This window comes from Dama dama, chromosome 11, assembly GCF_033118175.1.
Source record: "Dama dama isolate Ldn47 chromosome 11, ASM3311817v1, whole genome shotgun sequence".
Lineage (NCBI taxonomy): Eukaryota > Metazoa > Chordata > Mammalia > Artiodactyla > Cervidae > Dama > Dama dama.
The window spans coordinates 3,496,727-3,775,631 of record NC_083691.1 but is presented as its reverse complement, the minus strand read 5'-3'; the positions used below and the strand labels follow the sequence as shown (position 1 = coordinate 3,775,631).

At 57.5% G+C, this 278,905-nt stretch overlaps 8 protein-coding genes across 14 annotated transcripts; 4 read left to right on the top strand and 4 right to left on the bottom strand.

The window, feature by feature from the left end:
* The first annotated feature begins 38,454 nt into the window (after nucleotides 1-38,454).
* LOC133065245 (beta-lactoglobulin-2-like) lies at nucleotides 38,455-51,835 on the top strand. Its single transcript, XM_061156070.1, is given in 6 exon segments — nucleotides 38,455-38,550; nucleotides 39,049-39,188; nucleotides 39,740-39,813; nucleotides 41,415-41,474; nucleotides 41,477-41,658; nucleotides 51,590-51,835. Coding segments are annotated over 6 exon segments (798 nt in total).
* Nucleotides 51,836-51,937: 102 nt separating this feature from the next.
* LOC133065386 (beta-lactoglobulin) lies at nucleotides 51,938-56,642 on the top strand. Its single transcript, XM_061156153.1, has 7 exons — nucleotides 51,938-52,087; nucleotides 52,778-52,917; nucleotides 53,773-53,846; nucleotides 54,950-55,060; nucleotides 55,734-55,838; nucleotides 56,055-56,096; nucleotides 56,481-56,642. The coding sequence occupies exons 1-6, from the start codon at nucleotides 51,992-51,994 to the stop codon at nucleotides 56,069-56,071; spliced, it is 543 nt and encodes a 180-aa protein (XP_061012136.1). The 5' UTR covers nucleotides 51,938-51,991; the 3' UTR covers nucleotides 56,072-56,096; nucleotides 56,481-56,642.
* A 10,215-nt stretch (nucleotides 56,643-66,857) lies between these two features.
* GLT6D1 (glycosyltransferase 6 domain containing 1) lies at nucleotides 66,858-75,801 on the bottom strand. Its single transcript, XM_061156151.1, has 4 exons — nucleotides 75,728-75,801; nucleotides 69,039-69,086; nucleotides 68,200-68,337; nucleotides 66,858-67,527 (listed from the first exon to the last, which is right to left on the bottom strand). Exons 1-4 carry the CDS (start codon nucleotides 75,799-75,801, stop codon nucleotides 66,858-66,860), a joined length of 930 nt encoding a protein of 309 aa, XP_061012134.1.
* LCN9 (lipocalin 9) lies at nucleotides 68,217-82,545 on the top strand. The gene is made up of 8 exons (XM_061156152.1): nucleotides 68,217-68,394; nucleotides 79,310-79,603; nucleotides 79,832-79,968; nucleotides 80,258-80,331; nucleotides 80,581-80,691; nucleotides 80,883-80,984; nucleotides 81,126-81,167; nucleotides 81,401-82,545. Exons 2-7 carry the CDS (start codon nucleotides 79,508-79,510, stop codon nucleotides 81,143-81,145), a joined length of 540 nt encoding a protein of 179 aa, XP_061012135.1. The 5' UTR covers nucleotides 68,217-68,394; nucleotides 79,310-79,507; the 3' UTR covers nucleotides 81,146-81,167; nucleotides 81,401-82,545.
* Nucleotides 82,546-93,346: 10,801 nt separating this feature from the next.
* On the bottom strand, nucleotides 93,347-97,490 carry SOHLH1 (spermatogenesis and oogenesis specific basic helix-loop-helix 1). The gene is made up of 8 exons (XM_061156069.1): nucleotides 97,432-97,490; nucleotides 96,943-97,080; nucleotides 96,358-96,505; nucleotides 95,767-95,885; nucleotides 95,583-95,680; nucleotides 94,707-94,893; nucleotides 94,163-94,233; nucleotides 93,347-93,567 (listed from the first exon to the last, which is right to left on the bottom strand). Exons 1-8 carry the CDS (start codon nucleotides 97,488-97,490, stop codon nucleotides 93,347-93,349), a joined length of 1,041 nt encoding a protein of 346 aa, XP_061012052.1.
* Nucleotides 97,491-112,200: 14,710 nt separating this feature from the next.
* On the top strand, nucleotides 112,201-170,634 carry KCNT1 (potassium sodium-activated channel subfamily T member 1). 5 transcript variants are annotated; one of them, XM_061154308.1, is made up of 32 exons: nucleotides 112,201-112,295; nucleotides 139,292-139,371; nucleotides 139,928-140,027; nucleotides 144,573-144,629; nucleotides 145,963-146,011; nucleotides 146,104-146,163; nucleotides 146,378-146,452; nucleotides 146,520-146,603; nucleotides 147,218-147,312; nucleotides 148,311-148,491; nucleotides 151,017-151,181; nucleotides 151,578-151,714; nucleotides 152,629-152,692; nucleotides 152,800-152,908; nucleotides 153,281-153,389; nucleotides 154,157-154,306; nucleotides 154,581-154,819; nucleotides 155,063-155,297; nucleotides 156,535-156,640; nucleotides 158,420-158,592; nucleotides 158,979-159,050; nucleotides 159,158-159,292; nucleotides 159,399-159,510; nucleotides 162,887-162,988; nucleotides 163,358-163,441; nucleotides 163,678-163,803; nucleotides 164,038-164,058; nucleotides 164,738-165,062; nucleotides 166,408-166,470; nucleotides 169,482-169,566; nucleotides 169,700-170,089; nucleotides 170,184-170,634. In XM_061154308.1, exons 1-31 carry the CDS (start codon nucleotides 112,201-112,203, stop codon nucleotides 169,818-169,820), a joined length of 3,609 nt encoding a protein of 1,202 aa, XP_061010291.1. In that variant the 3' UTR covers nucleotides 169,821-170,089; nucleotides 170,184-170,634. The 5 variants fall into 5 exon arrangements, with proteins under 5 accessions (XP_061010291.1, XP_061010292.1, XP_061010295.1 ...); XM_061154309.1 differs by lacking the exon at nucleotides 112,201-112,295 and adding an exon at nucleotides 128,026-128,159; XM_061154312.1 differs by lacking the exon at nucleotides 112,201-112,295 and adding an exon at nucleotides 128,029-128,147.
* A 12,290-nt stretch (nucleotides 170,635-182,924) lies between these two features.
* Nucleotides 182,925-224,963, bottom strand: CAMSAP1 (calmodulin regulated spectrin associated protein 1). Of its 3 annotated transcripts, none has more exons than XM_061154305.1 (18): nucleotides 224,903-224,963; nucleotides 224,576-224,735; nucleotides 209,682-209,944; nucleotides 208,774-208,935; nucleotides 205,123-205,203; nucleotides 201,922-202,063; nucleotides 196,463-196,602; nucleotides 196,276-196,372; nucleotides 195,477-195,633; nucleotides 194,971-195,062; nucleotides 194,026-194,110; nucleotides 191,111-193,457; nucleotides 190,112-190,248; nucleotides 189,794-190,002; nucleotides 189,475-189,577; nucleotides 187,990-188,108; nucleotides 187,388-187,506; nucleotides 182,925-184,813 (listed from the first exon to the last, which is right to left on the bottom strand). In XM_061154305.1, the coding sequence occupies exons 2-18, from the start codon at nucleotides 224,733-224,735 to the stop codon at nucleotides 184,511-184,513; spliced, it is 4,716 nt and encodes a 1,571-aa protein (XP_061010288.1). In that variant the 5' UTR covers nucleotides 224,903-224,963; the 3' UTR covers nucleotides 182,925-184,510. The 3 variants fall into 3 exon arrangements, with proteins under 3 accessions (XP_061010288.1, XP_061010289.1, XP_061010290.1); XM_061154306.1 differs by having other exon boundaries at nucleotides 187,990-188,105; XM_061154307.1 differs by lacking the exons at nucleotides 205,123-205,203; nucleotides 208,774-208,935; nucleotides 209,682-209,944; nucleotides 224,576-224,735; nucleotides 224,903-224,963 and adding an exon at nucleotides 204,205-204,222.
* A 22,251-nt stretch (nucleotides 224,964-247,214) lies between these two features.
* UBAC1 (UBA domain containing 1) lies at nucleotides 247,215-266,729 on the bottom strand. Its single transcript, XM_061154304.1, has 10 exons — nucleotides 266,500-266,729; nucleotides 262,202-262,322; nucleotides 261,362-261,435; nucleotides 257,966-258,073; nucleotides 256,909-257,011; nucleotides 256,521-256,629; nucleotides 255,573-255,783; nucleotides 252,466-252,552; nucleotides 251,759-251,897; nucleotides 247,215-247,778 (listed from the first exon to the last, which is right to left on the bottom strand). The coding sequence occupies exons 1-10, from the start codon at nucleotides 266,635-266,637 to the stop codon at nucleotides 247,663-247,665; spliced, it is 1,206 nt and encodes a 401-aa protein (XP_061010287.1). The 5' UTR covers nucleotides 266,638-266,729; the 3' UTR covers nucleotides 247,215-247,662.
* Nucleotides 266,730-278,905: the final 12,176 nt, after the last annotated feature.

The window sequence follows — 278,905 nt, the reverse complement described above, 5'->3', positions numbered from 1 at the left end:
AGTCTCACCTGGTATTTGTGGTCAGACCCCTGAAAGCCCAAATGCTACAGAACAGGTTAACTACTGTGACTCCTGCACGAAGCCTGGGCAGAACTGGTTGCTCAGTGTCGCTGGACCACGTCCATCAGACAGAAGGACAAAGAGACATAAACCTGTGAAGGGGAAGAGAAAACCTGTGGAAGGCGCATTGACAGCCTGTGAAACTCATCTGATCCTGCAAATGTCTTAATTCAGAGAGGGATTTGAGAGTTTCTGTGTGGTGTTATTAACACAGGGAGTGGGGGGGGGGAGGGGACACATGTATGCCTATGACCGATTCATGTTGATGTATGGCAAAAACCATCACAATATTGTAAAGTAATCATCATCCAATCCAAATAGATTAAAAAAAAACACAGGGAGTGAAAGGGCAAAATCTCCGCTGCACGGCTCTCACGGAACCTGGGCTTTAATAAGATAATCAAGACTTGCATTTACTATTTACAACAGGTAGACATTGCTCCTCCCTCGGAGGTGGACAGTCTCTGGGGAGGAGCTGCCCGAGAGACAGGCGGGGAGCTCCCTCCCCTCCCCTCCCCTCTTACATGGCCCCTTTGCAACCCCATGGACTATACAATCCATGGAATTTTCCAGGCGAGAATACTGGAGAGGGTAGCCTTTCCCTTCTCCAGTGGATCTTCCCAACCCAGGAATCAAACAGGGGTCTCCGGCACTTCAGGCGGATTCTTTACCAGCTGAGCTATCAGGGAAACCCCTATGTGGCCTCAGAGACCCCCGAAAAAGCTCCTTAGGCTCTCCTTCCATCAGAGTGGGAGGAGCCAGCCCAGGGCACCCCGAGGGCCCAGCTGTGCCCTCACTGCTGAGAAAGGACAGGACACAGATCCGGGCGTGTCGGGGGTGCGGGCTGGGGCAGGGGATTGATCCTGGGCCTTTGCTCACCTGGGACCCTCTTCCTTCCAACTCCATCCAGACCTCCCCTTTTCCTACAGCTGGCTTCAAATACCACCCCCTCCAGGACGCTTTCCCGCTGGCCGCTCTTCCCCCCACAGCCGATGGGACAGGTCAAACGCCCAATAAATCTAAGATGCAGAGGACGGAGCTGGGGTGGGGGAGTCCTCCCGGGTGGGTCTCTGATTTCACACCCCACCCTCCTCATCTCCCCCTGAAAGGTCCAGCCCACCACCACCGGCGCCCCTTCTGAGGCTGCATTGCCGACAGTGACCAGCAGGGGCAGCGCATACCCGGAAACGGGACAGGCTCTGCCCCAGGCCGGGGTCTCAGGGGAGGGGCTCCCAGCCCCACCGTCTCTGATGACAGAGGAGGAGGCTGAGGCCGGGGCAGGTCGCAGCTGCTGGGGCAGTTCTGTGCTCCCCGCCTTTGCTGGGGCCCCAGTTCCCTCCCCAGCGGCGCCACCAGAGCCAAGGCTGGGGTCCAGCGTAGACCAGCCTCCTGAGGCTCTGCAGGCAGCTCTGAGCCCACCAGCCCGAGGCCTGGTGGGGCGCTGTGTGGAGCCTCCGCTCACTCCAGGCTGAGGCGGGCGCAAAGTCCAGCCTCCAGGGGGGTGGGAGGCTCTCAGAGCGGGGTTTGAGAGCTCAGGGCTCAGAGCAGGGCCTCTCCCCCTACACCTGAGGATCCTGGTCCCCCTCGGCCCGGCCCTCAGACCCCCACCCCAGAGAGCCCTCCGCCGCAGGGCCCAGCAGCTCCAGGTCCATGAAGGGGACAGTACCCAGTGTCGTCCGGGTGGGGGCGGTGAGGAGCCTGTCTCCGGACCTGCCAAAGCCATGCCCGAACACCCCAGTCCCAGCCAAGCCCCCCACCCCAAGGGTCCCTGTGGAGCAGCCGGGGACACCCCACACACACTCTGCTGCTGCCCCCGGGGCCGCCTCCCTCAGCCTCCAAGGACCCCAAACGTCCCAGTCACCCCCCAGGGCCAGCTTTTGACAAATCCCAGGCTTGGGGGCCCAGCCCCTCCACACCCACATCCATCCTTTGCTAGATGACCTTGAGCATGGTGATGACTTGTGGATACAACAAGAGGCACAGTCCATGAGGGAAATATTTGGTGAGCTGGATTTCTCTCTGTGAGAGACGAGGATGAGAGAATGAGGAGAGAAGCCAGACCAGGAGGAAAGATTTCAGGGACACATCTGACAAAGGACTGACATAAAAAAGTTTTTAAAAAAGAAAAGTCTCTTAAAACTCAACAATAAGGAAACAAACATTTCTACTAAAAAACGGACCAAAGATCTTAACAGACACCTCACGGAAGAAGATATCCAGATTGCAAAGAAACATAAGAAAAGATACTCCACCTGGTCATATACCCAGAGAAAACCATAAACCCAAGTGATATGTGCACCCCACTGTCTTGCAGCACTATTTATAATAGCCAGGACATGGCAGCAACCTGAATGTCCATCAACAGATGAGTGGATAAAGAAGATGTGGTGTGTATATATACACAATGAAATACTACTCAGACATTCAAAATAATGAAATAACACCATTTGCAGCAACATGAATGGACCTAGAAATTGTCATATTGAGTGAAATAAGTCAGACAGAGACAAATATCATATGATATTGCTATATGTGGAATCTCAACTCTTTGCAACCCCATGGAACAGCCCCCCAGACTCTGCTGTCCATGGAATTCTCCAGGCAAGAATATTGGAGTGGATTGCCATTTCCTTCTCAAGAAAAAAACAAAAAACAGTGCAAATGAACTTATTTACACAACAGAAATAGGGACCCAGATGGAGAAGACAAACTTATGGTTACCAGGAGGGAAAGCAGAGAGCTGGGGAGGGATAAATTGGGAAACTGGGATTGACATGCACTATATATAAGATAGGTAACTAATAAAGATATACTGCATAGCACAGGGCACTCTTCTCAGTCCTCTGTGATGGCCTGTATGGGAAAAGAATTGAAAAAAAGAGGGGCTGTATGCATATGTGGGACTTCCCTGATAGCTCAGCAGGTAAAGAACCCGCCTGCAATGCAGAAAACCCTGGTTCAATTTCTGGGTCAGGAAGATCCCCTAGAGAAGGGCTAGGCTACTCTGCCTGAAATTCGGGAGACCTGGGTTCGATCCCTGGGTTGGGAAGATCCCCTGGAGGAGGGCATGGCAACCCACTCCAGTATTCTTAACTGGAGAATCCCATGGACAGAGGAGTTTGGCGGGCTACAGTCCATGGGGTCGCAAAGAGTGGGACAAGACTAAGCATCTTAGCACAGCACAACACATATGTGTATGTGTAACTGATACACCTTGCTGAGCAGTAGAAACTGACACAATATTATAAATCAACTATACTCTAAAAAATTAAAAAAACACTAAGCACTTTCTATAACAACAACATGTTCCATATCCTATGTCAGCAGGAAAATGCAAATTAAAGCAACAGTAAGATACCACTACACCCCTACTGGGGAAGCACAGGTGGCTTAGTGGTAAAGAATCAGCCTACCAATGCAGGAACCACAGGAGACTTGGGTTCAATCCCTGGGTTGGGAAGATCCCTTGGAGAAGGAAATGGCAACCCACTGCAGCATTCTTGTCTGGGAAATCCCAAGGACAGAGGAGCCTGACAGGCTACCGTCCATGGGGTTGCAAAGACTTGGACGCAACTTAACACCTGAACAACAGCAACACCCCTATTGGAATATGGACAAAATCTGGAACACAGACATCACAGACTCTGGCGAGGATGTGGACCAACAGGAACTCTCACCACTGCTGGTGGGAACGCAATGTGGTGCAGCCACTTTGGAAGACGGTTCGGTGGTTTCTTGCAAAAGCTGACAAACTCATACCACGGCGTGATCCAGCAGTTGTACTCCTTGGTATTTATCCAAAGGAACTGAAAACTTATGTCCCCGGAAAAACCAGCACACGGATGTTTATAGAAGCTTTATTCAAAATTGCCAAGATGTCCTTCAGTAGGTAGATGGATTGTTTAATTGTGGTCCATCCAGACAATGGGATATTATTCAACATTAAGCTGCGGTACAAACAGACAAGGAGGATTGTTCAACACTGGAAAGAAATGAGCCATGAAGCTATGAAGAATCTTAAATGCATATGACTAAGTGACACAAACCTCTCTGAAAGGGTACACACTGTTTGATTCCATCAATATGACATTCTGGAAAAGGTAAAATCAAGGAGATGGTAAAACGATTAGTGATTGCCAAAGACTGGTAGGGGCAGGAGCTGGGAGGATGTTGAGGGCGTTGAAAATAGGCTGCATGATACCTTAGTGATGGATATACACCGTACGTTTGTCCAAACACCAAGAGTGAACCCAAAGGCAAGCTATAGACTTTGGGTGATTATGACATGTTAATGTAGGCTTCAGTTCAGTTCAGTTCAGTTGCTCAGTCGTGCCTGACTCTTTGTGACCCCGTGGACCGCAGCACACCAGGCCTCCCTGTCCATCACCAACTCCTGGAGTTTACTCACATCCAGCCATCTCCTCCTCTGTCGTCCCCTTCTCCTCCTGCCCCCAGCCCCACCCAGCATCAGGGTCTTTTCCAATGAGTCAACTCTTCGCATCAGGTGGCCAAAGTATTGGAGTTTCAGCTTCAACATTAGTCCTTCCAGTGAACACCCAGGACTGACCTCCTTTAGGATGGACTGGTTGGATCTCCTTGCAGTCCAAGGGACTCTCAAGAGTCTTCTCCAACACCACACTTCAATGTAGGCTTATCAGTCATGAAATATTACCACTCTGAGTAAATACTGAGGACGGGGGATACTGAGGACAGGGGGCTATATCTATGTGGGGTTGAGTGTCTATGAGAAAGCTCTGTACCTTCCCTGCGATTTTGCTGTAAATCTAAAACTGCATTATTAAAAAAACTCTTCCAGTTTTAAAAGTGTACAATTTGGTGGATTTTAATACCTTCCCAAGGTTGTGTAACCATCAACATGATCTCACTTCAGAAATCTTTTCTAATTATTGTGCTTAGTCACTCAGTCATGTCTAACTCTCTGCGACCCTTTGGATGGTAGCCCTCCAGACTCCTCCGTCCGTGGGATTTTTCAGGCAAGAATACTGGAGAGGATTGCCATTTCCTTCTCCAGGGGATCTTTCCGATTCAGGGATCAAACCCCTATCTCCTGCATCTCTTGCATTGCAAGCGGGTTCTTTACCCGCTGAGCCATCAGAGAAGCTGAGAAATGCAAGTCAAAACGACAGTAAGATTTCAGCTCATACCGATCAGAGTATAGACTGGCCTTCAGTGAGATCCTCTGCAGGCTTCTGGACTCTTCCTCTGCACGGCTTTCTCTGCTCCAGCGCTTTGTCATCTCCCTCTAGACGTCTCAGATGCCCCAGACCCTGGTCTGTGCTGTGCTCCGCCTCCATCCCCTCCCCCGGCTGCAGTATTGGATCTCCCTTCTGACTCAGAGCTGCAGGGACAATGGCACACCTCACTTGTTTCCCTCCCAGGGATCGCAGCCTTGCATTGCCTGTGGGCCAACATCTAAAAACAGACTCTCACACATTTGACCGGTCTTCTATTCATTCACGGTGGGTGTGTAAGCGCACACCCTGTGAGTCCCTGATGGCTGGGTGGGTAGACCTCAGTGCGTTTCCCTTCTGGCCTGGATTACAAGCAGCATCTTTCTGACTGATTTTTCTGCCTTTATGCCTGTGTTCTCTGCCAGCCCCCTTCACAAATTCTACCCTCAAGGTGGCAATTGGAGTGACCCTTTGAATCCAAAAGTCACTCTCTGACTTTGTAAAATGTCTCCGTAGGATCTCCGCTCCTCAGAGTAAATGATAAGGTCCGAGTGGTGGCCGGCACACCCGACGCCATCAGGCCAAGCCCTTCCCCGCTCCAACTCACACGTCATCCAGGTGTCGTTTGCTCCAGCCCTCTGCCCTCCTGTGTGTCCCTGACACATGCCCAATCCTCTCCCACTGAACACGGGCCCTGGGTGATCTTTCCACCCGGAAGCTTCTCCACCTGGTGATTTCATGGCTCGCTTCCTCCAATATCTTTATTCTGTGTGCAAAGATCACTCTGCTGTCTCGGACCTGCCACTTAAAGTATAAACTACCCTCTTGTCCCCACACTTCCAGCTCCACTTGTTCCCCTTAGCGCTTATCACCTCTTAAAATAATATATAATTATATGAATCAGCCTTCAATCAGGATACAGAAGCCATACAATAGACTGAGAAGAGATGGTCTGTAGAATGAACAATTAACTATAAAGAACCATGAAGCGTAGCCTGGATGGGAGCAGAGTTTGGGGGAGATTGGATGCTCGTATACGTACGGCTGAGTCCCTCCACAGTTCACCTGAAAATCTCACAACATTGTTAATTTGCTGTACCCTGATACAAAACGCTTTTGGTGTTAAATAAAGTAAATAAATAAAAAAGAACCATGAAGCATAGCCCGGCATTGAAGTAGACTAGCTAAAGGAGAACCAAATCTTGGGGAGCCCCCTCCACAGGGCTGGGGTCCGACCTTGTGGGAGAAGGGAGCATGCAACCCAAAGGATGGAGAAGTTGCTGGGTTGCCCTGGACCAGAGCTGGCTCACGGTCTGGGCAGAGGCCAGCAGGCAGGGAAATGCAGGCTGAGACCAGCAAGCAGGAGGGCCCTCTCCCCTCCCAGGGGATAGGCTGGAGCGCCTACAGGACTCACTGGGAGCCCACTGGTGGGGGTGCCACTGAATACAGGGGGGCATCCCCCGTATGCAGTGTGGTGAGTGGCTGTGGGCATCCCCTCCAGGTGCCACCGTTAGCCTAGAGCAGGAGAAAGAAAAAGGATCAGATGGAAGCACCCTGGAACCAGGAAGGAAGCCCCTTCATCCTCAGCCTCCTACCAACAGAGCTTATTAACTCAGGGCAGAAGCAAAGGAGGAATGCCCACTGGCCCAGCTCCGTCACTGCAGAGCCCACAGTGGGGGACAGTAGGCTGATGCTGGGTGACAGAAGCAGTCCACTCCCAGCTGGCACTGGAATCAGTTAGCTATCCTAATCATTTTACTCTTTTCTGCATTTTCACTTCCAACTGCTTTACATTTGAAGTAGGTTTTGGAAAACAGCATGTAGCTGTATCATGACTTTTACTCCACCCTGGCAATCTCTGTCTTTTACTTTGCATGTTTAGTCCACATATATTTTGACAGAACATTTAATGGTAGAGCTTGTGTCAGTTTCCTAGAGTTTCTGTAACAAAGTGCCACAAACCTTGCAGCATAAACAGAGAAATTCCATTCTCTCACAGTTCTAGAAGCCAGAAATCTGAGGTCAGGTGAAACGGGGAGGTGAAAGTGAAAGTGAAACTCGCTCGGTGGTATCCGACTCTTTGCAACTCCATAGACTCTCTGTCCATGGAATTCTCCAGGCCGGAATACTGGAGTGGATAGCCTTTCCCTTCTCCAGAAGATCTTCCCAACCCAGGGATCGAACCCAGGTCTCCCGAATTGCAGATGGATTCTTTACCGGCTGAGCCACCAGGGAAGCCCGGGAATACTGGAGTGGGTAGCCCATCCTTTTTCCAGCGGATCTTCCCGACCTAGAAATTGAACCGGGGTCTCCTGTATTGCAGGCGGATTCCTTATCAGCTGAGCTATGAGGGCAGCCCAGATGGGGAGGTAGAAAACGCAAGAAAGGGAGTTTTGATGAGAGGGTCCTCACTGTGGGCAACTGGGACTCAGCCTTCCTGAGGACCTCTGAGAAATGGGTGGGATTGCGCCAGATTGTCCCACTGGGGAGCGAGGAGCCCAGGGTATGCAGCCTGAGTTCCACTCCATGCGGACTGGACGTGTTCATTCACCTGCACGTCGGCTATGACCCATGTGTATCGGGGAGGCCCAGAGGGAGGGGTGCAGGCAGTGGAGGCGGGAAGCCAGGGTCCGGTCTGCGTGCAGGAGCCACGCACTCCGGCTGCAGGGTGGTCATCAGCTCCGTCCCACAGTCCACTGCGCGCCCTGCTCCGACGTGCTCAGGTTTCCCATTACATCCACTCTGGTCAGTTCTGGAACCGAAGCTTTGGGGCGGCACTGACCACAGTCCCCGAGACGCTGTCAAGAGGTGGTGAGCGGAGCCGGCCGCGGCCCCTCGGCCAGCCTCCGCTCCCACCCCCGCGCAAGCCCCTCCAGGATCCAGGAAGAACACAGCTGGACGCCTGGGCAGGGTTCTGCCGCCGGGGCACAGGGCCGTGGTGGAGGGCCGGAGGGCCTGGAGGGCTTGGATCGCACCCCGCAGAGGGCGGGGGCGGGCACCCCGTTCTCCCCGGGAGACCTGCCTGTGTCCAATTTCCTCAAGGCCTGAATGAAGTCTCACCGTCAGAGACGCTCAGCTCAGGGACTCCCAGGTAATAGCCCAGATCCAGGTTCTCTGGGGAACGTCCAGGAGAACAGGGAACAGGCCCTTAGTAAGGACCCCGCCCTTTCCCGCTCCCAGGGAAGGTGGGCTTCCTGCTCAGCAGTTCCTTCCCAGATACGGTAATTATTGGTCCCGCCAGCACCTTCAGTGCGGCCCCCGGGGTTTATGGAGAGGCCGATTATTATTATTGAGCTGGTACTTGGGGCGGACCATCTATAGCTGTGTCCAACCTCGGGCCAACAAGGCACAAAGACACCATTGTGTGTCCCCAGCACCTGCGTGCGGGGCCCTGCGTCAGCGTGGGTCTCAGAGAGGGTGACTCAGACCCAGGACCCACACGCAGGGAGCAGGAAGGCCAGGATCTTGTTAAGGGGCAGCCGGCGCTGAGGCTGTAACGGATCCAGGTGCAGGGAGGCTCAGCCTGGGCCTCTGAGCACCAGCCCGAGTGTGGTCAGTCTGTGCCTCACTCAGCCAGTTTATCCAAATGGAATCGGCTACGAGGCCTGTCCTGGGGGGACACAGGGGTCAAAGCTGATGGGAGAGGGGAAGTTCCGGGGTGGTTGGGGTTCTGGAAGAATGAAAGAAGTCAGGGAATGTGGGTCCCACGCCAGGCAGGAGGAGGCAAGGCAGAGCCCAGGTTCGCTGAGCCTCCTACGTGCCCAGGGGCCGGCACTCATGGGTCCTCCCAAGGCTCACGGGACCCAGAGCCACAGAAGTGTGGGTTCCCCTCGGAGAGGGATCCTCTGAGGCCCCAGAGACCCAGTCACTAGTTTATTCTTTTAGCCACAAACACCCAGTGACGGCCTACCATGTGGCCGGAGACCCTGCTTTGGGGAGCTGCAGCTGCAGCAGGGCAGACGGGCGGTGAACCCACACGCGCAGAAACGGGCGGCCCCACTGGGAGGACACCACGCGTCTGCCTGGAAACCCAGCCCCGCCTCGGGGTCCAGAGTGAGGGGCTGGGAGGCCGGGTTCCTCCTCCGGGGCCCCTGGGGGACACTCTCTGAAGAGGAGACATCCAGACTGACCCCAGGTCATAAGCCAGTGCCCCCAGCCCCACGAGGACCCGGGGTTTGCTTCCCAGGCCTGGGATCAGCCACGGCAGGGGTGCCAGGTGGGTGAGAATTCGGCTCTGGGGGCCCTGGGACTCCGCCAATCACACTCCGCTCATCCCTTCTGAAACTCAGTCCCTTCGGCGGGCTCCCAGAGAACTCGCCTAAGATCCCAGCCCAGGGCTCCGGGAGGGGCGCGGTGGAGGAGGGGAGGAAGCCTTGACCTTCAGTCTGGGCTCAGGGCAGAGACATGCACGGCCCCCTCACCCCCACCCCCAGCTGCCTCTGTCCTCCGGGCGGCTGTCTGTGAGCCAGCACTCTCGGGAGGCGGACCCGGGACAGCACTGCGTGTCCTTTGCTCTGAGGCATCTGATAGCCGCTCCTCAGACTCCAGCGCTGAGCACACACCCCCCGCCCCCCATGAGGACTGGGCCGCAGTGCTGGGTGGGTGGGGTGGGGTCCGTGCCAGGAGCTCCGGGTATAAACAGCCGCCACGTATGGAGCCGGCACAACCTCCCTCGGACCCCTGGACCCGCCGGCAGCTGGGAGCCCGAAGCCCCGGAGATGAAGGCCCTGCTCCTGCCCATCGCCCTCAGCCTGCTCACCGCCCTGCGGGCCCAGGACCCCCCATCCTGCCCTCTGGAGCCCCAGCAGGTGAGCCTGGTGGAGGGGAAGGCAGTGACCCGTGGGGGCCGCGTGATCAGGCCCATCTCAGGAGGTGGGCTCTGGCCCTGGGCTCCCCGCAGGAAGGGGTCGGGGAGCAGGGGCCTATCTGTTCGACTCTCAGTTAGGCCCCTGCTCAGCCCAGGGCTGCGGGGGGAGCAGCTCCAGCTCAGGGCCCAGGGAAGCGACTCCTGGGACCCCCGACGGCCTGGCTGTGCCCTCCACAGAGAAGACGTGTTGGGTGTGGAACGTGCTCCCCAAAGACGATGGGCATCCTGCCTCTGTCTAGCACCGGGAGCCCTGTACGCCGGGCTCTTCTGACCGGCCCCCCGGGGTGCAGATGTGCTGGAGCCCAGCCTGCCCTGGGGGAGGCGGGTGGTGGGTGCCCCCTGCTGGGGGCTCAGGGCCCCGCCTTGCTCAGATCGCAGGGACTTGGTATGTGAAGGCCGTGGTGACCGACAAGAACATGCCTAACGAGATGAGGCTCAGGAAGGCATCCCCTGTGACCTTGACTGTCCTGGGCGGCGGGGACCTGGAAGTCAGGTTCACCTTCATGTGCGTGTTGCCACCCCCCACATCCCCCCACCATCGTCCTGCTGTCCCCTCCCCTCCCCCTAAATGGGCCGAGGGTGGCCTGGGGCCAGCCCCTCAGGACACCTCTTCCCACCCCAGGTCAGGGTGCTTGCTAAGATGCACACCCCCTGGACCTCGAGGGGAAAGAGTCCTGGGTGGTGGGGGTTGATGGTGCCATCTGGGGGACGCTGGACGAGAGGCCCACGTGCCAGGCGAGCTCGGGTGGGCCCAGGCGTGACTGTGGAGCGTGGCTCCCTTGCTCCTCGTGTGTCCCAGGAAGGAGGACCAGTGCCATGAGAAGATAAAAAGGATGCAGCCGACCGGGGAGCCCGGCAAATACAGCTCCAGTAAGTCCCTGCCCAGCCAAGCCACACAAGCAGGGCCCCGGCCCCGGCCTCACCCTCCCCGGGGGCGGCCTCACTGCCCGGGGTCCCCGCCCTGTTCCCACTCAGAGAGTCTCACCCCTCCCTTCCCAGGGGTCTTGTCCTGACACCAGACACCAGACGGGACAGGTCTGTCCACAACAGGATGAAGGAACCGCCCCTGCTTCCTCCGGGTGGTCCTGGCTGTCCACCCCATGGGGAAGCAAGGTTCGGGACGGGGAAGCAGGCGGGGCAGCTGCTGGAGCCCGCAGGGTCCGGCCCAGCCTCCAAGCCCTCCATCCTCTCTGACTCCACACCTCCGGCTGAGACTTTCCTAGGAGGCGGCTCCTCCCCAGGGTTAGGGCCTTGGTTGGGACAGCAGCATGTCCTGGACACAGGCCCATGGGGTCCCTGGATGAGGGGGAGCAGAGTACGGCTAGGGTGTCGAGAAGTCCGAATGTTCCAGAATGTTCCTTATTGTGGTCTCCAGTATGTTCTCTAGGAACTGAGACAGTCAAGATGCGTTTTCTCTGTCCATCCACAGATGGCGGCAAGAAGTACATGTCCATCCTGGAACTGCCCGTCGAGGGCCACTACATCCTTTTCTGCCAAGGCCAGATCCAGGGGAAATCAGTCAGCGTGGGGAAGCTCATAGGTGAGGCTCCGCCCTCCTGCCCTCGGATCCCCGTGCCCTGAGCCGCCCCACGGCCTCTGCCTCCAGAAGCCAGAGGACCCGAGTCAGCCACTCCTGGTTCCAGAATACAGACCATGTGGCCCGTGTGCGCCCAGCACAGTTTACAGCCCAGGAAGCCAGTCCAGGCTTCTTCTGTGACTTGACCACCCCCAGGGGTCACTGCACATGCAGAGTCCTGCTTCCTGGGGTCTTGGACCAGGGCTTGGTCAGTGTGGGGGAGGCAGGAGGCGCTGATGGAGGAATTCTAGGCGCAGGGACACTCACGGGGGGTGAAGTGCAGGAGTCTCTGGTCAGAGGGTTCCTCTGGGAGGGGAGCCCTTCCAGGTCAGGGGCCTGACCCTGCAGGGAGCTCTGGGATCCGGCCCAAGTCCCCCCAGAGACTCCAGGGACTCGGGTGTCCCCTGGGGCCTCCCCCGCTCCTTCCCCGGGACCTGTTGGCTGGGAGGGGCCCGTCTCCTCCGCATCTGCTCGGCGCCCACCCCAGACGGACCCCTCCTGCCCTGCGCCCTCCCCGGGTGCTGGGAAGTACCCTGCTCCCAGGTGTTTCCCAAGGCATGACTCACCGGGCGCCTGGCCTGCAGGTAGAAATCCCGACGTGAGCCCAGAGGCCCTGGAGGCCTTTAAGATATTCGCACAGTGCAAGGGCTTTTCCCCGGAGGACATCTTCACACCTGAGCAGACGGGTGAGGGGCCGGCCCGCGTCAGCCCTGGGTCCTCTCTGCGTCCTCTTCCCGCCCCGGGTCCCTCCCTCCATCCTCTCCTGCCCCTCCCCAGCCCCTCCGTGGGGAGACGTCAGCGCTGTGACGGGTCACAGGGAGCCCCGGGAGTCCCGCTCTGGGTCTCCGTGACCCACGTCCCGGCTTGGGCGGTGAGGGGTCTGGGCCGCTGTGCGGGGCGTCTTCTTACTCGTGGGCTTGTCTTGGTCTCTACAGAAAGCTGCGAGCCTGCAAGTGACTAGGGTGAGTGGTCCTTAAGCAGTCAAGGGTCCTGGTTCAGTGGGGCATCAGGGTCCACCGGGCTCCCCAGGGCAGGCAGGGGGGACCCCGCATGGCCGGGAGGAGGCATCTCTGCTCTGGGGGCCCCCCCGGCCGGCCCCACCCTGCAGGGTCTGTTCCTGGGCTTCACTCCGCACATCAGGCGCCCTCTGCACTCAGGGCTCACTGTTGTGTAACTCGGGACGTCTGTGCCCACCCAGCTGTGCCCCCGGGAAGGTGCATTCCGCCCCCCACGCTGCAGCCCTGGGGGCAGGGAGAGCCCCGTCTGCCCCCTTCCTTCATGACCTCTCCCCTCCTCTCCAGGGCAGGGGGCACTGAGGCTCCACGGCAGGACCCGCCATCCTACAGGATGTGGGGGGAGCCCCTGGGACCTGGGCCTTCCCACGCCCATGCTCCCCACCCCCTTCTCCCCCAGTCCTCCTTCCCCACCCCCCTGCTCCCTGCCCCACTTTCTCCCCCAGCCCTCTCTCCCCTCTTCTGGCTTCAAATAAAAAGCTTCAGCGTCCCCAGTGGCTCGGCCTGTCTGTGGGGCCCCTCGGGGGTGAGGGGGGAGGACGGGGAGGTGGAAGCCTTGCAGGAAGGATCAGAGGACCAGCTCGTGTCCTGGGTCCCCGTGGTGTGTGTCTCTGTCTGATGGGCCTGGGGGTCCGGGGAGAGGTGGGTGCTGGCAGTTCTGCCCGAGGTCCTGGGGGGGGGGGGGTGTCTCTGCAGGTCTGATGCCCACGAGCACAGGTTTGGGTGTTCGTGTGGCTAGGGGAGGAGGCTGATGCCCACGAGTGGAGAATTGGGTGGTCCTGTGGTTGGGGGAGGGTGTGAGGGTGGCGGGGTCAACCCCAGGTCCAGGTGGGGACACATGTGCAGGTGGGGATTGCCTGGCCCCCTGGACCCCCACAGGCTGGAGGCTGAGGTGGGAGTGAGGAGGGCCACTAGGACAGGGACGGCCTGACCCTGGGCCCTGGACCCGGACGACTCTGCTGGTTCTCCCCCCCACCCCCGCCCCGCCCAGGCTTGGCTGCACACAGGTGCTGCCCCTGGGGAGGGGACCGCGTCAGCAGTGACCTACTGGCTTCTTCTGACGCCCACCTGCCATCTCCCCAGATCCCCCTGGGGCCTGGCATCATGCCGCCTGACAGCCCACTGATGGTGACCATGGTTTCCTTTCTCGTGGTGGGAGGAGGATCCCAGCCCAGCCTCTCTGGAGACTGGGGACAAGGGGTCCCTCCACACAGGGTCGGTGCGACTCCCCAGTAGGGGCGGCCAGCTCTCCCGGGCCCTCCTGGACACAGCACGTCCTGCACGGAGATACCAGGTTCTGGGCACTCATTGTGTTCCTTCCTCACAAGGAGACACTGGGCAGGGATCCCCCCGCTGTGTGAGCCTCTCACCAGTGTGGGGGCTCCCGGGGCCCAGATCATCGCAGGCCCTGGTGGCATATGTCCACTTCCTGTCATGACAACTCTCCTGGTCCCACTGTCCCTGCAACGGTGCAAGACCATCACGCCAGGAGCCTGACTGGGGGTCACGGTGAAGGCTGCCTGGTCCTTCGGCTCCTGTCTTGGGATCTGGGCCCGGCACCATCTGTCAACTTGGTGCTGACCTGTCCCTAAGCGATGGGTCCCCTCTGATCTGGCTGTCCCCTGGGAGGCAGAGAAGCGGCTGTGGGCTGGCAGGGCCAGGGCTGAGTCCTGATACTCACGGGTAAGACTCGCGGTGGGGGTGTGAGGACCTGCCCGGTGACGGCCCTCCTCAGACCTGCCCAGGAGGCCTCCCTCCACCTCACCGGGAGAAACCTGGGCCGAGCTGGGGAGCCCTGCGTCCAGCTCCGGCTTCTATGGAGACTGTTTTCAGGGTCCGTGTTCCTGGGGAGAGGCCACAGGGCCCACACGGAGACGCTCTCCTCTGTCTGGGAACCAAGCCCAGCTCTGCCCCAGCGCCGTCCACTCCTCAACCACCCTGGGCCTGCCTGGAGGGCTCCAGCTTTGCCCTGTCCCGGGGGCTGCAGGGAGGAAGGTCAGGGCAAAATGAGCTGGGGGCAGCAGGATCTGAACAGAACCCTGTAAGCGCGCGTCCCGCGGGAGGGACCAGGAGGGCCTCAGGCGGCTGTCTCCCCGGGCTGTGTCCCGCATCAGCCACTGGGCTTGTCCCCAGCTGGACCTGGCACTGGTGTGGAGGCTGAGGAGTGGCACCAAAATAAAACCAGCCCCATGGGCTGGACTGACCCTCACAGTCCCCCAGCCACTGCCCTTCCCCGCTGAGGCCCCCCCGGGGGTGGGGAGACCCAGCCCTTCCTTCCCACCCACACGCCGCGTGCGGCGGCCAGCCTGCGTCCACTCCCGGCCACCTACACAGCCGCACTTCATCTGTGCGAGGAGCAACCCGACCTGCACGTCTGGTTCAAAGGTGTCGGGGAGAATCCTCTGGATCTCGCTGCTCTCCTCCCTGGAAACCGGGGTCAGCGTCCATGGCACGTCCAAGGCCCCGCCGTCCACTCAGCAGGCGGAGAAGGCCCACACCCAGGGGGCTGGCCCCGCGGGGTTTGCCCACCTCCACCCCCTCTTCTTCTTGGGTCAGCCCATAGGTAGGGGGCTGCCCAGGCCACTGTGGCTGGCGAAGAGCACGGGTCATGGCACCTCTGCTCCCCGTCAAGCTGAGACACTCCAGGTGGCCCCTCCCCTGCTTCTGGGAGGCACAGCCTCCCCGCCTCGCCCCCTCCACCACCTCATTCCAGAACACTTTCATCACCCTGGAAATGCTCCTCACCCTGTGAGCAATCACCCCTTCCTCCTCCCACCCCCCGAATCCTGGAAACCAGCCCTGGAGATACCTGGATGTCCCCCATGGAGATACTCTCTGTCTCCATGCGCTTACCTCCTCTGTATGTTTCTTATCAGAGAAGTCATATCATACGTGGCTGCCGGGGTCCAGCCCCAGCAGGATCCAGGGGAACCCTCAGGATGAATGGCGTCGGCGAGAGAGAGACACGTAGGACCGGCCTTGACAGGGCCAAGTCTGCTAGGGAGAGAGAGAGAGAGAGAAAGAAAGAGACCAGACCAGGAATGTGCGGCAGAGTCTGGCAGTTGCTTTATTTTTCACCGTAGCCTTTATACCCTAAGTTGGTACATTTCTAAGGGGCAGATAAGCACACAGACTTAGTTTAACATTATATCAGCTTGTCCTTCACGAAACCAGGTGTGCTCTGTATATTTTTGTTTATGAGAGTCTTTTCCCATAGATTTTTTGTACATTATCTTCTGGCCTTGAGCTTAGCAGAAAACAGAAAAGTGGCAGTCTCATGGTACAGCAAGTTGTAACATAATAGAAATACAATCCTGTTAACATAAAAATCAGTCTTTTTGCAGAAATTCTCAGCTAAATTTATCTAAAAAGTTTAACACACAAAGACTCCGATGCTCTGGTGAGGCAGCCCCTGTTTAGCACTCTTGGTTAAAATTAACAATTATCTTATTGTTTTTACACTAGGGCTAAACTCTTATTTTACTATATCTTTAACTATATTAACAATAGTTTCCACTGCACAACCTCAGCACATTAACATCAATCAAGCGTTGATCTAATAACCACTTTTAAAACAATACTTTTTGTATTTTCTAATAGGGCTTCCTCACCCCCCAAAGGGCTCTGTGCCTATTAGGGCCTTTTTAATGGTTAATCTCTATGTATAATATCTTTTGGCTTTTAGGCCTGTTGACAATTTATGGTTTGCACCTGGTGCAACTTTAAGCAACTTCAGTAGCCGACCCTGTCTTTTTTGTGGTTAATCTATTTTCTTTCTATTAGGTGTCATCTCCAAGGGAACTAGATAGGATTACATTTTTTACAGAACAGAAATGCAAAGGATTGCAAAAACAGCAGATATGGCACAAAACAGGCTCTTAGTCTAAAAAGTTAATTACCTGCAAGAAGTCACCAGTTTATCTCTATCTAAACTATTTTCTATTAGGCACATTTGTGGCTATATTATTTGTGGAGCTTTTCTCACCCCACGAAGGGGCCTATGTTTAATAGTTTCTTTTGTTAGCGTACTGTACTTAGGATGTTTAGAACAATCATGAGCATTTTGTGCAGTGAGAGCACACATTTATCAAACAAGCCAGAATGCCAGCAAAAGGGTTTGAACTGAAGCATTTCCTTCATCCCTGGTCCCTTCATAGGGTACCAGCGTCCAGGAGATTTATTAATTAGGGTTTTCAGTTGGTCTTCATTCAGTGAAAGAGGAACAGGAGAGCTCTCGGCAGGCAACACAAGAATCTGCAACAGGGCAAATAAGAACAACAGCAGAAAAGGGGGGAGGTTACAGGGTGGGGTAGAGGCCGAGGCCAACCTGGAGGGTCCCTCATCCTAGACGGCCTTGCCTGTCAGGTTCTTTCCTCGTGACCTCGTCATGGATGGGGTCCCGGACGGCCTGCCCGGTATTTTCTTCATGACCTCGTCACGGGCGGGACCTCCCATATGGCTCCCGACACGTGGCCTTTCGTGCGCCTCTTTCACCCAGCGTGACGTTTCAGGCTCATCCGTGTGGCAGGTGTGGCAAGACCACACTCCTTTTATGGACGATGGTACACCACTGTGGCTGGACCACGTATGGCTATCCATTCTTCAGGGTGGGTTGCTCCCATCTTTTGGCTGCAGGGAATAAAGCTGGAGAACAGGCTTGGTCATGGACCCGAGTCCCAGTCTGCACTTCTTTTGGGTCAGGTAAGCCAGGTAAGCGCTGTAGGCTCTCAGCACACCCTCCTGGGGTTTCCTATTCCCCTTCACAAGCGTGATGTCTCTCGGTCCTTCTGTCTGATGACTCAGCCCGAGGACACGGGGGGCACTGGTTCTGCCACAGACTTCTGGGTACAGAAGCCACAGTGGTTATTTATTTATATATATATTTTTAACAACTAAACAACACCTTCCCAGGTGGCGCTGGTGGTAAAGAACCCACCTGCCAATGCAGGAGATGCAGGAGACACGGGTTCAACCCCTGGGTTGGGAAGACCCCCTGGAGGAGGGCATGGCAACCCACTCCAGTATTCTTGCTCGGAGAATCCCCATGGATGGAGGAGCCTGGCGAGGTACAGTCAGTGGGGTCACAAAGAGTCAGACACGACTGAGGCGACTTAGCACAAACGACAGCAACGCTCATCATTTATTTGGCTTTGATGGGTCTTAGTTGCAGCATGTGGGATCTAGTTCTGTGACCAGGGATTGAACCCAGCCTCCCTGCATTGGGAGGGCAGAGTCTCAGCCACTGGACCACAGTCAGGATTTGTAACTACAAACACTGGATAGACTCTAGCTGATTTAAACAGAAAAATAGTTCAGTGAGATTCACGGGAATCTGGACATCCTGACTGCGTCCATGCACACCAACCAGGGGGCAGTGGTCAGCCAGGGACACCCCCATCCCCGTTTTAGGAAGAGTCTGGTCCGCTGGCCACGCTGGGCCTTCAGACCCTGGGCTGTGCCCACAGGCATCACTGGTTCTGGACCTGTACTCTGTTATCTTGACGATAGCTTCATTTCAGACGCCTGGCCTCCAAACTGTGCCAGGACACGTTTCTGTTACTTTAAACCATCAACACTGTGTGATAGACACACACTCAGGGACACACAGACACACTCACACAGGCCACTGTCATGCCCACAGGCGAGCTTCTCATCTCAGGCTGAATTACCCCCTCTGAAAGCCTGCCTGGAGCTCCCGCCTTCAGTCCTGCGAGGCCTGGACCAGCTCCTCCCAGAGACCACCCCCCATAGCCTTTCCTGAGTCCTGCCCCTCGTGAGTGGCCAGCCGACGCCCTCCTGAAGGAGCTGACGTGCTCCCACTCACACCATCTGCCCGCAGACCGGCGCGGCTCTCTCTGTCCGCACCGGGTCCTCCTGGGGCTCCAGGCAGAGCCCGTCTGCTCTCCTTCCGCCTCTAGAGCCGCTGGCCCCACGGCCCGCGGCCCCTCCATCCTCCTTCAGACCCCGCAGCGTCCCGTGGAGCTGGGTCCTCTGACAGACCCACCCCCACGTCCTCCCTGCCCGGCCCCTCCCGCCCCCTCCCCATATCAGGGGTGATGACTCTGCCCCCAGGATCACCAGGATCGTCTCCGTTTCACGTCCTCCCTGCCCAGCCCCTCCTGCCCCTTCCCCATATAAGGGGTGATGACACGGGCCCCAGGATCACCAGGATCGTCTCCATCTCACACTGAGCTGACCGGCCCCCTGGTCCAGCCACACCTTCAGGTCTTCGCCCCAAGCCTCACATGGTCCTCGACTGGCCAGGAAGGGCACGCAGGCGGTGCTGCCAGGACCAGCGAGAGGGACGGTTCCGGGGCTTCTCGGGGGCAGGGCCCATGCCAGGCTGACTACATGGAGGAGACGTTCCTTCCTGCCACTGGAGAGTGAGGAGGGGCCACTGTGTGTTAGGAGCCACGGGGGTGGGGGGGACTCACAGAAGGGCTGAGCCCCTCAGGAGCAGCAGGGGGACCTCCCAGGAGGGGAGCCCCGGCCTCGTGACCTCAGGGTGACGTGCCCCAGCAGAGGGCTGCATGGTCAGAGGGAGGGGTCACAGAAGGTTCTGGGGTCTGGGGGGGATGGGACCCCCAACACTGGAGTCAGAGCTGTGCAGTGTGGGATCGGTCTGGAGCCTTCCCCTACCTGCGCACAGGCAGACACACGCACTCACAGACACACTCACACACACTCACTCACACACACTCACTCACACACACTCACTCACAGACACACACACACACTCACAGACACACTCACACACTCACTCACACACACTCACTCACAGACACACACAGACACACTCGCACACACTCACACTCACAGACACGCACTCACACACACACGCACATGGACAGATGTATGCACACATGTGCACATGCACAAGAGACACACGGACACACTCACACAGACACACATGCACACAAACTCACACACACTCAGACACGCACATCACACAGATGCACATGCAGTACACATATACACACACTCTTATGCAGACAAGACACCATACACACACGTGTACATCCGTACACACAGACAGGCACGCATGCACGGACACATGTGTGCACAGGCAAACCCAGATGCACACACGTCACACACACATATGCACAATCACCTGCACAGGGGCCATTTGCACGTGGGTGGAAAGTTCTGGGCGCAGAAAGGCAGAGGAATGGGGGCTGGGGAAGCGAGACCTCTGAGTTTCTGTCAGTGGAGTCGCCCCAGCACCTCGGAGCTGGAACCAGGGAGGAGCTGCCGCGATGGGGGAGGAGGTGGATTTGGGAGGAGGGCAGATGGCTTGGGCTGCGTGGGGAGCAGAGAAGGTTCCAGAGGGTCAGCAAGGCCTCTTGGGTCCTCACTGGGGTACTGACCAGAGCCCAGGAAGATCGATTCAGGCTGCGGGGGGTAAGGGGACTGTAGTAGGCCTGGTGGGCTGCCTGGAGGAGGTGCTCAGAGCTGACCTGAGGCTGCACCTGGGGCTCAGAAGGTCTGGGGATATTGGGGCATCAGCTCCAAGGCGGGAGCTGGAGCCTGGACAGGGACTGGCTCTCCAGGGTCCTCAAGGGACCAGGGTGGGTCCAGGCTTCCCAGGGCTGGTGCAGTGAAGGCCACGGGGCAGGAGAGGGGTAGCACAAGGAAGCTGCTGCCTTATCTCCTGTCTCTGAACCCAGAGGCACCACTTCCCGTTCTGATAACATTCTCCCCCCAGACAAGGCTTCTCCGGACTTGTCTGACCCGAGAGTCGTGGGAGCCAATGACACACGATTGAGAACCTCCATTCACAGGATCCAAAGAAAACGATGCCTCCCCACCCACCCCGCTGGACTGAGGGGTCTCTGTGAAGGCGAGGGGGCGGGGCCTGCCAGTCTGGGGGTAAATGGGTGACCCTGAGGCCAGGCGCCTCCAGAACGGACATGGGGACCCCGGCCGGGCAGCTGCTCCTCCTGACGGCCGGACTGGGTCTGCTCTCCATGCTGGGGGCACAGGGGTCCCCGCTGATCCCCACCAGCGTTCAGGACGTGAAGGGCTCTGAGAGGGTGGGTTGGGGGGACGACTGTGGCCCAGGTCAGGAGCCTGCGCTGGGCTAGGGTCCCAGTCCTGCGGCTCCCATCCCGGGAGGACTTGGCCACAGTCCCCTGTCTGTGTCTTTGGGAACGTCTCCAGGCAAAGGAGAGGGCTTCCTCCAGGGTCTGGGGCAGCGGGGCTCAGTGAGGCCTCAGACAGATGGTTCCTGATGAGGGGTCTTGCCCAGCCCCCGGACCTGTTTCCTTCTCAGGCTGTGGTTCCCAGAAACTTCTCTCTGTTCATCCAAGAGGACTCTAGTCTGACCGTCCACTTTGCAATGAGAGGATAGTGTGTGAAGGTCTTCGTGGAAACCATGCATTTGTGCCAATAACTTGTGATTCTTAAAAGCTCAGTTATGATTCACAGTGAGACTCAGGGCCCTGTGAATACCCTCCACGCCAGGGCCCTGTCACCGGGGTTGGGGAATCCTTTGCAGCCTCCTCATCTTTGCTGCCCTCACCCCATCCCTGGTGCCTCTGGGCATCCAGGCAGCTGGTCCAGTGCCCCCACGCCCCCTAGTGACCAATCAGGCACTCGCATCCCCTCCTGACCAGGGGCATCCATCCCCCCACTGCCCACTGCGCCCCCCCCTGTGCCTCCGCTCTCCGGGAGCCAGTCAAGCCTGTACTGAGAAAGCCAAGGCAGGCCAGGTCATGCCCTGGTTAACCCCACCCTTGCTCACGGACTCCCCCCTCGCCCCCACCAACCCCGATCCAGCTTTTAGGAAACTGGTACATCAGGTGATGGGCAGGAAACATGGCGATCCCCAAGGAGAAGAGGGGACACCCCCTGCCCCCCTTCCAGTTTGGGATGAACAGTCTGGGCAAGCTGGAGTTCAGGACGAACGTCAGGTGAGCACCCCGCTCCCACACCTTCCCTCACCCACTGGTGGGGCCCCTGGCCCCGACCCTCTGCATGGGAAACAGGCCCTCCTCCAGCTGGAACCCTCAGCCCAATTCCTTCCTGCTGGACAGCGGCCTCCTGAGGCCCTGGTCCTGTGGCCTCGCTCCCCCAGACCTGCGAACCCATGGGGGTCTCACCCAGTCCGATGTGAGCGCCACGGCGGCCGTCCGCCGCTCCCCGCGGGCCTCACGCACTCCCTCCTGTGGAAGCCGCAGCCTGGCGCTGGTCTGGCTCCCACGTGGCCCCAGAGGCCTCTGCTCAGGGCTCTGTGGTCGGTGAGCGGACCACAGGGTTGGGGCTGAAGGCGATGTGAAGGACTGGGAGGTCTGAGACGCACCCCTACTGGGGCCACCCCAGCACCGGGAGAGAGTGGTCTGAGCCTCATTCGTTTTGGGCAAAAATAGCCCCAAATTGTCCTGGAATTCAGTGCAGGGGTCCTTCTGACGCTGCCCTGCCTGGCTTCCCTCCTGGCTGGGACCACCCGAGAACACGGAGGGGGCGAGCCGTCAACAGGAAGCTGGACGGGCCGGGCGGCCGAGGGCCTTCGGGAACTGGCCGAGGTTTGCGGCTGGGCTGTGTGCAGCGCGGCCAGCACACCAGACCTCGACCTGCCCCCCTACCCCCACCTGCTTCCCCTGCCTGAACGAGGCGACCTCGTGGTGCGGACCTCATGGCAGGGCTTCAGGGAGGGGCTCTGGGAGCCCGGCAGGCAGGGTCCAAGATCCTGGGCGGGAACGGGGGCCGGCAGGGCTGGCCAGGTGGGAGGGCAAGGCGGCCAGGCTGCACTGTGTCCAGGCTCCTGTCTGTAACTCCTGCCTTCCAGGGAGCCCATCGGATGCGTGCAGAACAAGCTGCCCCTGAGCGGAGGGTCGAACCCCGGCTACTTCGGCACCTCTGAGTGGCCAGTGCCCGTTCCCCTGTGAAGCAGACGGGGGTGGGGGTGCCTGAGATCCTGAGGGTCCTCATGTCGCCCGCAGGGTGGAGGCACGCATCTCTATAGACTTCCTGCCGGGGAAGGGGTACGCGGTCGTGCACTCCCAGGGCAGGATGGACAGGACCTACTTCCACATGGCCATGCTCATTGGTGCGCCAGCACTTTCTGAGGTCCAGGGGTCTGGCTCGGGGGGCCCTGGTCCCTGACTGCGTGGAGCCTACCTGTGGGAGGGCGATTTGCAAGCTCTCTCGACGGCTCTTGTCCACCATCTCATGTAACCATTCCCGTTGTCCGGAGCCCACCTCTTCCGTGACCCTCCGCCCAGTCCTTCCTCAGTCAGCCTCTGGTCTGGTCATGCCCTGGATCAGGGGGTTCCAAACGGGGGTCCCCGGGGGCCCTGGGCGATGCCAGGAGACATCTGTGGTTGCCGTGACTGGGGAGGGAGGGGTGGTGAATGCTGCCCCGCACTGCGCGCAGGATGAACGGGGTTGGGAAGCCCCGCCCTCGACCTTGGCACAGCAATGACCCCGGCCATGCCGTGTCCCCTTTTCGCAGCTGCAATGATCTGACGGCCAGCTTGCCCGTTTCTCCCAAGGTACTCTGAGTGTCCAGACTGCCCCTCTGTGCACTGCCCCCGTCACACCTGTCCTTGCAGCACCCCTGATGTGCCCAGCAGGGACAGTCCTTGCCACGCCTCCAGCCTCTGCGCCCACCAGGTCCCAGCGCAGCCAGGCCAGGCTGGGCAGCAAGACCCAGGGAGTGGACGCTGTCTGGGTGCCCCCTGTGACTCAGACCACAGGGCCTCAGCGGCCCCCAGCCCCTGACATCCCCTCAGTGTCCCCACTTCAGACCGCACGCCCCACCGTCCAGCCTCCTTCTCGGGACATCTGGGTAGGGAAGGCCCCATCTGTGGGCACCCTGGGGAGAGCAGCTGGCGTCCTGATGAGACGTGGCTGGCCTGCTCAGCTGCCCAGACCCACATCCACCCGTCCCCTGCAGGCTGCTCCTTGGAGGAGAGCCCAGAGGCCCTGAGAAACTTCGAGGAGTTTGTGGAGAGCAAAGGGCTAAACAAGACAGAAATGGTCAGCCCCTGCACGTGGGTAAGGGTCAGATCTCCCCCTCTTTTCCCTCCTGGCTGGGACCAGAGGCTCCGCCCCAGGGATGCCCGAGCATCCCGTGTGGGTGCCCCACCAGGCCTGCAGGCAAACGTCCACGGGGCCGCATCTGCTTGTGCAGCTGCCTGTGTTGGAGGAGCGCTTAGTACCGGGGCCCACAGGACGTCATCGAGCGCCGCCCGCTCCTGCCCAGGGAGCCACCCTGTCCTTCTGCCGCCAACGCCGCCCTCAGCAGCGGTGGACACACCCGTTTCTAACCGACGGGCAGGGGATCAGTGACACCGTGATCTTTCCCCTGGAAACCCCAGGGCCCCTCACCCCCCGACCCCAGTACCCACAGGACAGCTCTTGTGTCATTCCACTCACATGGGGCCCCGTGGAGACTGGACTAGACGGCGGGGCCAGGGACTGGCACGGGGGTGAGTGTCTCATGGGGACTGAGGGTCAGTTTGGGAAGATGAGAAAGTTCTGGAGACACAGTGGTAGCCACTGCCCAGCAATGGGAACCTGTTGATACCCCTGAGCTGTGTACTGAAGCATGGTTAAGATGGCAACATTTATGTTACTTATGTTTTCTCATAAAAAATTTTTTTAGTATTCCATTGATAATTGCTCTCGAGAAAACTGACATTCTTACATCGGGTTTCCTTACGTAAAGTCTTAGGCTCTATCTTCCTTTCAAGTTGCCGCACACATGCTCAGTCGCGTCTGACTCTTTATGACCGCATGGACTGTAGCCCAGCAGGCTCCTCTGTCCATGGAATTTTCCATGACTGGAGTGAGATGCCATTTCCTACTCCAGGGAATCTCCCCAACCCAGGGATCAAACCCATGTCTCTTGTGTCTCCTGCCTTGGCAAGCAGGTTCTTTACTCCTAGCGCCACCTGGGAAGCCAAGGGTGGCTCTCTGTGACCCTGGGAAGTCAAGTTGCTTGGGGTTCCCTGAAAGTTTTGAAAGCTTTCCTAGAAAAGTCCCTGCACTTGTCTGTTAGGCATGACAAGTGTTCTATTATTTTGTTCATATTTCAAATGACTCTTTACCTGCTTTAGAACTTATAACTGCTTGTTGTTTATGTATGAAGAGACTGTTTCCTAAGCTACTTCTGTTTGTGTTCTTTCTTTACTCTAGAAATATATTTATTTTTTCTCAACAACTCAGTGTTTGTCTTCTTATGAGTCACTGAGTGTCTATCATGCATAGTTGACCCCTAGCTGATTTTCTTGGGCTTTCTAGATACACAAGCACATCACGTGTCTGTGGCGGTCGGTTTACTTTCCTCTTCCCAGTTTTTATACTTCTGCTTTTCCCGCTTATCTAATTGCATTAACAAATAGGCTGGTATGATGTTAGGTAGTAATGGTTTCCATGATATACTCTTGATGTTCCTGAAATTCAGAAAATATGTCTGTATAGGTCAGCACATGCACATGAAAGAAAACTCTATGACTATTTCATTAGATGCTGAAAAGCATTTGATAAAAAACGCCACACAACCAGAGTACCAAACCCTCCCGGCAAACTGCAAACAGAACGTCTCCTCAACCTCATGAAGTCTGTTTCTCAGAAACCTGAGTTCACACCACACTCAACTCTGAAACAGTAGATGTGTTCCCACAATTTGGCCATGAGTCTAGAATACCCATTTCATCCCTGTGGGTGCCATCTTGCTAGTGATTACTGCCAATGCAATAAGACAAGAAAAAAAGATTTATAGAGACTAGATCAGGTGAACACAAAGGGGTAACTACCACTTCTGTGATTTTCTACACAGAGACAAAAAGTCAGCTGGGAATCACTGGACCTAGTGCAAAGTATTACCCAGATGGTGGTTGTCAATGGAAAGATATTGCTGCCTTGTCACTAAACAAGAATGTTGCAGCCATTGAGCCATCACATTGCAGCTGCTGAAGGGTGAGCGCTGAGGGAACTCAGGACGGAGGCAGGATGCCCCCCATCTAGCAGTCAGCCACCCTTCCATGGGGCACCCCGAGGAGACTCAGGATGAAAAGCCCAGGACAGGGGCCCCAGATAGCTAAGGTACACATCAAAGAAATGATTTCAGTGAGCCCAGACTTTGCATCTTCCCATACATAAAAATGCACTAAATTCCTTAACTTGATATATCTGGTTTCACTTAATTTACAGTAATTGTTTGATGTTCCCACTATCTGGTATTCATTGCAAAAACTCCTAAATATCCCTTCTTGCTTCTTTGGAATATTTTCTCAGGGTTATCTGAGATGTTGTGTCCTGGGACTAAGTCCTCAGTTTTGCCTGTGAAATAAAATGTAACTCAGCCTCTTAGTTGTGCTTTTGTTTTTGTTTTTTTTTTTTTTAGTTGACATAGTATAGGGGGTTTCTTTTCCAAAATGCCAAAATCCAGCTGGATATTTGACAGAAGAACGATGTGAAGTCTACATTAGCAGAAGTAGCAAAGCACCAAGGAGTAAGCCTTAGGGCAAATGTGCAAAACTATGCACATTCTTCACCGCTCTGAAGAAATCTGTACAACATGAGCTGCAGGACCCTGGCTGTCACCACAGCAACACCAGTCCCCAAATAAATATATAAGTATACCCCAAACACAGTAAAAGTCCATGGTTTCTTAATGAAAAGTAACAAGGCATTTTAATATTTGTATGGAAGGATAAATGCATAAGAATGACCAATCTCTTCTGATAAAGGGAACAGTGAGGGAAACTTGACCAACCAGGTACCAACTCGATGCAGATCTGGTGATGGCAGGTGACGCTACTGGGCATGCTGGGCACAGAGGAGTCCAGGGACAGACTGGTGTGCAGGTGGGGATTTGCTCTGTGATTATGTTGATAAATTAAGTCAGAGAGGGAAATGTTTTTCAGTGAATACACACACACACACACACACACACACACATACACTGGCACATGCAACAAAACATCAGTATTTAGAAGGCATGCATCTGAAACACACATAAATCACTCTGCCTGGACAGGCTAGCTTGCTGTGGGGAACTGTCCTCGGATCTCAGAGGCTCATGACAACACGGGTTACACTTCTCAATTATAAGATGGAGAAAAAGCAGGAAAACATGGTCTCCTGGTTAGGACACAGTGGGTCATGATGGGCTAGTGCTCACAGGACAAATGGGGTACAAGACCCAGGAATATCTGGGGAGACAGGAGAGTTCACAGAGGCTTTGGGTGATGGGAAGGGGCACTGCACAAGAGGATCATGGATGGATGGGACCCAGGCCCTGGTGAGGACACAAACACGTTAAAAATAAGAATAAATTTGCATTTCTGGTTGAAAATAAGGGAGGAGATTTCCCTCCCCTCCCTGATCTTTGGGCGTTTACCCCCTTGTGTCTCTGGGGGCAGTGGGTCTCTCGTTCCAACCTGAAAACCATTTCCCATCCTTGATGCGAGAAGCTTGATCGTCCTCCATGAAGCCAGTTCGTTAACACGGTCATTCCCAGGTGAACTGTGATGGGAGCTGTCCGGCCCTCTTGCAGGGGACCTGTACCAGGGTGGTTCCCACGGGGGTGAGAGGACGTGGCTGCAGGGATGCGCTCTGCAGCCGTGGTTTGGTCAGAAGCGGGAACAGTGTGGGAGCTTGGAAAACACAAGGTAAGAAGTTTCTGGGCCCTGTGACTGCAGCCTCTTGGCCAATAATTCCCAGAGGTCACACATGGATGATTCAAGGGTTTTTCACTTTTCAAAAACCATGGAAACTCTCAAGCATGCAGGGAGAGGATGGTGGGATGAGCCCTTTGGACCCAGCACTCAACTTCAACAGTGACCAGCACCCCACAACCCTTCCCAAGGTGTCAGACCCAGCCAACCCTCCCTATCCAATAGTTACAGGAAAACACATCTCTCTATGTGGCATCTTAAATAATGATGCAAATGAACTTATCGAAAAAACAGAAACAGACTGACAGACTTTGAATACAAACTACGGTTACCAAAGGGGAAAAGGGGGAGATAAATTAGGAGTTTGGGATTAACATATACACACTAATATAGATAACATAGGTAGACAACAAGGACCTACTGTATAGCACAGGGAAATATATACACTCTATATTCTGTAACAACCTATATAGGAGAAGAATTTGAAAAAGAATGACTATACGTGTAACTGGATCACTTTGCTATACACCTGAAACTAACACATGTTGTAAATCAAATAAAAGTGAAAGGGTTAGTCACTCAGTCGTGTCCGACTCTTTGCAATCCCACGGACTGTAGCCCACCAGGCTCCTCTGTCCATGGGATTCTCCAGGTAAGAATACTGGGGTGGGTAGCCATCCCTTTTTCCAGGGGATCTTCCCCACCCAGGGAACCAACCCAGGTCTCCTGCATTGGCAGGTGGATTCTTTACCACCAGGGAAGTCCCCACAAAACTATACTTCAACTATACTTCAATAAAATAAAAAATTAAATTAGGAAAAGTATAAGACGCTTCTTTCCTGGATGTCACCCTAAGCAGAGCTGTGTGCCATGATCACACTTAGCTGACAGTCACAACAATTTCTTTCCATTCTTACGATTTTTTTATTCTTACCTTAAACCCATGAGATAAATTGTTTTATTAGCCCCAACTGTTATATACATGAGAAAATCAAGATGCAGAAATATATATATATATAATCTTGAGGACTTTCCTGCTGGCCCAGTGGTTAAGACTTTACCTTCCAATGCAGGAGACAGGGGTTCAATCCCTTGTCAGGGAACTAGATTCCATATGTCATATATGTTAAATTGTAATAACAATTTTTAAAAATTTTTAAGTAAAAAGGAAATATGTATATGTATAGTCTCAAGATCACAGAGATGCTAAGTGATGTAGCTATGAAGTTGACATGAGGCTGCGTGACGGTTCTTCATAACCTCTCTCCAGTCCACATTCTTGCCTTGCACTCAAATGTGTCAGGCCAGTCCCTACCCCATGGATCTTGGTGGACCCCAGGGGAACACCATCCTTGAGGGATTCTCCAGGTGATTCTGCGGAGCCCTAAGGGGTGAGAACCACTCCCTAAATAATGGGGACGGCCAAGACGGACTCACGTTTGTTTCAAAGAAAAGAAGAATTGGGTCGCATTTGCACTGGAGACTTCCCTCTGGCAGCTGAACTTGCGACGGGGAAGGGCAGGGTGTTTCAGTCATCTTGCCCATAAACACTTATTTGTGGGTCTAGAATGAGGGAAATGCTATGGGGAGCATAACAGAAAAGGTGGGTTTAAGAGATTATTTTGGGGGTGAATATGTCTAGACCGTGTGGACACAACACACTGACGCCAGGTTTTCCTGCTGCCAAACAGACAGAGCTCTGGGACACAGAGGTGACGGGGTTGGGGGAGAGGACCCAGTCCAGGCTGCCGTGTCCAGCAGGCTGACCCCGGAATTGCTCCTGGCGCTGGTGACCAGCCTGGACCCACAGCCCAGACAACCCCCGCCCCCCATCTGGGGCCTAACAGGAACCGTCCAGCCCCAGGATACAAGGGGCCTTCCTGCTTGGCCTCGGAGGGAAGAAGGCCTCCTATTGTTTTGGTCGAGGAAGCTGCCTGAGGGCCCGAGGATGGGCCGGGGGGATTCGGGGAACCGCGTGGCGGGGGCCCGGCCCGGGCTGACTGGCCGGCCCTGCTCCTGCATAAGGCCCCGAGCCCGCTGTCTCAGGCCTCCACTCCCTGCAGCGCTCAGAAGCGCCACCCCGGCTGCAGCCATGAAGCGCCCCTGCTCGCCCTGCGCCTGGCCTGGCGTGTGGCACCCAGACCCTCGTCATCATCCAGACCATGAAGGGCCTGAGGCTGAGGGTGGCCGGGGGCACGGCGAGGTGCAGGGGAGCTGGGCCGCAGAGGCCTGAAGGCACAGCCATGGAAGACGTGGTGTTAGGAAACCCTTTTCAGGGAGCACACGGCTTGTTCCCCAAGACCCAGACGGTCCTAAGCGAGGCTCATGACGTGGACTTTAAATCCACCTGGGTTAACAGAGAAGCGTTACTGCAGGTGCAGGGAATTCTACAGCCCAGTGTCCACTAGAGGGCAGAGGGTCATCCTATGTCACCGCCCCCTTTTCAGTTAGACCCGGCCTGGCCTGGTGGGGTGGGACAGAGAGCCCACTGTGGGGTCGGGACCTCCTTTCTGCCCCCTCCAGCCCAGGTGGCAGGGACGTGGCACTCCGAGGCCGTGGCAGCCAGCGACATCTCGCTCCTGGACGCTGAGGGCACGCCCGCCCGCCCCCCCCCCCCCGCCCCCGAGAGTGTACATGGACAAGCTGAGGCCCATCCCGAGGGACTGGAGACCCTGGAGATCCCTGGAGATCTTGGAGATCCTGGAGACCCCTGGAGATCCTCCTGCAGAAATGATGGGTGCCCCCCCTGCAGTAGATCACCCCCTCCCCGGGCTGCGGGCCTGCAAGGGCAGGGCTCCTGGCTGGACCCAGCTCCACTGTGGGCAGGACCATGGCTCCAGGGAGCGGGGATGGAGCTCACAGGTTCCCGTGCCCTTGGAGCCCTGCGCAGGGCTTCAGGCCTCACAGGACGGCCCTGGGGTCAGTGTGGGGAGATACTCGTGTGAAGGCCACCGCTGGGCAGCTGCCGGCCTGGGTCCTCAGGGCCTGGGCAGTTCCCAGCAGGAGCCCCAAATGGGCTGAGGGATTACAGTGAGTGAGGGCAGCTCAAGTTCAAGCGTCACCACGTGAGGCTGGGAGGGCCACCACCATCGCAGGGCAGGGAGGACGGCAGGCGTCAGCAGGAAGTGCTCTGCGGGGAAGACGAGAGCCGCAACGCTCAACATCAACTGACCACGCCTAGCCCATGAGCTGCTCAGAGCTCAGACCAGGGAGAGGCCGGGCCACCTGACTCTGACCCGCCAGCAGCGCTTTGTCTGGGTGGGGGGCACTGCCTGGATGTGGGGGCGCCCGGGCCCGGACACGAGCCTTTCATGTGCGGTTCCCTCCAGCCCCACGCTGGAGCCAGGGCAGCATGAACTCCTCCAAGACCATTCTCGTGGGTCGGTTCTGGCTCACAAAGACCGGGCCTGCCCCTGTTCACACATCTCTCTGAGCCCCCGGGCCCTTGACTGGCGATACAGGGACCAGGGCATCGCCTGAGAGAGCACACACAGCATCTTCTCGTTCTATTGAATTTTCCATGACCGCTTGCAACATGTGGGGCTTTCTGGTGAAATATTAAAAAAAAAAAAAAGAAAAGGTGGAGACTAAGTGTCCAGGGTCAGAGCCTCTTGTCTGCTTGTGGACAACTGTCTTAAAACAGAAACAAAAGGATGCAAGAGAAATTGCTGGTGGCTCTTCCCCTGCAAACGGTCTTGTTTCTCACACTTAGACTCACTGTGGGCCATCCTGACCCTCTTCCGAGTCCAGTCACTCCCCGTGGCCTGCGTCCTCGGTCTCTACCCTCTCAGCTCCTCCTTCCCACATGCAAACCCCTCTCCCGCCTTCTTTCAGCTCTTTCCGCCCTGACTCCGAGTGCTCAGCGTGTTGCTTTGCTCTTCAGAGCCCAGGGTCCAGCCCCAGCTCCTCGCGTGCCATCTGCAGCATCTGCCTCTGCCCTGCCCACCTGGCCTCTCCCCTTCAGCAGGGGCTTCGGCGTTGCAGGACTTCATCTCTCCTTTCCTGCTGCCTCTGGTGCTGACCCCTGGTGGCTGCGGGATGAAGGATCCAGTCTCCTGCAGGGTACAGCCGGCAGCATGGCTGTCACCTTCAACAAGGATGAAAACAAAACAAAAAACACAGAAGAGAAACTCAACAAGTCCAGGCACCTGTGTCCCAGGTGTGGGGGTGGGATGAGGCGTGGAGGGTTTAGCTCACCTGCCAGAAACACCTGGGAGACACACACATCAAACATTACCAGGAACCATCAGTGGCCACAGATGGAGGGGAAGTTATTTAAAAGAATCGTAAGGGGCTGATTATGTTGTTCAACGGTAACCTAATGTGCTTAAAGCACAGATGGGTGATTTTCAAGGCAAATATAACCTGATGCAAAGAGATGACTCTTTTGAAAAGACCCTGATGCTGGGAAAGATTGAGGGCAGGATGAGAAAAGGGTGACAGAGGATGAGATGGTTGGATGCACTCATTGACTCAATGGACATGAGTTTGAGCAAACTCTGGGAGATGGTGGAGGACAGGGAAGCCTGGAGTGCTGTGGCCATGGGGTCATCAACAACAACAACAATAAGTGCTCCAGACGAGAGCAACTAGAGGAAAAGGAGACAAGTCCCTCATCAAGACAGACGGAGCTCCCACCCCAGCACCCCACCCCAGCACCCCCACCCCAGCACCCCACCCCAGCACCCCCACCCCAGCACCCCATCCCAGCACCCCCACCCCAGCAACCAGAAGGCAGCTTTCTGGGAATCCCTGCTCCTTTAGGGAGTAAGCAGCTCCTGGGTTGGGGGGGCAGAGGCAGAGCTTCACATTCTCCTACAGCCCTGGGAAAAGGTCTCCATCCAAGCCTGATGAGAAGGCATGGTGAAGGAAGCTGTAACTCTAATAGTTAGTGCTTGCATAGCGTGGAGGAGAGTTCTATGTGCCCTACTCACAACTGGTCATGTCACCTACCTCATTTGCTCGCTGAGATCCAACAGTGGGCTCTGCCTGGGTCGGCAGCTGACCCAACATCTGTGTACCGCCCACCCCGCCTCCTGCTTTTACGGTCAAGACATTCTGTGCATCTGCACAAAACCCTAAATGCCTAGCTGTTAACAGAAGTGGGATCTGACTGCTCACCACTTCAAAGCCAGTAAAGAGGCCAAGGTGGTGGAAAGGAAGACTTGCTTTACTTTGGAGGCTGGCAACCAGGGGAGTGGGGATCAGGGCAGGGGAGGGCAGACTCGTGCCCTAAAGCTGACTCCACCCCCAGCCCCGCCACTGACGACCAGAGGGCTAGAGCTTTTATAGCTGGAAGGAGGGGGCTACATGCAGAAACAGCAGTCAGCTCTGACAGTCACCTTGAAATTGCTCATGCGTTGATCTCACCAGCGTCATCTTGCTTGTTTTAACTATAATTAACCTTCAATTCCAGGGTCAGTTGGTTCCCATTTCCTTGAGGCCAGTTCTTGGAAATGGGGCAGTTTATGCTGCAATTCATGGGGTCGCAAAGAGTCGGACAGCGACTGAACTGAACTGGACTGATGTCAAGTCTGGTTATCATGTAGTTAACTGCTTCCACCTGGTGGAGTTTTTGGTATCTACAAGACAGCTCCCAGGATATGGCTCAGAATATCATCTACAGCCCTTGAAGAGGAACCAAAGGTCCTTGACTTTGCTTAATGACTGAACTATTATTATTTTATCCTGATGAAACGTTCTTGGCTGAAGTTTTCTACAGACAAAAGGCAGGTGGAGGAGATGGCGGGGAGGACCATAGGTTCTGCTCCGTTTCATAGTTGTCCCTAGAATCCAACAGCCCAGCGAGCCTCTGGGCTAATGTCAGGCCCAGAAGACATCTCCAATAATAAAGATCAAGAGCAACAATGATTTCTGTGTACGTGATGAGGCCTGTTAAAAGCTCTTTCCTTCAGTTCTCTAAAGGGATATGGAGCGATTTCCAGGATCACTGTTCATGAAGAAAAGGGAAAGCAGAAGGTCAAGTGCCCTGCATGCTGACTTTCTTGGGAGAGAGAACAGAAGAACACACGGGTGTGTTTGGAGAGAGAAGTTCTCCAGGAATGCCTGGACACTACCGAACCTGGGTCCTGGCGGGGAAGAAGTGGGCGGAGAGGTAGGGAGAGAACTGAGCCTTTTGTGAGCGAACTTTTCATGTGACTCAACCTTTGAATCAGTTAATGGCTTAAGACCAGGGGCTTCCCTGGGCTTCCCTGGGCTTCCCTGGTGGTTCAGATGGTAAAGAATCTGCCTGCAATGCAGGAGACGCAGGTTCAATCCCTGGGTCGGGAAGATCCCCTGGAGGAGGAAATGGCAACCCACTCCAGTATTCTGGCCTGGAGAATCCCATGGACAGAGGAACCAGGCGGGCTACAGACCAGGGGGTCGCAAAGAGTTGGACACAACTGAGTGACTGACACTTTCACTTTCAGGGACTTCCCTGGTGGTCCAGTGGTTTAGACTCCATGCTTCCAATGCAGGGGATGTGGATTTATTCACTGGTCAGGGAACTAAGATCCCACATGTTGTGCAGCAAAAATAAAATAATAAAAGAAAATGTGAGACTGCAATAGAAAATAGAAGGCAGCAAGCCATAGGGTCGCAAAGAGCTGGGCACGGCTGAAACGTCTTAGCACTCACACACATCACACTGTTTTAGTTAACTTTAACATCTGTTTAGGTAGTTCATCCTAATTAGTCTTCTGTTATCAGAATGTTACTGGTTATCCTTATTCATATCTTCAAATATACTTTAGACTCAAATGGTCTCTGGTAAGAAATATGGTTGATAGCTTGATGTAACTGCATTTACAGCTTGGCTTAGGAAGAACTGAAATCTTTCTGGAATGCTTTATCCACAGTTATATCTTTCCTTTGCTATGTTTTTCGTTGAGTTCTCAAGAGTGTAAATATTCTTCATTTTGAGTTTTCATAATAATTATTAAATTTATTATAGGGCTTTCCAAGTGGCCCAGTGCTAAAGAAGCTGCCTGCCAGTACAAGAGGTACAGAGATCTGGGTTCAGTTCCTGGATTGAGAAGATTTCCGGGGGGAGGAGAGGCAACCCACTCCAATATTCTTGCCTGGAGAATCCCATGGAAAGGGGATCCTGGCAGGCTACAGTCCACGGGCCACGGACATGACTGAGCAAATGAGAACACACACGTCAGATTTTGGGGGGACACATGTATACCTGTGGCTAATTCTTGTTGATATATGGCAAAAACCATCACAATATTGTAAAGCAATTATCCTCTAATTAAAACTAATATAATACATAATAAATAAACAATAAATTTATTATTAAAATAATTTTGAAGTGATCAATCTTGATAGTATCGATATGATTTTACAATTTTTCTCATAATCTATTCATATTGCTATGATGATTTTTATCAGTAGATTTACAAATATGAAAACTTCTTACCATCTTAAAATGAATCTCTGTGTATCACCCTTTAAAAGTGTTGCTTTGTTCTGTTCGATAATATTTTAGTTAGTATTTTTAGATACTAAAAAAGAGACATCTGTAAATTTCTTGTTAGGTTTGGAAAGTCTTACCTTCATAAAAATGATGAAAACTTCCCCTAATTTTCTAGCATTCTAACTAATTGCTCCTTAAAGTTGTGCTAAATTTTCCCTGTAAAACTGTCCAGAACTGGTGGGGTTTTTGGGGGGGGGCGGGGAATAACTCTTTAATAACTTATTTTCTAGATTTTCTAGAAAATTCTTCCATTAACATAGCTTTTTCACTGTCAGGTAGAGTAATTTGCATTTTTCTAGAAAATTGCCTGCTTCATGGACGTTTTCATTATTTCCCCATGGAGTTAAGCAAACCTTTTCTTTCTAATGGTTTTCCAGTTTCTTCCCCTTTGGCTTTTACTTTCACAATGACATTTATTATTCTACGTTTTTTTCTCCTCTTTTAAGATTGCTGCCTAAAGGTACATCTGTTTCAAGTGTAACTCTGAAGAATCACTGCTTGGTCAGGCACCGCACACTTCCATCCTGTTTACCTGTTTGTTTCCGGCTCTGCTGGGCCTCCGTTGCTGCACACCGGCTTTCTCTAGCAGTAGGGTGTGGGGGCTACTCTTGGTTGCGGTGCGTGGGCTCTCGGCTCGTGGGGTTCGGTAGTTGTGGCCCACGGGCTTAGCTACCCCTTGACCCGTGGACTCTTCCCAGACCAGGGATGGAGCCCGTGTCCCCGGCACTGGCAGGCAGATTCTTAACCACTGGACCACCAGGGAAGTCCTCATCCTTCGATTTTCTAATTCCGTATTTCCTGCTTTTGTATGCGCCTCTCCTTCCTTACTGTCTGTTGTGTTTACCCCCTAATTTTTCAGCAGTATGGCTAATTAATTCCTTTTCATTCTTCTTGTCTATTAAGATTATTTTTAGGACAACAGGTTCTCCTGGGAGCACTGCTTTAAAGGGGTCCCTCAGGTTCTGATGGGCTGGGCTCTCCTTTTGATTTTCTCATATTCTTCCATTTTCTCTTTAACTTAAGAGTTGCACTGCAATTTTCATCTTCTTGTAGTAAAAGGAATAGTCTGACTCAGAAAGGAGGAGGCTCCAATTTTGATCACCCTAAAACGTGAGTTGCAGGGGCAGAAAACGTCCCTTTGCTGGGCTCATCGTGTGTATTGAGTCCATCTGGTGGGGGACCATAGGGCGTGTCTTCAGGACTCCAAGTCCCACTTTTTGACTCTGTGTGTGAATATACACTGGCACCACCTCAAAGCCGTAACCACCGCCCGCAGCCCGGGGAGCTGGGGCTCTCTCTTTCCTGCTTCCCTCCATTGACTAGGAGACTCAGCTGCCACTCTGCCTTCACTCGAGGCTTTTGGCACGATCCAGATGGAGCCAAAAATCGAGCCAGAGAGACACAAAGCCCCATTGTGAGGAATGGCCTGGGGATCTGCAGAATCTGGCAGGCCTGGGGCCAACCTGGGCTCAGGAGGATGGCCCCGCTCCAAGCCTTGGGGGGCCCTGAAGGAGGAAGCGATGCCGTGTCCCGGAGCCAGCTTCTGGCTGAGCTGGTTCAAGGCCAACCTTGCCACTAACGATGGTGTATCCAGGTCAGGTCCTTGGCACTGTGCAGCTCATTCTTGCCACCGGTGTGGGAGGCAAGAGTGAAAATGGACATCAAAGCACCTTGAAAGGCAGAGGGATCATAAGAAAGAGAAGCCAAATGGCCCGTCCGATATGAGTTAAGCAAGCCATCCACACACCCATACATCTATCCATCCCCCTACCTCCTATCCAATCATCCACTCACACTATCCCTCCCTCCCTCCACCCATCCATCTACAAACTCATCCATCCACTAATCTATCCATCCATCCATCCATCCATCTACACACCCATCCAACCACACATCCTCCAATCACTCATCTCTCCCTCTATCCATCTGTCTGTCCATCTATCCCCCCATCAGTCCCTCTATCCATCCATCCATCCACCCACACATCCACTCATCCTCCATTCACTCATCCATCCACCCATCCAGCCATCCGTCAGTCCCTGTATCCATCCACCCATCCCCCCACTCATCCATTCATCCATCCAGACTGTAAGAATGTGTGTGTTGCTTTAGTCCACCACCAGGAAGCTCCCAGGGCTGCAGGAGCAGACTGCCTTAGACCAGTGCCTCAGACAGCACACTCTGCCTCTTGGTCCGGGAGTTGGGAGTCTGATGACCACGTGTGGGCCGTGCAGGACCCTCGGAGGCTCTGGTGGAGAATCTGTGCCTGGCCTCTCTCAGCTCCTGGAGGCACCTGTAGGGCGGAGGCCCCTGGTCTGTTTCCACCCTCATGCCCCCGTCTCTTGCGTTTGGACTGTGGTCCCAAAGGCCCCTCCTCGCATGACTCCAGGAGCCCAGGTGTGGGGGTTCAGGGGGGCAGCTTTCAGCCTCAGTGAGCTGCTCACTGCCCGCCAGGCTCCCAGGGCCTGGAGGGAGCTCCACCTGGGGACTTGGACTCCTGGGTCCTCAACCCCTTCCCCTGCACTTCTGCAGGTCTGCCCCACACCCCTCTCTGTGCCCATGGAGCCCAGACTGTCTGCATCCCCTGGGTGCCAGCCCCCTTCAGTCACTTCTCCTGCCCCCACATGTCCCCCAGGGCTGCTCCCCTGCATAAACCTTCCGGCAGCCTCGCCTGCCTCAGTCTCTACTTCTCGTCTCTGGGACATGCTCTCATTTTAGGGGCGGTGGACCCCCGCTCCAGTGCTTCCCGTAGCAGGCCCCTCTTCCCGAAGTGGGGGCTCAAGACTCTGCAAGGTGCCACCATTGCGGAAGAGATGGAAGCAGGCCTCGGTTCCAGATGGGCCGGGCGTGGGGGTGCAGGAGGCGGCTGCCCGCGCTGGGGTCACTTAGAGCCGGCCTGAGAGGGTGGCACCGGAAGAGGGCAAGGTTCCAGTGCGGGAGTTTAGCCAGAGCCATCTGGGCACCCTGTGTGTTCTGACCATGGGAGCTGGCGCTGCCCCCTGGATGTGCCCCTGGACCACTCAAACCCCGACTGAGATGTTGGCCTTTCCCACGGATGGTGACAATGGGAACAAGACGGTGTATGTGGGGGGGTCACTCGGGCCACCCAGTCACGGAGCGCACGCGGCCCAGGCGCGCGCACGCAGGTAGCTGTGCAAACCAGGTACACACACACGGGGACGCTCACGCAGGGGACCCATCAGGAGTGCGGTGATGCGAGCCCTTTGTGCGGGCAGACGGCCACCCCTGGCCATGTCCCTGGGTCCTGGCGGGCACGGGGCTCTCTGGTCGCCGGCTGACCCACGGACCCGCCCTTCTGGACACCCAGTCCTCAGCGCTGGCTCTCACTTGCCCGTCACGGTCCAAGAACCTGACCCAGGAAGTGTTTCTGACGCTGGCAGCCAGCCTGGACCCGAAGCCCAGACCCTCCCCAATTAGGGCCCATCAGGAACCATCAGGACCCAGGACACAGGGGGCCTTCCTGCTTGGCCTCGGACAGAAGGCAGTGACATCGGTCCAGAGGGAGGGCCTTGTGCTGTCCTGGAAGATAGCGCCCTTGTGGCCCCAAGGATGAGTCATGGGTGATTTGGGGAACGGGGAGGTGGGGGTTGGGGGGGCCCGACCCTGGCTGCAGCCATGAGGTGCCTCCTGCTCGCCCTGGGTCTGGCCCTCGGCTGTGGTGTCCAGTCTGCCCACATCCCCCAGACAGCAGAGGATCTGGACGTTAGAAAGGTATGGGGTCTGGGGTGGAGGGTGGGCGCTGGGGGCTGGGGTCCCGGGCTGAGAGGGGGCAGGAAAGCCTGGACCGCAGGAGTCTAACACAGGACGAGAGCAGGCGACCCCCTGGGGGCACCACCTGGTCCCGCAGACTTTGGAGGGACTTGTCTCCAGACACCTCGTCCCCAGACTCTCCCGTTTCCCCCTCCGTCCCAGAGCAGACTCGTCCTCAGAGGGTCCAAACCCTGAATGGGGGCTGACTTAGGACAGTGAGGGGCCCGGGGGCAGGCAGAGACAAGGGTTGTTGCAAATATTCAAGGACCTGCCCCCTCCCACCCACATGTCCATGCACAGTAGGTGGTGCCCAAGTGCACCCAGAACCCGCGTGTATCACACTTCCTGAGAACCCTGGCCGTGTAGGAGACAGCCTGGCCCGGCTGGGGTGGGACAGAGGGCCCACTGTGGGGCTGGGCCCCTCCCGCTCCCGGGGTACAGCGCAAGGTCCCTCCCCAGGTGGCTGGGACGTGGCACGTGGTGGCCATGGCGGCCAGCGACGTGTCCCTTCTGGACGCCGAGAGTGGCCTGCTGAGAGTGTACATGGAGGAGCTGAAACCCACCCCCAAGGGTGACCTGGAGGTCCTGCTGCAGAAACGGTGGGTGTCCCCCACCACCAACCTGTAACTCCCCGTCCCCAGGGCTGGGGTGTAGGCGGGACCAGGGCCCCAGGGATGGGGAATGGGGCTCAGAGGTCCCTGTCCCCTCAGAGCCCAACCCAGAGCAGTGGGGCAAAAAGGCCATCACACAGAGCGGCCCTGGGGTCGGTGTGGGGAGAGGCCCGTGTGCAGGATGCTGGGCATCAGGGCCTGTGGGTTGTTGCCAGGGGTCCTGTCTGCCCCAGAGAGAGGGAGCCGGAGACTTGAGGAATTCTGAGCTGTCATGAGCCCCGCATCCTCGGAAGCGCTGTGTCCAAGCCCCACGTGGACAGGGTTAGTGATGCCCTGTGCCCTTGGCCTCCGGCCACTGGCCTGCTGGGTGCCGGCCAGCTCTGCCTGCCCCACTGTCCCTACCCTGGGTCACCTGCTGGGGTCCATGGAGGGCCAGCCAAGGCGCCCGCCTGCTCTGTGGGCACTTCCTGGAGCCCAGCCCCTGTCCCGCTGCAGGGCTCACGAATGACCCCTTCCCCCGCAACCACCTGGCTTTTCAGGGAAAACCACAAGTGTGTGGAGAAGACTCTCATGGCCCAGAAGACCAAGGACCCTGCTGTCTTCATGGTCGACTGTGAGTGCCCCCAGCCGGGGCCCCATGTGCCCGCAGGGCAGCCCAAGCCCACACAGGGCCCTGCCCGATGCCCTGAGATGCTCACCGTCCTGGCAGCAGGAGTCGGCTCGAGTCTGTGGCCTAGAGCTGCACACCGGCCCTGCCTCCTGCCCCCCTCAGAGGTCGTTCCTGGGGTGACGAGGCCTGAGGCCCCCATGCCCTCCCGCCCTGTGGAGGGTGGGGGGCAGGCGTCCTGTGCACCGTGGGGGTGGGTTAGGTGGGCAGACACGTGGCCACCTCCCTGTTCACTGACTGGCCTGTGGCTCCTTAAAAATCTCCAAAACAAACCAGACCTGTGGGCAGGGGCACTGTGCATTTGCTTCTCCGATCTGGAACCTGTTTCTGGAACATTCCAGGCCTCACCCTCTGACTCCAGCCCTGGCAGCCTCCCTGGAACACACCCCTGGGCCCCCAGATCCAGCCTCCCCACCCCCCGCCAGGGCCCAGCTACCCTCTGTCCGATCCACAGGGCCTCTCGCCTCTGCTATTTGTCACAGCCTCTTTTCCGTATATATTTAATTTCCTTTATTTATTTATTTTTGGCTGCGCCGGGTCTTCCTTATTGCACGGGCTTTTCTCTAGTTGCGGTGCAGAGGCTTTTCTCGTTGCAGAGCGCGGGTTCTAGGGCACACGGCCTCGGTCGTTGCAGCGCGTGGGCTGGTAGTCTTGACTTGAGGGATCTAGAGCGCAGCTTAATAGTTGTAGTTCTGGCTTAGTTGCTCCACAGCCTGTGGGGTCTTCATGGACCAGGGATCGAACCCGTGTCTCCTACGTTGGCAGGTGGGTTCTTTGCCACTGAGCCACCAGGGAAGACCCCCCCCATCCTCTTTCTGAAAGGCAGTGGGTGTGGTGGAGACCCTTTGCTCCTCACCTGTAGGACCTCGGGTCTGCCTGGGAAGGTGGCTGGACTCACCATCGTCCTGCTCCCAGTCAAGCCGGGATGAGGACTCCAAGGATGCAGGGTCTCCCCACACTCCCCCAGGTCCCCCCCACCTCTGAAAGACAGAGCCATCGCCACCCTTCCTCTGGAAATACTCTCCCATCTGTCTTCCACTCTTTGCAGTCCATGTATCACCCCAGACTCAAGTTCCATCCTGAATTATTTGTTGATTGCTCATGGACCTGGGCACCTATCCCCAGGGAGGGGGCCCACTGAGATTTAGTGCCTGTGGGTGTGAACGAATGACTGACTGAATGGATGCCACGTGCAGGACACGGGAAGCAGAGTCTGCCCAAGCGAGTGATAGGCACACAGAGAGGCTTTGCCGTAGCATCAGCGTGTCAGAGCTGTCTCCAGTCTCAGCCCGAGTGTGGGAGCGGCCGGTCTCAGCTGGATGATGCTGTCGGAAGTGTCCTGGCTGGGGGCCCATCAGACTAGTGCTGCCAGCAGTGGGCTTTCTGCACCCAGTAGGGAGGGTGTCCCCTGGGTGTCCAGAGAGGGTACTGCCTGCCCAGTGGCCGCCATGGGAAACAGCGCTCCCAGGAGATGCTCTGGGCCCCCCGACGGTTGTGGCAGAGGAGGTCAGCAGAGATTTCAGGCTCCGTTTCGGCCCCTTTTCTAGGTCACGCAGAAAGGAAGATTTCCGTGCTGGACACAGACTACAGCAGCTACATGATCTTCTGCATGGAGGGCCCACACCCACCGACGAGGGCAGCGTGATGTGCCAGTGTCTGGGTACGTGGGGACCTTGCAGCGCGTGTCTGGAAGGGCTGCACCTCACCGAGATGTCTCCCCAGTGGGTACCTCCCACTGGCAACACAGTAGTCCCCGTGACCATCGACCGCCGAACGGATAAAGAAGCTGTGGTCCGCACACTGCTGCATTTAAAACACATAACCAACAAGGACCTAGTGTATCACATAGGGAACCCCGCTTGTGTTACGTGGCAGCCTGGATGGGAGGGGAGTGTGGGGGAGAACGGATACTTGTGTATGTGCGGCTGATTCCCTTCGCTGTTCGCCTGAGACTATCCCAACGCTGTTAATCGGCTATCCCCCAATACAAAATAAAGAGCTTTGTTTAAATAGAAGAAGATGTGGTACATGCATACAACGGGATGTTATTCAGCCATAAAAAATAATGAATTAATGCCACTTACAGCAACATGGATAGACCTAGAGATGATCATACTAAGTGAAGTCAGACAGCAAAAGACTAATATCATATGATATCACTTATTTGTGGAATCTAAAAACTACGGTACAAATGAACTTATTTACAAGATAGAAGTAGAGTCACAGATGTTAAAAAACAAACATAGTTAGCAGGGGGAGAGGGAAGGGAGAAATTGGGATTGACGTATACATACTACTATATATAAAATAGTTAACTAATAAGACGTATTGTGCAGGACAGGGAACGCTACTCAATACAATTGCCTTATGGGAAAAGAATATTAAAAAGAGTGGATATATGCACGTGTATAGCTGATTCACTTTGCTGTACCGCAGAAACTAACACAACAGTGTAAATCAACTAAAAATTACTGAAAACAACAAGAAAAACATAGTCAGTTGAAAGCAAGCAGAGCCCACTCTGGCAGAGTTTAATAGGAAACTTACCCAAAAGACCACGGGTGGCCAGACTTTCAATCTGGACAAGATGGTGTGAGCCCATCTCTCCCTGGTATTCCTCAGAGTAGTATCAGTGTTAGTCACTCAGTCACGTCCAACTCTTGGCCACCCCCCAGGCTCCTCTGTCCATGGGGTCCTTCAGACAAGAATACTGGAGTGGGTTGCCCTTCCCTTCTCCAGGGGATCTTCCCAGCCCAGGGTTCGAACCTGGGTCTCCCACTTTGCAGGCAGAGTGTTGACTGTCTGAGCCACTGGGGAAGCCCTCATCTCTCCCTGCTTCTCCCTAAGTGCATGTACACCCAACAGCAGAGCTTCAAATCGCAAGAAGCAAAGCCGATGGGCTAAGAGGAGAGAGAACAGACCCATGATTCGAGGTGGGGCTGACATCCCAGCCCTTTCGGGCAAGTGACGGAGGGGACAGAGTAAAACCAAATAGTCAGTGATGACCTGCACCGTGCAACCAACCAGCAGGGCTTGACTGGCTCACACAGAACACTCCACCCAACACAGGACATGCTTCTGCCCCTCGCCGTGGACCGGTCACCAAGATAGCCCATGCTCCAGACCCCACAGGTGAAGGCTGCCCCCAGACCCCGCTTCAGATGCCAGTCGGAGCCGTTACCGGCACTCCGGGCTGAAGGGGAAGGTTCCAGTGACCCCCTCCTCGGGTTTGATGAATCTGCTAGAGCAGCTCACGGAGCTCTGAGCAACATTTTACTGACTTGGTCACGGGTGATTGATAAAGATTATACCTAAGGAAGAGCCAGGTGGGAGAGATGTGAAGGGCAAGGAAACGTGAAAGATGTGAAGGGTTAGGAAACGTCTGTGCCAGGGGTACCACTCTCCCCGAGTCCCCACATATTCACCAACCTTGTGAATGCAAGACACCTTGACAACCTTGACCGCACACCTTGTCCTCTGGGGTTTTAATCTTCGCGTGTGCGAAAGTGCTCACTTGTGTCCGACTCTTTGTGACCCCAAGGACTGTAGCCCACCAAGCTCCTCTGTCCATGGGATTCTCCAGGCAAGAACACTGGAGTGGGTTGCCACGACCTTCTCCAGGGGATCTTCCCAAACCAGGGATCAAACCCGCATCTCTTGCATCTCCTACATTGGTAGGCAGATTCTTTAGCACTGAGCCACCTGGGAAGCTAAAGAAAATGACGCCAGGACACAAATAGTAAATTATTCAAAACCAGCAACAGAGAAAAAATTCAGGGGAGAAAAAGGAACAAAGTTAAGGGTGGCAGCACTTTTAAGAATGATTTTTGCTGGAAATTTTGGTTTTATACATTCCATGAGGTTAAAGAAAGTCCCTTCTGTTTCCATTTAAATAAAAGGTTTTGTTTTGGCTGGCTTGTAACCAAAAATTGCTGTTAAACTCTAACAAACACGTTTTCTGCTTTGAGATAACCAAATCATTTTTCTTTAACGTACTGAGGTCGCAAATTGCATTAATACGTTTTATGAGATCAGATGATCCTTGCATTGCTGGGGAAAACAGTTAGTCACAATGGGTTGTTATCCAGTGCTGATTTGATTTTCTACTCAAGCCCTGGGGTACATTTTCCACTTATATTCTAGGCAAGCTTTCTTATACTGTTCTGTCTTTTCTTTTTAAACACCAGCTGATCAAACTCAAATGAGATGTATTTATCTTCCAAGTGACAGAGCTCAAGTCAAACATATTAGAAATAATATCATATGGATGTCAATTTAAAGAAATGCTACATTCTTTATTACCAGCCTCTGGTTCTTTCCACCGAAGGAATTATTGCAGGAGCTATTAAACTAAAGACACCTCCACTGCTATATAAACATTCCATGGTTATTAAAATAATTATACTTTTAATAATTGCATTATTCAGTTCAGTTCAGTTCAGTTGCTCAGTCATATCCGACTCTTTGTGACCCCATGGACTGCAGCATGCCAGGCCTCTCTGTCCATCACCAACTCCCAGAGTTTACCCTAGCTCATGTCCATTGAGTCGGACGGTGATGCCATCCAACCATCTCATCCTCTGTCATCCCCTTCTCCTCCTGCCTTCAATCTTTCCGAGCATCAGGGTCTTTTCAAATGAGTCTCTTCACATCAGGTGGCGAAAGTATTGGAGTTTCAGCTTCAACATCAGTCCTTCCAATGAATATTCAGGACTGATCTCCTTTAGGATGAACTGTTTGGATCTCCTTGCAGTCCAAGGGACTCTCAAGAGTCTTCTCCAACACCACAGTTCAAAAGCATCAATTCTTCTGTGCTCAGCTTTCTTTATAGTACAACTCTCACATCCATACATGACTACTGGAAAAACCATAGCCTTGACGAGATGGACCTTTGTTGACAAAGTAATGTCTCTGCTTTTTATTTATTTATTTATGTTTTATGTCTCTGCTTTTTAATATGCTGTCTAGGTTGGTCATAACTTTGTTTCCAAGGAGTAACAGTCTTTTAATTTCATGGCTGCAATCACCATCTGCAGTGATTTTGGAGCACTCAAGACTTTCCATGAAGTGGGTGTATTTGTAAATTCTGGTCACACAGAGTTGATTCACAACCACATTTCTTGCTCTGTGGCACCAATTTTTTCCCCAAGTCTCTCTTCTGAGCTCCGTGTTATCCGTTGCTGAATTTTCCAAGGAGAAGGCGGAGAATCTGGTTTCAGAATGTGCGTTTCCCTCAAAGAGACACCGAACAGACCTTGCATTAGGACTGTCTCATCTGAAATACCCGTCTTGCTGTTGGCCGTGTTTCTGGGGTTAGAGCTATAGACCCCGCAGGGCAGACTCAAGGGTTTTGGCTCTGGGCGCACCTTTGTTCCCTGTAGGGGTAGAAAAGTCAGAGAAACATATTTTGTAGTCTTTAAAAAAGAATCTTTATTATTAGCGTTACTAAACCAAACTTGGATCCTCTCACCCACACTCAGTAAAGCCAGTCTCCTGACGCCAGGGTCGTGGTGAAGAAAAGGGCAGCGTTTCTAAGCAAGGGGTCCTAGCCGCTAGTGCTCAGAAGACCCGAACTCCCCGAAGGCTTTCAGAGAAGGGTTTTTCAAAGTCAGGAGTGGGCTACAGGGTATCTGATCAGCTTTTGGACATTCTTCTTATTGGTTAACGTGGAGGTCATCGGGAGTCACCATGGTCAACCTTCTAGTTCCACCTGATCTGGGTCCCCCTGGCCTGTGGGCGGCATACAGTTACCTTCTTCCACCTGGTGGAGGTGGGGGGGGGGGGTCTCAGTATCTGCAGAAAAACTCACAGGACTTGGCTCAGGATAGTCTCCATAGCCCTTGTTTAGTTGCTAAGTCGTGTCTGACTCTTCTGTGACCCCGTGGACTGTAGCCCACCAGGCTCCTCTGTCCATGGGATTCTCTAGGCAAGAATACTGGAGTGGGTTGCCATAGCCCTTGAGGAGGAATTAAATATCCTGGACTTTGCTTAATGGCTAAACTATTACTTTATTTACTTGTTTGACTGTTTTCCTTTCTTCTGTATTTTCTCACTTCTCGGATTAAATGTACTCTTTGGAAGTGCGGGAAAGCTTAGAAGGCTAAAGCTTTTTTACAGACAAGAGGCAGGCATGTTTTACAGACATGGGGGTGGGGGGGGGAGCCTGTTTTGGGGAGGTCCCATAGGGTCTTGCTCAGTTTCATTAGGACATTGGCAGGGGGCAGGGGCGGGGTTGACTCCTACCTGCCCCAGGACATCATTGACCATATTTTTCCTGATTTATTTGAACTACAGTCCTGTAAACAAACCTTCATCAAAACTCAATCACGCTCCCTCCTAACTCACCCACTCATGTGTCTATTCCTTCCACAAACACGGACCCTGCTGGGAGATGAATGAGCTCACACCCCTGACCTGGAGCAACTCTATCTCATCTCTCTTTTTTTGTGTGTTTTCTCTCAGCAGCTCCACCGTGCTTTTAAGAAATTAGGAGATGAAGAAGGAGTGATGACTAAGTCGCTCGGTCTAGTCCCAACTTGCTAAATCCAATCCAAACCATGTGTGTTGAGGCACGTATGTTTTGGTGACCTTCAGGTGGCTGTTGTGAGGATTAGCACAGTTGCCCAGGAAATAGTCACTGTTTTGGATGCTTCCATTAAGCAAGGCTCAGAACAGAGTCATCTGTAAGCACTCAGGTTTTGCAGTCTGGGTACCACACCTGTCTCATCTGTGCCCTCTTAGCCACTTCTTCTGCCACACTCAGGACCAGGATCGCACCCGCCCCTTAGATGCTTAGGCTTCAGCATGCGCAGAACCGCCTGGGGCTTTGTCATCAACAAGGATCCTGAGCCCCAACACTTGTGAGCTGAATCTCAGTCCTGGTGTGGGCCTGGTCACGGCTCGTTAGCTCCAAACTCCCCTTATACACACTGCTGCCGGAAGTCAGATCTAGAGAGACAAGGGCTGTTGCTGCTGCTGCTGCTAAGTCGCTTCAGTCATGTCCGACTCTGTGCGACCCCATAGACGGCAGCCCACCAGGCTCCTCTGTCCCTGGGATTCTCCAGGCAAGAACCCTGGAGTGGGTTGCCATTTCCTTCAATGACCTCTTAATTCCCGATTGTGCTTTTAACAGTTCATCTACTGTGTATCTTAAATATCTTCACTAAGATAATCTTCTCAAAAATCTCCAACAGCTCCTTATTATCTAGTGAATTAAGTAAAATGTTTATCTGACTTTTTGGGCTTTCCAAAAATGTAAACCTATTTAAAATTTTAATTTGTTCACTCCTAACCTACACAAAACGTATACAGAGTTATTTCATGTTTCTTAAATACGCATTATCCTTTTTGCCTCTAGCTTTTCTCATTCTGTTCCCTCTCGTTAAATTCTTGTCAGTGCTGCAAGTCTATCTCAAATGTTTCCTCTTCCTTAAAAGGAGTATGCTGCCTACATTTTCTTCTAGAAGTTTTAGTTTCAGGTTTTACATTTAAGTCTTTAATCCATTTTGAGTTTATTTTTGTATGTAGTGTTATAAAGTAGTCTGGTTGGATTCTTTTGCGTGCAGCTGAAGAGTTTTCCCAGCACCATTTATTGAAGAGGCTGTCTTTTCCTTGTTGTGTATGCTTGCCTCCTTTGTGGTAGATTAATCAGCCATTGTAGTCGAGTTCATTTTTGGACTCTATTCTGTTCCATTGATCTCTGTGTTGTTTTCATGTCAGTACCATACTGTTTTGGGGACAGTAGCTTTGAGCTATAGTCTAAAATCATAGAGCCTGCTAGCTCCAGCTGTGTTCTTCTTTCTCAAGATTATGTCTGGCTGTTTGGGTTTTTAGTATCTCCACGCAATTCTTAGAATTATTTGTTCTAGTTCTGTGAAAAATGCTGCTGGTATTTTGATGAGGATTGCATTGAATCTGTAAAGCTACAGATATAGCCATTGGGCAGTATAGTCCCTTTAACAATATTAACTCTTCCAAACTGTGAGCATGATATATTTTCCCCTCTATATCATCTTCAATTTCTTCTATCAGTTTCTTTCATTGCAGTTTTCTGAGTACAGGTCTTATACCTCCTTGGTTAGTCATTCCTCGTTATTTTATTCCTTCTGATACAATTGTGAATGAGATAATTTTCTTAGTTTCTCTTTCTGATAGCTCATTGTTAGTGTATAGAAAAGCAACAGATTTCTGTGTATTAATTTTGTATCCTGTCACTTTAGTGAATTCACTTGTTGGCTTTTTGGTGACATCTTAAGGAATTTCTTAAGAAAATGGTATGGTATGGCATGACAAGATGTCACATCATCTGCAAACAGTGACGGTTTTACTTCTTCCTTTCCAATCTGGATATCTTTTATTTCTTTTTGTCTGAGTACTGTGACTAGGATTCCCAATACTATATTGAATAAAAGTGGCAAGAGTGGACATCCTTGTCTTATTTTTCTGATCTTAGAGGAAATGCTTTCAGTTTTTCACCATTATTTATGATGTTTACTGTGGGCTTGTCATATGTGGCCTTTATTATATGGAGGTTTATTCCCTCTATACCCACTTTGTTGAGAGTTTTTATCATAAAAGTATGTTGAATTTTGTCAAAAGATTTTTCTGCATCTATTGAGATGATTTTTATTGTTCAGTTCATTAATGATTTTTATTCTTCAATTTGTTAATGATCTCTATTCTTCAACTTGTTAATGTGGTATATCACATTGATTGATTTGCAGATACCTTTGTATCCCTGGGATAAATCTCACTTGATCATGAGCTTTCAATGTATTTTTAAATTCACTTCACTAATATTCTGTTGGGTATTTTTGCATCTATATTCATCAATGATATTGACCTAAAATTTTCTTTTGTTTTGTAAAGTTTTCATCTGGTTTTTGTATCAGGGTGATGCTGGCCTCTTAGAGTTTAGAAGCATTTCCTCCTCTTTGATTTTTTGGAATACTTTGGGTAGGATAGGTATTAACTCTTCGTTAAGTGTTTGGGGACTTCCCTGGTGAGCCAGTGGTTGAGAATCCGCCTTCCAATGCAGGGGACATGGGTTTGATCCCTGATCAGGGAACTATTAATAAGATCCCACGTGCTGCAGGGCAACAAGCCCCCAAGCTGCAACCACTGCAGCGCCCACAGGCCACACCCAGGGAAAGCCCGCACACGGCGTGAAGACCCAGCACAACCAAAACACGAAGTCTGGTAGGACACAGCTGTGAAGCCATCTGGTCCTGGACTTCTGCTTGTGGGAATTTTTCAAAAATTGTTGATTCAAGAAAAAAAGAAATTGTTGATTCAATTTCATTACTGGTAACTGGTCTGTTCATATTTTCTATTTCTTCCTGGCTCAGTCTTGGGAGATTGTACATGTCTAGGAATGTGTCCGTTTCTTCCAGGTTGTCCATTTTATTGGACATGCGTGGGGGCACACAGCGCCGACCAGTGAGACTCATACCGGCTTCCTGGGGCCAGGGTTGGGCCCCCAAGCAGCACGCATCCTGGCCTGTGTGAAAGCCCGCTGACCCTGCCCAGCCCCACAATTTCACTCTGAGAGAAGTGATTTCTGGCTTCTGCAGTTACAGGCCCAGGACCTGACCTGCTCCTGAAGAGCAGGGGCTTTGGTGGGAGGGGGAGACGCTGAGAGCCGACAGTGGTCCAGGTCTCCTCCCAGGCCCCCTCTCTGGGGCAGCGCCTGGAGAAGATTGTCCCCGTCTCCCTCCCATGTGTTCAGTGCCAGCTGCCCCGGGCCAGAGGTGCTTTATTTCCGTTTCTCTCTCTCTGGATGGTATTCTATGGAAGCTGAAGTTTCCTGGAAGTTATGAATAGCTTCGCCCTGAAGGGCACAGTTTGCAGTCACGGTTCACAGGAACTTGGGAGGCCCTGCAGCTCAGACGTCCCGAGGTTGGTGGCACCCTGATTTCCTAAGCTCGCTGGGAAACGGGGTGCTTGTTTCTCCCTGGCTGACCTCCCTCCGCCCTGCATCACCCAGTTCTGAGAGCAGAGCGGTGCTGGAGGGCACGGCCTCGCATCTGAACCCTGGGTCCAAACCACCCGCGCTGATGTTTGGGGGGCCACCTATGGGGAAGGGCTCCTCACTGCAGGGGTGCCCCCTGTCCCATCTGAGATCAGAGGTCCCAGTCCAGGCGTCGAAGGGCTGAGCTCCCTCCAGAGGCTCCAGGGAGGGATCCTTGCCCCCCCGCCCCCCGTCCCCCCGCGGCCGCCTCCAGCTCCTGGTGCCGCATTCTTGAGCCCCGTCTCATAGAAGCCTCACTCCAGTCTCTGCCTCTGTGTTCACACGCCTTCTCCCAGTGTCCCCTCCTTGTCCCCGTTTTCTCTCACAAGCACACCGGACATTAGATTAGCCCCCGTTCCAGCCTCACCTGAATGGCTCACATCTGTAAAGACCTAGATTCCAGACAAGATTCCATCCTGAGGTTCCCGGTGGACGTGAGTTATGGGGCCACACCCTTCAACCCCATCACAGCTTGCAGTTCGTCACAAAACACGGAACCTGGGGTTTATTGTAAAACCCCGGTTCATCATGAAACACTGAGCTTCGAGGCTTGTTGCAAGAATTAAAGGTGCTAATACAGGTCAGGGCAAGGACTGGAGCTGTCCAGGCCTCCTCTTTCCATCACAGCACCCCCGCCCCCGGAGAGGGAGGTCTGGGGGCAGCCGGGGGTCTGCTCCTGTGGGTGGGCTCTTTCCTGGTACAGTCACCAACAGTCTCTCCTCCGGGAAGGAAACCAGAGACCAGATAGCAAGCTAGAGCTAATCCAGGAGACCCCTGGGCCTCCACCCAAGATGCTGACCAGGCCAGTGGGCCCCCTGGAAAGGCCCTATAGTCCAGGGGGGAAACAGGGGCTGACCAGCCAGGCCCCAACTATCAGGAGACACCCCCACCTTGCTCCCGTTCCCCTACCCCAATACGCCCGCCGCACCCCTGAGATGAGCGGTTTAGTCGCTTAGAATGTCGATTGATGGATTTTGCACCCCTTTGCTAGAGGCACAGGGCACCCACAGCCTGCCGGGTACCAATGCCCATGTAGACTCAGCCAGGAGGACTGTCCTGCGCCCTCCCTGCTCGGGCCCCCTCTGTACTTAGCCACACACCCAGCACCGACATTCCCATCGCTCAGCTCGCTGTAGCCTGAGGGTGTGGAGGGAAGTGCCCTGGGAGATTTAAAATGTGGGAGGTGGGAGGTTGGGTCCTGTAGGCCTTCCTACCCCACTGCCTGCATGGAGCCCCAGTGCCGCTTGGCCTGGCCCCACCCCAGGGGTCAGGTCACTTTCCCGTCCTGGGGGTTATCACAACTGTTGTCACTGTCGTTGGCGTTTTTGCTACCCTAAATGGGCAGCAGGTGCTTGCAGAACCCTCAATACTGACCAGGTTCCCCCTCAAAGCTCTACCTGAACCCCGAGTCACCCTTGCCCCAGCCTGCAGAGGGTGGGGTGACTGCAGAGATCCCGTCACCCAAGGCTACAGTCACATGGTTTGGAGGAGCTGGTGGAACCAGGCGGGACCACAGCCTGCCGGGAAGCCTTGCCCAGCAGAGTGGGGTGGGCAGAGCAGGGGTCGACGGGGAGCTGCCAGGAAGAGCTGCCCGCAGGACAGGGGAGAGGGGAACAGGTGACACGGGCAGACGGCCACTCCCTGGCCATGTCCCTGGGTTCTGGCAGGGGTGGGGCTCTCTGGCCACTGGCTGACCCACAGCCCACCCTCTAGGACACGGCTGTCCCCAGTGCTGGCTCTGACCTGTCCTTGTCTAAGAGGCTGACCCCGGAAGTGTTCCTGGTGCTGGCAGCCAGCCTGGACCCAGAGCCCAGACACCCCCCTGCACCGCGCCCCACCCCACCCCCCACCCCCGTCTTCTGGGGCCTACCAGGAACCGTCCAGGCCCAGAGGGGGCCTTCCTGCTTGGCCCCGGATGGAAGAAGGCCTTCTATTGTTCTCGTAGCGGAAGCCCCCTGAGGGCCCGAGGATGAGCCAAGGGGGATTCTGGGAACCACGTGGCCGGGGGCCCGGCCCGGGCTGGCTGGCCGGCCCTCCTCCTGTATAAGGCCCCGAGCCCGCTGTCTCAGCCCTCCACTCCCTGCAGAGCTCAGAAGCGCGACCCCAGCTGCAGCCATGAAGTGCCTCCTGCTCGCCCTGGGCCTGGCCCTCGCCTGTGGCGCCCAGGCCATCATCGTCACCCAGACCATGAAGGACCTGGACATCCAGAAGGTTCGAGGGTGGCTGGGTGGGTGGTGAGTTGCAGGGCGGGCAGGGGAGCTGGGCCTCAGAGACCAAGGGAGGACAGAGGAGGCTGTGACGTCTGGGGTTCACATCAGCCAGCTAGAGCCGCCTGACAAATCCCCCGCCAGGGCGGCTTCAGTGAGGCGTTTACTGTCTCGCATTCTGGAGGCTGGAAGCCTGAGATCCAGGCGTCAGCCAGGTTGGCTTCTCCTGAGGCCGCTCTTCGGGGAGCAGACAGCCGTCTTCTCCCTGTGTCCTCTGCGCGCCCTGATTTCCTCTTACTGTGAGGTCACCAGGCCTGCAGGATCCGGGCCCGCCTGCACAGCCTCGTGTGACCTTGGTCATCTTTTTAAAGGCCATGTCTCCAGAGTCATGTGTTGAGGTTCTGGGGGTTAACGGGACACAGTTCAGCCCCTAAAAGGGTCGCTCTGCCCCTCAAATTTTCCCCACCTCCAGCCATGTCTCCCCAAGATCCAAACGTTGCCACACATGCAGGGGCTCATCTGGGTCCCTCTCTGAGCTCAGAGTGACTCTGGGGAGAGCATTCCTCAGGGTGCAGAGTTGGGGAGGTTGTCTCAAGGCTGCTCAGGCTGGGGTGGGACAGAGGGCCCACTGTGGGGCTGGGGGGCCTGGGGGCCTCTTCCCGCCCCTGGAGTGCAGCTCAAGGTCCCTCCCCAGGTGGCGGGGACCTGGTACTCCTTGGCCATGGCGGCCAGCGACATCTCCCTGCTGGACGCCCAGAGTGCCCCCCTGAGGGTGTACGTGGAGGAGCTGAAGCCCACCCCCAAGGGCGACCTGGAGATTCTGCTACAGAAATGGTGGGCGTCCCCCCCCCCCGGCATGGAACCCCCACTCCCCAGGACTGTGGGCACCCCCGGGGGTGGCGTGCAGGCAGGACCAGTGCCCCAGGGCCGGGGAAGGGGGCTCGGAGTTTCCTGGAACCCCTGGAGTCCACCCAAGGCTGCCCACCCAGGACTCTTTTTTTTTTTAAGCTTTTATTAATTTGATGCTTCAGAACCTCATCAAACAAATGAACATAAAACATCATTTTCGTTAACTTGGAAGGGGAGATAAAATCCACTGAAGTGGAAATGCATAGGAAATATACATACAGTAGGGCAGGTATTCTGAATTTCCTATTAGGTTGAGGATTACAAATGCACTTGAGCAACAGAGAGACATTTTCATCCTTTCTTGTCTGAACACCTCAGTATCTAAAATGAACAAAATGTCATGGAAACAAAGCAGCGTGGGGAGAGGCCCATGTGAAGGCCGCTGGGCGGCTGCAGGCCTGGGTCCTCGGGGCCCAGGCAGTTCCCATTACCAGCCCTGTCCACCCTCAGACGGGGGTCAGAGTGCAGAAGAGAGCTGGATGGGTGTAGGGGGCAGAGATGGGGGCCTGAACCCCAGGACTGCCTTTTAGGGGTGCCTGTGGTCAAGGCACTCCCCGACCTTTTCTCCCTGGCTCCATCTGACTTCTCCTGGCTCATCTACCCAGTCACCTGTGGCCCAAGAAGTGACAGTGGGTGTAGCCAAGGCTGGTTGGCCAGCCGGCCCCTATGCCCACGCCACCCTGCTCCAGCCCCTCCTGGGGCCGGCTTCTGCCCCTGGCCCTCAGTTCATCCTGATGAAAATGGTCCATGCCCAAGTCTCAGAAAGCAGCTGTCTTTCAGGGAGAATGGCGAGTGTGCTCAGAAGAAGATCATTGCAGAAAAAACCGAGATCCCTGCAGTGTTCAAGATCGACGGTGAGTGTCGGGTCCCTGGGGGACGCCTACCACCTCCCGGGGGCTATGGGCAGGTGCAGGGGGCTGGCGTCGGGCCCCGGGATGCTAAGGGGCTGGTGGTGATGAAGACACTGCCGGGACACCCGCTTCACTGGCCTCCCCACCGCCTGCCTGGGGCCTTGGGGCAGGTGGCTGTGGGCAGGTCCCAGCTAGGCAGGTCTGACTCCCCAGGGTGACACCCGAGCTCTCTTTGCGGTGCTCGGGGCCCTCAGGCTGAGCTCAGAGGCACCTGTGCCCTCCCAGGGGGAACCGAGAGCCACTGACCTCTCCAGGGGTCCAGGTGCCCCGTGGCCCCCAGCCCACCCCACGGGCTCCTTCATCTCCTGGAGAAGAACTCTGTCCGCCCTCGCTCGTTCACTTGTTCCTCCTAAATCAGAGATGAGAAAGCTTCAAGGGGGGTCGGGGCTCCACCAGGGCCTGCCCTTCCACCAGGCAGCCTGGGCCACGTCTGCCCTTGGCCCCTCAGGACTCACTCTGACCGGAGGCCCACAAGCTGACTGATGCCAGGGTGCCCGGTCCATGGTCTCCAGTGCCATCCGGCTGCACTGGGTTTGGACGCTGTTCCTGCCCCCAAGCTGCCCAGACACTGCAGGGCAGCCGGGGCCGCCCTTTGGCCTCGGTCAGGGCGAGCCCCAGCTCCCCCCGCTCAGGGCTGCCCCCCCACAATGCCCCCGTCCTTAGGAAGCACCCCTCCTCCCTCGCTGGGCGGTGTCCAGCCCCACCCGAGATCAGGGGGAATCCCTATTTCTTGAGCACTCCGGTCCCTGGGGGAGGGAGACCTCAGACTGAGTGGTGAGTGTTCCCAAGTCCAGGAGGAGGTGGAGGGTCCCTGGCGGATCCAGAGTTGACAGCAGGGGCTTCCCGGGCCCCATGCGCCTGGCAGTGGCGGCAGGGAAGGGGCCGCACCATTTCAGGGACAGAGGATGCCAGAGGCGCTCCCCACCCTGTCCTCGCCAGGTGGTGACCCCAGCGGAGCCCTGCTGGTTGTGGAGGCGGGGCTGGAGGCTGACCAGCAACCCCCCTCCTGCTGAAATTCACTTCCCTCCCATCCTGGTCTCTTCCAGCCTTGAACGAGAACAAAGTCCTTGTGCTGGACACTGACTACAAAAAGTATCTGCTCTTCTGCATGGATAACAGCGCTGAGCCCGAGCAAAGCCTGGCCTGCCAGTGCCTGGGTGGGTGCCGACCGTGCCCTCCCGGGGAGACCAGCTGTGTGGTCCTCGCTGCAACGGGGGGCGGGTGGGAGCGGGGAGCTCGATCCCCAGGAGGAGGAGGGATGGGGGGTCCCCGAGTCCCGTCAGGAGAGAGTGGCCACTTACCGGGACCTGGTCTCCTTGGGCCTGTGGGTGACTGGGGACAAGGGACAGACACACGGGCTGGGAGACAGGTGGGCTGCGGCGCTGTGACCGGTGTGACCATCTCGATGGAGCCGGCGGTCACTATGAATCTAACAGCCTTTGTTACCGGGGAGTTTCAATTATTTCACCGAATAAGATCTCAGGCACAAAGCCATCTTTCAACTATCACGTCCTGAAAACAAATGGCAGGTGACATTTTCCATGCCGTAGCAGTGCCACGGGGCGCTTTCAGGGCCCCTGTGCCAGGAGGGCGTGGGCACTGGGGAATGGAGGCTCCTGGCCGTGTCAGCCGGCCCAGGGGGAGGAGGGGACCCAGACAGCCAGAGGTGGGGGGCGGGCTTTCCCCCTGTGACCCTGCAGACCCACTGCATTGCTCTGGGAAGAAGAGGAGGGGACTGGCCAAGGGGGAAGGGCAGGTGCCCTGGAGAGCAAGGGCAGACCTGCAGACCACCCTGGGGAGCAGGGGCTGACCCTCGTCCCGGCCCCACAGTCAGGACCCCGGAGGTGGACAACGAGGCCATGGAGAAATTCGACAAAGCCCTCAAGGCCCTGCCCGTGCACATCCGGCTCTCCTTCAACCCGACCCAGCTGGAGGGTGAGCACCCAGGCCCCGCCCTGCCCCCGGGGGCAGGAGGCCACCCGGCCCAGGACGACCTCTTCCCATGGTGACCCCCAGCTCCCCAGGCCTCCCGGGAGGATGGAGAGGGGGTGCAGGGCCCTGAGGTGGGCCCCTCTCCACCCCATGCCAGGGCCCTCTTCCCGGGGCGTCCAGTCCCTTCCTGACCCCTCCTCGACTCTCCCTCCCCTACAGAGCAGTGCCACGTCTAGCTGAGCCCCTGCCGGCCCCTCTGGGGTAAGCTGCCCGCCCTGCCCATGTCCTGGGCACGCACATGGGGTAGGGGGCCTTGGTGGGGCCTGGGATCCCCCATTAGGCCCTGGGGTTGCCCAGTGGGAATGGCTGGAAGCTGGGGTCCCTCCTGGCGACTGCAGAGCTGGCTGGCCGCGTGCCCACTCTTGTGGGGTGACCTGTGTCCTGGCCACACTCACACACTGACCTCCTCCAACTTCTGGGCAGAGCTAAGGGCCAAGGTGGAGGTCCAGGAAGTGGACACCTCAGGGGGAGGCTGGGGGGTCCTTCTCCCAAGAAGTGGCCGTCCTGCACCCCCAGCCGTGGAGAGGCTGGCAAGGGTCTGGCAGGTGCCCCAGGAATCACAGGGGAGCTCTATGTCCATTTCAGGGCCTGGGAGTCTTGGCCCCTCTGGGGACAGACGACGTCACCCCCGCCTCTCCCATCAGGGGGACCAGGAGGGACTGGGACCATGGTCACCCCTCCCGGGACCCAGGCCCCTCCAGGCCCCTCCTGGGGCCTCCTGCTCGGGGCCGCTCCTCCTTCAGCAATAAAGGCGTAAACCTGTGCGCTCCCTCCTGAGTCTTTCCTGGACGATGGGCAGGGGGCGGAGGCCGGGGACAGGGTGGGGAGTGGTCTGGCTCAGAGGGTGACGGCAGGGCTGGGAGCCAGGGCATCTGCATCACAGCCTTGTGACATCCGGGGGCCCACACACATCACTTTGAAACTTTCAGGAACCAGGTAGGGACTCGGCAGAGACACCTGCCAGTTAGCTTGGAGTGTTCAGCCAACACCCAAACTCCACAAAGGACAGGAAGCAGAAAATGGCTGTCTCTTAGTCTAATAAATATTAATATGAAAACTCAAGTTGCTCATGGATCAAATTCTGCCCTTTTACAAATCCAGCTGCTACTGTCGTTGTCAAACTTCATGTACCCAAAACTCACTGGTCTTTTCTGTGCTAAAATGAAATAGAGAGATTTCCCCAGGATAGAGGAGCTGAACAAAGGAGGTCACGGTTAGAAGGAGACTTGTTCTGCACACACACATCTGAGCATCACAAATGGAAAAGAGGTATATAGCAACAGACGTGGGGATTTTTTAAATGATAAGAATAATTTACACATAACATAGTATATACTCATATTTATATATATACGTGAATGCTCACTCAGTCGTATCCGACTCTGGGACCTGTGGACTGTAGCCCTCCAGGCTCCTTCTGTCCCCAGAGTTCTCCAGGCAAGAATACTGGAGTGGTGGACCATTTCCTCCTCCAGGGAATCCTCCCGACCCAGGGATCGAACCTGCGTCTCCCGCATTGGCAGGCGGTTTCTTTACCACTGAGCTGCTAGAGAAGCCTGTGTTACTGTCTGTGTCCCACTTAATTACCAAAGCTGCTCCAAGAAAAACCCCCTATGCCTCTGAGCTTCCCGGCCTGCAGGGGGTGGTGGGGGGAGACTGTGACCGGGGAACACTCCTTCCGCTTCAGAACTCCAGGGCCTCGTGACCCATACTCCTGCAGACAGCCCAGTAGTACTGCTTTTCATGGCTCACTATCTTAAAAAAAAAACTGAAGTCTATTTTGTGACTTCACTGCTGTAACTTCTGAACACCCAGAGCGATGGACGGCCTCCTCCCCAGGCCTCAGGGGCTTCGGGGCGCCGGCCTTCACCCACGAGTCCCCAGACACACGGGGGTGGCCCCGCCTCCAGGGAGCTCACAGTCTTCCCATCGTCCTGATCAAAGAGAGAGAGATCAATGACTTCTTAGGAGCAGCAGACACCCGCAGGACACAGGTTCACCAGACCAAGCTGATCCTTTTGAAGCTAAAGACACACGGCTCTCAAAGGTTTTCTCGCTTTGAATCTGGGTTTAATGCCTATTTGCCCCTTGAGAGGGAAGACACTCATGCATGTCCCCAGGACAGCCGCTCGGTGGCATTCGAGACCACTTAGTCTTATCTGACCTCACCCTAGGATTAATTGGTCCAAACTGTACAAAAACCTTGGTGGGAAATTTCATCCCGGAGGCTCAACCATCCTGCTTTTACTACCCTGATCTTTTTTTCTTTTATGTGTATATATATATATTTTTTTTCATTTTTTGGCTGTGTTGGCTCTTTGCTGCAGTTCAGAGCACAGGCTTTCTCTCTAGTTGCAGTTTGAGACCTTCTCTCGCACAGTCTCTAGAATGCATGGGCTCAGTAGCTGCGTCGGGCAGGCTTAGACGCCCCTTGGCATGTGGGGTCTTTGTTCCCTGACCAGGGATCAAACCCACCTCCCCTAGACTGGAAGGCAGATTCTTAACCACTGGACCACCAGGGAAGTCCCCTACCTGCCTGCATCTTAACCTAGAAAACTGCAAACGCAGGAAGATTCAGAGCCTCTGTAACTGTTACAGGTGAATCTGGTTAGCATCCTCTGCCCGTCACCTGCAGTGGGGCAAGCCCACTCTCCACGATGTGCCAGCCCCATGTTAACCAGATGCGTCGAATATAATCCTTTCTGACTTAGGCTCTGATGCCTTAGCCTCGTGACTGTCCTGGGTCTGTTAAGCCTGGGCAAGCCCAGTGACCGCCACATGAGAGCCATGTGGGTGGGGCACCCAGCTCAGAACCTCACGGGTGTCTCTGACTTGTATGAGCAGGGACAGACTGAGGAGGGAGGAGGAGCAGGGAGGAAGGAAGGGTGGTAGCAAAGGCAGGTAGCAAAGTGGCCGCCATCCCCGGGGAGTGATTCTGGAACTTTCCGGGAGTCCAGCTGGGACAGCTGGGTGGGCAGCTAGTGGCGGCTGGAGGACGGACACAGAGAAAGGACCCCGGGAGCCCAGCCTCTCCCCTCTGCAGCCGCGTGGTCAGGGCCCTGCGGAGAGGGCCCCTCCTGCTGCCGACCCTCATTCTGAGCCTGGCTGGGCCTGGCTGGACCCGGAAGACTCTAGAGGTGCCTGGGCAGTCAGGCTTTGACTCCCAAATGGTGACCACAAGGCGCAGCCCTGGGCCAAGGGCGTGGGTGCTTGTGCCAAGCTGAGGCAGCGCTCAGGGTCGGCAGGAGAGGGCCGGACAGGAAGAGACGTGGGCGAGGATGGGGCGTCTGTCCCCCGAGACCGGAGCCAGGGTCTCTGCACTCCTGTGCTGCCAGACGAGCTACAGCTGCTGGGACCAGCAATCAGGCAGTGGGGAGAGGGGACCCAGGGCCTGGCTGAGCACCAGCCAGATCACTGCTGGGACCCTAAGAGGGGCCAGCCCTGGGGGTGAGGAGGGGTCACTCCTGCCCCATCTGACCCCACCTGCCCCACCCCCTCACTGTGCTGGTCTGAGGTCGGTTTCAGGACGCCCCTCTCCCTCCCTGGACCCAGGCATCGTGTGTGGAGCCCTCAGTGGACACTGCCTGGACAGGAGGTGCTGAAGGCAGTCGGGGAGAGGGCGGTCAGGAGGTGGATGCTCCCCCTGCCCAAGCCTGTGGGCCCCCTGACCACCCAGGCAGCATTCGGCCCTGAAACTGGACCCCAAGAGCCAAGACTGGGGGCTCCGGGAGCCACGTGGCCAAGGAGCCTCACCCACCCTGTGCCCGCACCCCTGCAGGTGGGAGGTCGCTGTCTGACCAACCAGCTGGCCGCCAGCCACACACACCTGGTCTCCCCAGCTGACCCCCAAGACTCGCTCTCGCTCTCCACGCCATCTGGACCCGAGATGAGGATGCAGAGCTTATCTTGCCCTGGACATGAGCATGTTCCCGGAAGCTCTCGGGGCCTCCCAAGGGACAGGCCGGTGGTCAGAACCAGAGGGACACGTGGTTCAAAGTCGAAGGCCGAACTTCAGAACCTCGGAAGCTTTTTGAGGAGGGGCCGGTGGGAAACGCACACACAGCCCCCTCCTGCGGGGCGGCCCACAACCCCCACCCCTGCCCTGTGTCCCTGCGGCCGGGGAACCCAGTGGGGGGAGGGGTTGTGCTTCCACCCCCGGCGGGTCAGTCAGGGAGACTGATCGCAGGGACCAGGATCTGTGCTGACCGCAAGGATGTACCATAGCCTGGACAGTCACGGCCAGACACCATGTGGCGGCCCTGCAGTCCGCGAGTCTGTTGGCACACAGCCCCTCCCCCCGTGAGAAACTGAAGCCCCCTGGGTGGGGGGCACAGAGCGGGCAGCCTAAGGTCAGCTCAAAGCCCAGGTGGCCGGGCACAGCCAGGCCCCAGCCCCCACCCCGAGGCCTGGAACTGCCAGCCAAGGACGGAGTGGGGGCCAAAGCCCCTCCTGCCCCATGCCGGCACCCCGTGGTCCAGCCCCCTTCTCTGGCTGGGAGACCTCCAAAGCCTGGGGGTTCGAGAACCTGGGGGACGGAGGAACCCCAGAACCTAGCACGTCACCGGGCCGGGAGGGTGGCCCCAGGTGAGGCCTCTCGTCTTTCCCAGAGGAGAAGGGGTGAGCAAAGGCCTGAAGGTCACCGTCTACCCCACGGGGCCCCGAGGCCAGCCCCAAGGCCCCGGTGAGTAGCCCACCCCTCCAGCCTGGGTCCTGCATGGGGGCAGGGTGGGGAACAGGGGCCGCCATGGCCTCGGCTGGCCCTGGGGGCAGAAAGAGATGTCCTACCCGTCCACGGGGCAGGGCCAGAGGAGCGAGCCGGCTGGGCACCTGCTGAGGGTCCCTGCAGTCCAGGGAGGTGGCCCTGGGCTCCTGCACTCCGTCAGCCCCCCTCTACAGCAGCCTCATCAACGTCCGCGGCCAGGACGCAGCGGGACCACCAGCCTGGGGGCGCTCCTGGGTAGGTGCCGGCTGCCCCGGGTGGGGCTGAAGGACAGCATCTTGCAGCCCGCTGCCCTGCTCAGGACAGAGTAGCACGCATGTGGACGCCACGGAGTCACGTCAGGCTTAGAAGGTGGAAGCGCCTCGGAGGGAAGACCGGGCCCTGGGGATGGAGCGGGGTGTGGGCTGTGCTGAGCAGGGAGCTGGGCTGAGCTGGGCAGGGGGCTGAGCTGTGCTGGGCAGGGGGCCAGGCTGTGTTGAAGACTGGCCAGGTTGGGGGGACCCTCTGGGGTCCTCCCCGGAGGGGCCCAGGCCTGACGTAACCTTCCAAGGAGGCCTGATGTACTCCGGGGTGGCTTGGAGGGGCCAGCCCTGACAGACCCTGTGCCGGCCATGCAGAGAGAAGTCCTGCTTTAGAGGCGATGCTCAGGCAAGGGGACAGGGCTGCAGCCACGGCAGCAACCGCAGGGCCTGGCAGGGAGCTGGGAGGAGGACTCTTGTCTGAGAAAAGTCCCTGGTTCTCCACTTTCAAGCCCTGGCCCCTCCAAATTCAGCCAGAAGAATGCCCAGGACCCCCAGTGGCCAGGGTGGTATCTTGAGTACATCTCCAGGTTCCAGCTGCAGGAAGCCCCCGCCTTAACCTGGACGGTGAGTGCTGCCCTCGCCACCTCCACTCCACCCCCAAGAGCGGGGAGAAGAAGAGGGGATCCCCTCCCTCTGGCAATAACCACCGCAGGCCCAGAGCAGCTGGAAACATGGCCTGCCTCTGCTGGGCACCGATACGGATCTCTCCTCTGCCAGACCTCACGAAGCCCCTGCAACATGGTGGGTGGGCGGATATCCATGTCCATCCTGCAAGTTTGGACTCCAAGGCTCAGAGAGGTTCAGAAATAAGGCCAAGGTCGGACAGCATGGAGGAGGCAGTGGGAGACAGCCTCGCCCTTGCACCCCTCCCCTGCACATCATTTAGTCGATCAACAAGCAGGAGGGCCAGGCCCTGCTCTGGGAGTTCAGGATGCAGGTAGAACAAGACAGACATTCCTCGGCCCTTGTGCGGGTTACCCGGGGCCACTGAGGCCAGTCTCTAATTTATTGGAGACAAGGCTGCAGGGAAGGGAAGACTCCAGAGCAGGGGCGCTCGGCCAGGGAGGCTGCCTGGAGGAGGGAGCGTGGAGGCGCAGATGGGAAGGGGAAGGAGAGCCAAGGAGTAGGTGGGGTCGTGGAGTCTTGTGGGTCATCTCGGGGCAGGGGGCTGTGGCCGGACATGGAGCTGGACAGCAGAAGACGAGATGGTCGCGGTGGTTCCGTGCCCTGTGCTTGACTGACGGGTGGTCTTCAGAACGAACGGACGGAGGCCGTAGAGTCTGACCTCATTCTTGACCCTCCACAGCCCCGTGGTCCCCACAGGAAGCCTAGCTTGGCGCCCACACCCCAGATCTTCCTGCCAAGCCCCTCCTGCCCACTGTCCTCGCCCCCCTCCCCTCCCCCGCACCCCTAGGAAGCCCCCCTCGACCCTGAGCTCACCCCTCAGGTCCTGCCAACCAACAGCTCAGAGGCCGCAGCCTCTCCCAGCCTGGCCCACAAGCTTGAAAACACTCTGGGTGTTGGGAGGGGTGGCAGGTGGCCCCCGAGTCCCCACTGAAGCGGACACAGCGTTGCTGTCTGGCGGACGGAGCCACTGTGCGGTCCTTCAGGGACGGTGACCCTGGGCGGGGCGGGGCTGGCACTGGCCGTCAGGCCTGCGCTTCCATCGGGCTCCGGACTGCAGGAGCCCGAGCCCCTGTCCCTGCCCAGCCCAGAGGGGTGCTGAGTGACCGCAGTGCCAGCCCTGGCTCCCCAGAGGAGCCAGGTGAACCCAGTCCCGTGCATCTGCCGGAGAAGGGAGCCGAGACCGCCTCGCCCTCCCCTCTCCAAGTACCTGGACAGAACGCCCCCTCCTCACCCCAGGGGAGCCAGTGGCCACCTGCTGGCAAGGCCGGCTCCTAGGAAACCGGGTCAGGGCCTCAGTACTAACCGCCTGGAAATGCCAGAGGCAGGCGTGACCAGAACCAGCCTCAGAAACACCCTTGGCAACAGCAAGGCCTCCCGGGAGGCCACACCGCCGGAGGGCGGCTCCCGCCACGGTCACTGCGCTAGGACGGCACCGTGGCAGGGGCTCCGCCGGCCGCCTGTGTGGACCCTACCCGCCGTTCATGCAGGGGTGGGGCGGAGAACAGGTGCTCAGAGCACGGTGGCTTTCTTACGGACCAGCAACCAGCTAAGAAAAGGACAGGGGGCACGTTAAAATCATGTTAAAATCGTTCTCACGCTGGGACATTGAGAAAAATGACCTGAATAAATACAAGCATGATATTCTTGCAAAGTCTTCGGTGTCATAAATATTTAATAAGTTTAAGCTAACCTATACAGTTCAAACAATTTAATCAATATTTCAGCGGGATATTTCCCTCAAATTGCATACCTGAATCTAAAAGCCACATGAAGAAATAAACATTTTGAAATATTTTAGAGAGAAGACTAATGCAAGTTGATCTACCATTCTTCCACAATGACTGAAAATGCGTGGCTTCAGCTGGGAGACAGGAAGAAGAATCAGTAAAACTGGATATAAAGTCAATAAATGAACACAAGTCAGTACAGTAACTTAATATGTTATACAAATGGCCCATCTTAAAAAGTATTATTTGTTCAACATGTGTGTGTGCGTGTTTGTGTGTGTGTGTGTACGCACACTTCACTCAGTCACTCAGTGGTGTCTGACTCTGCCGCCCCATGGACTACTGTAGCCCACCAGGCTCCTCTGGGATTTTCCAGGCAAAACTACTGGAGCACGTTGCCGTTTCCTACTCCAGAAGATCTTCCTGACCTAGGGATCCAACCCTCATCTCCTGCTTCTCCTGCACTGGCAGGCAGACTCCATTCAACAAGAAGTGTGGGAGAAACAACCAAGATATTTTGAGGGACAAAAATAGCGCTATATATCTAACTCTGCACATTATCTTACATTTCCTGGTTAATTCTTAATGAAATCTTGAAAGTTCTATAATATCTATAACTAAGGGATGAGATACCTACCCCATGGATACAAAGTGAGTGAAGTCGCTCAGTCGTGTCCGACTCTTTGCGACCCCATGGACTGTAGCCTACCAGGCTCCTCCCTCCATGAGATTCTCCAGGCAAGAGCACTGGAGTGGGTTGCTATTTCCTTCTCCAAATATCAATATAATTATGAAAACCAACTTTGGAATCGCAAAAGCACTATTGACAAAACTGAAACAGGAGTGGCAACTTGAAATGAGTCTTTTCAGCGCATTTGACAAAGGGTTTACATCACATTACAAACTCACTGACAGAGAAGTAACACCATGTTAGAAAAGCGAGCCAAAGACAGAAATCGGCCACTTGTACACACATGACTCAAATGACTGATGTGTGCTAAGTCGCCTCGGTCGTGTCTGACTCTTTGAGACCCCATGGTTTCCAGCCCACCAGCCTCCTCTGTCCACAGGATTCTCCAGGTAAGAATACTGGAGTGGGTTGCCATTTCCTCCTCCAGGTCAAATGGCTCATAACTATAGTTTAAAATAAGGTTTGACAGTGGTCCCTAGTGGTCCAGTGGCTAAGGCACCAAGCTTCTTTCAGGGGGCTTGGGTTCAATCCCTGGTTGGGGAAATGAGACCCCAACATGCCTTGCGGTATGACAAAAAAAAAATTTTTTTTTAATTTTTAAAATAAAGCATCTATAGCTTAAAAACTTAAAAAAAAAAAAAAATAGGATTTGACGTCCCAAGCCATCCAAGAAAAAGATTCTGTTTGCTTATCAAATTAGCAAAATTTTTTAAAAATTTAACTCAGTACCCACCATGTGGGGAAGCATACTTTTGCTAGGGGGATGGAAATGCAAAATGTCATTCAGGGGTGACCTGTTTGCATGAGTCCTTTAAACAAGATTGTTCTTGGACCTGGAAATTCTAGGCATTGAAAATCTTTCATTACCAGGGAATTTACAGTGCTTTCATATTGATCCCACAATATCTTTCAAGGTGGAAGTTTAGAACCCTTCTCAGTAAGTCCCCTAGCCTTCTCCATAAATTGTCATGGGGAAGAAAAGTTAGTTTTTGTCTGTCTGTTGGTTTCAGTGCAGTAGCTAAATCACACCCTCCCCTCTCTAGGTATGACCTAGGAGAACTGATAGTGATCTTTGTGCGGTAGGGCTTGTGGCTAATGGAATATCATACTCTGTTTTGAAATAATTTCATAGATTTTTTAACTAAAATCAAGAGGTGCTCTGTGATATAAGAAAGGATGAATCACTGAAAACAGCACCGTGGTTTAGCCAAAGGCGACAACTGAGAGAGAAAAAGCAGAAGGAGCTTGTTGTTGAGTTGCTAAGTCGTGTCTGAGTCTTTGCGAACCATGGACGGTAGCCTGCCAGGCTCCTCTGTCCGTGGGATTCTCCAGGCAAGAACACAGAGTGGGTTACCATGCTCTCCTTCAGGGGGTCTTCCCCACCCAGGGATCGAACTTGGGTCTCCTGCACCAGCAGGACTCTTCACCACTGCACCACCAGGGAAGCCCTACAGGATGAGCTACCCCTTGACCAGTGTGTTCTTTAGGGAAACCGTCCTGGTGAGAGGCGTCCCGGGATGGGTGGTGGACACGACACGATCGCAGACAGGGCTTCTCACTCCAGGGCGGAACATCATCGGGTCTGTTCCTCACGCCACCTACCTTTCCACGGCCTCTGGCTTCCACTCCAGGAAGTGAGTGTCAATCTTATGGTTTTAGTGCACTGTATTACTTTGCCACAGACCAGGGTCTTAAAGAACAGAAGAGCCCTCCCTGGTGACCTCATTTTGCCTCGGTCATCTCTGTAAAGCCCTTTTCTCCGTATCGGTCATGGTCTGAGGTCCTGGGGACTAGGACTCCACATAAGAACTGGGAGGAGGACAATACTGGCCTTCACACTTAGGCGGCCTGCTTCCTCTCCCAGGAAAGAGGGTTCATTAAGAAGAATGCCTGTGGGGACTCCCCTGGCCATCTGGAGGTCCAGACTCTGCACTTCCCATGCAGAAGATACAGGTTCAATCCCTGGTCGGGGGCCTAAAATCCCACGTGCCTCGCAGTGCAGCCAAGAGGAGGAGGAGGAGGAAGACGGCTGCCTCCTTCTGACATGGGATTCTCCGGGCCTCACACTCACTGCCAAGACCAAACCTCGGCTAGCCACAGCAGCCCCCTCCCCGCCACCCGTGGGGGCTGCTTTCCCATCCTGAGCCTCACGGCGCTCCGAGCTGCCCGCGTCAAGCCCTTTCGGACGTGCAAAGGGAGCCCCGCGCAGTCGCATCTGCCCGCTGCCCCGCAGCTGCCCGAGGGACTCGGGCCAGCGGGACCCTCCCTGAACCTGGCTGACGTCTGCCTCCACCCCTGCGCCCGGCCCCTGTCTTCTCAGAAGTGAACAAAATGCCGAGAGACTTTAGAAATGAACTTGACACTTCTCTGTGTAAACAATAAAAGAAAGACATGTATTTGGTAGGAAGTCTCTAGTTCACACACGTCCAGTCACAAGCTGGACAGGGTGAGACGGTTCCAGGTGTTTAAACACAGCAATGTGCCTCCCCAGCCTGAGAAGCACCCCCCACCCACGGACTTGGGAGCCATGAATGTTTCATTTTCTCCTCCACACGTCATCCTTTGCCCTTCTGTGTCCATGCATATATATATATATATATGTTTTTTTTTTTCTGAACTAGAGTTTTTCTCCATTAAAAAAAATTTCATTTTGTGCCTCCAATTATGTCCGGGTTATCTACAACATATAGATATTAACATCACCATGTGTTAAACATTCAATAAGCACCCTTTTATTCTTTATCCTGCAGTGGCCAAATTGGATGGCTCACAATTGCAGGGAGAAAAATGCCTTGTGGGTGAGGATAAACATCTGTGTCTCTCAAACCTGGGATGTATGAAGACATCCCACCTTCCGGGGGAACCATTGCTGGCGGGGCCTGTGGTCCCAGGGAGTCAATGTCTCCTTTTGGACTGCTGGGCCACCTTGACGTACTGCACCTGGGGCGGCGGGTAGAAGTCGGCGTCCCAGTTGTACTCTGGGGATAAGAGCTTGGCAGGCTTCCGGAGGAAGAAGTATCTGTTGAGGTGTTTTTCGTAGGTGCTGTTCAACCTGAGTCTGAGGTCGTGGATGATGCCGTTCAGGTACTCCTCCACGAGGTTCAGGACCTCCAGAGGCGTGCCCCCCACGAATGCACCATCATAGTAGAAATCTCCCTGGCCAAACGGGATGCAAGCTGCCGACTTGGGCCTCCTCTCGTAGGGGAAACTTGCACGGTTCTTGAAGTACCACCAGGCGTGGAGCTGAGCCACTGACTCGCCCAGGACCTCCACGCCCACGTTGTTCTGGAAGATCTGGGTGACGGTCATGCTGAAGAGGAAGTCGACCTCGCCCTGGATGTCCCAGATGATGTGCTTGGCCAAGCTCTTCATGCGCACAAGGTCGGCGTTGGCCCACCAGCTGTCCTCGGTGACGATGAACACTTTGAACTGTCGGAGGGGCCCCCACCTGATCTGGGGCAGCCTGACTAAGGTGTCCACCATGAGGTAGAAGATCACTCTGTAGCCGGTCAGGAAGTACTTATTCGCCGAGCGCAAGAACAGCTCCAGGTACTGGTCTGCAAGCCTGCGAAACACACAGCGCAGAGGAGGACGCTCGCCTCCCTAAACGTTTTCGGACGGGCATCACCAAACACTATCCATGTGGGAGGCGTCGAGTCGACGCTGCAGCATTCCCAGAGAGGAGGGCAGGAGGTCAGGTCTGCATTTCAGCTGCAGTGGTTATGGAAGGGGGAGGTAGTGGGCTGGGGAGTCTGAGAAAAGCCTCTGAAATTTTGGAACGACTGTTGGAAAAAGAGAGTGTGAGAGCTAACTGGACATTAGTGGAAAGACAGCCAAGTGGTATTAAGGGACCCAGCTAAGGGAGCAGAAGGACTTCACAGGGGGCTCCCGCGGTAAAGAATCTGCCTGCGATGCAGGAGACTCAGGTTCGATCCCTAGTCGGGAAGATCCCCTGGAGAAGGAAATGGCAACCCACTCCAGTATTCTTGCCTGGGAAATCCCATGGACAGAAGAGCCGGGCGGGCTACAGTCCATGGGGTTGCAATGAGTAAGGAGGGACTTGGCAACTGAACAAGAACAACAAGGAAGGAGAGAAAAACCATGTCCTGTTTTGCACAGGCGGTCCACAGACAGTGGTTACAGAGGTCGATGCGTGGCCCTTGGGAGGCGGGAGGTCTACGGATAGTGGCGTGCATTTTTGCAAAACAAAGGACGGCATGGGCTTGGCGACCCCTACCTGCCAGTAGCAAAGACGGCCAAGCCCGTTGTGAGATTCTGCTTTCTGTAGTGTTTTTCCAGCGCCTCTCTGCTGAAAGTGCCTTCCCAGACGACGGGAGCAAGCCAGCTCGTGGTGGTGATCACATCAGGGCGTTTTCTGTTGAACAAAAGAGAAACCGGTGGAACAGCAGCAGAGTGATAACAGGGATAACAGGTAAGGCTTATAGAGTCCCTTTCTGCGTGCCGGACACTGTGGGTCCTGTGGTCTGGGCCGTGAGCATGTCGTGGAAAAAATTTTTTTCAATTTTTAAAGAGGCATAATGTAAACAAAAATTTAAATATCTGTCTTATTTGACTTAGTGATTCTGTTTTGGGAATTTACCCCACAGATGAACTCACAAGACAATGTCAGAATGTATATTAACATGTACAAAGTTAGTCACTGGAGCATTCCTGGCAAGAGCCGAAAGCTAAACAATCTAAAACCAGAAGGGAATTGGCTAATGGATGATGACAGGTAATCAGGAAGCAAGACACCCAGAACCACAACAGGGGACAGGACTCTTCCCCGAGAGCTGAGGCCAAAATCAGGAGAAGCTGTTCATAGAATTGTCAATAAACAGGAAGCTTCCAACAAGTGGAGCGGGTCAGCATGAGCTCCAGCGACTGGGAACCTCCCAGGATGGCAGTGATCTGGTGACTGGGGAAAAAGAAAAGACCTAATCACTGCAGACTGGATTCCTATGTGTCTGTGTCTGTGTGCATGTGTGCAAGCGTGTGTGCCTGTGCCGTGCATGTGTGCATGGGTGTGTGTGTGTGCGCGTGGGTGTGTTCACATGCAGACATTTTCATCCTTACCTGGGGTCAAACCAGTCTGAGAGCTGAAGTTCTTCTTCTTGATTTTTCCTGGATGCGAAGGGAAAACCAAGTTATTATGAGTCAAGCATTCATTCAACACGTATCTGCAGAGCCCTTGAAGTGTGGCAGGTGCTGTTAGGCACCGGTCCAACATCAGTGGACCCACAGCCCTGGCCCCCACCCACCGGGCACCTGGGGCAGAGGGATGGCTCTAAAGAAGCCCCAGGGGTTGGTGCCAAGGGGAGCCACAGAGCTTGGAGTGTAGTGCTGAAGGCAGCACGTCCAGCCCAGATTTGGGACCAGGGACAGCCACCTGGCGAGGAGACATCTTCCTAGGTTTGGAAGGGAGAGATGTGCGGGGGAAGGAGATGACGGCCAGGGAGGAAGGCAAGGAAGAGCGTGTGGTTGGGGAAAGGATTGAGGAAAGCTAGCAGCAGGCTAGAGCTGTGTTCAGACAAAAGGCAGCCCCTCCCCTGCTGTCGACTGGAGGCGCCCCACCCCACCGTCTCAGGTCTGCTGCCCAGTGAAGCAAGTGGTGCAGGGCCACCATCCGACATCCTGCCTCTTCCTTGATCAACACCAGGGTCCTTGAACTTACACATGTGATACACACCAGCTAAAGCACTGACACGGGGCAAAAAAGAAAAGTTGCAAGTGTGCAACTCTTGCGACCCCATGGACTACAGCACCCCGGGCTCCCCTGTCCATCACCAACTCCCAAAGCTTGCTCAAATTCATGTTCATTGAGTCGGTGATGCCATCTAATCATCTCATCTTCTGTCGTCCCCTTCTCCCCGTCTTTAATCTTTCCCAGCATCAGGGTCTTTTCCAATGAGTCAGCTCTTCGCATCAGGTGGCCAAAGTATTAGAGCTTCAGCTTCAGCATCAGTCCTTCCAGTGAATATTCAGGGTTGATTTCCTTTAGAATGGACTGGTTGGATCTCCTTGCAGGCCAAGGGACTCTCAAGAGTCCTTTGGAGAAGGAAATGGCAGACCACTCCATTTTCCTGCCTGAAAAATCCCACGGACAGAGGAGCCTTGCAGACTGCAGTCCAAGGTGTCACAGAGAGTCAGACAAGACGGAACAACCAAACGCTCTCTAATTCCTTTGTATACATGCACCATACCTTCTTGATCCATTCGTCTGTTGATGGACATTGAGTCCCCTCCTTTTAAAATGAACTTTATTTTTAGAGCAATTTCATAGCAAACATTGTGAAGATGGTCCCTGGGCGCCCCTGCACCCTGCCCCCGCGTCATCGATAGCTTGGATTTGTACCGGGCGTCCGTTGCTGCTGGTGAATCCAGGGGGACCCCATTATGAACTCAACTCCTTGCTTCCATCAGATTTCCTCAGCTTGTCCCCAAAGCCCTTCTTCTGTCCCCAGGATCCTCTCCAGGACCCCGCTGACGCATGTCTGCCTGGGGTCCTCCTGGCTGCGTTTCTCAGACCACAGCGCGCCCTGTCCCGCCTCAGGGGCCTCGACCACCCAGCCGAGGTCGTATTTTCAGGCTCCTCCGCTGTCAAGTGACTCACTTCCCTGTCAAGAGCCTTCCCTGGGGGCTCAGCTGGTAACGCATCTGCCCGCAATGTGGGAGACCCAGGTTCGATCCCTGGGTTGGGAAGATCCTGTGGAGAAGGAAATGGCAACCCACTCCAATACTCTTGCCTGGAAAATTCCATGGGCGGAGGAGCCCGGTCCATGGGGTTGCAAAGAGTCGGACGTGACTGAGCGACTTCACTTAAAATCCATACTGTAATCTCTGTAGGCAACTGCTATGGCAGCCCACGCATTCCGCCTCCTGGAGGTCAATGTCTCCATCAATTACTCGGGATTCTTATGAACAGTATTGTCTCTCCCGTCATCTATGTACTTGTTGATTTATTTATATCAGTGTGCACTCAGGGAGATCTGCTTCGTGCTTTGGGATGTAACCCAATGCAACTTCCTTTTCTTGCTCAGATTCCTCCAGCTTTATCCACCGGAAGCTCTTTCACTGGCTCCTGTGTTCCTCTGCTCCAGGCTCATCCTGTACACGTTCTGTCCCCGGTCCTAGAAACAGCCACATCTCCAAGGGAGCCTGGCCTGGCGTTCTGCTTTGTTTTGTAGAATAACATTAGAAACCAAGGCCCGGGGCTGGGTGTGCTGGCTGCTCCCGCGGGCTTCTCGCTTCTAGGTCCTCGCAGCTGGGCAAGCAGGGAAGGTATGTATGTGGTTGTACCAGCTGGCACAGAGGCATGAATCTGAAAATACTTCCCCAGGTAACTCTCCCCTGCTCCACGAAGCTACCCGTGAGTAGCTTGACCTGCTTTAATGTGTCACCGCAGGGATCACCTAAAGGTCCCCCGATTACCCAGGCGCTGTCACTCACCGTCCACTCACTCAACTGTTCCGTCCCCGGACGCACGCATGCTGGCATCAGAGCTGCTGTCCTGCCCTCCTGTGGGGAAATGATGTTATCCACTAGAGACAGTCCCCTGTGTGGCTGGTCTTCCCCTTATGTTTACAGACTCCAAAGAGCTGAGCCGACTCATTGGAAAAGATCCTGATGCTGGGAAAGACTGAGGGCAGGAGGAGAAGGGGACGACAGAGGATGAGGTTGGATGGCATCACTGACTCAATGGACATGAGTTTAAGCAGATGCCAGGAGTTGGTGAGGGACAGGGAAGCCTGGCGTGCTGCAGTCCACGGGGTCGCAAAGAGTCAGATACAACTGAGCAACAACAAATTGCAGACTCCACTGGTTTCCCAGGCGACTTCTCTCGGCACCTTCCTCAGCCCTCGGGGAGCTTGCTTCTGGCGTGTTTGGTACAGTTCCATGATCCGGGTCACATACAGCAATACTTCCTGGGATTCCCTCAACTTCCTAAATGAGAGTTGAATTTGTCTAGGTTAAGATTCACTCTTTGTGCTAGAAAATTCTTCGGGTTTTGGAAAAGGTATAGTGCACGGGTCCACCATAAGCAGCTCCACTGCCCCCACATCTTCGGTGCTTGTCCACCCACTGCTCCCCAAACCCCCAGACCCTGACCCCTTTACTGTCTCTGCAGTTTCGCCTTTTCCAGAATTCCATGTGGCTGGAATCATACAGTAGGTAGTCTTTTCAGACTGGCTTCTGGCTTCTTTCCCTTACCGATGTGTACTGACATTTCCTCTGTATCTTTTCCTGGCTTGATAGCTTGTTTCTTTTTATCGTTGAATCACATTCATTTATCTGAATGCACCGCAGTTTATTTACCCATTCATCTACTGTAGGACATCTTGAGCGCTTCCAGATTTTAGAGATTGTGAATAAAGCTGCTATGAAACCTTATGTGGGCTGTTTGTGAACATACGCTTTCAAATTACTTGGATTAATGATACTTAAGAACACCAAAGCTGGATCACCAGAAAGACCATATTTAGCTTTGTAAGACGCCATCACACTGTCTTCAACGTGGCTATACCACACAGCTGTGTGGTGCCTGGTTGTTGTCTTAATTTACAATTGAAAGTGAAAGTTGTTCCATTGTGTCCAACTCTGTGTGACCCCATGGACTAAACAGTCCATGGAATTCTCCAGGCCAGAATACTGGAGTGGGTAGCCGTTCCCTTCTCCAGGGTATCTTCCCAACCCAAGGATCGAACTCAGGTCTCCCACACTGCAGGCAGCTTCTTTACCAGCTGAGCCACCGGGGAAGCCCAAGAATACTGGAGTGGGTAGCCTATCCCTTCTCCAGGGGAGCTGCCCGACCCAGGAATCGAACCAGGGTCTCCTGCATTGCAGGAGGATTCTTCACCAGGTGAGCTGCCAGGGAAGCCCAATTATCTAATGACAAATAATGTCCAGCATCTTTTTAGATGCCTGCTTGCTATCTTTATGTCTTCTTGGGTGAGATGTCTGTCCAGATTTTGCCCATTTTAATGAAGTTTTTCTTTTCCTTGTTGTTGAGTTTTAAGAGTTCTTTGCATATTTTGGATACAAGCCTTTTTGTCAGATCTGCATTTTGCAAAGGTTTTGTTTTTAAAGACATTGTCTCTCATGATAAGACTGCTTTTCAAATGGCATCTGGGAAGTTTGCACTGCTCATGAAGGAGCCCACGAGGCATGGGCACAGAGGAAGGAAGAATTCGCATTTTTATCCGTGAGAAAGTGCGCTGGGCCCAGATGCATCCCTGGCCCACACAGGCTGCCAGGGCAGGTCACTGCTGTCTTGTTTATGTCAGAACAAGACAGAACTTTGGGACCATTTATAGTTTGTCTGAAATAGCAACTCGGTGCTATGACTTCATTTTAGTTTTTCTTGGTGACCTTAATCATGTAAAATAGGCTATCCCAGGGACTTCCTTGGTGGTCCAGTGGCTAAGACACTGCAGTTCCAGTTCAGGGGGCCTGGGTTTGATCCCAGGTCAGGGAACTAGATCCCACTTGCCACAAGTAAGGGTTTGCATGTCGCAACTAAAGATCCCGCATGCCACAGTGAAGATCGAAGATCCTGAGTGCTGCAACCAAGACCCAGCGTGACCAAATAAATAAATAGTTTCTAAAGTTATCCCCGACACTCTGTTCCGTTTTCTCTGCCTTCTCCCCCTGGGACCTTCTGCCCCTATTACCATGGCTCCTTGAGCACCTAGGACAGAACCTGGGGCCCAGATAGGGCTTTTTTTTTTTTTTTTTTTTAATTTTTTTTTTTTCCAGTGGGTTTTGTCATACATTGATATGAATCAGCCATGGATTTACATGTATTCCCAATCCCGATCCCCCCTCCCACCTCCCTCTCCACCCGATTCCTCTGGGTCTTCCCAGTGTACCAGGCCGGAGCACTTGTCTCATGCATCCCACCTGGGCTGGTGATCTGTTTCACCATAGATAATATACATGCTGTTCTTTCGAAACATCCCACCCTCACCTTCTCCCACAGAGTTCAAAAGTCTGTTCTGTACATCTGTGCCTCTTTTTCTGTTTTGCATATAGGGTTATCGTTACCATCTTTCTAAATTCCATATATATGTGTTAGTATGCTGTAATGTTCTTTATCTTTCTGGCTTACTTCACTCTGTATAATGGGCTCCAGCTTCATCCATCTCATTAGGACTGGTTCAAATGAATTCTTTTTAATGGCTGAGTAATATTCCATGGTGTATATGTACCACAGCTTCCTTATCCATTCACCTGCTGATGGGCATCTAGGTTGCTTCCATGTCCTGGCTATTATAAACAGTGCTGCGATGAACATTGGGGTGCACGTGTCTCTTTCAGATCTGGTTTCCTCAGTGTGTATGCCCAGAAGTGGGATTGCTGGGTCATATGGCAGTTCTATTTCCAGTTTTTTAAGAAATCTCCACACTGTTTTCCATAGCGGCTGTACCAGTTTGCATTCCCACCAACAGTGTAAGAGGGTTCCCTTTTCTCCACACCCTCTCCAGCATTTATTGCTTGTAGACTTTTGGATAGCAGCCATCCTGACTGGCGTGTAATGGTACCTCATTGTGGTTTTGATTCACCATTGCAACAAAAAGAATAAAATACTTAGGAGTATATCTACCTAAAGAAACAAAGGACCTATACATAGAAAACTATAAAACACTGATGAAAGAAATCAAAGAGGACACAAACAGATGGAGAAACATACCGTGTTCATGGATTGGAAGAATTAATATTGTCAAAATGGCTATTCTACCCAAAGCAGTCTATAGATTCAATGCAATCCCTATCAAGCTACCAACGGTATTTTTCACAGAACTAGACCAAAGAATTTCACAATTTGTATGGAAATACAAAAAACCTCGAATAGCCAAAGTAATCTTGAGAAAGAAGAATGGAACTGGAGGAATCAACCTGCCTGACTTCAGACTCTACTACAAAGCCACAGTCATCAAGACAGTATGGTACTGGCACAAAGGCAGAAATATAGATCAATGGAACAGAATAGAAAGCCCAGAGATAAATCCACGAACCTATGGACACCTTATCTTTGACAAAGGAGGCAAGGATATACAATGGAAAAAAGACAACCTCTTTAACAAGTGGTGCTGGGAAAACTGGTCAACCACTTGTAAAAGAATGAAACTAGAACACTTTCTAACACCATACACAAAAATAAACTCAAAATGGATTAAAGATCTAAATGTAAGACCAGAAACTATAAAACTCCTAGAGGAGAACATAGGCAAAACACTCTCCGACATAAATCACAGCAAGATCCTCTATGACCCACCTCCCAGAATATTGGAAATAAAAGCAAAACTAAACAAATGGGACCTAATGAAACTTAAAAGCTTTTGCACTACAAAGGAAACTATAAGTAAGGTGAAAAGACAGCCCTCAGATTGGGAGGAAATAATAGCAAATGAAGAAACAGACAAAGGATTAATCTCAAAAATATACAAGCAACTCCTGCAGCTCAATTCCAGAAAAATAAATGACCCAATGAAAAAATGGGCCAAAGAACTAAACAGACATTTCTCCAAAGAAGACATACAGATGGCTAACAAACACATGAAAAGATGCCCAGATAGGGCTTTATCACTACGTGTTGAATGTTTAAAAATGAAAGAAAGCAAAGTATACTTTGCTTGGTCCCACAGAGAGGGGAGGTAACAGCTGATTCATTTCAAAAGTGTTATTAACAGCTTTGAACAAAACTTGGGAGGTTTCGAGCTCTGCCAAGCACTGCAGGTGTCGATTCACTGAGATTTTCTATTTACCTGGAATAATGATCAAACAACAGGAACAATGAAAGACCCAGAATCAACAGCAGCATTTTCCTTTTACAGTTCATTGTCTCCTAGAGGAGAAGGAGAGAGAAGTCAGTTTTAAACAGAGTTGAAAACTTCTGCCGCCTCCCGATGACGGACTCATGGACTCATTCAGACACACTGGGGCACCAACCCAGGCATCTGGTCCCAGGATGCTCAGCCCTGGGGAGAGGGCAGGGAGACGGGGACATCCCTGCTCCACTAGGGTCTCCTGGGGGTGCTGGCCACTCCTTTGGGGACTGAGTGCCGTCTCAGATACCCCTGGGCCTTATCAATGTCCACCTTGGCTTCGTAAAAGACGTGTGACGGAGTCTCCACTCGAGAGCAGTAATAGCAAAGTGAGGTTGTGGCGAGGATGCAGTCTGCCCCCAAAGTCGACCTCTCCCTCCTTCTGCCCCAGAGATAGTAAGATGCACCATTTGCCCTAAGACTACAGCAGGCTAAGAACACGTGAGCCTTCTCCAGACAGACGTAGGAGCAGGGATTACAACCTGAACGAAAGGCGCCAGGTGCTAACATGGAAACTTTGGCTCTAGCCAGCGCCGGGATTTATGTCACGTGTTCTACGCAGGGTCACTGTGCGCATGTCTGCAGGGCTATGCGCTATGCACTGAGCAGAATGGAGACGCTGGTATTTCATTGCCAGCACCCGGTCAACCAGCATGCAGCCTTAGCTTGCACGGACCAGGAGAGGGGCCACATGTGGCTGTCTAGTACGTGAAATGTGGCTGGTCTGACTTGAGATGTGCTCAGTTCAGTTCAGTCGCTCGGTCATGTCCGACTCTTTGAGACCCCATGGACCGCAGCACGCCAGGCCTCCCTGTCCATCACCAACTCCCGGAGTCCACCCAAACCCATGTCCATCGAGTTGATGATGCCATCCAACCATCTCATCCTCTGTCATCCCCTTTTCCTCCTGCCCTCAATCTTTCCCAGCGTCAGGGTCTTTTCAAAGGAGTCAGCTCCTCGCATCAGGTGTCCAAAGTATTGGAGTTTCAACTTCAGCATCAGTCCTTCCAATGAACACCCAGGACTGATCTCCTTTAGGATGGACTGGTTGGATCTCCTTGCAGTCCAAGGGACTCTCAAGAGTCTTCTCCAACACCACAGTTCAAAAGCATCCATTCTTCTGCGCTCAGCTTTCTTTACAGTCCAAGTCTCACATCCATACATGACCACTGGAAAAACCATAGCCTTGACTAGACGGACCTTTGTTGAGATGTGCTACGAGCGCACAAAAGAGACTAGGCTTTAAAGACAAAGGAAAGAACTGTATCTCATCAGGAAATTCATAATGATTACACGGGTTTACTGAGCTAAGCACAAATGTATGACAAAACGTACTCTATCTATTTCTTTTGATCTCCTACTTTGAAAACCAGCCAAGGCTGGTCACGTTGTACCCCAGCTGGACACCGGCCAGGCTTCCACTGCCCCACAATGTGGCACTGCCTCCCCCACCCCCACCCCCGTGAACCCAAGCGTATTAGCAACGCTACATGGGCAGGGTACCACGGAGGGGTTCTCCAGCACAGCGTCTCAGCGACAACACTCCCGAGGCAGGTGCCAAGGCAGCTCACCAGGTTGGATGCTCTTCAAGCGTCTCTCTTTAGGTCTCTCTTTGTAGAGTCCCAGGCTAGACACCGAGGTAGGCTCGAGGGGTGTTGAGCCTTCCGTGGGCGGTGATGTCAGCACCCCCTTTGATGATGTAAGCCCCAGAAAGTCAGGGTCACAATGATGCCTCTGCCGCCTGGGGCTCCTCAGGGTTGCCGGACGACAGGACTTTGTCCTGTTTGAAAAACTGAAGGGTATTTTTTTTTTAATATATTTATTTAGTTCCGTCAGGTCTTACTTGTGGCATGCTGGATCTTCGTTGCATCGTGCGAAATCTTTCACTGCGGTGCAGGGACTCCTTAGTTGCGTCATACGGGCTCAGGAGTTGCGGGCCACAAGCTTAGTTGCTCCAGGGCAGGTGGGATCTTAGTTTCCCAGCCAGAGATCAAACCCACCTCTCCTGCCTCGCAAGGCAGATTCTGAACCATGGGACCGACAGGGGAGTTTCTTATTTTACATTCTCTTTTGCATCTCACTTCCTCTGTCATCCCTCCCTGCTTCCTAGAGCCTGACTTTTCAAGGAGGAGTTTTAAGTAGTTTTTTCATGACTGTGTTAGAGAAGAGTGGCTCTCTCCTCCCTCATCTCCAGGCTGTGGACTCCCCTGGGGAGAGCAAACCCTTTGCTCCTCAGCATATTTTTTAAGTACACCTTTCTGATTATAGAAATAACACACTTCAAGTTATAAGATCTGTCAGATGCGTTAAAGCCTCTGGGGTGTGGGATGGGGCCGTGTGTGCACACACACGTGTGTGCATGTGTATGCTTTGACACATGTACATGTGTGTGTGTAGGTACTTGCGTGTCCATGTCTGTCATCGTTCCTGGAGCCGAACGTCCATGGCCGCGTCTCGATGGGAAGGTGACCCCGGCAGGCACGGGGGCAAGGGTGGTGGAGACAGGCCGTGGACGCTCCTCTCCCAGGCTCAAGAATCCAGCCCCTTCCAGCAGCCCTGGAGGGCCCTTCAAGCAGGCATCACCCTAGACAGAGTCACGGGGCCCCTGCACTGAAGCATCAAGCCCCCCGCTTGTCCCGTGGGGTCATAGATGCCCTGACCCCAGGAGGCACGTCAGAGCCGTGTTGTGGTCACAGCCGTCCTCAGTGACAGAGCCTGTGACCTTCCAACCAGATCCTGGGGGCTGTCTGTGAAGCAGTGCCTCCCGCCCGGCCTCCAGGAATCTGGCTCATGGACCAGAGGCACCAGCTCTGTCCCCGCCGTCCCCTGTCCTCATGAGGATGGGGTGCAGCTGCCGGAGGCTGGAGGTCCGGACAGGGCAGGCCGGGCAAGCCCAGAAAACAGGAATGAGTCACAGGCGGCTGATGCAGGAACCCCGCTGAGCTGGAAGGTTTCCATGTAGGGCTTGGGCTCGGTGTGTCCAGAGGGGCAGGGAAGGCCAGCGACTGCGGGGTTAGGAAGTGGGCCAAGGAGGGCTGGTGAGACCCCTGCTTGTCATTTGCTGTTTGTCTAGTGTTAGCATGCCCCCTTGGAGCATGGTCCACCTGAGAATCGGTGCTTCACTCTAATCCTAGAGCCTGGATATAGGAGGTGTTCAATTAAAAAAAAAATTATATCAACACATAAACTGTGTCTGTTCTCTAAAATAGGACTTAGCGTCTGATGCCCCAGTTGGTCCAGCTCAGCCTGCACCCTGACCACCAGCCCGCCTTGTGCCCGGATGTACCAGGGCAGTGAGGACCTGTCCATCGAAGCTTAGGACCCTGACCTGCACGCGTGTTTGCCAGGACCCCTCAGAGCTCTGAAATTAGAGCGCCCAGGCCAGGCTGGGCTGGAAGGGGTGCCGTCCTCTGCCACTTGCATCCAAATGGCTCAGAGAGACCCCAGCGCCACCCACCTCTGTGGCCGGTGGGGCTTTAGGCCAAGACACCAGCCTGTCCCCACTTCCCTTTGCGACTTCAGACCCAGCTGGGCCCCCATCTGGGCGGCAGTCAGAGCCAGCCGTCGCCTGCGGAGGACGGGGGAGGCTTTTGGCAGAGCTCCCAGTAAGCGGAGGCCCGTGTGGAGGACGCGGAAGAGCTGGAGCCGGAAACCACAGCGCAGGGAGGGGGATAAAGGCGGTGGGCAGCAGGCAGGCTGGGCGCCCACCCACTGGAGGGCATGGCGCTGCTCCTGCTGAGCCTGGGGCTGGGCCTGGTCTGCTCCCAGGATTTCAACCCCCAGCGCATCGTGCAGACGAACTATGACATTTCCAAGGTGGGGCTCCAGTCCGGGCCCTCCCCGGGGGTCTGGATGCAGGGTGCCTGCACCTGGGGTCTCCCGCCTGTGACAGGCTGCTGTCCCTCGGGGTCTGCCTCTCTCCCCCAGCTATGACGGCAGAGAGGGCTGGCTGGGTGGGAGCCGCATGCCCAGGGCCTGGCCCCGGGAGGGAGCAGGCACCCAGAAGTGAGGACGCCTGCACCCACCGCGGCCTCTGCCCTCCAGGTCTCTGGGACCTGGTACTCCATCTCCATGGCCGCAGACAACAAGAAGCGGATAGAGGAAGGTGGAGACCTGAGGATCTTCATAAAGAGCATTCGGATCGTCGAGGACGGTGGGCTCAAGCTCAGTTTCCACTTTATGTGAGTGATGTCCCCATCCTCTGAAACTGGGGAGCACGGAGGCCCCCGCCCACCCTGCCCCCCTGCAGTCTCACCCCCACCCCCACCCATGTGGATGGGAGTCTGGCCCCTGTGGGGGTGGGGGGGGCGCTGTATGTGGGGCAGGGGGCCACCAGGTGGGGGGCAGCAGAGTGCTGAGGCTGGGGCAGGGGTTCAGGGGACATGGTGACGGGGCGGGGAGGGGTGGAGGGGCACTTGTCACATGCAGTCGGGTGAGGTCGTGCTGTGAGGATCACCCGCTGGGCTCCAGGTTGCATGCAGAGTGCACGGACGTGGCCGTGGTCTGCAGCAAAACAGGCAAGAGCGGGGAATACACCATCAACTGTGAGTGGACCCTTGTCTGACAGCCCCACTCCCGGTGAGCCCCAATATAGGGGTTTATGGGACCCCCCTGACAGCCGACCCCAAAGCGAGAGGGGTGGGCCTGGTCTGTATAGGGCGGTGGGAGGGCCAGCCAGGGGCGGGCGCGTGGGGAGCTCTAGAGCATCAGGGGTCCCCGCCGGCCCCTGCACCCTCGAAAGTCTGTGCCGCGGGCCCCAGGGGCTGCAGGCTCTGAGCAGAGCTTCTGCGCAGACCTGGGAGAGAACAGCCTGCGGATCCTGGAGGCCGACTACCAGCGTTACGTCATCTTGCACATGCGGAACTTCAGGAATGGGACAGCCACGCAAGTGCTGGCGCTCTACGGTACCGCGTCCCGGGGCCCCTCATCCCTGCCCGAGGCCCCTTCCCCGGGGAGATGCGGGTCTGGCCACACCCTGAGGTGCCCGCAGCCCATGGCATCAGGGGGTGGGTGCCCACCTCATCCAGGTGCCCCACCCTGCCACTCCTTCCCCTCGCCTCCCCTTCCCACATGGCCCAAACTGTTCTGTCCACAGGACGGTTCCCAGAGCTGAAATACAGCTTCCTGGATAGATTCAACAAAGCCTGCAAATCCCACGGACTTGGCCCAGAAAAGATCATCCCCTTCAGCAACCAGAGTAGGTGTCACTGCCTTCCATGCCAGCATCCTGGGCCAGCGAGGCACTGAATGGGATGGGGGGTGGGGACTGGGGCCCAGGGCCTGGGGTGGGGCGGGGACCCCAGGCAGTCCCTGTCTGAGAGCCTGACTGTCTTCCCAGATCCCTGTTACACGAGGTAGAGGCGCCCATCCAGGCCTTCTGGTGCGTGAGCTCGGCTGGGGGCTGGCCGGGTGGCAGAAGAAGCAAGAGGGACGGTGGGGGCCCCCTCTCCAAGCCCACCCCTCACCCTGCATGCAGGGCTCATCCTGCCCCCAAAACAGGGAGCCTCCTGGGGTGGTGGAGGCTTGGCAAACATGCCTGCCTCCAGGTCTGGGGTGGCTGTAATGTTCGACCGCAAACCGGGCCCCAGAGAGCAGCAGTTTATCTTCTTGCAGTTCTGGAGCCCAGAGTCTGAAATCCAGGCGTGAACAAGGCTAAGCTCCCTCTGGAGGCTCCAAGGGAGGGTCCCTCCTGCCTCTCCCAGCTCCCCCGGCCCGTGGCCACATCACGCAGTCCCAGCTCCTGGTCGCACTGCTCCTCCTCTGGGTCCGCGTCTCTCTCCTTCGGTTCCTTTTGAGGACATGTTGTTGGAGTGAGGACCACCGGCCTTCTCCAAGACAACCTCATCTCAAGATCCTCACCCTCATTCCCTCTGCAGAGAGCTCTTCCCTAAACAAGATCCCGTTCCCAGGTTCTGAACGCTGAGATCTGCGGGCAGACGTATTGTTGGTGGGGGGTGGGCGGTGCGGGGACTGTCCACCACACACAGGCTCCTTCTCCAGCTGACCTCCCCTCTCAGGAAACGGCCTGGCCTCCGTAAGCTCACCCCCTCCTCCTGCAGGGACTGACCCACCAGAGCGTCTCTTCTGAGAAGCAGGAGCCTGCAGGCCCCTCTGATGGGGGTCTGTGAAGTTTGGGGGGAGGGGTCCCCAAGGTCATCAACCAGGCCATGCGCCTCTCCACTCCCTTCCTTCTGACACCAGTGACCCCTGCCTTCACCCCAACTCTTGGTGAGTTCACTGGGAGGTCCTGAGCAGCCCACAGTTGCTTCATGGGTTAAAAGCTGACTGTCCACTGGGCATCCACCCAAGAGACGTGAGATCATGTCCACACCACGACCTCTGGGCAGCTCTGCCCAGCGTCCCCCAACTGTGACAGCCCGGGGCTCCCTGCAGGCCAGCAGCCGAACAAAGTGTGGTCGAGCCTCACACCAGACACCGCACAGATGATGGGGCTCCAGGGAGTCAGGCTGAGTGAAAGCAGCCAACCTCCAAGGCTCGGTCTCCCAGTGACAAAACCGTAGCCATCCCAGGGGGCAGTGGCGGGAGGGGCCCTGGAGGAGGGCAGGGCTCTCAGGGGCTGGAGGCTCTGGGCAGTGGCGGACATGGGTGCCCGGCGGGAAGGACAGAGAATCTGCAACGGTGGGGGGTACCCACTGCAGCATGGGTGAGGGCAGCATGCTGCCCCACGGCCCTGCAGGAAGTCGGCATCAGGAGAGTGGACGAGGGGGACCGGGAGCTCTCGGCAATTCATTCTCACACCTGCCTGTGAATCTCCAGTGCTCACAAAATAAAAGGTTAAAAAGAGAGAGTTGGTCCTTCCTTCCCAGAAAAAGTTACTAGGCTCCTCCCCTCCCCAGGGCCTGGGGTGCTTCCCACCAGCCCTGGCCTCACGGGGGCCCAGCCCCCACCACCCCCCAGGCCCCTGTCCCCACCCCAGGGTTCCCTCGGCCTCCCCAGACTGCCCTCTGAATAGGAACCAGACTACCCCCGTGTGCTTGTTCAACACCTACCCACCTGCAGGGCAGCTCAAGGGAGAGCTGCAAGGCCGGGTGGGGGGGCACCCCCCAGGGTGAGGAGGAGTCGGCCCCATCCTTCCCTTTGCAGCAGTGCACAGCCTGAAACCCTCCCCAGAGCCTGCTGCCCAGGAAACCTCCCAGATGGGGGCCAGGGCTGCGTGGAGAACCAGGAAACACACCCAGCCCAGCACCAGTGTCTGTTCATAGTCGCTGAGTCAGCTGCCCTGGGAACGGGCCCCAGGCGGTGGGAATGGAAAGCTTTGAGTCCCTTCTTAAGGAGCCAAATGCAGGGACAGGGAGACTCATCTGGATGGCCTGGAGGCCGGGGCAGCCCACACTCTCAGGAGCCCAGCCTTCAGCTCCCTATCTGGAGCCCCACTCCAGCCTGCTGGGCCATGGCAGGGGACATGTAGGAAGCTGCCCACGCGGCGGGGGCCTGCTGGTGTGGAGAGCTGGTGTCCGGGGAGAACTGGGGCTGCTCAGAAGGACGCTGGGATGGTGGCTCACGACTCCGGACCGCAGGGAAGCAGCACCTGCTCCAGAAGGAGGCTCAGAGGGGAGCTGGGCCCAGAGCAGGGTGTCCCCAAGCTGCTGGCTGTCTGAGCCGGGCTCTGGAGCTCTGTGTGGGACTGGGGCTGCCCACCGCCCAACCAAACCCAGAGACCCCCAGGTGGAAGGAAACAGGTGCAGTGGGCAGGGACGCTGGGGCCCACGGCCCACGGTCAGAGCACAGGGGTGTATATCCGGAGGAAACTCTAACTTGAAAAGATACACGCAGCCCAATGTTCACTGCCTCACTATTTACGGTAGCCAACACACGGAGGCAATCTAAGTGTCCATCCACAGATGAGTGGATAAACAAGATGTACACACATACAGTGGAATATTTATTTAGCCATTAAAAAGAACGACATAATGTCATTTGCAGCAAGATGGATGGACCTAGAGATCATCATATTAAGTGAAGTAAGAAAAAGATAAATATCAGATGATATCTCTTGTGGAATCTAAAAAAATAAATGAACTTATTTACAAAAAAGAAACAGACTCACAGGCATAGAAAAGAAACTTGTGGTAACCGAAGGGGGACGCAGAGTACAGAATTGAGCAGTTTGGGATTAAAACATACACTCAGCGATACATGCTGCTGCTCAGAGGCTAAGTCGTGTCCAGTTCTTTGTGACTCCATGGTCTGTAGTCCGCCAGTCTCCTGTGTCCATGGGGAATTCTGGGCAAGAACACTGGATTGGGTTGCCATTTCCTTCTCCAACAACTGTATATTAGAGACATGGGTTTGATCCCTGGGTTGGGAAGATTCCCCTGGAGGAGGGCAAGGCAACCCACTCCAGTATTCTTGCCTGGAGAATCTCATGGACAGAGGAGTCTGGTGGGCTACAGTCCATGGGGTCACAAAGAGTCAAGACACGACTGAAGTGACTTAGCTGCATATATCAGACAGATAATAACTAGGACCTACGGTATAGCACAGGAAACTATATTCAATACCTTATAATAACCTACAATAAAAAAACTGAAAACATAAATATATAACTGAATCATGTTGCTGTCTGCCTGAAACACTCTAAATACACTATACTGCAATTTTTTAAAAACTAAGTAAGCTGCTTGAGGACGGTTCAGTTCAGTTACTCAGTCGTGTCTGACTCTTTGAGACCCCATGAACTGCATCACACCAGACCTCCCTGTCCATCACCAGCTCCTGGAGCTTACTCAAACTCATGTCCACGGTGTCGGTGATGCCATCCAGCCATCTCAGCCTCTGCTGTCCCCTTGAACAGTATGAAGAGGCTTGAGGACAGTAGGTAGAAAAGACATCCGGTTGCCCCAGAGTGTCAGTGGGGTCTTAAACAGGAATGTTCTTCTCAGCATCTATATTCGTTCTACCTGTCATGATTTTGAAAGATTTTGTTTTCAGGAGAGGACACTGGGAGCCCTGACAACCCCCCACCCTGCCCCACGTGGCCCCACCTGAAGGTGCCCGTCGCCAAGGCGGCCGGGCCAGAGTCAAGCACCCAGAGCGTTGGAGGGGATGCTGGCAGCAGTTTTGGAGGCTGGGTCTGGCAGGGGCAGAGGGCATTGACATCCTGAGCTTCCTGGACTTGTGAGCAGGGGTCCCCGGGACCCACGCCCACTGAGCTGCGTGAATCACTCCTGGACGGGACTCTCCAGTGCGGGTGTGGGAAGACTCCAGGGCAGGGGCAGCCTCGGGGGCCTATGGAGTGCGGCGGGTCAGACCACAAGGCCAGCCGGGGGAGGGCAGGAAGGAAGGACGGCTGAGCCCTCCCGCCCAGCCAGGCAAGAGGCATCCAGGCATGAGGCTCTTTCATCCCCGAACCCCCACACCTTTCCTCTCCGGAAGGGAACAGGCTTCTCTCTTGGCCTCGGCCGGCAGAGGGCAGGAGGAAGGACCCTCCAGTGGGCTTTGTCCCGACACGGAGCCGGCCCGATGGAGCCTCCTGGCAGGGCAGGAGCGGGACAGGAGAGCCGGGCTCCGCTTGGGCGGGTCTAAGGGCACAGAAGGTGCCACAAAGCCCTGTGTACGGGGAGAGACCAGGAAATAGAGGCCAGCAGCCCCGGGGTCACGCCTGAGCTCCGGACACCTCCCTGGAGACATGGCTGCTAGAAAGAGGGCTGAGGTGGAAAGGCCTGGGTTTGATCCCTGGTCAGGGATCTAGACACCCCATGCCACAACCAAGAGTTCACATGCCCATAACTGAAGATTCCACATGCTGCATCTAAGAGCCAGCACAGCCAAACAGATACATCTGTTTTCAAAAGATGAAGAGCATGTCAGCAACCACAAGCAGGATCCAAAGGCCTGATACGCACCGAACTAGAGTTTTGTGGAGAGCAGGGAGTGACCCAAGCCAACACATGCACACCCCAAACAAACAACCAGAACACTTTAAGAAATAACGGGGGAAGAAAAACCCAAACTTGATAAAAAAATAATGTTTGGATTCGAGACACTCGACAAACTCCAAGCAATGCAAACCACTGTCAGGCCCGCTGAAACTCAAACTCACGCAGGAAACCCTGGCTTTGCTTTTCCTCCAAAATGACGGAGGACAGAGGATGAGAGACTCTCCCTGGAAAGTACCCACAGGGTAAACAGACCTCGAGCCCGAGTTCTAACCCAGGAAGCGTCCTCCAAGGAATGGGGCCCCATGATGGAGGCAGTCAGTTCTGGCCCCTGCCCCAGGGCCACAAACTGGAATCCAGGAGTGAGGCTCCAGAGGCCTCTCTGAAGGCCTTGCTACCAAGCCAACAGTGACAACCAACCCAGTCTAAAGACGGGCAGCAAGTGGGAACAGACACTTCACAACAGGAGGCAGATGAATGGCCAACGAGCCCGCGCAAAGGTACCTACCATCATTAGTCACCAGAGAGGTTAATCCAAGCCAAGGTGTCCTCCAACGTCACACCCACTGCAACAGCTAGAATTAAGGGCTGACTCACCCAGTCTCGGCAAGGATGCAAAATGAGCATTCTGGAGTGTCGTCGGTGGGGATACCAAATGGTACAGCCACTCTGGGAAAAGTTTTCATAGTTTTTAATAGAAGCACACCTGCTCAGGATCCAGAGATTCTACTCTTTAAATATTTAATTAACTATCTTGTCATTCCTTTAGTATTGAGTATTTGTTTAGCATGCAGTACTAAATATTCAGTATTTGGTCCCCAAATAAATGGAATTGTAAGTCACTAAAGGACTTCCCTTGGACTGCAAGGAGATCCAACCTGTCCATCCTAAAGGAGATCAGTCCTGGGTGTTCATTGGAAGGACTGATGCTGAAGCTGAAACTCCAATACTTTGGCCACCTCATGCAAAGAGTTGACTCATTGGAAAAGACCCTGATGCTGGGAGGGATTGGGGGCAGGAGAAGAAGGGGACGACAGAGGATGAGATGGCTGGATGGCATCACCGACTTAATGGACATGAGTTTGAGCAAACTCCAGGAGTTGGTGATGGACAGGGAAGCCCGGTGTGCTGCAATTCATGGGGTCGCAAAGACTCAGACACGACTGAGCGACTGAACTGAACTGAAAGGACTTCCAAATTGAGGGCAGGAGGAGAAGGCGGTGACGGAGGATGAGGTGGCTGGATGGCATCACTGACACAATGGACATTAATTTGAGCAAACTCTGGAAGATGGTGAAGGACAGGGAAGCCTGGCGTGCTGCAGTCCATGGGGCTGCAAAGAGTTGGAAATGACTGAGTGACTGAACAACCACAACAGAGGACTTCTACGGGCAAGAGTCAAAAGCCACAAGGAACCCAAACGTCCGCTGACAGCAGGATGATCCAAGGAACAGCACAGAAGGGGTCTGCTCAGCAGTGAGGAAGGGCCGACCACAGCTCCGTGTGATGAAGGGTAACGTGGGTGCACGCATGAACGCCATCCACACTGGAGAGGAAGACGTAAAACTACCTGTTTGCAGATAACATAATCTTACATGTAGGAAAGCCTTAAAGATCCTATCAAAAAAAAAAAAATGTTAGCACTAAGAAAAGAATTCAGCAAACTTGCAGGACACAAAGTCAGCACATAAAAATCTGCTGTTTCTGTACACTGACAATAAACAAAATCTGCAAAGGAAATTGTGAAGACAATTCCATTTACAATAGCATCAAGAAGAATGAAATACCTAGAAATAAACTTAACCAAGGAGACAAAGACTAGGACACTGAAAACCACTGCTGAAAGAAATTAAAGATGCAAATAGATGGAAACACATTCTAGGTTTGTCGACTGGAAGACTTAACGTGGTGAAGATGTCAGGACCACCCAAGCCATCAGCCGTTCATTGCAATCCGCATTAAAATCCTAGTTCCTTTTTTTTACAGAAACAGAAAACCCCATTTTAAAACTCATATGGCTCCGAGGAAATAGAAAATCCCTCTTAAAAATTCTTATGGGATCTCCAGGGATGCCAAGTAGCCAAAACCACCTTGGAAAGGAGGGCAGAGTGGAAGACTCACACGCCCTGATTTCAAAACCTACTACAAAGTTACGGTAATCAAAACAGTGTGGTACTGGCATAAAGACAGATTACAGAACAATGCAGCAGAACAGGGGGATCAGAATTAAACCTTCACTTTTATGGTCAGACGATTCTTGACCAGGGTGCCAAGACCACTCAACAGGGAAAGAAGAGTCATTTCAACAAACAGTGTTGGGAAAACTGGATCTCCACCCGCAAGAGGATAAAGGTGGACCCTTAGCCTTACGTACATATAAAAGTTAACTCAAAATGGCTCAAATGTAAGAGCTAAGCTGTAAAACGCTTACTATCTCAACCACTTGTAACTGGACGGCCCAGAGGCATCAAGCACTTTCGCGCTGTTGTACACTGCGTGCTAACCCGTAAGGGAGAGCTTTGTGACTCTGGGTCACGCCAGGACTTCTTGAATATGATACCAAAAGCACAGATAATAGGAGAAAACTGAACCATGTTAAATTAAAAAGGAAACACAGAATGGGAGACAATTTTCGCAAATTCTGTATCTGATAAGAGACTAATATCCAGAATACCCAAAGATCTTTTACAACTCAGTAACAGCAACAGCAAAATTTAAAAATGGGCAAAGGACTTGAATAGACATTTTCCCCAAGAAGACATACAAATGGCCAATAAGTACTTAAAATAGGGTCAAGATAAATAATTATTATGGAAATTGAAATCAAAACTACAACGCGCTATCACCTCATACCCTCTAGGACGGCTATTAAAAAAACAAACACAAGCGTGGATGACAACGCGGAGAAAACTAGAACCCTCACTCGTCAGTGGGAATGAAAAACAGTGCAGCCACTGCAGGATGCAGTATGGCAGTTTCACAAAAATTAAACAGAGTTTTTATTTGATCCTGTTACTACATATCTGAGTACACACCCAAAATAATGGAAAGAAGGAACCCAAAGAGATATTTGCACACCCAGTTTCATAGCAGCACTAGTCACGACAACCAAAAGGTTGAAACAACTTCAGATGTCCATAGACAGATAAACAAGTGAACCAATGTTGCATATAACAATATTCATTCATAAAATATTCACAATGGAAAAGTGAATAAAAAGTGAGAAATTCTGACACAGGCTTCTTTACCGTCTGAGCCACCAGGGCCTCTAAGAGGTCCTTCAGTTCAGTTCAGTCACTCAGTCGTGTCCGACTCTCTGCAAACCCATGGACTGCAGCATGCCAGGCTTCCCTGTCCATCACCAACTCCCAGAGTTTACCCAAACTCATGTCCATTGAGTCAGTGATGCTATCCAACCACCTCATCCTCTGTCATCCTCTTCTCCTCCTGCGTTTAATCTTTCCCAGCATCAGGGTCATTTCAAATGAGTCAGTTCTTCTCATCAGGTGGCCAAAGTATTGGAGTTTCAGCTTCAGCATCAGTCCTTCCAATGAACATTCAGGACTGACTTCCTTTCGGATGGACTGATTGGAATTCCTTGCAGACCAAGAGGTCCCTAGAGGAGTCAAATCCATAGAGACAAAGTGTAGATGGTGGGGCCCAGCGGCTGGGGGAAGAGAGAAGAGACAGGCTTTTGTGGGGACAGAGGGTCAGTCTGGGGAGATGAGAAAGTTCTGGAGATGGATGTGGTGATGGTTATACAATGATGTGAGTGTGCTTGATAGCCTAGAACTGCAACTTTCATTGTAAAACAATTATCCTCCAATTTAAAAATACATTTACATATGTAAAAAGTGGTTGAGATGGTGAACTGTATGTTAGGTATGTCATATCATAATAAAAATTAATTTAAAAATAATGTGGATGAATCTCACAAACATAACATTCCACACAGAATAACTAGACAAAAGAAGATATGCCCTGTGATACTGCTTTTGTGAATTTCAAATACATCTAAAATGAAAGTATGAGATTCCACCACGTGTGAGAGCAATTTCAACAGCCGCGCTGGGGACCCCGGGAAGCCGTATGCATGTTGGTGGCAGGTGACTCTATGCAGGAGCCAGCTCTTCACGTGCTGGTCTGAGGTCCACCGGGTCAGTGGCTCGGCCACCTGCAGGGCTGCCACGCTCACACACACACCACTGGAGGAGAGAGCAAGGTCCGAGCCAACCCAAGGCTTCTTTCTGGGAGGACATGAGCAACGCGGGGGGACCAGCCCCTCAGGAAACCACCCACTAGAGGGGGAGCCACCTGCAGATACAAGACCAGTCTCACGCACGGGCCGGGGGTGAGAGTGGGCAGCCTGGGGTCAGCAGGAAGGGCCAGATGAGATGCACGTGGGACACCCGAGTCTCCATCCTGCCAACCTGCACGGTGGAGGGCTGAGGGAGCCCCAGCAATGGACCTGAGGGGCGCCGGGCTGGGGGGCCTGCGGGGTCACTTGGACGAACACCCATGGAAGGCCCGCAGCCAGCCCCCGGACAGGCTGGCCTCCTTCTGACCACCTGCCCGGGTGCGGCTCCCGCGCTGCTGCAGAGCTGGCTGTGCTGTTAAACAGCTACCCGCGGGTTGGCATTTTCAGGGCTGCCCTGGCTTCCGTGGGGTCTGCGGCAGCTGAGCAAGTTGGGCAATCTTGACATGAATGCTCGCAGGTGGCTGAGGTCACCTTGGCCCCAGGACAAAGATGAAGCTGTCTGCCATGTGGGCAAGGACACAGGGCTGCCGGGGCCTCAGACAGGTCTGTTTCAGGAGGTGGCCCTTCCAGCCCCTGGAAGAACTTTTGTTCCTGCAGAAAATTCACATCTCGGGAAGCTCGAGTCAAGGGGCCTGCCCAGGGCCCTGGGCGATGTGACTGCTGTGGAGCCCCTGGCTAAGGAGGGCCGTCTTCTGGGGGTGGGGGTGGAGGTGCTCTCACCATTGGGCCCCCATGGAGGAGGCCGCCAAGCACAGACCCGGGCGAGCGGGTGTAAAACCCCAGGCCCAGAAGTCAGCTGTGCCGTAAGTCTGATGCTGTGACATGGAGCCGTCAGGAAATGACGTCTGGAAGCATGGTGGCCTCATCAGGAGACCCGCCTGGACTGGAAACAGGAGCAGAGGTGGCCAGCTGAGCCCTGGCCACCTGCTGAGAGCACCCCGGGGCCTGGGGAGGACAGGGAGGGCAGTGCCGCAGGAGGGAACCGGGACCCGACCCACTGCCAGCACTCCGGGCGCGACCTTGCGTGACCCGCCAAGCCTCGCCCCACGTCTGGGAAAACAAGCAGGGATGCGGTGAGCCCAGCACACGGCACGCCCGCCCCTCCACGGATGCCAGCCTGCTGGCTCGGGCCCCCCTCACGGGACTGCACTCCGCAGGCCCGAGCGGGCTCAGCCCCGACGCCCCACACGTGGACCATGACTCGGGCTCCCGGGAGAGTCATTGACCGCTCCCAGCTTCCCCCATCAGAGACCTCTTTAAGCCTCCCTCACGCACGCTGGTCCCCACCTAAGAGCGCGCCCCAACAGGAGGGCTGCTGGGCTCCCCATGTTCACTGGAGCGTGAGTTTGAGGGGTCCCTCCTCACGGATGGGTGTGTCCTTGCCAAGAGGAGGTCACAGCCTGGTGGTGGGCGAGGGACCCTGGGACTACAGCCCCCTCCCCAACAGTGGAGCCTTCCAGCCTCTGGAGGGGCAGCAGAACCCGCCCCCTCCTAGCTCTGCGGGGAGGCCCCAGGCAGGCCAGGCTCCAGGGCAGGACCAGAGACAGCCTGAGTGGCACCAGGCACCTCGACCACGACATCAGTGAGTACGGATCCACAGCGGCCACCAAGTTCAACGAGCAGGGTAGGCAGCACAGAGGGGTGGGGGAGGCTAGCCAGGCTCAGGGGAGGGTAGACCACGGGTGCTGGCCAGCGGCTGGTCAGCTCCTAGGACAGCCAGCTGCCTGCCACCGAGGCCTGGCCACATTGGCCCGAGCTGAGGGGTGGGTGGACCTGGGAGATGGTGCAGCCCCAGGGTGCCGGGGTCCTGCTGGGCCTGGCAGAACCTGCTGTGTCCTGGGGCCAGGCAAGCAGGACCCCCTGGTGTGGGGGGACAGAGAGCAAGTCACCTTGAGAGGTGGGGGGGAGGGGGTTGTGCTGAGGCCTCCCCAACTCCCAGAATTAGCCAGGAATCACTGGCATGCTGGTTTTCTAAACTCACCCCCGGACACACAATTACAGCCAACAAGAGCTGTGATTTGGTTCAGTGAGGGCCAGAGGAACGGAGGAGGCAGAAAGTGAGCCGTTTCATGGACCCCAGCTCCTCGGGTGCTGCAGTCTTGACCAGGCCAGGTGATGGCCTGGGTTCTCCCCGGGGCTTTCTTGCCACCCCCCCCAGGCAGCTGCAGCGAGGGAGGCCAGGCCCCAGCCACCAGCCCGGGGTGGGGTGAGAGCTTGTCTTAAGTGCTCAATGCAGCAGCTGTGTGCGGCCCCGGGGCCCACAGAATGGGCCCCGGAGCCCGGGGCGGGCGCAGGTCCGACGGCTGCCCTTCCTGCCACGCTCCTCCCGTAACAGCGCGGGCACCGCTGTCAAGCCTGACCCAGGACCATTCCTGGCACCGGGTCCACTGGAGCCCCCTGCCCCCAGCCCTGGGATCGAGGCAGCACAGATGAACCCTGCCTGCCACCTGGGGCGGGTCCTACCCCTCACCTTCTAAGCGTCTAAGTAGAACGTCTAAGCGTCAGGGTGGCTCTACCTGTCCCCCTGGGGCCTCAGTCAGGCTTCTGAAAGAGCTGAGCCCCCGCCCCACTCCTGGGGTGCTAGGTTAAGGCTGCCCAGGGCTCAGATGGGGTTCCTCCAGACGGGCCCAGAACCCCATGTCTCTGGAAAGGGACACGCCGGGGCCAGGGAGGAGTGAGCCCCTGACCAGCCTGGCTCAGAGGCTGGCAACACCTTCACGGTGGCCGAGAGGGAGTGGGATTTGTACAGGGTCACCCCGCCATACTGGGGGCCAGGGGGGTCAGACCACTCCTCCCAGGAACCCAGCGCTGCCCAGATCCTGGGGCGGACGGGAACAGCCAGGAGTCCAGACATTAAAGCCAGGCAGCCTCTGCCCCGGGCCCCCAACAGGCCCTGTGAGGGGACCACCGAGGCCCCCACCTCGAAGACAAAGGTCCATCCTGCCCTGGCACCTCCTGGCCCAGAGAGAGGCCTCCCCAGTGGACGTCTCTGGAGCTCCTGGGACCAGCATCACAGGGGCAGGGAGTCCCACACCCACCTCTCGGGGAGCAGGCCCAGGACACAGGAGTCTTAGTCCACAGGCTCCCTGCCCCACCGCCAGCCCCAGGGCCGTGTTATTTAGAGACCCCGCAGGCCGGGAACCTCACAGAAACAAAACCCAGACAGGCGCCTGCGCCATGAACGGAAGTGGGGCCATCTGCCCAGTGAATCGCGTTAATTGCACAAAAGCCACACAAGCTTTACTTCCTCCAGGAAAATTGCTCTCCTCTTTAATACTCAGCCTCCGCTCCCCGCGGCCCCAGCAGCCTTTGCTGGAATTAGACCACAGCTGCAGCCCAAACCCAGAATAAAACACCCAAGTGTGTGGCAAGCGCTGCCGAAAAGGCCCCGGGCCCCTGGTCTCAGCAGGCGAAGAAGTCAGGAAAGATGCTGTCCACCTCGTCCCGCAGGACCGGGCTAGGGCAGCTCCCATCCGAGCCCCACGGCCCCAGGGACCCGTCCAGGGGCTCCTCCTGGGGGCCAGACTCGGGGTCTCCCAGGAAGCCCGGCTCGAGCCTGTCCAGCGGGCTGCTCCTGGCGGCCACCCGAGAAGGGGCGCCGCTGCCTCTGCCCTCCAGGGACCCTGGAAGCAGATGGGACATGTCAGCAGAGCAGACAGGGACCCCAGGACCCAGGGCGGGCAGGGCAGGGTCAGCGTACAGGAGATGACCCCCCTCCCCCACGCCCATCTATCCCACCCCACCAGGAAGCCCCCTGCTCATCTTGAGAAGGGCCCCTGACCAGGTGGGCTCCTGCAGCCTGATCCCCGGAAGCGCCAGAACTAGGGAGGTGCGCCCCCTTCAGGCCAGATTCTGCACACGCTCGACTCACCCCGCATCCACGTGCCTCTGTGGGCACGAGTTCTCGGGGGAAAGCTCTGAAGCCGACTCGCAGCCACCGACACCCAGCACTTGCACACTCTCACCCGCAGATACCCACCCGTCAACAAGCACGCACCTCACCTGCCAATCCTCCCCCCCCCCCCCCCGCAGTGGTCCCCAAAAACACGGGCAGAGAAGGGAATGAGAACTCAGACACAGACGCTGGAACTCTGGCATCACTCGGCAAGCTGGAGCCCATCTCCCCACAGTCCCAGTCGCCTGTCCCCAGCCCTGCCTGAGGACCAACCCAGGCCCCAGGTCGGGGGAAGGCGGCCCAGGCCAAGCGTCCCCACTCACCCAGCCACCAGTCGGGACCAGGTGTCAGCAGAAAGGACGCACCATCTGCCACATCACATCCTGACACAGACCTGGGACAGGACGAGAAGCCCCACCCCAATCATCCCAGGTGGAGCCTGGGCCTTGCACCTCGAGAGAAGGGCGTGGGCCCCGAGAGGCAGCTTACTGACGGGCTGCTCCGTCCTGCCGGACACTGAGCCCGCCCTCTCACCCACCCAGCCTAGCCCAGCCCAGCCCGCTGCCAGTTCCTCTCCAGCCCCCCGAGAGCTCTCGGCCCACGCCCCAGCTGGTGGAGCTCAGAAAACACAAACTCATTTACCATCAGCCAAAACAGACAATTAGGGAAACAGGAGTGTTTCCCGACACACACACACACACACACACACACACACACACACACACACCACAAAGCCACATGGCAGAGTCTGGCCATCCGGGCAGACAACGAGGACGGGATGGGCAGAGACTTCCTGGGCAGCGGGTCCGGGGCTGGGGGGCTGGGAGGAGGCCTTGGCAGCTTGTGTACACGCGGCCGGGCACCCACCTGGAGTCCAGCGTCAGGGCCTTGTCGGCCCCCTGAGCGGGGGGCCCAGCCTGGCCCAGGCAGCTCCGGGGCTCCTCACTCACCAGCGGGGAGGGGGGCTGCTGCGAGCGGACCGGCCACAGAGGGGACGGCCTCAGGACCTTGGGGGGTCTCGGGCCTGGGGACCGGGGGACGAGGCCGGGGGACTCTACAAGGGAAGCAAGGAGTGGGTCAGGGAGAGTGAACACCCCCGCGCCTCCGAAGACCACCGCCCCTGCCCACTGCATCCTGCAAGCGGAATGCGTGAGGCTCGGGAACAAGAAGCCACAGGCAACCAGGAGACGTTAAGAGTCCAGAGGTGAAGCACCCGACACCTGGGGCCAGGCAGGCCGCCTGCGGGATGTGGCCGCTCAGCCTCTGATCCAACAGGTGGGCTCAGACCCTCACGCCCCACCGCCTTCTCTATCTCCAGGCTCCCATCCACCCTGCCATGTGACCCCTCCACCCCCATGCCCCTCGTGCGGCTCTGGACTTTCCCCAGAGGCATAGCTCTGCTTGGAGAAGGAAACGGCAACCCACTCCAGTGTTCTCGCCTGGAGAATCCTACGGACAAAGGAGCCTGGAGGGCTACAGTCCAGGGGGTCACGAGAGTCGGACACGACTCAGCGGCTAAACCACCACCAGCTCTCCTGCCAGCCCTGCCGACAGCAGGATCCCTCCCCACCTAGGTGGGCACACACAGTCTCACTCCCCACGGCGCTCAGGGACCAGCAATCATGGTCCGGGGAGCCACCCACAGCCGGGTGTCCAGCATGAGGGGGACACGGTCATCGTGGCAGCCTCGTGGGCCTGGCTGGGGACGGCAAGCGGGGAGGATGGGGACCCACTCATGCTCACCAGGCGGGGCCAGCGGCCTGTCCAGCACGTCGGCCACCCCCGACAGGGCCTCATCTTCATCCACACCCGTGGCCGCGCAGCTCGGGGGGGTCTGATGCCTGCACAGTGTGCAAAGACAAAAGGAGAGCCTCTGAGTGGTCCACACACACACCCCCACAGCCCCAGGCCCCACGGGGACACTGACATCACACTGGATGTTCCCGCGCCGGCGTCCGGGGCACCTGCTGGGGCCTGACTCGCCAGGGCCAGCTGCAGGACATCCGTCTGCCACGCGAGCCACGGCTCCTTGGAGGAAGTGAGAAGCTGAAGCGGAGACAAACAGGAGAAACGCCACCGAGACAGTCAACCGGAACACCCACACGAAAGGCAGGCTGTGGTCGGTCCCTGGCCACCCCGCCTGGGGTCTCAGAGATTCACCCTGAGCGCAGACCCCCGTCCTCCGGACTGGGAGGAGAGAGGTTGAAGTTGGTGCCCCACCCTGGAGTGGGGGTGGGGGGGGGTAGGGGTGGACTTTTACCGATGCCAGCTTTGGCACCATGGGCAAGGGATGTAAGTAGAGACTGCAGCTCATCCCCAGGGCTCCCAGAGGAGGTGCGATATGCAAATGGAGGACTGTCTACCAAAAACAGCAGAGCTGGGTGTGCGGGGCGGGGACACAGGGAAGCCAGGCTGCCCGGTGGTCGGAGCTGCCGGGGGGACAGAGCGGGACTGGGAGCAGGGAGATACCCATGGCTCCTCCCCAGAGGGCCGGCCCGGCGGTCACAGGACGACTCACAGCCTGCTGCTCCCAGCCAGGCACCAGGGTGCCTGCCAGCTGGAGGAACTGCACTGCCATCTCCAGGACCGAGGCCATGTCCTCCCGCCGGCCATCAAACCAGGGCAGCAGAGCCCGCAAGCGCTCACAGCTCAAGGAGATCCGCTTCCTGCTCGCAGAGAAGGGACCCCCAACTGTAGGGCTGTCTGGCTTGGCCAGGAGAAGAGACAGCAGCCCCAGGAAGCCGTGAGCCCTTCAGGAATCGGGTCAGAGCACTGCACTGGCCCCCGGGGAGCCTGGACCCCAGCTGCAGGCTTAGCAGGGCATCTGCCATGGGCCACCACCAAGCCTAGACCACCACCACTGCCTGGAGCAGGGACCGGTCCCAAATGTACAGCCTCGAGTTGTTCCGGACTTCACGTCAAAGAAAGGGCTGCATTGGTGGCCCCTGGGAACCCTCCCCCAGCATGTGGGCTATATTTATCTTGAAAACACGATACAGCGTCCCCTTAACCAAACAGCTGTCTGAAACGAGGCGGTGGGCGCAGATCCGCCCTCCTCCTCAGACCCCCGCCCCCACCGCGCGGTCCCCACGACGGCCCCCACCTGCGCTCCCTCTCGCTGAGCACGTTTCGTGGCAGGTGGGAGCCAGAACCCTCCGCCACTGGAGGCCCCTTGGTCTGGCCCGAACCCTGGCTGGGGTGGTCCTCGCAGCAGAACTGGGTGCTCGATGGGAAAGGGCCACTGCCACGAGAAGAGACAGGAGCGCGGGGCTGTGACCCCAGAAAACGCCCCTAGTGCCCAGAGGCGGTGATGAATGTCTTAAGAGGGGGTGGCCACAGGACAGGGGCCTGGAACACGGCCCTGTAGGTCCTGCCTCTTGGCACCCCTCCCTCTTCCCCTCCCAACCCCCAAGGACCAGCGGGTCGGGGTGGGCCCCAAGCGGACCCTGCTGGGTGGGGCTCTGACTCCGTCTCATTTGAATTAGAAAAAAGAGTCGGCCCGGACCACCGCCCGCCCCCCACCCCACCCCGAGCATCCCTGGGCAAGGGCGTCCCAGCTGACCCCCTCCAGCAACCGCTCCCCAATTCTCACCTGCATCCCCGGGAAACTCGCGGAACCCCAGCGCGGGGCTCACGAGCCCCGGACGCCATGAGCACGCGCGCAGCTACGGAAGAGAAGCGCAAGGCCCCGGACCCTGCCACGTGCGCCCCGCCCCACGCACGCGTCCTCCCAGCCCCGCCCCCTCACGTGCGTTCTACGCGCCCCCACGTGCTTCCCGCCCGGAAGGAGCCTGCCCCGCCCCCACACGCGTGCTCTGTGCCCGCCCCCCTTGCCCCCAAGCTGCCCCGCTTCTGCGCCCCTTCCTGCGGTGAGGTCCGTCTGTTGGAGAAATTGCCAGAAAGGGGCACCTGGGTTGGTGCCCAAGGTGGACAGTCGTCCCCCACCGCTTCCGGCCGGGCAGCCCAGCTTCCCACTGGAGCGGGGGTCTCCTCGTACCTGCCCTCCGCGGGCACCCAGAGGTGCCAGTCCTGAGCTGGGGCGCTCCCCTGAAGGATCTCACAACTGAGGGTGGGGCGGCGGGGGGGGGGCAAGAAGAGGGTGGGGGGGCCGGACGGGGGTCCATCATGGTCAGGACCGAACTGGGCAAAGCTTCCCAGGGAAGGAGCCCAAGTGGGCTCCTGGGCTGGCACGTGGGCCTGGTGGGCAGGGAGGACCTGCCCCTGTGGCAGGAAGCGTTGGTCTTCTGTGAGAGCGCAGGAGTGAACTACGGGGCCGGCGGGATTAGAGGAAGATTTTAGGATCCTTGTGGGCCCCGCTGGGGCAGGGTTGAGAGGCTGGGGGAGCTACACGCAAGAGGAGCTGGGAGGCTGGTCAGCAGAGATCTCCAGGACTTCGGCTGGTTAAGGATGGGCAGAGAGCCTTCACCTGCCTCTGAGGGCCTGCAGGTCCAAGGTTCACGTGCCCCTACCCCAAGTCTCATCCGTGTCCAGGGGGTTTCCGCCTAAGCCAGTGCCGCCACTGACCTAGGAGCCGGGGGCATCCCCACTCCTCCCAGGCGTGCTTATGATTCCACCCACCTTCTCTGTGCCCTCCCTAGCTTCCGGCTTACTGGAAGGCTGGCTGGCCTTCCTGCCCCTTCCACCCAGCCCTGCCCTCCATCTGCCTCCACCTGCCCTCCGGCCCTCCTGCCCTGACAGGGGCCTTGGCTCCTGCTCTTCACCCCCCAGCTCAGGCTTCGCTGCAGGGAGCCGCCGTCTCTAGCAGGTTGGTGTGGGCAAACCTCCCTTTGCCCACTCCTGACACTCAAGTGTGAGTGACTGGGTTTCTAGGCTTGTGCTCCTCTCGCTGGATCTCCGGGGGCCAGCCCAGTGCTGGGCGTACAGCCCACCGAGTCTGGTGGAGCAATGATGGAAGAAAGGAGGGAGGGAGGGGAAAGTGGAGATGCCGCCTCTTTCAAGGAGGTGGGCTTGTGACGGGAGAAGAGGGTACTACGTCCTTATTTCAGTTGGGAAGATGTCAGACCTCATGCTGAAGGGGGCTGCTGGGGGTGTGCGGGGCCGTTCCTGGGGGAGGTCATGGGCTGGGGGAGACCTCATCTCCCAGGAGGGGAAGCAGAAGGGAGCTGGGGCAGGTGTCCCTGCGGTGGGTGGAGTCCACCCCAGGTGCTCCTCCTGGGACAGGGCCAGGGGCCAGAGCAGAGCCTCTGTCCCAGGAAAGCGAGAAACCTGTCTGCAACTGAGGAGGGGCTGGGGGCTGCAGGAGGGCGTCCTCGGGCGGGACTTTGGACAGTGGGGCCTGGGATTAAGGGGGCGCTGGGCAGGGGACCGAAGTCACAGCCGAGGGCGATGCTAAGAGGGTGGATGGACCTGAGAGCAGGGACACCCGGGCCTGGGAGCCAGGCCAGCTCTCCCGACAGAAGAAGGGGCTCGGGGGCCCCTGCTGCCTGGTCACGCTCAGCCCACAGCCGGGTTTCTGGGCTGAACCCAAGAAAGGCTGGGGACAGTCGGTTCTGCTAGCACCTAGGGCCTGGTGTTCACGGGAGGTGTGAGGAGAAGCCAGGCTCCGTGCCCTGGGAGGGTTCCCGGTGCCCAAGGGAGGGCGGTGCTGGAGTAGACCCCACAGAGAACGTTGGCTGCGAGTGTGCAGGGGCCCATGGAGGGGGAGGTTGGGGCAGGTGGGCTGCCTGCTCCCGGCTGGGGAGGGATGGACGGGCCGGTGTTCTGGGGCTTGGCTCCTCCGTGGCAGAGAGAAGCCGTGTTTTGTTTTCCTTGACGATGTCAGGAATGTTACCAGGCTTGTCTGTTTCCCATCAGTGACACAGCAGGCCAGTTATCTCATTGACCAACCAGCAGGGCCCCTCCAAGGGGTCTGTAAGACGGACACACTGGCTGGAGTCCTACTGGGCGGGGGGGAGGGGGGGCGGGCAGGGGGCGGTGGGACCACTCAGGAGGGAGCAGGGGAAGGCCCCAGGGTGCAAGACTGCTGGTGAGCCGCTTGGGGGTGCACGCTGCCCTCCGGAGAACTTTGGGGTGATCCATGCCTTCACCGAGTGCTCCCTCTGGGAAAAGCACGGTGTTGAGCTTGCCGTCTCCTGGGAGTAAACAGAGATGAGACCTCAGGAGCGACGCAGGCGTCAGGACCACAGAGTACCCGCATGCGCCCTCCCAATCAGCGGGCCCAGCTCTGCCGTGGCAGCCCCTGCCCTGACTGCGCCAGGGTGGGGGCGGGTTGGTGCCCGGGGCCTTGAGAAGAGCTGCCCGGGTGGTGCTGGCTCAGTGGCCCTGCCCCATCTGATGCCCCAGCCCCTCACCCTTTTTTCAGAGACTGCTCTCTTGCCCCTCTGTCTGTTTTTCTGTCTGCTTCTCTGCTGTCGGGACAGACAGTGGGGGGGGGGGGGGGGGGGGGGTTCTACCTGCAGGACTCTGCGTGGGGGTGGGGGGTGTGGGGGGGGAGCCCTGAGCCAGGATGTCCGTGTTAGCCTGTGGGGGGTGTCACCAGTCAATCCCTCTGCTTCCTGGGCACCTTCCCTTGGGTCGTGGGGCTGGGGCTCATGGCAGAGGCCCCAGTGGGGTGGTGGGGGGGTCACTCACTCACGCCTCTAGCGCTCTGACCTCACTTCCCTCTTCAGGCCCAGGGGCCTCGCAGGGGTGAGGCCGATGCGCATGGACACACGGGGTCTGTGTGCTGGTGTCCGCAGGAGCGAGGCAGAGGGGCGGAGGGGCGGAGGGGCGGGTCAGACGCTGACTGGCCGCCCCTCCTGCCCCAGAGTCGGGCAGGGTCAGCCACGCAGGCGCCCTCACCCATGAAGCGTGCAGAGGCCCCCAGCCCCCTCGGAGCACCTCCCACTGTGTAACCCTGCCCCCGCGGGGGTGGTGGTCTTTGGGTTTGTTTGGTTTTTTTTAGCTTTTTTTTTACCCATTTGTTTTTATTTGTTGGAGGCTAATTACTTTACAATATTATAGTGGTTTTTGCCGTACATTGACATGAGTCAGCCATGGATTTACGTGTGTGTGTGTGTTTTTTTTTTTTTTAACTTTTGAAGAGCCTGTGCCCAGGGTCTCAGGATTACGCGGGACCTCGGAGGCTGGTCTGCATGTGGGACGCGGAGGGACCAACGCCCCCTCCCTCGCGCGGTTCCCGGCGTGGCCGGCAGGGGGCGCGCCCGCACCGGCGTCGAAACCTTCCCTGGAACAGGATTTTTTTTTTTTTTTTCCCACCCCCTCCGAAATCAGAGAAGTGTTTCAGGGCACAGCGCGGGGAGGGGGGTGGAGGGGAAGAAGTCTCCTGTCGCTCCCGCTGTGTCCCTTGCCGCCGCCGCCAGCCCAATGCCGCTTCCCGACGGGGTGCACAGTCCCGGGGATGTCTGCAGGGCGGCGCGCGGCGGGGGCCACACCAACCGGACCTTCGTGTTCGACGACGGCCAGTGCGCCCCCAGGTACGGTCTGCCGGGCCCCCCCACCCCCCATGCGGAGGGACCCCGGATGGGGTTCTTGCCACCCTCCCAGCACCCCTCATCCTCAAAATCTCCACTTCCCTAGGCTGCCTGCCCCCCACCCCCATCCTTCCCCCCCACCCCCGCCACCACCGTGAGCCCAGGTCCCCAGTGAGCCTGGGGCGCGTGGGGCAGAGGGCTGCCCCTCGGGGCCGGGTGGCAGCACGCTGGGCACTTAAACGCAGATCACCAGCAGGTACCCAGGCTGCTGTTTGCCTCTGCACCCTTGGTGGAAGGGGCCACGGCGTGGCCAGGCGTACATACATCTCCCAGGCACCAGGAGGCACAGACCTTGCAGGCAGGAAGCTGGGGTACCCTCTGTGCCGGCCTCCCAGCCCCCTCTCTGGTCGGGCCTGGGGGAGGAGCGTGTGGGCCAGCCTGGCTGGGCCCAGCGAGGCTCAGGAGGAGTGGGGTTCCCCCCCCCCCCCCCGTTTCCAGGGGCAGCCCTGTGGGGGCTGCAGGCGGGCTGTCAGGCGAAGGGCGGGGGTGCTGGGGTCTAGGCCCGTGGTGCTCGCCGGCCAGTCGCTCCTCTGTTTGTCCACATGCGTGAGGAGAGGGTGGACTAGCAGGGCCTTCTGGGTGGCCGGGAGGTGACCTTCCTGGTGCCGTGTACACGGTGCCACGTGGCCCCCAGTGACCAGCACCGAGGACGCAGCGCTGGTGGGGGCCCCGCAGGGCAGAGCAGTGACCATCCCAAGAGGGTTTGCCCCAGGGCCCTGTCCTCGGACCCTCCCTCGACCCCACCAGCCCCCGGAGGGTCAGCACACACACATACTCCTCACCCTCAGCCAGGCGCCAGACTCCAGGTCAGCCACAGCCACTGCCCGCGTGACCCTCCCCAGCTCAGCAGCACCCCGGCCTCTGGGTCTCACTCGGGCAGCTGTCCTAAGGCCAGAAAAGGGGTGGACACCCGGTTCAAGGCCAAGCACTGTGGCCATTTCCTAGGGGACTCAGTTTCCCCGCTTGTCAAGTAAGGAATGGAGTGGATGACCTTCAAGGGAGGGCCGTGTGTTCTGAGTGACCAGGGTCGGGAGGGGAGGCTTCCAGCCGCATGTCCAGGGTCAGGGTGGCCCGTCAACAGGGACGGCACCAGCCTGGCACCTGTGGGGTCCTGGGGGCATAGCTTGGGGCGAGTGCTCTGAGATCAGGCCACCTGGTGGTGTCCTTGGGAACTGAAATCAACCGCATGAAGTAGGCACAGTCTGGACCTCCCTTGGGTCGCTCTGAGGGTCAACCAGGTAGCATCCATCAGGTGCAGAGTAAGTGACCCCGAGATGGGGTCTTGCAGCATCACAGTCTGACTGCCCCTCTGCCTGTCTCCCTGCTTGGAAGAGTGTCACCCGTCTTCCTGGCGATCCGTGTCCCGGTTCTCCCACTGTGCTGGACGGCCTGCTCCAGACGAGGTGGGGGCTCTGTATCCTGAGGTCTAGGCTGGGTGGACTCAGTCCCCCGGATGCCTCCATCTCCCCCCGGACAATGCCCTCCCCCTGGCCGGAGCTGGCCTCTGTCCCTGCAGGATTCCCAGTCGTGCTGCAGGCATCTGGGGTGGCTGCCAGGGCCGAGGGGCACGTCAGGCGGGCCGGGTTGGGGGGAAACCTGGCTGGGCTGCGGTGGGGCCACTGAGGCCAAGGCCAGCAGCTCAGGGAGATGGGCTTCAGCTCTGAGAAAGGTGGGGGAGGATGCAGGCGGGGAGTGGGGGGCGTTCTGCCCCTGTCTGGCCTCCAGCCCTTCCTCGTCCCCGGGCCGCCCCCAGGCTGTGAAGCCTGGCATGGGTGGCGGGGGGGGGCCCAGGAGGACTCCAGGCCGCAGGAGTCTTGGCCCTGGTGCCTCCCCTCTGTGCCCAGGGGTCCGCTGCCCCGGCCATCCCCCGTGGTCACTGGGCACTGTCCTTCCGGCCCCGCTGTGTCCCCAGGCCCTGCCGCCTCTGCCCTGCAGGTGGGCGAGGGCGTGGCTGGGGCGTCCGCAGCTGCCCCCGAGCTGGCCGGTGCCCGCCTCCTGCCCAGCGGCCCTAGGGTGCTGCTCGTGTCTGGCTGCCGGTCTGTGTGTCTCCCGTGCCCTTACGCCAGCTCTGCCCGCCGTCCACTTGGGTGTCCCAGCCTGCCTGAGAGCCTGACTAGCCCTGCGTTACCCTGGCATGGCAGGGGTCAAGCCTTATTAGCACAGCTTCCCCTCTCTTGGAGGGTGTTCTGACTGACCCCCCGCCCCTGCGCCCAGGGCCAGCGTGGGACCCTCTGGGCCCTGATGCAGAGGGCATAGATCCAGGGCTGGCATCCCGCCAGGGTCCATGTCTGGCTGGAGGTCCAGGCCAGCCCTCCAGGCCCATATTAGGGAGCCGTGCCTGCAGGACAGCAGGAAGTGGCCGAGATTCCGTGGGAAAAGGTTCACAAGGCCTGAGGTCCAACCCAGCCCTGTCCAGCCAGAGAGCCTGCTTCCTGGTGTAGGGGCTGGAGGGAACTCGGGGGTCTGCCTTTGGCCAGGAGCGGTTACGGCCGCAGCTCGGGAGGGCACAGGTGAGTGAGAAGGGGATGGGGGGGGGGGGGCACCTGCACAGGACTCGGCTTGTGTCCAGGTGTGGGTCTGAGGGTGTCCTCACGCCTGGCTCTGACCACTGTCCATGTGAGTGTCCCGGCCCGTCTGAAAGTGAAAGTCACTCAGTCATGTCTGACTCTCTGCGACCCCATGGACTATTCACTCCATGGAATTCTCCAGGCCAGAATACTGGAGTTGGTAGTCTTTCCCTTCTCCAGGGCATCCTCCCGACCCAGGAATTGAATCCAGGGCTCCCGCATTGCAGGCGGATTCTTTACCAACTGAGCTGTCAGTGAGGCCTGTCTGAGAATCTGATGAGCCTCCAGTTACCCTGCGCGGCGGGAGTCCAGCCTTGTTAGCACAGTTTGCCCTCTTCTCAGAGGGTTTCGTGACTGAACTGTGACCTCTCCCCTGAGGTTTCTTGTTCGATCTCCAAGGCAGTGCGTAGGCCGGCCATTCCCGGGTGCGTGGAGTCTCTGGGTGGAGCCTGCAGACAGTGCGGCCCAGGAGAAGCACCTGATGACACGGGTGTTCTTAAAGGAGTCGTGGGAACGCTCCCAGGCTGTGTGCTCGGATGGGCCATCCACGTGTGCCAGAACCTCTTCCTCCTGCGGGGCCCGGGGGTGGGGAGGTCTGGCCCGTAGCCGGGGCCTGTACCAGGTACTGGCAAGTTCAGACGCGATAGAAGGCCCGCTCTGGGCTGCGGTGCCTGGAAAGGCCTGTCCCAGGAGGTCTCCTCTGTGCTTTGGACTTCCCATGGAGGGGCGTGTTCCGGGGTGTCTCCTGCAGTCTCCCTGGCTGTGGTCAGCTTGTCCTTCGTGGGCCAGTGAGGCCCGGAAGCCACCCTGCGTTGCCAGCCTTGCAGCCTGGATGTTGCCCGCATGTTGACAATGACGTGACCAGAAACCCCCCACCTGCCTCTGCCCCAGGACAGGCCCCGCCTGGGCCTTCAGCCGCCTTCACAGAGACCCAGATTCCGGGCCAGAGGCCACTGCTGGATGCCTCTTGGCAAGTGTCTGATCTTGGGAAGAGCAGAGTCTCAAACCAGAGGAAGAGGCCCCGGGTGCCGGGTGAATGCAGAATTTAACCCCATCTGGCAGACACGGGAGCCCCCAGGGTGTGGGGAGGGGGAGCCTTGACATATTGGCAGGTTGGAGGAGCAGGGCAAGGAAGCCAGCAGGGATCAGATTCTCAGGGACCTGGAGCTCTAAGGAGAGGCCCTGCGGGTATGAGGTGGGCAGGGTGTGGATACCCAGGATACCTGTGTGGGCAGGGTATCCCACCTGGGCCCAGCCCCCAGACAAGGCCTGAGGGCCCCTGCAGGCCATGCCAGCCGTGGGGCCTGGGGCTCAGCAGGAACACAGTGCTGCCTCCTGCAGCCATGGGAACGGGGCACGCAGGGCAGCTTTCCACCTCCAGGTGGACCCCTGCTGCTCAGCCCAGGCCTGTGTGTGGTCCCCCCGGCATCCCCCCACCAGCAGTCACCCTACGTCCAGCCAGGGGACGGGCAGCCAGGCAGTGAGTGCTGGGCCTGCGGCCTGGATGTGCACACACTGCCTGGCACCAAGGGGCCTGGGCACGCTGCGACCACTCGGGGTACTTGCAACAGGGCCCTCCCCGGAGGCAGGCCCCAGTCCAGGTGGGCGGCCGGGCGGGGTGGGCGCTGCAGTCCCCGTGGCTTCTGCTCCCCCGTGTCCTGGGGGCGGGCCGGAGGCTTGGGGAAGGCTGGGGAGGGGGGAGGTGATGGACACGGCCGATGCCCCGTGTCCACAGGGACGCCAGGCCCCTCCTCCTGTCCCCTGGGCTTGCTTGGTGTGTGGGAGAAACTGCTAGGAGGAGTCTCTTTGGTGCCTCTGGAGCTTGAACTCGGCTCAACAATGCGTACTGAGCTTTCACTTCAGATTCTGATGCCCCTCGGAGGGGGTGGTGAGCGGCCATCCTCAGCGTTGACTCGAAGCCCCCTCCCCTAGTGAGAGGGTGGATATTTCCCGGAGACCGCCCCCCTCCCCCCACAACCACCCCTGGCTGCTGGGCAGCTGGAGCCGCTCTGGCTTTTTAATTACAGGACAGAGGAAGCACTTAGCTTTTCTGTCGTGGTCAGCAGAGAGTGGCGGCGGCTTTCTGCTTCCCTGGGCACCGAGCCCGGCACTCGACTGCCCTCCACCCCCCGGTGGTGCTGCAGTGTCAGGACTCGCCTGGGTGCTGGGCAGTGTGAACATGTGCGGCTACACGCACCTGTGTGTGTGCGCGCGTGCACATTGTGTGTTCACCTGCACATCTGCGTGCACACACCTGCCATCCGTCTGTCGGTCATGGCTGTCCAGTGTTGAAGGATGCAGCTTAGAAGAAGGACCACATCCTTGAGCCAAAGGGGCATCCGTCAGTCACACTGTGGGTCGACTTGAGCACTCCAAGCCGTCTGGACTCCTGCCTGGAGGAGCCTGGGCGGGAGGGCTGGACATTGTCCCAGGAGGTCGTATGCACCTCCTCCCCAGAGACCCACCCGGGGCTGCGGCTCCAGCCCTGTGACGTGTGGGGAAATCAGGTGGTCCCTAGCTCTTCTCATGTCTGATAACTTGAGTCTCCAGGTGCAGCACCGAGGATGAGGTGCAGGCCTGACCCCCGCCCTCCCCAGCTCCCTGGAACCGTCGCCATGCGGTAGGGGACGGCCTGCTCACCTGGTGTGAGCCAGGCCTGCAGAGACAGACCCGTCTCCCTGGGGTTCTCGGAGCGGATTGTGTTTAGTTTTTAACCTAAATGGGATCGTTTGAAAGCGTTGTTCTTCGCTTGTAGAGGCACGTCCACTCAGGTCACTGGGACCTGTGCATTCGCGGGGCTATATATCCTCCGTCGAGGACATCCAGGCCATCGTGGGTGTCATCGTGAGGCGGGGGCGGGGGTCTGTGCCCAGTGACCCCAGTGTAGGTGAAGGGTCCCGGGTGGAGGCTCAGAGTTGGAGAGTCCTCCCCGCCCTGTTAGGGTACTCGCTGATCTGTCCCCTAATGACCAGGAAGGCAGGAAGCCCGTCACGCCTGTAGAGCTTGGCTTCTGTGTCTCTCCTCTGAGTGGCCACCTCTCTGTCCTTTGCCTCCTCTTGCCTGTCTGTCTTTCCTGGGTGACTTCCGGGCATCCACGCACTGACCTGATTTCTCTCACTGCTCTTCCCTGTCATCATCATTTCTTTAGACAGAAGTGTTTTGTTCCCACGTGGAAGCATTTCTATGTCTGTTCTTCTAAACAATAGGTCTTCTCTACTGCAGACATCTTTGCTCTGTGTCCTCTTTGGTCTCCTCCTTGGTTTGGGGCTGAAAAATGGGTTTTTTCCTTTTAGCTGATGGCTGGCCGGATGGCATCACCACCACTGAGGGTCTCTGGGCTCCAGGGCTGGGCCCGCCTGGATAGCTGAGTTCCTTCTCTGCGTCTCCGTTTCCCCATCAGCAAAATGAGGGGACGCCGACCCCACCACCCAGGACTCCGTGAGCATCCCATGAGTGGCCCTCATTCCAACACCAGCCCCGAGTTCCCGCTTCCCTCCCGGGATCGCCTGCCTGCTCTGTGTTCTCCCTCGTGCCAAGCTCGAGCCGGTCCCTCTGCTGTGGCTATAAATTAGCCCTGACAGCTGGCAAGGCCCGTGCCTTCTCTGTTTTTTTCTCACACCCGTCCTGGCCAGTCTCACATATTTATTCTTCAGTGTAAATCTTGGAAGCGGTTTGTCAGACTCAAAATGGCTGTGTACTGATTGACTTTGCCCCCTGTTCTGGGGAAGGGACTGTCGAGGGCTGGGAGCAGGACCTCCGCCCGCCGTTAGCTGGTGCTGGGGAGTGGTGGGCAGTGTATCTGAGCGACCCTGTAGGCCCAGGGAGAATGGGGAAGGAACTCCCTCTCGTGATGCTGCGGCCGCCTTGTAGCTCCTGGCCCCGCTTCATACATTCGACGCTCTCTGATTTGGCGGCCTCATTAGAAGCTCTCATTTGTTCTGATAGGTGTCAGTTGACTCCTGGGGTTTCGAGGCAAATGGGGGTGCTGCTGCTGACAACAGAAAGAGCCCCCGTCTTCTTCCTCTCACGCCTCCTTTCGTCTCGGCGGGAGCCCAGGAGGCCCGTTGCAGTGGGCAGACTTGTGTTCCCCTTGGAGCGGGAATGCCCCCAGGATTCCACTATTGGTTTTGCTAATCAAATTAAGAACATTTCCCTCTGTATTTAATTTTACTAATGGATTTGGGGTCTTAACAGATCCTTTTTCTGTATTTGCTCACAAGATCATATACGTTTTCTCCTTTTAATTCCTTGGTGTTGTGAAGTACATCACACTCGGGTAAATCCTCCTGCATGCTGGTGGTATGGTGTTGTAATTCTCTCCTGGATTCCACTTACTAACAGTTTACTTAGGATTTTAGCACGGAGAGCCTCCAGGGAGGTCTCCTCGTGTGTATCAATACCCTGGTGGTGTCTGCACCTGACGCTGGTGATGGGATTAGGTCCGCTTAGGAAAATGAACAAAGTCACTCCGGTTTCTGTGCTTTGGCACGGTTTGACTGAGGAGGCACACTTATGCGACTACCAGGGCCTGGTGCCTTTGGCGGGAGGAGTTTTTTGACCACTTTACCCTCCTCAGTCATGCTTAACTCGTTGACCACCCGCGGCGGTGGCAGATTTGGGGCGGGGGGGCTGCGGATTTGGGAGGGGAGAGAAGTGGAAGTCCTGCCCCTCCGAGGGATGCCCCTTGGCCACCTGTAGGCAGCGTGTGCATGCCAAGCCACTTCAGTTGTGGCTGACTCTTTGTGACCTCATGGACTATAGCCCTCCAGGCTCCTCTCTGCATGGGATTCTCCAGGCAAGAACACTGGAGTGGGTTCCCACGCTGTCCTCCAGGGGGTCTTCCCAGCCCGGGGATCAAGCCCGCGTCTCCTGTATCTCCTGCATTGGCAGGCGGGTTCTTTACCACCAGCGTCACCTGGAAAGCCCTGGTGGTAAACAGCAGGGCCCTGCCTCAGGTGCTCCTGGCCTCCCCACCCCCACCTCCTGGGCCTCTTCCTAGGCTGTGTGAGTCCAGATGTCCTCAGCTCCTAGCGGAGGGACGGGGAGTCCTGGCCGCGGGCGGGATTCTGAGGACTCCGTGCTAGACAGTGCGGTCACAGTGCCCGGCAGGCGGCTTGTGTGCATTGCTGTGGCCCGGGCTGTCTGTCCCCTGGGGCCAGAGGCTCAGGGTGCCTGAGCTCATGTGCCCCAAACGGGGAGGTGACTTCCTGCTCTGTGTGTGCTGGGAGTGGGCTTCCTATCGCCTTGGCCTCCCTGGTCAGCATCCCAAAAGGCCCCCGAAGGGGCCTCCCACTGAACTGGAGAGATGGGGACGGGGAGCTGGCCGTCCCAGAAACCCGATGCTTGGGGTCAGGGCCTTTGTCCCCCCAGAACTTGGCCAATCTGGCTCGCCAGCCCCAAATTAAAAACTGACATGGATTCCACACACTGACCACCTCAAACTTGCTGTCTCATTCCATCTCAACAATCACCTCATAAAGGTTGAAGGCTTCAGAATATTCGTTTACAAAAGAAGAAACTGAGGCTCAAAGAGGTCAGGTGACTTCCCTGGGGCCACCCAACATGGACTATTGGGGCAGGACTGAGGCCTGCTCAGTCATCAGGCCCCTGGGCAGCTTCCTGGGCCTGGCGGGTTCACATTGAGGGGACTTGAGAGTCCCCCAAAGCCTTGCCTGGGAGAGGGGGTGCTCTGCCCTGGCTCCAGGGCGAGGCAGTGAGTCCCACGATGAAGTTCCATGTCTTGTCCTGAGGGCAGTCGAGGGCCGGGGAGATGGAGCCCTCCTTTATGCCATGGAAGCCCTGCATTCTTCTGTGCAGCCGTCAGACAGAAAAGATGCTGGGCATGGTTTGAGGATCCTGGACTTCCTCCCCGGGTCCCTGGTCCCTCGGGTCACTCTGCGAGGAGGAGCGGGAAAGGGAGGCGAGGAGGCACAGGTGGCCTGCTCTGGCTCCACCTGGACCATCCCAGCTGTGCAGGGGGCAGGCGTGGGCGGGGACAGGACCCCCAAGTCCCACATGCCCGGAAGCTCTCAGTGACACGAGCCTTCGGGCCCAGAGAGAGGCCTTGATCAGGCCCCTGGACACAGGGAGCAGCTGCCCGGCCACGTCCCTCCTACCAGGGGCACCGTTCCAGGAGCCCCGGGGCCTGGCTCTTGGCCAGCACAACAATCACTCGGGTTCGTGTGGGCTTTCGGCTCCTCTGGGCCTGCGGGGCATCTGCTCCAGGCTACATGGGGGGGCGGGGACCTGGCCTTCTGACTCCTGGCACAATTTCCCCCTGCCTTCCACCTCACCGTGTTCTCCCGAAGCAGAGACCCTGCTGTGTCCAGGCCTCGAGGCCAGGACACGAGAGAAAACCCAGAACAGGTCAAAGTGGAGAAGGGGTCAGAGGCAGCCATGCCCGGGGAGCTCTGGGGTTCTGCCATCGAAAGAGGCGGTTGGCCAGAGAGGGGCAAAAGCAAGGAAACACAACCCCAACCTCCCACCACGTGGCTTCCCCGCCTGCCTGCGCCCCGCTACGGCCCCACCAGCTTGTGACTAAGGAAAAGCATGCAGCCACGCTGATGCGATTAGGAAAATGTTGTTTTACAAACACTGCCAGATCCTCGGGGTTGACCCCGTGACCCCGGAGAACAGCACATGGGCGTGTTGGGCCCACAAGGCCACTCGCAGCCTGGGCCCGGGACGGTCCTCGAGCAGCTCCCTGCGCCGTGGGATGAGGGGCTGACACCTGCCTGCCGCTTGTCCGGGGGTCGGGAGGAGTGGGCTAGGCGCTCGGCGGGGGCCTGGGGAGTGTGCCTGCCCTGCCCGGCTTGAGGAGGGGGAGGAGGGGACCAGAGTGCCCGCCGCCCAGCACGTGGACCTCGTGCTCCAGGTGAGTGGCCTGTCCTCCCAGCCTCTCACGCAGCCTGTCCATGAGTTTTCAGTTTGGGAATGAGTGTGGTCGGCGGAGCCCTGCACCTCCCTCCATCTCCCCCAGCCCCGTACCCTCCAGCTGGTCTGCTGTCGCTGGAGTGCCTCTGAAGGCCCCAGGAGGCCCATTCATGGGTCCACCACCAAAGGGTCCCAGCTGATGTACTGCCCACCACCCCCCTCCACCCGTCCCCGGGGTCTTGGCTCTTAGAAGAGCCGGGTGAGGGCTCAGCCCAAGCGGTGGAGGCTGCAGGGAGAGAATTTCACCTCCCCACCGCGGGCTGAGGGCACCACCGAGGGCTGGCCTGGGGCTGGGCTCACCTGCTGGGAGGTCAGGTGGCCGCTGGAGGTTCGGGAGCCGGGGGTCTGCCCGAGCCTCCCACCTGCACTGGTGGCTGCACCTCCCCTGCCCGCCTGCGCCATGGAGGTAAGGCTCCCCAGGGCGTTCAGTTAATGATATGACCACTGGGTGGTGACAGGGCGCGGGGGCTGGCGAGCAAGCCTCTGCGGTGGGAGGCAGAGCGATCCTGATGAGGCTGTCCCCCCAGGAGGCTATGAACCAGGAGCCTTGGTGCTTGAGGGTGACCGCAGCCAAAATGCACCTGGATGCGGGGTGGGGACGGGAAAGGGGCAGGTGCCCCAGGAGACAAACGTTTGGGCCCCAGAAGACTGCAGACCACCAAGGGCCCTCCCAGTTTACCTGGTCTGACCCCATTTCTCTGCTCTACTCTGCCAGGAGGGGACAGGGGCCTCTGGCCCCAGAGTCCTGGCGATACTGGGCAAAGGGCAGCTGGGGACCCAGAGGGATTCTGCCATCCTCACTGCCACCCCCTCCCGGGTTCTGATCCCACCTGAGCTGCTTGGCCCCACGGAGGCTGCAGACAAGGGCCTCTTCTTAAGCCTCTTTGTCACCGCCCCCACCCGAGCCCAGCAGCCTGAGGGTCTGGAAGTGGGGGTCTTGGACGGGGAGATGAGTGTTCGGGACCCTGAGGAAGGCCGGGCAGGCAGTCTGTGTGGGGGTTGCTGGGAGGGCTTCCGTGGCCCTGGTGGGGGTTCAGGGGTGGGGTGAGTGCCCGCCCCTGATGTGGGCAGTGGCAAACCTCCCCCACACCCTGGAGGTGCTTTGCAGTGGGCTTCGCAGCCCTGCAGGGGCGAGGGGTGCAGTGGCCGGCTGTGCTGCGCGGCCACGCGCGTGGGGGGTGGGGGGCGCTGCGCGGGCAGGGCGGGCCGGGGTAGGCGGGGGCCGTGCCGGCCAGGAGGGCCGGGGGCGCTGGGCGCGGGCGGGCGCGGGCGCGGGCTGAGGGGGCGCTGGCGTGTGCCCGCAGGCAGCCCGGCGCCGGGGACGGCGGCCGCGCGGACGGCGCGCGCCTGGACACCGCCGGCCTCAAGATGAGCGACCTGGACTCGGAGGTGCTGCCCTTGCCGCCGCGGTACCGCTTCCGGGACCTGCTGCTGGGCGACCAGCCCTTCCAGAACGACGACAGGTAGGGAGGGCGGGGGGTGGGGTCCGCGGGCGGAGCTGTCCGCGGTGCTGAAGGCCGCCGGTGCGCCCGCGCCCCGCGCCCTTCAACTTTCCCGGGCTTCCGGGGACTGGGGAAGTTTGGGTTGGGTGGGTGGGGGAGGTGGGAAGCATCTTCCCGGGAGGGTCCTGGAGGGTGGGACGGGATGCTCTGTGCTGGGCAGTCGCCCCAGAGACCGATTCTCAGGCTGCCCTCCCCGGGTCTGCGCACAGGCCCCCAGCCTCGCTAGCAGCTCTGCTGACTTTGGGCACAAGCCAGGGCCGGAACCACTCCGTGTTGAAGCCCCGCGGGCTGGCTGAGGACTGGCGTCCTGCAGACGCTGGCTCTGGTCATTTATTATTAATCAGGGGATGTGTCCTTCAAGCTCATGGGGTGGTCACTTACCAAGGTTGACAACATACCCTAGCCTCAGATTCTCCTGGGGCGGGGGCGGGGGGGAGGTAGCAAAAAGCAAAATAAAGTTGAGTCTTTCGGCAAAGGACCAGCAAAATGAGCCCTTGGAAATAATTCATGTGCTGAGGGGGCTGGCAGGAAGCTGGGAGAAATGTTGCTTTTCTCTGCCTTTTCCCCAAATAGCTGTCTCAGTAAACACCCAGCACTTTAGCTCTGTCAGCCTCAAGGGAGGTGCTTCTATGCCTGCAGGGACTCACACTGGAGCCTGAGGGACTTCGGACGGAACCACTTCTCTTGTAGTGTGTTGGGGGCGGTGGCCTGGTATCTGCAGGTCTCCGTCCCCACCCAGCCCTGAACTGGGCTTGTGAATCTGCGGTGTTCCCCCAGCTGTGCAGTGATTCAAGTCAGCACACAAAGTCCATGAGGTTGAAAATTGTCAGGACAAAGATGGGGCTTTCGGAATAATCCACTGCTGAAACTGCAGCTGGGAGAGAAATCAGGCTTGTGAATGAGGCCAGGACGTAAGGACTGTGCATGAGACTTGTGGAAAATGAGTTTGAAATCTGCTCTGCCTGCTGGCAACAGAACATCCTTCCAGACCTCAGATGGCATTCGCTTGCATTCCCTGGGTAGAATTGGGAGGAGAGCTGGAACCCAAGGACTTCACCTACTTAGACCAATGGATTCGAGCCCAGCAGAGGGGCTTCTTAAGGCCATGTAGTTTTGTCTTGTCAGACTGAGTGCAGACCTGATAGGTAAATCCACCAGAGAACAGACGCCCAGGTAAAGAGTTCACTTAGCTCCCTGCGTGGGCAGAGGCGGAGGAGGGCAGGGCTGGGGGGCTTCCCTAAGCTGAACGCGAGCTCAGCCCCTCCCTGCCTGCTCCACTGGGACTGTTATTTCTCTAAAACAGCAGCCCCGGAGGTTCTTTCCACGTCAGGCAGGAAACAGCATCCATCTCCTGAGTGGGCCTGGGGCCTCCGAATGCTCCAGAAATGCCAGTGACTGCAGCTGACGTCATTGCAGTGACGCATCCCTCAGATTTCAGGAGTGGATGGCAGGTCCTCGCCTTCAGCCGAGGGTGGCTTGTGTCTGCCTGGAGGAAACTGTCCCCATCCCCCGGGACCTGGGAGGCTGGCACTGAAACCCCCACAGTGTTCTGGACCCTACGCCTTGGGTTTTGTTTTGCTTTTTATCGTGATAAAATACACAAAACCTAAAATATAGAGTGAAGTTTGGTAACTTAACATCATCACCACTATGTACTTCCGGAGCGTTCCATCACCCCAGGGGGAAACCTGGTCCCCGTGAGCAGTCCCGCCCCCTGACTCCTGGCAAAACCCCAGTCTCCGTTCTCCTTGGCCTTGTGTTCAGGGTGAAAGCCTCCTGTGTGCTGGGCCCAAGGACTTCCTGCTTGTGTGCATGTGGTGTTTGGAGACCCGGTGTGTATGCATGTATATACACACGTGCGTGTGTGTGTGTATGTGAGTTCTGCAGAGGGAGGACCCCCGTGGTCCCCGGGTGGGCATGGAGACCTTGCACTGGTGTCTGCAGGACTGGCTGGCCCTGGGGGGGGGGTGTCACTGAGAAAGAGGGGAGCATGGCCTCTGCCAGGCTGTTGGGGGAAGGGCCCCTTGCCCACCCCACAGAGGAGCACGGGGCCTGGGTGCAGTTGGCTGGCCTTTGGAGCAGCCCAGGGGCCCACAGGCACAGCAGGGGCTGCTGCTTTGCACAAGGTGATTCTGCCCCCGTTCCCCATGGGGGCTGGAGGGGGCATGGCGCTGTCCTCACCGCATGCCACCTTGAGGGGCAGGGGCGTGAGTCAGTGGGGGGCCTGGGAGGGGCCAGTCCTCTGAGCAGGCAGCTCAGGGAGACCCCCCCAGAGCAGCTTCTCTCTCTCAAACCTTTGCCCAAAGGTGGCTACGGGTCTTGCCTCTCATGAACCCCTCGCGGTCACAGGTCTCATGGGGGCAGGCAGTGCCGGAAACCAGCTTGGGGTTCCTGGGGGGGTCCTGGGATCGCCTGAGCCCCCCGTCTGGAAGACCACGTATGTGGAGACCCCTCCCCTCCCTCAGCTCCCTCAGCCGCCCAGTCTGGAAGACCACATGTGCGGAGACCCCTCCCCTCCCTCAGTTCCCTCTCCTCCTCGGTGCCCGTGGCCCCCACCCCATCACTGGTCCCAGAGTGGAGGACCTGACCTGCACACACCCTGCAGGTGTGTGGAGAGGCGGTGAGGTGTGTCCTGGGCGGGAGAAGGGAGCAGACCCTGGGTCTGAGAGGCTGGAGGCCAAGAAGGCCAGCCTGTCTGTCCAGCCGGGCCAGGTGCACTCAGCGGGCATTGGGGGGCTCAGGCGGGCATCCATGTGCCCCAGGAACAGCCCCCCGGGGCACGGGGTGGGCCTGGGACAGGCTCCTGGGGCTGCAGGAGAAGGGTGAAGGCTGCAGGTGAATCAGCGCTGCTGGGGGGGTAAGCTGTGCCCTCTCTCTGCACCACGGGGTGGGGGCGCAGGGCAGGGCGCAGCGGGGCTCACTGCAGGGCTCCCTGCCCACCCCACCCCCCCAGCATGCACCTGGGTCCCTGCTGCCCGGCTCCTCTCGGGCCCTGCTCACTCGCCCTGGGGCGGCCTCTGCGGGCTGAGCGGGGGCGCTGCTGCCCGACTCCTGGCAGGCTGTGAGTGGGCGGGCAGGGCTGTGGGCTTCCTGTTCTCCAGGGGAATAAAGCCACAGCTGTGAGTCACCAGGGCCTCACACGCTGCGGCCTTGGCAGGGAGGAGGGGCTCGGCCCACGTGGGCGCAGGAGGCCGCACCCCCGCGGCCCCCCCCCCCCCCCGCCTCTCCTGGTGGGGAGGGGCAACCAAGGAGGCGAGCAGAGCCAGGACTGGTGCGCCTTCTGGGGGCAGCTAGGTTCCCAGGGGACCCTCCTCACGGCCTCTAAGCCAGATCTCGGGGCTCCTAGGGAGCAGGGCTCCGGGCAGAAGGACACCTGGACCCTCCAAGGCCTGGGGCTTGGGGCTCCCTGCCCTGCCCCGGGACAGCTCACTGCGCCTTCATCCCAGGAGCCAAGGGGCAGCTCCAGGGGGCCCCTCCCCACCTGCAGCAGCCCCTCCAGAGCACCTGGGGCACCTGGTCCTGGGGGACGGACTCGGGGGTCTGAGGGCCTGCTGCGCGGCTCAGGGCCTGCATGCCTGGCCAGGTGGTGAGTCTTCCCAGCCCTCCCAGCCCCACCCCTGTCCCTCCTCCTCAGAGGGCTAAGGACAGCCTGGCCCAGAAGGGGCAGCAGGGAGCAGACTGGAAAAGCGCCTTTCAGACGGGGCTTTGGTCACTGTCCGTGTTCCTCCCTGTCCTGGTCTGAAGCGTGGATGCACGGCATCAGCGCCCTCCCCCAGCTCCAGGAGATGCCCTGTGGGGGGCAGGGGCCCATCTATGCCCTGCAGTGCAGGAAACAGGGCTGTCACACCGCAGGCTCATCTCCAACAAGTGGCAGGATCCGCAAAGGGCTGGGGTGGGCAGAACCGCAGCTGAGCAGGGGCGGCCGGTGGGCACGTGGTCTGCGTGCCATCACCAGCTGCCTGTCCAGCCGGGATCCGGCCTGGCCTGCAGGGACCCCTCACCACCGCGGGAGGTTCTGTCGGGGTCCACGCTCCTCTTGCTCCCAGACATCTAGTGGGGGGTGGCTGGGGGGGATGTGCACCTCTCCCGGGGCGGGTGCCGGCCTCCTGCAGGGAGGTGAGGAGGCCAGGCCTCAAGGGGTCAGAGCACTGCCCGGAGGGGCCTGTCCCGTTTCCCTAAGCTCCCCCGACAACAGCCTGATCGTCCCTGTGAGGTTGAGCAACACTCTGTCGTTTCACACAACAAGCCGGGGCACGCGAGAGACAGGCCCACCCTGCGGGGAGCCTGGGGGACACCTGAGGACAGACCCCCGCCCCACCCTGCAGGGGCCCCCGTGGGCAGCTGTGGCCCCCAGGCTGGCTGCAGGGAGGGGCAGGCGGGGCTCAGAGTTGGGGTCTCTGCGGGAAGTGCGCCCCCTCCGCGCCTCCCCCTCAGCTGAGCATAAGTGGACCCGCAACCCCGGGCTCCGGGGGTGCTGAGGGGCAAAGCCAGGCCCCTCTGGGGGAGGGAAGGCCTGCCAGGCCTCCGTGTGCTAAGTTGCTTCAGTCATGTCTGACTCTCTGCGACCCCATGAACTGTAGCCCGCCAGGCTCCTCTGTCCACGGGATTCTCCAGGCAAGAATACTGGAGTGGGTGGCCATTTCCTTCTCCAGTGCATCTTCCCAACCCAGAAATCAAATCTGCATCTCTTAACGTCTCCTACATTGGCAGGTGGGTTCTTTACCACTAGCGCCACCTGGGAAGCCCCATGCAGGGGAGTCAAGGTGGGGACGGGGGTCTCAAGGAGCAGCCCGCCCTTCGAGCCCTCACCTGCAGTTGCTAAAACAGCAGTCTCCGGCGGGGCTGCAGGCTGAACCAGGCCTGACCGGGGTGGGGTGGGGGAGCTTTAGAAGCAGCCTTAGGTGCTGAAGTGTGGGGCGGGCACCTTCGCCTGCACCATTTGGTTCTGCCTGGGTCTGCCCCCCCCCCCCCAGTGGCCTGGTCACGGCCACGTGTGTCCCGTCCTCCACTCCCACCTCCCATCGGCCCTCCCCCATCAGCCCTCCCCTATCCTGCCTGCTTCCCCTCTCCGACTCAGCCCCAGCCTGCAGAGAGGAACAGCCCGCCCCCCCACAGCTTTCCTTGGGAGGGAGTTTTCCCAAGTGCTCTGCTTCTCCAGGATGCCCCAGCCCCACCTGGGCTCTCTGAGACCCCCCAGGACAGTTAGCCGGGAGTCTGGGCTGGGCCGGCTGCGGGCTCCCCAAAGCCACACAGCTAGTTTCTGCACAGGCAGCTTTGGCAGGGGTTGGGGCACCGCCATCTGTCCTTCATGGGTGCTCTGGGAACCATGGGATAGCCCCTACCTTGAGGGCCTGGACAGGCCCCCACCGGACCCCAGGTTCCTCAGGAGAGATGCAAGGGCTGGGCTTTGACAGGGGATCCAGTGAAGCCAAGGGCTGCCTGCCCCAGGCTCTCCCCTCGCCCCAGATCCCACGAGGTCCACCTGGGATCCCGGGGGTCCTTGAGCCTGGAAGACCCCTAAAAGCCTTCCAAGCGGGCCTGTGTCACAGCCGGAGCCTTTCTGGGTGGGGCATTCCCCAGGGGTGGGCGCCTAGGGCAGTCCAAGGATTCGGGAACCGGCCCTGTGTTTAGGACACCAGATGGTGGACTCTGCCCAGGAGGCCAGGGGTGCGAGGCCCAGAAAGTCACAGCTGGGCACACAGCCGCCCACCAGCCCAGCACCTGGAGCTAATTCAACTTGGTGTCCCGAGAGAGCACCCAGGTCCAGGGAGGAGGTGTGGCCCCCACCCCAGTGGCTCCCGGGAGAGGGTGGGGGTGGGGGTGGCCTGGGGGCAGCAGGATCGAGGGGGTGCGGTGCTTAAGTCGCTCAGTTGTATTTGTATCCGACTGTTTGTGACCCCGTGGACTGCAGCCCGCCAGGCTCCTCTGTCCATGGGGATTCTCCAGGTGAGAATATTGGAGCGGGTTGCCATTCCCTTCTCCAGGGGATCTTCCAAACCCAGACTCGGGTCTCCTGAGTTGCAGGTGGATTCTTTACCCTCTGAGCCATCGGGGAAGCCCATTCAGAGGGGAAGGACAGCATTCCCCGCTGGCTCCTGCAGGGCCCAGGACCTTCCCGAGGACCCACTTGTAGAGGTCTCACTGCTAGGGAGGAGGTGGGGGCCACGGGGGACGATGTTGACCTCTGAGCGTCCCGTGACCTGCCCGTGCAGCCTCTGGCCCCTGGGGTGGAGGACTGGAGGGGTCACAGAGAGGAAGGGGAGGAGGGAGTCACGGCTGGGCCTGACCCGGGTGAGGACCAGGGCCTGGGGCCCACAGTCCCCCTGGGCCCGAGCCTTGCACCAGGAGGGTGCTGTCACCACGCAGGGTGACCACCCGCGTGCTGGCCAGGCTGAAGCAGGCTGGCTCTGGAGCAGCCACCCAGCTGCCCAGGGCCCCAGGGCTCTCCCTGCTCGGGGCTGAGCTCGGGCTCCTGGGGTTAAACTCCCCGAGCCCTCCTTCCACTCAGCTGTGATCAGGATGGAGTGAAGTGGGATCCCAGCCCCACCCTGGCCTTGCCCTGCCCTCGCCAGGGCCTCGTGTTCATCACAGACCCAAAGGCCTCAGAGGACACAGCTGGCCTGGGAAATGGCTGTGACCCAGGCTGGTGGGGACAGGTAGGTTGGGGGTCCCCTGGCACCTTCAGCTCCATGCGCAACAGGACTGGCGGTGCCAGTGGAGACACGTCCAGAACCCCAGAGTGTAGATCTAAAACCAAAACCCCCACCTCCCCACCACAGCCCCTCCGCAGCCCAGAGCAGCCCCCTGGGTGTTCAGACCCAAGGCCTGACCCGCTCCCTGCCTAAGTTGGTCACCCCTGGGGCGCTGCTCCAGCTCCCAGGACAGCTGCCACCCTCATGGCAGCCTCTCCAACAGGCCCCAACACTCCCAACTTCCCCCCACGCCCAGGCCTGAAATGCCTGTGCCCACTCAGGTCTTTCCCACCCAAGGCCAAGGGTCCTTCAACCGTGAATGGAACACTGGCGAGGGCGCTGGGCTCATGGACACTGGGAGCTGACCCTGGATGCCACCAGGCTGCTCCCTCGATGTCCCTGTCTCTCTGGGACTCACTTTTCCTCTGTGTGATTAGATCAAGGACAGGCCCGGGTGGTGCCGGGTCCTGACTGAGCCTGTGTGCTGTGTCCCGAGGCAGTATCCTGATTTTTCCAGTGTTTTCTGGGTCCGGGGCTCATTTGCTTGCATCTCCCCCACTCCACCGGGGGACTAGGGCCAGGTCTGATTCTGTGCCCCATGGTCATCTGGGGTCCGCGCCAGGGATCAGGGTCCTCGGAGGTGGACAGGGGGGCGGCCGGAGCTCCCAGGGGTGGGGCATGCTTCCCTCCTACCCCGAGTCCCTCCCCGTAGGTGGGGGTGGGGAGCTTGGGTCACCCCCAGACCTGGGAGGCCAGGAGTGGGCAGGATGGGCAGTGAGGAGATGGAGGAGAAAGGAACACGGGAGGGTGACGGGGAACACACATACATGTGAGCAGCAGTGTGGTCATCTCACCCAGCCATGGGTGCTGAGGGCATTCGGCAGGGCTCCTGGACCCGAGTCTCCACTTGTAAGACGGGCCCGCTCTCGGTGATCCGGGATTAGGAGAACATCAGTGAAGGTGTCAGCAGTTCTGCAATGAGGTGGGGCCCGGCCTCCCCTTGCCCACACCCCAGGGATCCTGAGGGAGAGAGACTCTTGAGATGGCAAATCAGGTGTCCCCAGGAGCCTTGTCCACATCCCACCCTCTGGCCTTGCACATCCCAGAGCATCTCTTTGCCTCTAATCCTGCATCCTGGGGACTTGTGTGCACAGCTCAAAATTAAATTCCTGCCAGTTAGTGCAAAGCAGAACACAGATGCCCAGTGAGAGGACAGCCAGCATCCTCCAGGGTCTCAGAAACCATGATCGGTTTTGGTTTCAAACTGCAGTTTATCAGACTCCAGATATGCTTCCCACCATGTACCACTGCCGTGGACGAGGCTGTGCGCTCGGAGTGAACCAGGGAGGTGAGAGTGCCCAGGCTGCAGCTCAGGCAGCTCCAGCTGAGAGGCAAACACCCCCACCCGGGGGCCTCACCAGCAGATGGTTACTGCTCACAGTTCTGCAGCTGGAAGCCTGAGATCAGATGCCAACCTGGGGAGGTGGGGGTGGGGGGTGGTGTCCTGATGGGGCCTCTTCCTGATGTTCAGGTACCTTCCTGCCCATCCTCATGAGAGACAGAGAGTGAGCAAGTTCTCTCATGAGGGCACTAACCCCATCTTGGGGCCCCACCCTCAGGACCTCATCTATTAATAACTCTCATCACCTCTGAATGCCATCACTCTGGGGGCTGGGGCTTCAGTGTGAGTTTGTGGGGGGGACACACACATTCCATCCACAGCAGGCTTGGGGAACAAAGTGGACACTGTGAAAGAGATGGCCAGTACCCTTTCTGGGGGTTAAGCTATGCCTCCATCTCAAATTTCTTAAGCCCTTGGGCATCCGAGGATCCATGGAGGGAAAGCCTGCCTCTCTCGCCTCCCCCACACCCACGGGGTGCAGGCCCCTGGTGAGTGGAGGCTGATCCTGCAGGAAGAAGGCCAGCTCAAAGTCTCTAGATGAGAGGAGGAATCTCAGGAGAGGGCCTACAGTGCTCTGAACGGTGTCCCCCAAGTTCATGTCCACTGGCACCTGGGAATGTGGCCTTATTTGGAAATAGCGTCTTTGTGGCTGTAAGTAAGGTAAAGATCTTGAGATGGGATGGTCTCAGATTTAGGGTGGGCCCTACATCCACTGACTGGAGTCCTTATAAGAAGAGACACACACACAGGAGAAGCTACGCGAGAGCGAAGCAGAGGCAGGTGATGGCCACAAGCCAGAGGCACCCGGGGCCTCCAGGAACTAGAGGAGGCAGGAAGCGCCTCCCCTGGAGCCTTTGCAGGGAGCATGGCCCTGTGACAGCTGGATTTCAGCCCAGTGATGCTGACTTTGGACCTCTGGGCTCCAGGACGGTGTGAGAACAAATTTCTGTGTTGAGTCTCTCATTCGTGGTCCCTGGTTCCAGCTGCCCCAGGACACACACACACCAGGAAATCTCAGTCATCTGGGGGACAGTGAACGTCAGAGAGAAGTCACCTCGTTTTTCTCGAGGACAGAAAAGTACCACCTGCTGAGCAGTCTGGGGAAGCCTTTCCCACCCCCCCGCCAGCCCAGTGGCCGGGCCAGTCCCCAGGCCACTGTCAGGAAGGGAGACTCCTTTGGGAAGCACAGATCTCATGTGGCATTTATGGGGCATCTCCCGAGACCAGGGCGTACCTGGTGGCTCAGACAGTAAAGAATCTGCCTGCAATGCAGGAGACGCAGGTTCAATCCCCGGGTTGGGAAGATACTCTGGAGAAGGGAATGGCCACCCATTCCAGTATTCTTGCCTGGAGAGTCCCGTGGACAGAGAAACCTGGTAGGTTACAGTCCATGGGGTCACAAAGAGTCAGATACGACTGAATGACCAACACTTCACTTTAACTTCGGAGACTCATGTCTGGGCTGGAGAGGGGGCAGCAGGAGAGGAGGCGTCTTCCCTGAGAAGTCGGGGACCCCCAAGTGGTACCCGTGGGTTGATCAGAGGGCTTGTGGGGAGGGGAGAAGGCTCTCAGCTCTGAATCTGCAGCCACGGCAGAGTCCAGGGAGGGGGCAGCACATACCTGGCTTGGGGAGGACGCTGCCCTGGTGGCCCCAACCTGACCTTCACAGCTGGTTTGCTTCATCCAGGAATACTGTGTTGCATCTGGTTATTAGGGTTTTTGCTAACTCCTTTTAATCCAGAATGGCTCCTACCAGGTATGCCCGCCCAGGTCCCCAGCCCTAATCCCCAAGCCCCTGAGGATGGTGAGATGTCTCCTTATTTGGAAGTAGGATCTTTGCAGATAATTACATGAGCAGGAGGCCATTAGGGTGGGCCCTAATCCAACATGATTAGTGTCTTTTTTGTTTATTTGGCTGAGCTGGGTCTTAGTTGTGGCACACAGGATCTGTCTTCCTTGCAGCATGTGGGGTATTTAGTTGCAGCATGTGGGGTCTAATTCCCTGACCAGGGATCGAACCCAGGGCCCCTGCATTGGGAGTTCAGAGTCTTAGGCACTGGACCACCAGGGAAGGTCCCACTGATGTCCTTTTTAAAAAGGGAAATTTGGAGACAGACCTGGAAAGAACCTCCCTCGTGGCCTCAGAAGAAGCAGGCCCTGCTGACCCCTTGATCTCGGCCTCCAGAACTGGGAGAGAACGAATTTCTGTTGTTCACGCCATCCAGACTGTGCCACTCAGCCCTAGGAAGCTCATGTTGCAGTTCTGTTGCTCACTGACTCTTTGTGACCCCATGGACTGCAGTGTACCAGGCTTCCCTGTCCTTCACTGTGTCCCAGAGTTTGCTCAAATTCATGTCCATTGAGTTGGTGATACCATCCAACCATCTCATCCTCTGCCACCCCCTTCTCCATTTCCTTCAATCTTTCCCAGCATCAGGGTCTTTTCCAATGAGTCAGCTCTTCGCATCAGGTGGCCGGAGTATTGGAGCTTCACCATTAGTCCTTCCAGTGAATATTCAGGGTTGATTTCCTTTAGGATGGACTGGTTTGATATTCTTGCAGTCCAAGGGACTCTCAAGAGTCTCCTCCAGCACCACAATTTGAAAGCATCAATTCTTTGGCCCTCAGCCTTCTGTATGGTCCAGCTCACACAACCATACATGACTTCTGGAAAAACCATAGCTTTCACTATACAGACCTATGTCAGCAAAGTGATGTCTCTGCTTTTTAATATACTGTCTATGTTTGTCATAGCTTTCCTTCCAAGGAGCAAGCGTCTTTTAATTTCATGGCTGCAGTCACTGTCCATAGTGATTTTGGAGCCCAAAAAAATAAAATCTGTGACTGCTTTTACTTTTACTCCATCTATTTGCCATGAAGTGATGGGACTGGATGCCATGATCTTGTTTTTTTGAATGCTGAGTTTTAAGCCAGCCTTTTCCCTCTCCTTTTTCACCCTCATCAAGACGCTCTTTAGTTCCTCTTCACTTTCTGCCATTAGAGTGGTATCATCTGCGTATCTGAGGTTGTTGGTATTTATCCTGGAAGCTCATACCTTTTTCACCCTCATCAAGACGCTCTTTAGTTCCTCTTCACTTTCTGCCATTAGAGTGGTATCATCTGCATATCTGAGGTTGTTGGTATTTATCCTGGAAGCTCATACCCGTAGCAATTTTGCATTATAAGTAAGGTTACTGATCAGTTGGCTGAAGTAATGAACAGGAGGGTGGGCCCTTTCTAGGCACAGTGGGACTTTGAAAGCAGGGTGTTTTCTCTGGCTAGAAGTGGAAGAAAAGTTTTGAGGCACAGGGTTATGGACCCATGATTGCCAGCTTTAAAGATGGAGGGGCCAAGGGATGAGGGCAGCCTTTAGGAGCTAAGCCACCAACAGACAACAGGAAAAGGGAAACTCAGTCCTACAACCACCAGGAAATTAATCCCACCAACTGGATGAGCCTGGAGGTTGATTTTCCCCAGGACTCCAGGTGAAAGTCCAGCCTTGGTGATGCTGATTTCAGGCACATGGAACCCTAAGCAGGACACCAAGCTAAGCCATGCCCAGCCTTCTAATAGATGGCGAGAGAGAATAAATGTGTTGCTTTAAGCTGCAAAGTCAGTGGTGATTAGTCACACAGCACAGGTGGCTGATACGCCAGGCCTCTCGTCCTGCAGAAGGTTCTGCTGTCTGTGTGTCTGGCTGCCTCTTGGTGGGTTGTTCAGCGTGTTGCTCCACCCCCAGTATTTCTCATAAACCGGATGTTGGTTCTGAAGGCCTGGTGGATGGAACTCGGATGTTTTAGGCAAAAGGTTTTAAGTCCCACTGTGGTCCTGACATTGCCGTGTCCTGGTTGTCCCTCCGTTAGAGATGGCCAGATGGACACTCTGGCTAGTGATGACAGCCCAGCCCTTGCACTGGGCAGTTAGGCACAGTGATCCGTCACCGTGTGACCAGGCGTTCCCCCTCTACATTGCAGCTGAGGAGGGGCAGCCCCCCGGGACAGCCTCCCTGAGTCCCACGTTCCATGGAGGCGTGGCCAAGCTCCTTTCCCGTTCTGCTCCACCCTCCTTGAATATAAGCCACATGCTTCTTTAACTGGTGGTTTTCCCGCATCAATGGGAGCTGGTTGTAAGCCCTGAAACACAATTCCTGCTGGAAAAAAGCAGGAAAACACGCTCAATCCTTTCCCTTTAATTACTAGTTTTCAAAGTGTATTATAGCAGCTTCACAGGATGACAACTGAGGGTGTTTTTTCTGGATTCCTGCTTCTGGATGTGACCTTTGAGTTTCTTAAGTGACAAGAAGAGCTTTGCAGATATGCTGAAGTTAAGGATCTTAAAAAAAAAAAAAGTACTTACCTTAGAAGAAAGAGATTAACATTTTAAAATGATTACTTATGTGTTTTATTTACTTTTGGCTGCACTGGGTCTTGGTTGCTGCACACGGGCTTTCTCGAGTTCAGTGGGCAGGGGCTTCTCATTCCGGTGGCCTCTCGCTGCAAAGCACGGGCTCTCGAGCACAGGCTCAATACTTGGGATGCACGGGCTTAGTTGCTCCACGGCGTGTGGAATCTCCCTGGACCAGGGATTGAACCCGTGTCCCCTGCATTGGCAGTTGGAATCCCAACCCCTGGACTCCAAACCCGTGGAAGTCCAAAGTTAAGAATCTTGAGATAAGCCGGTAATCCTGGGTCACCTGGGGGACCCCGTGGCTTTTCAGAAGAGGGAGGTGGAAGGCCAGAGTCAAAGAGGGAGACAGAAGGATGAGGCAGGGGCCAGAGCCACGTGAGGACGGGGCCCCGGACAGGGGATGCAGGGGGCCTCTAGAAGCTGGAAAAGACACAGAAGCATCTCCCCAGAGTCTCCAGAGGGGACCGGCCTGCCCACATGTAGACTTTAGGACCCAGAATTCCAGAACTGTTGAAGACGATAAGTTTTAAGCCACTGTATTTGTAGTCCTTGTTACAGAAACAAGAGGGCACCCGTACACCGAGTGCTCATCTTCCTCCCTTCTGGTTTGGTTTGGTTTTGGTTTTCTGACTGTGAGGCGTGCGGGATCCTAGCTCCTCAACCAGGGATCAAACCCACACCCTTGGCATTGGAAAGTGAAGTCTTCACCACTGGACTGCCAGGGGAGTCCCATCTTCGTCCCGTCTAATAGTCAGTTGTCCCTTCTTGGGCTGGTGGGAGCCCATCCAACTGGATTTTGTGCTTCTTTTTTTCACAATTTTTAAAAAATTGTGTAAAACACATGTGCTTCACAACAGGAGAAGCCGTCGCAATGAAAAGCCTGTGCACTCCAACTAGAGAGTACAGAGAAAGCCTGTGCACATCAACGAAGACCCAGCAAGCCATAAATAAATAAAAAATGCGCATGATATAAAATTCACCACCTTAATCATTTTTGAGTGTACAGTTCTGTAACAGTATATTCTTTTAAATTTTTTTTAATTAAAGTATAGTTGGTTTAGGGATTCCCCTGGTGACTCAGCAGTAAAGAATCCACCTGCCAATGGAGGAGACACGGGTTCGATCCCTGAATAGGGAAGATCCTCCTAGAGGAGGAAATGGCAGCCCACTCCAGTACTCTTGCCTGGAGAATCCCATGCACAGAGGAGCCTGACGGGCTACAGTCAATGGGGTCATGGACACGACTGATCCTGCACAGACTTTGGGCGCACATGCATTTACAATTGTTATATAGTCTTCTTGCAGGGATCCCTGGATCATTGTGCAGTGTCCTTTCTCTGCCTCTCATTCCAGTCTTTTTTAAATACACTAAGCCTATGCTTAATGGGCAGCCACTTTAATCTTCCCGAACTGAAACGCATCCCCACTAAACTCACTCCCCACTCCCTCCCCCAGCCCCTGAAGCCAGGGTGCCCTTCCCTTCCCCTGATTTGCTCTGTCTCTCTTATTGCCTGGAGAATTCTTTGCTCATCCTTTAAGCCCAGCAGATTAGTGGGATCGATTGCTGGGTGCGGTGCACCGGTACCTTATTTTTCTGGAATTCCGTGTGCAGTCCTTTCATCATTCTATTTCTCAATATTTCCTAAATCTGTTTTAAATACTTCAAACGGGCTGGGGCCCCTACTGGGGCATGAGCAGTTCTTCGGGTGTGCGTCTCCCATAGCTCTCAGCTCCTGGACCCTCTGCTCCGTGTGGGCCTCTGTGCCGGGGGGCCATCCCTCTCTCAGTAACTCCAGCATGAGCCATTTCCCTTCTGATTTGGGTTCGCCAGGTGGCGCTAGTGGTAAAGAACCCGCCTGCCAGTGCAGATGTTAGGAGACTCGGGTTAGATCCCTGGGCTGGGAAGATCCCCTAGAGAAGGCAATGGCAAACCCACTCCAGTATTCTTACCTGGAGAATCCCACGGACAGACGACCCTGCCAGACTACAGTCCATGGGGTTGCAGAGTCGGACACGACCGAAGCGACTTGGCACGCCCCGGGGATCCTTACATGGGGTGAGGGTAGGCGTGTGTCCAGGACGTGGGCTGGAGGGGATGGTTTAGATGCCCCCCCAACCCCTGTTTGGTGGTGCTGAGGACAGAGGCATTGCTCCTGACACCCTGTTTTTGCTCTCCGCTCTTCAGATGTGGCCGTTGGGTTTTTGGTCTTTCTGTATCCTTTTGTCCATAATTTGCCCCACCTGAGCATGCACACGGTTGTTTTCAGTCTCTTTTAGTCTCTTTGTGTTTTGTTGCTGAAGGAGAGGTGTGTCGAGGTGCAAGCACTGCAGCAAAGGCTCCCAGGTCCCAGCCTGGCTCACGCAGACACACAGGCGGAGAGGCCTCGGCGGGGCCCGAGAGGGTGCTGCCTGTGCCCGCAGTTCCACTGGCCCTGTTTTACGGGCACTGTGGTGCCTCGCTCCCCAGCAGGCCGGAGGTGTTTCAGGCCCTCCCTCTTCGCAGTCGCTCCCATGTCACCCCCCCACAGGAGGGGCAAGGGGTGGCTGACATCAGTTTATCCCCCACCCGCCTCCTGTGTTGGCAGGGGAGGTTCGGGACAAGGGGACGGGACAGGACGTGGAGGGTGGTCGAGTGTTGCTGAGACCACCCAGTGGCTTCATCCTGACTCGGCACTGTCTGGGGAGAGGCCAGGCCAGGAGCTGGGTGTATGGAGGCCCACCTCCCTCTCACAGACCTTCTGTCCGCGCCGGGCCCTGGTGGTTTGCTGGGCCACAGAGGGGTGAAGCAATAGAGGCCGGCCAGGTGGCCAAGTCGGAGCCTCTGGACCAGACGGGAGGGCCTGGAGCCCGCGGGGCAACCTGCGCAGCTTGTCCTCTGAGTGCCCTGCACCCGGCTGGGTTCCAGGGAAGCCAGCCCACAGCCTGGGTCCTCCCAGCAGCAACACCTGGGCAGGTCACCTCTACCCCCCCGACCCCTAGTCCTGGGCCTCCCTTGTCTGCAAAAATGGAAGGAATTGGGCAGAAAAGCCACATAATGTGGCAACAGGGAGCAGAGGCTCGGTCAGCTGGGAGGCCTCTCCCTGCCTTCCTGTCTGGGCTCCGGCGGAAGCCACTTCCTCCCTCAGCGCCTCGGTTTCCCCCCTTTGCAAACGGACAGAAATCTGCACACTTCCTCAAGCTGTCTATTCCCGTGAGACAGTCCCAGCTCACCAGGCTGGGGGGGGGGGGGGTCGGGCGCAGACCGGGCTCCAGGACCCTGAGCTTCCTCCTCCGCGTCGGGGATCTCATGTCCCGCGCCGAATGGAGTCTCGAGTACGGGTACAGGTGAAGGAGGACCCCATGGACTCCCTGGATGCTTTGGGGGAGGAGGTGGGGGGCAGGGGCCGCCCCTGAGCGCCTGCGGGAGGGAGGACAGACAGCGGTGTCCCCCCACCCCCGAACGTGCGGCTGGGCCCACCCGACCTGGGCGGCCGGGGTGGGAGTTAGCAGGTGCGCGTAGCTCCGGGTCCCCAGGACCCACAGGCCGCCTGGGGTCCCCTCCTCCAGCAGCCCCCACCTGCGGAGGTGACCGGCCAAGAGCCATCAGCTGCCACCGCGCTACTATCCCTCCCCTCCCCCCGGCACCGTGCGGGCTAGCGTGACTATTACTACTCCTTCCGTGGGAAGGCAGACCCCTCGCATCCCGGGGCGCCGAGACCCCCCGCTCCCACGTGGGGCGCCCTCTGCGCTCCGGGAATGGGGAAGGGGCCGAGCCTGGGCAACCCCTGGCCGCGGCGGGAGGGAGCCCGGCCGCCCCCCAGAATCCCAGCACCCCCCCCTCGGCCGTTCCACTGCGGCGGCGGCGCGGGGAGCGCGGGGCGGCGCGCGGAGATGGTAGCGCCCGCTCCGCCCCCGCCTCCCGCCGCCGCCGCCGCCGCCGCCGCGCGCTCCGGCAGGATGGCGCGGGCCAAGCTGCCGCGCTCGCCGTCCGAGGGCAAGGCGGGCCCGGGGGGCGCCCCGGCCGGCGCCTCGGCCCCCGAGGAGCCGCACGGGCTCAGCCCGCTGCTGCCGGCCCGCGGCGGGGGCTCCGTGGGCAGCGACGTGGGCCAGAGGTAGGGCGGGGCGCGGGGCGCCGCCGGGAGGGGCTTGCTCTCTGCGCTCGTATCCCGCACAGGCTCCGCTCCGCTACACCCGCCGCGTTGCCTGCAGCCCCGGGCGGGGAGGGACGGCCGGGGTCTCCCCTGGGCACCCCCTCCCAAGCGCCCCGCCCGCTGTGTCTCCCGTCCGCCTGTGGGACCCCTGCTCCCTCCTACTCCGAGAGGCTGCAGGTGGGCCTGCAGGTGAGATCGGAGGGGAGGGAGGAGGTGGGGACCTGGTGGCCCCTGCCCAAGCCCTGCCCCGCTGGAGGCTACATTCATGTTGGTCCCCAGCAGCCACTTGGGGTGAGGCGGGGCCAGCGTCTGTGTCCCGCTCCAGAGGGAAGCAGTGTGAGGCCCAGGGCGGCCGCAGAGCAGAAGGGAGCTGGGGCACAGGCTGGGGGCTCAGGCTTCTTGGGGCTGGTGTCTAGAGCCCATGGGAGTAAAGGTGTAGGAGGCTGGTTCTCCGGGCCGGGCAGGGTCCTGCTGACCCCTCTGGCCGCTCCTTGAGCATGACACCCCCATTTCACTGATGAGGACACTGAGGCTCAGTCTGCAGCACTAACTCTTAGCCAGCTTCTTCCCTGTGCCAGGAGCCCTTCTAGATGCTGCGGGGGAAACTGAGATGAATCAGACCCCCCCTAATGTGGGCACACGTCGTGGGCACAAAAAACCTGTGCGGGCTGGGCTGGGACAAGGAGAGGGAAGGCTTCCTGGGGCACTGGCCCTGCAGGCGGAGCACCGGGAGATGGGCAGGGGCTTCCGGGCAGAGGAGACAGCCAAGGCCAAAGCCTGGGGGGCTGGGGTGTGGTGCCATGTCAGGGTTGGGGTGAGGCGTTGGCAGAGACTCAGCCTGGCAGATGGCAGACCACGGGTGTCTGGGGAGCCTCCCTGCCCCTCCCCACTGACCACAGGCCCTCTGGGCCCTCCGCACTCTCCCACCCCATCTCCTGCTCCTTGACATGCCCCTAGGGGGCAGCTGCCCCGTGGTCATTCCCATTTGCCGGAGGAGACTGCTAAGGCAGGAGACTAAGTGCTCTAACGGGCACTCCTGGTGGCTTACCCCGTTAATGGGCAGCCCCTGGGCAGGAGGGAGGTGAGTGCCGGCTAAGGCCCTGGAGGCCAGATTCCTGTCTTCTCCATTCCCTTCCTTGAGGCTGTGGGGGGCAGTGAGTCCAGAGGCTCTGGTTACTGGCAGCCTGGCCCCTGCAAATGATTGGCTTCCTGCTGTCCCTGTTCCTGCAGGGACACAGGGATGGCAGGTCCTGTCCAAACTGCATCTGAACCCGCAGTGCAGCATGGGAGCTGTGGTGGCAGGGACACCTCCTCCAGGAAGCCCTCCCCCCACTCCTACCCTTCGTGTGAGCAGCCTGGCTTGGTCCCCAAGCTGCCCCTGAGGGGCAGGGTCCTCAGAGCAGCCTCACAGCCAGCCCAGCAGCACCAGGGGCTCCGCAAGCGCTAGGTGCACGCTGTGGAGTTTGCTCCGGACGGGAGCAGTGGGGAGCCATGGCAGGTTCCGGAGCAGATGAGGACTTGCCGGGTTTCAATTCTGGCAAGACCGGAGCAGGCAGTTGGGTGCCCTCTGCCGGAGGAGCCCGTGGCTGTAGCTCCTGCCCCAACCTGTGTGCACTGTCTGGAGCCAGCCAGGCCTCGGTCCTCCCCAGGGAAGCCCAGAGCCTCCCGGAGGCCTCACCACTGCTGGGGAGGTGGCATGGCAGAGGCAGGGGTCTCCACTGCCCCCAGGGGGCTGAGCCACAGGGAGGGGTCTGCTCCCAACGCCCTGCCTGGACCACCCCCTACCACCTGCCCCTGCCACCCTGCCGTCCTTCTCCTGGACGAGGTGGAGGGGGGAACACAGGCAAGGGGAGGAGTGGGCAGCGGAGGCCAGGATGAGCTCTGAGCTCCCACTGGAGGCTGCTTGCAGAGGTCAAGAGAGCACCAGGGCAGAAAGAGGGGAAGAGGGTCCAGGGAGGGGAAGGCAGGGGGGGCACAGGAGGACCTGGGCAAGGAGTGAGGGGCCGCCAGCCGGGGAGGCCTGTGAGCAGGACCTTGGGGCCGTCTGCGCCTCCCCCAGGGTAGTTTCAGGGGCAGGGCTGGCCAACCCAGGACCCTCACCAGGAGGGGCAGCCAAGGAAGGCGCCCGCTCAGAGCCGGGCAGAAGGAAGGGTTGGAGACAAAGGCGAAACTCTCGCCCAGGGGCTCTGCGTGAAGGCAGGGAGGAGGGGCGGGGTCTTGGGGCGTGGGGTGGAGTCAGGGGTGGAGTCAGGCAGAGCCCGCGCAGGTGGTGCAGGGCTTGGGCGGGATCAGAATCAGCCCGAGACCCGGGCGGCAGCTGCAGCGAGTGGCCGCTGGGGGCAGCCGTACAGCTGGGGTCCGCAGAGCTCAGGACTGCCCCTCTGAGCCTGGCTCCCACCAAGGACAGGCCTGGAGGCTCCGGGCACACCTCTGCGTGCGGGGCCCTGGGGGCTTCTGTGGACGGTGGGGGCCGCGGCAGGCAGAGGGAGCGAGGGCTGCAGCAAACAGCGGCTTGGCCAGCCCAGGGCCGACTCTGCACTTTGCTCTGGGGGCCGAGCCTGCCCGCCCCTTGTGCTCCGAGCTTGGTTCCACCCTGCTCTCCTGCTGTCCTCGCCTGTGGCCGGCCTCCCGCTCGCCCGGCCGAGTCTCCCTGGCCCCTGGCCTGGGATTTTTCCCAGGAGTCCTCACACGGGGGCCCCCTCCTCCCCTGCAGATCCACATCTTCATGTGTCCCCAACTGCCCCGGCCAGAAACCCAGCTTCTCTCCCGTCCCCCCTCCGCGACCTGCTCCCAGCGAGCTCCTGGTCTGCTCTGACCTGACGCTGGGACAGGCTGTGGCCCTGCCAGGCTCCCGCCCCGCCCCCCCCGCCCCCCCCCCCCCGGGGGTGCAGCTGTCGCCCGACTCAGCACTCGGGCAGCGCCTGGGCCAGAGGGGATCTGAGCCAGATAAATATGCAGAACCTGCCAGAAGCTCCCAGAGACCCCAGACCCAGTGAAGCCCAGGCACCCCTGCTCCCTGCGGGCCCAGCCAGCACCCCGCCCACCCGCGGGGCACCCGGAGCTGTAGGCTGAGGCCCCACCCAGGGGCAAAGCAGGCTAAGCAGGCTGGCCCCCTCCTCCCTGCCTGTGGCCTTGGGAAGGCAGCAGTCCTCTCTGAACCTCGGTTTCCTCTTCTGGAAGATGTTTGCTTTAAGGACTGAAGGAGAGGCCCCATGAAGCTGGAGACGCTGGGCCAGACGGGAGGGACTCCAGCAAACAGCAGACCCTCTGTGCCCCGCCCCCCCCCCCACCAGTCCCTGATGCCCCCACCAGCTTCTCCCTCCCAGTCTCCAGGTAGTGCCAGCCACGCCCACCCTGGTGTCCTCTGGCTGTAGCCAGTCTGGAAGAACCCTCGGCCAAGGCGGCCTCAAGGGCAGCAGGTGTGTGTTGCTGGCCCAGGAGACGGGGTGCCCCTGGGGGTTCCTAAGAAGCATCAGACTGCCTTGTCACCAGAAAGCCGAGGGGGCAGGGCAGTGAGGTGGCACCAGGGCCTGTAGAGGGCAGGGGCATCGAGGAGAGGTGGGCAGGCTTGATGACAAAGAGCCCGCCTGTCCTGTCCAGCGGGTGGCCCCTGTGTGGGGGGCGCCCCTCGCTGCCATCAGCTTCCTGGGTGTCGGAGGGGCTGACCTGCTCCTTCCTGGACCCTGGGGTCACACAGGGCCTGGGGCAGTCTCAGTGCAGAGCAGGGCGGTGGGCGCTCCCAAACCTGCTGTCCAGCCGCTCGCTTGGCTGCAGGCAGAGGCCCGTCCTGCGTGCCGTCCCCTGGGAGGGTCACCCCGTCCCGCCGGGGTCGGGGCGGGGTGCATGTGCCCGCACTGCCGCGGGCGCCGTGCTGCTTCTGGGGCATCCAGGGGGCCAGGCCCCACCAAGGAGTGTGCGTGTGGGCGCGCCCCTGCTCCCCTCGGCCCCTGCCCGAGTCCTCCCTCTGTGTCCGGGAGCCCAGGCTCCCCCATCTGTCCATCCGTCCGCTGTCCACGTTGATGTGTCCGCTCCATTCCGCCCCCAGGCTTCACATGGAAGAGTTCAGCCTGGACTCCTCTCTGTCTCAGTAAGTGCTTGGTTCACAGGTGTCCTCCTGGCCCCAAGCAGACCCTGGGGGAAGGGGCTCGGGCCGTGACTGCCCAGGGGGAGGGTCCACCGCGCCCAGCACCTGCAGCCAGGCCAGAGTGGGGCACGGCCAGGGCTGCTGGACCTTGAGTGGGGCTGAGGCTGGAGGCAGAACGGGGCATGGCTCTCTGGGAAGGAGCCTGTGAGTGGGAAATGGGAAATGGGAAGTGGGAAATGTCTGGAGCCAGATACCCCACAGCCCCATGGTGGTGACGACAGCCCTTAGGAAGGGATGGGGGCCCCTCTGTGGTACTGGTGTGGGGACAGGCAGGCAGGTGACCGCTGGGGACCCGGGCTTCAGCCCACTGCGGCCACCTGTGCGGATCCAGGACCCCAGGTTCCTGGCCCAGCTGCCCCACCGTGAGCCCCTCCAGGCTTTTCCTGGCTTCAGTTAGGGCTGCGGAGGGCATTTTGAGGTCAGGGGACCCAAGCCCCTCAGCACCCCTACCAGGCACATTCCTGGGAAGGAGCCCCTCACTTGCTCATGCCAACAGCATCCAGATTGGCCACCACGTGGGGCCTGATTATTCTTTCATTAATTAACACCTTGGCAGCGGCCACCAGCACTCACTTGGGGCTTCTCCATGCTGCCTCCTGCAGCCCGAGGCTCGGGCATCGTTACCCGGGCCAGCTCTGGGCCTCCGTCCCCCAGCCACGGTGCAGCGGGTAACCAGAGAGGGGGACGGGTCCCAGGCCGTTGGTGGGGTTGGGGGGAATGGACAGTTGCAGCCACCCAAGGGGCTGAGGCTGTGATCCTCTGCCCCAGAGCTGCGTGGTCACCAGCAGATCAAATGTCCCTGGGCCCTCGGAGGCCCAAGGAGGCTCACCGGGGCCCTAACCCAGCCAAGGTGCCAGGCCAGTACCAGGGAGGCCGAGGACAGCACTGTCTGTTGCTTTGAGAGGTCTCTGCCCACCCTGCCCAGCAGCTTGGAGCCCTCGATTTCCTTGGCATCCCAGACCCCGGGAGGGGCGATTGGCAGAGAGGAGGCCTGTGGGCGCAGGCTGGCCTGTGCCCCAGCCTGTGCAGTGGGGGGCGGGGGGGGGCTACAGCAGAGTCCCGTGACCGCCCCCCAATGCCCCCACCGGCGAATCTGCAACGGGGCTGGGTGTGGTGGGGGCAGAGTGGTCCCAGTGCCACCGTCAGCCCAAGGGCCCCGCCCCCAAACCGGACCGGCCCAACTCCTTGCTGGTCCAGCCCAGGACCTGGAGCAGAGTAGGCCACGTGTCTGTCCTGCCCAGGCCCCTGGGCGGGTCACAGGCTCTGCTCAGTCTCAGAATAGCTGCCCTCCGAGTTGGCGCTTGGGCCCAGGCTCTGCTCTTCTGTCTTGCCAGTGGGCTCCTCAGCCTCCTGCCTGGAGCTCCCAGGCACCTGCTGGACAGCCACCAGCCCGCAGCAGGCCCCCAGGAAGGAGGCCGCCGGACCTCGGCCCCATGTGAGTGCGCGGCTGTCACAGCCAGCGGGTGGGCCTGCCTGCGGCCGTCTGCCTGGTGTCTGGCCACCCTCCCACCGGGGCCGGCCTCCTGGCCCTGTGTTTGCAGCTTCCCGGCACAGGCCATCTGTGCCGGAACTGCCTGCCAGGAATCCCTGGAAGGCTGTTCCCCAGTCCGCTGGTCAGCCCACTGGTCAGCCCGCCGGTCAACGGAGGGTGGGGGCTGCAGTGTCCTCCACCTGCCATGCCTGACAGGTCCCATCCGGGTGTGGGGTGGGGTGGGTGGGGTTTGAGCCACTTTGCTGGCACAAGGGGGCCCCCTCCAGTCCATCCAGTGTGGACAAGACACTGCCCACCAGCCGTGGGCCTGGGCCTGGGCCACTCGAATGCAAGCCGCATGGGGATAGGCCAGAGCTGACTGCTGGCACCCGAAACTCCGGAGCCCCGGCCTCCGGGGGGAGCCCAGAGCCCCATTTCTTTCACCCAGCCTGGGTGGGCCTCCATTTCCATGCATGTAGGCACAAGGCTGGCAGGAGCCCCCTGAGATGCCTGGTGAGGGGCTGGGAGCATGGCTCTTGAGCTGCCCAGGCTGAGTCCCTGTCCTCACAGTCAGAGAGCTGCTCACTCTGAGCAGGACAGACAGACCAGGGCTGAGGGCTGTCCCGGGATGGGGTGTGGGTTTGGCCTGAGCAGTCCTGGGGCTCATGGCCTAACCCCAGGGTCCTTCTGAGGCCGGGATCCCGGAGGCCTCAGGGCTCTAGGCCTGCCCAGGGCTTGACACCTTCCCGCACCCTGGGCTAAGCATCCATGGCCCCTCTGCTGTGCCCAGCCCTCCCCACCGGCCGCCCGCTGAAGGAATGAGTGGCTGAACAGGAGCGGGCGTGTAGGGGGCGGATGCCTCGTCTGCCCCTGCCCAGGGCTCGCGAGCTTGTTAGCAGGGCCATCGCCGTGTGAGCTCTTGGTGGTGTCCCGGCTCCTGGCCCCCGCCCAGCCCTCCCCTGCTCCTCAGAGCAGCGTCCCACGGGCTTGGCAGCCAGCTCCACCACGGGGCCACCAAGGGGCCTCAAGCCACAGCTGGTGGGCATCCACCACGTGCCACCTGCAGCCACACATGGGCTTACAGCACGGGGCCATCTTCTCTGGGTGACGTGAGTGATGGATGTCGGCCAGAGTCGGACTCAGCAACACCAGCCCTGATCGCTGGCACCACTGAGCGAGGGTAGGAGGACAGGGCCAAGGGTGGGGGTCCTCTCTCACTTAATCCTCTGAAAACCAAGGCTTAGCCGGATTTGGGGCTTCCCTGGTGGCTCAGATGGTAAAGAATCCGCCTGTAATGCAGGAGACCTGGGTTCAATCCTTGGGTGGGGAAGATCCCCTGGAGGAGAGCATGGCAACCCACTCCAGTATTCTTGCCTAGAGAATCCCATGGACAGAGGGGCCTGGTGGGCTACAGTCCATGGGGTCAGAAAGAGTCAGACATGACTGAGCGACTCAGCACAGCACCGCCAGACTTTACAGGGGAGAACCCGAGGTACAGAGGTACAGTTTTGATTTCTCCATGGTTGCAGCAGCCCTGCCAGGCACCCTCAGGATGCCCGGGGCAGGCGGATCCTGTCACTGTCTGTTCCCCAGGTGAGGTGGCTGGGGCTCAGACGGGTGGAGCCAGGCAGGTGAGGAGCAGGGCTCTGTCTGTCGGGCCAGACGGTCCATGCCCCCCGGGGGCCATTTCCTTCAGGAGCCTTGATGAGCCAGGAGCACGCCCTCCGCTGAGTTACAGCCACCGCCTTAAACTTCAGGTTACAGGGAAAGCTTGCAACCTGAATTCTGTGGTGGGAGAAGTGTGCAGCCACAGCTCTTGGAGGCAGCGGGCTTCCCTGGCAGTCCGGTGGTGAAGATGCCATGCTTCTAGTGCAGGGTACACAGGTTTGATCCCTGTTCAGGGGAGATTCCCCCATGCCACACGCTGCAGCCAAAAAAAAAAAAAAAAAAAACAAAACAAAACAACGAAAAACCAAAAAGTGGAGGCGGCTCCGTGGATTTCCCCAGCACCCAGGCTCAACCTCCCAGGCCAGGCCTGTCTGGGTGTCCATAGCTGCCCAGGTGAGGGGGCTGACAGGTGATGTGGGTTTCTTGTCCACATCAGTTACCAGGAGCAGTTACTAGTCCACTAGTTACTGGGAGGAACTGGTCCCAGGCCAGCCATCCTGACCCCTGGGTCTGGGGAGGGGTGCCCAAGTGGAGGGCACGAGGGGTGGGGACCCCTCCTTGAGGCTTCGCTGTGCAGGCAGGAGGGTGAGGGGGCATGTGGTCCCTTGGAACACGTGGGCACCACTCAGGGGCGTCTGCCCCTAACCTGGCCCCGGCCCAGCTCGGGTTATCTGAGCCCCTCCTTCACAGGGAAGGCATTTGACCAGCTCCCCCTAGGGGCCCTCGGGAGCTCCACTGACCTGGCCCCAGGCAGCACCTATAGAGGGGGCTGGGGTTCAGGTCTAGTGGGGTACACTGGGGTACAGTGGGGTATGCAGAGATGGAGTGGAGTGGAGTGTTCAGTGGGGTATGCAGAGGTGCAGTGCAGTGTGCTGGGGTGCACGGGGCGTACTAGGGTGCCGTGTACAGTGGGGTGTGCTGGGGTGTAGTCTGCACTGAGGTACACAGGATACAGTGGTGTGCTCAGGGGTATACTGGGGTACTCGGAGCCGTGCGGGCTTCCCCGGTGGCTCAGATGGTGAAGACTCTGCCAGCAGTGCAGGAGACCCAGGTTGGATCCCCGGGTCAGGACGATCCCCTGGAGAAGGGCATGGCAACCCACTCCAGTGTTCTTGCCTGGAGAATTCCTCGGACAGAGGAGACTGGCGGGCTACCGTCCATGGGGTTGGACAGAGTCGGACACTCTGAGTGACTCACGTTCATGAGGAGTACGCTGGGCTGTGATGTACGGTGCGTGTGCTTGGGTACAGTGGACAGGGGGGTACCCAGAGGTGGGCTGGGTGCAGTGGAGTGTGCCGGGGTGGGGTGATCATCGGGCGCACTGGGGTACGGGCCCATCCCCCCTCACAGAGGGCTCGCAGAGATGTGCCGGGGTGTACAGCCTGCAGGGGGTGCTCTGGGCTTGGACCCTGCTCTGCGGGAGGCCTGTCCTGCTGCCCCGCTGACCACACTGCATCCGGACCTGAGGGTGGGGAGGCCCACGCCGCCGTCGCTCCCCCTGGGCCCTTCTTGAGCCCTGTGACCAGGGGCGGCCGCTGTGGTCAGGCTGGGGCCCCCCAGCCTGCGAAGGTCAGGAAGGTGATGGCTCTGCCCACGGCACCTCCCTTGGGTCCACCACCTGGGCGGGTGCAGACGGCTGCTGCCCGCACGTCAGGTCTGTTTCACGTGCTTTGGGTCGAACAGGCTTTGGGGAGCGATGAATATCTTAAACACTTCTTGAAGATGATGAGGTCGCCAGCCCCTGGCAGAGCAGTGTCACAAAACTTTCAAGGTGACAGAGGCATTAATTTCTGCATTGATCCAAGCTGGAGCCTGGTCAGAGGGGGAGGATGTTCAGAGCCCCTGCTCTGAATGGGGGTGGGGGTGGGGAGCAGGGGCTGGGGCCAGCGTGCACCTCACCTCTGCCTGTGGACCACTGTCCTGCATCCCAGTGGCTCAACTGCCACCTCCTCCACGCAGCCCTCCAGGATACCTTGGGCAGCACAACTCTGCCTTCAGGGTGCTGGGTCTCCCTGCCTCCTCTCTCCGTGTGTGTCATGACCATCACACAGAGCCGTGGGTGAGCTGCTGCCTCACCTGGACGGCCTTGTCCCACCTCCACAACATCCCCGAGGGTGGCGGGGCTCACCTGCACCTGACATCTGGGTATCTCGGGCCAGGCCTTTCCAGCCCAAAGCCTCGCCCCAAGTCCCAGGCTGCCGGTGCCTCTGTCTGGTCAGGGGGCGGGGAACGGCGATGATGCCCGCGGGCCACTCTGGGGTCCTGAGACCAGCCTCCGTTGCGGCTGAGGCAGCCTGGAATAGAGGCTGTGTGGGGGCCAGCAGGTGCCAGCCCAGAGCAAGTCGGTCCCAGCCCCAGACCCACTTCCGGGAGGAAGGCAATGCTAGACCCTTTCTGCGCAAGAACCTGGCAGCAGGGCTGTGGCCATCCTGCCTGCGGTCAGTGAGAACGCCGGAGTTCTCACTGCGGTGGAACATGACGCCCCGGCTGGCCACAGCAGGCCTGCGCCTAAGGTGGGGCAGCAACCGGTCTTCCCAGGCCCCACCTCACCCTGGGTGACCAGATGGCCGTTCCCCATCTGCCTCCCCACTCATCAGGCTGCTCCTGCCAGTCCCTGCGGTCTGGTCCCCGGAGGCTGGGCGCCCACCCAGGGGCTCAGGGTATCTGAGGATTGTCCAGGACAATGGCCGCAGCTGGAGGGGCCCCACTGCCAGCCCTGACCATCCCATGGGCTGCAGCGGGCCTCCGGGCACAGCCACCAGGGGCCCCCAGAAAAGCACCCAGCCATCAGCTTCTGGAACATTCTGTACAAAGCATATGGTGTGTTTTGAGCCAAGGGCCGGCCACTCAGGCCACCTGTGGTCCTGGCGGCCGCCATGACGGCCCAGGCTGGGGGCCGTGAGTGTGTGCATCTGCGGGGCCTGGAGGGCCCCGGGCGCTGGGAGGGAGGCAGCCGGCCAACAGGTCAGCTGGGGGCACGTGGGGATGTGGGGCTTTAGGCTGGAGCCCCCTGGCCCCAAGCCCACGCCTTCCTGCCCCCCAGGGTCCAGGTGGAGTTCTACGTCAACGAGAACACCTTCAAGGAGAGGCTTAAGCTGTTCTTCATCAAAAACCAAAGATCCAGTGAGTGGGGTCTGTTGGGGGGGCAGGGCAGAGGGGCTGTGTTGGAGTGGACAGGGCGATGGGCGTGTTCCTTGTCTCAGCTCCTTGCCACCTTCCAGGGTGGGAGATGCCGGGACCCTGGAGGGGTGCGCCCCTCCTGGAGGCAGGGCCGGCCTCGGCTCAGCCCCCCAGCCCACGCGGCTCCCTGGCACCACCGTGGGGCCCCCCCCTTTGGTCTGTGGGCTCCCTCCACCTGCCTTCCCAGCAGGAGCCTGGCCACCTGGGATGCAGGATGGGGTGCAGAGGTGGTGCCTGTGGATTCTGGTCCCTCGATCTGTAGCTTGCTCCCCCAACCCCCAGGCCCACCCCCAGGGCCAGCAGCTCAGGGACACTCTGCACCTCGTCCATGAGGTGGTAGGGCACGGAGCCTCTCGGAGGCCGGCCTGGCAGAGCCCCCCCAGTGCAGAGCCACCTGGTCAGTGTTGCCCGGGACAGCCAGGTACAGCGGCCCAGGTGCAGAGTCCCAAACGCTCCGGGAGCCCTGACCTCTGCCTCCCCCACCTGCCCCCACCCACAGGCCTGAGGATCCGGCTGTTCAACTTCTCCCTGAAGTTGCTGACCTGCCTGCTCTACATTGTCCGTGTCCTGTTGGACGACCCAGCCCTGGGGATCGGATGGTGGGTGACCCGCGGGCCGGGGGCTGGGCCTTCCTGTTGCCGTGACAGAGGCTGATGGGGTTTGCACGGGGGTCTGTGTGTGGGACACGCCCCCCAGAGCCGTGGCCAGGACACAGCCCTCAGGCTGGCGCTGACACTGGGTGTCCTTGTCATGGACGGCAGCTGCACTTGGAGCTGCACCCAGACGGAGCTCTCCCAGAGGGTCTGGGATGCCCCCTCCCTGCCCACCCAGTGGCGCCCGGGGGTCTCGGTGAGGGGCTCTGGCTCCCCCAGCTCCTCCTGGGTGGGTGGGGGTAGCAGGCCTCAGTGGGGAGAGGAGGTGAGCCCCTTTCTCTGGGCTCCCCCGGTTCCCCCTGCCCCTCCTGGCCCTGGGGCCTCTCCGTTTACATGGAACACCTGCTGCGGGGCTTCCCAGTGGGGCCATGGGCACAGTGCCTGCGCCTCCCGATGCCCAAGAGCCCACAGCTGGATGAGGTGCTTCCCACCTTGTGTTGTCCAGAGGGCCCCATGCTCCTGCTCGTGCTGCTGGTGGGAAGTGGTCTTCTGCCCTGGAAGCTGGTGGGGCTGGCTCTCTGTGCCCATGTCTGGCATGTCTCAGGGACGCCTGGCGTGATCCCTTCTCAGCACCACGTTGGTCCTGGTGGACACAGCTGGGGGCACTCAGGGCTGGGCTCGTCTGCAACTGGGTCTGCATCTGCCCTGGGAGCCTCTCTTGACTCCCTCATACCCAGATCGGGGTTCCAGAAGGTTCTGGAATGGTCCTCTCTCCTGTTTCTCCTTTCTCTCGGGGCTGCCTCGGCTTCCTCTCCAGCTCTCTAGCTGAGGTTTTCACTTCTGCTCCCACGGTTTGTTATTTCCAAGAACTCTTCATCTTCATGCGTCAGCCCCGCTGTAGGTGTCCTGCATCTCTGGGGTTTGTCTGAAACACTTTCCTTTCTTATATGTTCCTCTTCTGCTCGGTCTCTGGGCTTGCGGGCAGGGGACTTCCTCAAATGTCCCGCCACTCTATGTCAAATGTCCCGATACTAAGGGCGGGTGTCCAGAGGCAGAGGGCCCTGCATTCAGGGTGTGGTCCGTCACTTGTCTCCCCAGCTCCTCAGAGCAGATCCTTCCCCTCCTCACTGGAGGATAGGGCCTGGCCACTGGGCTCCTGCTGGCTGAGTTGGCAAAGAGGCAGGGGTGAAAGGTCGCTGTGCAAGCTTGCATCTTCCCCACCCCCACGTGCAGTGGGGCAGGATTGCCAGGCCAGACTCTTTCACCTGCTCCTGAGAAGAGATGTCGTCTTCATCCTGAGTGTGGGAGGGCAGGTCCCACCATGGTGGTTTGAGAAGGGCTCTAACTGACTCTGAAAGCACTTTTCTGGGTTCATCTCACCTTCTCCCACCTCCAGAGACATCGAGGCATCTGGCTTTACATCCCCAGGGAGACCAGGTCTGTTGTATTCATTGCACAGAACCTGGCACATGGTGGGTGGGTGGGAGAGCAAATGGACGGATGGGGGCTGGTAGAGGCGTGGGTAGAGTGGATGATGGGTTGTGTGTGGATGGATGATGGTGGATGGATGGATGGTGGAGGGTGAATGGATGGAAGATGGACGGATGGATGGATGGGTAGGGGGTGGACAGATGATGGTGGATGGATAGAGGCTGGATGGGTGGACAGATGGATGGATGGGTGGATAGAAGGGTGGATGGTGGGTGATATAAGGACACTGGGTGTGGATGGATGGGTGGATGGGTCGGATGGATAGGATAGATGGGTGGGTGGGTGGTGGATGGATGGAAGAGGGGCTCGTGACTCCTATAGGTATTGAGTTTGCAACAACAGGCTCAGGTGCAGGAGGAAGTGGGCCAACTGAGAGAAAAGGGGGAGGGAGCCCCTGTCACCGTGGGACGCCGAGAGAGTGAGGTCCCGTAGCCCGGCGACCCTGCCTCTGGTTATAATCTGCAGGACTAGCACAGCGGCCAGGCCCCTGCCACCTTCCCAGTGGTGGGCATCCCGGGGGCTTGGGGAAGCTCCTCCTCAGGAGTGACTGAGGGAACGTGCTTCTTAGAGGCAGCACACGGGACGGGAGCGCGGCTTTCTCTCCGTGTCGCACGCACGCTGTCCAGCCTCTGGGCGGCCCTCAGGGCTCCAGGTCCATCTCTGGCCTCTCACGTCCCTTCCCCTGCCGGCAGCCCAGGTGGAGCCCCCAGCCCCGTCCTGGGCTCCCCGCTGGGGTTCGCCTACCCGGCTGGCCCCTCCCCCGCCCCTCCCCAGAGGCCCCGCCCCCTCAGAGACCCTCCTCCCCAGAGACCCTCCTCCTCAGTTCAGTTCAGTTCAGTCACTCAGACTCTACGACCCCATGGACTGCAGCACGCCAGGCCTCCCTGTCCATCACCAACTTCCAGAGTCCACCCAAACCCATGTCCCTTGAGTCAGTGATGCCATCCACCCATCTCATCCTCTGTCGTCCCCTTCTCCTCCTGCCCTCAATCTTTCCCAGCATCGGGGTCTTTTCCAGTGAGTCAGTTCTTCACATCAGGTGGCCAAAAGTATTGAAGCTTCAGCTTCAGCATCAGTCCTTGCAATGAACACCTAGGACTGATCTCTTTTAAGATGAACTGGTTGGATCTCCTTGCAGTCCAAGAGACTCTCAAGAGTCTTCTCCAACACCACAGTTAAATAGCATCAATTCTTCAGCGCTCAGCTTTCTTTATAGTCCAACTCTCACATCCGTACATGAGTCCTGGAAAAATCATAGCTTTGACCAGATGGACCTTCGTTGGCACAATAATGTCTCTGCTTTTAAACATACTATCTAGTTTGGTCATAACTTTTCTTCCAAGGAGCAAGCATCTTTTAATTTCATGGCTGCAGTCACCATCTGCAGTGGTTTTGGATCCCCCCAAAATAAAGTCTGTCACTGTTTCCACTGTTTCCCCATCTATTTGCCATGAAGTGATGGGACTGGATGCCATGATCTTAGTTTTCTGAATGGTGAGTTTTAAGCCAACTTTTTCGCTCTCCTCTTTCATTAATAGACTCTTCAGTTCTTCACTTTCTGCTGTAAGGATGGTGTCATCTGCATATCTGAAGTTATTGATGTTTTTCCCAGCGATCTTGATTCCAGCTTGTTCTTCTTACAGCCCAGCGTTTCTCATGATGTACTCTTCATATAAGTTAAATAAGCAGGGTGACAGTATACAGCCTTGACGTACTCCTTTTCCTATTTGGAACCAGTCTGTTGTTCCATGTCCAGTTCTAACTGTTTCTTCCTGACCTGCCTACAGGTTTCTCAAGAGGCAGCTCAGGTGGTCAGGTATTCCCATCTTTTTAAGAATTTTCCAGAGTCTGTTGTGATCCACGCAGTCAAAGGCTTTGGCATAGTCAATAAAGCAGAAGTAGATGTTTTTCTGGAACTCTCTTGCTTTTTCGATGATCCATTGGATGTTGGCAACTTGATCTCTGGTTCCTCTGCCTTTTCTAAATCCAGCTTGAACATCTGGAAGTTCACAGTTCACGTACTGTTGAAGCCTGGCTTGGATAATTTTGAGCATTACTTAGCTAGTGTGTGAGATGAGTGCAATTGTGCGGTAGTTTGAGCATTCTTTGGGATTGCCTTTCTTTGGGATTGGAATGAAAACCGACCTTTTCCAGTCCTGTGGCCACTGCTGAGTTTTCCAAATTTGCTGGCATATTGAGTGCAGCACTTTCACAGCATCATCTTTCAGGATTTGAAACAGCTCAGCTGGAATTCCATCACCTCCACTAGCTTTGTTCATAGAGATGCTTTCTAAGGCCCTCTTGACTTCACATTCCAGGATGTCTGACTCTAGGTGAGCGATCACACCATCGTGATTATCTGGGTCATGAAGATCTTTTTTGTGCAGTTCTTCTGTGTATTCTTGCCACCTCTTCTTAATATCTTGTGCTTCTGTTAGGTCCCTACCATTTCTGTCCTTTATTGAGCCCATCTTTGCATGAAATTTTCCCTTGATATCTCTAATTTTCTTGAAGAGATCTCTAATCTTTCCCATTCTATTGTGTTTCTCTATATCTTTGCACCGATCACTGAGAAAGGCTTTCTTATCTCTCCTTGTTATTCTTTGGAACTCTGTGTTCAAATGGCTATATCTTTCATTTTCTCCTTTGCCTTTCTTATCTCTTCTTAGCTATTTATGAGGCCTCCTCAGACAACCATTTTGCCTTTTTGCATTTCTTTTCCTTGGGGATGGTCTTGATCCCTGCCCTCCTCCTCAGAGACCCTCCTCCTCAGAGACCCTCCCCATGCCCCTCCTCCCCAGAGACCCTCTTCCCCAGAGACCCCTCCCCTGCCCCTCCTCCTCAGAGATTCTCCTCCTCAGAGACCTTCCCTACAGCCTCTGCGGGTTGGGAACAGGCTTAGTGTTAGAATTCAGATGCCCATCTGAGATGTGGGGCCTGGCCCTGGGTTGGGGAGAGTGCTCCCCACACGCCCTGAGCCCATGTCAACCCTGGAAGGGTCTGGTCCCTTCAGGGGCGATGCCGGGAGGGGCTGCGGCGGCCAGCTCTGTCTCTCCACAGCTGGGGCTGCCCGAAGCAGAATTACACCTTCAATGAGTCGTCCTCCGAGATCAACTGGTGAGTGTGCCTCCCAGCTCCCGCTCAGAGGTCCGGGGCAGGGCGGGGTGGCCAAAGGGTGACGCTGCCCAGGCCCCCAGGACAGATGCCCAGTCACAGCCAGAGAACCTCCTGGGATCCCCAGGACCTGGCCGAGCAGTAAGAACACTGGGGCGGCCCCGCGGGGTACAGCCCCTGAGCCCCTGGGAGCAACCTAAGGCTGACAGTGGGTGTCACCAGGAGCCGGCTTGGCCCAGTGCCCTTCTGTGATGCCCTCCAGCCCTAGGGGCCCTGGGTGAGAGGAGACAGACAGGAAGGACCTGCCAGAGGGTCAGCCGCGGCCTCTGCGATCCATGATCCTTTGGCCAAAGAGAGCAGGTGCCATGGTCAGGCAGTAAGAGGTGCCCCCAGAGTGGTGGCGGCACCTGGGCCGGAGGTTAGGACGAGCTCCAGGGCCTTGGCCACCTCCCTGATGGAGGCATCTCCCTTCCAGCCTCCCCACACCCACAGCCCCCTCTCGCCTTACTCCCTCACCCACGCCCCTCCCCTGGCGCCCTGGCCCAGCCTTGCGGGTCAGTCCTGGCGCTCCACAGCAGCAGGATGGGTCTGCCAAGCCCTGGCCACTCTTCCCAGCCGGGTCACCTGTCCCTGGGAGGCAAGAGGGTCAGGATCGCAGGGACACGTAGGGACACGCCAGCCCTCCCTTCACACCGGGCCCTGGAAGCCCTTCCTTTCTGGCCCAGTGGGGGCAGGACAGCTTCTGAGCCCAGCCCGACTCCCGCCCAAAGGAAGGCCTGGGGCTTTCAGTCTGTCTCTTGGTGGAGAAAGTCACTACCCAAGACCTGGCTGCAGCAGGGGCCCCCGAGGGTCAGGCCTTGGCCGTCTGTGCCTGGGGAGGGTGGGCAGGGTCAGCGCATAGCTCAGCCGTCTGGCCCCTCCTGCTGGTCTCACCCCAACCATTGTCCAGAGGCTGCGTCTGGGCAGGGACGCCCCCTCTCCCATGTCACGCCCCTCAAGGGTGCCACGTGGGTTATAGTCGAGGAAGAACCTGAAGTCAGGAAACCCGAGAGCATGGACGACCAGCACAGCCCCCGTGCAGGGCACAGGAACCTGGACGAGAAGCAGTGGCCACCTGGGGCCGCCAGGCCTGTCCCCAGAGCAGCCTGCTCAGGCCTGGTCTCACAGGCCCCTCCCCGAGGCCTCCTTCCTGGAGGAACCGCCCCTCCCCTCCTGCTCTCAGCCCCTCAAGGGCAAGGCTGCCGCCCACTGTCCAGCTCAAGGAGCAGCCTGGGATCGGCGGAGGCCCGGGTGGCTGGGGACTCCCAGCCTGGGGCTCACCTCCCTCTTTCTCCAGGGCCCCCATCCTGTGGGTGGAGAGGAAGGTGGCTCTGTGGGCCGTTCAGGTGAGTGGGGCGCGGGGGGGGGAGGGCGCGGCTCCGGTGGGCCCTGCTGCCCCCTGGCCCTGCTCAGAGGCTCCGTTCCCTCCCTACCCCAGGTCATCGTGGCCATCATCAGCTTCCTGGAAACCATGCTTCTCATTTACCTCAGCTACAAAGTGAGTGCCCCCAGGTCTGGCCCTGCCCCGGAGCCCCCCTCCACTGACACCCTCCGCCGGCCCCCTCCCCCAGCCCCTTGCACCCCTTCCTCCAGCCCCCAGTCTCACCCCCTGACCTCCCACTGGCTCAGTTTGTCTCTATCCTCAGCCCCCGCCCCACCCCAGTGCCCCCTCCCTGCCATCCGCTCTGAAGCCCATCCCCTTGGCTCCCCAGGGCAACATCTGGGAGCAGATCTTCCGCGTGTCCTTCATCCTGGAGATGATCAACACGCTGCCCTTCATCATCACGGTGGGTGAGCCGCAGGCCAAGGCGGGGGCCGCCGAGACCCCCGCCCCCTGACCCGTCTCCTCCGCAGATATTCTGGCCGCCGCTGCGGAACCTGTTCATCCCCGTGTTTCTGAACTGCTGGCTGGCCAAGCACGCCCTGGAGAACATGATTGTAAGCCCCCACCCCCTGCCCCCCGCCCCCACCACTGCCTCACCTCTGTGAGGTGCCCCAGGACCCCGGGGCACCGCTTGCCATGCCCTGGTCCTGGGGGGAGCTGGCCTGCTCCCTTGGTGCCCAGGAGGCTGGGTGAGCAGCAGACACACGTGTGTCTGTCACCACAAGATGCCCTCACACCTCGTTCCTGACCGGCTGGAGCCCCATCCCTGATGCCCCGTGGACAGTCACCCCAGCCTGTCCCTGACCCTGGAATCATGGCTGGGGGAGGAAGAGGGTGAACATACACGTGAGATTGGGTGGGCCCTGAGACCCAGGGTCACGGGCAGCCCCTGTGCTGAGCAAGAGCCATTTCCTCCCAGGGAGCCCCCCGCCACACACCTACCAGCCCAGGCCTTGTCTCACCACCCCCCCAAACCCAGCTGCAAAGGGCGGGGTCGGGGCTGAGGTCACGGCCTCTGGCCTATACATGGCGGGGAGCGAGAGAGCTGAGGCCGGATGGAGCCCTTCCCCTTCTCGCTCACCTGTGTCCCGGACCTCCGGCGGACCTGCGGCGGGAAGGGCCCTGGGCTCCGTCCCGCCCAGGCTGAGCGCCGCATCCTGCCCCGCAGAACGACTTCCACCGCGCCATCCTGCGCTCGCAGTCGGCCATGTTCAACCAGGTCCTCATCCTCTTCTGCACTCTGCTGTGCCTGGTCTTCACGGGGTGAGTCCCTGCGGGCAGCCGCCCGCCCTTCCCGGGCAGGGCCGGGCCCTCGCATCCAAGAGGCCGGGCGGGCCTCAGGGTGGTGGGAGGCAGCCCGACCGGGACGGAGGGCCAGGAGGCAGCTCGGAGCCCACGTTCCAGACCAGAGCTGCCCAAGTCCAGCTCCTCCGGGGTCCAGGACACGGCGTCAGGAGGGGCACCGGCTCTCGGCCGGGTGGGGACCCTGGTCTCAAGGCCTAGCTGAGAATAAGGTCTGGGAGTCGCCGGAGTAAGAGGTGGGGGGCCTGGAGGGGAGACCCCATCCCCCTGCATGCCTACCCCAGGCCAGGACAGGGCAGGCCCCAAGGCCATTTGCCTCCTACCCTCCCTCCCCGCTGCCAAAAAAAACCACACAGACCTGAGTGGAGCAGGCTGGGGTGTCTGCAGGGTGGGAAGCTCCAGGGTGATTCAGCCCGCCCCCTCCCCGCAGCCAGCGCGTCCGCTGGGGAGGGTCCCTGTGTGCTGCCGCGTGTGTGCACTGTGGGCCCCCAGGCCCTGCCAGCAGCGCCTCCCCGCTTGGGGACAGGACGTGGGGCCACGGGAGTGGCAAGGAGGCTGGTCCAGCTCTGTGCAGGGCAGGGGGCTACGTGTGCCCCATGCATCTGACCCCAGGGTGAGGATGAGGCTCTGAGTGGGCAGCAGATGGGGCTCACAGCCTGGATGGCCACATCCACCCCCTCGGGCCTCAAGCTCACACTGAGCCCACGCAGGGCTGTGTCCACCCTCACGGCCAGTTTTCCAAGGGACTCAAAGGAGCCTCGGGGCCAGAAAGGAATGTCGGGTAGGAGGAACGTGCTGGGTGTGCCAGCTCTGTCGGCCGGGGTCGGGAAGCGCCCGGCTGGACTCAGGCCCAGGCTGGGGGCTGTGTGGGTGACGAAGGACAGGAGCCGCAGGCAGGGAGAGCCTCACTCCGGGACCTGGGTGGCTGAGGCCCCACCGCCGCCCCTCCCCGGCTCTAGGACCTGCGGCATCCAGCATCTGGAGCGTGCGGGTGACAACCTGTCCCTCCTGACATCCTTCTACTTCTGCATCGTCACCTTCTCCACCGTGGGCTATGGGGACGTGACGCCCAAGATCTGGCCGTCCCAGCTGCTGGTGGTCATCATGATCTGCGTGGCCTTGGTGGTGCTCCCGCTACAGGTGAGCTCTGCCCGGGAGCAGAGCCAATGGGGGCGGGGGATATGGCTTCCTGGGGTGGGGGGGTCTGTAATCAGGGAGGCTGCTGTGTCAGGACAGGGCGGGCAGGGAGCGGCGCTCTCAGACGGCTCCCCAGGACCTTTGCCGAGTCTGGAGAGGGAGGGGTGCCAGGGTCTCCCGCAGGCTGGGAATCAGGAGTCCTCAGCCGGTGCAGCAGCAGCTGCGAGGACCACGTGGCACACAGCTGCTTCCTGTCTCCTGTCACCTGTCACCAAGGCCGATCTGCCAGCTGAGCGCTATGGGGGCAGTGCGGGACTCCACCTGTGTTCAGATAAAAGGTAGAGGCCCAGAGTCGGGGCCAGGCAGCTGTAGGCACTGCCCCCTGCAGCCTTTAAGAGGGCAGGAAAAGGTCCAGGGAAGGATCAGGACAGACTGTGGGGAGCCAGACCTCATGGTGGACACTTGGGGTTTGGAGGGATGGGGGCAGGGGAGGCACCTAACTGTGGCTATAATGGGGCCCAGTCCACCCAGGGAGTCCTCTGCTGACCTTGAGCTCAACTCCTCACCCCCATTCCCACCCCCACTCTATAGCTCAGAACCCCAGCCTCAGCTGACACCCTCTCTCCCCCACTTCCCCCAGTCCAGGAAAGCCAGTGTCACCCTCTATCAGTGATGAAAAAGATGGTCCCAGTTACCATTCGGCATTCTTCTTTTTTTTTTTTATTTACCGTTTCTTTATTTGGCTGCACCGGGTCTTAGTTACAACACGTGGGTTCTTCGATCTTCATTGTGACATGCAGGATCTTTAGTTGTGGCAGGCGGGATCTAGTTCCCTGACCAGTGATCAAACCCAGGCCCCACTGTGCTGGGAGCTTGGAGTCTTAGCCACTGGATTGCCAGGGAAGCCCCTGTCCTTCATTCTCCCTTAAACCACGTTCACCAGTTAGTGTCCTTAGAGATGATGACAGTGAAAACGGCCACCAGTAAATGTCCCTCCCAGAGTAACAGTGACAACAGCTGACAGCATCCTCCCCACTCGGGGCTGAGTTGTCATGTGGTGCTTCCTGCGGCTGTTGGAAGGTGGGGGCTTGAACCAGAGGAATCCACTCTCTTACGGGCTTCTCCAGTGGCTCAGTGGTCAAGAATCCCCCTGCAATGCAGGAGACCCCAGTTAAATTCCTGGGTTGGAAAGATCCTGGGTTGGGAGAAGGGAAAGGCTACCTACTCCAGTATTCTGGCCTGGAGAATTCCATGGATTGTATAGTCCGTGGGGTCGCAAAGAGTCAGACGCGACTGGGCAACTTTCACTTCACTAATTCTGTTTGATCTCATCTTAATGCATTACATCTGCAAAGACTCTATTTCCACATAAGGTCACATTCGGAAGTTCTGGGTGGACAGGATTCCAGGGGTCATTGTTGGATCCTCTATAAGCAGGCCTTTTGCCCCTCACTGCAGCCCTGGGAGGCAGGCACTGTCAGGCCGTTTTGCAGATGAGCTGTGCACCTGTGACACGTGGGGCTGGAACCCACGTGTCTGCCGTCAGAGCCCCGACTCTGCACAGGTCTCAGGGATCACCCTGGGGTCTCTGGCCCCTCCCAGCAGGACCCAGTTCTGTGCTTCAAGGCCACAGGGTCTTGTTAGTAGAACCTAATAGGTACTCAATAAATTCAGTGAGATGATCTCAACCTAGATATAGTACATCGACCAGAGCAGGTGAGCATGAGTGGGGGTGGCTGCTGGCACTGATTTTAAATCATGTGGGAAAAATAAATGACCTCAGTGCTTGGGATGAAAACAGTCAGAGACTTTTATGGGACCTGGCTGTCACCTACAGACATGGAATCACACTGCAGAGGGAGGCCCTGGGCGGATCAGCACCGCGGACAGCTCCGCGGGGCCCTGGCATCTCCCTCACTCACCCTGCCCACCTTTATGTCTCTGTCATTGTCCTATTTTTAAAAAGGGTTGCCAAAGCTCATTGTCAGGAGGTTTGGGTCAGGGTAGATGCAGGCTGCTGCCTCGAATCACCCACAACCTTGACTTGGGCTCAGAACCACGGTACTCAAAGTGTTCCTTTCACATGGGGAGTCTGGGTCCCTAATTCTGTGGCTGAGAATTCCCTAAGACGCATCCAAGTTTCTCCAAATGTGTCTCAGGTGTGGACAGAGACCCAAAGGTCATGTAGTTACCTGGATGTCCAGAGTACATGCTTTAGCATCCACTAACGGTCAGTTGGCCATCTGAGGCCGGGAGCTCGACCTGCCGCAAATCTGCTACCCCACACACGAGCCAGACCGTCCACTGTGCTCCCACCTGGCCCCTTGGGTTACCTGTGCCACAAACATCCAAGGCCTTCCGAGACATGGTCGGGACGGGGCTCCATCCTTGCCCTGCCTCCTCTGGCCTGCTCTGGTCTCCACCCTTCGTGCCCAGTGCGGGCTGGTTATCAGCCTTCTTGCCCTGCTCTGTGCTGTCGCAGTTCCTGGAGCCCCAGGTCACCTGGCGCTCACACGCTTTACCTGCAGTTTGAGGAACTCGTCTACCTGTGGATGGAGCGGCAGAAGTCGGGGGGCAACTACAGCCGCCACCGGGCCCAGACGGAGAAGCATGTGATCCTGTGCGTGAGCTCCCTCAAGATCGACCTGCTCATGGACTTTCTGAACGAGTTCTACGCACATCCACGGTTGCAGGTGAGGCCCCGCCCGTGGCCCCGCCCCGCTGCAGGTGAGGCCCCGCCCACGGTCCCACCCACAGTGTGCTGAGGCCCCGCCCATGGTCCCACCCACGGCTGTGCTGAGGCCCCGCCCACGGTCCCACCCACAGCTGCGCTGAGGCCCCGCCCACAGCCCCATCCGGACCCAGAACCCCCTGAGCTCTCTGGGCCTCTGTTTTCCTGCCTATGGGGTGGAGTCTGGATGGTCTCCCACATTGTAGGGGGTGGGTCTGTAGCGTCCTGCCTTTCCTGCCTGCCGTCACAGAGAAGGCTGGGGGTCCCGAGAGGCTGTACGGAGGTGAAAGCAGTAGGAAGGCAGGATGGGCAGGGCGCCGGCGAGCTTGCCAGGGGGCTGACGGTGCCCTACCTGCAGGACTATTACGTCGTCATCCTGTGCCCCACGGAGATGGACATCCAGGTTCGCAGGGTCCTGCAGATCCCCCTGTGGTCCCAGCGGGTCATCTACCTCCAGGGCTCCGCACTCAAGGATCAGGACCTCATGCGGGCCAAGTGAGAGCCCGGCTGCGGGGAGGGTGCGGTCCTGCGCCGGCCAGCCTAAGCGGCGGCCCTGAGCACTACGCCAGCCGGGAGGGGCCATCAGCCGGGCAGCAGCTCCAGCTTTGTGCCTGCTGCTCGCCCAGGCCAGCCGGGCCCCTCACTGACCCCCGCACAGCCTTCTGGGCAAGCCCACCAGCTCCTCTCCCACCTGCCTGGTGTTTGTCTGGGGGCGAGGCGGGGGTTGCTACAGCTGTGCCTCGGGTGGGAAACTGAGGCTGTGGGTGGATATTCTTCTCAAGATGAGGTGACAGGGTGACTTGAGGTAAGGAGACTGAGTTGTGAACAGAACTTTCCAGGATCTGCTGCAGCACATTCTGAGACACCCGGGAGGGCCCCCCCCCCACCCCCGGAGGGGCCCCCGCCATTCGTCACCATTTTATTATGGAGCCTGATGTAACCTTCGTGGTGAAACGGTGAAATGTGGGTTGTATGGAGGCCAAGGCAGCAGGAGCCCGGGTAGCCAGGGCCCCCATCCACCCATCTCCTGAGACCAGGAATCAAGGGCCCGACAGGGACTAGTAGGGGGTGCAGGGTGATGGGGTGGGAGGCACCAGGCCTCCCTGCCCTGGGGCAAGTGGACTATTTCTCAGGCGGCCTTTCTGCAGCCAGGGGCTGGGGGCGGGGCATGAGGGGAGCAGACCTGGCCATCCCCAGATCTCAGGCAGCCTGTCCCAGGAGGGGACAGGACAGCAGGTGGGGTCCAGCATCTCTGCCACCAAGCGCACCCCCCTTCCATGCCCCAGCCCCACTCTGGGTGTGTGGGGGCCCATCCTCAGCCCATCCTGGGCTAGTCAGAGTGAGACGGGGTCCTGATGGCCCAGACAGGGACAGCCGGTCCTGTGGTGCTCAGACCTGGTGCTTTGCAGGATGGACAACGGGGAGGCCTGCTTTATTCTCAGCAGCCGGAACGAGGTGGACCGCACCGCGGCGGTGAGTGCCCCCGGCCACCAGTCCCCCACCTGCCCGCCAGCTAGAGGGCAGAGCCCCTCCCCCAGCCTCTGGCTGCCCTCAGCAGTGACCGTGGCCTCCCTGCTCAGGACCACCAGACCATCCTGCGCGCCTGGGCCGTGAAGGACTTCGCCCCGAACTGCCCCCTCTACGTCCAGATCCTCAAACCTGAGAACAAGTTTCATGTCAAGTTTGCAGGTATGTTTGGTCAGGAGAGGGGCGCCCATGTGCTCCAAGGGGAGCGTGCTGGGGCTGGGGGTGGGGTTGAGGCAGAGCCCATGCAGATGCTGCAGCTGGGAGCCTGGGGGTCAGTGAGGGCAGGAGCCAAGGGCAGGGGAGGGGCAGGAACACCGTCTGATGAGCACCTCTAAGGTGAGCAAATCTATGCTGGACACCTGGAGGCCAAAAGGTGTGGCCAGCTCCCTCCCCCCACCCCATCTCTGGAGAAGAGCCAGGAGAGTTAACAGGCTCGGGAAGGTGGGGCTGGAGGGAGCCTTCTAGGGAGGCAGGGGACGCCTACTGTGGCGGACAGTGAGAGCGGCGCAGTGACCCTGACCCTCCTGCCCGCAGAGCACGTGGTCTGCGAGGAGGAGTGCAAGTACGCCATGCTGGCCCTCAACTGCATCTGCCCGGCCACCTCCACCCTCATCACCCTGCTGGTGCACACGTCCCGTGGCCAGTGAGTTCTGCCCCGGGTCCACCACGTGGCATGCAGTGTGCTGCCCGGGAGAGGAGCAGACACTGGGGGCAAGGGACGTGTTGAGGAGCCTGTGATGGGAGGGGGTGAGAAGCCCGAGATGGGAGCTGGTGGCGACCTGGGAGGACCCAGCTGCGAAACAGTAGGTCCCTTGTCACTCGAGGAGTGGGAGCTGGGGGCGGCCTTGGGGCTGCAGGGAATCACAGGCAGGGCCCTCCATGGAGCAGAGGGCCTAGTCGGGGGTGGGGCTCAGGAGAGCCACCGGGTCTAGAAACAGCAATAGTGGCGGGGGTGGGGGGTGGTTGGGGGGACACGCTTGGCCTGTGGGAGAAGGCGCGTTGGTGTTTGGCACCTGAGCTGGGGTCCCAGGTAGAGCGGGAGGTGAAGGGCTGCCCTGGGACAGAGGAGGGGTGTCATCTCTCTAGCTGGACACCCCAACAGGTGGCCTTGGCTCCTTGTGGGGTCTGGGTGGCCCTTGGGGAGGGACCAAGCAGATGTCGGAGGACCCACAGCCCACAGAGGCCGGTCTTGACTCTGAAACCTTTTGACGCCCCCTAAAAGCCGGACCATTATGTTCACAGCTCTTTAAAACTGGCCGAGGGACCCATCTGGCCACACCCGGGTCTAGTCTCCCACAGACGGGGAAGGGCGGGGTCAGGGGTCACGTTGGCTTCCACCCACCCTGGAAGCCTGGAAGCGGCCAGGCCAGGCGGGGCAACGGTGGGGGTGACGTCCTGCCCACACCCCAGGGAAGGCCAGGACTCTCCAGAGCAGTGGCAGCGCATGTACGGACGCTGCTCGGGCAACGAGGTCTACCACGTGCGCATGGGGGACAGCAAGTTCTTCCGCGAGTACGAGGGCAAGAGCTTCACCTACGCCGCCTTCCACGCGCACAAGAAGTAGGGCCCCTTGCACCCTGTCCAAGCCCGGGAGGGAGGGGGCGCTGGGCGGGGCTCGGAGGCGGAAGTGGGCGGGGCCTCGCCGGGCGTCTGGTGGGTGGGCGGGGCCTCGGGGCCGGACGCCACGCCCACTCAGCGTGAGACCTGCGCCCAGCACCTCTCTCTGAGGCGACCCTGGGTGGGTCTTCGGGTCGAGCGGGAAGAGGTCCCGACTCCTACGAGGAGCCCGAGAGGGGCAGCTCTGGCCTCCACCCCCATCCGTCCGTCCACCCAGGTACGGCGTGTGCCTCATGGGCTTGAAACGCGAGGACAACAAGAGCATCCTGCTGAACCCAGGCCCGCGGCACATCCTGGCGGCCTCTGACACCTGCTTCTACATCAACATCACCAAGGAGGAGAACTCGGCCTTCATCTTCAAGCAGGAGGAAAAGCAGAAGAGGAAGGGCTTCGCGGGGCAGGGGCTGTACGAGGGCTCATCCCGCCTGCCCGTGCACAGCATCATCGCCTCCATGGGTGAGGCCGGGCGCCCGCTCCCGGCTGGGCAAGCGGGCAGGGGCCCCACCCGGAGCCCCCGGTCCTCAGGCCTGCACTAACCCTGGGCAAGCCCCCTCTCTTTGGGCCTCAGTTTGCACATCGGCCCGGCAGGGCCGTCCCTGCCTTCCTGTGGGGACATCACTGTCAGCACTGGGAGGGAACCCCCACCCCCAGGACAGTCCCAGGAGGGGCTGCCAGCCAAGTCCAGCCACTCTGTTCCAGGGACAGTGGCCATGGACCTCCAGAACACGGAGTGCCGGCCTGCACAGAGCGGCGGGGGCGGTGGGGGCAGCAAGCTGGCGCTCCCCACGGAGAACGGCTCAGGCAGCCGGAGGCCCAGCATTGCGCCCGTGCTGGAGGTGGCCGACAGCTCGACCCTGCTGCCTTGCGACCTGCTGAGTGATCAGTCAGAGGATGAGATGACGCCGTCGGATGAAGAGGGGCTGTCCGTGGTGGAGTGAGTGTCTCGGGGTGGGGGAAGGACAGACGCTTTCCTCAGGAGAGGGGGAGGTACAGCATGTGAGTGCCTGGTGCCCAGGAAGAAGTGGCTGGCCAGCACCGGTCCTGGATCCACGCTCTGAACCAGGCTTCCAAATAGCTTCCGCAGAGACCTTGCTTGGCAAGTGGAATCTGGGGACCCAGCTCCTGGGCAGGAAGGCTGTGCTGTATCCCCCTCACCCCTCGTCCTCCTCAACCTCACACTCTGGGCGGGCAGCCAGGCCTCAGTACCACGGCCTACTTGACTGAGGTGGCTGCTCTCTGAGCTTGGCCTGCGGAGCCCTGGGTGAGGTGCCGACCAGGCCTGGAGACTGCTGGCCCATGCTGAACTGTCACGCTGCCCTGGGTTTGAGTCCAGATCTTCCTCTAAGATTATGAGACGGAGAAGACCCCAGTGTGTCCTGGAGTCTCAGCCTCTTGGCCTCGTCCTAAACAGATAGGCAACACCTGACCCCAGGGCCACGGCCAGTCACAGGCCTGCACAGCCCATCCTTCCCAGCTGGCTGTCAGCGTGCTGTGGCCACTCTCTGCTCCTGCCTCTGACCCTGGGGTGGAGTCAATGCACTTTAAAGACGGACTGCTGGGGACTGGCTCCAAGATGAAGGGGGCTCTGCAGGGCTCCTGCACACTTGGAGCAGGTGGCAGACTGGCCTCTGACACTGCCTCCCTTAAGCCAACTGGGGGCCGAGCAGAAGGCCAGCCCCCCTCCAGGTAGCCTGGCTGCCTACCGCCCTATATGTCTGCATTGGGCACTGAGGGGACAGCCAGAAGGTGGGGGGCAGCCTGTGGGGCAACCAGCCCAGCCTGGCCGCCAGTAGAACAGGGGCCGAGGGCCAGCATCTGCCCCGGCGTCGGGGTACTGGGAACACCAGAGTAGGAGCACCCCTTAAGGCTCTTCCGTGTCTCCCAGGCCTGTGTGAGCTTGTGTGTGTGTGTGTGTGTGTGTGTGTGTATGTATGTGTGTGCATTGCATGGAATCTCCTCCGATCTCCAGGGAACAGACACGGGTCCCGATCACAGCCCTCCTTCCTGCCAAGGGGTTGAATATAGGGGTCCTGGGGCTTCCTGGGCGGGAGGAGCAGTGGGGAGGCTCTGAGTGCCCCAGCCCAGTCTGGTCTGCAACGCCTGGCGCCCCCGTGTGGCCACCCAGGGTGCTGGGCACGTGTCTGAGGTTCCTGCCTCTCCCACCCCTCCAGGTATGTGAAGGGCTACCCGCCCAACTCACCCTACATCGGCAGCTCCCCCACCCTGTGCCACCTCCTGCCCGTGAAAGCCCCCTTCTGCTGCCTGCGGCTGGACAAGGTAGGTCACAGCAGAGATGGGGAGGCAGCAGGGACCCTGAGCACATCCTGACTCAAGTCGCACTCCCCACCCCCAACCCCGTGTCCATTTCTGTTGGGGGGGACGCGTTCCCTCCCTCCTGGATCCGCATGCGTGTCCAAGGCGAGGGTGTGCCTCTCCTGACCACAGTCCACTTACCAGGACCAGGATGTGTGTGTCAGACCCTCAGCCCACAGTCCAGCTGCCCTTCTGGCCGGAGGCAGTCCTGACCCACCTCTGCGTGCCCGTCATGCCTGCCTCCCTCCATCTCAAGGGTCCTCGCCCCTGGGACCTCCCCTGGGTCTCTCCCGTATTTGGGGAGCGCAGTCATCGATCTGGTGGAGCGTCCCTGAAGCGGGGCAACACAGCCTTTGCACAGGGAGGGGGCTGGTCCCCCCAGAGGTGCCACGTCCTCCAGGAGGCCTCGCTGTGATGCTGCCTTAGAGCACGCGGCTCGGGCCCACACCTGGTCTCCCTGGAGGAAATACAGCTTCACCTTTGCAGTCAGGACATCACTGAGGGGAGACACGTGGGGACCAGGTACATAAGCTGCTCGTCACCGACCCCCTGATGCGTTTCCTCTGCAGTTGATGGATCGCAGGTTCTAGTTCCTTCCATGTTTGTGTGCACTTTTCCCCGTGAGGAGGTTCTTCCTCTTTCTTAGCCATTGTGTACATCAGTGTGGACTCACTGTTTCACTCAGAGAGTAAACCCGCTGTGCATTACTGCAACATCGGCTTTCTGTGCGGATCCTGCTGGTTTTGACACTCAGATGTTCCTGGTTTTGCTGATGAGGCCTCCAGGTCTTTCCGACATGTCTCCTGGTCTGTGAAGACGTCTGTGCTTCCGAACTAGTGGTGCCCCCCCCATTCTTGTTCCTATTCCAGTCCTGGAACTGGCTGCTGCTCCAAGAAACCTGATTCCTGCTACTGGAAACCACGTTTAGAAACAAGATGGGGATTTGGGGTGCTCACTGCTGCCCTGCATCTGGGCCTCTCCGCAGAGAGCTAGAAAGTGGGCACACACATGACAGAATGTGTGTGCACATGACAAAATGCGTGCACACACATAAAATGTGTATACACCACTCAACAATGTATACACATATGACAAAACATGTGCACACACAAAACATGTACACATGAGGCACACACAACAGAATGCACACGCATGACAAAACATGTACACACAAACATGTATACATATGCACACACTACAGAACATTTATACACATGGCAGAACATGTGCACACAAAATGTGTACACACATGCACACACTATGGAATGTGTATACACATGACAATATGTATGTATATACACAACATGTATACACATGCACATACTACAAAATGTGTACACGTGACAAAACATGTACACACAAAATGTGTATACAACACATGAGAGAATGCGTATACATACAAGATGTGTGTACACACAAGAGAATGTTATATGCATAAGAAATGTGCACACACATACAAAATGTGTACACACATGGCCACGCTACAGAATGTGTACACACAAGACAAAATGTGCACAAACACAAATGTGTCCACCCAGACCCATCTGTGTCTGCATCTGCTAAGGCCACAAGTTCACACGGACACCTCCCTTCCCACGCCCGCAGGGCCCCAGCTCACGCTCTGCGGGGTCTGGTGGGTGGCTGGCCTGTAGCCCCAGTGATACCAGGTACCATTTGGCCTCAGGCTTCCCTAGAGCACCCTCCCTCCCCTCCACGGTTGATTTCAGCATTCTCCCCATCCAGGGCTGCAAGCACAACAGCTACGAAGACGCCAAGGCCTACGGCTTCAAGAACAAGCTGATCATCGTCTCGGCGGAGACGGCGGGCAATGGGCTGTACAACTTCATCGTGCCACTGCGCGCCTACTACCGGCCCCGCCGGGAGCTCAACCCCATTGTGCTGCTGCTGGACAACAAGTGAGGGGCAGAGGGCAGGGCACGGGTGCCCTCAGCTTCGGCGGGGAGAGGGGGCGCGGCCCCGCCCCGCCCGCCCCTTCCACACTCTGGTGCCGCTCCATCATCCTCCCCATGACCATGAACCTCCCCCAGGGCGCACCCCGAGCACCTCTACCCGCAGAGGCCTGCCAGACCCAGACCACAGGGTCTAGTCTCAGCTGTCCTGCCTCCCGGGGCCTTGGCTTCCCCTCGGGGGCAATAAAGAGCAGCCCTGTTGGCCTCTAAAGGCCCCCCGGTCCAAGCCGTCGTGGTCCTGGGGCCCCTGCTCTGCCCAGGTCAGAGCTGGTGTGGGGATGGGGCTGGGGGCGGAGCCTGGTGGACGCCTGCAGGACCTGCTGTGCCCACAGGCCCGACCACCACTTCCTGGAGGCCATCTGCTGCTTTCCCATGGTCTACTACATGGAGGGCTCCGTGGACAAGTAAGGCGCCTCTGGCGGGAGGACCCCCGCTCCCCGCTCCCCTCCTCCCTGGGCGGGCACCCAGGGCCGAGCAGGGGGCGGCCACACCCAAGGCCGTCTCCCCGCAGCCTGGACAGCCTGCTGCAGTGTGGCATCATCTACGCGGACAACCTGGTGGTGGTGGACAAGGAGAGCACCATGAGCGCCGAGGAGGACTACATGGCCGACGCCAAGACCATCGTCAACGTGCAGACCATGTTCCGGTGAGACACGAGGGCCGCCCTGAGCTCCCCCCACGCTGGTGTCCAGGGGCCCCACCCAGAGCCCTCTCCCCACGTCCATGACCAGGCCCACCCCCCTCCCCCGCAGGCTCTTCCCCAGTCTCAGCATCACCACCGAGCTCACCCACCCGTCCAACATGCGCTTCATGCAGTTTCGCGCCAAGGACAGCTACTCTCTAGCTCTCTCCAAACTGGAGAAGGTGAGTGGCCCCTCGTGACCCACCCCTTCCCCACCTGCCCCTGCGTGAACTGCCCCTTCTGACTTTGCCCAGCTGAGGGCCTGCACCAGGCCTGGAGGGCATGGGTGCCTGCCCTCCTCCGGCAGGGTGCTAGCCCCAGCGTGAGGCTTTCGAGCGTGCAGCCCAGAGACTTTAGGGTCCTCGGCCAGGAGGGGAGATCGTCCTCCTAAGGCAAGGTCCAGTCCGGCCTTGTGCGTGGCCGAGGCTGCTCGTTACACCAGAAATTACTCACCCGGGTGACACCAGCCCTGACAGCACACCCATATCTGAGCCATGTTCATTCTATCAACTACCGGCAGGGACACGTTCATCCCAGTACAGATGAGGGCGTGAGATCAGAGAGGGGAGCCTTTGCCTCGGGTCACACAGAGGCTCAGAGGCAGAGCTGGAATCAGCAGGGTCAGGTGTGGGCCCGGGGGGCATTGGAACCCGCCATGGTCTGGTGGTGCCACCCTGGCATGTTGTGGACCCCAGGTCCTCCCCAGCCCCCTGTCTGGGTCAGTGTAGCACTGCCCTCCACTGAGAGGCAAGGCCGCGCTCAGGTGGCCCTGGGTGAGACCAGGAAGCAGGTGGGCCGCTACCAAGGAGATCCGGCCAATGAAGTCAGGGGCAGTGACCATTTCCTGCAAGGCTGGACTGAGGTCCTTGTTGGGAGGCAGCTTGCATCTGCATGGCTGACCCCACACCAGGCCAGGCCTGGCCCCAAAAGCAGACGGGCAGTGCGGGAGCTCCATCTGCCCAGAACCCAGGTGGACGACGGAAGTGCATTTTGCCAGGAGGCCCGTGGTGGCCCCAGAGCCCCTTGGTCGGTAGCCAGAGGCCTCAGTCAGCAGCCGGGGAGCTCGGGCCATCCTGCCCCTGGAGGAGGCTTGGCCTGCACCCCACATGACAGCCCACTGGAGCCCACTCAGAACCACTTCCTAGCAGCCCGTGAGTTGATCCTCCGTCTGCTCAAAGCTGGGACTGTGGGTGTCGGAAGCGGCCCCGGCCGGGACTGTGTCCAGGTGCCTGGGCCAGTCTGACCCAGTTCAGGCAGGATGACCAGCACAGAACTGGGGTCAAGGCTGACATCCTGGCGCTGGTCCTCACTTACCACCAGTTCCCCACAGGCCTTGCACTCCCACCTGTTCAGCAAGTGGTCCTGAAGTAGGTCCATCAGCAGACACTGCCCTTCCCCGGCAGACACCACAAATCCACCCCCTACTCCCGCCTTCTGTGGCAGGCATCACCAGTCGACCACACCTTCCGCCTTCCCCTGCAGCATCACCTCCAGGGGCAGGGGCAGGGGCGGCCCACTCCCCACCTCGTCCTGTGGTTTTGTGATGGGGAGAGAAGTCAGCAAGTGAACACATGTGGCCTCGGGAGGCTGCAGCCCAGGATTGAAGGCCGTGCCGATGGATATGCTGGGCAGGGCCAGGCTTGTGCAGTGCCTGGGGGCTGAGGACAGAGGGGCGCAGGGCCACGCGATCCACCCCCTCTGGAGAGATGGTCGGAGCCAGTGCCCCCCCTCACCTATGCACACAGCAGATTCCACAGAGGACGGGGTGGGAATGTGGCATCACGCTGTATGCACGACCCGGATGAGGCAAGTCCTGTTTTGTGAGCGGAAGCTGCAGGAACATCGGAAACGCTTCTGGCATTCAGATCAACATGCTTCCCCGAGATCGAAGTGGCGCTAGGGCAGGGGGTATTTGGGAAGGCGTGGAGGGCAGCGGCTGCATCGCCCTGGAGGTTCTCAGGAAGGTCTCCTAGAGGCTGGGTCACTGCCCACCCCACTCCCCACCCTGTCCCCAGACTCAGATTCCTGGTGGCATCACCGTTTCCATAGCCTCAGCACCTGTGACAGTGACGTCGCCAGGGCCCAGCCTGCCCGTTCAGTCCTGCCCCTGCTCCCTGCAGCCACGTGGTTCTCAGAGGGCTCATCCACGTGTGTGTCTCGCTGTGACCTGTGACCTCGGAGCTTGGGCTACGGCCTCCGGTCCCTCCGTGGCCACTACAGAACAGGTGCATGAAGCCACTGAGACATCAAGCCTTCTTTGGTCCACGGTCTCCCTGGACCCCGTCTCGGTCTTTTCTTCTCAAACCATTCACTGTTCTGAGTGAAGGGAAACCGACAGCTTTAACGATCTTGGGAATCTCCCTGTTTGTCCTCATAGCGTGCAGCGGGAGCGTGCAGCCTGGAGACAGCAGGCCACGCGGGTCAGATTCCAGGGCTTGTCCAGGATTCATTCTTTCCGGGACAGCAAAATGCTGCTCAGAACTGACCCACTGTTTCCCTCTTGGACACCCACGTGCCAGCGCACCCTCAGGCTCCCTGCTGGTGGGGAGGGACGGAGGTGAGGCCTGCTGCCCCGGTGTTTGTCTGCCTCGCCGGCCGCCAGCCGAGTTTGCATGAGGAAGCTGCCACAGCCAGAAGCAGCCCCAAGAGAAGGCCCCGGGAGGGCTCCTGCATCCCAACTTCTGTCTGTGTGGAGCGTGTTCTGGTCCAGAGGGAAGGACGATTTCCTGGGCTCAGAGCCACCCCTCAGCTGTAGGCCGACCTCATGCAGTGGAGACACGTGCCCAAAAAGTCCACGTCCCAGAACCAGCACGGAGTGGGGAACACGATTCTGTGAAGGATGCCGAGGTGAAGGGGGCCCTAGTTCACCCTGGGGCCCCACACCATCACCAGGGTCCTTGCAAGAGGGAGGCCAGAGGTCAGCCTGCTAGCCCTGGAGGTGAAGGAAGGGACCAGGGCCGTGGCTGGCTTCTAGAAAATGGGAAAGGCGCAGGAAAGGAGTCTCCTGGGGGGCGGGGGGTGGTCACCGGCGGGAGCCCTGCGACACCTAACTCTAGCCCCACATATCCGACTGGACTCGTGAAGTCTGATACCATGAGAGAGGAATCGTGTGGTTCTGAGCTGCGGGTCTAAGGAATCCACGTGGGGCCTCGCGACGCCGTGCTCACAGGGGAGGCAGGAGCTGTGATACACACGTCGCTGCTCACACGCACGCCTTGCTGTCCTCCCCATCTCACTCACAGGACACAAGCTCCAGGACAAGTTGCTAGGAGTGTCAAGGGCCCAGGGTGGCAGTTGCCAGGCATTAACCCCAGCATGGGCTCCTGGCTCTCGCCAGCAGAGCCCTGAGTCCTTACTCCTGGCTCTGGCCCCCTGTGTCTGGAGGACACGTAGCTGGGTGCTTGACCTCTGTGTGGGGGCATCTGCTGGCCCGTGTTCATACACTCACCCCACACGTGTGCACACGCACACACACCCCGTGCACGCGTGCCCTGGGCTGCCTGCCCCGTGCAGCTGTGGCCACAGGCACCAGCCTGTCTGAGCTCCCCTGTCTTGCAGAGGGAGCGTGAGAATGGCTCCAACCTGGCCTTCATGTTCCGCCTGCCCTTCGCCGCTGGCCGCGTCTTCAGCATCAGCATGCTGGACACACTGCTGTATCAGGTCAGCCCGGGGCCTGGCCGACGTCCGGTCCTGAGCAACGTCCACCCTGGGTCCCCAGGAGACCAGTGGGACTGAGTGGCTCTGGGCCCCGTCCCTGCCTGGGAGCCACAGGGGTTCACCCCTGAGTGTCACCATCCTTTACTCTCAGGAGGGTGCTGGCCTAGGGTCACTCCTGGCAGCCTTTGGGTTTCTGATCCCTTCTGACCTAAGGCGCGTGACCAGGCGAGCTACCACGGCCAGGAAAGGCCGCTCGGCTGTGTCTGCTAGCACGCTGCGCAGGGGACACTGTGGGTGCCCAGCGGGCATGTCCCGCCTCGGGGGTGTGGAGCTGTCCACAACGCCGGCCTCACTGCGGCCCCTCTCCTCCAGTCCTTCGTGAAGGACTACATGATCCCCATCACCAGGCTGCTGCTGGGCTTGGACACCACGCCGGGCTCCGGCTACCTCTGTGCGGTAAGTGCCTGGGCGGGAGGGGCTTAGGGAGCGGGCCAGGCGGACAGGAGGGGCCGTAGGGGCGGGTTGGGTGGGCGGGGCCTCGTCGGGGACGGGGCTTGTGGCCGGGCCGCAGTGGACTGGGTCGGGGGCGGGGCCTGTGGCGGAGGGCGGGGCCGGGCCGGCGCGCCCCGCAGGGGAGTCGAGGCGCCGGCTCTGCGGCCCGAGGCCCGCCCAGCCCAGGCCCTGCGTTGCAGATGAAGATCTCGGAGGACGACCTGTGGATCCGCACGTACGGCCGCCTCTTCCAGAAGCTGTGCTCCTCCAGCGCCGAGATCCCCATCGGCATCTACAGGACCCAGTGCCACGTCTTCCCCACCGAGGTGCGGGGCGAGGGGCCTGGGGATCCGGGCCCTTTTGGGGTCAGGTTCACAGGCGCCCATGTGGTTCCTTGGGGGGCTCTGGGGGAGGGGAGAGCACCGAGGGGCCCCCGTGCCGCCGCCGGGACCGCGGACAGCGGCCTGCCCACGAGTTGTGAGCCCACCGGGGCTCAGGCAGCCTCCGGGGTCAGGGCAGGAGCCCCCCAGGTACCCAGGCGGCTCTGGTTTCCTTTGCAGCCCCCCGACCTCAGGGCCCAGGTGAGTGGTCCATTCAAGCCCACGGGGGTGCCCAAGCCCAGCCTGGGGCTGGGGTGGGGGGCGGTGTGGGCAGGAAGCAAGTCCCCAGGTGGCGCCGGCCAAGGTGCAGCTCAGAGAGGACTTCTAGCATCACCCTCCTCCCCCGTGCAGATGGGGAAACTGAGGCCGGGGTGGGAAGCCCAGGCTCCCCCTACCCCCAGGCCATCTGCCCCTCAGGGCACGACCCCCATCCTGGCAGATACTCCTTCCTCTCCCCGTCCATCCCCACTTCCACCCCACCCAGGCCCCCACGTCACCCACCAAGCCTTGCAAGGCCCTGCGTGTCCCAGCCCACCATCGGGCTGCCCCTGCTCTCTCCTGCCCCTGAGGTGAGGAAACTGAGTCTCCTAGAAGCGGTGTTCCCCCCCACCACCACCCCACCATGGCAAAGTCAGAACACGCAGCCCCAGAGAGGTGGAGGGAGGCCCACCTCTCACCAGCAAGTCAGGGACGGGCCTGAGCCAGGCTTTGGGGAATGGAAGGGCCTGGGGTCCCCCCAGAACTGTGACTGTCTTCCCCATCACCCCAGCTGCTCCATGGGTCCCCCCGGTCCTCTGCCCAGCATCCCTCCTCCTTCCCTTGCCCCCCCAGTCCCCAGACCCCCTTCCCCTCCCAGGCCTCACTCCTCCTCCCCGGCCAGTCCCAGGTCTCGGTGAGCGTGGAGGACTGTGAGGACACTCGGGAGGCGAAGGGGCCCTGGGGCGCGCGGGTGGGCACGGGCAGCGGCAGCGCCCATGGCCGGCACACGGCGGGCGGCGACCCAGCCGAGCACCCGCTCCTGCGGCGCAAGAGCCTCCCGTGGGCGCGGAGGCTGAGCCGCAAGGGCTCCCGGCACGCGGGGAAGGCGGCAGCCGAGTGGATCAGTCAACAGCGGCTCAGCCTGTACCGGCGCTCGGAGCGGCAGGAGCTGTCAGAGCTGGTCAAGAACCGCATGAAGCACCTGGGGCTGCCCACCAGCGGCTACGGTAAGGGGCAGGGCATCTGCTCTCCTGGCCCGTGTGGGGGAGGGGGGCTCCCCTAGATCCAGCGCCAAGCCCTGTAAGGAAGGGTTCATTCATCCCCTGCTCTGGGGCCTCAGTTTCCACATCTGTAGAAAAAAGATGCCTACTGCCTGAGCCAGGAGGCAGCCGTCCTGGAGGTGGCGGCTGTGGGTGGGGACAGCCTGGCCAGGCTCCCTGAAACCCAAAGGCACCGGCCTCAGCCGGGGGGCAGATTGGTCACCTCCAGCTGGTCCTGCCAGGATCAGGAACGCGGACCCCATCACGTTCCCCTGAGGATAGGAACAAGGGTGTGGTGGGGACACCCCAGAGCCCTGGCCACCCCTCCCCAGACCCTCCCCACAGCTGGAGCTCGCGCCAGGCAGGGGCAGGTCAGATCAGGGGGCCAAGCACCAGGACACTCCACCATTGCTCCTGGGGCAAGGCCATCCCATTCCCGCGACTTCAGGGTGACTGCCAGGGTGTTTGTTGTCGTCGGCAGATTTTCTCCGTAGCTTGATTCGGGGAAAAGTTTGTGACCCTGACCGTGAACAGGGCTGGGGTCCCCAGCTGGGCCAGAGGAGACTAGCCTGCCCGTCCCTCGCTCCAGAGATGCTGCCTCTGTCGATGGGGCTGAAAGGGGCCCAACCCCCCCGCCCCTCCCACTGTAGCCTGGCCTCACCCTGGGGTTGGGTGGAGGCTTGACCTCTGCTAGGCTCCATCTCTGGGGGACTCTGCCCCCAACCCCACCCCGGGCCTGGCTATAGTTTCCTGGGCACCCACTCCCCCCACCCCTCCACCTGCTGCTTACCTCCTGGGTCAGGGGCCCTTAAGCCCCTCCAAGTGGGACCAAGTGGCTTTGGGCTTCACCCAGAGCTGCCCAAGGGTCTCTCGGGTCTGGCTGTACGCCGGGCCCAAGGAGATCGCCACCCGGGAGAGGCGCCCAGCCCCTCCCAGCCACACCCCTGCCGCCCGGTGCATCTCCACTCTGCCCTCTCCCCAGGCAGGTGCTGTCACCCCCGTCCCGGGTGTGTGCTGGTTGCTCAGGCTCCCAGTGGGGGTCCCGTTTCACGGTCCCATGTCACACCCTGGCAGACGGACACTCCAGCCCGGCTGAGCCCCAGAGCAGGGGGCTCCCCTGGGCCTCCCCACCCCGCCGCCCCCACCAGAGCTTGGCAGCCAAAGAGCCGACTTCTCTTCTGGGACAGACGGGCTGCCTGCAGCCTGCGTGCACCTCCCGCCCCCTGCTATGCTGGCCGCCTCCTCCACGCTGCTTGCTGACCTCAATCTCTCTCTCTGTTTCTGTCTGTCCCTCTCCCTGTGTGTTCCGTAGAGGATGTAGCAAATTTAACAGCCAGTGATGTCATGAATCGGGTAAACCTGGGATATTTGCAAGGTAATTCTGCTCCGGCGGCCGGAGTCTGGCATAGGGGGCGTGCCAACCCTTCCCGACGGTCCACCCGGTGGCCGCCCACCCCAGCCAGGCAGGCAGACAGGGCAAGACACGAGAGAGGGTCCCTGCAGGCATGGCCCCACGAGCTCCCAGGCCGCCCCACTGCAGGGACCCTAACTTTCTCCCCACCGACTGCTGACTTCAGGATGGCGCCCTGCACCCCAGCCCTTCTGCCCACTTTGTTGTCTGAGATAAGCCCTGCCTTGGACACGCAGGCAGCCATCGGCCAGCCCCTGGGATCCCACCCAGCTCTTGAGAAACACTGGGATGGAGCACCCCAGGCCAGGGTACCCACGCCCCCGGCGTGGTGGAGCACAGTGAGACCTGAGCTGGTGCCTGGGGCCTTGGGGTCTGCCGCACCCTGAGCCTTCAAGGGCCACCCAAGTCAGGTGGACGGTTGACCTCCACTCCCCGGCTGGGGCTTCACGAGGGGGCCTCTTCAGTTGAGACAAAGTCTGACTATATCACGTTCTCATCCAGGCACTCAGGTGCTGCTTGAGCCCCTGTATCTTCCAAGAAGACACCCCGCAGGCCCCAGACCCACCCCAAGACCCCAGCAGAGGTCAGAGCAGAGTCCAGGCCCCAGACCTCACTGCCGGGACCCCTTCTTTACCTGGGGGCTCCCCAGGCTCAGAGCTGTGCAGGCCTCCTGAGCCCAGGTGGGTGTTAGCTCAGGTGGGCTGGTTTCTGAGGACGGCCGGTGCAGACAAGACCCAGGATTGAGAAGCTCTGGGGTGCACCACGGGGGAGCTGCAGGGCGGCCCAGGAGGCAGAGCCCTGACCACACCCCACCCCCCGCCCCGGGTCCCTGCGTTTTTCCTCACTTGCACCCACGACCGTGTTCACAGCAGCCCCCCGACTAGGCCAGCAGAGTCTGAGCCTGGGGCTGCCATGAGCAGGAGGGCTGCATCGTCACCTCCCTGGGCCGGCTGCACCCCACTTCTCGCCAAGGCTCGCGGGCAGGGTGGCCGCACCCACAGGGTCCCTGGGTGGTGTTTACTGAGCCCCTCCCCCTGGTGTGTGGACGTCGAGAGGTGCCTTGGCCAGGACCTAAAACCAGAGGAGAGGCTGGTCCCAGGGGGCTGCAGGGTGGTCCCCAGGGGGACACCCCCACAAGGTGCCCCCCCAGGTGCGGGCAGATGAGGAGGAGACGCCCCCAGCCATGACATGTAGACACAGCTCCTTCCGCACGGTCACCCCTGGGGGGATGGGTCCAGCTGCCCCCAGTTCACAGTTCTCGGGCAGGGGCTCCAGAGGAGTGGTGTGGACCCCCAGGGGCTGGCAGGAGTCCGGTCTGCGGGTCCAGGGAGGAGCCCCCACGGAGGCTGAATGCCAGGTGCGGAGGCAGGGGGGCTCTGCCCTTGGTCATGGGCCAGGCCCTCCCCAGGCGCGGTGAGGCCGCCGCGTCTGGGAAGTCGGGGTCAGGGCCTCATGGGTCACCCAGTCACCGGGCACTACAGCCGGACCCCATGTGCCTTCCCCCGCCACCTCTCAGCCCAGTGCCCCCAGAAGCACAAAGCTGGGCCCGGCTTGGGCTGGGAACGCCCATAGCCTGCCTACCCCAGGCAGAGGCAGGGCCCAGGTCAGGTGGGGAGGGTCCAGTGAGGCAGGGGCCATGCCCACCCTCTGCAGCCCCGCCCCTGGGTGAGATGGACGGGTAGCCCCATCCCATGCCAGCCTCTCTGTTTTCCTTGTTCTTGGTGGCTGTGCTCAGGGGTGCAGGGTCCCCGAAAGCCTCCCGCTCCCGCCCGCACCTCCGCTGCCCCAGCTCCGCTCTTTGCTGCCCTCCCTGGACATGCGCCGCCTCCGTGAGCCAAGCCTGCCGGTGACCCCGCGTGGTGGGAGGGGCAGGGGTCAGGCCATCCCCTTCCAGGCGGGTACACCAGCCTGGACCAGGTGATGTCTGTAAGCCCCGCCCCCCGTTCTGCCTGCACCCACCCCCACCCGCAGCTGTCCCCTGAAGCATGCCCTGGGGGGTCGCGAATCCAGAGTCAGATTTGGCCCTGAACTCGACAGTTCAGAGAAGTGAACCGCTGCCCCACCTTCCCTGAGTACCTGACCCCGTGGCCAGGGAGCCCTCCCCGGACGGGAGGGGCCGGTGCAGAGAGAAGGAGGTGGGAGGAGCCGGGGCAGAGGTCGCCCAGGGCCCTACCCACCCCCTCACAGGGCCGTCCCCCCCAGTGCCCAGTCCTCCTGGGTCAGGAGGTGCCTTTAGGCATCCCCAGATGTATAAACCGAGGCCACCAGCCGCCCACCTCCTGCCACTCACAGAGCACAGGGCCACTGCCGAACAGCGGCCAGCCCGACCCCACAGCTGGCCAGAGAGACATCTGTGCGGTGACCGGGGTTTCTCTAGAACCGGTTCACACCCCTGCGGGTCACATCCCGGGGCCGTCCCCAGTCCGGACACGGGGCTGGCTGTACCTGTGGTGGGCAGCGGCCGGGCCCTGTGTGTGCCCGAGGGGACCTCAGGCAGGGTGAGCCGGTTGGACTCTGGGCTGATGGTGCGGGACAAGTTTTGGGAAACGGACGGCACGTCCAGGGTTGACAGTTGAGGAGGGGATTGGATGTGGCCTGTATGGGGCAGGGATGCTGGGGGGGAGGGGTGAGCCTGGGCTGGATGTGTGTGCTGGTGTATGCACACGTGGAGATGGGTGGGTGTGCACAGGTGTGCTCCAGTCAGGGTCACCACCTCCTAAGATGCTGGTGACTCAGCTGAATAAGCTACGGGGACGGGCAGGAGTGGTGGCTGCTCCCTGCCCGTGCCGTGCTGGGCTGAGGCCCACGTGGGTCAGGGAGGACCGGCCAGGCTGGGTTCCCCAAGACGGGGCTCGGGCGGGACGGCCGGGAGGATTCTGCAGCTAACCGGAGCTGCCAGCTCCTCGGGGCCCGGCAGAGCAGAGGTGGGCAGGGGCTGAGGGGTGACCACCCGCCGGGCCCTGTCTCCTCCGCAGACGAGATGAATGACCACCAGAACACCCTCTCCTATGTGCTCATCAACCCCCCGCCCGACACACGGCTGGAGCCCAACGACATCGTGTAAGTACCACGTCCCCAGGCAAGCATAGACACCTGCCCTTCGCCACGTGGATGGGCACCGCACACCCACGCAGGTGTCCAGCCTGGCCTCCTGGGCAGAGCATGATGCCAGGGCCCTCCGCCCTCCCCACAGATATCTCATCCGCTCTGACCCCCTGGCCCACGTGGCCAGCAGCTCCCAGAGCCGGAAGAGCAGCTGCAGCAACAAGCTGGCCTCCTGCAACCCTGAGACGCGGGACGAGACGCAGCTCTGATCGCCTTGCGGAGTCCACAAGCCTGTGATGCATGAGTGCAGGGCCGTGCCTGGCGCCCGACCCCAAGAAGCTCCCAGGACTGGGCCAGAGGGAGCAGACCTTAGCTGGGTGAGGGCTGGGGCTGCCCTGGGCACTGCTGGACGCTGGCGGGAAGCCTTTTTAACCTGTTTTTATGAATCTATACAACCCTGATCCTTTGCACAAACGCACCGCAACTCGTGACCGGATCTGGCCACAGTGGAGGGACAGGAGCCGGGCTGGACCACAGGGTGAGGCTGGGGTGCATCGGGCAGGGGCCAGGGCCGGGGCTCGCACCATGACAGGAGGGGGACGCTGCAGCCCGAACTCGCCATGTTTCCACAGCCGTGGACCAGTCTTGCCCGTGGCTGTCAGCCAAGCCACGGGGTGGAGGGCCACCCTTCTCGCCTGGGTCCCCTGTGCGCTCATTTGAGAAGGAAATGGAAAACAAGAGGGTCTTCAGCTTAGCCAAGCCCCTGGTCGCAGCAGGACGGGCTCTGGAGAAGCGTCAGCGTGGGGCCCTGCCACACACTGGGGATCCCGCGGCCCGTGACTTTGTGGAAGAGACTCGGACGACTACCTTTTCCTCTATTTTTATGCTGAACTTTTGCGGCCGCACCATCTGACGCCCTTTTAAACGAGAAATCTGAAGCACAACGCAGCCGCTGGGCTGCTGGCCCACGTCTCCAGGACGGGGACTTCTCCTTATCAAGGGAGGGACTCTGGGCCTCACCTCGGTTCCTTTGTGACTGTTGCTGACAGGTTTGCACGCTCAGTGCTGGAAACTTCTATTAAATGGATGCATCCTGCAGACAGGAGGTCCCCTCGTGAGGCATTCTCTCCGTGGTTGCATGCTCTGGGCCTGGGTCTGCCCCAGCTGCCCAAGGGTTAGGAACAACCCCAGGGACCCCACAGGAAAGCCCCCCAACCCAAGGAAATGCGGCTGGCCCGGGTCCTTCCCAAAAGCAGGAAGCAAGTCAGCTGGGGACAGGGGTTCCAGGAGGGCTCCCTGGAGCCCGGCGGAGCCCCGGGACAGGTCTGTGCGCCTCCCCAGAACAAAGACACCCCTGTTGGTTCTCAGCTGGGGGCTCTTGCTCCTACAGAGTACCCCCAAGTCTGGCAGGGGACGGACCAGCCCAGCCCCCAGGGTGGGTGTGGCTCCAGGCCACCCAGCGGCTGGAGTGGCCTGCCCCCTGGGAGGGACATGACTCAGGGCGGCCTCCCCTTCCCAGGTCAAGGCCGCACGTCCAGCTCACCCCCCACTGGCTGCCCGGGACCCTCCCACCCAGAGAGGGTCTCCACGCCCAGGGTGGGGGGAGCTTCTGGTACAGTGCGGGCTGTGGGGGGTCAGGAAAGGTGTCTGGTTGAGGTGGGGAAACTCGGGGGGCCCTCAATGGGGTGACAGGCCGTTGACGTGGGCTTGGGTGCCCTTTGGGCCACGCGGCCCGTCCCAGCAGGGTGTCAGTAGCTCCCAGGGCCCTGCCAGTGACTTCCCCTTCCGCACCCGCCACCTCTCCTGGCACCCACATGCCAGCTCCCCGGGGGTCTGCAGGAGTGGAGACCGAGGAGCTCTTCTTGGCCGCTAGAGCGGGGTCTCCATCCTGGTGGGGCTGCAGCCCCTCAAACCCCCCACTGGGAAGACGGCACCCGACTGGGATCCCTGGAGGTGTCTGCTGGAGTGTGGGTGCACAGGACGGGCGGTGAGGAATGGGGTCTCCTCTGGGCCAGACGCACTCACACCCGGACACACACACACCCAGACACACTCACACTCAACCCAGCACACTCACACCCAGATGCACTCACACTGACCCAGACGCAGTCACACCCAGACGCTGTCACACCCAGACGCACTCAAACCCACACTCACACCCAGACACACTCACACTCACCCAGATACATTCACACCCACACTCACACCGACACACGCTCACCCAGATATACCCACTCACACTCACACCCAGACGCACTCACACCCAGACGCTGTCACACCCAGACACACTCTCACACCTGGACACACTCACACCTGGACACACTCACACCCAGACACACTCACACCCACTCACACTCACCCAGATACATTCACACCCACACTCACACCCACACTCACACCCAGATGCTGTCACACCCAGACACACTCTCACACCCAGACGCACTCACACCCGGACACACTCACACTCAGACACACTCACACCCAGACACACACCCAGATGCACTCACACCCAGACACACTCTCACACCCACACTCACACTCACACACCCAGACACACACCCAGACGCACTCACACCCACACTCACACCCAGACACACACTCACCCAGATACACTCACACCCACACTCACACCCAGACGCACTCACACCCAGATGCTGTCACACCCAGACACACTCACACCCAGACACACTCACACCCGGACACACTCACACTCAGACTCACACCCACACACCCAGACGCACTCACACCCAGACACACTCTCACACCCACACTCACACTCAGACACACACCCAGACACACTCACACTCACCCAGATGCACTCACACCCAGATGCACTGACACCCACACACCCAGACACACTCACACCCAGATGCACTCATACCCAGACGTACTCACACCCAGACACTCACCCAGATGCACTCACACTCACACCCAGACATACTCACACCCAGATGCATACACCCAGACACACTCACACTCAGATATGCAGTCACACCCAGACACACACCCAGACACACTCACACTCACCCAGACATACTCACACCCAGACACACACACCCACACTCACACCCAGATGCACTCACACTCAGATATGCAGTCACACCCAGACACACACCCAGACGCACTCACACCCAGATGCATTCTCACACTCACACCCAGACACGCACTCATACCAACACTCACACCCAGATGCACACACCCAGATGCACACACCCAGACACACACTCACCCAGACGCACTCACATCCAGACACACTCACACTCACCCAGACACACTCACACCCAGATGCACTCACACACCCACTCACACCCAGATGCACTCACACACCCACACTCACATCCAGACACACTCACACTCACCCAGACACACTCACACCCTGATGCACTCACACCCACACACTCACACCCAGATGTACTCACACTCACACTCAGACACACTGACACCCAGATGCTGTCACACCCAAACACACCCACACTCACACCCAGATGCACTCACACCCAGAGACACTCACACTCATACCTAGACACTCACACTCACACCCAGACTCACTGACACCCAGATGCTGTCACACCCAGACACACTCACACTCACACCCAGACTCACTGACACCCAGATGCTGTCACACTCAGACACACTCACACTCACCCAGATGCACTCACACCCAGACGCATTCTCACACCCAGATACTCTCTCACACCCAGACACACTCACACTCAGACACACTTTCACCCAGATGCACTCACACCCAGACACACTCTCACACCCATCACCACATGCAGAGGCTTCAGCAAAGGCCTGAGACTGGATCCAGAAGACATTTCTCAATGTTTTGACAGGGTTTCAGCCATATAAAATGAGAGAGACACCTCTGATTTTTTGTTTAATTCCTGTAGAAAGCTGGTCACGACAACGGCACCAGCAGCAAGCGGGCTTTTGTGGCTCATGACGTGACGTGGCCTGGGAACGCTGGCCCAGAGGTGCCCATCTGCCTCCCCCCAGAGCTGAGCATTTATGGATGGTCGTGGAGCAGGTGTGAACAGACTCAGGGCAACCACCCAGAATCTCAGAGAGAAGTGCGTTCGGGAGCTGGGAGATGAAAGGAGATGGAATCATCTCAAGCGCTTATTAAAAGCAGAGCGGGCAGAAAAAGGGACAAGGTGTGCACAGCACAGTCAGGAGCAGGGCAGAGGCCACCCCACCCCCAGCACCCCAGACCCCCGGCCAGCAGACAGCCCCTCGGAGGCCCAGCCTCAGGAGGACGCCCATCCACCGTGGACACGGGCTCAGTCGCCAGGCAGGAGTCCACACGACCGCAAAGCAGGCACCCCCACAACATTTGCACCTCGTCTTCACCCCAGTCCAGACCAACGGTCTCAAAGGTGCCTTTTGCCTCTGGGGGCTCAAGTTCAGGTCAGGACCCTTGGCCGCTGAGCCCCCTGATGGGTGGGCGTCTCAGGAATTGTAGCATTTTCTTGTGAGATTGGAGAGCTACAGCTTCCTGTGGGCCGGGCAGGACTGTGTCCCCGATGCCAGACAGGCGTGCTGGCTGGGCTGGGTGCACACAGGCATGCAGACCAGGACTTTAGCCCACCGCCCTACTGCCAGCCTCACCCCCCCTGGGGCTTGAGGGGCTTGGCTGGGGCCTCCAGGGGAGGAGTTCCCCAGGGCAGCGGCTGACCAGGGCCACATTTGGGCCCGGTGAAGTCAGTAGAAGCTTGAGTGCCAAGCAGGGTGGTCTCGGAGGACTCGGGGATGCCCAGAAAAAGCAGGTAAAAGTCTTTACCCAGGCCTGCTCCACTCCATCCCCCCAGGTTCTAGGTGACCAAGTGGGTTCACAGTGGACCTCCATTCCAGCCCTGGGCTCCTCCAGAAAGACCACCCAGCCCCTGAAGATCCCTTCTCTGGCTGAGACCCCCGTTACCTCCAGGGTCTCTCTAGGGCTCTGCGGGGGAGAACAGCTTACCCAGGGCACCTTCCTGCTGCCCCGACTGTCCCAGGGACCCAGGCCACAGCCCCCGGGACACCAGGCAGGGACTGCAGACTCACTCTCAGCATCCATAGCCCCTCTCCAGCCCAGCTCGGAGCCCAGGGCTTCAGCTCAGCAGCCCCAGGAGTCTGGATGGAGGGGTCACGGGGAGCCCATCGGCCCCCTCGGTGCTGAGGCAAACCCTGTGGCTGGTTCCCAGCTATCCTGCTGCACAGGTGGGTTGGGGGGTCTTCCCGGGGGAACCCTCCCCCCAGGGCCTCCCCCAAGAGCTGGTGCTGAGCCTGGGTCCTCAGTGAGAGGGGCGGAGGTGGACAGGGAGCCAAAGAAGTCTAGAACCTCTGCTCATCACAGCTGCATCAAGAGAGTGCAGAAGCGCTGGAGGCATAAGATAACTAATATACAGAATGTATCTTTTAAGGGAAAAGAAGCAGAATACTTAAACAGACATTTCACAAAAGAAAAATAAGATGACCAACAAAGACATGGAAATATGCTGCATTCATCTCTAACCAGGAAAACAGCAATTAAAAACACCAAGAGAAGGGGTTATATTCAAAATACCAAGAGTAACAGTAAAAAAAAAAAAAAAAAAAAAAAAGCCACGGAGTTCCCTGGTGGCCTAGCGGTTCGGATTCCGGGCGTTCATTGTTGTCGTTGTTGTTGTTCAGTCGCTAAGTCATGCCCTCTCTGCGACCCCAGGGACTGCAGCACGCCAGGCTTCCCTGTCCTTCACCATCTCCAGGAGTTTGCTCAAACTCATGTCCATTGAGTCGGTGATGCCATCCAACCATCCTGTCGTCCCCTTCTCTTGTCTTCAATCTTTCCCAGCATCAGGGTCTTTTCCAGTGAGTCAGCCCTTCATATCAGGTGGCCAAAGTACTGGAGCTTCAGCATCAGTCCTTCCAATGAATATTCAGGGTTGATTTCCTTTAGGATTGACTGGTTTGATCTCCTTGCAGTCCAGGGAACTCTGAAGAATTTTCTCCAGCACAATTCGAAAACATCAATTCTTCAGCGCTCAGCCTTCTTTATGGTCCAACTCTCACATCCATACATGACTACTGGAAAAACCATAGCTTTGACTAGATGGACCTTTGTCAGGAAAAGTGATGTCTCTGCTTTTTGATACACTGTCTAGGTTTGTCCCTGATAGCTTAGTTGATAGAGAATCCACCTGCAATGGAGACCCCGGTTCGATTCCTGGGTCGGGAAGGTCCCCTGGAGAAGGGATAGGCTACCCACCCGTTTTTAGGCTTCCCTTGTGGCTCAGCTGGTAAAGAACCCGCCTGTAATGTGGGATACCTGGGTTTGATCCCTGGGTTGGGAAGATTCCCTGGAGAAGGAAAGGCTACTCCAGTATTCTGGCCTGGAGAAGTCTATGGACAGTCCATGGGGTCACAAAGAGCCGGATACGACTGAGTGGCTTTCACTTTCACTTTTGTTTTCACTAGGTTTGTCACAGCTTTTCTTCCAAGGAACAGTCATGTTTTAATTTCATGGCTGCAGTCACCGTGCGGTGATTTTGGAGCCCAACAAAATAAAATCCGCCACTGCTTCCACTTGTACCCCGTCAGCTTGCCACGAAATGATGGGACTGGATGCCATGATTAAGAGCAACATTTTTTGAATGTTGAGTTTGAAGCCAGCTTTTCACTCTCCTCTTTCAACCTCATCAAGAGGCTCTTTAGTTCCTCTTCACTTTCTGTCATTGCCATAGCCCAAGTTCAGTTCCCGGTTGGGGAACTGAGATCCCGCAAGCCATATGGCATGGCAAAAAGAAAAAAAAAAAGAGCCACGACTTGGCAAATATGCTCTGCATATAAAGAAATAATCCTGTCTCTGCTTAGTCGCTCAGTCGTGTCCGACTCTTTGAGACCCCATGGACTGTAGCCCGCCAGGCTCCTCTGTCCATGGGATTCTCCAGGTGAGAATACTGGAGTGGGTAGCCGTTCTCTTCTCCAGGGGATCTTCCCAACCCAGGGTTCCCGCATTGCAGGCGGACTCTTTACCATCTGAGCCACCAGCAAAGCCCTGTCTAGATTATTTTAAAAGTTTCTATGCATCAGTAAGAAAGAAAGCCTCCCAGTTAAAGCAGCCCAATTGAAAGTGGGCAAAGGAAACCCCAGGAATTTCCCAGAAAGGAAGCCTAAGTGTGCTGTCGACCTCTAACATGCTCACCCTCCTCCACGTCACGGGATGCCCAGTGACAGACAGCCACGGGGTTCTGGGTGAGCCCACCGCGTGCCCACTGAGGGCCCTCCCAGGACTGGAGGTGCCGACCTGAGCTGGAAGCAGGAGCAGACCCCCCCCACCTCCATCTGCTCTGAGACCCCAAGGACTCAGGGGCTCAGTCCCACGGGAAGGGCTCCCTGCCACACCCCCCGGCGGGCCTCCCACCCCTGCGAAGGGAGCTGCAGTCTACATGGGGGCCCGTGGCCCTGCTCACCCGCTGGGACCTCGGAGTCCCTCCGAGCCCAGAAGACAGGGCGACAGCAGGCACCGTGTTCAGGGCTCCCTGTTCTGGGCCCCCGGCACCCAGCCCTGAATCAGCGGATGAGACCCCCTAGAAAGGCTCCTGGGGACTTTGCATGTGGTGGCGGTCCATCTCACCCCTGGAGACTGCACCTGCAGCTGTCACACCTCTGGGGACACTCTAAGTGACCAACTCCCTGTGACCGCCCTTGCCCGATGCACCTGCTGGTCTGGCAACGCTCTGGCTTGCATGCTGTTGGTGCCAACACTCGCCACCTGTTCTCAGCTTTTCTAGGACCTTCATCTCTCTGCTAATAAAGGCCTTTAGGGCATGTATTTTCCTGTCTTTAATCCTGATGCCTCATTATGACAACTCAGATGTCCAGGAGAACCTTGGCTACTGAGTCCAGCCTCCGGCGACCTGGGCTCCACCCTGACCTAACGGGGGACACTTCCAGTGCTTCCCTGTTAAGGTGGGGTCTGCTGCAAATCTCTGCTGCGTGTTATCAGAGTATGAGAATTCTAACTGCAGCACTTTTCATCCTGAATAATACATACCGAGTGTTACCAACCTGTTACTGCGCCTGGTTTCCCTCGCCGGCTGTCCGTGTAAATTACACTACGTTCTCTCATGTTGAATCTTTACTCCCGTTTAGATGCTGCTGAGCATGATGTCTTCATCCGGGTTCCCTTGACTTTTTTATCCCAGTGTTCGTACACATTATGCTCGGTGGCAGGAACTGGACTGTCATTTTCTGTTCCTGGGCCTCTGGCCAGGTTTTGATGCAGAGAAATCTAGTTTTATTCGTCAGTCTACCGGGTCTCCTTACACGGACCCCACCCCGAGCCTCCTCCCCCGGACTCAGCTGAGCCTCTCTGAGATCAGGGTGTCTCCCCGACAATGACATGACAGTCTACACGTCAGGGCTTCTCTTGGCGGCACAAAACAGCGGTGTGTCTTAAACTTCAGGACGCCTGAGGCCAGCGAGATGGGTCCTTCTAGTCACTGGTCTAAAGGCTCCAGGACAGGGCGCCCAGGGGACGCCCGGCACACACTCTCCCGCAGCAGCTGAGTTGCCCTAAGCTCCGAGGCCAGTGACGCCTATCGCTGGAAACTTGTGGAACCCACCCCGGGGGGACTGCCCCGCCGGCTCACCAACCACTCCCTGGATGAGGCATCTCAGCACCCACAGGCTGAACATCAGGCCGCTGTGAAGAAAGACACGAAAATAAAGATATACTTTCCACCCAGCAAACAGCTGCTTTGCCCTTCCATCATCTCATGCTTCAGCTGACCAACTCCTACTAATAAAACTGGACCAGATACCAATAACAAATGCCAATGCAATGTAGAAGCAGAACCTCTAGGGACGACTTTGGTGGCAAGTGCTGAGAACCACTCATTTTAAAATGAGAACAAACAGTCAAACTTTGTCAAAGTTCTGTGCATGCGATTCGTTACTTTTCTGTAGGTATGTTCTACGTCAATTTTAAAAAAAAGTACCAGAACAGTACTGTACACAATGAAAATTTAACACCTGGAATAAAAAAAGGCAAATGACAAATCATTTCTTACAAAATAAGAGACTAGAGAGATTTATCAGTTCAACTGAAGACAAATGGTTGAAAAAAAAAACACTTTAAATTCAAGTCCTGGGACTTCCCTGGTGGTTCAGTGGTTAGGACTCCACACTTCCCCTGCAGGGGAGTTTGATCCCTGGTCAGAAAACTGGGATCCCACATACCACACAGCCAAAGCGAAACAAAATAAATGAATTTTAAAAAGCAATGTGTGAAAAAACAAAAAAGGAAGGTATGGCTGGTTCATGTTGATGTCTGGCAGAAATCATCAGTTCAGTTCAGTTCAGTAGCTCAGTCATGTCCAACTCTTTGCAACCCCATGAACCGCAGCATGCCAGGCCTCCCTGTCCATCACCAACTCCCGGAGTCCACCCAAACCCATGTCCATTGAGTCGGTGATGGCATCCAACCATCTCATCCTCTGTCATCCCCTTCTCCTCCTACCTTCAATCTTTCTTTGAAGATTCAGGGTCTTTTCCAATGAGTCAGCTCTTTGCATCAGGTGGCCAAAGTATTGGAGTTTCAGCTTCAACTTCAGCCCTTCCAATGAACACCCAGGACTGATCTCCTTTAGGATGGACTGGTTGGATCTCTTTGTTGTCCAAGGGACTCTCAAGAGTCTCCTCCAACACCAAAAGGAGGTGTTGAACTTTTGAACACCAAAAGTTCAAAAGCAGCGATTCTTTGGCGCTCAGCTTTCTTTATAGTCTAACTCTCACATCCATACATGATTACTGGAAAAACCATAGCCTTGACTAGACAGACCTTTGTTGACAAAGTAATGTCTCTATTTTTAATATGCTCTCTAGGTTGGTCATAACTTTCCTTCCAAACAGTAAGCTTCTTTTAATTTAATGGCTGCAATCACCATCTGCAGTGATTTTGGAGCCCAGAAAAATAAAGTCAGCCACTGTTTCCCCATCTATTTGCCATGAAGTGATGGGACCAGATGCCATGATCTTAGTTTTCTGATTCTTGAGCTTTAAGCCAACAGTCAAGATTTTTAAGCCAAGAGCAATGCAAAGAAATAGAGGAAAATAATAGAATGGGAAAGACTATAGAGATTGCTTCAAAAAAATTAGAGATACCAAGGGAACATTTCATGCAAACAGGGGCTCAGTAAAGGACAGAAATGGTAGGGACCTAACAGAAACAGAAGATATTAAGAAGAGGTGGCAAGAATACACAGAAGAACTGTACAAAAAAGATCTTCATGACCCAGATAATCACGATGGTGTGATCATTCACCTAGAGCCAGATATCCTGGAATGTGAAGTCAAGTGGGCCTTAGGAAGAAGCACTATGAACAACGCTAGTGGAGGTGATGGAATTCCAGTTGAGCTATTTCAAATCCTGAAAGATGACGCTGTGAAAGTGCTGCACTCAATATGCCAGCAAATTTGGAAAACTCAGCAGGGGCCACAGAACTGGGAAAGGTCAGCTTTCATTCCAATCCCAAAGAAAGGCAATGCCAAAGAATGCTCAAACTACTACACAATTGCACTCATCCCACACGCTAGTAAAGTAATGCTTAAAATTCTCCAAGCCAGGCTTCAGCAATACATGAACCGTGAACTTCCAGATGTTCAAGCTGGTTTTAGAAAAGGCAGAGGAACCAGAGATCAAATTGCCAACATCCACTGGATCATCGAAAAAGCAAGAAAGTTCCATAAAAACATTTATTTCTGTTTTATTGACTACACCAAAGCCTTTGCCTGTGTGGATCACAATAAACTGTGGAAAATTCTTAGAGATGGGAATACCAGACCACCTGACCTGCCTCTTAAGAAACCTATATGCCGGTCAGGAAGCAAAAGTTAGAACTGGACATGGAACAACAGACTGGTTGCAAATAGGAAAAGGAGTACGTCAAGGCTGTATATTGTACCCTGTTTATTTAACTTATATGCAGAGTACATCTTGAGAAATGCTGGGAGGAAGCACAAGCTGGAATCAAGATTGTAAAGGAAATTATCCTGTAATTAAAAATAAAAATTAAAAACTAAAGAAATGAATTGTCAGCTGAAAGAAAAAATGCACAAAGAAGGAAAAAAGTTGAGAATTAGGGGGGAAAAAAAATCAAAGCCCCAGTGCTTCAGCCTGCCTGGCACTGCTGCTGACACCTCCCGGACGCTCACAAGCTTCCACAACAGGCCCCCAACCGGGACGAGCAAAGAACAGGCACCGTCTGGGGCATGCGAGTCCCCTTCTCAAAGCTTGGTCCCTGGAGTGGCATGCTTGTCAAATTAACCAGTCACATCACAGAACATTTCAAGCCGTAAGCGTGGAACGTGTGCTCAGATAGATGCCCGACAGTACGTCTCAGCACCCCAAACCCAGGCAGCATGCTCGGGCTGAAACCCGTTCCCACGCAGCCTGGCCAAGTGCAGCTGAGACCCGCAGTGAAGGTACTTGGAGTTCCCACTCACCAGAAGAAAACACAGGCCCAGACACGAGCTTCCAAGTGTTAGCTTCCGACCTTTGTAACCACCAGTCTAGGCTTCACTTTCATGGGAAAGTTGGGTTTTATGCTGTTGCTATTTCTCGGTATCAGGAGCAACCCCAAACTCTCATGGCCAAGAAGGGCTCCCCTGAAACCACCTCTCACAAGTTACATCTTGGTGTGAGGACGTGGAGATCAGACTGTACAGTTTACTACACTTTATCATTCATTCCTGCTGAAATGGCTTTTCCTAGGTATTTAGGAAGTACCTGGGAAAATGGTGACTTGCGCTTTCTAAAGAAGAGAGAACACCACACAGACCTGTCTGCTGGCTGAGGACAGGATGGGGGAGGGAGCCAGGAGCCAAGCTTCTTCCCAGGGCAAGTTCTGGCCGAGACCTCACAGCCCAAGATCTCAATGGGATCCACAGCTCGGGCCTTGGCACGGAGACCCCGAAAGAGAGAACGTGCAACATGACTCTGCTGGCATGGCCAGGCCCGTGGGGCGCAGCCTGGGACAGTCCCGACCTGAGGCCCGGCCTGGCGGGATGCCACCGTGAGGTGCTCTGCCCCCCACCCGCACTGACGGACGTGGCCGTGACCCTGACACAGAGGAGAGCCCATCTGCCCCTCCACCAGAAACTAAGAGCACGAACTGGGAGAGGAGCTGCTTCGAGGCCGCCCACGCCCACTTCTCAGACGCCAACCTGCCTTTCACAAGTAGGTCGGCATCAATTACCGAAGATTATCCGAGTTCATTTGAGCAGATTTTATTTCAGGTAACTTTTTCCCTGCCAAGTAACACCTCCAGTTTTAAGGAACAGACATACAACCTAGGGACTTCCCGCCTGGGACTCTGCTTCCACTGCAGGGGGCATGAATTCAATCCCTGGTCTGGGAACTAGGATCCCTCAAGCTGTGCAGCCAAAAATAACAAAAGACAACACGAAAAAAAGAAACCGTGCAACCTAGACGTAAATTTGTAATTATGCTGCTTTTCCATGTGCCAGAGCAGAGAACACAGTTTGGACCCAAACAGCCCAATAAGACATGGATCTGCAGTGACGCGGTCGAAGGACACATGGGAGACAGCCTTCGTCTGGCGTGTGCAAGCGCATGTACAGATAAATTAACGCCTCTGCATGTGTATTTGTAAAGTAAGCGGCTCACTCACCCATTTCACCTGGGCTGCGGGGATCCCAGGTCACAGCCAAGGACTCACACGCTAACCTCCTCACCTGGGTGGCGGCTAAGAACTCTGCAGGGCAAGGAAGGGATGCCCGGCCCTCCGCGGTAAGAACAAGACGAACGTGCAGCTGCCCCGGAAGGCGGAACATCTACAGGGCGCGTGCAGCCCAATTCTAGGGGCAGAAGCGACAACTTCACTACCATAGCCAAGAGAGACCAAAATCCCAGCCATGGGAACACATCTGACCCTTGCTGCGACATGCAGAGGACCTGAGGGGCACGTCCGGCCCCACGTCCCGAGCGCTGGCCAGGCTGAGCACCCAGGGGCCGTGGTTCCGCGGGTCCTCGCTGAGCTCAGCGGAGGGCACCCAGCATGGGAACAACCCCCACGACACCCCACAGCCAACTGACCGTGTTGGGAGACCGTTTGCCCAGAGGTTTGGCAGGCGTGCAACATCCAGCCAGGGGGCTGGAAGCACCTCTCGGTCTTCCCTGAAAACCTTCCACCTCCTCTGACTCCAGCAGGAGGACCACTGTGAACGTGCTCAGAACATCACGGGGTTCTGGCCTCATCAAGGAAGAGACTGGAAGGGCATCTTCTCTTAATAAAAGGAGGGGAGTTAGCCAGAAACCACTTGGTGGGGACACTGACCCACAGAACCAGCCACGACAACCTCACACAAACGTGGTCATAAAAAGCAAATTAGTTAATTACTTTATTACATTTTAGTGCTTTCTTAAAATAAATATAATAATATAATTATCAAACATACAGTGAGAAATAAAGCACACGTGTGAACAGCATGTAACAGGAAGTTCACTCAGGACTTTAATACTCAGCACTGGGGAAACCGCACAGGCCTACCTATTTACAGACGGCCCAGCCAGGCAGGCCGAGGCCGCCGCGTCCCCTCCGTCCTCGTGGACACGGTCACTCCCCTCTTCATCGGAAATCACCAGTTTACGTGTCTTAACTTTTTCTCTCTGTTGAGCTTTAGTTTTTTTTTTTCCTTTCTGCAGTTTTGAGATAGATTCAAGTAACACTCCCGAGAAAAAAAAAAAAATGTGCAAAACTAAGTAAGTGACTCCAGAATATCCCGGCGGTCAGGCCAGCGGGTCAGTCGCACAGACAGCGCGTGTGCAGGCCGGGCTGGGAGGTCTGGTCCCGAGAAGCACCGGGGGCTCGCAGGACCCCCAGGCCCACCGCCGGGGCGGGGCGGGGGGGGACCAGAGCGTCCCGCAGACTTGTGGTTCCCGGACAGCTGCCAACGACCACTTTGTGTTTGAGTAGGCGACGTGACCAAACGCTCCGACACGGAGAACCGCAAGCTCCCCGGCGGGCCCGAAGCTCTTCCGGAAGCCAGGATCGGGACGGGACGAGTGAGGACGTGATAAAAACACTAGAAAGAACTGTCAGCTTAAGTGCATCATCACCTTTTTAAGAGAAACATGCTCAGAGTAAAAAATATTCTACTTTACCAAAAAATCTGTCTTTATTAAAGTGAACAATCATGAGCGCGCTACCCCCAACGTACCGGGCGAGGGCTGTGTTGGCTCGGCTCACCTGCCTCCAGCCAGCGGACGCCAGCAGAGTACCGTGTGCGTCCCTCGTGACTGCGTGGCGGGAGAACCCTCCGCACTTGTAAACGTTATTCTAGCAGAAGACAGACTGCAGATTTCAGTGCTTTTAGTGAACTGCTATTTTCAGTAAACTTTTTCTGAGCAGCAAGAAACAAGAATTTTTTTTTCTTTCAGAAATCTTAGAATTGGATATAAACGTTGGCAGTAGACACAATCAATAAATATTATACAATTTCTCAATGAAAACAACTCCCCAGCATGAACTCCTTTCCTACAGACATTCAAACACCCTGACCCGAGACCAAGTCTCAGTCCTGTGATCCCCTGAGATCACAGCCAGCCAGCAAGAGTGGGGGGTCAGGTCATGTGCAAAAAGGGGTGAGGTGGGAGGCGAGGAAGCAAAGATCACTTTAATTTACACTGAAGGAGAACTTCAAGTAAAAGGACCCCGCTGCCGGCAGCTCTGGGACACGCCCTGGCCAGGAGCCTCCATGCAGCGGGGACTGGGGCGACTGCTGGGACTCAAGGGGCCGGTCTGCCCCGGGCTCCACCCGCCGTCCTGGTGCCAGGAGCTCAGGGAGGGGTTTTCTCTTGTCGTCTAGAAGCCTCTTTGAAAAAGGTCTGTGATTCTGCACACTTCGTACCCAAAAGGAAAAAAGCAATAAATATCGACCCGGCCGGCGCGTCTGCAGACTCCGCCGCACCGGGTTATTTGCGAGTCTGCGTCTTCTTTGGCGCCGAGGGCCGCTTGGGCTGCCAGAGGTGGTTGTGGATGGTGAGCGCGTCCACGCTGACCGACATGGTCTTGGCCGGGATGAGGCTGAACTGCTTCCGGTCCGAGCTGTACTTGTATAGCTTGTCAATCATCTTCTTGGCGATGCTCTTGGGGCCGGTGCCCGTCAGTTTGCAGATCTCCTCGGTGTCGGGGTAGTAGCAGTAGAGAGCCCGGAACTGGCAGCCGGCATCCCGGAACAGAATGATGTAGTGGTTGGCGTCACACTTCTCTAGCTCCTGCGGGCAGGGCAGACACGGAGCATGAGCCCCCCGCAGTCGGACCACGTGCCCACTGCCCGCTAACCCGCCACCCTGGGGGCAAGCTCTCCAGGAAACACGACGACACGGGGGTGGGAGGATCTGTTCTGTGGGGCGTTGTCCACCACCGCCTGCCCAGGTTTTATGGAGTCTAAATCTCCAGGGAAAACATCCCATGGCAAGAGGCTCGATACCACGAGCCCCCGGGGAAAGGCAGACGGAAACCATGGTGGGGCAGCACCGCACACCCGCCAGGCTAGACGTGCTGGAGTGGGTGTGAGGGAACCGGCCCTGTTCCCCACTGCCAGAGGGGAGGGCCGCCGTGCAAATGAGTCAGCAGGTGTTCAGAAGCTGGAACACCGAGTTACCACGTGACTCAGCAGCTCTTTTCTCAGGGATGTGATCCAGAGAAATTAAAACACGCATCCAGGTAAAGCTTGTGCACAGACGTTTCCAGCAGCATTATTCACAATAATCAGAGGCTAAAACGGCCCAGACATCCCTCAGCAGACGGACGGACAAGCCCTGGTCTGCATGGAAACGGGACGCTCTTCAGGTGTAGAAAGGACTGAAGCATCACAGTCGCTACCCCTCAGATGGACTTGACGACATCCTGCCAGTGAGAGACGCCGCCCAAGGTCCACCTCGGGATGAGCCCCTACATGTGACGCCACTGGGGGAGGCAAACGCTGAGGGGACCACAGAGCCAGGGGCCAGGGGAGCGGCCCCGGTCCAGGGTCCCTCTGGGGGGCGGTGCTGGTGTTGGACTGGCGCTGACTGCAGCCCTGGGAGGGCAGTCCTGACGGCCGCTACGGGGGCTTCATGCTGAGAGAAGCGTCCGTCGCCAAGGCCGCCACAGAAAGGTCCTGGAGCAGGGGTGACGGCCGCTCCTTGTTACAGCGTCTGCCGTACCGGGCTCTCAACCTGAGAACGGCATTACTGCAGAAACATGCTGCCCGGCGCCCCTCACACTCGAGAATGCTTAGCTTCCTACTCTGCAGCTCACTGAGCCTGGTCTGGGTGCCGCCACCCTCCGAGAGTCTCCGCTTACTGGGAGAACGCCTCCCCATCCCTCTCAGACCTTATCTGGGCCCCCCGCTGCCCTGCTTACTGGAGCTGTCCAGCGGCCACAGGACCCGCGGTCCGTGACAGACTGCACGTGTAGGCAGGGGAAGCCAGGAGCTAAGAAGATCCATGTAACGTAAAACAGTGCCCCTCCTCACTCTATTTTTGTTTTTAGAAAACATTTTTCACAAACAGATGCTATTCTTCTCAGTATCTAACGGGCTTCCTATTATTTTAAATAAATTCACATATTTATAAAATTCAGAGTAAAAGACAAAATCCCAAAGTGCAAGTTTCATACTGATTTCAACGATGTAAAAGCTGTGTCTAAACACAAGCCCAACTGGAGGCAGAGCAGTCTCCAGGTCCTCCTGCTGCGCCCCCAGCCTCACGTGGTCTGTCCCAGGCTGGCAGCCCATGCGGCCACTCCCCGCAGAGGCCCTACGACCCTACAACCTCTGAGGTAGCGACCCCATGACCTCTGACCCTGAGCTCCCTGGCTCCAGCCCAAACTTGGGGGATCAGTCCCACCTGGAGCCTGGGGAGCCCCCAAACCTGCATGGCACCCCTCCCGACTCTAGGCCTCTGCTCAATGACCCCATCCAGGGAGACCCTGCTGGCTGACCAGCCTGCCACAGCCGCCCTGGGCCCCATGCTGTCCCCTCCACTCTTTCCAGACCATTCATCACCGTATGACTTACAGCCCCAGTGAGATCAGTCCAACTGCTTTTGTGGACAGACTTCTGGGGGCCAGGCCGCCCTCCGGCCGGCCTGTGGCTATCTGCACGCTGTGACGTCAGAGCCGAGCTGGCAGCCCACTACGGGGCCACCTCGGACCCGCCGAAAGCTGAGGAGCTGGTGACCTGGGGTGGAAAGGAGCCCTGCCCCAACAGGGCCCCCAGCCAGAGCCTCTGTGAGGCTACAGGCACGCACCCAGTCCTAACCTGAACCCTCCGTCCAGACCGTCCACCTGCTGAGGCCACACACCATGAAGAGTGACTGAGGCCTGCGGCCCTGGCGAGGAAGCGGCAACAGGACACAGACGCCAGGGCTTCGCCCCAAACTTCCATTTCTCCAGCAGCCCCAGTGCAGAGCTGGGGCTCCCTCCTGTCTCCACCCCGACACTGTCTGTGACGCTCGAAGACCCCCCTACTCAGCACCACGCCAAGTCTGCTGGCTTCCCTGTAAGAAGCCCCAGCCGCCTCCCATTCCCTACCAGGGCACCTGCCCCAGGCCCCCGCCCGACCCCAGTGCGGCCTCCGTCCTGCTGGTCCGAGTTCTGCTCTTTCGTGGAGCCGTGCTGAAACTGAGGGCCAGGGCATGCCGGGAGGCGTGAGCAGACAGGACTGTGTGCCCCACACATGATCACACGCGTGTGAGACAGCAGCCTCTTCTGTCAGCCACAGGATTCTCCCCTCTAGGGAAAACCTTCATTCATAAATACCCTTCCTCTACGTGAAAACTTACGTGTGAAACTTTGATACTTGCCTCCAATATTGAATTTTTGTGAGGTTCATTCACTTTTCCTGCTAGACAGCAATGGGATATAGCGTTGTGAATGATTGGCTTGTTTGATTTGCTGCTGGGCTCCTTAAACAGCTTGGGACCTACGAGAAGCAGGCCAAAATGTGCAGAGTGAGTATTTGTGGCACGCACGCACACACACATACGCACACACGCACACACACATACACACACATGCGCGTGTACACACACGTGCACGCATGAAACGCAACTATCTTATTAAACCAAGCAGCAGGCAGGCTGAATTAGGAGTGTTCATAACTTTCTGAAAACACAGAGTTAACAGCCAGTTCAAATCTATGAGAGAACTCTAAGTTAAAGATTCTGAATAAACTAAGGAAAAGTTTAAAATAAGTGATAACTTACTCCCTTCCTAATTTCGGTTTCTCTGATACACAAAAAACACAAAGGCTGGAATTTAACTTTCTTTTAAAAGCCCGTGGTTCCTACGTGCCCAGGACACACAGTGAGCCATGAAGGGGTGCAGGGCAAAGGCGCGCCCCCCGCGCCGGGCCGTGCCCGCAGGACGCGGCCGGGCGCCGTGTCCCCGAGCGCGAGGCTGTCACCTGTGTACTCAGCCACAGAGGCAAGCGAGGACGCGGCCGACGCTGTCTCCCAGTCTCTGTCGGTGCTCCGGCTGGGGTTGCGGCTCAGCACGGGCAAGGCTTCCAGGGACTCGACTCTGCTGGGGAGGGGCAGGGGGCAGGGATGGGAGGGTGGCAGGCACGCCGCCTCTCGCCCGCGACGGGCACCGGCTGGTGGAACCCCAGCCCGAAATGGGCCAGGCCGCACCGCCAGCACAGGATGGGCTGGCGGCCGCAGCGGGGAGCACGGCCGGTCTGCCCCAGGAGAACACGACAACAGGACACCAAGAAGCCACCCCCGGGGCACCGAGGGACCTGGGCAGGGGCGGGCCACCCTCAGGCGGCGCCGGGGAGCAGGGCATCACGCAGCCCCGCTGCTGTGAGAGCCCGGTGAGCAGGGCCCGGACGGCAGAGCTGCTGCCGGCAAGGGATGGGCCTGGGGGAGGAAGGGCCTGGCGGGCGGAGTCCACGTCCCAGGGGTCTCAGGCCTCTCCGCTCCCTGGCGGCCTTAGCCACAGCCCTCAGGCCACCTCCACCAAGCAGGACACATTCGTGCAAGGAAGCAGGTGTGGCCAAAACCTGAATCCAGCCCTGGTAACTGACTGCCTGAGCGAAGTTCAAACTGGAGGCCAGGGTCCCTGGGAGGTGTCGAGATGCCCCCGGAGGTGTGGCAAGGCAGGACAGCTGCGGACCTGCCTACCAGGAGGCCAGTGTGGAGGGAGCGTGGACAGAGATCTGCGGGGGCTGCTGAGGCCTGTGGGCGGTCAGAGCCATCGACAGGCTCCCCAGCACCACCTCCTCCTGATTCACTCCTTAATCCCAAAGGGAAACACCAGTGCCCACAGGAATAGCACCTTAACTCACATCAAGGCGACACTCACGACAGGCTGCCCTGAAAAACGCACAAGCCCCTCTCCGGGGCGCTCCTGCCAAAAACACACTGACTGGCCCGGATCGGGGGAAACCTGCTGAGGGGCGGGCAGCAAAGCACCTGGCCCGTTCTGGGCAGAGCGTCCAGCCCCGGGAAGACACAGGAGGGCGAGGGCCCATCCCAGGGGAGTGGGCACATGGACTCAGCGAGACCGCGTCCCGCACTGGCCTGGGCTCACGGAAGGACACTGGTGAGCCATGGTGAGTGTGGGCTGCGGACCCAACGGCAGTGCGGGTCTGTGACCGTGGTGGTGAGAGGCAACACCCTGCTCAGAGCACACACGGTCTCAAGGGTTTAAGGATAAAGAGGGTACCGTCAACCCATTCTTAGAAGGTCAAAAACGAACACGCGTCCAGGGCTGGGAGAACACAGGGACACAGAAAGACAAACACAGGACCGTCTCAGCAGCGGGTGAGCCTGGGCGGCGGGGATCAGCTCCTGTGACGGCACCGCCACGCCTCTGAGCTAGCCCAGAGCCAGCCGGACGGCCCGCCGCCCACACCACACAGCAACCCCACGGCACCCCGCCTGCTCACCGCTGTGAAGGCGTGCCCCCCGAATGCACGCTCTCAGGCTCTGTGGTCGCTGCGGAGGCCAAGGACAGGCTGGAGCCCGACTGGGCCCGGCTCAGGTTATCAGCTGCCATAGACAAGACAAGACGCGCTTCCGTGAGACACGCGTCCCCCACACCAGCCGTCTGTGCGGGGGTGGGAAGGGCCGGCCCGCCACCTCCCAGCACCTGGGGATGTCAGCGCTCAGCCCCAACTTCAGAGAACGGAAGTGGGAGCTGACAGCCGGAGGGGCGGTGGGGAGCAGAGGGGGCAGGGCCCGCACGCCACCCCCGGCCCTTCTTACGGGGGGAGGCGCTCTTAGGACCCAGGTCGCTGCCCGGCTCCTCCCGGTGGACGGACTTGGGCCGCGGCTTCCTGGGCCTGGCCTTGGGCTTGCCCAGGCCCTGCTCCTCCAGGATCTGCTGCTGCTTCCGCCGCAGGTACTCCTGCTTGATCAGCTCCCGCCGCGCCTTCTCCTCCTCCTTGCGGATTCGGTCTTCCTCCGCTTTACGCCTGCGGGAAGGACCGGCCGGGGCGTCCTGCTCACGCCAGTGCCCAGCATCGGGGGCGGGGAGGGGGGGGTTCGTGACAGACCCGGCAGGCAGGCATCTCGGTCACCTACCGCGCCTCGTCTCTCTTGAGCTCGACCTCTGCCTCCAGCTGCTGCCTCCGCACGCGGGCCTCCTCGGCCTTGCGCTGCTGCTTCAGGAGGAAGGCCGCCCGCTTCTTGGCGAGCTCATCATCCGCCTTCTGCTCATCCTGCAAAGCAGACGTCACCTATAAGCAGCCGGACGGACCCTCACGGGACCCCCGGCACAGTCACGCCCCGGCCCCGCCCTGAACCTACAGACGGTACGCCTGCAGTCACCTATGAGCAGCTGGGACCGATGCTCAGGGGAGTCAACCCTGGCCCCGCGCTTAACGCACTGAGAACAGGAAATGTACAGTCTAGACGCTCCCTTACTCTTTTTAAGTGAAGAAGAAGCACACCTTTGGACACGCTAAAATACAACTGGGAAACAAGCCGTGCCGTTCAAAAAGCATTCAGTGTACCAACACAGACTGTTTGCCTGAAAAACCACACACACGTTTCCACAACAGGAGCTAAAGTGTGTTTACAACTGAAGCGCACGAACGCCAAGCAGGGGCCGGCATCTCCTGACAGGACGGCCCTCACCACTCCGTGGGTGTCAGCCGCCCCGGGGGGCCAGGACAGAAGGAGATGCTCTCAAGACAGAGAGAAATCTCACAGCTCACTGCCCTCTCCTCCTGAAGAAAAAGCTCCAAACTGTTTCCTGAAGCTTCACCTGCCCAGACTGCAATAGGGAGAAGCCAACCTCAGCCCGAAGGCCAAATACCACCTGTTCTGCGAGCCTTCGAACTAAGAGCGCTTTTCCTTCTTACATGGTTCGAAAACCATCATGAGAAAAACACCTCCAGACACATGAAAACCACACACAATTCCTGTTTCGGGGCCTGAGAAGCAGCTCTGCTGGAGCGTGGCCAGCTGCTCTGGGAGCGCTGGGCAGCCAGGAGGCCGCATGCGTTCCACCCCTCACCCCGCCCCAACAACCATAGCCTCTGCAGCCCACCGTGGGGCGTGGCTGCTGCCAACCTTTACCTTGAAGAAGAAGCCGACCCCAGGCTTCTGGTCCCCCTCGCTGCCGAGGTCCACGGAGCTGTCCTGGCCTTCCGTCTCCCCGTCCTCGTCGGGGGCCTTCAGGTCGGAGAGGTCCACCTCGATGAGGCTGGCCTTGCTGCGCGGGGGCTCATCCAGCGGCACGTTCTCCTTCCCGGGCACGGTCAGGGTGCTGAGCGCCACCTCCTTCGCGCTGCCTTCCAGGCCCTCCCTGAAGCCCCCCTGCTCGGAAAGGATGTTGGTGTCTCGGGAAGACGACAGGGCGAGCATCCGCTGGTTGCTCTCGTCGTGCAGTCGGTAGCTGTCGAAGACACACTTCTCCGCAGCCTCGCTCCCGGGCTCACCGAGTCCGTCCCAGCCCGGCTCGGGGGGCGTCCGGGGCGGGAAGGACCGCAAGTGTGGGGTGGTCTCGAGGCCAGGGGTGGGCGTCTTGCTCCGGGAGGAACCCTGCTGCCGCTCCTTCGGCACCTTCAGCTCAGCCGGTCTCCCTGACCGGGCGTTCCGGCCCTGACCAAGGCGAGGGGGCTTGCGGTGACTGGTCAGGGCCGTCGGAGAGGGTGGCTCGCCAAAGTGGATGGCCGCCTTGGCCTTGGGGTCCTGGGAGCCGTTGCGGGGCCCGGGTGAGGGCACGGTGGGAGACTTGAGCAGCAGCTGCTCCTGCTGCTGGGAGATCCTGAGGATGGCCTGCTGCAGCGTGCTGATGGTCTCGTTCAGCTTCTCGATGGACAGGTCGCACTCGCCCACGTCCACGCCCTCAGTGTCCTCCAGGAGCACCGCCGACAGCGCTTTGCCACGCTCTAGCTCGGGGAGGCCGGTGGGGTCCCGGGCTTTATGTGGCTGGATGAGGGCCAGGCCCTCCCCGTCCACGTCCGGAGACCCCAGCAGCGCTCCCCGGCCCTCCTCCTTGCCGAGGAAGTCATCCCCATTGTGCTGGGCATGCTCCCCCGCGAGGGGCCCTGCTTTCAGCGGTTGCGGGGCGGTGTCGGCCCGGCCCTTCTTGACCACGTGCAGGAATGCCGCCTTGCCCAGCTGCAGCCGCTGTCGCGCTGACAGCGCCTCCACCTTCTTCTTCTGCGCCTCGATGGCCCTGCGCTTCTCCTCCAGCTGCATGTGCAGCTGCACCAGCTCGGAGGCCAGCAGGCTGGCGTGGTCCCCACCTGGCCGGCTCGGGCTCTGCTCCCGCCTCTGTTTCCACGTCGTCAGCGGGGCCGGGCAGCTCTCCGAGGCGTCGGGCGTGGTCTTCTGGGAGCTGCTCGTGCTCGACTTGGTCTCACAGCTGTTGAGCCGCTGGAGCTTCCTCTCGGCAAAGCTGGTCATCTTCACGCTACCGCTGGCCATGGACACGCTGCTGATCTGGGAGACAGTGCTCAGGCACGGGCTGGAGCGGCCGCTGGTGTCATCCTTGTCCTCATGCTCCTTCACCTTCAGGTCCTCCTGCAGCTTCGCGGACTCCTCCTCCCCGCCATACCCGGCCCTCGCCGTGGGGTGGTCCTCGCCGGCAAAGTCCTGCTCGGCCTCGTCCAGGTCTGCAACGTCCGAGTCAGAGTCCTGTCTGACAGCCCAGGTGTCTGGGCCGAGGGCGCCGGGGCTCCGTGCGCAGCTCATGTAGAGCCTGCCCTCCGCGTCCTTGTCGGCTCTGCCTACGTGAAGGAAGAAGCCGTCGGTGGACTGTCCCTGAGATGACGGGTCAAAACCGCTGCCAGCCAGAGGCCCGCCATGCGTGTCCCCCGCCACCTGGGGCCCCACCTCAGCGGGCACGGCGTCAAAACCTGCAGAAATCTCTGAACAGGCGATGGGGGTGAAAGTCCTGTTCAAGTCCCGAGCGACATGACTGCTGGGCACCTTCTTCCGCCCCAGAGGCTGGTGGCCATCGCCAGACCTCCTGGACGTGAAGGCCCGGGGCCGCCCCTCTCCACATTCGTCCTCCTTGGTGACCACCTGCTTCTCCTTGGCTGGCCTGAGCACAGCCGGCATCAACGGCTCCAGGAAGAAGCTGTCGGGTTTACTTTCGAAGGTGTCTGCTAGCCTCTGGGGAGACCTGGCACTGGCCATTAGGCCAGGGTCACCGCCCTGGCGAGCCACGTCCGTCCTCACGATGGCCAGGAGCTCCTCGTCTTCGTCCTCGATGTCAACGTTGCTCAGGAGGCTCCTCCCGTCGGTCCTGAGGGCTGCGGGCTGGGGCTGGTTTTGTGGTGTCAGGTGAATGACGCTGGAGGCCAGGCTGTCCTTGCTGATGGAGCGGGCCAGGCTGACGCTATCACCACCGCCGGGGTCCATGTCACAGCTCGCGGTGTGGTGGAGGGCGAAGGGCGCTGGCTGAGACGCAGGCCTGCAACGTGGGGAGAGAGGCCATCGGACATGTCACAGCTCCGCGAGAGGCTCGTGAGTGACGAGAACACGAGTCACGAGAGAATCCTACTTTTACACACAGGACGCGGAAACAACTCTCTCCTGGGCAAAGGAAAACCAGGGGTCTTTCAGCTCAGCAACCCTCAGACACTCTGGCCCAGCCCCCTATAACCACGCTGAGGATCCCAACAAGCTCTCACAGATTCGTCAATACGAGTCCATAGGTATCACCCCAGGAATCTGCACTGAGATGTTTTGAAAATGATTAAAAATGCCAGTAAGAAATCCATTACATGAGCTGTGGCCATGTTTTCTAAAACAAGCCAGGGCAGAGTGTAAGGAGCGGCCTCAGTTGTGTCCCTGGCTGGATTCTCAGATCTGACCGAGTCAAGCTGCTGTGACCCCACAATGCCCAGGGCCTCCGAACGGGGGAAGCAGCAGCATCGCTAAAGACATATTCTGAGGTCCCTGGACCACACCTGGGGTACCGCTCTGTTAGACTAACCACCATTTCCCGCAGAAACGTGTTTGAAACATGGACAGGTCACCTGTTCTTTTTCTCTGTCCATGCTATGGCTGCTCCTCGGGGCTGACTGTCGGCTCGGGTTAAGGAATTGGATCGGTGTCGCTGGTCTGTGGTTTGGAGAAAACAGTGATGAGCTCAGTTTTAAGTAACCAGTTTTATATCACTTGAAATTCCTTCATTATAATAACCACTTCTCAAGGAAATGCATTATAACTCAGCACACCAAAACTGCTTAGGAAAGCAAAAAATCCCAATACAATTTTCCACAGTTTCGATAATAGGTAATGTATAACTCAGTCTGGGTCACAAAATCATGACAATGTCAATTACATGGCAATATCAATAAATAATGGGCTTCCCTGGTGGCTCAGCTGGGAAACAATCTGACTGCAATGCAGGAGACCCCAGTTCAATTCCTGGGTTGGGAAGATCTGCTGGAGAAGAGATAGGCTACCCACTCCAGTATTCTTGGGCTTCCCTGGTGGCTCAGCTGGTAAAGAATCCGACTGCAATGCGGGAGATCTGGGTTTGATCCCTGGGTTGGGAAGATCCCCTGGAGAAGGGAACGGTTACCCACTCCAGTATTCTGGCCTGGAGAATTCCATAGACTATACATAGTCCATGGGGTCGCAAAGAGTTGGACAAGACTAAGTGATTTTCACTTTCACTTTATCAATAAATGATGTCAATGTCAATTAAAAGAACCAGTGAATGTCAAAGTGTAAGTTTCTGAAACGATGTGATGCCATGCTTTATGTAATTCGTTAGCTTTAATATGGTCACTGTAAAGACTACAAATTCTAAGGTACACCAATAAAAAGCAAACAGCATTCTGCCAGTCTTAACCAACAGCACTACCTCATGCTGAATCAGCTTACTTTGAAACCATGGTTTAATGACCCCCATGGGGAGGGATGGGGGCGGTAGGTGGCGGGGGCCGGCAGGGGCGGCAGGCGGCACTTCTTACCTGGGGGGTCCTCTCCCTGCACCGTCTTCTGCTGCTTCTGTCTCAGCGGCAGTAAAGGGTGTGATGGGCTAAAAGCAGAGGCTCCCTTCCCCCTAAACAGAGCGGATGGGAGAGAAAAATCACCAGCTGCCGATCTTCAAGTTCAAAAACAGACCAGCATGAATTCACATCGAGCTGCAAAAGATTCATTGACTCCCTGGGAAAATTAATCACTGTAAAAATGAACCCCAAAAGTACCAAGAACATCAAGAAGTCAAACTTGGATAAATATCCCGACTGCAGCTCAGAGACACACTGACCTCTGGTCATGGCCCGTAATACAAGAGGCTTCAAGTTTCCACAGCAAATTCAAGTTCGCGCTGCGGCTACCCTGCTCACCTGGGCGAAGCGCGGCACCCACAGAGCAGGTCCTCGCTACTGACTCCCTGCAGCTTCCCATCGCCCTGAGAAAGGTGACCCCAGTGGGAACAGCAGATGGGCAGGAGTGGGCGGCGGGGCGGACTTACAGGGCCTCGGGCTCCCCGAGCTGCAGGTGGTGCGGCGGGGCGGGGGGCTGCGGGTCTGCCGGGCTCGCCGCCGCGGGGCCGCCCAGGAAGCTGCGCTTGGTGGCGTTGGAGATGGGAACTGGGGGCCGGCTGCTTTTGGGGTGCGACACTGATTTAGCTGCAGAAACAGTTTTATAGGAATAGTCTTGTTATTTACCGCTATTTATAACACTAGAGAGAAGAATGATTTTTTTAAAAAAAATCCATTTTTCTAAGTACTAAAAACAAAACTTTTACATGAAACCAAACTTCTAAAAAAAAAAAAAAAACCCAAAAAACTGGTTTCAAGGTCATTAGGCATATTCTGTAATGAATAAAACAAATATTTTACCAAAATAAGTACTAAAATCAAAAGACCCAAGCCAGACTAGGCCAGCAAGCACTGGCGTGGGAGGGCGCACGGACCCCTAACACGCAGCCTCCTCCCTGGGCCCGTGGACAGAGCCAATCAGCGGCCAAACCCTCAGAAGGCAGCTGGTCAGCTGGGCTCAGCCTGTGACTGAGCGCCTCAGTGGTCACTGCAGCTCAAGCCCCCATGGGCTCAGGGTGGAGGTCAGGCCCAGCCTGAAATTGCTCCCAGAACACTGGTCCAACAATGACAGTCCTGGTGTCCAGACCTCGACTTTGGAAGCAGACTGCTCAGTGTGTTAAGCTCCCTGGTACTCCCTAGAGAAAGCCCTGATTAGACCCCACTGCTGCATAAAGGCAGGAGCCCATAAGCACACCTCAGCACTCTGATTTACGGAAGTTTGCCACTCACCATCCTTCAGTTCCTGAACATCCCTGGGCTGAACAAAATCTGGTTTGACGTTCTCAAACCACCAGAATAGCTCAGCAATAAACACCATAACATTTGGCTACAAGAAAAAACAAAAGAAATCAAGCACACAGTGAATAGCTTATGTCCACGTGGTTTTAAAAACGTGCTTTTGATAACTGATTATTACCTTCAACACTAAAGGCGCATACAGCATGTCTTCTAGGGTGAGATAAAAGCATTTGTTAAGATATTCATTGGAGAATTCTCTCAGAAGCCGAATGTTATACAAACTGTCAGCCATCGACGTCACCTCCTTCAAGCATATGTCTAACAGATAAAAAGGAAACTGCAATTTATTATAAAGATATGCTGTTTTATGATGTGCATGCACACAGATCTGTGTGCATATATAGACACAATTTTCAATTGAAAAAAATTTTAAATGAAGATAGAGGTGACATTTAAAAACGTAAAAAGCACTATTAAACATCACAAGTGGTTATAAAAGTAATGCTAAATATAGAAAGAAAACACCTAGAAAAAGATAGGAAAAATCTCCAGGACCTGAATTTAACTGTTAATATCTAAAAAGTATACAGAAATGACTTGAACTCTTAACACAGGGTTTCCAGCATGAACTGTGACAATGACCTTTCAGTTTATAAAGACCTGTGCACATTTAACCAAGCTTCTCCCCCAAGTCCTTCCAGTGACACTATCTCCATGGGTGGGAAAGGGGCGCACAAAACGGGAAACGTCAGGCTTGTCCCTCGGAAATGTACGGGACACTGCTCATCACAGAAGTCAGGAGCCCCGCAGAGCACGGTCTCCCTCTGCTGGCTGGCTGCACCCGGAGCAGGACCACTTTTCCATTTCATGCTGCTCTGCAGAATGCCAGACCCTCAGCCAGAAAATTCCAGCATGGACACCCACGCTGGGCCACTGAACAGGCTCCTGAGGGACGTGGGCCCAGCCTCAGGAGCAACCAGAGCACCCAGATACCACCCAAGGCTAAACTAGAGGCGGCGGTACTGGCGACTTTAATCCGCCTGTAAACAAATACACAAACAGGGCTGAGAAACTCACTTTAAAATAACTTTACTCCTAAGAAGTCATTTCCAAAGATGCAGTGAAATCTCACGCACAAATGGGATTTATGTTCAAACACTGTCCTACGTGGTGATGCCCTAGCACTGTGAATTCTCAGAAGAAAACTTTCATTAAGTTGAGTAGCGTGCACAATTATATTGCTAAGAAATGTTCCTTTTACTCTAAAATTCAGGTTGTGAAACATTACAGATATAAATATCAGACTCCCAGCTACCCTCCACCAAGTGAATAAATGTTAACATTGTCCCTTCTCTTATTCAGATCTTATTTTCTCTCGGTAAGCACCCAGCGCTGACCCACCTTTCTCCCCAAGGCAGCACCCTCTAAGCCCTGGGACCTGTCGCGTGCAGCGTCTGCATCACGTGAGGCCTGCCCTATGAATCATGGACACGGCGCACTGCGGCCTGGCTGACTGCAGACAGACAGCAGTCACGACGACAAGCCGTGCCTAGCAGGCGGCAGCCTGTTACTTCCCCCAGACCCAGAATCATGTTTCAGAAGTTCTATGCTGATGTGAGCAGATATTGTCATTCATTTCAACAGCTCTACTTGTTGTTGTTCAGCCACTAAGTCCTGTCCAACTCTTTTCAACCCCATGGACTGTACCCCGCCAGGCTCCTCTGTTCTCCACCACCTCCTGGAGTTTGCGCAAACTCATGTCCAGTAAGTTGGTGATGCTATCTAACCATCTCATCCTCTACCACCGCCTTCTTCTTTTGTCTTCAGTCTTTCCTAGTATCAGGGTCTTTTCCCACAATGGTATTCCCATCTCTTTAAGAAGTTTCCACAATTTCCCAATGGCTATACAGGATTCAGGGTTTCCCTGGTGGCTCAGCTGGTAAAGAGTCCACCTGCAACACGGGAGACCTGGGTTTGATCCCTGGGTTGGGAAGATCCCCTGGAGAAGGGAAAGGCTACCCACTCCAGTATTCTGGCCTGGAGAATTCCATGGACTGTGTATAGTTCGTGGGGTCGCAAATAGTCGGACACGAGAGAGCAACCCTCACATTCACTTAGGATTCCACAATTTCCGCTATTATGAAAAACCAAACTTGCATGCTTTCTTCACCGGGAACCCTTCCAGAAGGGGTCACAAGCTATGCTGCTCACACCTGGCCCTGGCCTGTCCACACCCCAGCCTGCCCACGGCTTCTGGCCCCTCCCTGCACTGGGCCGTGTGCTCACCTGGACCACCTCTTCTTCAAAAAGCCTGCTCTTACTTCCCCTCGGGTTCTTCAAATCCTACTGATTCGTCAGAATTCTTTGTGTATGCTGGTTAAAAAACAACAGTGTGGCAACCCCTTGTCAATTTATATTTATTTCAAACATTTTTTTGGGGGCATATTTTAATCACTGTTTTATGATGTTCCTCTGTCACCACAGTAAGTTTTACACAGTTAAATGTAGGAATCTTTTCTATTACTTGTGATATTCTGTAATTTAAATAATCCATCCCAGTACCAATGTCATAACAACATTTTCCTATTTTTTCCCCCAAGTTTTTCAATTTTGCTTTTCTACCCTTGTGACTTCCGTCCAAGGCATGGTGTCTGGCACATGTGGGGTGGGGTCCCACTGCATTCACCGGTGCCTCACAGGGGGCGCGTCCCCAGTCTGTGCTGGCCGTCCCCCCACCCGACAGGCTATGGGCCACGCCAGGCGCCAGGTTCCCACAGAGCATCGGCCTGCGCCCCTCTGCCCAGCTCCCCGTGCTCAGCTGAGGCAAAGGGAAACAGAGACGTCTGGGACAATCAAAGCGACAGAACACTGAATGGGTCAGTGTGCCGAATGAAGCAAGAATTCATGAAGCCCTCCCGACACAGGAGACCGGCCGCAGGCACTGCAACGACGGCTCGCCAGAAATTCCCAACCGACGACCGCGCTGGGGTTAAAGCGTGACCAGGAGACCGATGTCCATGCAGCCCAGTCACCCGTCAGTCGTAAAGCAAAGAGCAGCGGTGTCAGAGGAGAAAGGCCGGCACCCAGGGACAGTGGTGTGTCCCAGACACAGCACCCCAGGCAGCACGGCTGGCGACCCCGGGCCCCGACTCCCACTGGGAGGGAAGGCCCGGACCCCTCCTCTCACACCCTGCCCCTGGTGCTGGGGGCGTCGGTTCCGGGGGCTCCCCGGGCTCTCGCTCGGCCTCCCACACCAGGGGGCACGTCCCCCCACACCAGGGGGCACGTCCCCCAGGGCGGCACCTGCAGCTCAGCCTGGCTCCTCCTCGCGCTCGGATGATTCCTGACCAGCAGAGACAGAAGGCTACTACTCTTCATTCTCCTTCCTTGAGCTGTTTTGGGTTTATTTCTCTATTATTATCAAATGCACTGAGATCACCCTGGCATACTAACTTTTAAACTCCTTGCTCTGCAGGACATGCGCTGAGGCGACAGTTCAGTCTCTCAGTCGTGTCCGACTCTGCGACCCCACGGACCGCAGCACGCCAGGCCTCCTGTCCATCACCAGCTCCCAGAGTTCACTCAGACTCATGTCCATCGAGTCACTGATGCCATCCACCCACCTCAACCTCTGTCGTCCCCTTCTCGTCCTGCCCTCAATCTTTCCCAGCATCAGGGTCTTTTCCAACGAGTCGGCTCTTCACATCAGGTGGCCAAAGGACTGGAGTTGAGGCAACAAGTCTCCCTTTGAGCCATCGGAGCCGCGGCCCGTGCATTCAGGCACGCATGTCACTCATTTATTCCACAAACACCTACCAAACACCAGTTTGTCCCAGACACCCTTGGGGTGCGTTAGTGAGCTGAACGGATAAAGACACCTGCCCTCGGTGAGCCCCCACTAGGAAATCCCGCTGTGACTCCAAGTTAGATCATGAAATGTTTTAGAGTAAGTTCTTTGGTTTCCACACATTCAAGATTTCCAGTCTGGAGAAAGACACTGCACATTTCTGATTTCCCGTTTTACCATGTTGTGACGAAATCTGTCGTGGTTTCTCCTGTGGCCTTAATCAAGCCCATCCTTGTAAACGCCTTATTCCATTCTCATCTAAGAGGGCAGGTTCCCTGTGAGCTGGTGCCCTGGGCCGGGCCTGCGCCCGTGTGCTGGAGTCCCCTCCAGCCTTCCTGGCCCCATCTGTGTCGTCAGTCGGTCTTACAAGTTAGGTCACAAGTGTGCCTCCGGTCATCTCACCCTGTGTCGCTTTTAAAACCCCATTCTTAAGTTCTGCTACAGACGCAGTGAGCCTCGACTCTCTCCTCCTACGGGCTTGATTCATCCGCACCACAGACTCTCTGTTCCTAGTACCTCTTTGTGTCTCCAGAGCCCAGTGGAGAGGTGAGAAGCAGGCTGCACAAAACCAAAGTCAGAACTACTGAACCAGGGAGGCAGAACTCCTACGAGGCAGCCGCAGGAGGTGCCGAGGGTCAGGGAGACCCCCGCGCACACGAGCGTGCCACTCCAGTCTCTCCCCCGAAGTCTTCATGGTGAACACTGTGCGCTCCATCAGATGTCCATCTGCGCAAGTCTGTCTGCTGTGCCCGCCAGCCTGCAGCCCGCTGCCTTCCTGCGGGGGCGGGGGCCCGGTGGTGGCCACACTCCCACACTGCAGCACTCAAGTGAGACCCACAGTCTCCTGAGTCCTGACTCCATCTCATGTAAACTCACCGCAGACCTGCCTCCTCCCCACCCAGGATGCAGCCTGGCGGCCCATTTCCCCCTGAAAGATCCCCCTCAGTCCCGGGCCTGGGCATCCGACAGGCCTCCTGGTTTTGTCCCGCTGGCAGGGGGTGCCCCCGAGTCCTCCCAGGGCACTGGTCACAGCTCCCATGGCAGGCGGCCTAGGCCACACAAGCACAGAGGCCTACAGGCCCAGGGCAATCAGGTGCCAATTCCGAGATTTTCACTAAAGACGGAGATCCCTCCCGGAACCTGAGACTCCCCCTCTCTTTCAAAGTCACCTGTGTGTTTTAGAAACTACCAAGCCCAGCACGTCTGCACCTGGATCAGGGCGGGACCACGGTCAGCCCTTTGCTAGCCACAAGCCTGGCAGACACGCCCTGTGCAGCCGGCGGTCAGGGCATCTGTGGAACTCATGCCCCCGCCCCACCCCACATCAGAGAGAAGGGCTCAAGGCAAACCCACATCAGCATCCCATTCCTGCCGGCGCCGCTTGGGGCACCACTTACCCCTCTCCCCACGGCCCGGTGACGCCGCCGACAGCAGGCCTGCAGGCGCCCCCCCCCGCCAGTGTGTCCACAGGCTGGATTCTGCACTTGTTTTCCCAAACCACATTCAGGACACTTCACCTCGACTGGAGTGGGGCTAATCGGCTCTTAGCCGTCCCGAGACGTCAGTCCGGTCACTGATAGGGAACATGCTACCATATATGTCCCACCCCCCACCAACCAGGTACAACGCAGGCCAAGCCCAGGCATGCTGTTGCCAGATCTACGCGTCCACGCGCTGCCCCAGCGGGCGCCAAGGACTCAGGGTTACCCCCGCCTGCTTCATCGTCTACACTGGCGATCTGCACGCCCTCCAGCCCCCAGGGTCCCTCAAGAGGCGCAGGCCACACTCACCGTCCAGCTTCATCTGCTCTGGGCAGTAGTAGTGGACCACGGCCAGGAGCGCCGCCCCGTGGCTGCCGTCCCGCATCAGGTCCTCCAGCAGCGGGAAGTGGGGCGGCTGCCGTGCGGACAGGTGCTCTCGGCGGTAGCGCACCTGCGGGAGAGAGAGGACCCGGTCAATGCGCGGCGCCAGCGCTCAGCCAGCATCCACGGCAGCTGGCCGGACCACGGCCAGAACAACAGCAGCCACGCAGGAAAGCCTCGCGGCCTGGGTTACACCCTCTGCCTAGAAGATGCGTCCAGACCCAGGGAACTGCGCTTCCTGGCCACAGCGGGCGACCGCGGTGAGCTGCTCAGGACACCAGGGCCGTCTCACTCTGAGGGCCAAGCACCCCGGGGAAGGAGGCAGGACACACGTCTACGTTGCCAGGGGCTGCACAAGGTCCACGGATAAGAAACAAGTTATGTGGTGAACGCCCTACGCTGGGAAGACCCGCATTACTGGTCTTTCTCAGAACCAGCAGCACACACCTCGGCATTATGAAAAACACAAGGCAGCATTCACACGGAGTTTGGGAAACTTCCAAAACCAGCTTAGACAAAAAGTCGTCTGATGCATTCTCCAGCCCCTCAAATAAGTGCACGGGCACATGGGGAATCTGAAGGCATGTGAAGTGCTATTTCTTCCAAGGTTTCTGTGCCGCTGTGTTTATGGACAGGAAACAAGTGCTCAGTGCGGAGCCTCCCCCGCCCGCAGGGGCCGCCCTGTACCTGGGCCTCGCTCAGAGCGTGGACACACAGGCCGCCGGGTGACCACGTACTGCGGTGCAGGTAAGCCTGGCATTTTTGCGGCCACGCTTTTCCCAGGGTAGGAGAGCACAGTGCCGGCTCAAGGAACAAGGCCCGTGCTGATTTCCGGGAGCCGCATGGGAGAGTCAATCAACCCATAGGAACGCCCCCAGCAGCAACCCCAGAGTGCCAGCACCGGGCGGTCAGCAGCGGCGAGTGCACAGATCACGCCCCACCTGGGCCCGTGCGATGTGCACCACTCCCACCAGTCTCCACGGGGACTTTTAACTTGTTTCTCGGCCTGGTGCAGGCTCCTGCCCAGGGCCAGGCCCAGGGGCTCCCGCGTGCAGCCCGAGGCATGCGCCTGACCAGCCTCACGCGCGCACACACACAGACACACAGCACACGGCACAGCACAGCATGCAGGAAAGCGGATGGTTTCTCGCCGAGGACGGATGGTGCGCGTCTGCGTTGGGGAAAGCGCTGACCCCTCGGGTCCGGGAGCCGGCACCGCCCCTCGAGGGGGCCCACTGCCCCTCAAGGGGGCCCCACTCCCAGCCCTGGGCCCACTCGCTCGGGCAGCCGATGGGACCGACCCCCCGGGAGGAGACCCCGAGGGCTCTGCTCCCGGCCACATCTCCCAGTGAGGCCCTCGTCTCGTCTGACACCCTCCTTCCGGAGGACCTCCACGCCTGACTGTCCTCACTACGCCTCAGACCTGCTTTCACAGGTCGCTCTCTGGCCTTTGGTTTTCAGCAAGTTAAGAGATATGTAAACACTCAAAAAAAAAAAAATTGGCCTTTCCCCTGTTTGTGATGATTACATTTCAAAGAAGCAAAATCATCCATCAGCCACAAAGTGGACTCTGTCACTGTTCATGCAGATCCCACTGACGGTTTATATCTATCGTATCTCCTTTATAGTCGAATCCTAAGGATCATTTGATCCAAACAATTAAACTAAAGGGACAGGCAAAAATAAGGAAGCTTCAAAAAGATTTGTTCTGCAGAACTTCATTTCAAAGGGCACCGCTTGGAGCACCAAGTATTTGTCCGCGGGAAACGGTGTAACAAACTGGGTCCATTTCCAGAACAGTCACTGGTGGACCACGTCACCAGGAAGAACAAATCCAAGGGTCACTCGGCAAATCATGCCACGGGCCATTCCTGCTAGAATCTATAAGAAAGGGAATGGGTCCTGTCGCTGACCCTGAAGTTCATCAGAGAAAGCATGAAACTACCTCTTCAAAGGAGAAACACGAAGCTGTCTGTTAAGTTTACCTAAGAAAGTGGGCACACCGCGCTCTGGGTGGTGGCTACCGAAGGCCTCCCTGGAGCGGAGAGGGCCCGTCACGGCCCACCCTGCCCAGAGTCGGGCCAGCCCTGCCCCGCAAGAAGTGTAACAGACCACCAGGGAGGACACTCAAACAGAGACACAGTCACGAGCGATTTGAGATGGAAGCAAGTGATGGCGGCGGACGGCCGTCTGCGCGCAGGGTCCACTTACGGGCACTAACTTCCAGTACCACTTGGAGGGAGACTGCTCAGGAGGCGAGGGAAGGAAGGCAGGAGAAGAGTCAGCAGGCAGGTCCGCTGAGGACGGACGAGACACACTCCATACGCCACGTTCACACGGGAGGTGCGCCGCCTCCGAGAGGCGAGCTGTGTCCAGCGCATGTGGCCCGGGACGCCCTGCACTAGCAGGGGACCCAGGGGACCACAGGCACCCCCGCGACACTAGCCTCTGGGGGCGAGCGGGCCGGGCCCCCCAGAGGACAGGCACTAAGCCCGCTCAGAGAGGGCCTCGGCAAGCCACCTGCGCCTGTCTGAGAGGGGGCTCACGGCAGCCTGGCTGGGGTGAGGGACCCGCGGACAGCATCCCCGGGGCCCAGGAGGGAGCAAGCGGAGGCTCCCTCAACCCGCAGCCCTGGGACCGCAGGCTCGGCCAGCCACGGTGTGCACACGCGGAGGAACGTGGACTCAGTCACACACGCACGTGGCCCCCCCATCCCCCAAAACAGGGACAAACAGGATGGAGATGTGTCGTTTCACTGGACACAGGACCTTTACCCTCCTGAACACACTGCACGCATGGCCCACGAGGGCCCCGAGAGGACTTCTGGCTGCCAGGAACGTCCCCTCCTGTGCTGACTCCCCTCGGGTGACCCTGCACCCTCGGTGACCCTTACGCCCTCCCTCCGCTCCCCCACCCTCCCAAATTCAAGTTCAATACTAGACCACCCCTGTCTGGAAGAAAGGGCAGCGGGCTGCCGAGCCCCCGCCGCCAGGGCAGGGCCCCAGGGCACCCACTCCCTGCCTGGCGAGTGAAACGGAAAAACAAGCAGGGAGCCCACACGGACACGATTCTCTACAATCGGGAGCTACAGCAACAGAGCATTCCAGAGAAGTGAAATCTACCCTTTACCTTTTGATGAGCTGGACTTTCCAGTAACTGCTGTTTTAACTTAACTTCTTTCTCTGTTATCTCTCTCATTTTAAGATTTACCTAAAGCGGAAGAAATCAAATACATTAGGAAGGCAACTGAGACTGATTTCCAGCACTGGGGTGTATGTCCCTCCTTCATGACCCAGACCCCACCTTGCCTGTGTGAACTCTCTCAGATGCAGGTAACACAGATGCCGTGACCTATGACTCTGACCCCGTGACCCCTGACACAGAGGAGGAGGAAGGGCCTGGCGCCCCCTGGTGCCCGTGCACTGCTCCCCGCCTCATCGCAGAGCACCCTGGGGGCTCAGGCAGCACAAGGTCACGGCCACCATCACCAAACACCGCTGACAACACGGCCTGGCTGAGACCCACCCAGACACCCGACAGGGGCCTGCACATTCCCTGACCACCACGATACCACCAGCAACCATCAGACACCGGAAGCACTTACTACAGCTGCTCAGAAATAAAAATACCTTTTTCTGGAATTATTAACTCAAAGTTAAGATCAAAACTGCAAATTACAAAATAATACCATGGAGAAAAACACTTAACAAGGCACGTGGTCAAAGCTACGATCAGATGAAATGCCACAGAGCTGAATGTCTCATCGTTAAACAAGAACATAGATACGTGAACTCATGCAAATCAAATCAAGGACAGGGAAAAAACTCTTTTAAAATACTTATTTATTTGCCTGCATCAGGGGTCTTAGTTACGTCATGTGGGATCTTTCATTAGGGCACACGGATTCGCCAGCTGTGGCATGCGGACTTCCAGAGTCACCACGCACGGACTTCTGGAGTCACGTGGCACACAGACTCAGCAATTGCTGAGATGAAATGCAAACCCAGACATCTCCAGCACTGGGTTAAATGCAGTTCGTCTAAAACTCCAATTGCTTAGAAGAGATCCGTAAGAAACCCACTTTAAACAGAAAGACAAGGAGAAATTAAACATAACAGGAAGGGGGATCCCTGGAGGTCCAGTGGTGAAGAATCTGCTTGCCAATGCAGAGGACATGGGCTCAATCTCTGGTAAGGGAAGATTCCAAGTGCCAAGGGGCAACTAGGCCCTCAAGTCACAACTACTGAAGCCCGGGGGCCCTAGAGCCCATGGTCTGCAACAGGAGAAGCCCCCGCTCACCTCAACTAGGGAAAGCCCACGCGTAGCAGTGAAGACCCAGCACAACCGAAAACAAATAAATAATTAAAAAATAAAATATGAGGAAGGGAAGAGATGCGCTGGTTGCGAGAAGGCTGGAGGCAAGGACCGTCACCTGTGACAAAGGGACACTTTGCGACCACAAAAGAACAGAAAAATCCTAAGTGCACAAATGTAACAACATGTGATAAACACATAAAGCAAGGACGGACACGACCAAAAGGCAAAACAGAGTCATGCCTGGAGATTCCAACTCTCTCCTCCGGTCACTGCCTGACGGGGCGTGAAGCCCCCGAAGATGCACCCCATCCACAGCAACCTGAACTGACACGTGCGGCGCGCTGAGCGGACAGCAGAGAGCACGGGGAACACCCGGCAAGACCACACAGTGGACACAGAGCAAGCCTCAATAAGCCTCGAAGGACTGCAGTCACACAGCATGGAACGAGAAACCAATGCTCTGAAAAATACCCAGAACCACCCCACCAAACATGGGAACTAAACTACAAGCTTCCAGACAACCCACTGATGGAACAAGGATCCACCAGTGAAACAAAATATCTTAAAGAGAAGGAAGAAGACCACAGCATGTAAAAAAAATGTGCACCGTGCAGCTAAAGTACTACTTAAAGAGGACTTATTAACTTTAAATGTTTATATTATAATGAACAATGGTGTAAAAGAACTAATCTTCTACTTTATCTAGAAAGGAGAGAAAATTAAATTCAAAATAAACAAAAATAATAAAAGCAAGAAGAGACGTTACATAGAAAATAACTGGAGAAATCAATAAAAACCAAAAGCAGATTTTTTAGAACATTAATAAAATTGATAAACTAGACCAACAAAGGGAAGAAAAAAAGACAGACATTACTAAGAGCGGGAAACAAGAGGGGACATTACTATGGATCATACATACACGAAAGGACAACAAAGAAATATGAACGTGATGATAAAGTCAAAATTTAAAGAAAATTGACAAATTCCTTGAAAGTCACAAGTTGCCAAAACTGACACGAAATTAACAGAAATCCTAAATACCTTACATGTACACTGAAGAAGTTAAATTCATAATTTAAAAATCTTCCCACTAAGAAAACTCCAAGCCCAGATGGGTTCAGCAGTGAATCCATCAAAGACTTCATGACAAAATAATACTAATCGTACAAAAATTGTTTCACAAGATAAAGGAGGGAATACTTCCCAACTCATGTTTTTGACACTGGCCATTATTCTGATGCTGAAACAATAAAAACACAAGAAAATACACCGAAGAAAGTGCTAGATCCCTAGATCTTTATATACATAAAACACTCTCGAAACTCATTAAGACAAACCACCTCATTAAACCTGGGCCAACTATCTGAACGGACACCTAACAAAATACACAGAAACACCTTTAGTCGTTAGGAAAATGCCAACTAACACTGTAAGATGACACAGCCACTCACGGCTGAACAGAAAGACTGACACCACCACGGACGGGCAGAGCGTAGACACCAGGACCCTCGTCCCGCACCCTGGCCAGGCCCCACTCTGCCTCCAGATTCCCGCGCGGCGCTTCCCACCCGCACCCCCACACGAAGCCGGCGGGCGCGTAAGGGCAGCTGCTTCCGCCACGAGACGATCTCACAGGCACTGGCCAGGCGCCGAGTCCCGACCACGCCCAGAGGTCCACAGTGAGCCTGAGGAGAGCCCCCACCTCACCGGGCGTCCCTCACCCCTGAGGCCCGGCCCTCCTTGGGGGAGGAACCAGGAGCAGGCTGACCGTCTCCGCAGACGTCCTGGCAGAACGTCATCCCCGAGACACGCAGGCCCTGCCAGGCTCTGCCCTGCTCCTTGGCTGGCCCCGGATGAGGCCCTTACACGCAGAGGACGCGTGTGCGAGCTGCGCAGTGAGGAATGCACGAGCCCCCGCGTGGAGCACAGCCCCGCGAGGGCTGCCCGGCTCCGGCCCCTCTGCTCTCTGAGCACACAGCCCCGCAGGCAGCACCTCTCTGCGGGGAGGGGCTTAATAACCCCAGGCTCCAAGGGGACCATCATCACACCCCACGGAGAAAGAACATTCTTCACACGGACCATACAGATGGTCACACTGCGAGCTTCTAAATGACAAAGGAGAAAACAGCATTCAAGAAGATACCCTTTTCTCTTAATCGAAACGCCTTCTGAAACTGAGATCTCCATGAATGCACACTGGGTGCCTGACATAAAAACAAGAATTTATGAAGCAGGACCAACACTCGACGTGGCCCCTTCGCAGCCCCCTCATCCTTCCGTCTGTACACGCAGGAGGAGCCCGTCTGTCTGAACCACAGCGGACAGTCTCTTGGGCCTCCGGGTGGGCCGCATTTCAGTGGGACACACAGGAAGGTGACGCTCTCAGCGAGAAGGGACCTGCACCCACAGGGCACCCCTGGAGCTTTAGGCCTCGCCCGCCTCCGGCAGGGCCTCCGCACTCACCTTGTTGACCCAGAAGACCATGGCATCCTCAAGGTCGTATGGGAGCTCTTTGGAGGCGCTAAAGGTGGAGAAGCGCTTGACGCTGGCCACCACCTTCTCGATGCTGATCATCTCCACGGTGTAGGCCATCATGAGGGCGTCCACCATCGCCATGTGGGCGCTCTGGGGGCAGAGGCAGCAGTCGGTCACCCTCCCCTGCCCCGCAGCCCAGGGTCAAGTGGAGATCCTCCCCACACCCACACAGGAGCCCTCCTCGGGGTCACCTCACTTTGGCCCCCCATCCTCCCCTCCGAGGACCCCATGAGAGCTCAGCCGTGGAAGAAGGCATGAGACAGGCCCGAGGCCGCGTGACTACTGCCGGCCCCGGGCATTCGGGGTCTGCACGCTGAACTCAGGCCTTGAAGCCCTTTCTTCCCGGAACCGGGAACATCCTCCCAACCCAAAACACACCCAGCCAGGCCAAAAAACAGAGGATGCAGAACGCCCAAGAATGGCCTAAGCTAAAGCCACATGGGAAGCGCCAGGAGGTGGGTTTGACCCGGAGCAGCCTGGCCTGGAAACGCCAGGCTGGTGAACGGCTGCGGAGAAGGATGGGGAGGGGGACACTCAGGGGAGGAGAGGCGCGTCTATTTCTTTATTTTGGCACGAAAATTCTTAGAAGATACATGTGAAACACTCTCAGAGTGGGCTCGGCAACTCCATGTCGCCACCTCTAAAGGCAACTCGGTTTACCGCGGTCGGGGTGGGGCAGCGCTGCCCCAGGGACAGGCCGGGGGAAGCAGCCCCCACCCCGTTCCAGCCCAGCCACATCCCGCTGAGAGAAGGTGGTCTCAGGCCTGAAGTTTCGGGGCAACTCCACTGCGCTTCAGGGGCACAGCGGCCGCCGCCCCACGGCCCAAGCCACTCACCATCTTGATGGGCGCATGGCTGAGGTCGGGCTCCGTCACAGGGGTGTCGTCACTCTCCATCACGTAAATCCCTTTCCGGGACAGAGCCTGGATGACGGACTGGTGCCCCTGCAGGGCGGCCACCTGGTCCCCCTTGAGGATGAGGCTGCACACGCGGCAGTAGAGTTCGCTGGACAGCAGGAGCTTGATGACCGGAGGCTTGATGTGCTCCTGCTCGTACTGGTCGATGTAGAAGGGGTCCCTGAGGTCCTCGGGGATGTCATCTGCAGCAACAGGAGACCCCGCACGTGGGCGTTACCCCCAAATGCAGCCGCACCGGCCACTCGCAGCCGCTTCCCGCCTCCTGGAGCTGCTGGTGGGACGGCGGCCTGAGGACGCCGAGCTGGGGACACAGGTGTGGGGACGGCCGTCTGCAGGGTGAGGTCTGCAGGGACCTCAGCCTTCATTCACCAGGAATGTCGGGAGCCAGGGCAGACCTGGGTCTGCCCCACCACAGCGATCCAGGCTCAGGACTCCGGAGTGGCCGCGGGAAAGGCCACAGAGAATGAGAAGGTTTGGACAAGCCTGTAGTTAACACAGGGCCACACTCAACGTAGGAGGAGGATCAGAGCTCAAAGCCTCGTGCAAGCAGGGCCACGTGTGGGCCGAAAGCAGGACCTGAGCACGGCGGCCTGGCCTTGACCGGGCGCACCTCTCACCTTGCCTCAAGTGCAAATCACAGACACTATGAAGGCTGATCTCCCAGGGTCGGGTGAGGATTAAACCACCACACACGCGTAAGTCACGGCGCTGAGAGCAGAGCCTGGAGCTCCACAAAATTCACACAAGTATCGGTTATCAACCTTATTATCAACCAGGCTAAAAAGACGGTCAAGAAGTGCCTTCCTGGTGCTGTGCGCCACGCTCTGCCTGTCCCGTCAACCGAGGCTGCCCCGCTCGCCTGGGGTAGGGCAGAGAAGACCTGGAGCACGCGGGGGCCGAGACCCCCAGGAGGTGCCCACCCAGGCGGAGGAAAACGCAGGCTACGGGCCCCCATGACGCAGCAGGACAGAGAGCTTTGAAACACACCTCGGAGTCCAGCCCCGCCCCAGACCAAGCAGATCGGAATGCCCAGCCAGCACCAGCATTTGTTCCGCTAAGAATCGCTACATCAGAGACTCCGGAGGTGGCTGACAGTCTCCACCGAGAACTCACTCACTTCTTCACGCTGGTCGTGGCAACAAGCACTCAGAGGTCTTCTCATTCCGGACCCCCATGTGCCCCACCCTTCGCTGGAGACATCGGACGGACGGGAGAGAAAGAAAGCGGGGGCAGCGCCCAGTGCCCCTCCCCACCCCACCAAGCGAGGCCCAGGGACAGAACCAGCTCCCCACCTGCAGGCGCGGGCAGCTCAGGAGAGAGGCCCTGGCCTGCCGGCCGAGGGGAGGCCAGCAGGAGCGGAGAACCCAGGACAGGAGGGAGCCTCAAAGGGGACCCTCGTTCACGGATGAGCCCCTCCTGCGCCAAGTGCGAGCAGGACAGACCCAGAGAACCGAACTGACTTCGGAACCCATGGCCTAGAGACAGCAAACAGACGTCTGTCCTGGAACCTAATGGGGTTTACTGCAATCCCCAGAAACACCAACATCCTCCAGAGGATTTTAGCGGGACCCAGAAAACAGCCTCACACTATTCAAACTGTCCAGGACCCAATCCATATTTACTCAACATAAAAAGACAGGAAAATGTGACTGATTCTCAGGGGGAAAGAGACACCAACTCTGAGATGACCCAGATGAGAGAATCACCAATGACTTCAAGGCATCTAAGATAACAAGGCTCCATGAAGCCCTCCTGAAACAAATGGAAAGAACAGAAGTTACTAACAGAGAAATAAAACTTATTAAAAAAACAAAAAACCTTCAGGATTTCCCTGGTGGTCTGTGGTTAAGAATCCACCTGCCAGTGCAGAGGATGACAGTTGGATCCCTGGTCCAGGAAGACAGCACAGGCTGTGGGGCCACTGCACCCGTGTGTCCCAAGAGCAAGAGCCCACGCGCTCGGGCCCACGCCGCAACCAAGAGGAGCCCACACTCGCCGCAACGAGAGAAAGCCCGAGCACAGCGACAGAGACCCGGCACAGCCGTGAGCAAAGGTACAGACACATTTAAAAAGCTTTAAAACCAAACCTTCAGAACTGCAAAAGCTAGTTATCAACAGGACGTTCAATGACAGATTCAAAAGATGAACAAAGCAGAAGCACACTCACAGATACGGCGACCAGCAGGAGGGTGGGGGGCGGGCAGCATAAAGGTAGGGGAGCGGGTTACAAACAAAAAAACACTGGATACAAAGCAGGCTCAAGGACACCCTGTGCAACGCAGGGCATGTGGCAGTGTTCTGTGATAACTATAAATGGAAAGTAACCTTTAAAAATTATATAAAGTAAAAATTAAATTAAATTTAAAAATACAGACAAAACAGAGAAAACAATCAGTGAACCTGAAGACAGATCCACAGAAATAATCCATCTGCAGAGCAGAGAGAAAGACAACGGACTGAAAAGCAGAGACCCAGTGACCGCTCCCACCGAGGGGAGCCTGGGGCAGGAAAGACATTTGAATAAATGGTGAATGGAACCTCCCCACGTCTGGTAAGACACCAATTTACGGGCTCAGGAAGCCCAGCAAACCCAAACAGAACCAACTTGAAGAAAACCAGGCCCACACACTTCCTAATCAAACTGCTGAAAGCCAAAGAAGTAACGGGCCCAGGGGACCCCTGACTGGAGGCATCAGCCAGACCTCCGATGGCTACACTTAAGGAAAGGAAACAGGACAGAATTAAGAATTCTGGCAGAAAAATGGAAATTATTTTTAGAGAGAGAGAGAAAAGAACTTGGCAGATTAGGAAAAGAACCGAGAAGAAATTCCAGAACAGAAATACACAGTGACTGAATGGACACCCTGGACGGCTGAACAGCACCTCGTACGCAGAGGAGAGAAAGGACCACGGAGATGGCGAGTGAGAAGCACTGCCGGTGCCCAGGAAGAGAGGGGAGAGAACAAAGGGCAGAGACAGGACTTCAGCAGCAGTGGGCGAGAATTTCCCAACACCTGTAAAATCCACGCCTCCCCCAGCAGGATTTAAACAAAGCAGCAGCAATCTACAGACTAAAGAACTTCCCTGTAATACCGGTAAAATCCCAAGACGGAGGAGAATCTTGTAAAGCGACCAGAAGGGGCCCTCTGGCCGGGACAAGACAGCATGGACCAGCCTCTCCCTGCTGCACTCCGCTGGGCACAACCACAAACCCTGCAGACAACCCCCAGGAGAACCCACAGAGAGCTGGGGAAGGTGGATGAATGACGACCCCAGGCTGGACGGGCACAGCAACAGCGTGTCTTACCACCTCCCACCCAGCGAAGGCGACCCAGGCCTGGGGCTTCCCGACCCCCAGCCTGGAAACAAGGCGAGTCAAGCAGGCTCGTTCCTGCGGCACAGGGGAGGCAGGGGAGTCCCACCTACTGGCCAGGCCATCCTGGCAGAACCAGCAAGGGGTAGGAAGGGAGCCCCACGGACAGGCAGCCTGAACACCCACCTCCACCAGGCACCCAACCTGGAGGCGCCTCTCCCTCCCCACCAGGCCGGAGACACCCCGTCGTCAGCCTGCACAAGGGGAGCCCAGCGGTGGGCCCCCACGACGACAAGCAGCCGGGGACACACTCTCAGAGGTGTGGGGTAGCCTGCCACAACACGCACCTGGCTTGGACACTCCTCGCCCTCGGGGAGAGAATCCCACCTTGCCCAGAGGCACCAGGCAGTCAGCCCCAGATGCCGCCCTCCGCCTCCGAGAGCAGCAGCAGCAGGGGCAGTGGGAACCCCAGGCGCACCACAAAGGCTCTGGAGATAAACTGGCCCTGGACCCACAGTCCACGCAGCCGGCCGGGACCTGCACGCTGAGCCTGAGCAGGCAGACTGCCCACCGTGATAAAAGAAGAGCCAGTAGCACCTAGAGTCCCTAACAGCCCAAATGACCAGGAAACGGTCAAAGATCGCCTATCACACCCAGAACCAAGAAAGTCAAGACTCCAGTGAGAAAGGAGAGCCCGCTGACACCAGACCCAGGTGGGTCTGATGCTGGGGCTGTCTGACCAGGGACTGTATGACAGCCGTCTGAAAAGCAGGGCCGCGAGCAGCCACAAGCCCTCCTGAGACAAAGGAGGACTGAAAAACATGCAACACAGGGGCTATAAAAAGAACCAGACAATGAACCGAAAAACAGAGTCACAAATTTTAAAACTCACTAAATAGTCTCAGGGCTTCCCTGGTGGCTCAGATGCTAAAGAATCTGCCTGCAATGCGGGAGACCTGGTTCGATCCCTGGGTCAGGATCGACCTGGAGGAGGGCATGGCAACCCATTCCAGTATTCTTGCCTGAAGAATCCCCACGGACAGAGGAGCCTGGCAGGCTGCAGGCCATGGGGTCACAGAGAGCCAGACACGACTGGGTGACTAAGAATAGCACAAACAGCCTCAATAGTTTAACTGGAGATAACAGAGCATGGGGTCACAGAGAAAATACACAGAAAGAAACAAAATGAGTAGTCTCAGGGACCTGTGGAAGAATAACAAGAGATCCAGTATTTGCATCTCTGGAGTCTCAGAAAAGAACGTGAGCAGGGCTAAAACAGTATGTAAGGAAACAATAGCTGAAAACTTCCCAAATATGGCAAACAATATAAACTCACGGATTTCAAGAAACTGAATGAACTCCAAATAGAATAAACCCAAAGATATCCACACCAAGACACTGCATAATCGAACTTATGAAAACTCAAGACAAAATATTCTGGAGCAGCTGGAAAGAAAGAGAATACAACTCAACGGGCAGTGTTTCTCCTCTGAGCCATGAAGGCGGGGGAAGTAGCACACCTCACACATGCTTGCGGAAAGGAGCATCCGTATCTGGCAAGACTATCCCTAAGGAACTGAAGGAGAAATAAAGACACTCTCAGACAAAAGAAAATTAGGGGGCAGAGAAAATGTCTGTAGCAAACCTTAAAAGATTGGCCAAAGGAAATTCTCCAAATAGAAAGAAAATTATTAAAAAAAAAAAAAAGACCCTTGGAGAACCAGGAAGAAAAAATAATGTAAAGAAACAGGTAATATGAGTAAATACAATAGACTACCCTTCTCCTCATGAGTTTTCTAAATTACATCCAATGAGACAAAATCCACACCTTTAGGTACTCAAGACAATGATAACTTTTAAATACTTTTAAAAGTGGAGAGAAGAAAGGAACCTAAATGGAAAAAAGGTTTCCACGCCTCATTCAAAATGGTAAAATAATACCTGTCAACTGTTGGAAGTCACATATGCATACTGTAATACCCAGAGAAACCACTAAGACAGCTATATAGATGTACCCCAAAATGACAAGACAGAATATATCAAGACGGAATCCTAAAAAATAGTCAAGTAACCCATCAGTTCAGTTCAGTTGCTCAGTCGTGTCCGACTCTTTGCGACCCCATGAATTGCAGCATGCCAGGCCTCCCTGTCCATCACCAACTCCCAGAGTTTACTCAAATTCATGCCCATCGAGTCGGTGACACCATCCAGCCATCTCATCCGCTGTCGTCCCCTTCTCCTCCTGCCCCCAATCCCTCCTAGCACCAGGGTCTTTTCCAATGAGTCAACTCTTCGCATCAGGTGGCCAAAGTATTGGAGTTTCAGCTTCAGCATCAGTCCTTCCAATGAACACCCAGGACTGATCTTCTTTAAGATGGACTGGTTGGATCTCCTTGCAGTCCAAGGGACTCTCAAGAGTCTTCTTCAACACCACAGTTCAAAAGCATCAATTTTTCGGTGCTCAGCTTTCTTCACAGTCCAACTCTCACATCCATACATGACCACTGGAAATACCATAGCCTTGAGTAACCCATAAGAAGGTCCAAAAAACAAAACCAACACACAAACAAAACCAGGAACACCAGAAAACAAATAAATAATAAAATCTCAGACTTAAGAGGCAACATAGCAACAATTACACTGAAAGTAAATATTCTAAGCACATTGAAAGACAGAGATTGGCAGAGTGAATTAAAAAATAGATACAACTATATGTCATTTACAAGAAAATTACTTCGAATTCAACAATGTAAGTAGGTTGAAAGTAAAGTGATAGAAAAGGTTGTATAAGGCAAATATTGTTTAAAAAAAACAAAACAGGAAGAGCTATATTAACATCTGATAAAGTATTAAATAGAAAGAAAATTACTAAAGTGGAACATTATGTATGCCAAGTTGCTTCAGTCATGTCTGACTCTTTGTGACCCTCTGGACTGTAGCCCACCAGGCTCTTCTGTCCATGGGATTCTCCAGGCAAGAATACTGGAGTGGGCTGCCATTTCCTTCTCCAGGGGATCTTGCTGACCCAGGGGACTGAGCTCAGGTCTCCTGCATCGTAGGCGGATTCTTTAGTAACGACTGAGTCACCAGGGGAGCCCCCTGAGCCTGTTACGTAAAGTGGGACATCACGTAACAGTAAAGGGTCAATCCACCAAGAAGACTTTACAACCCTAAATGTGGATCCACCAAGCTACAGAGCCTAAGAACTCATTTAAAAAAAACACGACAGAGTTGTCAACCACAGTTAGAGACTACAAGCATAGTCAGGGACTTATTTCAACATCCCCTACCCAGAACTGACAGAACTGTTAGACATAAAACCAGCAGAGAAAGAGATCTGAACACCGCAAACAACAGGCAGAATCTAACTGACCTGTAGATTCTGCAGAACACGCCATCCAACAACAGAAAACACATTCCTTCAAACGCTCACAGAACAGTCACCAAAACAGACTTTCAGTTCAGTTCAGTCGCTCGGTCACATCCGACTCTTTGCGACCCCACGGACTGCAGCACGCCAGGCTTCCCTGTTCATCATCAACTCCTGGAGCTTATTTAACCTCATGTCCATCGAGTTGGTGATGCCATCCCACCATCTCATCCTCTGTCGTCCCCTTCTCCTCCCACCTTCAATCTCTCCCAGGATCAGGGTCTTTTCCAATGAGTCAGTTCTTCGCATCAGGTGGCCAAACTATTGGAGCTTCAGCATCCGTCCTTCCAATGAACATTCAGGACTGACTTTCTTTAGGATGGACTGGTTGGATCTCCTTGCAGCCCAAGGGACTCTCAAGAATCTTCTCCAACACCACAGTTCAAAAGCATCAATTCTTTGGCCTGGGCCATAAAACAAATCTTAACAAGTTTAAAAGAATGGCAATCACAGAATATGCTATCTTACTACATGGAATCAGACTAGAAATAGTAACAAAAACACAGAACAGGAAAATTTCAACAACTGGAAATCACACTTCTAAATAATTCATGAATCAAATAGGCAGTATCAAAGGAAATAAAGAGAAATACATAGAACTGAATGAAAACATAGCATATCAACATATGTGGGATGTACCTAAGGCAATACTGTGTGGAAAATTCAAAGCACTAAATGCTTATGCTAGAAAAGTGGACAGATCTCAAATCAATAGTCTGAGTCCTTACCTCAAGAAATTAGAAAAAAAAAAAAATAGGGCAAAATAAATCTCAAGCAAGCAGTGAGGGAGGGATGTAGATATGGCAATAAAAGGGAAACAGTAACAGAAGAGGTCGTTGTGGGAACACAATGTTCAACATCTAATTACACAACCTCACTATCCCAGCTGTGACATTTTATTATGGTTTTGCAAGAAGTTACCACTGGGGAAATCTGGTAAAGGGTGACCAGGACCTCTCTGTATGATCTCTTACAACTACAAGTTAGTATACACTTTTCTCAAGATAAAACTTTAATTTTTAAAAAAAATTCGCCAAGGATCGGAAAAGGCATCTCCACAGAAAAAAGATTCAACTGACCAATAAGCACACTTAAAAAAAAAAAAAAAAAGACAACTCATCATCATGAGTCAGCAGGGAAATGCACACCTAAAGCGCAGTGAGGAGTCACAGCCCATCCAGCAGAAAGGCTCGCGGCGCCACGTGTTGGCTACAGAGCAACTGTAACTCTCACGCCACGCTTCGCTGGCGGGAATGGAAGATGACACAGCCACTGCGGAACGCAACTGAGCGGCTACACACACTTACACGACCCAGGGACTCCACGCCCAGGTGTCCACCAAGACAGACGGAGATGCATGCCCCCACACACTCGCACACTCATGAACGTTTCACAGCAGCTTTGTCCGTGGTGTCCATCAACAAGTGACTGAATAAGCAAAATGCGGGGAGCCAAACAATGAAGACGAGCAGCAGCACTGAGCCAGAAGGTCTCCATCGCGGACGAGTCTCTAGAACGTTATGAGTAGAGGAAGGCGGACGAAGAACGCCTGCGGTGACCCGAGGCACACGAAACGAGATTCAGGGACGGCTGGGAAAGCACTGACTGCGGGGGCTCACGGGAACCCCGGAGGTGACGAGAATGGCTTACCTTGCGTGTGGCCCTGTGCGTGGGGTGAATACATTCATTTAAACTCATCAGACTATATACTCTCACAAATGGGTGCATTTCACTGGATGTGCAATTGGTTTTCTCAAAGGTCCAAGATACGATTCTTCACTGTACACTCAACCGGAACCCACCCCACAGAGATTTCTCTAAAAAACCAAGGTTTGATATGCATCTCTTTCCTCCTAAGAAAGCTTCAATGGTTCCCCGACTCACATACAAGAACAAAAAACCACCATTGGCTATTTCAGGCATTCCAAGCTCTGGCCCTAGGCGGTCTCTCCAACCCACACTCATCTTACAGGTGCTAAGCTCATACTCCAGCCCAACCAAAACCCCAGCCTGTCCCTCAGCCCGGGAGAGGCGGCATCACCCCCTGCCCCATCCTGGTTCGTATCCTGGTTCTCACCCACCTGAGCCACACATTCAGCTTCACTTTCTTGAATGGAACATTCCAGATTCCCTCAGGGGAGCTGCTCGCCCTCCCTTCCGGCTTCTGCCACGGCACCTCTCAGGCACTAGTCTCCTGGCCTCACATTACAGGTATGTGTGTGCGAGGCCCGTGGCTGGCACTCCGTGAGCCGTGAGAAGCACGCCAAGGACCCACAGGTCACAGCATAAGGCTCAGCTGAACTGATTCAAGTTTAATTTTGCCTGAGCCTGAAGTACCTGGAGGACAGCGACTGAGGGATACTTAAGTGAACCAGTTAGCATGAACAGTCAGAGAGAGGGCAAGGTGAGGGCACAGGAGAGAAATCAGAAAGAGAAATAAACTCAAAGATCATCTCTACTATGTGACGACAAAGCCATGAAGGCAGGGAGGTTCTAGGCAGTGAAGACTATAAACACCCCTGAAGGGTCCTGCAGACTCCCGCGGCCGCCCAGCTGACCCTGCCTATTGTCTGCCCACTTCCCGCCCCCACCTCATCACCCAGCCGGTCTCAGGGACTCCACCCTCCCTCTCAGTATCTGTTGACTCAAGCTACCTAATTCCCACTGCAGACGAACTGGCCAAGACCTTGGTACTTCAAGTCAAAGCGACATCAGCTCTGCTATGGGCTTTACGTATGTGTCCCCCAAAACTCATGTAACGAAACCTGACCGCCGCAAGGTGAAGGTGTTAGGAGATGGGGCTTTGGGGAGGCAATTAAGTCATGAGGGTGGAGCCCCACGAGTGGGGTGTGAGCCCATCCAGTGAGGCTCCCTCACCCCTCTGCCACGAGGGCACAGCGAGAAGACGGTGTCTACGAACCAGGAGGCAGGCTCCCACCAGACATCCAGTCTACCGGCACCTTGATTAGGAACTTCCACCCTCCCGAATTGTGAGAAAAAATTGTTGTTCTTAAGCCACCTGGTCTATGTCTTGTTACAGCAGCCTGAGCGGGGCTCCTGGGCATTGCACTGGTACCACCCCCACCCGCTCCAACCCATCAGAAGAATCTTGCCAGGCTAGCTCTCAACCCATCACCCCTACGCAAAGACCTTCCCTGGCACCCATCAGGAAAGAAATCCCTAGCCAGCTGGGAACCCCACGAACAGTCTGGCCCACACTATTTTCCACACTAATCACCTACTATTTCGGTCCACAAATCCTCTGTCACAATAAGGTTAATCGACTCAGGCCTATGAACACTTCCTCCTCTGCACAGAACCTGCCAGATGCCCTCCCCTCTACTCCTAGGGCGGGGGAGCTACCCAAATATCCACCATCCTTCACAGCCCACCTCCCCACGAAGCCCCCCCACAGGGACCACGGCGCCCAGCAGCCCAGGCACTCGGGTCCCGTGGGAACATCTGACAATTCCATCTTCTGCCTTGAGACGGGTCCTGAACTAAGGACATGCTGCCATTTTTCATCATGCATTACTTCATTTTCCTTTGTATATGTCAACAGTTCATGTGAATTTTCAGCAAATAAGGAAAGAACATCACATAACTCCTCCCCTTGTACTTCCTACAGTGCAAAACACAACTGTGCCCATGATAGCTATGAGATTGTTACTGATTAAATGAACATGATACTGGCTCCATCCTGGTCACCTTTACATTAGATGAAAAATGACGGCCATCTGAATTTTTCAATGTAGGAAGTAAAAAAGGAGACTGGTACATACAACAGTGATAGAGCCACCAGAAAATCACCTTGGACACCTGTGAGCAATTAGGAGGATAAATGGAATACAAAGAAAATACCAGGGCTCTTTGTAAGAACACTTACACAAACTTAACAGCCTAAAGCACAACAGTGGCCAAAGCTTTTGATTCAAAAGATGGAGACAGTCTGAACTTAAAGACAGATTTACATTCTTTGGTTAGTATTTAATTTATGGCATCAGGATAGGAAAGAGAACATGTACAAAGAGTTGTATCTTTAGAAATAAAAATTCAGCCACGTAGAGCCCCCAGGACAGAAGTCTTCCTATCCCACCTGTTTCTAAGGCATTTCTAACTCTTTAAGCAACCTGACAAACATGTGAGCACAGACTCTGTCCTGCGGACACGGCACTGAATGGGACAACCATAACCACTCTGACCTCAGACGTGGGCAGTTCTCAGCACGCCCAGGCCACACTGTCAGCCAGCGCCCTGCCCCCCTAGTACTCAGCACCCACTGAGTAGACGAACCCAGGCTGCCCTGTCACCCCCCATCTCAGCAGCACCCAAATCCCATGCTAAAAACAAAAGACTATGAAAATACAAAACCTAGGGAGGGAGCCTCAGGAGGAAGGGATATATGTGCACCTACAGCTGATTCATGTTGTTGTGCAGCAGAAACGAACAACACTGGAAAATAATCATCCTCTGATTTTCTAAATACATTTAAAAAATATTTCTGAAAAACTCAAAAACCAAACATCTGAACAAATCATCATATCAAAAAAACTTGTCAACAACAACAAAAAACCTGCCGACATGCTCATGAACGAGGGCCAGCCCTGGGACGGGCGCAGCGGCCACTTCATCCGCAGCTCTGGGGCCTGGAGGAGTGCTGACCACGTGCTCCCTCTCAGCCAGATGTGGGACAACAAGGGAACGCGGTGGCCCCCGGACCACACAGGGAGGGGCTCGGCTCCTAACATCAAGCACCGAGCTGGCCTGGGGCGCGACTCAACCAGCGGCCCGGTTCCAAAGACCCCGCTCAAGGCTGCCCCGGTCTCCCATCCCACAGCGTGGTTTCCAAGTCAGCAGTCAACGAAGAGACTGTGCTGAGGGACCGGAGTGCCAGCCCCTTGCCAGCAGCGGGCTCTGGAGAGCCTGGCGGCCCCTCCAATCCCCCCAGCTGCCAACAGAAAGGGAAGAGGTACCCTGGCGGCCTCTAGGTCCGGGCCGCCTGCTTCAGGGCAGCTCTGCTCATAGCGAGCTGCAACTTGGTTTCCAGGGCTCCTCGGTCACACAGCAACACACCTGCAAAGAGCCGAGTGCTCTCCGTGGTTAGTTTCTCAACACCCTCCTCAGGTGCGAACAGAAGCTGTTACTCCCCCACTGTCCCTGAGACTCAGGCCTGAATACCTTTAAGGTTCCTAAGGTCATGGCCCGAAATCAAAAGCCAGGAATGCAGTAGCTCCAGTCCCGCACCCTGTACTGTAAAATAAACGTCAAGTCACCCCTTTAAACTTGACCAACTTAGACTTTCACCCAAAAGGACATCACAAAAACATCCCAGCTAAGCAGGTTCTACTCTAATGACTTTTAAGTGAATAACTTTCAACATGTCCAATACGCTATTTCTGAAGAAATCATTAAGACACTGTCAATGAAACAAGAGTTACACCCCCAAAAAAGAGAAGAATCTAAAAATAAAAGCACAAGCCGGCCCACAGTTCTCAGCTATGGCACAGATGAGGAAAACTGGAGGAAGCCTTTCTGCACAACCATACGCCACCTCCAGGCCCGGCCAAGGGTGAGCTTGCCTGAGCCTCCCCACTTACTACCAATGGCAGACGCTGGGCCCCAGGGAGACCCGAGTCCCAAAAGGCAGGCACGCAACAAGGTGGCCTCAGAGCACATCACCCTGGAGAGTTCACATGCTTCCAGTTCCCATGCAAACAGTGTAGCTACTCAATGAACAATTGTGTAACAAGCAAAGATGTAAGTCACTTTCACCATCATCCCCCTCAAAAGCTGACTGACAAGTAAAGCATGCAGACTGACACCATCACTTCTAATTAACTGAAAACCAAGCTAGAGAGGCGCATAGAGGCGTCCAGAAGACCAAACAAAGAACAGGCCCTTGGACGAAGAAGAGAGTTTGGGGGGAAAGATCTATACGGTCCTCTACCAAAATCCCCACCTCACACTGTCTCCTGAAAGACAAGACCCCTCGCTGAGTCACGGGGAACCATCCACCAGGCTGTGACCCCCCCCAGGGCAAGGTACAGACCTGAAAAGCATCCTCATTCTGCAAAAATGAATGGAAAGCACACCTCCCGAAATCTAGTGTTTGATGAATGCACCGAGGCAGCTGACGGGCAACATGCAGCCCAGCCTCAGAACCTCAGATGGCCTCCAGTCTCCTTCAGCCCCGGCTCACGCTCTGCTCTATAAATACACACCCCCAGTCATCTCAAAATTTTAGAACCAGTTTTCATATCGGCTCTCGAATTAATTACCTGAAGCGTCAACGAGTAATAAAGGGTGATTTGGTCCTGGAAATAAAACTAGACTAATCCAATCCTGACAGTGAGAGAGATGCATATTTATTGCCAGAGAGCTGACAAATCCCACGCTGGATGCCAAAGCTAAATGCAACAGGATAAAAATGCATTCACTAAGCTTAAGAAATTGGAGAGCAAACAACGAGAGGGCTTTTTAGAAGCATTCGTGTCTGTACAGCATTCAGTCCCAAAACCTTAGCCACCTCCACATGCAAAAATCTTAAAAATACACACAGGAGTGACGCTGCACACGCGCCCCAAGAGCCATGCCGGAGAACGCGCTGTGCCAAAGCACAGGAGAATTGGAGGCTGGCCAGCCGGTACCCGGCAACGGGGAACAGGCTTCCTGTGAAATACTACACAGCACTGGAAAAGCAAGGAGGCGGACACGGGAGGACGCGAGGAGTCGTCCAAGAACCTGATGAGGATAAAGCGGGCGCTGTGACAGGCGCAAAAACACGCAGAACTAAACCAGAAGAGTTCAGTGATGTAAAAATACGTGGTACACATAAAAAAAGGCAAGCCAACAGTCAACCCAAGACAAGAGGCAGGTGTAAGGGGAGGCCACGGACTGGGGACACACTGCCCCGCAAAGTTCAACAGCCACGTCCTTTTCCTTAAACTGACCGCTGGACACCTGAGTAGCCGCTCTAGGACGACTCAATCTTTACCCCGTACTCTAAAACTTCACACAGGCTTTTTTTCCCCCCTGGCTGCTCCAAAGCATGCAAGATCTTAGTTCCCCAACCAGGAACTGAACTTGTGCTGCCTACATTACAAGTACAGGGTCTTAACCACTGGACTGCCAGAGAAGTCCCCAAAACTTCATACATGCTTTTTACCAATTCCGTATTTTCCCCAAATTCACCGTTTCCCCATCATACTACACAGAAACAGAATAAAACTTGGTGGAAGTATAAAAAAAAAAAACTGTAACACTGAAAACTACAAAATAAGGGGTGGGGGTGGGGTGGGGAGGGAGAAGCTCTGTAGATACAAACCAACTTAAAATGAGGCCCTGCCTTTAATCCCCAGGATTTGCAGGGTGTGTCTGTGCTCCTGACCGACTCCATCCACAGCACAGGCCACTCCAACCGGTGAGATCCTGTCACCGGGAACCGCCCCGTTCAGCAAGTTTTCAAAACCGGTCAACCAGACGTTTTTTTTTTTCTTTCTTTTTTTGAAAAGAGTCTCTCTCCTTTTCTGTCTCATTCCACAAACAAGAACCGTTCCCCAGAACAAAGGCAATTTTCAAACAAATGCTTCAAATGAAAAGAAAGATGACACAGAACTCCCTCTCGATTTTGCACCTGAAACAAAGCACCTGAAATTAATCAAAGAAAGCCCTCGGAGCCAAGCAATAATCAGGAGAATCACTCGGGCCTGTAAAACCGCGAGAGCTGGAAGAATAGGAGCGTCTTAAATCCACTAAGCATATTTAAGGCCTAACCAGTAACAAGGTTACCCAGTTCTTCAAAACTGGAATTAACCAAAGGGAGCAACTGGAATGAAGCCCGATCCATCCGAAAGGAATGCTCGTTAGGGGATCCCACACCGGGGATTCGGACAGAGGGCAGGGGTCACAAGGGTTTCGGCCCAGGACTCCCGCCCGCACAGAACAGCGTTCGGCCGCGGGGTGCAGGGGCGCGCCGACCATCGCCGCACCTGCGGGACCGGCGCCCCCCAACCCCGCGCGCGGGGACACCGCACAAAGGCCGGCCCGGCCCCTCCCCCGCGCCCGGCCCACCTCGGCCGTAGGCCTTGGCGCAGATCCACTGCAGGTTGGCGGCGATCTTGGCCCGCGCCGGGTCGTAGCGGTCCAGCGGCACGATGTCCACGGCGCCGTCGGGCGCGGCCTCCATCCTCCTCCAGCCCTCCCCGGCCGGGCAGCCGCCCGCGTCCACCATCTGCACACAAAAGGGCCGCTGCAGCGCGGGCCGCGCCGGGCCGCGCGGGACAAAGGCGCCGCGCCCCTCGCCGCGCCCGGGACCCGCGTGGGGCCGCCGGTCACCGGCCGCCCGCGCGCCCCGCGCCCCCCGGCTCGCCGCCCCGGCCCGCGCCCCCGCCGCCTCACCTCAGAGCCGCCGCCGTCGCCGCCGCCGCGGGTGCTGCTGCTGCATGCTGCGCGGCCGAGCCGGGGCCCGCGGGGCCGGGGCGGAGAGCGGGGGGCACGGGCCGAGGCCTCGGGCCTGGGCGGGGGGCGCGTGCGCGGACCCGGGGGCGGCGGTGGCGGCGGCTGAGGAGGCGGCCCACCGGCGGGAGCGCGCGCACACCACACACACACCCCGCCGAGGCCGGCGCAGGCGCAGTGGGCGCGGCCGCCGGCCCGCGCGCTCCCCGCCCCTTTGCGCAGGCGCAGCCGGCGGTTGCCCGCGCTCGCCCCGCCCCTTCGCGCAGACGCAGTGGGTGCCGCCCGAGGCCCCGCCCTTTCTCGCGGGCGCGGGCACGGGGTCGCGCACCTGGGGCGCGCTAGCGGACAGGCCCCGGCGGGTCCCTCAGCATCTCTTTGTCTGGGCTGCGACTCCCCTTTCCCCAGCGCTGGGTCGTCCGGACCGCTGGACCCCAGCCGCCGCCCCACGGGCGGAGCTCCTGTGAAGGCCAACGGCGACCTGGGGAAGCGCTCGGCGCCTGCGGCCCCGCGCCCGAGAGCAGCCCCGCGGTTCCCCCCCCGACGTTCTGGGGTCGCAGCACTGGGAGCCGCCTTCCCCCCATAGCGGACCTCGATACCCAGAGAACCACCCCCCAGTCAAGTAACCCAAAGAGCCTGAGGGCGCCTCCTACCTCAGGGTGCTGGGAGCCCGGGGACCCCAAGCCGAGAGAGCCGCCTCTGGAATACACGCCCCCCACCCCACCCCGCGGCCCTGGCAGCCAGGGAAACCCCCTCCCCTCTGCAGCTCCTGGAGCCTGCTGGGATCATCCGTGCCTTGGAGCGCCCCGCGTGGGCACTAGCCATGGAATCCAGAGCCCGGTCCGGGGAAGGTGGGCGTCCGGACACCTGAGACAAACTGCACGGTCCTCACCCACGAGTGTAGCCTTGGGGATGGGCCTCAGGCACGTCTTCCAAAACGGGCTGGCTCCGTCCGGACGAAGTCACCACCAAAGGGCCTGTGTTGGGCTAATAACATGGCCAGACTCCTGTGTGAGTGATGCTCACCTGAGGACCTCCCCACCTAACACTTCAGAAAGCCCTAAGAAAGGGCTGCTGGTTTCTCTGCCAGACACCAGCCTTCCAGAGCCCAAGGCCTGGAGAACAGCAGAAAAGAGACAGTTTCCTATGAGTAAGGGGCCCCAGGAGGAAGGTGACCACGGCTCCCAGCGTCCTAAGCCAGAGAAGACCCAGGTTGTCAAGTGACTCAGGCTCCAGGGCCGAGCCACAAACAGTCCTGTGCGGGCAGAAGCCGCACTCTGGCTCACAGCAGGGGACAAAACACACATTCCTGCCGCTCTCAGCCCCCAGGGAGCTGAAAGAATGTGCCTGCATCTATAGGACGGAGGAGGTGAAAGGGTAGACGGACCTGGGGGTGGGCAGGCGAGGGAAGCTGCAAGGGGGCATTTGAGCAAAGACCTGCAGGAACTGAAGGGCAAGCAGGAGCGTACCCAGGCAGCTGGGGTCTGGGCAGGGGGACAGCAGGTGCAGAGAGCATGAGACGGGAGTGCCAGGTATGAAAGAAAAGGGGAGGTTTGAACCCAGGATCTAGGGACACTGGTAGGAAAGAGGTGTGGGGGAGGGGTGGTGCAGATCCTGCACAGGAAGAACCTTGACCCGGTTCTCTGGGATGGGAAGCCAAGCGTGCTCGGTCGTGTCCCACTCTGCAACCCCACAGACTAGCCCGCCAGGCTCCTCTGTGCATAGGATTCTCCAGGCAAGAAGACTGGAGTGGGTTGCCATGCCCTCCTCCAGGGGATCTTCTTGACCCAGGGCTTGACCGTCTCTTAGGTTTCCTGCATTGGTAGCCATGTTCTTTACCACTAGGGCCACCTGGGGAGTCCATGGAAGGACTTTGAACATGGGGAGGAAGGATGTAACTGACCCCTTAGAGGGGTTGTTCTGGTTGCTGGGTGAAGAGTAGGTGGGAGGAAGGACAAGGAAGGAAGCAGGGAGACCATCTCCTGATGGCCGGGATGTGAGTTCCTAGAAAGAGCAGGGATAGAGGGTGACTCGGGATTTTCATTGACCTTGGCTTTGTTTCCTGCAACCTTATTAGTTATAACGGCCTTTTGGAGGATTCATTAGGATTTTCTATACATGAGGTTCTGGACCTCTGGGAATAGAGTTAGTTGTACTTCTTCCTTTTCAGTCTGGATGCCTTTTATTTCTTCTCACCTAATTCCCAGGCCAGAACCTCCCAACACAACATCAAATAGAAGTAGCAAAGCAGGGACTTCCCTGGTGGTCCAGTGGTTAAGACTCCACTCTGCCAACGTAAGGAGCTTGGGTTCAATCCTGGTCAGGAACTATGATCCTAAATGCCACATGGTGTAGCCCCCAAAATAAAATTTTTAAAAAGTAGCAGAGCAGGTATCTTTGACTTGTTCTGCTCTTAGGAGAGAAGCATCCAGTCTTTAACCACAGGGTATGTATGATGTTAACTGGGCTGGGGTGGGGGCAGTTGCATTTTTCAGGTTGAGAAAGTTCCCTTCTATTCCTGTTTTGTTGGGTGTTTTTATCATGAAAGGTTGTTGGATTTCAGCAAATGCTTGGTGTGTATGTGACTATGGAGATGATCATGTGTGATATTTTTACTCATTCTGTTAAGGTAGTACATTACATTAATGACTTGAATACTGAAGCAGCCTCAAATCCCTCTTGGTCAAAGTTTTTTTCAAGTTTAGCAAATCATTTTGTGGAGTTTTATTGAGATAAATGACATGATATTGAGTTTTAGGTGTGCGATGTGATAATTTGCTCTGTGTTTAGGTATATACTGTGAGATGATGACCACAATAAGGTTGCCTAACACACCCATCAGGTCACCTAGTTACATGTGTGTGTGTGGTGAGAACATGTACGATTTGCTCTCCTAGCAACTTGCAGGTATGCAATACAGTATTGTTAACTAGTCAGCGTGCTGTACATTACACACCCCAGATGTATTCATCTTGTAACTATGTGTTTCTATATTTTGATCAAAATCTCCCCATTTCCCCCACTCCCTAGCCTCTGCCAACCACCAATACACTCTGTTTCTATGAGTTTGATTTTTCTAGATTCCACATATAAGTGAGATCATATAGTACTTGTCTGTCTATCTGGCTTACTTTTCTTTAGCATGATACCCTCAGTGTAAGTTCATGTTGTCATAAATGGCAGGATTTCCTCATTTTTATGATGATATTCATACACTTCATTATATACTACATTTCCTCTATTCACCCATACTTAGGTTGTTTTTTGTCTTAGATATTTTGAATGCTGCTGCAGTGAACTTGAAGGGGGCATATAGCTGTTTGAGATAGTGATTTCATGTCCTTCAGATTATTGCCCAGAAGTGAGATTGCTGGATCATGTCGCTAAGTCGTGTCCGATTCTTTGCATCCTCACGGACTGCAGCACGCCAGGCTCTTCTGTCCTTCACTGTCTCCTGCAGTTTGCTCAAATTCATGTCCATAGAGTCAGTGATGCTATTCCAACCATCTCACCCTCTGATGCTGAAGCTGAAGCTCCAATACTCTGGCCATCTGATACAAAGAGCTGACTCATTAGGAAAGACCCTGATGCTGGGAAAGATTGACAACAACAGGAGAAAGAGGCGGCAGAGGATGAGTCCCTTGTTTCTGATCTTAAAAAGAGGGACTTCCCTGGCAGTCCAGTGGTTACAACTCTGCTTGTCCCCTGTTGGCGGAAGGGTGCAGGTTCTATCCCTGGTTGGGAAACAGATCCCACATGCTGAGCCATCAAAACAAAATTAAAAATTTCTTTAAAAAAAAAAAAAAAAAACAGGAAAGCTCTCAGCCTTTCACCACTATGATGTTACCTGCAATTGTCATATATGCCCTGTATTATGCTGACTTAAATTCCTTCTATACCAAATTTGTGGAGACTTTAACATAAAAGTATGTTGAATTTTGTCAAATGCTTTTTTTTTGCATGTGTGGAGATACTCATGTAATTCTACCCTTTACTATTAATGTGTTTTTATCACATTTCTCGATTTACATATTTTGAACCATCCTTCATCCCAGGGATGAATCCCACTTGATTATGGTGTATGATCCTTTAATGTGCTATTGTTCGTCCCCTGTTGAGAATCTCTATATCCATATTCTTCACGGATATAAGTCTATAGTTTCCTTTTCTTGCAGTGCCCTTATTCAGCTTTGTTATCAAGATAATAAGGCTGGCCTTGTGAAATGAGCATGAGAGAATTCACCCCTCTAAAAATTTTTGGAGGAATTTGAAAAGCATTGGCACTGATTCTTCTTTAAAGGTTTGGCAGAAGTCACCAGTGAAGCCATCTGGGGACTGGGCCTTCCTTGCTGGGAGAGTTTTTAAATCTTGTTTGTTGTTTATCGGCTGTGCTGGCTCTTTGCTGCTGCAGAGGCTCTCTCCAGTTGCAGCCAGTGGGGCCCCTCTCCAGTGGGTGGTGCGCCGGCTTCTCACTGCGCGGTGGCTTCTCTCGTTGTGGGCCTCGAGCTCTAGAGCCCTCAGGCTCCGTGGTTGTGGCGTGCAGGCTTAGTTGCCCTGCGGTATGTGGGATCCCCCTGGACCAGGGATCGAACCCACATCCCCGGCATTGACAGGCAGATTCTTAACCTCTGGACCACCAGGGAAGTCCTGTTGGGAAACTGGATGACTCAATCTCTTTAGTCCTTATTGGTCTAGTTAGATTTTCTCTTTCTTCATGATTCAGTCTTGGCGTGCTGTAAGTTTCTGGGAACTTACTCCTTTAGCTCCAGGCTCTGCAGCCTGTGGGAGCGTGTTTATAGCAGCCTCTTACGAGCCTCTGTGTTTCTGTGGTATCTGTTGTAATGTCTCTTCTTTCACTTATGCCTTTGTTGATTTGAGTCCTCTCTCTTTCTTGGTTAGTCTAGCACAAGTCTTGTCAGTTTTACTTTCAAAAAAACTGGTTCCTAGCTTCGTTGGTTTTTTTCCTGTTGTTTTCCTTTCTGCTCTGATCAGTGACCCACCAGCTCAGAGCTTGAGGACGCAGGGCCGCACCTGGTCCTTCAGAGTCCGCCCAGAAAGAAAGGTGGAAACTGCCTCCAGCACCGGCTGCCTCGGGCTAACAGCCCTGACCTACCTCCTCCCAAACTCTGCTCCCGAGGCTCCTTCCCCCACCAGCCAGCTGACCCAAAGGCCCTCCCACACCCTCAGAAACAGAAGTGACCGCCCTTGGGGGCGATGCCTGCTCGCTTCTGTTTCTTTGCTGCTTTTTCCCCAAGGCTCTCACAAGCCCCAAGCTCCCCTCGTTTTTCCTTATTCACACTGACTCTCTTGGTGTGCCCCTCCAAGTCACCCCCGTGCACACTCCGAGTGAAATGTCAGCTTTATTCAGGGACGCAAGAGTAGGAAAGAAAGGGACAGCCTGATTATCCAGAAGTAGGACCGAAGACACGATGGCCAGGTGATGCAGTGACCACTTTATGCTGAGTCCCTGAAAACTGTCTGAAGAAAGGGCAGATTTAACCTTTTTATTGACTTGGCAGCTGCCTCTTCTCTACCGAAATAATGACGTCTCTATTTTTAGTCTCTATTCCATGAACTCTAATGGATTTTGGTTAGATTCCCACAATGTCAACAGGGAAGAGGTCTCGCGGAATCAAGCGCCATGTGGAGCATGTAGGGTCCTGACGGCCACCTGCTGGCTTCACACATGTCACAGGGCTTCTGTAGCCCCCAAAGAACAGGCAGGCCAACCCTGCCCAAATAAGCCTAGATGTTAGCTGGAAGCTGACTGCTGGCTGGAAGTGCCAACACACAGAGAAGGCAGCCATGGATGTCCCAGGGTGGCCTCTGCTCACCACTGATCCACAGGACCATGGCCAGAGTTGCTTGTTTAAGGCACGGATATAGAAGCACACGTATGACTCTACCATGATTTTAAAACGTTTAAATAGTCACGTTTGAAGACAGCTGATTTCCATTTCCATCTCACAGTATGTGCTGGAACAGGTTATCTGAGAAGGGGCCCATGGGCTCCCTCCGATTAGCCACTGGGTACTTGGTACAGAAAAGGTTAGTGGCAGGTCACCTGCAGCTGGTGGGGGACGGGGAGCCTGGAGAGGCACCCCAGCCTCAGAGCCCTACAGACCACACGCCATGCACATACCTGCTCAGAGCAGCTGTGTTCCCAGTAGCCAAAGGGAGGAAACAGCTTAGATGCCCCCCAACGGGTGGGTGTGGGTAAACGCAGTACATCCACACAATGGAATATCACTCAGCCATAAAAGGCTCTGACAGACATTGCAACGCAGATGAACCTCGAAAACGTGATGCTGAGTGAGAGAAGCCAGACCCGAGAGGCCACAGAGCGTGCGATTCTGGAACCGAGAGGACCCTGTGGGGCTCCCGGGCGCAGGAGCTCTTCCGAGTCCCCGTCTCTTGTTGGCAGGGAATAAACTTCAGCCTCCAGAACCTTCCCTGAGCTCCAAAGGGCAGGTTCAAACGGTTGCTGATCAAGGAAGGGAGGGAATGCAGACAAGGGGGAGCAGACACAACCGTGCAGCCTCAGGGCAGGGTCCTGGGACCCACACGGCAGTATCCTTCAGCTCTACTGCAGAAAACCCTCAGTAGATAGACCGTGTTAACTACCTGATGAAGCCTTCCTCATTCCAGAGAGAAGGTCATGAGTCGATAACCACAGAAGCTCATCACGACATCACCTGAGGCCAGACTCGAGGAATGTAGGCCCTGCACACCCTGATCAATATCAGCAACCCCTCCCCTCGAGCCATTGCCATAAAACCCCAGGTTGGGGGACAGTGTCGAGGGGCATGAGCCCACTGTGGCCCCCTTTGCCTGGCAAAGCAGTAAAGTTCTTTTCTGCTTCGCCCCAAACTCTGTCTCTGAGATTCAATTTGGCACCGGTGCTCGGAGGCCAAGCTTTCAGCATCAATTCTGTTGATGTGAAATGTCCGGATCAGGCAAACCCAGAGACACAGTGCAGCAGCTGGATGGGCTGGATGGGCAGGGGGAAGTGACAGTGAATGGGTACGGGTGTGTTTTTGGGGTGATGAGAATGTACTGGGGGACTATGGGCTTCCCTGGTAGCTCAGACAGTAAAGAATCTGCCTGCAGTGAGGGAGACCTGGGTTCCATCACTGGGTTGGGAAGATCACCTGAAAGGAAAGAGCAATCCACTCCAGTGTTCTTGTCTGGAGAATTCCATGGACGGAGAAGCTTGGCGGGCTACAGTCCAGGGGGTCGCAAAAGCGTCAGACACCACTGAGTGACTTTCACTAAGAATGTGCTGGAAGTGGTGATGGTCACACAGCTGTGTGATGAACTAAAAACCACTGTACTGTACACTTTGAAAGAGTGACTTTTATGATGCAGGAATCAGAACGCAGCAGAGGGCTTCCCTGGTGGTTCAGTGGCCAAGAATCTGCCTGGCAATACAAGCAATACAAGGGTACGATCCCTGGTCCGGGAAGATCCCACAGGTTGCGGTGCAACTAAGGCTGTGTACCACAACTGCTCAGCCTGCGCTTGGCAACAAGAAGCCAGCGCAATGAGAAGCCCACACACCAGAGCAGGGGAGTGGCCCCGGCTTGCCGCAACCAGAGAAAAGCCTGTGCGTAACGAAGACCCAGCACAGCCACAAACAAACAAACCTCAAAAAATTGAAAAGCAAAAGCGCGTCATAGGAGCGAGTTCTCACTTGTCTTCATTGTATCGTGCTTGAGGCCAAAGGTACAGTTTCCTGTTTCCTGACTCCTCCCCCCACTCACAGGGTGGCCCAACACGTTCCTTCCCAGGTACCGGGACTTTCTTCGTGGAGACAGAAATGTCTCTTCCTGTTGCTGCTTCACTGTCTGTTTACTCGGTGGGGCGGCTCGGGGGCCGTGCTTGCGAGTGGGGGCAGGTCTGTCCCTCTTGACAATCTGGGTGAAAGCCCCAGGCCATCCGATGGCGTGGTGCACGTGTGCGTGCCACACGCCACTTGCTGAGTGTAAGCCTTACTGCCATTGAAAAGGAAAAGAGGAAGGGGATTTTAAACATCCTTCATTGCTAAAGAAATTATCTTCTTGGCACAAACCTAAAACGTGAAACAGAAAATGAGAATGTTAACAGCACCTAGAGCCCAGCTGGTCTGCGGAGCAGCCAGAACCCCAGAGCCCGCGTGAAGGACGGCGATGGACTTGGCTCGGGAGCCCCTGGCCTTGTGCTCAGGAGGCCGGTTCCAAAGTGGCAGAATCTGGACTTCAGAGCAGCTGCCGAGGGTATCCTATCTCATCAGGCATCTTTAACTCACTGGAAAACAATTTTGACAGAAAAGGGGAAAATCCTTTGTTCCTGGGACAGAAGGACCAACAGCCGCCCCCCCGAGAGTCCCTGAGGCAGGGACCGCGCAAGTGCCCTGTCCTATTGTCTGAATGTCCTTACGGTGCAGTGAAATCTGATTGACAGGAAGGAAGACTAAAGATCAAGTCACGTGTCCCGCTGCAGGTGGTCCTCAGGCTGGGTGGGCACCATCACAGGGGCGGCCAGGGCCGTTGGCGGCCCCTCCGGCCATCTGTGGGTGAATGTCATGATGTAATTGAACCACATTCACACTCTGATCGTGAGGTGTGGTGACAGGTTTGAGGAGGTCTGGCTGCTGTGGGCAGGAAACATCGGGACTTTCTCAGTGGGATGGGGGGGGCCTCCCAGGGGAAGCCCCCTTCAGTCAGCCCGTGTGAGAGATGCCACCTGCGCCAGGGCCCTTCTGATGGAGACACCTGGCCCCCGACATCCCTGCCTGGACCAGATGGCTCCGAGGGCGGTGCTGGGGCCGTGGACAGGTGCTCAGGGCTTCCTGAGCACCGTGAAGGCTGACACACAGCCCACATCACACCGACAGTGCCCTTAGCGGAGAGCGCCTATGCGAGGATGTGGCCTCCCCACCGCCCCTCCCAGCAGCAATCCAGGGAGCGGAGACCGGGCATCAACCGGGAAGGGGGGGCCAAAGCTGGGGGACAGAGGTGCCCCCCCGATCTCCCGGACCAGGATGCCAAGGACAGGGTAGCTTAGAGGTGGCCTGCCCCTTCCGCCTCCATCAATGCCCAAACAACACCCCCCCGCCCCCCCTGCTAATGAAAATGAGACAGATTCAGCAACCCTGCTCTGGCTATTTACCCAAAAGAGCTGGAAACTCCTGTCCACACAAAACTGGCACATGGATGTTTGTATCAGCTTTATTCTTAATTGATAAGAGTTGGGAGCAACCAAGATGCCCTTCAGGAGGTAAATGAAGAAACTGATCCACCCAGACGGTGGACTGTTATTCAGCACTGGAAAGAAATGAGGTATCAAGTCATGAAAAGGCACGGAGGGTACTGAAATGCACACGGGTCGGTGGGAGGAGCCAATCTGGAAAGACTACACTTTCCAGCTACATGACATTCTGGAAAACTATGGAGACAGTAAAAAAAACCGGCGGTTGCCAGCAGGAGGGAGGGAGGTGTGAACAGGTGGAGCACACAGGATGTGTAGGGCAGTGAAACTACTCCGTGTGATGGGATTTTTTTTAACCGTATTTATTTACTTGCGGCTGCACTGGATCTTCATTGCTGCGCCTGGGCTTGCTTTCTGGTTGCAGCGAGCGGGGGCTACTCTCTGGTTTCGGTGTGTGGACTTCTCATTGCGGTGGCCTCTTGTTGCACTCTAGGCACATGGGCTTCAGTAGTTGATAGCTCACAGGCTAGCAAATGGGCTCTAGAACACAGGCTCAATAGTTGTGGCACTTGGACTTAGCTGCTGCTTGGCATGTGGGATCTTCCTCAATCAGGGATTGAACCCTTGTCCCCTGAGTTGGTAGGCAGATTCCTAACCACTGAACCACCAGGGAAGTCCCTCTGTGTGATATTACAATAGTGCATTGCACTGCGTGCCTGCCCAGTCGTGTCCGACTCTTTTCAACACCATGGACTGCAGCCCGCCAGGCTCCTCTGTCCATGGAATTTCCCAGGCAAGAATACTGGAGTGGGTTGCCATTTCCTCTTCCAGGGAATCTTCCCGACCCAGAGATTGAACCCACATCTCCCACGTCTCCTGAAGTGCAGGGAGGTTCTTTACCGCTGAGCCACCGGGGGAAGCCTGGGTTCAGTTCAGTTCAGTTCAGTCACTCAGTCATGTCTGACTCTTTGCGACCCCATGAACCGCAGTACGCCAGGCCTCCCTGTCCATCACCAACTCCCAGAGTCCACCCATACCCATGTCCATCGAGTCAGTGATGCCATCCAACCATCTCATCCTCTGTCGTCCCTTTCTCCTCCTGCCCCCAATCCCTCCCAGCATCAGGGTCTTTTCCAATGAGTCAGCTCTTCGCATCAGGTGGCCAAAGTATTGGAGCTTCAGTTTCAGCATCGGTCCTTCCAGTGAACACCCAGGACTGATCTTCTTTAAGATGGACTGGCTGGATCTCCTTGCAGTCCAAGGGACTCTCAAGAGTCTTCTCCAACACCACAGTTCAAAAGCATCAATTCTTCGGCACTCAGCTTTCTTTATAGTCCAACTCTCACATCCATACATGACCACTGGAAAAACCATAGCCTTGACTAGACAGACCTTTGTTGGCAAAGTAATGTCTCTGCTTTTTAATATGCTGTCTAGGTTGGTCATAACTTTACTTCCAAGGAGTAAGTGTCTTTTAATTTCATGGCTGCAATCACCATCTGCAGTGATTTTGGAGCCCAGAAAAATAAAGTCAGCCACTGTTTCTACTGTTTCGCCATCTATTTGCCATGAAGTGATGGGACCAGATGCCGTGATCTTAGTTTTCTGAATGTTGAGTTTTAAGCCAACTTTTTCACTCTCCTCTTTCACTTTCATCAAGAGGCTCTTTAGTTCGTCTTCACTTTCTGCCATAAGGGTGCTGTCACCTGCATATCTGAGGTTACTGATATTTCTCCCGGCAATCTTGATTCCAGCTTGTGCTTCTTCCAGCCCAGCGTTTCTCATGATGTACTCTGCATATAAGTTAAATAAGCAGGGTGACAATATACGGCCTTGACGTACTCCTTTTCCTATTTGGAACCAGTCTGTTGTTCCATGTCCAGTTCTAACTGTTGCTTCCTGACCTACATACAGGTTTCTCAAGAGGCAGGTCAGGTGGTCTGGTATGCCCATCTCTTTGTATTTGTCAAAACCCATCAAATGTGCACCACCGAGAGTGAACCCTAACAGAACGGTGGGATTTAGTTAATAACAACGTACTAACAGGGCTTCAGCCGGAACACATGCACCGCACCATGCTGAGCTGTTACACGGGGACACTGGTTGCAGGGGGTGGGTCGTGAGACACTGTATTTCCCCTCAATATTCTGTGAACCTGAAACCACCTTGTGGGTTTCCCAGGTGGCTCAGCGGTAAAGAATCTGCCTGCAAAACAGGAGACACGGCTTCAATCCCTGGGCCGGGAAGATCCCCTGGAGAGGGGAATGGTAGCTCACTCCAGTATTCTTTCCTGGAGAATCCCATGGACAGAGGAGCCTGGCAGGCTACAGTCCATGGGGTCACAAAGAGCTGGACACGACTGAAATGACTTAGCACACAAGCACAATACCACTAAAAAATAACATCTATTAATGAAAAGAACAAAGCAAGACCAGGGCCCAGCCATGCAGCCACAGCTTCAAGACCAGCCCCCCACCCCAGCCCAGCTTCTGGGCTCCCCTGCTCATGAGAGAACCCCTCAAGGCTGGAGGGAGCCCCAAGGCCAGCCCTGCCAAGCTCTCTACCCACCCACTCCGCGCCAGGTACTCGGTCCTGTCCACCCTTCTGCTGGCCTGGAGTTTGCCACTCCCTGCCAGGAGACACTTGCATGCACCCCACCTCCCCAGCTGACGGCCGTGGCCCCCGTAGGCCACCTGCCCCGGGGCTTCACTGCTGGACCTTCCATTTAGCCCCCGTGAGAACCTCTGGGCAGGCCTGGAAGGATAGCCTGCTCGCCGTGGCTAGTGGGCAGCTGGGCACAAACCACCACTGCAGGGGGGAGCCCCCTAGGAGAGTGAGGGGGCGCAGACCCGGCATGGGGGGGCCACAATGAGGTCCCTTCCACATAATAACTGGACCTGAGGATCCCACAGCTAGTCAACCTCTGGGAGAGTCCTGGGGACACTCGAGTAACAACCATGGCTGACTGGGACCTGGCCACCCAGCAAACACCACACACCCCAGCACTCAGCCTAAGATGCCCGGCCTCCCGACCCTCCCTTCGTAGACACTCCCCCAGGGAGAAGTGCTAATTCGATTTAAGGTAGACTAATTAAAAGTTAATCTCCCCCTTGCGAGAGAGGCAGGGAGAGCCTGTCAGGGAGGGTTGGGCCGAGAAGGACCGCAAACCACTGCCACATGCCGGCGCCCCCCTCCCCTGCTCCTTGTCCTCCAGGACTCCTCTTGGGATTAGCCTGTCCACCCTGACTCTGCCCTTTGCTTTCCCCTTGTCCATCTCCTGGGGACAGGTGAGCCCAGGACACACCCCAGGCTCCATACGGTGCCCTGGCTCCTCTGAGACCACCAGAGCTGCCCCCAGCCTGCCCATCCTCACGCTGCCCAGACCCTCCCATCCGGCACCACCACCAGGCTGCGGGCAATCGGGCTGTGATGTGCACAGATGCTGCTTCCTCACTGGTCGGCAGATCATGGGCCACGGAGCCCGCGCATCAGCCCCAGGTGCCAACCCTCGTGGCAGGACTGGGAAGGGGCAGTGGGGGTGCCCTGGAATGGATTGAGTCTCCATCACCCCCAAGCCCAAAGATGGGGTCCGTATCTCCGGTCTGGTCTGGGCCAGCAGTTCCTGCGACCCTGGCCTCTGAGCACACCCTCTCCCCACCACCCCGAGTCCTTCACACTCTGCAGCCCCGCAATCCCAGAAGACGGGCAGAAAGGCTTGCCACGTGTCCTGTGGGGTCATCTGAACTTCTTAACTCGCTGAGCTGTTAATTTTATTTATTCATTTATTTTTGGGTGCGCTGGGTCTTCACTGCTGCACGGACTTCTCTCTAGTCGCAAGGCTGAGCTTCTTATTGGGGTGGCTTCTCTTGGTGCAGGGCACGGGCTCTCGGGCACTTGGCTTCAGTAGCGGGGGCTCTGGGCTCAGGACTTGCGGCTCCCTGGCTCCAGAGCACAGCCTCAGTACTTGTGGTGCAGGGCTTTGTTGCCCTGCGGCATGTGTGATCTTCCCGGACCAGAGATCGAGCTCAGTCTCCTGCATCGGCTGGCGGATCCCTTACCCCTGAGCCACCAAGGAAGCCCTGAGGTGAGCTTTTCAAAATAACTGTGTTAGTCCATTGGCAATGCAACACCTTTGTCACAGAGCACCCCTTCCCCCAACTAGGCCAAGTGAGGGACGTGGGTCCCAAATGCCTGGCTGGCTTAGGAACCCTGGGTCACGTCACATCCTGCAGGTACCCCCAGGGACAGAGGGCCGGTCACCCTGAGCCCACTCTCCCGAGTGGACCCTGCACATGGATTCCCCTACAGCCTCTGGACAGGGTCCCAGGAGCTGAGGTGGGGTCCCCGGTGTAGGGGTGAGCTGCAGCACTCCAGAAGCCCCTTCTGGTTCAGGCCATTTTTCTGCCCATGACGAATGCCCCTCAGTCTTGCTACTTCCACATCTAAACTTGCAGAGACAAAACCACAACACCCCCGCTTGATGGCATTAAAACATCACTCTTAGAAATGTATCAGGGCTTCCCAGGTGACGCTAGTGGTAAAGAACCCACCTGCCAAAGCAGGAGACATAAGAGACCCAGGTTCGATCCCTGGATGGGGAAGATTCCCCTGAGGAGGGCTTGCCAACCCATTCCAGCATTCTTGCCAGGGGAATCCCAGGGACAGAGGGGCCTGGTGGGCTGCCGTTCACGGAGTCACAGAGTCAGACACACCTGGGGCAACCTAGCACGCAGCACACAGAATGTCCCACCAGCTAGAAACTAGTCTTCTACGAGGAGACATGCAGACTGGGCTTAATAAACCATTTTGATTGTAACAGCACCACAAGCCCAGGTGGGAAGTTTGAAAACCACAGACAAACATGAAGGAAGAGTGAACACCTCACGTGAGACCCAGGAACCCCCAACAGGGCAGGTGTGTTCTTTCCAGATTTTCTTTTTCTAAAAATTATTTATTTTTTTGGCTGCTTTGGGTCTTGGTTGCAGCATGTTGGGTCTTTCGGGGTGGCGTTTGCAGACCCTAGTTGTGGTGTCTGGGCTTCAGTAGTTTCCGCACACGGCCTTAGTTGCTCTGCGGCATGTTGGATCTGTCTCCCAACTAGGGATCCAGCCCGCGTCCTCTGCGTTGTAAGGTGGATTCTTAACCACTGGGCCACCCGGGAAGTCCCTTTCCAGACTTCCTGCTTGCCGTTTCCCACCGCGGATCAGAGAGGCAGCCTGGGGTTTGGCCTCCACCTGGTGGGTGTGTCCTGTGTCTTTCCAGGGGCAGCGCCCGCTCCTGGCCATCTGGACGCCCTTGCTGCTCCCTGGGGCCCTGCTCCGGACACAGCCGCTGCCCGCCGCCTCCAAGGAGAGGCTCCTGGACGCTGTTCCCACAGCCCCTCCCCGGACTCAGCTCTGGCTGTTCTCCTCTTTGTCACTGTTTCATGAACTTCCTGGGAAATGGAATCTATTAGTTTGGTGAAATTGATTAGATGATAAAAGAGGTTAAAAAAAAAAAAAAGATACAGGTGGGATGGGCTTAAAAATCATAAAAGTTGTAACTGGAAAGAAAGTTGGATGCAGTCTAGGATTTTTTAAAATGGGGGTGAAATTCACAAAATATAAATTAACCACTTTCAGGCGCACGGTTCAGTGGCGCTTGACTCACTCATGGTTCTGTGTGGCCACCTCCATCCGGTGTCAGCACGGCCACATTGCGCCCCAAGGAGACCCCTTCCCAGCCCCCAAGTCTGCTGACTTTGAGCCCCTGTTCTGCCCGTTCTGGACGGTTCACTTGCATGGACTTGCGTGCTATGCGCGATTTGTGCCTGGGTCTTCCATCTGGCCTCCAGGCTCCGTCCGCCTGCAGCCCACCTGGAGAGACCGTGGTCCTGGGGAACCACGCAACCCCACACTTGGCAGCTGCGGGCCCCCTACGCCCCAGACGGCCAGTGGTCACAGTCGAGGCCAGGCAGGGCCAGCACAGAACACCGTGGGGGTGGACATCACTGCTCAAACCTGCTCCCCTCTCCTCTCACCAGGCGCGCAGGGTGAGGACAGGCAGAGGTAGCCCAGCAACCTCGGGCGTGAGCACGGAGACGGTGGAGACGCATCTTGAAATAATCCTGCCAAGAGCAGCCCGACTCCTCAGCTCCGGGCACACAGCTGGCGCCGCAGTTCTCCTGAGACCACACGCAAACCAGCCCGTGGGACAGGACGCAGCTGAAGAATGGGGAGGGGCTCTCAAAGGGGCCCTGGGAGGCAGCGATGAGCGTGTGCTGCCTGGAGGAGGTGAGGTTTCTGCAGGCTTGCACACATCAAACACACAAGTTTACCCTGGTCATGTAGCCCCCCAGAGCCGTGCTCTGAAGGCCGGCGGAGATGGCGGGAAGACGGGCAGGAGGAGAGGCAGAGTGAGCCAGGTGCCTGGGCCCCGGACAGTCAGTGTCTGCTGTCAGCAAAGACAGGAGGGGCTGCTGGTGGGGACTGGGGTCCCACAGCCCTTTCCTGGGGTCTCGGGGCTGAGGGGGGTGCTCTCTGGGAAGAAGATGCTGCCGAGAAGAGCTGCCCCCATGGCCTCTGCCCACGTCCCGCCCACCACGTTCATGGCAGGAAGGCCCAGCTTGGGGAGAAGGTGGAGCCTGGCTTTGAGCAGCCCAGGGCAGGAGGATCCAGCTCCCCAGCCTCACCTGGCAGCGAGGAGTTGGGGGAACGCTCCTGCCCTGTGATTACAGCGGGTCCCCTGTGGGGAGGCTGCTGCGTGACCCAGAAATCCATGCCCACCCCAGAACCTGCGGAAACCTCATCTGGAAAAGGTCTCTTTGCAGATGTGACTCAAGGGTCTCCAGATGAGATCCCCAGGCCTCGGAAGGGGGCTGAAAACTGGGAGCCCCGGGTGTGGCTCAGCTGAGGTCCCTGAGGGGCTGGGTCTACGCAGAGATGCGTGGGCAGGACGCCAACCCAGGTGGGCACTGCGGGTGTCAGCGCCTATCTGTGGGCATCAAGGCGGGCCCCGGGATCGAGGGCCTCGCTTTGGCGTCAGCGACAGAAGCCCCCCACGGCCCACCACCACATGAGGGCCTCTAACAGGCTTCTGTGCTCTTAGGAAGAAGTCAGCCTAACATCTCATGGGTGGCGGCATCTTTGCCCTGCCCTCCACCCCACCCAGCCCCCATGTTTCACTGTGCCGCCTGGGTGCCCTCAGGCCCTGCCCACACCTGCTGGCCCGGGGGAAGGCAGCTGCCCCTTCCTGCGCTGGAAGCAGGGCTCAGTCCCACCCCCACCCCACGACTGCTGGCCGGGCCTCTGGGCCAGTCCCCAGGGCAGGCAGCACCAGGCCTGGTGAGGGTGCGGGAGGGCGGCTCCGGGGCCCAGCGTGGCATGCGGGTGGGGGGCAGCCGCACGCCGGGGGGCTTGCAGAACCAGCCCTTCTGAGGGGAGTCCCGGGCACAAGGCGGGGCCTCTACCTTCCCTGGAAGCAGCCACTTCCGTCCCTTGGGCCGACTTGAGGCGCTGAGGTGGCTGTCACGTGCGGGGCGTGGGCACTGCCAGGAGCGGCTCAGGAGGGTCAGAGCTGGGCGGCGGGAGGGAGAGCAGCGCCCCTTCTTCACAGGAGGTGGGACTGGCTCCCAGGAAGGAAGCCCGTGGCCCCTCTCCCCGAGGATGGCCTCGGGGGTCCAGGTGGGCCAGCTTGCCGGGAAGGCCTGCGGGGCCCGCGCTCACCCAGCCCTGCCCCCAGCAGCACCCCCAGGGGCCCTGCCCACATCCTGGCCTCCTGCGGCGGAGGATGCAGGTCAGCCTTGGGCCCGAGGTTCCATCCGAAAGACCAGCGGGCGCGTGCTGGGCCACAGTGACCACCCCTCAGCGTGCGGGGCCCCGGGGTCAGGACAGGCAGGGCCTGCTCCAGAGCCCGGAGTCCTGGCGGGAGGAGCAGCCGGTGTGCAGACGCTCGGGCTGGGATCACCAGGGCATGGTGGGGCACTCCGGACGTCACCCTCAGTGACCCCGTGGCTCCTGCACGCGGCCTGGGCATTCTCACAGCCCGGCCGCCACCGCCGCCACGGGGCAGGGAGCTCCTTACAGGGTCCTCAGGGCAGGAGCGCGTCCCGGTGAGAGCGTGGCCCCCCACGGCCTCGGGCCCGGCAGCCACCTCGCTGACTCCACGGCTCACAGAGGAGCCGCAGGTGGGTGTCAGAGACCCCGCTCCACAGAGGTGGGGGACCCGCTCCGAGGCACCTCACGGGCTTTTCAAAGATCCTGAAACAGGAACCCCACGGGGCTCTTCTCTGGAAGGAAAGCAGCTCCATCTTGGCCCGTCTGGGGGTCAGCCGATGCCCAGCCTCCTGTCCACTCTCCGGGGGCTTTGCCTGCTCAGCCTGCCCAGCCTCAGTCCCCAGCTTCCAGCGACACCATGTCCCCGGCCAGGGCCCGGCCCCGTGAGTGACCTTGGCAGAGCAGGGCCGGCCCTCCCCCTACCCGGGGTCCCGAGCCACTCAGAGGCCCCGCGTCACCGGAGAGGCAGCACGGGGGAGCCTGGAGGTTGGGCGCACACCTCCCTCTCAGCCCTGATGCTCCTGCCAGACAGCACACACGTGCATGTGTGCGCAGGGCCTGGGTGAGGCCACTCTGGAGCTCACGTCGGTCACATTGAGAGGAAAGGCCTTCTGGGGAGACAGAGCCAGGCTCTGGGCAGGCCAGGCCGGGGAACGCAGTGCTGGTCTTGTCAGATGTCATCGTCGGAAAGGGGGTGCCCGGGCCGGGCGGGTCAGCCTGCAGCAGGAGGGGCTGAACACACAGCCTCCTGCCTGGAAGCCTGTTCCTCTTGACTCCGAGACTGTCCCCAGGCTCGACTTGCCAATGTGACAAAGCAGTCATCTGCAGCGAGGATGAAGGAGCAGAGGTCATGGAGGTGATATCACATGTCACCCAGCCAGTAGAGCTGCGGTCCCAGGGCTACGGTGCCCCTCTGCCCGCCCTCACCGGCGGCCCAGGGGCACGTGGTTCAAACCTGGGCGTGCCTGCTTGCCTGTGCTTGGTCAGACATGGGCTGCAGCCAGGGCACGTGGCCTGGGCTGTGATGCCCAGAGTCCCTGGGCGAAGCGGGAAGGTGCTGGATCCCAGTTCTCAGAGGGAGAGCATGGTGGGAGCGCTGAGCACCAGCGCCGTCCCACCTCCCTCCAGGTGCCATCACGGAAAGCGTCTTTGCAGGTGCCACACCCAACCCAACCTGGCCCCTGAAGCCAGGAAAGCCTAGGGTGGGCAGGGTGCCCTGGGCACCCCACACCCTGGAAGGCGCCCTTTGAATAGTGTGGAGGCCTGGACAGCTCAGGATCACCTAAGGGGGTCCGCTTGAAAACATGGTTTCTTTGAAGCCTGCAGCCTTCCAGACACCAATGCCGGGCTCACATCCTTCCCCAGCCCAGGCCTGCCCCCTCCGTACACCCAGAGGGAGTCAGAGCAGAAGGGGCAGCCTGTCAGGGGTCCCGGGTGTGGAGGGGAGGCGGAGCACCCAGCACGGGGCAGCGAGGGCACAGGGCCTGGGAGCAGAGGCCACAGCTGGGCCTGAGGAAGCCCACCCTCCACACCCACCCAGCCAGACTGTAACCCGGCAACAGGCAGACTCCAGGCTCCCCGAGCCTTCCGACGACCCCCACGTGCTGCCGGGCCAGCTGTCCCATCAGTGTTTCCTGAGTGCCACCAGGGCCAGCTGGTCCTAGAACGGGGACGGCAAACACTGCCCCCCACCTGCTGAGAGTGAGCCCGCCCCTTCTGCCCCTGCTGCAGTGCCAGGCCACCTCTCGTGCCAGAGGACAGGCCCTGTATGGGGGGTGAGGACTTTCTCTTTGGAGGGTTGAGGCCGGGCTCTGGACTGGTCAGTCCTTGGAGAGCGGAAGCCCTCGGCCTCATTAAAACCCTGGCAGGTGAAAACCTGGCGCTACAGACTGGCCTGGGGAAAGGGTGAGCGTCGGGGGGTGTGGCCGGTGGGTGTGTCCCGGGCGTGGTCTTGAGGGCGTGGCCGAATCCAGCCCCGGGGAGGACCAGCCGAACTGGGAGCCGCGTATGCACTCTCTCCCGAGGAAGAGCAGGCACGCTGGGCCTCCCAAGTCCCCAGATCGGGGTGGGAGTCTTCACTCGCTCAACAAGCTCAGGGGCACGAACGTCGCAGGGACAGAGGCAGGCAGCGCCAGCCGGGGCCTTCAGGGCTTCGGTACGGGGAGCTATCCCCGCAAGAACGCTTTCCAGGGACTCGCCTGTCCAGAGCCCGGTCGTTTCCCTGACTCGACCCTCCGAAGAGAAAGTCCTCCTCCAACCCAGAGCCCGAGAGGCGCGGGACCCAGGTCCTGGAGCAGCAGGTGGCCTGTGAGCAGCCCCGCACCGGGAGGAGGAGGGGCTCACAGGCTGAGCGGGGGAGGTTCTCTGCCAGCCTCCTTGTCGTCTCCCCACTCCTCACACCGAGCTCCCGACGTTGTAAACGACACTGGGTCTCCACGTTGGCCGCGTGGCGGTAGTATGGGTGGTGCGAGCTCTAAGCTCTAAGGAACCCTCGCTATTAATCATTAAGATTCATGACCTGGAAAAACAGCCTCCACCCGACGTCCTCGATTCCTTCTGCCGGTTCCCACGGAGCTGTCGAAGCCGCCTCCACTGGGCAAAGCTGGGCAGTGCGGGGATGAACGGAAGGGACTCCTGGGGAAGCCCCCCTGTCAGGCAAGCAGGACATTGAAGGTGAAGCCCCTCCCCTCCCTATTCCTGCTTCTTCTCAAGCTGGATCCTCCGCACACCTGGCCCTGCCCTCGGGTGTCCAAACCCTGAGCAGCGGCTCGTCCAGTGACTGAAGGGGCTCCTTGCTCTGTGTTGCTTTCCTTGGGCCGCCAGACATCCTGCAGCTAAGGCTTCACATGGCATCATATGCGCCTAGAAACTAACTCAGGTTCAAATTTAGTATTGTTCATGTGGACAGAAACAATCACTAAACAACCTGTAACAGGAATAGAAAGGGGTTTTATTTGAGCCACACTGAGGACCACAGCCTGGGAGATTCGAGAAGCGCTTGAATTGTGTTCCCCAGACTGCAAAATAGGGGCAGCTTGTAAAAGCAAACCCCGCAAATTTGTATCAGTTGTTCGTGAGGAATTAGGGTCGGAGCTGGCAAGAAGGAAGGGTGCTGGGGTGGGTTGTTGTTGCTCAGTCGTGTCTGACTCTTTGCAACCCCATGGACTGCAGCACACCAGGCCTCTCTGTCCATCACCAACTCCTGGAGTTTACTCAAACTCATGCCCATTGACTTGGTGATGCCATCCAATCATCTTGTCCTCTGTCGTCCCCTTCTCCTCCTGCCCACAATCTTTCCCAGCATCAGGGTCTTTTCCAATGAGGGTCAGTGTCCAAAATTCAGTTACCAGCAGAGACTTTGAGACCATAAGGCTGCAGATGGCAGAGGCTAGCAGATACCGTTTTGAGGTCAGCCGGTGATGACCTTGAGTCTGATGCAGTTCAGAAAATTCAAGTTCTCAGTGAAGCAGGAACTGTCTGAAACCACATCCACAATGGCTCCAGGCTCCTTCCTGGAAGCCTGAACCACAGTGACTCCGTGTGATGGTTAAACGCATTCTGTTCAATGGTTAAAGCAGCTACACGTGTCTGACTCATGTCCACTGAGTCAGTGATGCTATCTAACCATCTCATTTTCTGTCACCCCTTTTTCCTGCCCTCAATTTTTTTCCAGCATCAAGGTCTTTTCCAGTGAGTCATCTCTTCACATATGGTGGCCAAAGTACTGGAGCTTCAGCTTCAGCATCGGTCCTTCCAATGAAGAGTCAGAGTTGATTTCCCTTAGCATTGACTGGTTTGATTTCCTTGCAGTCTAAGGGACTCTCAACTCTTCTCCAGAACAATTTGAAAGCATCAATTCTTTGGCACTCAGCCTTCTTTATGGTCCAACTCTCACATCCGTACCTGACTACTGGAAAAACCATAGCTTTGACTATATGGACCTTTGTTGGTAAAGTGATGTCTCTGCTTTTTAATACATTGTCTAGGTTTGTCATAACTTTCCTTCCAAGGAGTGTTTTTTAATTTCATGGCTGCAGTCACTGTCTGTAGTGGTTTTGTTATGGGGGAGCATAAGTCCAAGGGGTGCAAAGCCCTGCCGCCCACCCAGCCATGACTCCCATCCAGCCTGGCTCAGTCTGGTGGTGAGTGGACTCGGCCGCCCAGGGCAGTGCCCCACCTGCCACACCAGGCGCCTTGGACCACAGGCCCCACGGCTGCGGCCTCCCCTTGGGCATCCCCCACACTGCCAGGTGCCACTTGAGACCCACGTGGGGTCATGGGAAGAAAAAGTCCTCCAGGAACCACAGTGAGGGGCATCAGACCGCAGGGCCGTGGGCCGGCTCATCTTGGACCTCCCCCCGCAGGTGGGTGCAGTGGGCCTGGGGCAGCCACAGCCAGGGCCCCCATGGAAGATACTTCACAGGAACAAGAGCCCGGGTGGGCCATCAGTGCCCAGGAGACACCTAGCTGCCACGGTCCCCGCCCTCCCGACCCGGAACAGCAATGTGGGAATCGTGTCTGAGGAGGGCTGGCTGTCCAGGGGGATCCAAGGGACAGGATCTCTTCAACCAAAGCACACGGGCTGGCGGCTCCGGCGGTGCACGGGTTCTGAAAAGGGGCCCTGATCCCTGCACGCATCTCTTATCAAGGGGCCCCCTTGAACACCTGCCAGGAAAGAAGGCACCCTGAAGCATGAGGCCCACTCGCACCCTCACACGTCCACAGTGCGTGCACCAGGCCAGCCCCCAGACGGCGTGGCTGGCCAGTTTCTCATTGGAAAACACAGAGTGTTCACATACTTTAAAAAAGCAGCCAGGGACGGGCAAAGCAAATCAACTCTGGCGCTCAGCTCCCACCTGAGAGACAAGGACACACAGTCCCTCAACCCCAAGAAAAACGAGATCCGGCCAAGGAAGCGTGCAGGTAGCCGGCCGAGTGCCCTCAGGGAAGCAGTGGGCGCGGTCTCCGCGGGAACAAGAACATCGCCAGGACGCCTGCCCCTCCTCCCTGGCTGAAACCAGACCCAGACACAGAGCTGGAAAAGGGGAATTTATTTATTAAAGAGAAGTCATCTGTGAATTCTTCTACTCAAGTTAGTACCTTCGACGATAACACTTTGGATTGAAACATGCCTTGTTTCAAATAACAAGTGAACTCTACAAGCAGCGCCTACGGTCAATTCAAGTAGCGGTTCAAGAGCCCAGGGGGACGTTGGAGGGAGGCGACCCCTTCCCGGGGTGATGGCCTTGTCTGTAAACACTGTCGGAGGCTGGGGGCGCGACCGAGCACGCTGCTGCCCGAGGTTTTTCAGCAGGAAGATCCCAGCAGGAGTGCGGCCCCGGCGCCCGACACCAAGGGCAGGGTCCCCTCCGGCCCACCTGCTCCCCTCCCCCAGCCCAGGGGCACCCTGGGGTCTGCACGCTCTCCCCACCCCCTGGGCTGGGAAGAAGAGGCCTTCCGGGCCTGGCGGCTGGAGTGCGCGGCCTACGCGCGGTTCAGGGTCTGGAAGATTCTGGAGATCTGCAGCATGACCGGGCCCGTCTCTGGGTCGTTCATCCACTGGGTGCTGTTCAGCGGGTTCTCGAGCATGTCTTCAAACGCTGTGGGGAGACGCAGAGCTGCTGGGGGACCGCGCCCCACACGCCCAACACGCGCTGGTGGGAGCTCTCGTCCCGGCAGCTTCCAGGTGAGCGGGAACCGGGAACCCCCTCAAACCCCCGCCCCGCGCATCTCATCTGCTGACACGGAAGGCGGAAGGCGGCGTGGTCACTGTGGGTGGGGCGGGCCGACACGCCCGCGTCCCCTGGTGCAGGGACTCTGGAAAGCAACGTGGCAACAGCTACTAGGAATCTTAAGATAGTGACAGCCCGTGACTCAGTGACTCCACTTCCAGGCCCACCCTGACAGAAAAGACTTATGTAAGGATGATGGTGCCAGCTTAATAATACCTAACTGGAAAAATAAAACTGCTCAATCTTCAGGAAATGACTTAAAAAACAAAACAAAAACAGCGCATTAAAAATGAGCAGTTCTCTGAAATGAAAACGTTGAATTTTTAAACGCTTTTATAAAGCAACCCCTCACCAAACAAAGGTGCCTCTTAGCAAAAAAGCTCTCCAGCCCAGACACACGATGGCCAACTCGGTGGAGAGCAACCAACCACAGGGTGGACAGTTGCCCTAGGATCTGGGAAGAACGGCTTTATGCCAGACCTCCTCATGTCAGCCAACGTCAAACCATGTCCGTGAAAGGGGCTCACAGCTGCACAGGGTCACGGGGGCCCAAGCCCTGGGCTCAGTGGGAAAGTCTGACCTTGTTGTGTTTACAACCTGGTGACCCTCCCAGCCCTAAAGAGAATCACCAGGCCCCCCTAACTGAAATTTCAGAAAGAGAACCTGGAAAGATGACTCGGCATCCAGGAGAACAAAACATAACGTGGGTTTCGTGAGGTGAGGAAGCCCACGCCCCGCTCCTCCCAGCAAGCGGGAATCAACTCCAAAAGGAGGACAGAGCTGCACAGAAAAATGGAAAAAGCCCTAAACATGAAAACCACAGAGGGAAAGATTAACCTTAGGAATGCCTTTCTGCCGCACATCTCGTGCGTTATTAGAGATGAGAAGTGCGGCAGGCGACCAAGGAGGTCCCTGACGTGCAAAGAGCGGCTGACAGAGCTCTAAGAGCAACACGGCAGCTGAAACAGAGCGACGGACGTGCAGAGGCCAGGAGAAAAGTGTCCACAGGGCCAGACAGAGCCGCTGGGCCCCCGCCTGGGGCGGCGGGTGGAGGGGTGGATCTCTCCCGAAAGCCCCGTCAGTTGCCAAGATGTCACCAAGAGCTTACACGTCCACATTCGTGGACTTGCTCGTTTGCCTTCCAGCTGCCTGTCCTTAGGCAGTCGGAGCTGCACCCAAAGAAGCGGGTCCAGACACAGTTTATTGCAGGTGGAAGATCAAAAGCAACAAAATGGGACACCGTTTATTTTTTTATGAGAAAAAATGTTTTACTGAACTACAAAAGCAAGGTGATTGAAATTTATTTTTAGAATTTTTGTCTTCTTTCTTAATTCAGGATGTTTCCATTGTTTTATGGAATATTAGAGCTAAAAGTTCCTAGAGAAGGAAACGGCAACCCACTCCAGTATTCCTGCCTGGGAACTCCCACGGACAGAGGAGCCTGGCGGGCTATAGAGTCCATGGGGTCGCAAGAGTCAGACATGACTTAGAGACTAAACAACAACAACAAAAGAGCTAAAACGTACTTCAGAGGTGATGTCTGAAGTGCTTCACTTTAGAAAGTCATGCGCAAAGGCTGCATGGCTGGTTGAGAGGAAGATGGTTCTATGATCACAAACGGGACTGTATTAGTGCGGTAGTTGTTTCGTTTTAGTCTCTAAGTCATATTATTAACATAAATTAACAAACTTAATGTATTTGTTAAATGATATGACACATCCATAGAAGGAAATACCTGAACTGCTACAATCTCATTTTTAAAAGAGGAAACGCATCAAATGTGATGAGAAATGATGCACCAGAAAGCTGCCCTGAGGTGAGGCTGCGTCTGCTCCAGACCTCACCAGACACCAGAGGGAAACCCACCAGCTGCAGGGGGTGGGTGGTGACTTCTGCTTCCTCAAGCTTCCCCGTGTTTTCCAAATGTTCTATAGTGCATATTTTACTTCATCTAAAGAGATAAAGGTCATTAAAAATCCTACCAGAAATGCCTTGAGGGAAGTGCGTAGCTGCAGGGGCGACCTCACCATGGGACGCTCTCTCCTGCAGGACCCCGGGGTCTGACGGGGAGGACCCTGGACCAGTGGACCCTGGTCCACTGCGCGTCCCGTCCAGGTCACCGACCCAGGGCCTGTAGACCGGGTGGCAGTCACTGTGGGTGGTTTGTTTTAGAAATGCAAGAAACACTCGATACAGTGGATGTAAAACCACACGATAATCTTGATAGCGAAGTCACCCAGGAAGCTGACCTCCCACTCACAATTGAAAAATCTTAGCATCTAACTAGAGAGGAAAGGGGAACTTACTTAATCTGACCAACTATGTCTTCAAAAATTAAAAAAAAAAAAAGCTTAGAGCAAATCAGCAAATCACACACTCAATGGTCAAGCACTGCAAGCAAGGCTTTTAGGAAAGGCTTTGGACAGACCCCGGCGGAACAGGGGACCCTCCTGAGGTCTCTGGGGAGGAGGGCCGGAAGATGCTTCCAGTGTGGAGAGGACTGGCAAAAAGAGTGTAAATAAACTCACCACACGACACATCACTTACGTCTGGAATTGGGCACAAAGAGAAAAACTCCCTGCTTTATGCCACTCACTCTTCCAGGTAGATCACAGACTTTAAAACAAGAAAATTTAAAACTACTAAAACAAGAAACAGGTGCAGGTCTTCCCAAGCTTGGAATCAGAGGGCTTTCTTTAAAGACGCATGTCACAAATGAAACAGAGATGCTCTGCTGCGTTAAGATACGGGATACTGCTCATCACAGTGATCAACAGAGAAGGCAGAAACTGAGAGGGGATCCTGGAGATTTAAATACCTGAAAAAGGATCAGTGTGCGGCAGGCACAAAGAAAGTTCTGAGTGGTAAGACGGCAATCCAGTAGCGGAAAGAGCCAGAAAAGAGGGACGGTGGGGGTCCTAGGAGGGGCTGAAACTTCTGCAAGAGGCTGTCCTTCAGAAACTGGGGAGACGGCCAAGCATGTAAAAGCCCTGTGCCCGCCTGGGCGGCTGCTCCCAGCGGCTGGCAGCAGGGGCCCTAAGCTGCTGTGGGCGGGGCTCCCTTTCTGGCTGGCAGGCTCAACATGCCCACGCCCGGGGCCCTGCCGCCCGGCCCGAGGCACGGAGCCCCGGGGGAACCCTCCCCCGAGGACCAGGCACAGGAGTGCCCAGAGCAGCTCCACTGGCCGGAAGTGGCGGGCGTCGGGCAGCCGCACGGCAGGGTCGGCCGTGGCCCTGGCCTGCGGTGCCGCACCGCGCGGCCCTCCGGGAAGTCAGTCCTGGGGGTCGGCCCAGAACACAGAGGGGCTACTGAATGCTCTGAGGACACAGACGCCCCCACCGACGTCGCTGAGGAAGCCCCTGCTCGGGGTTGGGGAGGGTCAACCACAGCGGGGGCTGGGGGGCACCCAGGGACTCTAGGGGGCCTGGGTTGCGCTATGTTTTTTAAAAAGAGTTTTTTCAAGATGAACGGCAGGAATGTGGTTATTAATCTTACTATCACTCTTTAAAATAGCACAGATCATATACGCTCTTGTGTATCATATCACATCTCACAGGCAAAACAAGCGCCAAGGCAACCCTTCACAGACTAAGAGCCACAGCCAGCCAAGCCTCCCCTGGGCGCGGCCCCGACCTGCCAGGTGCTGTCTACACTCTCCCGACAGGATCACCTGCTGGAGCTGGTTTCCAGAGCTGGAACGGAGTCACTGCACAGGAGGCTGTCACACCCGCGCAGGCCCCAGCCTCTGGGCCCCGCAGCGACCCGGCCCCAGCCACCAGAACCCTGCAGGGGCGGCTGCGGTATCGCCCAGGGACGTGTGTGTGGCGGGCGGGGAGCGAGGCACGTACCTAGTAAGGTTTTCGGGTTGGTCAGGCCCAGCTGCACCACAGGGTTGTCCAGGATGGCCTGAAACAGGGGGCTCTCGGGGTCGATGCCCTTGTCCAGCTCCTCGGGAGAGGGCCTGCGGTCGCCGAGCAGCCATTCGCACTGCGAACACCAGAGCGGCAGGGTCAGCGCCTACGGTCCCCCGCCAACCTCGACGCCACAGCGGGGGCTCCAGGGCTGCCCCGACGGCCAGGGGTCCTAACAGCAGGGCCAGCCCAGCCCGGCTGTCCCAGCAGACGCAGGCGCCGCAGCTCAGGGTACGGCTGCAACTCTGCAGCCCGAGTGCACACCAGCACCCTGTCGCGGGAAGCGGCCGGGGCGTGACCTCGTCCAGGAACGGCTGAAGCCCAGGCCCACCTTGCCTTCCTGGGCCGCGTGGGCCGGGCTGAGTCTGCTCCCCAAGGGGCCCAGCGTCACCCCAGCCCCTCCCTGGGCTCTCCGTCAGCAGTGGGCACGTGTCCACAGGGTGTCAGTGTAACACGATACACGAGCGTCACACTCACCCACAGAACACGTACCTTTCTCTAAGTGGCAAAGCCCAGATTTTCTCAGTACTTTAAACTCTGTACACGGTTTGAACCACCGACCCCACTGTTGCTCAGAAGCAAAGGAGCCGCCCTCGCGGGAAGGTGCCCACACCCAGGGTGCCCAGGCCGCAGGCGGCACTCACGGCGGCATTCTGCTGGTTGTTGTTCACTCTGAGGGCGTCGATCACTTCCTTCTCATCAAAGCCCATCTCCATCAGGGAAATGACAGCCTGCAGGGGAGGCCACAGGCTCAGCGCCGCGCTCGCAGGCCCGGTGGCATCCTGGCAGGGGGTGTCTTTAAAGAAACACCACCACGGGGCTTCTCTGGGGGATCCGGTGGTTAAGAATCCGCCTTGCAGTACAGGGGACGCCAGTTCGATCCCTGGTCTGGGAAGATCCCACATGCTCTGGGGCAACTAAGCCCATGTGCCACCCACAATTATCAAGCCTGCAGCATCCTGGAGCCTGGAAGCTGCAGCTGCTGAAGCCCACGTGCCCTAGAGCCGGCGCTCCACGACAAGATGCCACGGCAGTGAGTGCCCGGGCACCAAGGCCGGAGCGGCCCCTGCGCTCCGCAACTAGAGAAGGCCCATGCGCAGCAACGAAGACCCAGCGCGACCAAAGATAAATGCATCCTAAAATATAAACTGAAAAAAAAAAACAAAAACCACCAGGTTTTCTATTTCAAGACTGTTTCCCTGTGGCTTCACTGAGACACTTGCTGGCTTTCTGAACGACAGAGGCGGAACTGGAGGCTCTCTCCTGGAGGCTCGCTGTCCCACACAGGTCCTGCCACGTGTCCCCCCGCGACTGCCAAGACTGGGCCTGTCCCCACCACCTCGCACGGCCCCCTCCAGAAGGGCTGGCCAAGCAGGAGGAGCAGGTAGGAGAAGGCACGTCGGCCGTTCCCATTCCAGTGGAGACGAAAACATCACTGATTTCTGAAACCGGAAGAGATTTTCTTCACACTTTATCTTTGAGAAAAAAAAAAAACCTTGAAATTAATCCTAAATGATTATTTAACAAGATTGAAGCTGTAGGTTAAACATATGTTGGTTTCTGGAGGAAACAGTGACCCAGTGCTCTGTGTCTGGGGGTGGTGGTACATTTTTAGAACAAAAATCACGTAACACTTCCTTCCCTTTATCCTTGACTTCTAGCGCGTAACCTTTGACACGCCTTAACACTACCACAGGAAGGTAGAGGCTTCATCAAAGTTGCAGGCGCTTCTCCTAACTCTCGGGAGGTCAGACCCTGCCCTTGAAGCCCCCGACGTCCCCCCAGGTGTCGGCTGGCTTCACGCCACTGGCCCCCCCGTCTGCGTGTGGACACTCGCGTGGCCCTGGCACGCTCTGGCTTCATGGACCTCACCCCATTCACCCTGCAGTCCATCTGGACGGCTTCAAAGAGAACTCGACCGAGGCAGCAGGCGCCTGCGAGGACGATCGGGAGCAGGGTTTACCTGGAGCCAGACTGTGCACAGTGAGCGTTCAGGTCAGTCCCTTCTGCCCAGGGCCCCCTCCCCCTGCTCCCCTGGGCCATTCCCCACCTCCGGCCCGTCAGCGCATGCCACGGGCACAGCCCCCCGCAGTGCTTGATATCCACGTCACATAAATCACCTGGAGTCCACTCTGAAACCCAAGGGCAGGAGGGCCTTTTCCACGAAGTGTCAACATAAACCGCCCTCTCTCCTCCCTTCTGTCTCGGCCCCAGGACTGCTGGGGGGGATTCCAGATGCTCCCCATGCCCTTCTTCCCAGCCCTCCAGGGAGGCCCCCGTGTGGCCACACTGAGAGGCCCCCGCACCCCAGGCTCTGCACAGTCACTGCCCTGTCCATGGCCAGGGTCGGGGAGCGGAGGCAGCTGAAGGTCTGTCTCGGGTCCAAGCCTTGCTCTCCAACCTGCTCTCCCCAGGATCCGAGCTAACGTCTCATCCTTACCGGACCCTCCCCGACTGGTTCAGGATCACAGACCCCGGCCCTTCAAGCCTCAACACCCTTGTGGGAAAAGGAGTGACTTAAGATGGTTAAGAAGGACAACCTAGAGAAGGAACGGCCTTTAAGGTGGTGACCAAGACCGTGAGCGACCGTGAGGGCCTCACGGGGCCCCACGGGCCCCACCCCCCCGGGAAGGCGTGCAGCCCAACAGCAGAGCACGGGGCCCGCCCAGGGAGAGGCTGCGCTTCCCGAATAGGGTCCAGGGCCAACTGACTGGACTTCTGAGAAACTAAGACGAAGAGACACACATCCTTTAGGACCGAGAAACGCTGGACTAAAGTAACCCAGGTGCTTCTGCACGTGGAGCTCAACTCAAGGGAAAATCCCACAGGAACAGAAACATCGCGACAACAGCCTGGCCTTCAGAGGGTGCACCCGGGGGCCTGGCTCAGCGTCATGCACAGGACGCAGGCCTGGGGGCCATGCCAGGGGGAAGCTGGAGCTGGACCCCAGGACCCTGAGCAGGGCCTGCATCCCCACAGAGAGGGGCAGTGGAAGACATCCACCCCGGCCCCGTGGGGACACTCCGCACGGCCCACGAGCCCTGCTGATGAACACGAGAGCCAGCCCCTGTCCGAGGCCCTGCTCAACCCCGCAAATGCAGGCTCTGAATCGGCTGCAGAGGGCACCCCACGGACATAAGCCCACGGGTGAGGCATCAGGCCCCAAGAAACTGGGGCCACAAGCAAAATCAGGAGGATATGAAGAATCGGAGTCCTAACGCCTGGCACTGACTAGAGCTATGATCTGAAAGTAAACAGAACACACTCATGGTATCAAAGACATCTAAAAAGATTCAATTAAAATTAAACCTAATGAAAAAAGAAAACAGTGAAAAAGAACGTGGAAATGTAAAAGTATCAAATACAAGGTGACGGTGAAGAGGTGGCCATAAAGATGGACGCTCAGGTCAGTGGGCCGAGTACAGCCAGAGGCCTTGGGACCCAGGCCCTTGAATCCCCCTGATGCTGCACTGACCCGCCTGACCAGCCTCCTGTTCACAAGGTGGCCCATGCGGCTGGTGGGTGCCCCTTCGGTCTCTGGACAGGGCCCCCGCCTGACCCCACGACTCGAGGACACTTATAAACTTCAAACTGGAAACTCCAGACTCAAGTCTGTCCAGAGCCCTCCCAGCCTCGCTCCCTGCAGGGCCAGTGGCCTGGCCTGGGGGCCACGGCTTCCCCTGCAGGACTCGCCTCGGGAGGACCAGCCCTCCACCTGTCAGACCCCCCGCCACTGCCCGTCAACACGCACCCGGGCGTCCGGACGGAACTCCCTTTTCCTCCGGATCTTCTTGAAGATCTCCGTCAGCTCGTCTCTGGCCTCTTCCTCCTCACTGGTCCCGGCAGCAGGGGTGGCCTCGGCGCCTGCCTCTCCCTGCGAGGCTGGGCCTGGGAGCGGTGTGTCGATGGTGGGGTCATCCGCGTGCTCGATGAGCCACTCCATGGCCTGGGGCACCGACATGCTGTAAGGTAAGACAGCCTCTGAGCACCAACGTGCTCCCAGGTAAGATGGCCCCCGAGCACCGACGTGCTCCCACGTAAGACGGCCCCTGAGCAGCACTTCAGGCCAGGGAACCGAGCGGTTGCGTCCCAGGGAACCGGGCTTTTGCGTCCCCGAGAAAAGCCTCTCCGACTTCGTGGCTTCCCCAGCGCAAGCTGCCGAGTCCTGTATGAGGATCTAATGCAGTGTGGCTGAAGCCCCGGCCCTGCCCTAACCTGCCACGAGGCACAGCCAGAACAGACGCCCACGTGCAGAAAGCCACAGGAGCCAAACCCAGGAGGTGCCCGCAAGAGCTGGGATCCAAAGCAAAAAGAACACAACCCGCCGACCACCCCTCGGTTACAGATGATTTATTTCAGATCTGAACATGCCGAAGGGCAAGTAATTAATAACAAGAAACTGCAGGAGACTCCCAGGACACCACCACCCACATGCCAGGGTCCTCCTCGGCCCCGCCGGGCAAGGCTGTGATCCGAGTTCCCGGAAGACGACAGCCACAGGTGAAGTCCACAGCCACCATCATGCGCCACACTCCCAGTAAGCGGGTCCACCGCACACCGCCCTCTAAGACCTGGAGGCGGCCAGTGCTGTGACTCCGGAACACGTGCCCAGGTCCTCTACCGACACTCACACTGGAGGTGACTCGGTCACGGGGCCCGGGGCGGAAGGGTGTTGCCCGCAGCAGGGGCCCAGACGTACTGGTTCAGCCGCAGGGCCTTGGCCGCCCTGGTCTCCGGGAAGCCCATCTCCGTGAGCTGCCGCAGGGCCGCCTCATCCACACGCTCGTCCTCGTCCTCGTCCAGCATGGCTGTGGGCCAGACACGGCTCCGTGAGGGCTCGGGCCGCGCCCGGCCGCACGAGGGGTGCTTCCCCGAGCCCCCCGCAGGCCCAGCGCCCCACCTGAGCACCAGACACCTGTGGCTAACCTCTTACACCTCAGAAAACCTGAGACAGATCCGTCAGCTCTCACCGTGTAGACACGGGCGACGGTGTGAGAGGTCCACCAAGCACCCATCTACTGACCCTTCCGTGGGCAGCGTGAACAATGACGGCCAAGGGTGGGCCTCCACCTGGGGCCTGCTCCTACCGTTTGCCTTCTTAAATAATTCCACGGCATCCGGGTTCAGCGCCAGCAACTTCTGAGCTACCTCGATGAGAGACACCAGGATTCTCCGGAGCTCCGTCTGGAACTGTGGTGAAAGCACAAGATGCTCAACAAAGCTGCCTGGGTCTGAAACAACAGCCCCTGTCCTGAAACCCCAAGTCTGTAAGTCAAAGCACGTCCAGATAACCGAGAAGAAAAACAGGGCTCTCAGCAGGGCGGGCAGGAGAGGCTTTGTCGCTTAGCTCCAGCCCAGAGGAGGCGTCTGGCCTGCTGGCCACTAAGTGAGCTGAAAGCATAGGCTTCACTGAACAAAACAGGCGGATTCTACAGGTTTCACTGATGTGGGCCTCTAGCTTTCACTGCAACCAGTTCTTCTCAACGGGGTGGGGGGGAGCTGCTGGGAATGTCATCAGAAACCCCCCTCCCAATTGCCTGTCTCCCTGACAGTGAGGCTCGGCCACCATGAGAGACACATGCGCTGGCCAATGAGATAGATGTGCCCGGGTTCCGATGCCCTGGCCAACACAGAGCTCTCTGGAGGAGACCCTCAGAGGCATGTTCCTGAACTGACCAGCTCGTGGCAGAGCCCGCAGACTGACCCACAGTGTCTTGCCTGGCAGGAGCAGAGTCCTGGCCCAACTCTGGCTCGGGAGCACTGGAAATGCTCTGCTTTAGCTCAGAACCTTCCGATCCAAAATAAGCAAAAGTCTGATTTCTGTCTAAAAGGTTTTGCCAAACTTGGGACAAAACTCACATTCCCCCATAGTATCGAATCCTATTGGCCCTGCCTTTCAATGTCTTTTTAAACCTTTTATCTAGAGTTAGTGAAAGTGAAAGTGAAGCCGCTCAGTCGTGTCCGACTCTTTGCAACCCCATGGACTGTAGCCCACCAGGCTCCTCCATCCATGGAAGTTTATTTGCCCACAAAAAAGCTCCAATACAGAACACAAGAGCTCCTGCGCCCCCTACGCCCCGCTTCCCAAGCGCTCTCGGGAGGTTTCCTCGGCCCCCCGTGGCCACAGCCCCCGCGGGCACTCACATCCCTCGCGCTGGTCTGCACCACGGCCCGATCCATGTTGTGGGAGGGCAGGCTGGCGGTGGCTCGGAAGATAGCGTCTCTGTCCGGGGCTTTCTGCTCTTGTTTCTTCTAACACAGGAGAGGAATCAGAAGATCAGACGTGACTGTGAGAGCGGCCAGAGGCAAGACTGGTCTCTGAACAGCCAGCTCTAACCAGGGAGCGCGTGAGTCCTGGGAGCAGAGCCACATGCCCCTGACGAGCAGGGAGGCTTCTGGAAGGCTCTGTGCACGGCCTCAGGGACAGAACGCTGGAGGCTCTGTGCGCGGCCTCAGGGACAGAACGCTGGAGGCTCTGTGCGTGGCCTCAGGGACAGAACGCTTTCAGTTGTGGCCTGCTGGCCCCGGGGCATGGCGGCACAGGGCTGGGGAGACAGACATGGCCTCCCGTGGCCAAAGAATGACCGTCACACAGGGGCGATGGCTGGGCGGGCGGGCAGACCACAGAGGGACCATGAAGAATCCCTGGACGCAGCCCGAGAAGCCCCGAGCCGAGGAGCCCAGCAGGAGAGGCACCACGCTGACCCCGGACAGCAGGTTCAGCCCCACTCCACTTGGCTCCTGGGATGTTGGGCAGGAGAAGGCAGGTGCGGGCGGGGGGCACCACCCACCAGAGTGGCCAGTGAGCTCCCAGTGCCTCTGACAGGGACATGAAGAAAGTCTGCAACAAGCACGACAGAGACAGAAGTGGGGAAAAAGGGTAAGGAGAGACACACGCAGGGAGGAGAAGGAAGGGCCTGGAAAGCAGAGAGCGAGGCTGCACGGCGCTCAGAGGCAGGAGTGCAGAGGACGCTGTGCCAGTCATCGCAGAACAAGCATCTGATTGGAAACTGTAAACATCTCTCAGAAAGCAGGTCCCACAACCACGGGAGTCCCAGAAAGAGAAAACGAGGGGGGAGGTACCAACAAGTACCCAGAGAACTTCCAGAATCTCCAGGGTCAACGTGCGAGAAGTCCGGGAGGGGCAGAGACCAGGCACAGAGGAAGGAGAGCGGGGCTGCCCGGCTCCCACCGCCACCCTGGGGACACCCTGGGGACCCGGGGGAAGGCCCCATCAAGCACGCGCGCTCCCTCAGCAGCCACTGACGGCTGCACACAGGGCCTCCAGGCCCCGCCTCTCAGAGATGCTGGCGCGAGTCTGGCCCCACCCCACCCAGGAGAACAAGACGTTTGACTCTAGCAGGCACAAGGGCACGACGGCCCCAAGACCCCGCTCCTGCACTCCCGGCTGCCCGACCCAGGGCCTGTGAGTGGGCGGGCTGCGCCTGGGGCCAGGTCACGTCACGGGGCACACTGTCCGGAGGACAGGGCCCTGGGGGCAGGTGGGGGGGGGCGACCTAATCAGGCGAGTCCGTAAACAGGACGGGCGGGGCTCACCGGGTCATCGAGATTAAAGCAAGAGGGATCCGACGCACGAGCTCCCCGCTGGCTGCTCTGAAGACTCGGGGACTGCAGGCCTGGAAGGAGGTGGCCTCTGGGAGTGGAGGGCGGTCCTGGCTCACGGCCAGCAGGAAAATGGGACCCCAGCTCTTCAAAGGGCCGGAACGGGATTCTGCCAAACACCCGAAAAAGCCAGAAGCAGAGGCTCCCAAGAGGAAGGCAGACCTGATTTCAACTCCTGAGCACAGGGCCAGCTGGGCCTGCCTGGCACAGACCCGGCAACCTGTGTGCTAATGGGGCTGTTCCGCGCCGGCAGGCCCGCGCAGACACGGGAGACGCAGCAGGAGCCGCATAGAGAGAGGTGGGCAGCCCCGTGCGGCACGGCTGACGCAGATGGACAGGCCGGAGGAGCTGAGGGCTAGCTCCCGGAGCGGGCGCCAGCAAATGGCCTCACACTTGTGACCCCGGTTTCAGACAGGTATATCAGTTTGGGTGCAGAATCTAAAAAAATGAGTGGTAAGCCTACACAGAGAACAAACAAAACGAGGAAGCAATTACTGGCTCCAGGAAAAACAAAACTATACGCAAAAAAGGAGGGCTCACCTTTAGCAAACTGCTCAGGGCAGAGAGCGACACTGATGCAAGAATAACAACAGGGACTCTGAATGTCTGACCAAGATTCAGAGGAGCCGGGGGGCGGGGGAGGAGCCCAGATCACCAAGGAGCAACCAACAGAGTCTAAAGTTGAGGATCCAAGAAATACCAACCAGGGGTGTCGCTCAGAACCCAGGAGGAGAATCACTGAAGACAGGGTCAAAGGAATGCGGAGCACTCGCCTCTCGAGCGCATGACTCAGGAAGGAGAAGCGCCTGCTGACTTATGACAACATCTGGAGCATCACTGACTTTCTAAATGCACGGACTACTTTGACCTTAAAAACGGATTATTCACAAAAACTGGCATGATCGTTTTTACAATGCTTCATCTGACAGATACACACAGGGAAACGGTGAGGGTCACTGCCTGGCAAGTCGCGCAGAGCCGTGGGGGTGAAGGGAGCCTGCCGTCGACACAGTCACCGAGGTTCAGGGAGTTGCCAGCGACCAAAACAGTAACCTGAGAGCCGGATCCGCCCCGCGGTTCTGGGAAGCAGGCCTGACTCCGGGGCCCAGTGAGCCGGGCGAGCGGCCTGCCCACACCCGGGCAGGTGTGGCTGCAGATAAGCAGAGCCTCCTCCCGTGGCTGTCACCCAGGAGGCCCCGAAAGAGGTCGGCCCGCCTCAGGCCCAGGGCCCAGCCCAGAGAGGCTGGCCTGCCTGCTCTGCGGTGAACGCTCTCCTGAGCATTCAGAAGCATTGAGTAGGACACTCTACCCCCCGCGCTAAGCAAAGGCCGGTGCTCGCCCCAGGCATGGCAGGCAGCCGGCCTGTGGATAGAACACACCTCCCAGCGCACAGGGGAGCCTCCGGGACCAGGCTTTCTGAAGAGCAAGGCTCTGGGGTGGCCACAACATGTGGGGCATGGGCACAGTTCTCCCGGGGCGCCCGCACCGGGAAGGGGGGTCTCAGCCGAGTGCCAGCTCCAAGGCTGCAGCAGCTGGTCCCGCAAGGGCCAGATGGGACAGGTGGCCCCGGCCTGGCCGGGAACCGACTCCACGCAGGCTGGCGCCCTGCTCTGCTCCTGCCCTCCGTGTGTTGTGGGTGGTCTTTAGCGACTTCCCGACCTTCTTCGGTCAGGAAATAAGAGGAGGGATAGGAGCTCGAGATTAAACCCAACCCGGAGACAGGCAGCACACTCCTCTCCATGGCCCGAAAGCGGAGCTGGCCACTGGACCCACCACGAGGCGAGGCGTCAGTCAGCAGGCTGCCTGGCCGTGACGAAAGCCCATGACCACGGGACCAGCAGGACCCACAGCCAGCCTCAGAAGTCTCTTTTGAGTCTCCCCCGACAGAGATCTCCAGTTCCAAACTCTGAAACTCACCTTTTCTTCTGCGGAGACTTCAGCCATCTTGGGGAGGGGGGCCGGAGCACGCTTTCTGATCAAGAGTATGACATCTGGGGGAACAGCGCGGCGAGCTGGTTACCACCTCACACCCAGGATGCGGCACGGAGCGCACCAGGGAGACCCCAGGGCCGAGAAGCAGGGCTTCCCTCTGGGGACCTCCTCCATGAGGGTCCACAGAAGCCCACTCTTCCCTCGGCCCGAGTCTGCCCCCGCTCCCCTACAGGCGCCGGCCTGGCAAGACGCTGGCTGAGGGGACCAGAGGGGACCGGTGTGCTTATTTTAACGGCTCTGTTTTGAAGTCTGGGAGGTCGGAGCATCTGGCCTTAACCCTCAATGCTAAGGCACCCGGGGTGTGGTCAGAGCCCGGCTAACTGTGCCCGTGACAACCAGACATCAAACAATATTCTAGTCTTTCCAAAACCGGCTACGTAAGGGAATCTCACAAATAAAATCGTGCTTTGAATGACATAGAAAGCCCAACTTTTCTCCGCAAGCGCCTCCACGCAGGAGATTCGGAGTGACTCGATGGACGTGCATGTTAAGCGCGTCTTCCAAGACATCTAGAGCAACCCACAGCTGTGATTTCCCATCCCCTAAGTAAAGCCCACAGCAGCTCTGGGGACCCTGGCTCTGCGTGGAAACAACATGAGGAACCGAGTTCATGTCTGGCTTCTCCAGAAGGCTGCTGCTCTTAGATTCCAGGGCGCACACTTGGTTTCAACAAAGGAGAACGAAACCCTGCGGCTGCTGGGTCTCCCTGCTCAGCCCGCTCGGGACGGGGGCCACGCTGAGGGTGCCATCCCCTTGCCCCCTTACCCTCGTCCTGGACATGCTCCTCCAGGAGGGTCTTGGCGTCACTCAGCACCCTCTCAGACGCAGCATGTATTAATTTGTGATGGGTCACACTCTTGGGGTCTTCTAAGCTCCCAGGCGCACACTAGGAAACAGAAAAAACCATAGAACGATGTCAAGATAGAAGATAAATCGATCATAATACTGATAATACAGGACCTGACCCCGAGCCATGCCAAGAACTTACTGGTTTTCTTACTAAGAGTTAAAGCCGAGATGAAACCAGAGAACCCTGGCGACGGTGGAGCTGCCATAGCCCCGAGTCCCTGAGGGCACTGACCTGGCCACTGGGCTCCCAAGTGCTCCTCAACAGGCTCATGGCTTGGACACAGAACGCCCTGCTGGCCATGAGTGGCTATCCGAACTGCCTCCTTGATCTGGAAAGATCTGGAGAGTGATTTAAGATGCAAATAGCAGGTCTGCTGTCTCCCAAAAACCTAAAGGTTGAAGTGTGATCTGGGGCGTGGTCAGCGCCCGGCTTGCTGTGGAGGCCGGTAAACATTCCAGCATTTCCCAAGCAGGATACCTCCTTGTGGGAATCTTGCTCCCCACCGTCCACCAGGGTAGTCGGCGGAGTCCAGTGACACGGCTGAGAGAAGCTGGTCCCTGGGGAGCAGGCCAAAGGGGCCTGACCCCGTAAACACCCCCAAGACCCCGAGGAGGCAGGACGGCCTCGGCCCAGTCCCCAGCCCGCCAGGCGACGGCCACAGGGGCCCCAAGGCGAGCCGCAGCCGGAAGGGGGTCACCTGGCACGTGGTTGTGTTACTGATCAGCAGCCCAGAAACCCCAGCACACACAATGGGGAGGGGCAGACGTGCTGAAGTCAAGGCTGCCCCAACATGGGGGATGTGCCGGCCCCAGGGTCCTCATGATCCTTCTCAGCTCAGAGGGGCCACCTTTCCACCTCCCTCTGCCATCAGACACCCCAGACACGTAACTGCTCACCCCGAGGGAGAAGCCAAGCCTGCCCTTCACCTCTCAAGACTGGGGTTTGAAGAGCAACTAGAGTTTTCAGCAATCAAACAGGAAAGAGGGGTCACGACGGCTTCAGGGCTACCGATGCACACAAGCCAGGGTGGGGGGCTGGCAGGGACAAAGGTGGAAACCGGCCAATAGTAAGACACGCTCTGACCGTGTATGACAGAGACACCCCTCCCTGGAATCTCACGATGGCTCTGCTCCCAGAAACTGGGTGTGCTTCTTCTAATTCTAAAATCTGCAGGCTAGCTGATGTGCCAAGTTCAGGATGCAGTCTATGAAACACAATTTTCCTAAACAATCCGCATACTGCCTCCTGAAAAAAACTACCCTGCAGCCTGTCAGCAGGCGCCAGGAGCAGAACACAAGCGTGAGTCATCCACACTGTGCCTGCTTATTCCGTTCTTTCCTTTGTTCTCAGCAGAGGCACTGGAGCAAGCTGGGCCCTGGCAGTGGAAAAGCCGGCCCAGAGCCCAGGACTGGGGCAGGGGCTGGACCCCAGAGAGCCCGCTTCCTCCCGGAGGACTGGAGATGGCCTTTTCTTCCTCTTGACATCAGTGTCATGTGAAAACACGCCTTGGTGCGATCTAAGAAGTGCCACCAGCCCTGCCAGCAGGCTACGTGCCGGCAAGCTTACCACACAGAAAACACCCACCACGTCACAGGGGGCCACTTTCTTAAACTCGTGACCCTCCGGTTATACGAGATAATTTACTTTGCCCCGTGATCTAAGCTTGGGCTAGAGACCACCACAGTGGTCCCAATCGATATAAAACCAAGAAGGAAAAGGCCACAGTGGCAATCCATTTCTGTAAGAGTTATGATAATAAACCCGAACAAAGCCGCTTTATTCATTTAAAATGTATATGCATAATAAAAAGTATTAAAAAAACAGTAAAACTCCCAGGGGTCCTGTGGAGGGAGGAAACCCACAGTGCCCACTCCAGGCGGAGGAGCAAGAGGTGGGGAAAGAGAACTCCAGCTCAGGCATGCAGGGGCGGGGAGCCAGGCAGGAGGAGCTGGAGCGGAGCGGTGACACCATGATCTAAGCTCGGTGCACGGGTTTCCGGGGTGACGGTCAAGCACACAACTTGAGAACCCTGTTTCCCAACTGGAAATGCCGCCTGACGGGCTCACAAGGCCGCGAACTCTGCCCCCAGGATGGCACGGGCACAGAGGTGTGAGGGCTTCCTGACAGCTCAGCTCTGAGTCCCAAAATGTATGCCGGGTTTTTGGTTGTGGAAGTACCCTGCTGCTCGCCCGCCACTTGCCTCCGCCTGGAATAAAATCTGCAGGGTGGAATAAGATCTCTGTTCAAAGCAGGATAATGCCAGAAAACATCCCAAATGATACGCCTCAGTACCGACTGGAATAAAAATATCGGCAACATGATGTGAATAGTTAGCCTAATGAAACTGGCTCCCTCATTAACCCCAGGTGCTCCTGAAATCCTCAGCAAGCCTCCGTGAATCTAGGAGTTCTCACTTCGTTTTCTCTCCAGAACATAACGTTTTGATGGTTATGCCAATACTTCCCTTTGGTGAGTGCCACACCGATGTACGGGCTGACGTCCCCCGCCTGACTCAACAGGTGACAGGCCACCCCCGCCATGCAGCTCTCTTGACTGACAGTCTGGTTCCATTTACAGGCAGGCCTTGTTTGGTTGTGCCCTGGCTTTATTTTGCTTCCCGGATACTGGGCTTTTCACAAACTGAAGGTCTGTGGCAAACGTGTGTCCAGCAAGTCCACTGGTACCATTTTTCCGGTGGCATTATTTTTTAATTAAGGTATATACATTGTCTTTTCCAGATATAATGCCACTGCACACTTAACAAAGTACTGTGTAAACACAACTTTTATGCCAGGAAACAAAAAATTCGGGCGATAGCTTTGTGGTGACAGTTGCTTTGTTGTGGTGCTCTGGAATGGAACCCACAGTATCTCAGTCATGTATCTGTATGCCATTAACCCACATGTTTGTTTTGGGCCATTAAGAGTCTAGCCCTGGAGTGAGTTGCCATTCCCTCCTCCAGGGGATCTTCCTGACCCAGGGATTAAACCCCCATTTCTTGGGCTCCTCAAGGGGCTCCTATGCTGACTGGGTGGACACAGCATCTCAGAGAGGTTTGCACTGGGCAAGCAGCAAGCCTCGCTCCAATGGTCTGGACACTCGGGGGGCTCCCAGCCTTCCCGCTGAGTGCTGTCGTGGTGGTTTTTAGATAATGAAATCACCTGTCACTGCATCAGAAGGAGAAACGGCCAAAACATAGCTGCGCAAGTGTGTGAGCCCAAAGCCCCCTCCTCCGTGACGTGAGACCAAGACATTATTCACATCCAAGGTTTTCCAGAAGGGGACTCTGGCAACCAGAATGCTCTCTGGCCTGCTTGCGACAACTCCACAGAACCATACTCCCAAAAGGACCCAACAGCATTTGGCAGGAGCCACTAGAACAATAGCTGGAAGTCTGTTCTTGGAGACCACATTAAAAGAGCCAGGGCTAGACTCTTGGTGGGCCCAGAACAAAGGCGTGACTCAATGGCATACAGGCACACTTTTTAACGTGAAACGCGCACTAAGAGGCTGTGGCCTCCTTTGTCCTAAATTCTGACATGGAGAAACTAGACCGTGAAAAGGATAGAGTTTCCTGAGGCAGCCTGAGTCACACGGACAGATGTCTTGGCCTCCCTTACAGAGTCAAGAAGCTTAAAGAGACAAAGACTAGCACTCTGAGGAACCTACATGGGGTGCTTCACGTGAACAAACTAAAAAATGGCCCTCTCCCCGACCTGCCCACGTAAGCCACGTAAAGGCCGAGGATAGCAAGGGGTGCATGAATCAGTTCGGCCAAGCCACACTATTTTAAGTGATTCCAGCCAAGGTGAGGGGGTGCGGGGGTCGCACCAGTGGTCAGAGCCAGGCGCCGGCCCCCATGCCAGCTCCAGGAAACGGCTCCAAGCAGCCGGCTCTGCAAGGTCAGGGGAAGGCGCTTCTCCCGGCGGGTCTCTCTCTACCTTCTTGGGCACTAACTCCCAGCTCCGGGAACCTCGCCGCGACAGCAAGCGCGGATGGACAGCAAGCGCTGGAACCGCAGGAGGCCCCGTTCCGGTGGCGACTTGGCCTCTCCCAGGCCGCGTCCCCGACGCGCCCCGGCCTCCCGGGCTGTCTTGGGGGGGAGTTAGACCAGAAGATAGAGGATAAAGCGCCCGGTCCGGAGCCCCAGCGTCCAGCGGGCGTCGGGGGCGGCGGGAGAAAGGGGGAGGCCTGGAGCCGCGGCCGGCCTTACGTGCTTGAGGCAGCGCTCCTTGAGCTTCTCCACCGAGGTGCCCTCGGTCGCCTCCTCCAGCCACTCGGCGCCGTCGGAGGCGCAGACGTGCAGCCGCAGCACCTTGCCCGCAAAGATCTTCTCCTCCTGCACGAACATCTCGCCGCCGCCGCCTTCGCCAGGGCCTGGGATCTGCGCCCGCCGCCCGGGCCCTGAAGGTCACCGGGGCGGGCGGGCCGGGGGCGGGGCCAGGCCGCCCGCGCGCTCCCTCGCTGGCCGCCGCCGCCCCGCCCCCGGCTCTCCCGTCGGCAGGCCGCCCGCCACTCGCCCCACCGCCCGCCCGCCCGAGCGGTCGCCCTAGCCCCGCCGTCGAGCCACCGGGGGCGCGCTGTCGCCGCCGCGCCGGAAGTGTGTCACAGGACGTGACCCGGAGCACGCCGGGAGATGTGGTTCTCCTGCGGCTGCCTCGCCGTCGCCGTCGCCACCGCGCCGGAAGTGCGTCACTGGCCGCGCCCCGAGCGCTCCGGGAGTTGTAGTTCTCTGGGCCACTTCCTTTGTCCCGCACCTGCCTGCGCTGTGCTGTCGGGGGCCGCCGGCCACGCGGGAGCCGTGCATTTGTGAGTCCGTTTTGAGATGGGTCTCAGTGTAAAATGCACACTGAATCTTAAAGAGTTGGCAGGAAAAGAGCACGAAAAATACCTCAACAATGTTTATATATTGACAGTGAGTCGGTGAAAGTCGCTCAGTTGTGTCCGACTCTTTGCAACCCCATGGACTATAGGGTCCATGGAATTCTCCAGGGCAGAATACTGGAGTGGGCAGCCGTTCCCTTCTCCAGGGGATCTTCCCAATCCAGGGATCGAACCCAGGTCTCCCGAATTGCAGTCGAATTCTTTACCAGCTGAGCCACAAGGAAAGCGTGTATATTGACAACGTGTTGGAATAATAGAATGGATTATGTGAAATATGTGGGCACTGTTTCTTTTTACTTTTTGAAGCTATGGCTGCTAGATTTTACGTTGTCTATGTGGCTGCTGTCGTGTTTCTTTAGTACCGCATTGCACTAAAGCAGAGTCTCTGTGTGTGGTTCCTAGACCAGCAGCACCTGGGAGCTTGTTAGAAGTGCAGTTTCTCCTGCCCTGCTCCTGTGTCCCCGTCAGGGGCTCTGGGGTGGGGCCCAGCACTCAGGCTGCAGAGCCATAGAGGTGCCCTCAGATGGGCACGTGAGCGCCACAGGGAAGAAACATGACCAGTGGACTTAGTACACTCATTTCCGTGGGGGTGACAGATGTAAATATGCACTCTGCATTTCGGGCTAGACCTGGACGAGGTGACTAAACTGCACGCTCCCATCTCATCCATTCAAGGACCTTTGCTGAGCAGAGATGAATCCAGCACCATCCCTATTCTCAGAGGCTGGTGATCTAAATGGAGAGGTGGTCCCGGCATCTCTCCCGTTTTATACACAGGTTGTTTTCCCCTGTGACCATTCTGCTCGTGTGTGAATTCCTTTTATTCAGTTTAGCATTTACCGATCGCCTCCATGAGCCAGACCCTCTGCTGCTCACGGGAAACATGGTCACGATTAAGGCTTGAGACCAGGCTATCACCCTGAGAATGGGCTTTCTCATGCAGGAGGTGCAAGTGTCATCTATTGTGCAAACACGGTCTCACGAGACAGGAGACAGTGGGGGGCCGGCAGGGCTTGGGGGTAGCCCCAGGGGAGCTTATGGGACACAGCGGCATCAGCATCAGAGGGCTGCGGAGGTGAAGTGGAGGACACCAGGGTGGGCTGCCCGGGAAGCATGCTGGAAGGGAAGGGGATGGTGGGGAGGGGCTGGGGCGGCACATGGAGCCAGGTCAGAAGAAGCCCCCTGAAGCATCTGGTCTTTTGTCATGAGGCCCTGGGGAGCTGTGGTGCAGATGCTAGTGACTGAATGGCAGGAGGACAGACAAGGCCTGGAGGCAAGAGAAAGTCAAAAGCTCCCACATGCTGGCTGGCAGAGGAGGGCCTGGGGCAAGGAACCGGGGCAAGGAAGACAGAGGCAGGAGGAGGTGAGGTGAGCCTTTGATCGAAGGGGGCGGTGAGGCGGGTGGGTGAGGGGGTCAGCTGTGAGTGAGAACAGAATGAAGAATGACAGGATCGCTTCCAATTGGGTGACGGGGTGCACGGCCAAGGGCTCCCCTGGGGGTTCAGTCGTTAAAGAGCCCATCTGCCGATGCAGAGGACGTAAGAGACGTGGGTTTGACCCCTGGGCTGGGACGATGCCCTGGAGGAGGAAAATGGCTATGCATTCCAGTATTCTTGCCTGGAACATCCCATAGACAGAGGAGCCTGGCAGGCTACAGTCCATGCGGTTGCAAAAAGTTGGACATGACTGAGCAACTGAGCGGCGGCAGGGCCTGGCTGCACCCCCAGCTGGAGGGGGCCAGGCAGGGGCAGAGCTCAGCCCTGCCTTCGGGCCCAGAGGTGCGGGGGGCCCCAGGCGGAGGTGGCCAGGACTGGAGTCAAGGACAGCTGTCAACGTGGGGGCAGGGGCTGAGACTGTGGTGCCGCCCGCCCCCACCCTGTCCCCACTTTACACAGAGGAGTCCACGGAGAAAACTGGAGGAAAAGGGTCCCACAGAGTTCTGAGTGTAGTCCCATGGAGTCCAGAGCGGGGATTTCCAGGAGAAAAATGAAAACCCATGGGAGAACCAGAGCTGCCACGCGTGGAGTCGGAGAGACTGGGGGGAGGTATAGCTGTGACTCCGGGAGCGATGGGGGCGCCTCAGCAACAGGGTGTCCCAGCCCTCGCTGGAACAGCGGCCTCCGCGACTCCAAAGTCATCCTTTTGGGTTTTTTGCCACAAGGGGCCAGGGAGCCCTCACTGTGTCAGTAAAGAATGGTCTGGATCCAAAAGTGGCTCCTGGTGCTTGTGTCAGCCAAATCAGCCAGGCTCGCGTGCCCAGCCTCCTCCATACACTGAATCTCCCCCAACCCTGCTGCCTGTGCAAACCCAGACCCCTCCCCAGAATCCAGGACCTCCTCCTTCAGGAAGACCACCCTGGCTGCGCCTCCTCGGATCAGCACTTGGCACGCTGAGTCACCCACCCCTCCAGTGACCCTATCGCCAGAGCAGACCCCTGCAGCCCGGACCTCTTTAATGATGGATTGGCAAAATATTGCCGAGGAGCCTGGATATAAGTCAGTGGTCTCATTCTTTGGATTCATTGGAGAGTATATAACTCCATTGCTAACACTAGCAAAGGGGAACTCTTTTGCCCCCTTCTGATGCCTATGTCAGAAGCTTTCTCTATCTCCTTTATACTTTAATAAAACTTTATTACACACACACACACAAAAATAAGTCAGTGGTCTCCCGTTGGCGGCAGATCCTGCTGAGAGCAGAGGCCAGTCAGGGATGATTCCCCGATCCCTGGTGCTGCTGTGGGCCTGGGGCAAGGCTGCACTCACCACCTATGGGCAGTAATGGCTGATATCCTAGGATTCCTGGGGTGTCCTCCGTGGGGACCTCCTTTTCCAAGCCTCTGTCTCCTCCAGTACATGGGGACCAGGCTTCCGTGCAGACAGAGAGAGGGCCCCCTTCAAGGGAGGACCGGCTGCCCTGCTTTGGGGAGCAGACAGCAGATGCTGGGCCTTCAGCCTCTCCTGCAGTCTCAGCTGCAGGGAGAAGCCTTGCGAGGTCACGGTCCTCCTGGGTGGCTGGGCTAAGTGGGGTGTGAAGACCAACACGTTTCCAGTGACGGGGAGGACCCAGCCTGGAGCTGGCCCAACCACATGGCCTCCCCGCCCAACCAACAGGTGCTGCTCCCTAAAGCACACTGTGCCCCTGAGATCAGCCTTGCTTTCCAAGACCCCGCCTAGCCCGCCCACCTGGCTGCCCAGTCCCTGCTGTGCGCTGGGTGCTCCTTTTGAGGCTGGGGGGTGCAGCGGGAATAAGACAGAGACAGTGCCTACACTGTCACCCCTCCTGGGTGGCTCTCAAGATCACTGTCGCTCTCAGGAAAAAGCCAGGCTGGGTGGTCTGAGCAGGTCCGGCCCAGCTGGGAGTCAGTGGGCACCAAGGGTTTCCCTGCAAAGGACAGAGCCAGCCTGGCTGCCAGGCCCGATTTGAGCTAGCAGGGCCCAGCCCGCTGCCCCAGCCCAGCCCTGGCTTCCACCCTGGCACTGACAGTCCCCAGGAGTGGCCTGAGCTGCCCTGCGTGGTGGCAGCCAAGCGGATGACCATCCCTCCCTGGTCTTGCTGCCCCTGCCAACTCCTGCCTGGACTCAGCCCCGGGGTCCTGAGCAGGTGTGGCTGGGCCACAAAGTCTGAGGAGGGTCTCCTGGCAAGGAAGTCTCCTTGTCTGGCCAAGAGGGGAGTCCACCCGGAACTTCCTCTCCCTGGGGGCCGCCCACCCTTCAGTTCAGTTCAGTTGCTCAGTCTTGTCCAACTCTTTGCAACCCCATGGAGACTGCAGCATGCCAGGCTTCCCTGTCCATCACCAACTCCCAGAGTCTACTCAAACTCATGTCCATCAAGTCGGTGATGCCATCCAACCATCTCATCCTCTGTCGTCCCCTTCTCCTCCCGCCTTCAATCTTTCCATCATCGGGGTTGCTAAAGAATCCGCCCACCCTTGCAAGGCTCCAAACCTGCGGACTGGGCTGCCTGGCAGTACTTCCATGTAGCCGCTAGAGGGCAGGGGTGAACCGTGGTCCTGCAGGCAGGTGGACAGTGGGTTCCTGAGGCGGGGGGAATCCCCCTCAAGGCCCCTGAAGAGGGCCTGAGGAGGTGAACTTTCCCCCACCCTGGGGTCGCTTATAGGAACTGGCTGTAAAAGATGACCAAGAGCTCTCCAGGTGGCAGGAGGGAGTGGGCAGTGGTGGTGGGGACCCTGAGGCGCTCCAACAAGTGGAGGCAGCCCCCCGCACCCCATGGCTGCAGGGGTCCCAGTCTGAAAAGCACGGCTCTGGCCCACCCCCCACTGTGGTGGGAGACCCCAGGCTCAGAGAGAGGAGGGCCCCGAGTGGCCTGCTGCAAAGGCCACCACCAGCTCACTGCCTCTGCCCCGACCCCGAGTGCACGACTGTTCTCGGGCGTCTTGGCAGCGGGGGCAGGGGAGCCGGACACAGCAGCAGGAGACCCGGAGCCATGTGCGCGAACCCAGGTGCCAGCCGGGCTCCCTCGGGGCCGCTCCGGGCCTCTCTCCAGCTTCCGGCGTCACGAGAAATCCTCAGGCTTCCTTGGCTGGAGACGCGTCCCTCCGGTTACTGCTGCAGCCTGCCCACGTGCCCTCGTCACCGCCCCCTATTCACTTTGTGTCTCTGCGTCTCTCCTCTGCTTGGAGGACTCAGGGCCTAAACCCGGGACTGAGGGGTTCAACCTACATCCTGGGTGATCCTTCGCTGATGATGTTTGCAAAGACCTGATTTCCAGACAAAGTCATTCTGTGCTTCCAGGCAGATATGACTTTGGGGTGGACCCTACTCAACCCCCAGCCGTGAAGTCGTGGGTAATTACCGCTGGGGAGCGAGTCCTGAGCCTGGAGCTGCCCCTGCCTGCTTCCCCGGCCTTGGCTCCAGGGGGAGGGCCGTTCTGCGTCTCCACCAGCTGGGGTAGGATCGGGCCGCATCCACCCTTCAGGAGCTGAGGCCTCAGCAGCCTGGGAAACGCGAGTGCTCCCAAGGTTAATTAATTAGTACATTAAAAATGCGCCTGTTAAGGGCCCCCGCAAACAGGAAAGGATTAATCACCGATTTCCTCGGAGTGACAAGTGCATTTCCCTAAATTCCTCGGCTGCTGACTTAACCGAACCGTCTTCTCCCGGCCCGCTGCCTTTCCCCATGAAGTCACTGCTCATGAATATTCCGGTGTCGCAATTTGCTTTCTAAAAGGACAGACTTATTATTTCATCTTTAAGTTTACTGTCATGAATAGTAATTTTCCAGGCCCTAAAGTAATGAAATGGGGGTGACGGTTCTGGTCAGCCAGACAGTTCCCGGGAGCTGGTCCCTGCCCCACAGGGGCTGCGGGGGGCAGGAGGGGAGTGGCGGGGGTACCAGGCTTCCCTGCCAGAGGGTCCGTCGCCGAAGGTGTGAGTGTGCGGCGCCTTCTGCCCCTTCTGCTCGGCACCTCGCAGTTTCCCGGCAGATCCCTGCTTCCGCTCCTGAGTCTCTGCAGTCGCTCCATGTCCTCCATCTGAGGGCCAGGTGAGGGGTGGGAAGCTCAGCTGTGGAGTCGGGCACGTGCCAGGTCAGACGCTGATGCTGTGTGCTCTCAGGCGAGTTACCTAACCTCTCTGGGCCTCAACTGCCTCATCTGTGAAATGAGAGTCTTGAGCTGGGATTTGGTCCCAGGCTAAGGCCATAGCCAGCGTTCTCCTGTCCCTCTCTACAACCTCCGGTCTGGAGGGAGCAGGCCTGAAGCCTGGAGCTTCTGTCTGCCTGGAGCAGAGACGGGCCACAGTGCTGCTGGCAGCTTCCCCCGGAGCATCCTCCCAGGGCGATATCCATCGCTTGATGTAATTACAGGCCGTTCCAAGTGCCCAATAAACCATAGCAATTCACTAAGTACATGGTTAAGTGGAAAATCAGATGTCCTCACTACCTTCGGTGATTGTGCATGTGGAAGGAGTGTCTCTTCAGAGAAGGGCGGGTGCCCTCTCCTCGGACCCAGCCTCTTGTGGACACGCCTCACTGCTCCGTCAGCAGCCCCCCTGCCCCTGGCCTATCACCAGACAGACCCCAAAGGCTCCCATCACGGCCACAGATTGAGAGCCACCTCCTCCAGGCTGGCCATCCTGGCTGCTGGTGGTGCATACTCAACTCAGGTCCTCTGGGGTCAGAGTTCATGTCTGCAGTGTCCCCATGTTTTGCTTCCACCCCTCCCCACAGAGGCCTGGTCGTCTTATTTTCTGTACCTCAGCCCCCAAAGCAGCGCTCCTAGGAGAGCAGATAGTTGTCAATTTTCTCTTTGCTTTGAATGAGTGAACGTGAAAGTGAAGTCGCTCAGTCGTGTCCAACTCTCTGCAACCCCGTGGACTGCAGCCCGCCAGGCTCCTCTGTCCGTGGGATTCTCTAGGCAAGAATATTGGAGTGGGTAGCCATTCCCTTCTCCAGGGGATCTTTCCGACCCAGGGATGGAACCTGGGTCGGAAAGTAACCTGGGTCTCCTGTGTTGAAGGCAGATTCTTTACTGTCTGAGCCACCTGGGAAGCTGAATGAATGATGTCATATTGGAGGGTTCACCCCGACAGAGGTCAATACTGTGGTTACTGTGGCCCACTAAGAGAACGCCTGTCTCGCAGAGAACTGCCACGATCGCTGTTCAGAAGAGTGACACGGATGACGAGTAATGAAGTGGGATTTGGGACATCCCTGGTGGTCCCGTGGCTAAGACTCGACGCTCCCAATGAGGGGACCTGGATTCAATCCCTGGTCAGGGAAGCAGATCCCACATGCCACAACTAACAGCTTGCATGCCTCAACTAAAACCTGATGCAGCCAAATAAATAAATATTTTTTTTTAAAAGGAGTGGGATTTGACTTCCAGAGGGACCCACGTTGCCCTCTGCTGTGGGTGGAGCCCATAAGGGGCTCAGATGGTGGTCCCCACACAGGAAGCTCACTTCGCTCTGGGCCAGCACCAGCAGGTTGATGGGCAGCTATGCACACACACGGCCTCAGTGACCCGCTGTGAACACTACTGCATCATGGCCAGAGGAGCTGTGCTGTAGCCGGCCATCTTTAACCATCCCCAGGAGTCTTGTCACAGAGAATCTGAGTGGCCAGTCCCCCTGACCCCCACCCCCACCCCCGGCTCAGTTTCCGGAAGGCTGTGTGCTTTATGCAGAAATAGCATTTGGAGGACTCGCAGCTGATTTTTCACATAGATATCATCAGCCCTGTGGGGAAGGACTGCCCTCAGTTGGCAGAGCTGGCTCACACATGTAGTCCCCAGGCACTAAGGGCCAATCGCACACCCCCTGCCCCCTTGTGACAAGAGCAACGAGCTCCCCCGAGGGCCTGGGGACCACTGCCTGCCTTCTCCACCCCCCCCCCAACCCCCGCACTGAGAATGTTGGTGTAAGGAGGTCTCAGGCCAGGCACACACAAAAGAAACTAGTGCTTCCCTCCTCCCTGCCCTGCCCTCGGCATGGATGGGCACCCTGGTTCCAGGAAGACCCGCTGGCCATGGGTGGAATCAGGAGGCATAGAGGTGGACAGGAGCCTCCCCAAGGTCACTGGGGTCAGGGCTGGGCAGGTGGAAGCCTGCCCCGGGGCCCTCTTCCAATGCTGCTTTCACCATAAGGAGTCAGAGCAGCCTTCCCTGGGGAGCCCTGTGGGGCCAGAGTTGCAAGGTCCTGGGGCGCCTCATCAAGCATCTGCCTGTTTCCAGAACGAGGGGCAGGCTGTCTTCAGAAAGGGCCCGGCCTCCCTCCTAGACCCGTCCGGCCGGTCCCTCCTGGGGTCCAGGTGCGGTGCCTCTCTCCGAGGTGCTGAAACACCCCCGTGGCCCCAGGCCACCCTCCTGGGGCCGCCGTTGCCCTTAGACCGCAAGCTGCCTGTCTCACCATCACTCCCGGGACACACCGGCCCCTCAATCCACACTCTCCACCCTCCTCATCTTCTTTTCATTTATTTTTTAAATTGTGGCAAAAACCACATAACATAAAATTTACCGCTTTAACCAGTTTTTAAGAGCAACAGTTAAGTGGCATTAAGTACATTCACCATGCACCTCCAGGACTTTCTCAGTTTCCCAAACAGAAACTCTGTCCTCATTAAACCCTCACTCCCCTCCCTCCCCAACCCCTGGCCCCCCCATCTACTCTCTGCCTCTGTGGATCTGACTCATTTAGGGCCTCCTACGAGTGGAACCACACAGTGTTCATCCTCCGGTCTTGGGCTCATTTCACTGAGCATAATGTCCTCAAGGTTCACCCATGTCATGGCCTTCGTCAGAACTTCCCTCTTAAGGCTGAATAATTGCCTTTGTGTGCATGGACCATATTTCGTGTAACCATTCCTCCATCAGCTGACACTTGGGGTGTTTCCACTTTTGGCTACTGTGAATAACAGTGCTCTGGAGGTCAGTGTGCAAATACCTCTCCAATCCTAGCTTTTGAGTCTCTTGGTACACGCCCAGAAGTGGGATTTCTGTATGGCAAATCTTTGTGCGATTTTTCCAGGACCTCCCATGCTGCGTGTGGCTGCACCATTTCCATCCCCACCAGCAGGGCGCAAGGACTCCAGCTTCTCCACGTCTTCACCAGCCTTGCTGATTTCTGTTTGTTTGACAGAAGCCATGCCAACGGGCACATCCTCGCCTTCTTCCCCGCCTGGTGTCATCTAGTGGCAGCTGCTCAGAGACGCGCTGGATGACGGTGAAGTGAAAGTAAAAGTCGCTCAGTCGTGTCCGACTCTTTGCGCCCCCATGGACGATACAGTCCATGGAATTCTCCAGGCCAGAACACAGGAGTGAGTAGCTGTTCCTTTCTCCAGGGGATCTTCCCAGCCCAGGGATCGAACCCAGGTCTCTCGCGTTGCAGGGGGATTCTTTACCAGCTGAGCCACTGGGGAAGCGAGAGCACCATGTTAGAGCCAAACAGATGTGGATCCAAGTCTTCTCATTGACAGCAACCAGTTTGAGATCCGAGATGGCAGTCAGGGTAGAATGAGAGACGGCCTGTACGGAGCCCAGCGCAGCGCGGATGTGCAGGTGTGGCATCTCTTCTGCTGTGGGAACTGCTCGGGGCAGGACAGTGTGTCCTGGGAAGGTGTTAACACAGGGCGCTCACACAGGTGGCCAGGAGCCGGGAGCCGGGGGGCGGCCAGTCCAGCAGAGGCTAGCGGTGCTCACAGCTCCACCAGCTGCGCGCCTCCTCTGAGAACAGACTCAGGGGCCCAGGGGCCGGTCCCTCCGTGTGAGCCGGGCTCCTGGGGGCGGCAGGCGGGAGCCCTGGGAGTCGGAGCACACGTGGACGTGGCCGCTGCCCTGGGGGTGGCCTCCCTTCCCTCACCTGGCATCCGCCCCCCACGAGGCGATGATCTAACACTTCCCATCCCTGAGCTAATGGCCTCTGAAGAGCTGACGCTCGGGCGTCCCCGCTGCAGGAAGTGCTCGGCACCGTTTCTGGGAACACGAGACGTTTCAGCGACTTCCTTGCTGAATATTTCATGATTTACATTAATGGCTTTCTGGTGTTTTTCATAACAAAACTGTCCACATGATGATGGGTTAAAATGTGGTTTTTCCGGCCACTCTGTCTCTGAACGCCCTCTGAGTGCCGGACCCACTCCGACACCCTTCTGCCTGACTCTTCTCCCCAAGGGCCCCGTGAGCTCCACGTGTCCTAAACTCCAGGCTCCCCTCCCCCGGAACAGACGTCACCCACCTGTTCACGGTCCTGCGGGCCTCAGACACGGAAACAGAGGCGTGTGAGGTGACTCTGGGGGGCGTGGGGGGGAGTGGGGGCAGCCCCATCCTCCAATTGCACAATGGTCTGGGGCCTGGGGTCTGCGGCCGGAGGGGCGTGTACAGGCCCTGGTCCAGGCGTCCAGTCTCTGAGGCCACGATTCCCGCAAGGTCACATCTTACCCGAGGGCTGCCTGGCCGTCCCCAGGAAGACGTTTTAAAAAAATTAACTGAACTCCATACTTTATCAGATTTCCTTAGTTTTTTCCTAAGTCCCTTTCCTGTCCCAGGACCCACACGGCAGTCGGCCTGCACATCTGCTGGGGCTCCGCTGGGCTGTGGCAGCTTCTCAGACTGCCCGGCTTCTGATGACCTTGCCTCTTAGCAGGAGGACTAGCCAGGGATCTCACAGATGACCACTCTGCTGGGGTTTGTCTGGTGTTTTGAGTGGATGGGAATGATGGGCTTGGGGGTGACCTCAGAGGTGAGGTGCCCTTCTCACACCATTCACATCATCAAACCAGGGGCGCAGGCCATCACGCTGACCTGTCCACTGCCGACAGCGACCCTGGTCCCTGACTGAGGCTCAGTCCGTTTCCCCTCAGCCATCCCTCCTTCCCTCCCTCTGTGTGATTAGTCCTCTGGAAGGAAGTCTGTGCACAGCCCACTCCTGGGGGGCTGTCCTGCCCCCAGGGTGTCTGAACATCTTTCCTGGGTGTCTGCACTGGAGGGCTGCCCCTTGCTGCTGTCCCGCCATTTCTCCATGGCCGTGCGCTCATGTGGACACTGGTTTCGTAATTTGGGACACGCACTGCCTCACCTTCAGGACCTTCTGCTTTCCTGCCCCAGCATTGCCCGCTCCCAGCCCAGGTGGGGCTTTCAGGGCTGAGCTGTCCTTTTAACATAGTCCACCGGTGTGGGTGATTTTTTCTCTCCCCCGGGAATTTTTAAAATATCTTTGCAAAGGTTTTTCAATTGTGATAAAATACACATAATTAAGGGCCTCCCAAGTGGTGCTGGGGGTAAAGAACCCACCTGCCAATGCAGGGGACGAAAGAGACGTGGTTTTTTCCCTGGGTGGGGGGCAGATCCCCTGGAGGAGGGCGTGGCAACCCTCTCCTGCCTGGAGAATCCCATGGGCAGAGGAGCCTGGTGGGCCACAGTCCATGGGGTCCCAAAGAGTCGGAACCGACTTAGAACACACGGAGGCACACACAAGATTTACCATGTTCACCACGTTTAGCGTCCAGTTCTCTGGCATGAAGCGCACTCACATCGTTGTGCAGCCTTCACCACGTCCATCCTCAGGACGCTGTCCCCTCCCCAGGCTGACCGCCTGTCCCACTGGTCACTACTCCCCTCCCATCCTCCAGCCCCGGGCCCCTGCCTTCTACTTTCTGTCTCTATGCGTTTGGCTCCTCTAGGGCCCTCGTACAAGTGGATCTGCAGGGTCTGTCCTGCTGTGTTGGGCTCGTTTCACCGAGCACAACGTCCTCCGGGTTCGTCCGTGCTGTCTGGCGTCAGGACGCCCTTCCTTTTAATGCAGGTGCTCTTGCCCGCACCTTCACTGGCCGATACAGAAGCGGTCACCCCCCAGGATGGCCCCCTACCTTGGGGGAGGTGGGCGAGTCCCAGATGCAGGAAGAAGGGGCTGTCTGGACCCTCTGACCACCCCCCAGGTGAGCCTTGACTGACCTGCTTCCGCACATAGCTGTCCTCAGCTCAGCACGGGTGTCACCGGAGGGACTGGGCAATGGGATGGGGGCCCCGAGGAGAGTCCTGAATCCTCACTGAGGGCTGGGGGGCGGTGGCAGGTACAGGTGGGCAGGGCCTCCTGGCCAGGCTCCAGCGCTCAGGCTGCAGGGGCCCGAACTTTGGCCTGGGCACCGTCCTCCGCAGGTGCAGCCTGCAGCCCCCAGCCACCGTTCCCCCTTCAAGCCTCAGAATCTCCAAACCTCTTCTGTCAAGTCCCATGGACCAGAGCTGCCGAGCGCCCCCCAGAGGTGCCCTGCAGATACACCGCC

Excerpts from the sequence above, each read along its gene's own strand:
- KCNT1 (XM_061154308.1), top strand. The coding sequence starts at position 112,201 with ATGAGCGACCTGGACTCGGAGGTGCTGCCCTTGCCGCCGCGGTACCGC. Across the intron at positions 151,715-152,628 it reads CAGGACCTCATGCGGGCCAA|GATGGACAACGGGGAGGCCT; the intron begins GTGAGAGCCCGG and ends GGTGCTTTGCAG. Across the intron at positions 159,051-159,157 it reads ATGGAGGGCTCCGTGGACAA|CCTGGACAGCCTGCTGCAGT; the intron begins GTAAGGCGCCTC and ends GTCTCCCCGCAG.
- LCN9 (XM_061156152.1), top strand. The coding sequence starts at position 79,508 with ATGGCGCTGCTCCTGCTGAGCCTGGGGCTGGGCCTGGTCTGCTCCCAG. Across the intron at positions 80,692-80,882 it reads GCAAGTGCTGGCGCTCTACG|GACGGTTCCCAGAGCTGAAA; the intron begins GTACCGCGTCCC and ends TTCTGTCCACAG. Across the intron at positions 80,985-81,125 it reads CATCCCCTTCAGCAACCAGA|ATCCCTGTTACACGAGGTAG; the intron begins GTAGGTGTCACT and ends CTGTCTTCCCAG.
- CAMSAP1 (XM_061154305.1), bottom strand. The coding sequence starts at position 224,735 with ATGGTGGACGCGGGCGGCTGCCCGGCCGGGGAGGGCTGGAGGAGGATG. Across the intron at positions 196,373-196,462 it reads ATGCGCCTTTAGTGTTGAAG|CCAAATGTTATGGTGTTTAT; the intron begins GTAATAATCAGT and ends TTTTTCTTGTAG. Across the intron at positions 190,003-190,111 it reads CTCAAGAGAGACGAGGCGCG|GCGTAAAGCGGAGGAAGACC; the intron begins GTAGGTGACCGA and ends TCCTTCCCGCAG.
- LOC133065386 (XM_061156153.1), top strand. The coding sequence starts at position 51,992 with ATGAAGTGCCTCCTGCTCGCCCTGGGCCTGGCCCTCGCCTGTGGCGCC. Across the intron at positions 52,088-52,777 it reads AGGACCTGGACATCCAGAAG|GTGGCGGGGACCTGGTACTC; the intron begins GTTCGAGGGTGG and ends GTCCCTCCCCAG. Across the intron at positions 55,061-55,733 it reads CCTGGCCTGCCAGTGCCTGG|TCAGGACCCCGGAGGTGGAC; the intron begins GTGGGTGCCGAC and ends CCGGCCCCACAG.
- SOHLH1 (XM_061156069.1), bottom strand. The coding sequence starts at position 97,490 with ATGGCGTCCGGGGCTCGTGAGCCCCGCGCTGGGGTTCCGCGAGTTTCC. Across the intron at positions 95,886-96,357 it reads CTGGCTGGGAGCAGCAGGCT|CTTCTCACTTCCTCCAAGGA; the intron begins GTGAGTCGTCCT and ends TCTCCGCTTCAG. Across the intron at positions 93,568-94,162 it reads TGGTCCCGACTGGTGGCTGG|GGTCCCTGGAGGGCAGAGGC; the intron begins GTGAGTGGGGAC and ends ATCTGCTTCCAG.
- GLT6D1 (XM_061156151.1), bottom strand. The coding sequence starts at position 75,801 with ATGAACTGTAAAAGGAAAATGCTGCTGTTGATTCTGGGTCTTTCATTG. Across the intron at positions 69,087-75,727 it reads TTGTTTGATCATTATTCCAG|GAAAAATCAAGAAGAAGAAC; the intron begins GTAAATAGAAAA and ends CTTCGCATCCAG. Across the intron at positions 67,528-68,199 it reads GCCGTCTTTGCTACTGGCAG|GCTTGCAGACCAGTACCTGG; the intron begins GTAGGGGTCGCC and ends TGTGTTTCGCAG.
- UBAC1 (XM_061154304.1), bottom strand. The coding sequence starts at position 266,637 with ATGTTCGTGCAGGAGGAGAAGATCTTTGCGGGCAAGGTGCTGCGGCTG. Across the intron at positions 258,074-261,361 it reads AAGTCTCCGCAGAAGAAAAG|AAGAAACAAGAGCAGAAAGC; the intron begins GTGAGTTTCAGA and ends CTCCTGTGTTAG. Across the intron at positions 255,784-256,520 it reads AAGGCCCTGCGGCTGAACCA|CATGTCGGTGCCCCAGGCCA; the intron begins GTACGTCTGGGC and ends CTTACCTTACAG.